The sequence below is a fragment of the Coenobita brevimanus genome, chromosome 82 (assembly GCF_032717465.1).
Source record: "Coenobita brevimanus isolate Jiangsu-jjx chromosome 82, ASM3271746v2, whole genome shotgun sequence".
NCBI lineage: Eukaryota > Metazoa > Arthropoda > Malacostraca > Decapoda > Coenobitidae > Coenobita > Coenobita brevimanus.
Genome location: NC_137035.1, coordinates 18,853,934 through 19,142,291, shown reverse-complemented (window position 1 = coordinate 19,142,291; position 288,358 = coordinate 18,853,934). Strand labels below are relative to the sequence as shown.

The 288,358-nt window shown below is 41.5% G+C and overlaps 3 protein-coding genes, 1 long non-coding RNA gene and 18 other non-coding genes across 24 annotated transcripts; 8 read left to right on the top strand and 14 right to left on the bottom strand.

Moving 5' to 3' along the window:
* Nucleotides 1-48,160: 48,160 nt before the first annotated feature.
* On the bottom strand, nucleotides 48,161-106,724 carry LOC145409690 (G patch domain-containing protein 1). 3 transcript variants are annotated; one of them, XM_080280042.1, is made up of 16 exons: nucleotides 105,721-105,788; nucleotides 99,888-99,957; nucleotides 96,117-96,267; nucleotides 89,047-89,198; nucleotides 83,544-83,686; nucleotides 77,902-78,140; nucleotides 74,857-74,991; nucleotides 73,630-73,760; nucleotides 67,635-67,737; nucleotides 65,102-65,321; nucleotides 58,477-58,594; nucleotides 54,869-54,938; nucleotides 53,973-54,139; nucleotides 52,838-53,030; nucleotides 50,983-51,945; nucleotides 48,161-48,226 (listed from the first exon to the last, which is right to left on the bottom strand). In XM_080280042.1, exons 1-15 carry the CDS (start codon nucleotides 105,782-105,784, stop codon nucleotides 50,986-50,988), a joined length of 2,916 nt encoding a protein of 971 aa, XP_080136168.1. In that variant the 5' UTR covers nucleotides 105,785-105,788; the 3' UTR covers nucleotides 48,161-48,226; nucleotides 50,983-50,985. The 3 variants fall into 3 exon arrangements, with proteins under 3 accessions (XP_080136168.1, XP_080136169.1, XP_080136167.1); XM_080280043.1 differs by lacking the exons at nucleotides 48,161-48,226; nucleotides 105,721-105,788 and adding an exon at nucleotides 106,248-106,724 and having other exon boundaries at nucleotides 50,938-51,945; XM_080280041.1 differs by lacking the exon at nucleotides 48,161-48,226 and having other exon boundaries at nucleotides 50,938-51,945.
* Nucleotides 106,725-113,838: 7,114 nt separating this feature from the next.
* On the bottom strand, nucleotides 113,839-181,104 carry LOC145409598 (PAX3- and PAX7-binding protein 1). Its single transcript, XM_080279951.1, has 15 exons — nucleotides 180,879-181,104; nucleotides 175,042-175,211; nucleotides 172,950-173,115; nucleotides 170,967-171,066; nucleotides 163,768-163,913; nucleotides 157,927-158,003; nucleotides 155,963-156,186; nucleotides 148,751-148,940; nucleotides 143,430-143,553; nucleotides 135,948-136,121; nucleotides 132,432-132,600; nucleotides 127,300-127,520; nucleotides 120,569-120,764; nucleotides 116,996-117,215; nucleotides 113,839-114,383 (listed from the first exon to the last, which is right to left on the bottom strand). Exons 1-15 carry the CDS (start codon nucleotides 181,087-181,089, stop codon nucleotides 114,183-114,185), a joined length of 2,589 nt encoding a protein of 862 aa, XP_080136077.1. The 5' UTR covers nucleotides 181,090-181,104; the 3' UTR covers nucleotides 113,839-114,182.
* A 5,381-nt stretch (nucleotides 181,105-186,485) lies between these two features.
* On the top strand, nucleotides 186,486-186,558 carry TRNAF-GAA (transfer RNA phenylalanine (anticodon GAA)). The gene has a single exon. It is a non-coding gene; the product is annotated as a tRNA-Phe (tRNA).
* Nucleotides 186,559-187,402: 844 nt separating this feature from the next.
* On the top strand, nucleotides 187,403-187,474 carry TRNAG-UCC (transfer RNA glycine (anticodon UCC)). The gene has a single exon. It is a non-coding gene; the product is annotated as a tRNA-Gly (tRNA).
* A 154-nt stretch (nucleotides 187,475-187,628) lies between these two features.
* TRNAK-CUU (transfer RNA lysine (anticodon CUU)) lies at nucleotides 187,629-187,701 on the bottom strand. Its single transcript has one exon. It is a non-coding gene; the product is annotated as a tRNA-Lys (tRNA).
* Nucleotides 187,702-192,212: 4,511 nt separating this feature from the next.
* Nucleotides 192,213-192,284, bottom strand: TRNAP-UGG (transfer RNA proline (anticodon UGG)). The gene has a single exon. It is a non-coding gene; the product is annotated as a tRNA-Pro (tRNA).
* A 276-nt stretch (nucleotides 192,285-192,560) lies between these two features.
* TRNAP-AGG (transfer RNA proline (anticodon AGG)) lies at nucleotides 192,561-192,632 on the bottom strand. The gene has a single exon. It is a non-coding gene; the product is annotated as a tRNA-Pro (tRNA).
* A 353-nt stretch (nucleotides 192,633-192,985) lies between these two features.
* On the top strand, nucleotides 192,986-193,067 carry TRNAL-AAG (transfer RNA leucine (anticodon AAG)). The gene has a single exon. It is a non-coding gene; the product is annotated as a tRNA-Leu (tRNA).
* A 10,042-nt stretch (nucleotides 193,068-203,109) lies between these two features.
* Nucleotides 203,110-203,181, bottom strand: TRNAC-GCA (transfer RNA cysteine (anticodon GCA)). The gene has a single exon. It is a non-coding gene; the product is annotated as a tRNA-Cys (tRNA).
* A 230-nt stretch (nucleotides 203,182-203,411) lies between these two features.
* On the bottom strand, nucleotides 203,412-203,493 carry TRNAS-GCU (transfer RNA serine (anticodon GCU)). The gene has a single exon. It is a non-coding gene; the product is annotated as a tRNA-Ser (tRNA).
* A 175-nt stretch (nucleotides 203,494-203,668) lies between these two features.
* Nucleotides 203,669-203,741, bottom strand: TRNAR-UCG (transfer RNA arginine (anticodon UCG)). Its single transcript has one exon. It is a non-coding gene; the product is annotated as a tRNA-Arg (tRNA).
* A 10,224-nt stretch (nucleotides 203,742-213,965) lies between these two features.
* On the bottom strand, nucleotides 213,966-214,038 carry TRNAF-GAA (transfer RNA phenylalanine (anticodon GAA)). The gene has a single exon. It is a non-coding gene; the product is annotated as a tRNA-Phe (tRNA).
* Nucleotides 214,039-215,523: 1,485 nt separating this feature from the next.
* On the top strand, nucleotides 215,524-215,595 carry TRNAC-GCA (transfer RNA cysteine (anticodon GCA)). Its single transcript has one exon. It is a non-coding gene; the product is annotated as a tRNA-Cys (tRNA).
* Nucleotides 215,596-215,652: 57 nt separating this feature from the next.
* Nucleotides 215,653-215,724, bottom strand: TRNAG-UCC (transfer RNA glycine (anticodon UCC)). Its single transcript has one exon. It is a non-coding gene; the product is annotated as a tRNA-Gly (tRNA).
* A 1,760-nt stretch (nucleotides 215,725-217,484) lies between these two features.
* On the top strand, nucleotides 217,485-217,556 carry TRNAP-UGG (transfer RNA proline (anticodon UGG)). Its single transcript has one exon. It is a non-coding gene; the product is annotated as a tRNA-Pro (tRNA).
* Nucleotides 217,557-219,598: 2,042 nt separating this feature from the next.
* On the bottom strand, nucleotides 219,599-219,670 carry TRNAH-GUG (transfer RNA histidin (anticodon GUG)). The gene has a single exon. It is a non-coding gene; the product is annotated as a tRNA-His (tRNA).
* Nucleotides 219,671-222,770: 3,100 nt separating this feature from the next.
* On the bottom strand, nucleotides 222,771-222,842 carry TRNAP-CGG (transfer RNA proline (anticodon CGG)). The gene has a single exon. It is a non-coding gene; the product is annotated as a tRNA-Pro (tRNA).
* A 685-nt stretch (nucleotides 222,843-223,527) lies between these two features.
* Nucleotides 223,528-223,599, top strand: TRNAH-GUG (transfer RNA histidin (anticodon GUG)). The gene has a single exon. It is a non-coding gene; the product is annotated as a tRNA-His (tRNA).
* A 3,335-nt stretch (nucleotides 223,600-226,934) lies between these two features.
* Nucleotides 226,935-227,006, bottom strand: TRNAP-CGG (transfer RNA proline (anticodon CGG)). Its single transcript has one exon. It is a non-coding gene; the product is annotated as a tRNA-Pro (tRNA).
* A 6,510-nt stretch (nucleotides 227,007-233,516) lies between these two features.
* On the top strand, nucleotides 233,517-233,598 carry TRNAS-GCU (transfer RNA serine (anticodon GCU)). The gene has a single exon. It is a non-coding gene; the product is annotated as a tRNA-Ser (tRNA).
* A 16,266-nt stretch (nucleotides 233,599-249,864) lies between these two features.
* LOC145409620 (ATP-dependent DNA helicase Q1-like) lies at nucleotides 249,865-282,169 on the bottom strand. Its single transcript, XM_080279971.1, has 12 exons — nucleotides 281,898-282,169; nucleotides 278,359-278,529; nucleotides 275,476-275,655; nucleotides 272,554-272,684; nucleotides 269,991-270,165; nucleotides 267,121-267,287; nucleotides 264,321-264,551; nucleotides 262,478-262,579; nucleotides 261,315-261,469; nucleotides 257,712-257,890; nucleotides 253,202-253,384; nucleotides 249,865-250,474 (listed from the first exon to the last, which is right to left on the bottom strand). Exons 1-12 carry the CDS (start codon nucleotides 282,040-282,042, stop codon nucleotides 249,888-249,890), a joined length of 2,406 nt encoding a protein of 801 aa, XP_080136097.1. The 5' UTR covers nucleotides 282,043-282,169; the 3' UTR covers nucleotides 249,865-249,887.
* A 415-nt stretch (nucleotides 282,170-282,584) lies between these two features.
* On the top strand, nucleotides 282,585-284,354 carry LOC145409687 (uncharacterized). Its single transcript, XR_013899148.1, has 3 exons — nucleotides 282,585-282,765; nucleotides 283,313-283,446; nucleotides 284,239-284,354. It is a non-coding gene; the product is annotated as an uncharacterized LOC145409687 (long non-coding RNA).
* Nucleotides 284,355-288,358: the final 4,004 nt, after the last annotated feature.

The window sequence follows — 288,358 nt, the reverse complement described above, 5'->3', positions numbered from 1 at the left end:
ACACCCTACACCAACACCCCCTCACATACATATATACATACATAAAAACATACATACATAACACAAATACATACATACACACACGAATATAATTATGTACAGAGCAATAGTCTATACCGAAAAAAAAACAAAGAAAAAGAGAAAAAAAAAGGAGTCAGCTATGTCCACACACACACACACACACACACGATGCGGGTATAGCGTGCCTTGGTGGCGTCACTACACAAGGCCTGACATAAGCCACTGCGGTGCCACCTTAACACCAACCAACACCGTCTTCATCACTAACTTTTATGACTCAGGGATGGGCTAGTTTGAGGTAGTCGATAAATTACAATATAAAGTACTGGGGAGAGAGAGAGAGAGAGAGAGAGAGAGAGAGAGAGAGAGAGAGAGAGAGAGAGAGAGAGAGAGAGAGAGAGAGAGAGAGTCACCCGTTTCTACCCACCCAGTATCGTACCGGTATTTTACTTATGTGTCCTAATCATTTAAGAGGGGATAAAAACTCTTTCATTGTATGTCTGTCCTTTACCAAAATATTTATGTGAGCGATGCAATTAATGTTTGTATGTTTATTTGTGGTGGTGTGGTGTGGCGTGGTGTGGTGTGGTGTAGCGTGGTGTGGTGTAGCGTGGTGTGGCGTGGTGTGGTGTGGTGTGGCGTGGTGTGGTGTCGTGTGGCGTGGTGTCGTGTGGCGTGGTGTGGTGGGTGTGGTGTGATGTCCTGGTGACCTTGGTACCAACAGGCAGGTCATCACCACAGCACGGTAGCGTGGTATGCAACTTTAACCACCACCACCACAACGCTTCCCTCGGCACCACCCTCTCGCCTTCTTACACATTTCACTGACCTCAACAGGCCAGCCGACATAATACTGCCTCTTTAGACCATTCCATGATATAATTCTAGAGCACGTGAGGTTCGCAAACAAAATACTTTTCACGTACGGAAGGTCTCAGTCAGGTGTGTGTGTGTGTGTGTGTGTGTGTGTGTGTGTGTGTGTGTGTGTGTGTGTGTGTGTGTGTGTGTGTGTGTGTGTGTGTGTGTGTGTGTGTGTGTGTGTGTGTGTGTGAGGATAATCTAATTCTTTCATCTCCTTGGATAAAAACTCGATTACGTCAATTTGAACGAGCCTGTTAAGGTCCCGCCCAGTTGATTCTATTACAGTCTCCCAAGTCCCAACCTACTAATCCACTCACCCGCATATCCCTCGCCGCAGCACTGTCTTTATCTAATCTGCCTCTCCTAGACATGCTAAAAACAACCACAACCTTCACGTCTGTATAAAATGCTCAGCTACTCGAGGTGGTGGCATGTGGCATCTGAAATTCTACCGGCACTAGCCTCAGAGGTAGGGGCGTTCTCAGCGATCTGGCTCAACACGGCTTGAAAAAAAAATAAAAAAATAAAATAAAAATAATCAAGTTCCTCACCCATCCCCCTCTTTGTGTGGTTAACCTGGCTTAAATTTACTTACTGCGCAGCCCAGGCCTTTGTTACCGCTGAGAGAGAGAGAGAGAGAGAGAGAGAGAGAGAGAGAAATGGGGGAGTACCTCTTACTTCTTTCTATTCTAGTAGATCAATCCTAAGCGAATAGGATCGCTTCTTACCCTGTCAAAGTGTACGACATTTTCAACGGCATTCAAGACCTGTGAACCATCAAAGCAGGTGACCTACAATGATAATGACAGTAGGTATGTATTGTCTGGGCCAGTCTGCACACGCTTATTAGGGCAGGCACTGAGTACAGCCACCGGGACACCATTACCTACCCCAGTACAGACGCAATACCCACCCTCACCCCACAACCCCGACACGCGCCACGCTGCTTTATGTGGCAATAGCAGAAGGTCTTTGTCATCAGTCAGGGATGTGTGCCCAAATGTCTCAGCTTTTTCCACATAAATAGCACAGTGCGTTGTGGAAAACTTGCAAATTGGCTTTACAGACAGCTAGGGAACTCTAATAAACACTGTATTTCTGTAGTACACCGTGAATTTCATACCAAAACGAATGTCAAGGGAAGCAGTTTGTAACGATAACCTACCTACTGTATCCATGCCACACCCTCAGATACAACGCATCGCCTTAGGTATGCAGTGAATGCTACAAATTACATCACTAGCACTCTGGCTCAATCTTATCAACACGCGACGAGTGGAATCGCGACCATTCTCTGGGTTAAGTGAAGTGTGCACGTGTCTGACCCCCACCTTCCCAACCCCCACGTCACTCTGCCCAACGTCAGCTCACCCCTGCCCTACGTCATCCCACCCCCACCCTCGCTTCACCCCACTCCAGCCCTCACGTCACATTACCCCAACCCCCACGTCACCCCACCCTTACCCCAACGTTACCCCACCCTCACCCGAACGTCATCCCACTCTCACCGCCACGTCACCCCTCCCCTACCGCCACGTCACCCCACCCCTACCCCTACGTAACCTCATCCCTTCTTCTAAGTCACCCCACTCCTTCACCCCTTCCCTGTGCCTCCAGTCAGCTCTCCCACACACTGGCTGGAGCACTGCCATGAACGCAACCAGTAAACTATCCTAAGGAGTCGGTTCCGCGTTTGGGCCTTGATTTATGAACGGGTGTAAGAAAAAGTCCTTCTCGAAACTCAGGTTTGTTTTTTGGAGGAAGAACAAGAGTTACGGAGAGATTATGCACTCTACTTCCCTCATCCTTCCTGCAAAACAAATTTTTGGTCGCCACAGGAAAATTATCATCACTAAAGATTTGTTTCTGAAGGAAGAACGAGAAGTGAAAGCAGGATATTCTGGTGTTTCTATACCCTGTTCACCTTAACTTGGCGTAAAACTGCCGCCTCACCATTTTCAGTGCTGTGCTGTAACAATAAATTAATACTAGAATATGAAGCTACTCACGAAGAAGTGCTATAGAAAGGATGTGGAGTCGCAGTATTGTCTTATTCTGCCACTGAGCTACGAGAAATAATCTGCAAGGGGAAAATCTATCTATCTATCTATTGCCAGACGCCTCAATCCCGTTTGGGGTGGCCACAAACAAATCGCCTCCAAGTCGCCCTGTCCTCCGCCGTTTCACCGCCCTGCTCTCAACTCACACCCCCCTCTCTCATCCCTCCATCCCTCCATCTCTCCATCTCATCCTCGGCCTCCCCCTCCCTCTTCCCCCCTCCACCTCACTCACATACACTCTCTTCATCAGTCTTTCACCCTGCATCCTCTCCACATGGCCAAACCGCCATGTTAAAATGAACGGACTATAGTTTTTCCTGTAAGAACAAATCAAAATTACGACAAGGAATCGATAGTATGACTGTCTCAGAATTCCACCCTTGGTTCTCAGGCTGCAGTGCTTTTACTATCACTTCTTCGAGGAATCAAGTGCATGACATAACACTTCATGAATTGTATCTTATCAGTAAAGTAACAGCTTATCGGGGTTCATGTGTTTGTTTCCCACAGCATGACAGGCTATTTGTTCACTGGCAAAGGTTAGTGACTGCAGGAGACATGGCTAACACCAGCAACAATTATAAAAAAGAATAATAATAACAAAGGTCGCCTACATGCCCTACAATTTCAGCTACAAATCATGTGTGTGTGTGTGTGTGTGTGTGTGTGTGTGTGTGTGTGTGTGTGTGTGTGTGTGTGCAAATTCAGTAGCAGGAGATGAACGACCGCATCTGCTTTCACCTACATCAGGCGCAGAACTAGATGCATATATTCCAGTGAAATAAGGTACTTTGTGCTTCATTCTGGCTTTCTCCATATGATTTTATTCTGTTTAGGGGAGACTTTTCGAACTGGAGGGGCAGGGTACTGATTTCACACCCTCTTCACAGCTACAAGTCCTTCCTAACCTGAATAACATCGTCTGTTGTTAGCTTGAAATAAAAACTCCTCGGGCTGATGGGGAGAAACGCATTATTTTTTATTTTCAGTACAAAAAAGCAAGTACTAAAATTCTTAATATAAATGTTCAAGCCACTGAGGAGATTCTGATGTAGAAAATAACCCCTTCATTACAATGACGCCTCCATTTTTCCTCTTCCTACCTCCAGACGATTTTACTCCGTTTTATTGATGCTTTTCGGACTGGAAAGGTTAAATACAGCCTTCATTAACCCCTTCACAACAAGACATCTCCCGTGAACAGTACCAAATCGTCTGCTGGGTAGCCAGAATCACATAAAGACGTCCTTAGGTTGACAGGTGAATGTACTCGTCCCTACAGCACTTCCAAATACACCAACTTTGGATATCTGGGTTCCTGTGACCTAAGACTTAAATCAGAATGCCATCCCTTGTTCTATAACCAACTATTCAAATTTCCACACACTTTTCCTCTTTATTCCCGGGACGGCTATGTAACTCCAGACGCCTTCATGCTGCCCTTTCTCAAACTCAAGCCACCCTCTCTCATTTACCTCTCCACTCCATCCATCACCGCATTCTCGTTTTCCTCCTCTTCTCCTTCACTCACCTAAACTCTCCTCCCCTTCACTCACATAAATTCTCCTAGTCAGTCTCTCATTCTTCATCCTCTCCACCAAATCGTCTCACTGTATTTCTCCCAACGCTTTCTAGCACATCCTCAACATCGCAGTCCCTCATCACCTTACATTATATTTTGTGTTAATTCTATAGTGTTTGCGTAACAACACAAACATCTGGTATCGTATTTATAAAGATTACTGAGAATAGGAGGTATCGTATTTATAAAGATTACTGAGAATAGGAGGTATCGTATTTATAAAGATTACTGAGAATAGGAGGTACCGTATTTATAAAGATTACTGAGAATAGGAGGTATCGTATTTATAAAGATTACTGAGAATAGGAGGTATCGTATTTATAAAGGTTACTGAGAATAGGAATTATCGTATTTATAAAGATTACTGAGAATAGGAATTATCGTATTTATAAAGATTACTGAGAACAGGAGGAATCGTATTTATAAAGATTACTGAGAATAGGAGGAATCGTATTTATAAAGATTACTGAGAATAGGATGTGTTTATGATATCCCTATTCCTGTCGAGTAAGGAGACTCCCCAGCACCTCTTCCTTAGCGATTTATTTTCCAAACTACACATTAATATCCTTTTTTTGCGTCTCATATCTTTTTAATGTCGACATAGATTGCTTGAATAACACACAAGAATGCAGTAACGGAGCAGAAACAGAAATAAACCGGTAAGGAAGAGGTGTTAGTAAGCTTCCTACCCGCACGAGAATACCGGTTTGACAGCTTATATTTTTAACCACTCATACAGCTACCAAACACACACACACACACACAACCAGAAGGAATAAAGGGAAAAAACACTACGAGAATTATTTGAACTGCTAAGAGGGTATTTTCATCTTAAAAATATGTTAGGATTCTTTATGTTTATGGATGCTGCTTTCTCTGTACAATATTAGCAGCACAGTGGTCTTCGTAGCGCCTCTTCCTTGACGAATTATTTTGGATACTACACTTTAACCTTCGCTTCTAGGCTATTAATCTCGTTTTCATAGGGACAAAGGCTCCATCAATAACACAGTGGAAGCTACCGAGGTGTAATGTGGAAAATAAATCGCCAATGGAAGTGTGTTAATGATATCTCCAAAGCCACTTGTAATAACGCTCCAATAACAACGACGAAGGAAGGTGTGGACGGAAGCGAGACAATGTGCCAAAGTACTAATCATCATCATCATCATCATCATTATTATTGCTACTACTACTACTATTACTACTACTACTACTACTACTATTTTATGCACCGTTATGCGATTTCACTCAACTCCAAAAGGCTCCCTACCAGTGAGGGTAATATTGAAGGCTATATCCAACCCCTCCCGCTTAGAAGCCTCTCGTAATTGTAAAAAACTGATTAAACTGATACATTACACCAACGACAACACTGCAACACAATCCTCCTCACAACACAGCCAAGGCAACTCAGCACAAACAAACGGCAAGCGTGTTGTTTAAACCTTGGCTTATAACCTTGGGCCGCAAGCAGTATCATGATTGACGCTGGAGAGAGGCCTTTGTTACCCAATTCTTCGGCCAACAGGCCTACGTGCCGCACAAATCCACGCGTCACCACTTGGCCACTAATACCCACCGTCTATACTGAATACATGCCCGGGTTGTCTCGTTTTGAAATGATGTGGCGGTGTTAGCGAGGGTGTTTTTTATGACACTTTGGTGGGTCTTGTGAAACAACTGCCAAATTCAAATAATAACTATTCCTTGCCTCAGTCCCGCGTCGAACTCGCGTCCTTTCAAACAACAGATGGTTTCTCTTACCACGTCACCATCATCTCTTATCTGACCATCACTTGCGATTGATTCCCCGTTGTAATTCACATTAATTTTTGCAGCAAGTACTAGAGAAACGGAAAGTCTACTATTTTTGTTCTTCCTGCAGAAAACACATATGTCTCAGGGCAATGGTCCTATTGCATCTAAGATTTGTTTTTTAAGGAAGAACAGCATGCATGAAGAGACTGCAGGTTCCTCTCTTTGTCCTTCCTGCAAAAATAAATCAAAGCTAAGACTGGGAATTGATTGTAATGCTGCACGGCAGAGTTCGTCATAAAAATAATAAATAAATAAATAATGACGACATCAGCAGTTTAATTCACTTACACCATACGATACTAAAACAAAAACTTATAATCAGTGAGATCAGTTGGATCCCTAGTTCATGACGTATTGTATCCTACCCCTGCTTACCACCAAGCGATTTTATTACGCTAAAGAGAAACATTTCCAACTGAAACGATTACATAATTATACTTTACATATTAACATCTTACAGACAAAATATCTCCCTAAGCTGCATCAAATCGTCTGTTCAGCAGCCAAACTAAACAACTGAAGAAGTTCTATTCAGATGCAGGAGCCTAGGACCCTATTATGGGGTGTCGCTGAAGTCTATGGATGCTACACACCTCGCTTCCGAAACCTCTTGGAGTCACTGACGGACAACATCGTTACTACAGATAGTCTCAAATACGGCATCATACTGAACAGGCCAGACTACCACTATGTCACTGCAATGCACCTGTCGTCTACCCCACGCCAGTTGTGCTCTGCCAAATCTCATATCCGGAGTCTGTTATCACCGCAAAAATCCCAGAAGATTAACACATACCACACACACACTCATCCGCGTGTCTTGTCAAAACCACTATATTCTTTCCACTTTAATTTGGTCTAAAACTGCCCTCTCCCTTTCTTGAATGCTGAGTTTTAACATCAGATTAACACTAGAATATAATGCTCGTCACACACACACACACACACACACACACACACACATTGCTGTGGAAAGGATGTAGAGTCGTAGTGTTGTCTTTTTCTGCCACTGACCTTCGTGAAATATGCAGCAAAAGGATGAAAATCTGGGCCACGCAAAAGTGCATGAACTGGACCTACGCATTAAGTTTGTTAATTTACTCGCTATCCCGTTCTCCACCCCTCTGAGTCCGCACCTTTTTCTTTCTTTCTTTATTATTATTATTATTATTATTCCCACACTATTTTACGCAGTTTAGGGATGACCTCGTACTGAAGATTAACAACGCCCAATTCCACGTTTTGAAATTACGTACATCCTGAAGTGAATTAAATCGTTTGGGGGCAACAAGAAAAGAACAAAAATGCAGTCAACCTTACTAGAGGTCTTTTCTATTTTTTTTTTTTTTAATGCAAGGAAGAAAGAAACAAAGGCCAGGAGCCCGCAAATTGTTCCAAGAAAAAACAAAAACAAGATAACAGGAGGCCAAATTCAAGACCCATTCATTTGTACATAATCGCCTGTGTATTAGCCAGAACCAAAGCAAAACACGTCATTGGGGTGAAGGGGATGAACCTGGACTCGCCCCTAATTACCGACGGTTATTTAGGGTTATTTATTGTCTATGCGGTTAATTAACAACACAGGTGTGGGATTCTCATATATATCTATATCTATATCTATCTATCTATATACATACATACGCTCTCTCTCTCTCTCGTAAATTTTCAGTAATAATAAGACGAGAAGTTTCTGTTCTTCTATTGTTATGCAAAAGTCAATGAATTATAACCTACGATACTTTTTTCTCTTGTAAATATTAATAATTTTTCAATAAGAAACAAGAAACATGGGGAAAACTGTGCACTCTTTTTCTCCCTTTATTGTGTACTCTATTTTTCTTTTTACTTTGCACTCTATTTCTCTTTCTCTTGTGCACTCAGTTTTTCTTTTTACTGTACACTCTCTTTTATTGTGCACTTTTTTTTTATTGTGCACTCTATTTTTCTCTTTTTATGGTGCAATCTCTATTTCTCTTTATTGTGCACTCCATTTTTCTCTCTTTAATGTGCTCTCTCCTTTTCTCTTTCTACTGTGCACCGTATTTCTCTTGTGCACTCTTCTTCTCTTTCCAATGTGCGCCCTATTTTTCTCTTTATATTGTGCACTCTACTTTTCTCTTTTTATCGTCAGCTCTCTTTTTCACTCTTTAATTCCCGTATAAACAAATTTGAGTTATGACAGTTTTTTTTGAAGATCCCACCCCGGGACGGCTAAACATGCTTCATTTTGCTACGTGTTTCAGATATTACTGTAAAAAAAAAATAAACTAGGATTATTTTTTTTTAAGCCATGCAAGACACACTGTAATCATTAATTTTATGTACGGGGGAAGGCAGTACAGTTGGGGGAAATCGTTTACTTAATATTTCACCTCTATTGCTTTTCTGCATTAAAGTCGCATTTATTTAACGACCATTGTAAGCCTCGCAACACGCCATCTTAAGTGATTTATTTTTCATATTACACGTTATCAATACATTATATGCTGTTTATATATCTGTAATATGTACGCAGCGTGCTTCAAAATCATGCAAAGCAATATTAATGTGTACTGTGCTCCATAAATCGCTAAGGAAGTGGTGTTATAAAGCTTCTTACGCCATTCAAAATTCGGCCATCAGTCTCTCTGTTGGCTAATATTAAAATGAGAGAGCCTTGGTGCGTCTCTGGCCACAGATAACTCAATTTGATGTGTCAGGAGGGAAAGCATCGGATATCCCCTGTTAATTAATCCCTTCATTACACTGACGTCTTGAGAGACTTTTCGAGAGATGCAAGATATAGCCTTCATTAACTCCTTCACGACCTGCTGTCTCTCCCTCAGCTGAAGAGAGTCGTCTGAAGGATCCAAGAATAAAATCTAAAACAGATCACCAGAGTGAACAGGTTAAGACGACTCAGTGGAATAGTAAGCTCACTTCAGGGGGCGGTAAATGGCGCTCTTACCTGTCAGCAGCGATGGGTATGACAGAGGCAGCCAACACCAACGCGCACACACCCACACGCACGCGCACACAGACACCCGCTCACTACCCTTCCTACCACGCTTCAACGCATGTGTCTGCCCTGCTCACTGGCTGAGAGACTGAGAGGAGAGAGGTAGGAGGAGGCAGGGGAGAGGGGGAAGGGGTGGAGGGAAGGTATGAGATGGGAAATGGGGGAGGTAAGGTGGATGGCAAGGAGGGATGTATGAGTGGGGGAGATCAAGAAAGGGAGGGAGGGGAGGAGGGGACCGGAGAGGCGGGGAAGGGGGGGACGTGGGGTGATAAGAAAGGAGGGAGAAAGGTGAGTGGGTTGAACGAGAAGAAATAAAGGTGATGGTGGTACACAAAGAAGTATGATAAATGTAGAAAAGAACAGAATATGACAAGACAGATGGGGATATGATAATGAAGAGAAACGAAATAGAAAAATGGGAGGAGGCAGTGGGGGAGACAAGAATGATCTCGATGGTAAGAGGCTGAACTGGGAGGGAGGGAGGAATGATGGCGAGGTGAAGAGAGGTGCTGATGACATGAGTATCAGGAGGAAGGGAGAGAGGATAGGTGGGATGAAGAGGGATGAAGCGACGACCCAGATGTAGAGTGGGGTGCTGGAATGAGATTATGGAACTAAAGAATGGATGAGGCGAGGAAACAGTACACATTAAGAAAACTGACAAAATGGATCGATTTTTTTCTCCAGGACAGGGTAAAAATGAAAAGTGGGTGGAGGAATGAAATTACAAGGTAGCTGAGATAATGACCTAGAGTGAAAGAGCGGGGAGTAGAATATTCGGGGAAGAAGAGATGAGGAAAGTAAATGGAGGGACAAAGTGATGCATGACATGAAAAAAGACGGAGCAAAAAGGAAGGAGATAGAGAGGGAGGGACAGGAGATGGACAGCAGAGAAAACAGAGAACGGGGAGTAAAGGAGAGGGAACATTAGGGAACAAAAGAGCAGAAGGAAATGAGGGGGAGGGAAGAGAAAGGATGGTGAGGAACAGAAATAAAGGGGAGGGAAAGGAATGGGAGAGGGAAGGGTACAACAAGGGAAGAGGGAAACCAAGGAGGATGGAGCAGGAGGGGAAGGTTTGGGGGGAGGGAGGGGCAGGATGATGCACAGCTCGCATGGTCATACTACGCATGCGCCGCCACCGCCATGACACTTAAAGTGCATGATGCAACATAACGGAGAAAATGCAGACACGGTAAATATACGGTAGGTTAATGATCCCAGCACAATTTCCAATTTACTACTAATTTGCCAGTTTAATATAATTGGTCACACCTGTATGGTATTCGGACGGAAAAAAATGAAATATTGAATCAACATTTCATATCACTGTTGTTTTACCACACTGATGATGCTGAGAGAAAATCTGCCTTTATAATTAATGAAATCCATTAAGTTCATTAGTACAACGATGGCTTAATTCTTTCCACCTCGAGACGATTTTATTCAGCTCATGGGTGTGGTCTGAAGTAGTAGTAGTAGTAGTAGTAGTAGTACTAGCAGTAGCAGCTCTAGGTTCATATGAAACGTCAACCCGGTGGACTGCAGGCTTAAGTTAATTTGCGGGTCACCATCCTCCTTCCGGGGGACAGGGAAGGAGTTACGATGGTTAACACATACGAGTAACTGGCAATTAGCTCGTTTGTACTGCATTTCACTGATGACGTACACGCCATTAGTACAGCTATATCAGTTAACTTACTACCTGCCACCACTACCTTCGTTACCAACCTGCCTACCAATACCTACTTCCTTATACCAACACCTACTTCCCTATACCAACACCTACTTCCTTATACCAACACCTACTTACCTATACCAACACTTACTCTACCAACACCTACTTCCCTATACCAACATCCACGTCCCACCTGCTTCCCATCACGTCTACCAACCAATCCGACACGATCTCAGTCTTCGTCTCCATCGTTTAAATATGTCTGCACAAGTGTTTCTCAGCACCACAGTAATTATTTGAGAGAGAGAGAGAGAGAGAGAGAGAGAGAGAGAGAGAGAGAGAGAGAGAGAGAGAGAGAGAGAGACTTGTTTAGTTTCTCTCCCCTCATCCTCCCCTTTCACCCCTTCCACCCAATGACGTCAATAGTTCCATTATTCTCGCCTCCTGCTAAACACTTTATGCATTTCTGGCGAGACATTATTCAAGTCGAAGTTACATAGATTTGCCCCATTTATTGCCACAGATGAATAACCTCGGTGAATAAAATCGTCTGGTGAAAGCATGAATAAAACAGATAATGAGTATAAAGAGTTGATTATTTGTTATTCTTCCCCTGACTGTTCTTGTCTTCCCCTCACTGTTAACATCTCTTCCCTTCCCACATCCTCCTCCCTCGCTCCCTTCCCTATCTTCCCTCACTCTCTTCTCCCTCCCTCCCCTAAGTCTCTCTCTTTTCTCTCTCTTCCTTCACTCTCTTCTCTTTCCTTCCCCTAATTCTCTCCTCCCTCCCCTTATTCTCTCTCTCCTTCCTCCCCTCATTCTCTTCTATGTCTCTTCCCTCATCTCATCCTTTTCCCTCCTTTTATTATCTCCCTCTCTTCTTTCATTCTTCACATTCTCCCCCTTCTTATTCCTCCCCTTTCCTTCCTTTCATTCTCTCCCTTCTCCCTTCATACTCTCTTTTCCCTATCATTCTCTCTTTTTTCCTCCTATCATTCTCTCCTTTTTCCCTTCCCTCATTCTCTTACTTTTCCCTTTTCATTCTCTCCTTCCTCCTCTCACTCTCTCCCCCTGCTACCCTTCTTTCTCTCCTTCCTCCCTCCCCTCATTCTCTTCTTTCTCCTTCCCCTCCCTGCGCTTCCCTTTTCTCTTTTCTTTCCTGCTTCACCAGCCACTGCGTTATCTTTTCCCTACAGTTTTTTTTTCTTTTTTTTTTCTCTCTCTCTCTCTCTCGCACACACACACACACACACACACATACACATGCCCCTCCCTCCTATCTTTCCCTCCCTTCCGCCTTGCCACGTGAGTCAATTTAAGCGTCGCATCTGCAGAGAGAGAGAGAGAGAGAGAGAGAGAGAGAGAGAGAGAGAGAGAGAGAGAGAGCAAGGAAATTATACGTGCCGGGCTGAAGGAGTTTAGATGATGTAACAGTGGGTTTCGAAAAAAAAAAATGAGTGAGAGATAAAAATGAAGTGAGTAAGAGATAAGGATAAGGGTGAGAGTGATGAGAGATAAGGGTGAGAGGGAGCGAGTGTTAGGGTGAGGGAGCGAGAGATGCGTGTGAGAGATAATAAGCCCGCTAGGTAGTACAAGAGATTTCGTGGCACCATTTTTTTGGCTATTAATTTTGCATATTACCCCTTAACATTCTCTTTTATGTTATTTATATCATCCTAATATCGACATGGTTTGCCTCAGAACGCATCGCACGAGGAGATATTGATATGTAAAGAATAAATCGTTAAGGAAGGGCTGTTACGAAATCTTACATCCCAGATACTGGTGAAGAGGAGGGTGGGGTGAACGTCTTGGCGGCAGCAGCTGGGTACGCAAGAGCAATGTACGACTAAATGGAAAAGGTCGTTCTCCTCTCCTGCCTCTCATTCCTCACTGGACTCCCTGACACCTGAATGTGGGGTAGTGAACAAAGGTGCATGGCGATGTTTATCTGTGGGTGATGATATGCATCTTTGTCCACCTCGTCTCATTCAAGCGTCTGTGAATTCAGCGTTGACAAAGAGGCACAAGAAGGGTCAGTACTTTTGTATTTGGCTGTACAACTGATAGGCAGAGAACAAGCTGCTGGGGACGAAAAGTATGTCGCTGGGGACGACCACGGTCAAACGTTTAGGGACGTGTTCTCGCGGGATTTCTAGCACTTCTCTCTTAACGATTAATTTTGTGGTACTCACCATCCACTCATTTGACGTAGTGCAATCTTAAACGACCTCTACACTGAGTGACAGGCCAGATGTTTCCTTGTGATCCACGAAAACGTTTACCATCAAGACCAAATGACACCAGGTGGTCTAGTCAGTTAAGGTTCTCCAACTGGATGGGGCCAGTGAAGAATCGCATCACTGGGTTGGTTGGGTTTACTACTAACGTAATGCCACTCAGGGATGAGGACGAGAAGGCATCTTTGCCTTACATGTCAGGACTGAGCAGCCAAGTCCCGCACCCTATGGCTCATGTGCTTAAAAAAAAAAAAAATGAATGGATAGTTAATAAACTGCACCATTCTCTCGTATGTTATTCATAACGTTGTCATGGCGACACAGACGGCACATGCAATATACAATAAAATATCAATGTACAGCTGTATGCATATGAAACAGATACCGTACGCTGTCTTACCCCGAGTATGCACACACCTGTCACTCTGGTCAAGGGCCATGAAGGAAGGAGGGAGTGGAAGCAGAAAAAAAAAAAGGGGGGGGGGAAGGGAGATGATGGTACGAGTTGGGGTGTAATGTGGGTGGATCCAGTAAACGTAAATTCGGTGGACTGCAGACTGAAATTGCCCTCAGCCTGCTGTTTACCCTCCTGTCGGGGCACAGGGAGGGAGATGAGTGACGTTTGTATAACCGGGCAGTGGAGGTACTCGGTTATATCAGTGACACCACATGAAGGCGCCCTTTTCCAGCATGCATTCCTCAGCACTTTTTCGTGACTAGCACCATAAGCTAGTGCTGATCTCTTGCAACACCTCAACACTCTACAAGGAGAGATGGAAATTTTACAAATACTTAAAGTGAACAGAATTCATGTCAATACCCAGTCCAACAGATCGAAACTGTGTATTATAATGAACCGTATAGGTGTAATGGTATTTATTACACGTTCATTCAAAGGTTATCATATTTAAGGCAAAAGAGATTTCATCAGGTCATGATGCCAAAAATAAACCCTATCCATATAATTTTTCTGTTATCGAGATACAGCAAAATCCCGTCCATTTAGGTGCCCTCAGAGTCGTCAGGGACCGAAAGACAGTATATATAACACTCACTCTCTCTCTCTCTATCTATCTACTTACGTACCTACCTATGTACTCCATAAGATGCCTTGAGTACATTTGTCTTTACTCATAGAGCAACCAGTCACCTCAAAATCAACACACACTAAATTATTAAAGTGACAAACTCTTAAGAACAAGAATAAGAATATGAACTTGAAGAAGAATTAGAAAGACAAATAAAAAATTGCCCATATGCCGCTTTCATATACCTGATCTCTACCCCTTTGATCCCAGGACGTATTTTCTATTCAACTTTTGCTATATCCAGACGATTTTATTCCGCTTAGGATGGATTTAATCAGGCCTGTATCTCACCCCTAGAGTTCGAAAAGTCTGCCCCAAGCTGAATTAAATCGTCGAAAAAACAACAAAAATAATAGAAAATACGTCGTCAACTGATTATATATATATATATATATATATATATATATATATATATATATATATATATATATATATATATATATATATACCGGTATATGTATATAAAATATTTACACTGTACTTTCCCCCAGCACCTCTATCGGTACCAGTGACGTCACTAAGTTAACTCGGGCAGCCAACAGGAAGTGGGGTGATCCTCTGGCATACGTACAAACCCTTACGTACACACACACACACACACACACACACAAACTGAACTGACGCTAGACTGCCGGACACATTTAATCCTTTTCCATTTCTGTGTTCGTTAGTACCTCATGTTTGCTAATCCGACTTGCTAATTCTTCTGTCCCCTCACGTTGTCAAGCGGATTCGTGTTGCCAGCCTGATGCTCAAAATATAACCAGAAACTATAAAACCGCCCCGTCACTGATGCTTTGCTGACCGTACGTCCTTGTCGGCCCAAAAGAGGCCTCGGTGTGGACTCAACAGATTATGACAAAGAATAATTAAAAACGAGGTTACATAAACATCTGCCTAGTTCATTACGACCAGGATACTGAAATCCTGCCTTTGCCCTTCTGTACAAGCACATAAATTATTCATTTTAACATGAAAGCTACCCACTATGAAGAAATAAATATACACATGCTGTTTTTAATCCACGTCAGTGAGTAGGCTAATGCAAGAATTATTTATCTTCTAAACACACACACACACACGTTCCCCTCAGTAACCCCATACATCATCTTTGCTCTTTGCTGTCGACTTGGTAAATTTAGTCTATCTATCTATCTATCTATAGCCCGACGCCCTAATCCCGCAAAGGGTGGCCGCAGACAAAACGCCTCCAAGTCACTCTGTCACCCACCATTTGACTCCCCTCCCCCCAACTCACCCCTCCCTCCCTCATATACCTCTCAACTCCATCCCTCCACCTCATCCTCGGTCTACCCCTCCCTCTCCCTCCCTCCACCTCACCTACATACACCCTCTTAGTCAGTCTTTCATTCTCCATTCTCTCCACATGTCCAAACCACCTCAGTGTATTTCTCCTAATCTTTTCAACCACATCCACTTCTACCCCCACAACGTTCCTTCACTTCTTCATTCGTCAACCTGTCCCTCCACGTCACTCCACATGCTCCTCTCAAGTAACTCATTTCCACTGCTCTCACTCTTGACTTGTTCCCCTCTTGCAATGTCCACGCCTCGCTTCCATACGTCAAGGTAGGGATCACAATACCATCATGCAGTGACTTCTTAACTTCTATACTCACCTCCCTATTTCTCATCACTGCTTTCAGTGTACCAACAACCTTTCTTCCCTGCTGTACCCTTTCACGTACTTCATCCCTCAAAGTTCCATCCTTACTCATCACACTACCCAAGTACTTGAATGCACTCACATTCTCCATATCCTCACCATCCAACCTCACTGCACACTCTGTGACTTCATTCCTCTCAAACACCATAACTTTACTTTTGTTTACATTAACTTTCAGCTTCCTCCTTCTACACACTGTCCCAAATTCATTCACCAAACCTTGCAACTCCCATTCATCTTCACTCAACAATACTGTATCATCAGCAAACAGCAACACCGGAAGCTTCCAAATCTCACCCTCATTCATTAGGGACACCCCCACATCCACTGCCCTACCTTGTACCTCCTTTACAACCCCATCCATATATATATTAAACAGCCATGGAGACATTACACACCCCTGTTTCAGTCCCACATTGAGATCAAAGAACTCACTCAGCTCACCATCCACTCGCACCGTAGCCCTAGCTCCCTCGTACATACTCTTCACAGCACTCAACAATTTCCCCTCCGCTCCATATATTCTTAATACCTTCCACATACCTTGCCTATCTATTCTGTCATAAGCTTTCTCCAAGTCCATGAAGGCAGCATACACTTTCCTTCCCTTCTCTAGATACTTCTCCACTAAACATCTTAGAACAAATATCTGATCTACACACCCTTTTCCCTTCCTAAATCCCCCTTGTTCTTCTCCAACTAGCTCCTCTGTCATATGCCTAACCCTATCAATGAGTATTCTACCATATATTTTACCAGTCACACTAAGAAGGCAAATACCCCTATGGTTACCACATACTTCTCTCTCCCCTTTTCCTTTGTACAGAGGAACAATTATACCTGATTTCCAGTCCTCTGGAACCCTTCCCTCTTCCCAAGCCAATCTACACAACTTCCATATCCACTCCACAACAATCTCACCCCCATACCTAAGCATTTCACCACACACTCCATCAATTCCTGGGGCCTTTCCCAGCTTAATCTTCTTCATCGCTTCCACTACTTCCGACCTACTGATCTCTTCCTCCCTCCTCTCATCTCTTCTTCTCCCAGCCATTCCCCAACCACTTATACTCACACTGCTCTCACTCTCTACATTCAACAAATCCTCAAAGTGCTCCTTCCATCTCCTCAATTTCTCTCTCTTCTCCACCAACAATCTATTATTCCTATCTTTCACTCCCCTACTATTTCCCCTTTCACACTGCCTTACTTTCTTTACCTCCTTCCAAAACAATTTCTTACTCTCCCTCCATTTCACACTCAGATTCCTCCCAAACTCTTCATCCACTTTCTTCTTACTCTCCTTCACCAGTCTCTTAACCTCCCTTCTCCTGCTCACATATACCTCTCTCTTCTCTCTCTCATCTTCTCCCCTACCTCTACTCGCCAACCATTCACCATATGCCTTCTTCTTTTGTTCCACAGCTCGTTTCACCTCATCATTCCACCATGCTGTCCCTTGCACACCCTTGCATCTCCTCCTCACTCCACAAACCGCCTCACACGCTGCGCTTATCTCTTCCGTGAATATCTTACATACGTCTTCCACCCCTTCCATCTGCACTAGCTCATACCTTCCCAATCTTTCTTCCACTATGCTCTTATACTCTGTCCTTTTAGTAAATTAACGAAACATTTGCACATAGTGTTATTTGCGACGCCAGAGAGTACACTTATTTTCATCGAGTCCGCGTTTATGTACTGTATGTACCTACGCATACATGTTACCAAAATACTCGTATCTCATTAATGTCTGACTCGATCCGGATAAAAATTGGTATATACATTATGTGTGAATCTAGGAAGTGCTTCGATTTTGAAGGCATATGGAACAAAGGTCAAGGTCACAAGTCAGTGTCAAAGTTCAGTGCGCGGCGTAATTTCGTGAATGCTTGACCCAGCTTCAGACAACCTGGCACACACTGTTTTATGGGAAGGTGAAGATGTGATTAGATTTTGGCAATGATGAGTTCAAGGGCAAGGCTAAAGTTATACTGAAATGAATGGGTGTGTTGTAATTAATTCTATCCTGACTGGGCTGCTTACTGCTATTCTCCCACCAACCCCTCATCATCCCCAGCTAAACGTGAATGGATGAGAGGCTGGACCTGAAGTGGGACAGAGAAGAACACAAGCCAGACATTCCCTGCACGTCGCCGAAGTCGATTAAGATGGGTGGTAACGGAGGACAGGAAACCCATGTTCCTTGTGTTGGCGTGGGGGTGGCCATCACACCGCCACGCATTTGTGTTGCAGGCATCCCTCCTTCCCACCTATGGCTCAGGAACAGAGAAGGATTCTACCTGGGGCATCCTTTCTCCAGTGGACCGTGTATTCAGTGACATCAAAGACCTTACCAGTACAAGCAGCATCCGTACCGCTACTACGGAACACAGTGACCACGATGCAGTAACATGGAGGGGAAAACATATAATACTGTCAATCAGGCTGGCCAGCAACACAGCCACAAGTGCATACATTTCCAAAACTCTAAGTACCGTTCCACGGTCCAAACCATGTACAGTATACCAGTACCAATGTGCTTCAGCTCTGACGGTAGCCAAAATACAGTATAATGAATGACGTCATATTACTGAAAAGCTTAATAGATCATTTCAAAGTCGCTATTACAACAAATACAGGGTAATGAAAATCGTCAACTTAAGAGAGAGAGAGAGAGAGAGACATTTATGCATGGTATATACTGCATATATGCACATACCGTGTGGTATATGAATACCCTGGCACAATGAATTCACTGACATGCGTGTACGGTACTGAATATGAGTTTTGACAATATCAGAACATAAGAATAGAGGATAACTACAGTAGGCGGGTCGGCCCATGCTAGGTCACAAGCACTCTACCACAAGTCACTACAACACACTAGCACAACATTATAGTCGCGGTGCACGACTCTGAGGTTGTCATTATCGTACCCTGGCAACCTACCACTCAAAAGTGCGTCCAATTTTGCATCATACTATACACGAATCATATTATTATGCACGAATATATTATACACGAATATTATTATGCACGAACATGTTATACACGAATCACATGCGTCTCATATTATACACACACACTCTCTCTCTCTCTATCCTTTTCGCAATATTATGCATGCCTAATGGCGAAATAAAGATGGTGGTGGTGGTGGTGACGGCGTTTACATTATAACTATCTATCTATCTATCTATAGCCCGACGCCCTAATCCCGCAAAGGGTGGCCGCAGACAAAACGCCTCCAAGTCGCTCTGTCACCCACCATTTGACTACCCTCCCCCCAAATCACCCCCCCTCCCTCATATACCTCTCAACTCCATCCCTCCACCTCATCCTCGGTCTACCCCTCCCCCTCCCTCCCTCCACCTCACCTACATACACCCTCTTAGTCAGTCTTTCATTCTCCATTCTCTCCACATGTCCAAACCACCTCAGTGTATTTCTCCTAATCTTCTCAACCACATCCACATCTACCCCACAACGTTCCTTCACTTCTTCATTCGTCAACCTGTCCCTCCATGTCACTCCACATGCTCCTCTCAAGTAACTCATTTCCACTGCTCTCACTCTTGACTTGCTCCCCTCTTGCAAGGTCCACGCCTCGCTTCCATAACACTGATACTAATAAAGATACGAGACAGTTTAGCCTACCATGGGTTTAAAGGATAAACTGATAAAAAAGTTTAACAATTTCTGATATCTATGAACACAAACATTATCATCACTACCACTAACATCAACATTACCCCGCCTACCATCATCACAATCATTTATATCAACGCCAAAACCACCATTATCACAAACACTCACATCATTACAACTACCATTGTCACACAAGAACCACCGTCATCACTAACATCAACATTACCTCACCTACCATTATCATCACTACCATTAACATAGGATTGCCTCAACCACCTCTATATTACCACTAACTCTGACTTAATTTATGCTTACTAAGACCGCCACAGATATTCACAAAGCTACAGTATTAAACAAGCGCTCTTGATTATGTAAAGAGCACTATGATCAAACTTCGGCGGTGCAGAAGTCTCATGAAACCCACGAATTCTCGGCCACATCATATACACGGAGTTGATATATTGCGAGACTTCACACACACACACACACACACACAAGGAGACGCAAAGTGTTGGGGGCGTCAGGGAGGAATGGTGTGGGAGGGAGTGAGGGGGGGGTTAGGAGCGAGGGAGTTCGGTCGATGGATGATTGACGGATACTGCGATGTGTGGGAGAAAAAGAAGGAAAATTCGAGTGCAAAAGTACAGGTTCTACCAAATAATACGAGAGAAGAGGGAAAGGGAAGAGGACAGACAATAAGAAAATGAGGACTGAGGAAAAACAGACGGGAATGAGGAGCGGGGTGGAAGGAAGGGCGGCGCAACAGCCACGATAGCCACCACTGCCAGACAACGTGGCGCCCAACTATATTTACAGATAGACCCACGTTGACTTCACCTTCACGCACGTGTGTGGATCATCACCTGACAACATTTATACGTTCTATTTACCCAGATATTTTTAGCGCACGCCGTTGAGGAAACTAAGAAATGCCATGGGTGGGGTCGGAATTGTGCGTGGGATTACTGATGCTTGAATTTTGTATCACTGTTTTACATGAATTTCGAGTGCATTCCCCCCCCCCCTTCTCTCTCTCTAATGTACTGATAAGATAAATATCAACGGTCATTAGGACAAGTTTAGTGCAAAGAAAGGTAAGAGGACACTAACCTTGCTAGCTCGAGTTTCATTTATTCTTGTTGCCGCCAGACGATTTTATTTAGTTTAAGTGAACAGCCTAATAGTGGCGGGGTTAAAGACAGTTTCTCCTTAGCTTAACAAAATCATATAGACATCAGAGGTGCTGGGAGTGAACTGACTAAAGACGTCAATGAACTGTGGATGTTGATGATGAGTGGGATGGATGGAGGGCCAATACATCAGTGGGGCTATGGAGGTATTCGTCACCACACTAACAATAAACACACTATTATTATCGTAAGCTTAATCTTACCATTACTTTTTATGAATAATATAATCATTCATCTTCTTAAAACTACAGTAATACAATCTAATCCCTTCACTCCAAGAACGTGCTATATTAAGTTAAATAATACGGCTGATGAAAGTTAGTATGCTTATATAATACTTCCACTTGAACAATTTCTATCTATCTATCTATCTATATACCTAGGCTGCTTCCCCCAAGGAAAGGGAAGCCAAAAATACAGTACTGCCAAATGAGAAAGACTCAGGCTGAATCATTCATTATCTTGTAAATACCATGCCTAGATTATTAGTGATCGCTGTAATACCTCCAAACTATCAATTTTGTCTGACTGACTGAGAGAGAGAGAGAGAGAGAGAGAGAGAGAGAGAGAGTGTGTGTGTGTGTGTGTGTGTGTGTGTGTGTGTGTGTGTGTGTGTGAATTATATGCCGTACATATTTATCATCAAAGTAATATGTAGTCTATTATGCGATACGATATTAACAACTCACATAACCTCTTCATCCATTCCTGGTGCAGTACGTCGTCCCAGACACACACACACACACACACACACACACACACACACACACACACACACACACACACACACACACACACACACACACACACTGTTTTATAGAATAAGCAATTATAATAGCTGCCACATTGTTGACTTTTTTTTTTTTATCTGACGCAAATACAGTTACTCCTGGCCACTTCAAATATATTACGTGTGGTAGGTCCATGATGGGTATTCAGCTGCATCAGTACAACAGCTAGTGTTCTGTTTATCCCACTACGCAACATCTACCACCACTAACAATTAATCCAACCATCGTATCGTAGCGTCGTACCAGTTACGTGCAATAATCCCTACCCAAACATTACACAAGTCCTCACGTCACACATGGGTCTAAAACAGTTGGATCTCTCTTCACATGTAACTCTGGGAGCCCCAACACCCTCTTGACCCACACTCCACCCCACAAGGGTAATCCAGCCCTTCTCTGCGATTGAGTATTCTGTGTTTTATTCTTGCTACTACCTTACAATTTTACTCAACTCAGGAGAGACTTTTCGACCTAGAAGGCTGAGATGCTGCCACCTTTAAATTCTTCCCTACCAGTGGGGGAGTCTGCAAGGTGGCTGGGAGTAGGCCTGGCCTCAACAAATTTCCGTGAGAATACCTACGGATCATTCTTTAATAATTATGCACGACCCACCCCATAAGTTAGGCTTGATCTCTCTCTCTCTCTCTCTCTCTCTCTCGCTGTATCTGTTCACTACTAAATATCCTTCCGCTGATTAAAAAAAATCGCCTGGTAGCAGCCAGTAAAATATAACTTACGTCAATAGCCTGAAAAGCTAAATACACGACTGGTTCATGCTGCAAATGTGATGCTAAAATTTAGAAGCTGCATTTTTTTTTTAAAGTGAAAAAGAGCTGGAGGGGACGAGAGATACCACATTCATATAACAGCTTGATATATGAGGCTGATATTAACGTTCACGCAATCTACTTTTTTTTTTTCACGCTACTGTAGATACTGGCGATAAATCAACATTATATATATATATATCTAATATATATATATATATATATATATATATATATATATATATATATATATATATATGTGTGTGTGTGTGTGTGTGTGTGTGTGTGTGAATACAAGTCACTAGATCTGTAAGTACTGTACATCACTTTAAGAGCTTTTCACAAATATTCTTAAAGCAAACACACAAGGCCCAGGGACTTCTGGCGGCTCATGCCTTAGTGAATACTCAAGTTTTTTTTTTTCACAATATACGGTACAGTATTCTCAAAAATGTGCGAAAAGTAGGGAGCGCACTAACCAATACAATAAAAGTAGTGCGCGTACTAACCAATACAGTAAAATTAGGGATAGCACTGACCAATACAGAAAAATTAGGGAGCGTACTAAGCAGTACAGTAGAATTAAGGAGCGTACTAACCAGTACAGTAGAATTAGGGAGCGTACTAACCTATACCGTAAAATTAGGAAGCGTACTAACCATTACAGTGAAATTAGGGACTGTGCTAACCAATATAGTAAAATTAAAGAGTGTACTAACCAATTCAGTAAAACCAGGGAGCGTACTAACCAATACAGTAAAATTAGGGCGCGTACTAACCAATACAGTGATTATAAAGGAGCAAATTTTGAGTATATATCTCAAATACCAATTACAGCCAATGTGTATTTTATTCTTTTCTGTTACTAACCATACAATTTTGATATAGTTTACGCCCCTTAAAGAAAAAAAAAAAAGTTATGCGGTTTTACTTGATGGACATGCAAACGTATTTCAGGTTAAACTGAACTTCCGTATCCACTCCTATTTAAGCTGATGGTAAGATTCACTTCAAAATTGAAAAAAGAAAAAGGGGGGGAGGGGGCCACGAAACCAAAAACCTGTCACACCAGTAAGTTAAGTCAGCTCAAACTGAAACCTGTCATGGTACACCGTATACATGAGCGTAAATTTTTTTTTTCCCCCTTTTGTCGATGGCTTGACATTGCGTGACCTGCCCACATTAATCAGACTTCCACAGTTCTTTACCCGTTCGGTCCGATGACGTGTTCATTTTATTCTTGACACCTCCAAACGATTTTATTTCATGGACCTCTCATACCGAACGGGAAGGCTGTCTCTACCCTATTAAAATAAAATTCTCCCAAGCTAAATAAAGTCGTTTGAAAGCAGCAGGAATAAAAAAATCAAAAGGAGAGGGTCAACTCAAGCTCCTATGACCCACTCAACAGCTGACTCAAATAATCTGGCTTTACTAGAGTTATCCCAACGGTGCGAGGGTTAATTGTGACAGTACTACAGGTAACTCGCTAAGGTTCCTATTGCTTACTCTCAGCTGAATAAAAATCGTATGAGGGTTACCTGGATAAGAATACTAGAGTTATCCCCACCATGAAAGAAGTACTGATGTTCGTATCTCCACCGCATACCCACAAAGGCAACGCACCCACTTGCACCATGACCTAAGCTTTTTCTCTAATCTAAACCGCTTTGTCATCACACTCAAACGCACCACCCAAATCTCTCTCTCTCTCTCTCTCTCTCTCACACACACACACACACACACGCAAATTCCTTCCCTTGTCCCCCGCCACACCGTGTAAGAACGATGTTTTGTTGGTATGTAGGTCAGGGAAGTCAATCAATGAGACGGTACAGGTGACCTCAATACCCGTGCCATGCCCCAATTCCCCACACCTATAATTAAGCACACAATCACAGGCTTGTATGATCTCTGACTTGCGGTTACATCTAGTCAGGGATAAAAGTTCGCCGACCATTCCTTGCGCATGTCTAAAGATGCAACATACAAGTATGTATAGGTACCTGCTGGGATGTACAATGTTCTCATGGAAACAAAACGGTCCAATCACATGGTTACAGGAGAGTGAGCACCAAACAATTATCTTGTGACTGTCACGGTCCTGTCTGACAAAGATATTGGGATCTTCTAATTCCCATATGCGACAACTGTGTCTGTTAACCTTACTTAACAGCTGGGATGCTGGAGAAAGGCGCCTTCATGTGGTGGCACTGATATCACCAGGGGGCTCAACTGCCTGGATGTACAAACGTGTCTTAGGTGCCTCTCTATCCTCCGAAACGGAGATGGTGGACTGCAGATGAGGAACTTAAGTCTGCAGGCCACCGGGTTGACATTCAGCAGAGCCTGGGGTGACAACTACTACCACCAAACAGTTCAAATGTGGCTTCACGACTGAAATCAACATTTCAAAAAATGTTCATTAATAGGATTCCCTAAAGAAAAGTTCCCTTCCCGTTGGATGGGGATAGGTGGCCCCATTCCATGGGCTCATCGTTCCCAGGATATCACGCCTATGAACTTTTATTCGTCTGTTTATTTTTTTATGGGCCAACGTACTCGTAAATGACAGCGTATGCAAAGAACGTAACACGACAGAGTTAAGACACCGGACTGAGGAGGCACTGGCTTCCATCACGCTACATAATTATGCTTCATAACACCAGCAATGAAATCCACCACAGCCTTAATACTCAACATGCTACCAAAGGACCTGATGTGCAAGTTGGCTGAATTACAGTTGTATGTGTGGCAAATACGTGACAACATCTGTTTATTAATTGCAGCAAACAGTTTCTACGGGAAAGCTTTTATAACGCCATTTAAACAAATAACTTACGAATACTCAGTACAGTATATCAAGGTGATCATGAAAGAAAGGGAGATGATGGGGTAAGGAGGGGTGAGGAGGGGGAAGAGAGGGATTGAAGCAGCAAATTAAATGCAGGAAAAAGACTTATTTCCGATAATACTTCCCACAGGCCGAATTCATAAACTATCGCAAGCAGAAGTCGTGTATAGGACTGCTTGTTTATGCTTTTCATCATCACTCACACACACCACTTCACAACCAAAGGGGAATAAACACACACACACACACACACACACACACACACACACACACACACACACACACACGATTTCTGATAATGATTCGTATTCTAGGTGGTATAGGGAACTTGTCAATACCTCTTCCTTAGCGATTTAATCTGCACAACACACATTTCTATTATCTTTTACGGTATTGAGGTAAACTACGTCGATATTTGAGCTATCTATATAACATTTGAGAAAATTTAGGTGTAAAACATATAATAAACCACTACGAAAAACGTGCTACGAAATCTTATATGCCACCAAAAAGGAAGTCCAATATAATCACCTGCAACGGAGACAGGTTTACGTAACAACTGGTAAGGATCGTTCATGAGCACATCCAGAGTTGCTGAAATATGAAGGCGCTGGATAATTGCAAGGAACACAAAACTCCTTCATGGCCAACAATGACGGTTAAATATTTATAACGGTTCTAAAATATGGCCAACATCAATAGTTTTAATCATATTTCACACCTGCCAGTCGCAAATACCTGAATATAAAAAGGCAAAAGCGTTCAACTGGAACCTTCGAAATATCCATCCTCTGATCCCTCCAGTAACTGCCGTGAACACCGACCCACTCACATGCTGCAGCTGGCACAGGTAATATCTGATAATAATTTACCATTATCTTACACTGCTTTATCGTAGTAACTGGCTAAAGATTCCTCAATGAACACACGCCCTGATCTCTGCAGTAAATGATATGAACGCTGACCCAAACATATACACTCCAGCTGACACGTGTACTGCATGCTTTCTGATGCCAATTTACTGTTACTGCTGACTTGTTCGCCGCATTAATTGGTTCGTATCTATCATGACATCTTCGTATCTCAACAATAAATGACGCAGACGGTGATCCACATACGCATACTACACCTGACACGAGTAATGAGTAATTCTGATTGTCATATATCGCTGCTGGGGATTTGTTTAACGCAGTAACTGGTTAGAATCTTTCATGACAACGTGATCCCACCAACACTTGACATGGACGGCGACCCACACACACATGCTGCAGGGATCGATTATACATCTCTTAACCCCCTTCAGTCCAATGACCTGTTTAAGTATTTATGAGTGCTATTTTGAGGTAAGGGAGAGGTGCCCTGGGTGACGACTTGACCAGAAGAAATAATGTAACTTAGACGACAAGATAACAGTGTAACTAAGGCAATTACATATCCGTGGTTAAATGCATGTATGGCTATAATAATAATAATAATAATAATAATAATAATAATAATAATAACCAGTAGCAGTAGTAGTAGCAGTAGTAGTAACAATAATAATAATAATAATAATAATAATAATAATAATAATAATAAATGATAAAAACAACAAACTGGGCTTTCTAACGTTTCTAATTACCCACTCCACCTCAATGTTTTTTTTTTTTTTTATTCTTACCTTCAGTTAATTTTACTTTGTTCAGGAGAGACTTTTCGAACGGGAGTGGTTAGATCCAGCCTTCATTAACCCCTTCACTACAAGAGCTCTCTCCTAACCTGAATAAAATCGTTTTGCAGCAGTAACAATAAAATTACGGTAGGTCATCGTTGTGGAGGGGCTGATGGGATTCCTCTGCTGAATACAATTATGTGAAGCTAAGATAAAATACCAAAGTATGTCAATGGCAACCACAGGGGGGGTGGGAAGAGTGACAAGAGGAACCAGGAAATATCTATCTATCCTCTCTATATACGAGTGTCTATCTTTCCTTCCTTCCACACACTCTCTCTCTCTCTCTGTCTATTAATCTATCTATCTATCTATCATTCTAGTACAGAGACCCAAGACGGGCTTTCAATCCCGACATTTGTGGGAAGGGTGGTTGGTCTCACTCAACCCTGAGTGGCATTATACGAGCAATACACTCCAACCATCCCTGAGACGGAAATCTTGTGTGTCCCATCCAGTAGTAGCAGCGCCTTAACCCACTAGACCACCAGGCTTCCATTTGGTTACACGGCTACCACCCAAAATAGTGAAAGGACTCCCGACGTAAATAAACAAAATAAATACGTAAATAAAAAAAAGTTCAGGGAGGATGAGGATGGGGATGAGTGGTCCAGCAGAAGTGAAAATGCAAAAAGTGGACGAAGAAGACAAGTTATATGGAGGAGGAAGAGCATGTGACACAGTGAACCGAATATGGCTGAATCACACCAGGTACAGGGTGCATCTACGGTACAATATAATGAACCCGCACTCTTCCTTCCTTTATCATGCTGCACCTTACCCTCTCCATACAGAGGAAGGTCACAAGAGGTCAGGAGAGTAAGCGTGTCACAAAGCACAGACGGTGAAACAGAAGAGAGTGGTATGGTGGGGGAGGGCAGGACAGATACAAGACAGACGGTGAAACAGAAGAGAGTGATATGGTGAAGGTTTGGAGAAAGGTTAAATATAACTTATACAAGGCACAGACAGTGAAACAAAAGACACTAGTTGACAATGGTATGATACGAATTCAGTTATCTCATAGTTGCGGTCAGGCGTTAATAAGTAAACATCCCCTCTATTTACGACCCCCACTTCCTCCACCTTCTCTTCTTCCTCTTCCTCCTCAAATTCCTCCCACACCCACATTCCCTCCCTCGCCCCCCTTTTGAGTCCATTCCTGCCGCAGTCCTTACATAAGACGCCTGGAGAGCTTCTGGTCATTAAGGTACAATCGCCATCAAAAGTTCTCTGACACTTTCCTGTGGCTGACTGTGGAAAATGTTACCGTGTGTGTGTGTGTGTGTGTGTGTGTGCGTGTGTGTGTGTGTGTGTGTGTGTGTGTGTGTGTGTGTGTGTGTGTGTGTGTGTGTGTGTGTGTGTGTGTGTGAGAGAGAGAGAGAGAGAGAGAGAGAGAGGAAAACTGAGGTAGTTATGTTCATGCTATTACCACGTCTTTATCATCAGCGTCAGATGTCCGGCAAAAGCAAGGATGAACCACAAAGGTACGTCATCGGATTGAAGGGGTTAAAAAATTTGTGATATACGAAATTGGTACGCAAATTCAAAACACCACAAAAGCTGTATGGATACCGTCAGTGCGAGGTTTCATGATCAGAATTTTATGAAAAGCCTAATAGACTAAATTAAATCCTGATTATGTAGCCATGAGAGCGTCATAAAGGTACGTAGGTTCTGATTCCCTGCTAGCCTTGTCTCGCCTTCTATATATCATATCTTCCCTTGTCAAATACTCTCCTACTCCGGTGCGCTCTCTCTCTCTCTCTCTCTCTCTCTCCGCTAAACAATGTGACACAACAAATGACGGATAAGGGAAAATCCTCGCTCATTTTACCCCACAATGGTAAATATGATTCCGTGGTAATTATATCGCTTGTATATGACACTCGCTAATCAGTACTGTAATCATTTCCACAGGCAGATGATAACAGATTAATCCGAGATCTAATAAAGCTCCATTGATCATTTCGGATACCACAGGACACCTCCAGAACGATAATTTTTTGATCCACCGTACAGTACAGTTGGCATCAAAAGTCAGGCCACCTCTCCTGCCGCTTCCTCCATGGACTTTCAAAATCAGTGTGGTGGACCTGAAGAAACGATGCATATGACACAGAGGCCAAGTCAAGGCATCAGTGTCGGCTGTTGCGGACTCCCCACAATGATTTTCAAAGTGCATGGAGATAAACAGCAGGAGAGGCGACAGAACGTTTGAGGGTGACGGTGCATCAATGTAAAAATATGCCGTAAAAAGACAAAAATCTGGCCAAGTTAAAGATGTTGAGATATCGATGGCTTCAAAGACTATCGTGAATTACTCTCTCTCTCTATCTCTCTTATTTAGCTCAATGGCAGAAAAAGACAATGCTATGGCTCTACACATTTTCCATAAACTTCTTCGTGACTAACACCATCCTCTAGTGTTAGTGGCAGAAGACAATGTTATGGTTCTATATTTAACACTTCTTCGCGGCTAGTACCATTACCAAGTGCTAATCTTTTGCTACAACACAGTATTAAGGATAGAGACATGGCAATATTGGGCGAGGCTAGAGCAAATAGGGTTGAGTATAGTATATCTAGAAATATATCTGGGCTATTAGCACACATATTTACTACAACAGGTCTATGTGATACAAGCCTATTATATGTACTGAGAAGTTCATATAGATTATTACATACCAAACTGCTTTCAGTCCAAAGATGGACTGAAGGTGTTATTTTGTTTACATCATTGTTACTCTAACTTGGCCCAGATTTCCGACCTTTTGCGGCTTACTGGACGTAGCTCAACGGCAGAAGAAGACAATACTTTGGCTCTACACCTTATCCATAGCACTTCTTCATGACTAGCACCATATTCAAGTATCAGTTTATTGCTACAACTCAGCATTGAAGATAGAGAGTGGCAATTTCAGGTCATGTTAAAGTGAAAGCAGTATACCAGTATTATAGGTTTATCACACGTACTCAACAATCACTCCACTGATAAGGGTGTTGAGAAAAATGATAAAAGCGTTGCTATGGTTACAGGAGGTGTGTGGAGAGCCACTTTTTCTGATAACATTTGCATATCACGTCAGGCGGTGGTGGTGACGGAGGAGCGCAAGTGTGGTGAAGGACATGTGTGGGGTGGGAGGAAGAAAGGTTATCTAACGGAGACTATCGGTTTACCTTGCAATGATCTGGGTTGCCATGTGGATGATGCTACAGACACATGGGCAAGAAGATACGTTTTACGAAGAATCAGCCAATACTGCTGACCACATTTACAATTAGCCAGTACTGTTTACCACGTATTTACAATTAGTCAATACTGTTCACCACGTATTTACAATTGGTCAGTATTCTTCACTACGTATTTACAATCAGCCAATACTGTTAACCACGTATTTACAATAACCTGTGGGACGGGCACCACCCCGTTGACTGCCAAATTAACACAGGGATGCAACCATTGTCAGGTGCATCTCCATACACAATGAAGTAAATCCAATCTTACCACTTCTACACAGCGATATTTTTTCCCCTAAACTTTCATACGTCGCTCATTCACATATTCATTCACTAAGAAAACAGATCAAGAGGTGTACTTTGTCTACATCTCTCATCATTTTAGGTATTCACCATCACAATTACTTCAACGTCAGATACGCCTTGTTTATCGAACATCGGTGTGGTGACTGAAAATGTTAACCTTGCTCATACGTAATTTGCAAAACGCTACAGAAAAACAGTTTATTAGAATGGTTTGATCTAAAGGCTGGAGAGATCAAAATCCCAAAATTTCATGCCTGGCTGAAACTAGAATAGCTATTAGCCCATTTAACACAAGGCAGTATTTTGGTTACATAAGGTAGTACAGTATTTCAATATGGCACGTCATCGTAAATATAATTTCATCAAATTTTCACATATGTATTGCACTCATGGCTAGCATTTACATCAGATCTTAAATCGTAGTTATCGAATTACCGATATCCTGTCCTTCACGTTTTCATAACAAGGATCATACACAACTTATGACAGCTCTGTCATTGACTTGCAAGGTGACACGCAAATAGTACGTGATTCAAAAATACGAATAGTATTTAAGGCAGTCAGTACTGTCTCCTAATTACCAAATCAAAATCAGATCTTTCTTCTGTTATCCACTTTGAAAAAGCAGACCTACACCTTGTATACATACTGACCTTATGAAAGCCTTCACTGTGCAGAAAGTCAACGGTAAGATTATATTTACTGTATATATATTAGGAAAAAACAACTGTTTACTTCTCGCGTGTATGTTTAAATCACTTTCACTGTCAAGTCAGACAGGACTGGGAAGATAACGGGAACTACACTAGACTTTAAAAATATTGTTGGTATTAAACTAGTTACGCGTTTCGCTTAAATGAAACTGTTTTGGAATAAGTATTTAGCTATACATTTTGACGAAGCTATGGTACTGTACACACACACACACACAAAACGAAATTACTCCTCTGGATAAACTTGCCCCCTGGCTAAGACGGAACCGCGGAATGAAACAAACAGTAAATTTGGAGATGGGAGTTTTCAGAAACGAATGAAGAGATGTTGTTTAGTATCAGAGAGAGAGATAAGAAGAATCTCCCTTGGATAAAGGGAATGACGAAAGGCGTCTGTTAAATAACCACAACAATACACACGTAGAAATAGTTGCTGGGAGGTGGCAAACCAGAGAAGAAGTGAGAGGAGTGGGTAGATGGAGAACAGAACAGAGATGTGAACCTTATATCTGGTGGGGGAGGAGGGAATGACACTGCAGGCCAACAATCAATACAACTTGGGAGCGACCCTTCATCCTGCAGTGGACAGACGAAGGCTGATGACAGAAGGTAAGTGGAAGCTATACGACTGGAAGGATAAATCTTTGCATGGAAGGTGAAGCTTCTACATTTTAAAAGTAAGTTTAAGTTACGTTACCGATATTTCAACACCATTATTTCGTTGCATTACACGACAGACTCTACAGATGTATGGAAGTGCGTAGTATATTAAGGTATGGAGGGATCAGAAGGGAGGACTTACAAAGGCTGGTGTATAGGACAAGAATTGGGAGTAAGGCGGCCTGTTGCTGGGCACTGCACTGTTTGGGGGATTAATTACGCACCCACGTCTCGGTCAAAACTTCACAGCCACAGCCGCGCGACTCAAAATTACGCACGCGCAAAAAAAAATAAATAAATAATAATAATAATAATAAATAAATAAAAATATTGATGATGATGATGATAATATTAATAATTTCAGATTTACCGTAACCTTTTCAGCCATGACCATATATGCATGGTGTAAGATGAATTATAAACGCTGAGGGAGTCTGGGGGGCCAAGTCCTCCATGGTGTTTTTGCCTCCATGTTAGGTAGCAGTAGTAACAGTGAAGTAACCCCAGCCCCAAATGGATCTGAACCCGGTGGAATGTAGGCTGAAGCTGTCCTTTTCTTGCACTTCACTATCCTCCTTTCGGGCCATAGGGAGACGGCGAAGACTTTTGTATAACCAGGCAGCTCCACCGCCCGGCTATATCGGTGCCACCTCGTGAAGGTCTCCCTCTCCCGCATCAAAGGGAAATTGGTAAATCAGGTTTATATGTAGCAATGGTACTTTCCACAGGCACTTTGAAGTTTCCTGTGGAAATAATCACAGTACAAAGAATTTTTAAACACAACACTGGTAATAACGAGTATTTACGGTACTTCTGGTATCAGTGAGGGATGCCTTCACGCGGTGGCATCGATACTACCGGCCACCTCTGCTACCCCAGTCATACAAAGATCTCTTAACTTTCCCCCAATCTCCTGAAAGGAGGACGGTGGACTGCTGGAGAAGGGCACCTTCAGTATGCTGTCAGATGAGCTTTAGTCAGCAAGAACACAACAAGAACTTGAAAGCACTCCAAGGGCGCAAAATTCTGGCAGCGCGAAGATTTTTTTTTTCTTTTATTATTTCTACATCCACATCCGGATCCATCTCAAATACTAATCAACTCTTCGTTGACCCACTACCCACATATCCATCAAATTTTAATGAAATTCGATAACATCTTTCTGAGATATCTCATGCACAGACTAGCATACACGGGTGAACACAAGGTTTCCGTCCAACTTCGTAAGCGGAGGTAACAACAACACTAACAACAACAACAACTATACTTCTGATGCAAAATATTAGCTGTCGGGCAGCCTATCGTATCATTTTTGGGAACGTCAGGTTTTATAATAAGTGATTAACAATTAGGTGTGGGCGCTCACCATCCACTCACTCGATGTAGGGCTGCTCTCGGATGTCTGTCCTTTCCTCCTCCATCCTTTTTCTATCCTCTTCTGTCTTTCTTTCCTTCAGTCTTTCTTCATCCTTCTGCCTAAGGGTAACTTTACACTCCCTCTTCTGTCTTTCTTTCCTTCATTCTTTCCTCTTCCTTCTGCCTGTGGGTGACTCGGCACTGAGTGACAAGCCAAATGATTTCCTGTACACCAGGAAACCATTTACTACGCTGGGTGGTAACCATATAACCAAATTTTGGCGCCTGGTGGTTTATAGTGGGTAATTACGCAGCTCCAACCGGATTGAGCCGGTGAAGGTTTATATCCAAAGGGTGATTGGAGTTTAATGATCACGTAATGCCACTCAGGAATGTGTGAGGCTGGTCACTCATCTTAAATGTCAGGACTAACTTGCCTAGCCCCGGGCTCCTACGTTCCTAACGGGGCAACATAGGATTGGATGATGAATGAATGAAAAATGATTAACAATTCAGTAGGTACAATCACTTCGATTCTACTTGACCTAAAATGGCAATAAATAAATTAATAAATAATAATGGTCACAAATGCAATAATAAATAAATAAATAAAAATGGTCACAAAGAGGTCCGATGGAAATGTAGAACTGTAACGCTACCTTGTTCCTCCAACGAGGCATGTGAAATATACTGCGTGAGGACGAAAATCTGGGCCACGTTAAGGTAAAACGCGTATACATGAGTGCTCATCTCTGAAATGACGTCCCCACGCAGCGGGCTGAGTGGAACGGCGCGGCGCCCTGGCAACAACACATACTTATACGTGGTCGATGGCTTAGCGAAGGGGCGCGCAGAGAGGCAGAGGATGGGGAGAGAGAGAGAACCGGAACAGGAACTGGATAAGTGATACCATACCATACTATTTTCCTGTTTTTATCTCATCCTTGTTTCCTGTGCAAAAGTTTTACAATTTAATACCATGGAGAGAGAGAGAGAGAGAGAGAGAGAGAGAGAGAGAAAGCTTCCCTGCTTAGGATATCACTTCACTCAAACGTGCCCAAATGTTGCCAGTCAATTCTTTATAATTTTTTTTTTTAATTATTATTCAACCATAAGGCACTGGAAGGACGCCTTCACATGGTGGCATTGACACAACAGGGCGGCTCAACTTCCTGGTTATACAAACGTCCCTCACCTACTTCCCTATCCCTCAAAAGGAGGACGGTGGACTGTAGAGTGGCAATATAAGCCTGCAGTCCACCGCGTTCAAGTTTCAGATGAACCTGAAACAACAACAACAACAACAACAACAACACCTCATTCATACCCTTAACCCCTTCACTACAATCAGGTCTTTTCAGTACTGTTCTTGCTACCTCCAGACGATTTTATTCAGCTTCAGAGAAACCTTTATAAAGAGGGGTTAGATACAGCCTCTCTCTCTCTTTCTCTCTCCATTTCTTGCGTGTTGTGGGGACGGCTCAGTGTTATCAGTACCTATTCTACATCACTTAATCATTTCCTATTCCCACTTCCACACTCATGCCCACACCAGCCGACTAAGCCGTCCCCGTAATCTTGGTGGCGATGGAAGGCTACGTAGCACCTCTTCCTCAGCGATGTATTTGGATATTATACCTTAACATTCTCTTGTACGTCAATTATATCGTCTTATTATCGTTATAATTTACATTAGTATCGTACAAGAGGATAATGAGGTGTAATGTCCAGAATAAATCACTAAGTAATAAGTGTTACCAAGTTTCCAAACCCACTTACAATGAGTAAAATTTTCCTCTACATTCACATCTGCTTTCACATGATCTTTATATCATAGTAACATCAATACGACACTTTCACATATCTAAACTGAGATAAACACACACACACACACACACACACACACACACACACACACACACATTGGCATATTACGGGTATCTGTTCACTCACTCCACGCACCCTCACCCCATTGCAACAGGTAGTACTCAACACAGAACTTTAATTGTTACACGTTGAAGTGAGCTGTGTGTGTGTGTGTAGAGAGAGAAAGAGAGGGGGAGGCAAAGCTGTGCACTCGACAAGGGCGTAGTCAGGGAGGGGGGTCCAGACCATCCCCCTCTTTCTGTAAGATGAACGGGAAGGTAATATTATCTTATTTATATTTTCACTTCGCCATTAATTATTAACTTTTTTTCCTCGGTTCTTTACTGTCAAACAAAACATTTTTTTTTTTTTTAAATTAATCTTGATACTTTTATAATACTTTCCAAGCAGACGTATCTTAAGAATAATGGCAACCAATATTCAGCCCCAACCCGTGTCTAAATCCTGGCTGAGCCCCTGACAAATGGGGACTAAAGCTCATATAACATTTTCTCTTTTCTCACTTTCCTCTGCTGGCTAATATTCCAGAGGCGTGAGAGGCTTGTTATGTTTCTCTGGCAACAGATGATTTTCTCTTGATATGATACGTCACGGAGGCAAGTGACGGACATGCCTTAAATGTGATGCTGACACAGTGGAACTATAGGAAAACATAAATTTTGTCCACGACTGTACCAGCGACTAGGCGAGATGAAAAGAGTGGCAAGGAGGGAAACCGAAGAAACGGATAAAGAAATGTTGACAATGTTATAATAAGGGAAGGTTATTCGCAAATACTGAAAACTTTATACATAAGTGACGCAGTGGCTGACGATATGTCATTCCATGAACAATCACACCCATGAAATATGAAGTCTGGAGTCGCACATTCCTGGCCACGGCGTGAGGCTGAGGAGAAGTGGGTTAGTGTGTGATCAATAAAGGTAGAGCACACCACCACTACCACCAGCACAACCACCGCCTCACCACTCCCATCTATCATTGTCCACCGCAGTGCCTAATTTTCAATGTCTATGTACAAGGACACATACATTGTGTGTGTGTGTGTGTGTGTGTGTGTGTGTGTGTGTGTGTGTGTGCGACCCATTGACCCATGGGAGTACAGTACCAGTTAGGGCCTGAATTAATTATAAGGATGTTCACCTTAGCCCCAGATGTGCTCCTTAACATTCACCTGTGCTTCCTGAATCCCTCTCCTTAGGTAATGGCCGAACTGCCCCCAAAACCTGAGACAAAACTTGGTCTACTGGTGCTCTCAGGTCATTTTGTTTTGTGCGGAATACATCTGTGGGCAAAAGTATATCTATCCCCCAAACTTATCCATAATCTCCGGAGGTTTCGCAGTGGTAAGTCAGTCTGGACAAAACAGAAAAGACGTCAGTTCAGGTTTAAAGGATATTCGGGGGGAAGCTGTTCATGGCCTGGTTACCTCTAATAACAGTGTTTGATTTGGCGGCCACAGGATTATTGCCTTTGAACTTCTTGCAGCATCTTAGTTGTTTTGATCCAATACACTGATATCAGGGTTTCATTGCTAGACTGAATCCGAGTATATCACTCTTATTGCGAAAACTACAGCATAGATGATTAAAAAAAAGTATACGATCGGGATCCTTCTCGCCACTGAAATATGAACACCAGGTTAACTTTCAGCACCAGTGATAGGACTACCGCAACTGCACCACATCCTAACATTATTATTACGAAGCACCCGAGCAAACGGCGTCAGGAAATATCAATGCACAAGCAGGACCTGACACGGATATGGCTGACAGACAGATAAACAGATAATAAAGAAACAATACAAACTCAGGCAAGATTTCCACAAGCCACAATCCCTATGGTGTGGTGACGTCTTATATAAGCTTAACATTACTCCACCTTTAACCCTCAGACCATTACAGATTTGCAACAGCTGAATAAAATCGTCTAACGTTAAGGAGAAATATAAGTAATAGTACGAGTGAGGGTCTACGCCATAGACTCTACGGGATCCGCCTACCAATAACAGAGAGAAGATATTGAAGCAGTGTTACTAGCCATCTGGACCATATCCACCCATAAATCCACAACACAGGAGTCCACAAATTTCCCAAAGGTCAAATATATCCACTGATAGCATCCTGGTCTCGGATTCGCAAACTTACGACCAAGTCCCTCTCGTAACCACAGCAAGATTTACTTTATTTGGAGAGAGAAACTGCAGGTCTATCCGTCTCTTCCTTTCTGTACAAACAAATTCTACTGACAAGAAAATACATTATTATCATCATCATCATCATCACCATTATTATTATTATTATTATTATTAACAGCCAAGGAAAATGAGTTGGAGAATATTGACTCTTTTCACCTTAACTTGGAAGATTTTCGTCCACCTGCACCTTGTCACGTACTGTAGCTCAATGGCAGAGTAGGACAATACAGTACTACGGCTCTTCAACCTCTCCATTGCACTCCTTCGCGACTAGCATCATCTCTACCGTTACCCTAGGCCTACAAGTCGGCATTCAAGATGGATGGTAATTTTAGGCCAAGTTAGAGTAAAATGGGTGTAATACTTGTAAGAACTAGATACTGGGAATATTATGTACTCTCCTTTCCTTGGCATTACTGTAAAAATACAGTTACGACTGAGAGGTGAATTTTAACCCTTTCGATCCGATGACGTATATATATTCATTAATGATACTTCCAGACTAGTTTATTCAGTTCTTAGGAGGTGAGGTTGTTGTAGCTCTATCTCGGTCCGTCTGGCCGAGTAGACCCATCGACCACAAGCAAGCAGCCACCTTCCTGTGGAAGACAGCGCCTCGCTAGCATCGGAACAGGGTCTTTACATATGGCGAGGTGCAGGGAAAATGGAGGCATAGCTCCAAAGAGGATGTGTGTTTAGGAGATAAGTATGAGTAAGACTCAGCCTGGAGTAGACTACTTGCTAAATGTGGCTGAGTTCCCCACCTGGGAGTGTTGTGGCAAGCCAGCTACCGGGCCTTGGCCCCATGTCACTCCCATGGAAGGGTAGGGGCATACACCCTCCCTGAGGTGGATACATGCTCTGGCCAAATACCATTGTGGTAATGGGGTAACAGCATGCTGCATCTCACTCCTCTACTTCCAGGGAAGAAAAAAAAAATCCTGAACTGAATAACTTTGTCCGGATATTGAAAGAAAAAACGAAGTAGCCTACGTAAGACTGAAGGAGTTAAGTTTGCTAATAAATCCTGCCTCATGAGTGTAAAAACGAGCAGTGGTGCAAGTGTGTGTGTGTACAGTATGTGTGTGTGTGTGTGTGGCGCAGACAAACCGCCACCACCAAGTCTGCCAGTGCGGTGGTGCCACAACCTTCGCCGCTTACCAGTTATATCCAGCTCCCGTACTGGCTCAAACTGGTTATTTCTCCCTACCGTTGCCTCCGCTCCCTGTCTCCCTCTCCCACTGCTTCTCCCCCTCCCCCTCGCTTCTCCTCTCCTCCGTACCTCCTCCACCTGCCTTCGATCAAATTCGTTAGATGCCTGGCACTTGACCCTCAGCTACCGATTATTCATGGTTTGGTGTCACACTGTTCTGAAATACAGCTCCCATTACCACGCCTCTCACTAGCTTAATATAAGAGTCCGAGAAACGTTCGACAAATGCGGCGCGTTGTTGATGTTTCTGATGAGGCAAGGAAATGCCACACCAACATTGCACGAGGTGTTGCCAGCTCTGCTCCTTTGCTATCAGTGTCATTTCCGGCAACTTACTTATCGCCATAAAATGAATGACTAAGGCGCATGACATTTATGACCAAGGCCCTGAGTCAGCCGTCAACAAAGCCCCGTCACCCCACCCCCAAGTCAGTGCCTGGGAAACAATGCTGCTGACACTGGCCACGTTGTGTAAGCTGATATCGAAAACTACTCGTCCTGACTAGCACATATAGCGGAGACGCGATGGAAAGGTCTTTTCTCGCTAACTTAAAGTATCCATCCATCCATCAATTATGTCTACAGTGCGAAAAATCTGATGCACGTAACCAACAATGAAAGCAACCCCCCAGAACGATGTGAGGCTTGCCACCATTAACGATTTAGTCGTATATTTTGTATTAGTATTTATCGACGTACAGATTGAACTGTGAGGAAATGAACGACAGAAATTTATTCGATGATCTAAATTACAGTATTCAACCTTACTTTAAAATTATCCTATAACATACGACTCGGCTGGCACAGAGATAAGATGCAGCATCTTCCCATCGTTTACGTTTTCCTTTATTACATCAACGTGTGACCCTTTTTTTTTTTTCATATATATTTTTTTCAAAGAAATGTCGATTACGTTCAGCAATAGATCTGCGTCACTCATAGTCAGGGGCAAAACTTCGCCTGGCATTTTTTTTTTAATAGGTCTACTTCAAGCACGTTCGTCACATACCTCACCTACGGGCAGAGGAACATACCAAACCTCTCTTACCTTAGGAATATTAGTCACAAGAAAAGTGAGAAGACGTGAAAATAACTCTTGTCCCCGACAGCATATCAGATATTAACTTACAAATTCCTGGAAATTATTGCTACAGAAAATCCCGCCTGCGTAACGGTGACACGATTACAGCCAACAAAATAATGCATGTGGGAGGCACTCTCCCCCCGAAGCCTTGTCCTTTCAGTTAAAGGGCAACTTGAAATACCTCCTCACTGCTGGGGAACTGGACATCTACAGCAGTGAATTTGTGTTACGGGCTAATCATACATCAGGTTTTGGATGATGATGAAATAATTGTATGATCGACGAACACTTCAATGCGCGCGCGCGCGCGTGCGTGTGTGTGTGTGTGTGTGTGTGTGTGTGTGTGTGTGTGTGTGTGTGTGTGTGTGTGTGTGTGTGCAATTACAGTGGCCGACTCAAAACCCCTAAAATGGGCAGGTAGTTCCATTATACACATCCAAGCGGTGTTTTACGACTCTTAAAGGGCGTAGGGCAGAGGTCAGCAACCCTTAAAGCTAGAAGTGCCATTTATTTTAAAGTTTCACAAAAATGTAGTACTCTCGGAGCCGCAAAACGAAAAATTGTCTCATAAACTGAAATCTACAGTACTTCTAAATCTAAACAAAACATTACGGTGATACTGTTCGATCTACTTAATAGTATAGATCTTTTCTAAGTTGAATTAAAAATCTAATGTTGCCTTGCATGTGTTATATGATGCCTTCGTTCTGAAGGAATAAATAATTATACATGATGCTCCTGGAGCCGCAAAAGTGTCCTAAAAGAGCCACATGCGGGTCCTGAGCCCCAGGTTGCCGACCTCTGGCGTAGAGCCATTACTTTCGTCAATGAATAACCCGCCTCCACTTTCCGTTTCAGGCATATTCTATACGTACAGTTTGGAAGTCTAATGGAGTGTAGGGTGCGGAAAGCTTGTGGATATTTGTTACTGGTGTGTAGGGTGAAGAACGCTCGTTGCTGGAGTGTAGGGTGGGGGATGCTTGTGGATATTTGTTATTGGAGTGTAAGGGCGAGGAATGCCTGCGGATACTGTCTCATTGGCGTAGCTGTGTCCTAGTAGAATATAAGACAATAATCTAAGGGTAACAGAGTAACAACATCCGGCTATGTCCTCGGGATACAAACATGCTCTGATTACAAAAATAATCACTATACTGCTTTTAACATGACCTAAAAATTGTCATCTTTCCATCTTGAATGCTATGTTACAGCAAGGGACTAGCACTAGAGTATGGTGACAGGAGAAATGTGGAAAGGATGTACAGTCGTAGTAAAGTCTTTTTCAGCCACTGCACTACGTGAAATATTACAGACGGACGAAAATCTGGGCTTAGTTACAGTGAATGGACAATACCTACTCAGCCTAATCCCTTTATGGCGACACATTTAAAGTTTGATTGCTACCTTCAGATGATTAATTCTCCCTTAAGAGAGACTTACGAGAAAGGAGAGACCCCTTCACTTCACGAGATATCCCATTAACTTTTTTTTTTTTTTTTTTTTTTTTTTGTGTCCGACTCTGGGCATAGGCTTCACAGCCTGCTATCAAGGCCCAGCAGTCCTCCTACATACCATACACCTCTACATGTCACCACTTCGGCGCTAACACCCACCGTCCATATTGAATACATGCTAGGGCTGTCTCATACAGGACTGGTGTATTGGTATTAGCGGGGGTATTTTTACGACATGTCGGCGGGGTCTTCTGGTAGATCAGTAAAGCCTGATTGAATGAAATTCAAATCCTTAAACTGTTCCCTGCCCCAGCCGGGACTGGTGGCCCGATGAAAAAAGAAAGAGAAAGAATGGAAGGAAGGGAGAAAGGAAGAAAGCGGATGGAAAATGAAGTATTTTGCAGGATGGTAGAAAATGGTGATGATATCAAGACTGACTGGCATGTGGCATAAAATGATCGTAAAACTGATTGGGAGTAACGTGTTTCTTAGAGGTTCATTATGTCCATTACACCTTGACGCTCTCTTGTATGCTATATCGTTTCAATATCGACATAATGTGGTTTGCATTAGTAGGCTACCATACATCCGGATACTGATGTGTAATGTGCAGAATAATTCGCTATGGATGAGGTGTTACGAAATCCTCAGTGAAATACGACCCTGTGTTCCGGCTGATTACAATACTGTTTGATCATTTATAAGAACAAATTAACCTCTTCACTCCCATGACGTACTTGATATTTTAACCTTGCTTTTAGAAGCTTTTATTGACTTTAGGAGAGATTATTCGAAATTACTTTTTATAAACAGGCCATCAGTACTGCTTTACAAACAGGCAATACAATACCATGCTTGCAACGATGGCATCTCGGTCACGAAAAGCTTAACCTACACTCTTAATGAAAGCGGATTCAATGCATAAATTTCAAGCGAAAAAATAAATAAAAAAAACTCGGTGTCCGTGGCTAGGATGACGGCGAGGGCTGCACACAAGAGAACACGTGCGGCTGTCGTGTTTACTGGGCAGGCAGCATGCACTGTCAGTATCTGTGAACATGCACGATTTGCCGCACGCAATATATACTTATAGTCTTGTGTTACTCTCTGAAAGAAAGTGCCTTTCTCAGCTGTATGACATCGTTCGTTGCCAGACAATACACTGTATATTTAGATTTATTTCAACACTGGCAAGGTGTCAAGGCATCTCAAAAGAACCGAACCTTGATTTTTTTCTATTTTTCGATGTTCTTGGGAAAGAAACACTTTTGGAAGCTTGGGGCTTATATTCGTTACTGAGAAAAAAAAAAAAAAAAAAAAAAAAAAAAAGTTCGAACCCATCACTGAGCCTTTCGTCAGCTGACTGAAATAGCTTGGTGTTAACCATATTTCATTTCTGCAAGTGCTTGGACAAGTGAAAGGATTAAACAACAGCAAATTTAGTCAATTGCAGCACCTAATTTCGCTTAAGCATTGACCCTTTACTTCAAGGCATGGGGTCGTAGTAAAGGTCAAGCCCCTCAAACCCACAAGAACCCTTAACCTGCTCGGAGATTCTCTACGAATACAATCGTCTGATCATTTTCCAGGACGGTCTGTCACAGTGAGATATTGATTTTTTTACACTTTCCTGCTGGGGATAGTTCTTTTCAGATAGTTTTTTACAGTACAAATAAACGCAATATAATGGTGGCGTCATTTGCTGTGTTATATTATCCACATATTCTGAAGACATCACTAATTTTTGGAGACAACGTGACATCAGTTTCAACATACCTGAATGAAACCTCAAAAAACATGAGTGCCAGCCATAAACGAGATGTTCGACAAAAGAAAAAAATGCTGACTAGTTATCGTAATATAAGCAGCGTGAAAAGCACTGTGTTAATGATGGAGCCAAACAATCTTCCTCCGCCAAGAAATGTATATACAGTACGCATACCAAACGCGTGCCAAAGGTATAGGTCCCTATATATATATATATATATATATATATATATATATATATATATATATATATATATATATATAAAGTTACAGCCCATCTGATTGAGAGCTTTAGCCTGTGGACGTTTTATAAATCATGTTCCACTTTTGGCTGGCCCGGCACACAATCACAAGGGCAGTGCTATGCCATGGGAAAGGATGGGCGCGTATATGGGGGAAAAATTATGTGAGGATAGTACACAAAAGGGAGGAGCACGTATAAAATAGGGAGAAAGTATGCGAGGATAGTAGGGCTTTGTAAGTACGCAAAAAAGGAATCTCCCAGCTTATGCTGTGCTTTGTCCAGAAATAGATTTATCAGTATATATATATATATATATATATATATATATATATATATATATATATATATATAACTAATGTCACGTAAGGAGGTAGGTTAGTTATCTATCCTACAACAGCAGCCTAGCCTCGGGTACCTACGCCTCAACGGAGGTAAAATGGAACTGACGATTTCAGTTGTCTTTACATCAGCTTGAAGGTTTACTCGTACATTCTAAAAGATTGTACATGACGTCTAATACCATGTGAAAGAGAGAGAGAGAGAGAGAGAGAGAGAGAGAGAGAATCAACACTGGGAAGCTGCCTTACTGATTTTTCCCGCAATATAAAACGATCGTCTGTTATGCGCATTACCAGTTACAAAGATATCACAGTTAACCATCCACAACAAAACCACTATCGGTTAACCATTCACAACAAAATCGCGATCGGTAAACCATCCACAACAAAACCACTATCGATTAACCATCCACAACAAAATCACGATCGGTTAACCATCTACAATATCACTATAGGTTAACTGTCCACAACAAATTCATGATCGGTTAACCATCTACAATATCACTATAGGTTAACTGTCCACAACAAATTCATGATCGGTTAACCATCTACAATATCACTATAGGTTAACTATCCACAACAAATTCACGATCGGTTAACTATCTACAATATCACTATAGGTTAACTATACACAAATTCACGATCGGTTAACCATACGCAACAAAATCACAGTAGGTTAACCATCTACAAAATAACTATCGGTTAACCATCCACAACAAAAACACTACCGGTATCATAAAAATAGATAACCATCCATGACAAAAACATTATTAATTAACCATTCACAACAAGACCACATCAGTTAACCATCCACAACCAAAACACTATAAATTCTGCTGATGGCATGTGAAGCGTATTGGTGTCGATGAGCCGTATTTTTATACCGTATTTTACGTATGGTAATAACATCGATCTAACCTGCATCCGTAACAAGAAAGAGGTTATTTAAAAGATGTCAGAATATATATACTGATTGGGAAGAGATATTTACATTCCTCTTATTGTGCGTATTTTTCTAACAATCGACCTACCTCTGTACATCGACGTCATGGGCAACCTTTCAGTCGGAATGTCGAATTATGATTTTGGTATCGATCCACGGGCCACTTCCCTTTACACGATTTTAAAGATATTTTTACTGCCAACTAGATACATGTATATATAAATCAATTGCCGTCTATTGTAGTACCTGTATTATTAACAATTAAAAAAAAAAAAAAATACAGATAACACATGATAGTCATTAATATGAAATGTATTATGAAGTACTTGTATCTGCACTACGATGCATTAATAACACGTGATGGTCAATAATATGAAATGTATTATGGAGCATTTGTATTTGCATTGCGAAGCGATACGAACTAAATCCTGTCCTTGCATTGCAGAGCGAATATCCTCGCTACATAATCAACTGCTAAGGTACACGACTAGTTAACACGATTACCCACGATTTATACGAGTACAATAGAACGAAGATGTCTTTGACGGTCTGTTAAAATTTGGGAGAATATCTGATGCCATAACTGAGATTACTTTTAAATGTTTATGTGTGAGCCGACATTTATGACTGGACTATCCGACTTCATCCACGAAAAACTGTTCCCATAAAAACGTACTGTAAAGCAGGGAAACCTTCTTGCCGATTCAGTGACGTTTGGGTATTTATCACTTGAAAAGTATTGGCTAAAAAAAAAAAAAAAAAAAAAAAAGTACCCAGGGGCCAAATTTAGTAAGCGTCGTAACAAATGTACTTAAAATAGCTCAAACTAGCAAACTGAGTATATAAAAAAACGATCAGCTGCTCACATTCTATCTGAACTGCAGGCGAAAATTCATGTAATTAACACACTGCACGGCGAGACTGGCGAGTCGCACGGAGGATGCAGCCGGCGCTGGCCACAGGTTGCACTAGATGATATGGCTTGCTAGATAAAATATACTGCCTAGGAAGAGATGTTAAAGAAATGTGCTAAACTACTATGAGTACGACCCATTACAAGTTGTGTGATATTCCCGAGCAAGACCGTGGGTGCTATTTCAAGGTCTCTCATCACTTGCAGCTGCACGCTGTCACCTTTCATACGAATCTTGCCTAACTGATATCTTTATCCCTTTCTGTACAGTGACGCATTTTTTTCCCCCTTGCTGGAGAAGGGCTCCTTCATGCAGTGGCACTACTACTGCTCCCTGCCTGGATACACAAACTATCTCACCTCTCTCCCTATCCGCCGAAAAGATGTCGAGCTGCTGGAAGGCAGCTTTATCTTGCAGTCCACCGGGTTCATTTGCGGATGAGCCTGGGGTTGCAACTACTATTATTAACGATTTTTCAGCCTGGGGGAATTTTTCGAACTAGAGAAGTTAAATATAGCCCTCAATACGAGATGACACTGCTTTTTTAAAATCGTCTAATAGCACCAAAAGTACACACACACACACACAACACAAATGTCACCAGCAGTAAAGGGGATAAGGGCCAATGTTAACTTTGATCCCATGGACAAAACCAAAATCCATACTATATGAAATATACGAGGTTTCTGTTTTAGTAGTTATATTTAATGCCATCCTTCTCCCACAAAATTCCACCGCTACTCTCTAACCTTTAGTGGAAAGGTTATTCAATAAATCGATAGATGATCACACAAGGCCAACTTACGCACCCATCAATTGACTTCCTCCAGGTTACTAACACTGAATGATTAATTGTCATAGTGATGATTATCTTGCAGCCATTTAATTATTTGAACTTGTCCATGTGAATACTTGTATAAAATATTTAGGCGACAAAATTCTATTAAAAAAAAAAATCAGCTAAATAACACAGGAAAGTAGCGGCATGTTATCACTCCCTGCATCATCATTCACACTGCTGTTACATGTAGGACCCCCTCTCCTTCCTACAGCGATATGAAAATGAAACGTGGTTGTTGTAATCCGTAGAGTTTCCCCGCCTACAATTCAAACATTTTATTAATTGTATCCCCCAAATAATGAATTCAATAGTTCAGTTGTCAGAAGATATGCAAACACTTTCATTATAAACTTACAAAAAACAAACATAACCATCTGCCCTGAGCTGCCTACTCACCAAGTAACTCTTCTCGTACTTCCTTCACTACCTGGGAGGTCTAGATCCTTTCTCAGTCGATATCCTGGTGAGCTCTGACATTGACGGACAAGTTTCACTCACTTCTCTAAAGAAAATATATCGCGGAAAGTAAGTCTGCGTGATAATACAGCGGTACCTTCAGAATGGAAAAGCGAGGGAGTCTGGTGGGCTCCTCTTTGTTTACCTGCTGTGGCAAGCGCATGGGGGTGGAGGAAGAGGGAGGCGCAACGCACGCGCTCTCTCCATCCCTCCCGCGCGCACTTCTAGTTTATCCAGTTACTCCTGATTTTTTTTTTTCAGCGTTTCTGTTCGCTCAGTTCTTTCACATTCCAACTCTTGTACATGGATATTATTCGCTAACAACTTCAGCTTCATTTTACTGTACTTTCATTGACAGGTTATTCTTGCTCTAATATGCTCATCATTTACTGGTGACATGCTCACAATCATTTCTGCTAAATATGTTTTAACGTCGAAAAAAATATTGACCTACTGTTAACATCGTTAAATGGAAAGTGAGTGATGTTAATAAGAAATGCTGTAAGTGAAGATGTAACAGCTCTGTGAAGGTTTTTAATGAACTGAAGAAGTGTGACGAAACTGTGCGATAAAAGAGGACGTGAAAGATGAATGGTAAAGGGTGACGTGTGTGATGTTGACAGATAAGTGGCGGAGAGGTGTGAATGACTAATATTTTAATGTAACTATTCAATGTGCTTGTTTATCAGGTTTTAGATTGTGAAAGTGGCCTTGATGATTGAATATGCACTTTGTCACGACAGGTGTGTAGAGACAAATTGTAAGACCATCTGGAATACTGAATAGTGGCAGACCACATACTTGCCCAGGAATTTGTCATATACTCGAATGCCCAGACTTCTTTGAGAATTATCTTCCATATTACTCCTCAACATTCTTTGTTCTCCATATAAATATCCCGATAGTTTGTTTCAGTAACGCACACACGGGTATTATGGTGCAAGAGATTAAAGAAACAGCAAAGAAATAGCTGTTACCAATTCTCTTAAACCAACGACAATACGATCCATACTGTGTGTGATGGGGGATCTGAATGGATGAGTTGATGGTCGGCAACTGAAGGACTTGCTTCAGGAAAGGTTATGTATCACTGGTTCATACATCACACACGATGTACCGTGTATAAATATATATGGTCTGAGGAGACTGAACACAATGTTGAAAAGACCCTGATTGATTTTGTACTTGCACAGATGATGACTGGGAAACTACCGACACACATGACGGGAGGTCTGTTTGAGTATATGGCAGATTAGCTTGGAAAGGATGAGAGTACTTGGACAGTAAAATTAAAGCTGAAAAATCTTGAGGAACAACAAGTGCAAACAATGAAAATTCTACTCTCTTCCTAATTCCAAGTCAAAACAGTCAGAGGTACCAAACTTATCAGCAACTGTTGCATGTCTGCGAGATCACTCACAACAAGAACCTCGCACAAATTCTTACCTTACTGTATCTTCCAACAACTAGCACTTGCCTCAGTCATTTCACTCTCTCCTTCCCCTCCTTCCTGCCTATTTAGCAAACTGGACCTAAATTTTGCTGACAACAGGCTCAGTCCTACTCTTCCTTTCTGCACCTACAGTATCATTCAGAGAGAGCAGAGAGTCTGTAAAGGAAAAGAGAGATTGAGAAACTGTTCCAGGGCTGGCCAGTTTTTGCACAGTAAGGCCTGAGAACACCAGGCAACTCTTGTATCAGAAAGCTTGGCAGTAAAGGGGTGGTGTCTGTGAACGGGGAGGCATTAAGTGTCCAGGCATATGGATGTGTTATGCACTGCCTTGCCACAGGTCCTACTTAAAAATTACCAGTACATTCATGCTAATATCCACAATTACTGTCCCATCAATATACATTCATTCATCTTTGGTCAAAAAGTTTATCATGGAATCATGAATAACCAAGTTCTGGGTGACAGAATTATCATCATCATCATCAACTATGTGAAAAAGAATTGTGTTGTGATGGCTGAATCAAGCAGTAAACAAGGAACATTGGCAATGCTGTGAGGTGTATAGCTGTGTTTGTTACAATGTTCCATGCATTTGAGAAACAGGTAAATGAGTATTAAATTTTGTGGAACAGATAAAAAAAAAAAATGTCTTTGGATATTGTTGGTTTGGGTAAGGAAGTTTTGGATATTAAGTCTGGAAATGTATAAGGAGGGTTAAAGTACATGTATGATAAAGGGTAAAAATGTGGCTTTGTTTGAGGGTAGTACCCTGAAATGCCCGTTTACTTTTTTCCTGACAAAAATTTTTTGTAACATGACACCTGGCTTTTATCAAAACATCCCATTACAGACAACTTGACTATCTTCCAAACATTAATTCAAATCTATATTATTTACTTCTTTGCTAACCTGTAAATAAATCACAAACATTTCATCACAGGAGCCCCGAAAGATGCTGCACTGAAATACTTTACTCAGTCTCAGTACAGTTCCCCTGGGAATAGTAGCCCTATATTTGGCAGTTTCATCATGCACTACAAAATACAGTACTATAAATAATTACATACAGTTGGTGTCTTGGTTACTGAATAAGCAAACTACATAAGTACATTACTCATCCCAGTATTCTTACTAGTTTCCTATACAATATGCACACAAGGCAGGGAGGCCAAATACCTGTACCTATGCCAACACAGCAGGAGAGGGAGGCAACTTCCAACCACCTATTCCTACTCCTCTTAATTATCTTTTCAGTCACAAAGGGAGTACACATGTAGTATTCCTTCTCAACTATCCCAGGTGGTGTATTACTTCAAATAAATGCAAGTTTATATTCATATACTGTACAATGATCTTTTCTGCGTCTACATCTGAAGTCTGAATATCAGTTTTCTCAAGCAGTGATTACCGCTTAAAAAGTCAATGAGAAATAGTTATATTAAATGAATAAAAAGGCTGAACAGAAGTTGTACAAGGACAGCCTGAAGTAAAAAGAGCTGTTCCAAGGTTTGTCAAATGCCTCTGAGATACTTAGCCCAGTAACAAAGGTTTCAACAAAATCCCAAAAGGAATACAGCCAGGAACCTTGAGAGGAATGTATGGATCAACAAAGAAGCATCCCTAATAGAATCCCTATGGGCAGTCAGAAAAAAGGTACTGAAAAGAAAGCACTTCTCTTCTAGTTGAGGGTAAACTAAAATATAACAAAAATACATGACATTAAGGAAACTGGACTATAAAGGAGGGTTGGGAACAGCCACCCTTATTCAGAAGCTGAATGAGATTGACTTTTAGCATAAAGGAGAGATGTTTTACCTTGGCAGGATGTCAGCAAAGAGGCACAGTTTTTGGGAACAAGAGGGCCTCCATCATGACCATATGCCTTACTGGTGGTTTGACCACTCAAGGTAGATAGTAGTGTACATATTTTCAAGAAACTTAATACCACGAACAAGGAAGTTAGAAGAGCGAGGAGATGGAGGAAGAGTACTGGAAACATCTAAAAGTTACAGGTAAAAATCTCAACAGAGTTCAGCTCTACTGGGGGAGGAAACAGCTCAAGCCATTGAAGTCAAAAAGAGAAAGAAGGGAAGTTAATGGATGGGTTACTGATAAGCTTCCAGGAACTAGAAAAGTTTGTACTGCTTAGTACATTGCACCATGAATGGAGGAAGCTGTTTTTTTACCAAGGTGAAGAATAGTTCTAGTAGATCTTGGGCAAATACATAAACATAAACATGATTCAGAAGTAGGTGGCACCAGTACCTTTTAAATGCCATCTTGCTGTGGACAGCACGGAACAAATGTGATTAGAAAAAGAGTGTTTGGGCATAAGAGGAAAGGAGAAAGGACTGTGCTTCAGTGTCTGAGAGGATAACCTCTGTAAAGAACAAAGTACACATGGATTACTTTTGACCATGGAAGAAATCAATGATTCCATGGAGCTGACTGCTGAAGGTACAGCATATACATTTAGAGAGAGAGAGAGAGAGGTACAGCATATACATTTAGAGACAGAGAGAGAGAGATAGAAAGAGAGAGAGAGAGAGAGACTAAGTGGCTATGAACATGACATTAACTACTACTAGTTAAAATTGGTTCTAAATTACTTCCAGGAACCCTAAGTGTTCATCAGGCATCAGTGGATGAAACTGATGGCCTTGGAAAAAGGTCATCATGTCTCATGAGGCATTATAACTGGAAGCAAGAAACAATGTACCCACCCATCAGCTCCGAGTCTGAGCGGTGTCAAAAGTGGCTTTGGTTTCTTCCTAGAATGACTCCAAAATGAAGGAGTGTAAAGTGAAAAACTAAAAAAGGTTGTTACAGACTCAAAGGACGAAAGAACAAACTACTTTGATCCACAATTTAATTTGCACTATAAAAACTAAAAAAATCAACATTTACCTTACATCTCATGATTCAGTACTGCTGCTGCTGCTGCTACTACTGTTTATACATTTGCGTTCCTTTTTCTTTTTTCTTCTTTCTTTATGACTCTTATTTTTCTTATCTTTCTTCTTATTCTTCCTTTTGTGTTTGTGTTTCTTTGAGCTCTTTTTATCTCTGCTTTCCTTCTTTTCCACCCACTCTGATTTATGTACCATATGCTTGTGCTGCTCTCCAAGTCTGCGAATCAGATCAGTTGAGGTGCCTGGTGTTGCTCTCACCGTCTGCCCTCGGTTCTTGAGGTGACTTGGCACTGCTGGGCCATATTCATCTTCTGGGTCAGTGGAAACGTCACTGTCTATTTTTACAATTTCTTTTTCTTGAACCCCATGCCTGGCCACTTCAGAGCTATCATTAACACTATCACCACCTCCTGATGCTTCTTCTTCTTGACTAGATGTAGCTTTGGAATTCCAATTGACTGTCAGACTGGCCAGGTCAACATTAGCAAATATTCCTCTAGCAGCAGTAGCCTTAGTTGCAATAGACTCCTTCTTTTTTTGAGGGATGAAAACTGGCTTGAATGTCCCTCCTCTTATGCAAGAATCATCACTGCTGCAAAGAGATCCTTGACTGATATGAAGAGGATCCTCAGTTACATGTGCAGCATCAGGAATGGTACTCACAGATTCCTCAGTTCTGGGTTCAAATCGGCTCACAAGTGCTCGACCAGGTTTCTTGACTTGTACAGAGTCCTTATTCTTAGCTTTACCTTCTTGGTTACTCCTCACACTTGCTAAGAAACTATCTATAGGGTCCTTTTTAGTCTCAGTCCCTTGCAATACACTACTGTTCTCAGTAGCATTAAGTTTCTGAGAGCCTGCACCACCGAAGTTGGATTTTTCTGTTTCTTCATCAGAGTCTGAATCTGAGTCTTGAAAAATTGCCTTGAAGAGGTCCAGTGTTGGAGGACCATCCACTGCAACCTGTTCAGATAAATTTGAATACATTATCCAGAATCACAACTACATTCTCATTCCTGCATTACATGCTAACTGGATGTGCATGTATCTTCTGTAGAGTAATACAGTACCTGCAACAGTTTGTGTCTAACGTGAATGGTCTTTCAGGATCTAATAAATGACTAACTAAACAGACCAATATTAATTACCCGAAGCATGGGAAATAACATATGTTGCAATGCTTCGATAAATCACATGATTTTTGTGGATTGGTGTACAGCTGATGATGGTAGTACTAGCCCCTAAAAGACGTATATCGGAACTGCGTAACATGCTCAGGACAGGCATAATCGGCAGCTGCGATATGGTGGGGGGATGTGGAGGGTGGTGGTGAGGGATGATGGGGAGATGGGGGGACAGTAGTGGGGTGGGGGTGTTGGGAGTGGATGTGGTGGGGGGTGGGAGGTGTGACTGCATATGCAGACACCCACCTTTTTGGCCTTATAGTGGCAGCACTTGACTCTGAGGTTGCCATCATCGTACCCTGGTAACTTACCCCCTAAACAGTGCTTCTGATTTTGTGTACAATATGATACACGTGATTCATGTATAATATGTTCATGTATAATAATAATCATGTATAATATACTCGTGTACAATAATATGATTCGTGGTTATGATACGAAATCGGACACATTATCCACAGGTAGGTTGCCAGGGTACGATGACGACAACCTAAGAGTTGTGCACTGTGACTATAGTACCCTCAAACAGCATATGCAGACACCCGACTTTAGGGGCTAGGCGAGTAGCTGTCCACTGATGTCACTGTCCACCATATCCAATATTATATTAAGCTGGGGTTATTGTTCAAGATGTTCAAAATGAAGAATACAATATTAAATTCAGTCCTAACCTTTAATCCATAAGTTTCTGGTTTATCTTCAAATGGTCCAGCTTCATCAGATTGCTCTTCAACTGTTTCTTCTGCATTGCTTGTCTCTGGGACAGTTTTTCGTAGCCCTGCAGTGTCTTCTGAGTCAACATTCATCATGCTGAACAAGGATACCTTCTCTCTTTTATTCTTACGAATTCCAACAAAGTTCGATCTGCAGGTAAAAAATGTTTTTTATGATATCAACTAAACAGTAATACTGACACTGTATGTATATATATCATCATCATCATCATCATCCGGACCTCCTTTCCCACCCTAGGGCAGGGTGAGTAGCAATATACAGACAGCCCAAATTTGCCCAATCCAATGGGTCACACTTCCATTAACTCACCATTCAAGCTCCCAGAATCCTGGTTCTATTGATATGCCAAAAACATTCACCATGTTCTGTAGCTTCACATAAACGTATCCGATTGAGTCAATCCGGACACTGTCACATTAAAAAGGGATGCCAAATCCCTGACCATGCGCTTCTCCTCACAATATTCATTCAGCTAGCTCGATCTCTTGTCACTCCCCTAGCCTAACTGACTTCCAAACCTGTCTTCCTCACACACTCATCCACCATATCCTTCCACCTTCTCCTTGGCCTACCTCGCCTCCTCGCTCCTTCAAATTCGCTCAGATATACTTTTTCACCACTCTAATATTATCCATTCTCTCCATATGACCATACCATCTCAGTACACTCTATTCAATACTGATGTATATATGTGTGTGTGTGTGTGTGTGTGAGGGGGGGGGGGGGGAGACTGTGTGGTGGAGCTGAGATTTTCAGAGGCTTGAATGGCAAGTGAACAGATAAGTCACCCATTTCAGTGGACGTTTCATACAGTAGCTCTATGTTTTCCTGTTCCTTCATCTGGATCCTACCTACTCATTTACAAGTTGGAAATAACGTGATGATGACAAAGATTACAACAACAACAATGATGAAAAGGACAATGATGATGATGGTGGAGATGATGATGATGACTAAGCCAATGATGAGGATGAGGATGATAATTATGATACTGATATATACATAATGCAACGAAACAGTAATAAACCAAAACTTCGTCACAGCCACTATCAAAACAATTAAGATACTAACTCAGGGTATGGATCCGGTACATTGAATCTGCGGCATAACAAGCGGTCAGGATGCCAGTTCTCGGTGATCTGGGTCAAACGGCCATACATCTTGAGCCTTGCAGCCTTCACACGTTCATCATTCACTTCTGGCGCTGTGAGGTCGCTTTTTCCATCTGATGTCACCATCTGAGATGAAGTGTTTTCATTCAATTCTTCATACTGAATAGCTAAGTAAATTATAGTCAAGAGTATGTGAGAAAGAACTATGCTGCTCCTACTACAGTATGAAAGAAGTGTGATACCATGGAACATTTTCCATCTCATGTAACACTTTCCCTTCCACTGAGGATGTGATTCAATACTCTGACTGCACATGCAACTGCAAAAACTACTGACGCTTTTTTGTTACCGGAATCCACGACAGGCAATATCCATCAATACTGTAAGGGGCATGGCACAATGAACAGAATGCTCATGTTTCACAAACTGTCTCCAATACTGTAACTTTACAAAATTATGTTACTGTTTAAGATTCAACTATTCCCTTACTGTCTCTTTTTATCAAGATCAAAGGTATCAATATACAAACTGACTCCAACAGTCAATAGTTTTTCATCCACATCATTGATATGTATGTTCTTCCATAACCTTCCCTATTTACCCTGTGTGTGTGTGTGTGTGTGTGTGTGTGTGTGTGTGTGTGTGTGCGTGTGCGTGCATGCGTGTGTGTGTGTGTGTTTTATCCATCAATGCTACAAATACCCTCTCATGTGCTTTCTCCACCATCTACCTTATTGCACATATCTGATTCACACATCCCCTATCACTCTGGAAACCACTTTGTTCATCACTGATCCAGCATTCTGACATTTTCTAATAAATGTTTATTATACAATACTATAATTCTGACAGTACCTTTGCAATGTCTGTGTTCAGGCCATCTTTCAGCTGTGGTGTTGAGTCTGACCCTCCAGCTGACACAAACCTAACAGGGAAGAAAAAAAAAAAAATTCAAAGTTATCTGAAAGGAGCATGTGGAGCTATGTGCAGGGACAGACAGACATACTAGGATGTGATGGAACATTATGTTGATATGGATGTGCTGGAAAGCATCAGATGTACCTTGAGATGGTTTAGCCATGCATAGGGAATGGGCAGTGAGAGATTAACTATACTCAGTTTTTTGTTTTTTGAGGTGATGATGCATTTGTCAGGTTGATCATGACTGGGTGAATGCAACATGACCAAATAATGTCGTTGTATTTCATATGATTACTAGTAATGTTTTAGAAAGGGACGTGGTTGCAATGATCATATCTTTATAGTTAGGCATTTGATGCAGCAAGTTAATGAAATGAGAGTACCGTTAAGTCTTTGTTTTGTTGATTTTGAAAAGGCTTTTGATAGTGTTTCGAGAGAGACTATGGGGAAGATCATGAGACATTATGGAATACCAGAGGAGTTTGTGAGGGTCATTATGAACATGCATGAGGACACATTTTGTAAAGTGATGGTCGATGGTTGTCTGAGTGATTCGTTTGAAGTCAAGTCCGGAGTAATTCAAGGTGGTGTTCTATCGCCTTTACTATTTATATTGGTCATTGATTACATTATGAAACGCGTTGGAACAGAAACCGGTGCAGGTATACTTTGGGGAGAGAACAGGAAACTTTTGGATTTAGATTATGCAGATGATATAGTTTTGATTTGTGATGGGCCAGAAGAGATGCAGAGAGTGTTGGACTGTTTGGTGAGTGAAGGTCGTAAGGTGGGTTTGGTTATTAATTGTGGAAAAACTGAAATAATCAATATGAATATGGAAAATGCGCAGGAATGTGTAATTGGAGGTATGGTTGTAAAGCAAGTTGATAGGTTTAAATATTTAGGTACTTATTTAGCCAAGGATGGTTCTTTGAACTTTGAATTCGAGGAAAGGTTAAAGAAGGCTAATCAGGCAATGGGAATGCTTAAAAATATTTGGAATAATAACAATTTTTCTGTGCATACAAAAATCAAACTTTATAAGGTAATGGTTAGGAGTATCTTAATTTATGGACACGAGTCTTGGTACAGCACAGTGACTATGGAAAATAAATTCTTGGTGTTTGAAAATAAAGCACTTAGAAGAATATTAGGAGTTAAGTGGTGGGAAAGGATACCAAATAGTAGAATTAGAGAAATAACGGGAGTGCAGCCGATCGATGAATATGTTAGATTCTCACGATGGAAGTGGCTAGGACATGTGCATAGGAGACAGGGAATAGTACGAGGTACACCAGGGTGGGTGGCACTTGGTAGGAGAGGTAGAGGAAGGCCAAAAGAGACGTGGGTGAGGACAATGAGACGGGAAGCTGGAGATGAGTGTTGGGGAGATCTTGAGGAGTTAGCACAAGATAGGATGTGGTGGTGTGAGTTCATCGAGGCCCTATGCATCCCCGAGGGTGCCACAGGAAATGATTGATTGATTGATTGACTAGTAATGTGAATCAAAACCTAGTAATTATCTGAAATACAAAGATGTTATTGGGACATGAAGCATTCTGCCAATCATCACCAACCTGTCATGTGCATCTTAGCTATAAAAATATATATATATATATATATATATATATATATGTATATATGTATATTTGAGCAAGGTGAAGGGGCGTGGGAGGAAAAGGGAGACCGAGGATAAGAAGAAGGGTTGGACTGAAAACGTATATGATTGGGAAGGAGGGGGAGGATGCTGAGAGGACAGCCAGATGGCAGGGGACAAGCTGACATGAAGGTATTTCATTTGTGGCAACCTCTTCTAGGATTAAGGTGTCTGGCTATAGACATGCAGACAGACAGTATCTCATGATAAAGGGGATGGTAGGATCCAAAACATGAAAAAGAAAATTGTAAGAGCATTCAATTGACGCCTGAACAAAATGGTCATATAACTTTTCGAATCACTCCTACCTTCAAATTTCTTGCCCCAATCCCACAACCTGCAGTGGATGCTCATTTACCTATTTGTTACTTAACTATTCCAATACTATACAATGATATTCTTATTTTGTATTTCTGCCTCCAGGAGATTTCATTCATCTTACAGGAAGTCCTTTAAAGTGAAGAGGTTAATTATCATCATCATCATCCTGACCTCATCTTTCCACATTAGGATGGGACTATGCAGGGTTCAAAAAACAAGAACAGAGAAACCACAGAAGAAAGATAACTACCAGCAACACATCCAGTAAAATGGGCCACAGGCACTCACTCACCATTCAAGCCTCCAGAAGTCAGGTTCCACTTCACAACTCTAACCATCTGCAAATGATTTTTTTCTTTACAGATGCACTCTATATTACCAACCAGACAGAAATAATCTGTTGACCATGGAGAAAGGGAGAGAGAAAAAGAGAGAGAGAGAAAAAAAAAAGGAGAGGTGCAAAAAAAAACCTGGTCGTGTGACCGTTCATACAAAGTTCATCAACCCAATCCCATGTCAGTTCCCCAGCTTAATCATCTTCTATACCCTGCTTTCTTATATTCCCATTTACCATATCCATCCTCCTTCCCCTTGGCCTACTATACCTCTTCCCACCTAAACATATATACCACTTTCATCAATCCATTTACAGTCACTCTCCATTTGACCATACCCCCTAAGCAAACTCTCTGGCACCCAATTTGTTGTTAGGTTACACTTTGGACATAATGCATTTTTTTTTTTTTCTCCCCCAGTTCACCTTTATACATTTCCAGAATGAAAACTGTTTGGCAACCGAATGCTATGACATGAATGAACAGCACAAGTAGTAAGAGAATTAGCCAAGGAAGAGTGTTCTAGACAGCAAGACAGATGTTTTAGGAAATAGTGCCTAGACAATATGAGTCTCTCCCCCTCCCCTTTCTCTCTTGCTAACACCTTCCTTCCTTCCAGAAACTACTCACAGGACAGTAATGGCTGAAGCAACTCTAGATTACTAAATTCTAAAAAATATCTCTTGTTCTCTCAACCACTCTTTCTCAGCTAACTCTCTTCAGTCAGAGCACATCAAAAGGTCATCCAATAGCCCCCCCTTCTGTGAATACTGTTCACCTCTCTTCATCCACAAGGAACTAGGTCTTTCCATTTCAAAATCACAATAGCATATTTTTTCCAACTTGGTCAAGATTCTCAAACTATTTAAACTCAGTTGATGGCCAAGTGTAGTCAAACTGGAGGGTCAATATCAATGGTAACAATAAAGACTTATTCTTATCTCATAGTTAAGGTTCTCTGATTTTCAAGAAACTATAACTTAATATCCGAGTTATGATAGAGACCAGTTCCATCAGGTAACATCACACTTACCATTATCACAATACTTTCAATGCTCTCCTTATCAGCCTATACTCTTGCACTCTGTCCATATTTCCTTATGATCAGAAATATAAAACGTCACTTCAAATGCTATATACAGTATATATAATATATACATACATACATATATATATATATATATATATATATATATGTATATATATATATATATATATATATAAACTACCTGGTGGCCATTGTAGAAGTGAGTGGCTGAAACAACTGGGCAGCTCGACTGAATTCCCGTAGCTCCCGTTCTCGTTCCCACTCTGTCATGTTCCGTGGCTGGGCAAGGTAGAACCGATCTAAATAGGTGAAGAGATATAGCACAGGATTTACAAGTATATACTGTATGTAGGTGGGGACACCCACCATCCACTCACTCAGTGTAGTGCTGCTCTCGGGTGTCTGCCCTCCTCCATCCTTGTTTCCTTCCATCTTCTTCTGTCTTTTTTTCCTTCATTCTTATCTCTTCCTTCTGCCTACGGGTGACTTTACACTCCCTCTTCTGTCTTTCATTCCTTCATTCTTTCCTCTCCCTTCTGCCTGTGGGTGACTCTACACTGAGTGACAAGCCAAATAGTTTCCTGTACACCATGAAACCATTTACTACACTGGGTGGTAACCATATAACCAAATTTTGGCGCCTGGTGGTTTAGTGGGTAATTATTGTGCTCCTGTCGGCTTGAACCGGTGAAGGTTTATATCCAAGGGGTGATTGGGGTTTATTGCTCATGTAATGCCACTCAGGGATGAGTGAGGCTGGTCACTCTCATCTTAAATGTCAGGACCAACTGCCTAGCCCCAGGCTTCTATGCTCCTCATGGGGCAACGTAGCATTAGATGATGGATGGATGGATGGATGGATGGATATATATATATATATATATATATATTTTAAGCTATAGCAGAAGTGAATGAAAACCTTAGGTGGAATTATTTAAAATTTTTGAAAAGAAAGGTTACATTCCAATATACCAAATAATGACAATATCATAAATTAAATCATCATAATCATCAAGCCAACTCTAACTCCCACCTTAAATACTGGGTCCGGCAAAGCCCAGAAACAAAGGAAGAGAACGCACAAAATAAGGAATACAGTACTGTACTATTAAGCAGCATACCCTGTGAAGTGGGCCACATACTAATTCACACAAGCATGTGGAATCCTGGGTACACCTCACGAACAAAACCATCTGCGCATATTATGTACTGTAATTTTTTTTTTTTTTTTTTTTTTTACACATGTGCCTCAAACACAACAGCTGGAAAGGTTTAGTCAGTCAACTACCAAGTTAAATTGGGCTTCAAATCCTTGTTATGTTTCCCCATACATACCACATTTACTCCTTCTGATCTGATGCCACCCATTTTGATCTGCTGTCAACCCTATCAGGTTTCAGCCTCGGTCAGCTTACATCTGTCCTAGAGTCAGCCACTCTCGTGCTGACCCACATCTTCGTGCCGCAATATTTTTCTTTGATCGGTCTGTGTAAATACACTTTTCATGATAGAATGCTGGTTTTGGTATCATTTTAAAGCTGAATAGTTGTACAGTACTTTATTGTAACATGTTCAAAAAGGGAAAACAAAGAAATTAAAAAGTCAAAATTGCAAGTTGAAGTTAGGCAAAAACCAATAATTTTGTACCTTACCATAAACATTTTTTTATGCGAGGTAGAAGGAACCAAAGCTGAGCCCGCAAAATGTTCCTTCCAAGAAAAAACAAAAACAACACAAAAGAGAGCCAAATTCAAGATCCATTCATTACGAGATGCTTGGACATACTGCGTTTGAAAGACTGGAGATCATATGAAGTAGGAAATACAGACAGGAAGACAGTTCCCGCATTGACCTGTTGCATAAATGAAGGACTGTGAGTAAAGGTTAACTCATGCATTAGAGTTGGACAGAAAAATGATAGGAGTTTGTTGCTAGACAGGTGTTACACGCCCGTCGTAGAGGTGGAGGGATGCAAGCAGACAGTTCAAAGGAGCAGTGACCATTGAAGTAGCAATAGAAAAGAGGTAAAGAGGCAACAGTGCGGTGAAGAGACAGAGGTTGAAGGGAGTCAGTAAGAGAAGGAGAGTTAATGAGACGAAAAGCCTTTGACTCCACCCTTTTGAGAAGAGCTGTATGTGGGGAGCCTCCCCACACATGAAAGTTATACTCTAAACAGGGGCGAATAAAACCCGTGTATAAAGTCAACAACTATGCAGGGGTAAAGAAGCCAGGGAGTTAGTTTGGCACACCCAATCTCTTGGAAGCAGATTTTACAAGAGATGCAATATGATCTTTCCAAGATAAGTCCTGTGTGAATGAAACCCCAAGCATGTTCAAGGATGATGCAGGATTGAGCTGGATATTATTAAACATTAGTAGGTACTCCCATGGAAGATTTTGATGGGTTGATAGGTGTAAAAACTGAGTCTTTGATGCATTAAAAACAAGATTATTTTTACCCCAGTCAGAGATATGAGCCAAGTCAGACATTAGGTGTGCCATGGCCTCATCCCCTGTTTGTTGAAGTAACCGCTGAGATGGATGCTGCAGAAACCGAATGGAAAGGTGAAGGGTGGTATTATCAGCATACAAGTGCATGGGATTAGATGTACAGCTTAGAAGATCGTTGATGAATAAAAGAGAGTTAGTGATAGGACAGAGCCCAGAGGCTCACCAAGAATAAAGTAATAAGATATATAAATCTGGTTTTAACCATGCAAAACTACGATAAATTACCTTTACAATGATATAGAGTTCATGGTTATTTATTCGTTTTACTCCGCAGTAAAGCCCAAGAAAATGGATGCACATTTTTGTATGATTCTCGGACGCATATTCGCTTAGCGATCTTTTTCTTTGATCAGCCTGTGTATGTACAGTTTCATGACAGAATGCTGATATTTGTGTCATTTTAAAGCTGAACTGTTTTTATCATTGTATGTTCAAAAAATGAAAACAAAGAAAATAAAGGGTCAAAACAATGAGCTGAAATTATGATGCTTAAATGCAATTTATGATGAATACTACAAAAGTATCTTCTACCATACCTGTCCAAATCTTGGTCTACTGCGATTTATGATGAATATATTACAAAAGTATCTTAAAATGATGCATGAACACATTATCGGAATCTCTGAGGTTGGATTTGAAATGACGCTTGAACTCGTCATCGGAATCTAAAAGGGTTAATTCCTTCACTTCCATGTCTTCTCACATGCTCACCTACCATAACTGTCCAGTTTCATCCTGGTCTACTGTGCCTCCTCCTGCCTTCAACTTCACTCACACATATCCTTTAACCCGTTAACTGCACATGGTGGTTTTTTGGAGGTGTCCATGGTGCGCAGACATAGGGGTAAAAATGAAATTTCCCAAAAGCCAAATTTTGTCTTAGGAATTGAAAGAATACATGCTCAATATTTACCTTGGTAAAGCCATGGATGAACATTGAAGTGTCTGATTACCTATTGGAATGTATGGTTTTCGTTTTCTTTTTTGGTTTCGGTTTTGAAGGCTCAAACATACTTGCATGGGTTGGCCTTGGTGACCGTGGCACTATATTCAAAATTTACCAGCACAGCCAGGGCTGTATTGAGCAGTCGCACTCGGAACAGCCCAGGCTGTATAGAGCAGTTAACGGGTTAACCACCCTATGTACATCCACTATTTCATCATAATATCTAAGCACAATCTCTTCTAGCATATTATCAGTATACTTCCTTACTCCATACCTTTCACAAATCTCTGCTTTCTTATCCATTCAACACAGCACATATACATTATGTAATAGTATAATTTTCACTGCTCTCACAACTGACTGACATCTATACATTATGTTAATATGGGCACCAACACATACAATTCTCTTGAAGCCTCCATAACAATATGGAGACGAAACTAACAACTGTCAAACACACCAGAATGGGGGGGGGGGGCAGGGGCCTGGTAAGAGAGACATCTGAAGTTCCCATTTCACGATGTCATTAGGACCACTAATTCTTGATCTGCTGACCTTTTGTCAGTGTTTTCTTTAATACCAGGAGCAGTCAGGCATGTTCCCTTGCATTCTTTCTAATAACTATTTACCTCTCCAATATTCGTTCAATGAGAGTGAAGAATGTTCTGGCCTGGTGGGGGGGGGGGAGTAAATAAATAAATAGAGATTCCAATGTTACAAGGTCTGTTCAGAAAGTATCTGACCTTAGGATCTAAAATAATGAATAGCTAACCTATTGAGCTAGGACACTGATTCCCCTCAAAATAAGCCCCGTCTGACTTTACACATGTAGCCCAGCATTCTTTCCACTGCCTGAAACATTTTTCAAAGTCGGTTTTCGGTATCTCCTGCAGGTGCTTCACTGCATTCATGATCTCTTCTCCCAGATGAACATTTGCTCAACACATGCTGGAGTGTGCAAATCACGATCAAGACTTTCTGAAGACAGTTACCACTGGAGATAAGACTTGGGTGTATGGGTATGACCCAGAAAGTGATGTACAGCACTGTTGTCCCAGTGGATGTATGCAGCAGCCTTGGCCAAAAAAAAGCACAACAGGTCCATAGCACGGTGAAATGCACTCGCATGTTGACTGTTTTATTGAACTACCATGGTGTTGTGCATCACAAATATACACCACATGGTCAGTTTACTACCCTGATGTTATCCCTGGAATGCAGCAAGTTGGAAGCTGCACCATGGCAATGCCCCTCCCCATTCTTCTCAACAGATTCAGGAATTTTTGGCCAAGCACAATGTGCATCAGGTCCAGTAGCCTCCCTACTCACCAGACATGGCTCCATGCGATTTTTGGTTATTCCCCAAGCTCAATACTCCACTGAAGGGTTCCTAGTTTGAGATATGAGAAGAGATCATGATAAATGCAACGAAGCACCTGCAGGAGATACCAAAAACCGACTTTGAAAAATGTTTCAGGCAGTGGAAAGAATGCTGGGCTACTGTATCAAGTCAGAAGAGGCCTACTTTGAGGTGGATCAGTGTTCTAGCTCAACAGGTTAGGTATCTATTTTTTTTAGACCCTGAGGTTGGATTCTTTCTTAACAGACCTCATGGGTAAGATTATTATTATTATTACACACACACACACAAATCTTGTGGCCTCGAATGCATAGGCTTCTGTACCAAAAGTCATGTTCCGGCATCAGTGATAATGCAAAACCAGTTTCTCAACAGAGAAATACTTAGCAATACAGTATTCAGTACTAGTTTCACTACACCAGTGACAAAGGATCTTGCCAAATTATATTATACTGCTAAATATGCCAGGAAGCAGCAGACGGTATAATAATTTTTAAGTACTGCTCAGCTCAATGAATGTGTCTAAGACAAAGTAATGTTAAGTGGTCCAAAAAGAAACCAAACTTTTTAAATAGCGCACCAACTAAATGACGCAGTGTGATCACGACAAGAATGCTGTGTACTGGCGAATTTGAGCTTTAGTTTAACATTACCTGCATCATGTCACGTCACTTAATCATCAACGTACTCACACCTGAGGGAATGTGTGTTTAGTTCACTAAGTGATTTATTGCAAGTTGAACAATGGAGTATCGTTAAGAGCAACGTGTTTGCGTGAAACTTTTTGAAATTGGGAAAAAGTTATACAGAGACTTCTCAAATGTTGCAAAAGGCTTATGGGGAGGATTACTGAAGTGAACGCAATGTCACAAGTGGTTCCTGTGGTTCAAATCAAGATGAGCATCTACCACAGATGATCCCAAATCTGGACAAAGTGCGTGCTGTGATCCATGAAAATCGTAGTTTGACTGTCCAAGAAGTTTCTGTAGAAGTTGGCATCTGTAAAAGTTCATGCCATATGATTTTAACTGAAAAACTGAAGATGCATCCTGCTGTCGCAAAATTTGTGTCGCATCTGCTGACAGATGAGCAAAAAGAGAACTGTGTCACAGTCAGTCAGGAGTTGTTTGACTGTCTAAATGATGATGAAAATTTTCTGAAAAATGTCATAACAGGTGGTAAATTTGGGTGTATGGTACCGATGTCTAAACAAAAAGACAGTCATAGCAGTGGACTGGAATATTATCAGCACAACCGTAAAAGGCTGGCCGAAGTCATCCAAAGGTGAAGGTGATGTTAATTATCTTTCTTCACTGGAAAGGCATCATTCATCATGAGCTTTTTCCCTGTGGTCAGACAGTCAATGAAGAGTTTTGCATCCTTAAGTCAAATGTGAAGGTGATGTTGATTGTCTTTTTTTTTTACTAGATGGGCGACATTCATCAAGAGATGGTTCCACATGGTCTGACAGTCAACAAAGAATTTTACTTGGACGTCCTGAAGCATCTGAGAAAGGCAATGCAAAGGAAGAGGTCTGAGACGTGGAAAAACAAAACCTGGATGATGTACCGTGACAAGGCACCTGCTCACATGTTGCTCCTTATCCATGACTTTTTGGTGATGCATGAGACGATTATTGTCCCCCAGCCTCCTACTCTCCAAATTTGGCCCCTGCAGACCCTTTTTCTCTTTTTTTCCGGCAAAGTTGAAATCTACCCTGAAATGCCACTGATTTCACACAATACAAGAGACAAAAGAATATTTGCCCAGTGCACTAAACACGTTCACTCGAGCACGTGTCTCGAAGACTGACACCGCTTTATGCGGTTAGTGCTAGATTAAAGCTCAAAGTTGCTGATACAGTGCTCCCGTCGCAATCATATTACATCAGCTAGGTGGTGCACTATTCAAAAAGTTTGGTTCCTTTTTTGGACAGACCTCATTCTCATTCAGATACGGTACATGTTTTTCATTACAATATGAACCAACCTTTCTGTCCCTTTTCCTTCATCCTGAGGTAAAGTTCATATCTCTTCTGCTTCTCTGGCTGCTTGGTGAATGGCTTGAACTCCAATCCTGGTGTTTTCTCTGAGTTTTTAAATTCCTCATAAAGTTTGTCCACCTCCGAAGTGTCAATTGTTCTCTTGTCATTCTGGCGAACTGGCTCTGGTGGCTGATGTGATGTGCTGCCTTTAACTCCAGACCTCACCTGCCACATGATACCATCAATTAAATTATATTCAAATTACAATACATTACAAAAACAATATACTACATATAATGTACATGTATTTACAAAAAATGTGTGTGTGTGTGTGTGTGTGTGTGTGTGTGTGTGTGTGTGTGTGTGTGTGTGTGTGTGTGTGTGTGTGTGTGTGTGTGTGTGTGTGTGTGTGTGTGTGTGTGTGTGTGTGTGTGTGTGTGTGTGTGTGTGTGTGTGTGTGTGTGTGTGTGTGTGTGTGTGTGTGTGTGTGTGTGTGTGTGTGTGTGTGTGTGTGTGTGTGTGTGTGTGTGTGTGTGTGTGTGTGTGTGTGTGTGTGTGTGTGTGTGTGTGTGTGTGTGTGTGTGTGTGTGTGTGTGTGTGTGTGTGTGTGTGTGTGTGTGTGTGTGTGTGTGTGTGTGTGTGTGTGTGTGTGTGTGTGTGTGTGTGTGTGTGTGTGTGTGTGTGTGTGTGTGTGTGTGTGTGTGTGTGTGTGTGTGTGTGTGTGTGTGTGTGTGTGTGTGTGTGTGTGTGTGTGTGTGTGTGTGTGTGTGTGTGTGTGTGTGTGTGTGTGTGTGTGTGTGTGTGTGTGTGTGTGTGTGTGTGTGTGTGTGTGTGTGTGTGTGTGTGTGTGTGTGTGTGTGTGTGTGTGTGTGTGTGTTTTATCATAAATGATCATAACTACAGGGACTTTTGAGTAATGGTACTTGTGAAAATACCTCCCAAAAATTTTCTGGCACATTATGTACGGTATATCTGTATTCCTCACTCAACAATATTCGACTTAACATAAGATTCATTTATCGAATCCAACTTCTTTACTTTTCTCTGAGGCAGTAATATAAAATTTAATATTTTTTTTAGCTGTATAGCAAAAATTATACTGCCAGAGATTGATAGATTTGCACAGCATAAAATCCTCTATTTATTGGCTCTTTTTATTTATTTATTTTTCTATGCAAGGAAGATGGAACCAATGGCCACAAGCTAGCAAGATTGTTCCCGCCACGAAAAAACAAAAACAAGATAAAAAAAGCCAAATTTAAAATCGTTTCTTTCTCCATCAGTCACACAGTGAGACCCTCTTGGCGTCCTCCAATTTGATCTGGGAGTATTGGTCAGAATAAGATTCAGTGGGCTGAATATGGGACTTCTCACAGACCAACTTATGTCTTCTGTTCAATTCATCATGCTTGATATCCCTGGAGTCTTTGCACACCTCTCATATCACCAAGCTACAAGGGGTGAGATTTTCCCTCAAGTCATCCTTCCCTCCTCAAGGTGTCATGCCAGCTCCAAGACAGCAAGAACCCTCTCCCTCTCTCACACCTGTGATATGGCACATAGTATTTTTGGGCCTTCTAGTGCGGTGCATCTTTCCAGCATTCCCTCCTTCCTTCTTATATAAGCCATCCATCCATCCATCATCCAATCCCATGTTGCCCCGTGAGGAGCATAGGAGCCCAGGGATACATAAGATGGTCCTACCATTTAGGATTAGAGTGACCAACCTCACTCATCCCTGAGTAGCATTACAGAAGCAATAAACCCCAACCACCCCTTGGATATAAACCTAAACAGGCTCAATATAATTACCCACTAAACCACCAGGTGCCATAATCTGATTATATGGTTACCACCCAGCATAGTACATGGTTTCCTGGTGTACAGGAAATCATTTGGCTTGTTGCTCTGTGTAGAGTCGCCTATAGGCAGTAGGAAGAGGAAGGAGTGAAGGAAAGAAAGACAGAAGAGGGAGTGTATGGTCACCTGAGGCAGAAGGAAGTGGAAGGAATGAAGGAAAGAAAGACAGAAGAGGAAGGAATGAAGGGAACAAAGACAGAAGGGGAAGGAAGGAAGAGAGGAAAGGGCAGACACCCAAAGCAGCACTGCATCGAGTGAGTGGATGGTGAGCGTCCCCATCTACCAGATACAACATACGGGTTATATCGCTCCACTATTCCTCCTATTATTAGACTGGTACTGGAATGTGATTATTCCACCATCCAACATTTCTGTTGTCAGCAGTCAGACAACCTCTAAGACACATCACAAAAGAAATCAAGAGCTTTGCTTTAGATCTCTCCAACCCACGTATATGAGGAAAACTGGAGTATGTTAATGTTCACGATAACACTACAACACTTGTCACAAAATGAAAACAAGAGCTCTCCGCTGGATCTCCACCTAATGTGTATGGGGGGATTACATTAATGTTTATGACGACAATGATGATAGTAACTGTTTCGACGTGGAACCATGGGGTACAACATGATAAAATGGTCAGTGAGGAAAACACGGCAAATCCCTACAACTACATACCTCAACTGTTGCTGTGGGTTTCTCCCCAATACTCCTAGCCCTCTGCTCTGGTGTTAGGTCGTGACGTCCCAAGCCTCGCAACTCGCATTCCTTCCGCTCAAATCTATGAGAGGATAATACATCCATAACAATTAATGCCTGTAGTAAACTCCCATTTACCCCATTCAAATCTATGAAGAAAGAATAATACATCCATAACATATTATGCCTGTAGTAAACTCCCATTTACCACGCCATTATTATCACCTTCATTACCTAGCTCCCTCCTGGAAACCCCAAACATAGGATCCTGTACTAGAATTAACTCTGAAGCCACTTCATCCTCATATACTTGTACTTCTCTCATGCTTCCAGTCATTCTCTTCCTCTTTCTCTCACACTGATGTTCTATTACATTTTCTACTTCCACACCACAATGGTCTCCCTCTTCCAAAGCTGCCCTCACTCTCTCCCAAAAGACTTTCTTTTACCACCCCCACAACAGTGCATTGTTTGTATATACAGTATCTGTACTCAGTTTTCCTCATACAACTATCCCACCCTCTCCCACTGGAAAGGAACAAAGAACTTCTCTACATTACTAAACACAGAATGCCTCAAAAACATCTCTCTACCTTCACCCAACATTACACTATGTAATTATATATTAACATATTGCTGTCATGGTAATCCACAATATTCAGCCAAACAGTATCACCCAGTTAATAATGCCATTTGAGACAAGTTGATCCTTCTCTAAGGTCACTACTGCTTTATTCAGTCATGTACATTAACCCTTAGACTTACCAATGACGACTTGGGTCGTCGTACGTTTGTCAACCTCTGACGTCAGAATGACGACTTTGTCCGTCATCCGATGTAATCTCTAAAGAAATATTTAAGGAGTCGTCATTTTTGTTGGATGACAGGCTAAAGTGGGTGGAGCTAAGCCTGCCACAGCTAGTGCATGCGTGCTCACTTGGTTTGCTCAGCTCAGTGTGGTGTGAGGTTCCTCACAGCTAGGATGTACACCACTTGACCTCCTGCCGAACACTTATGCTCCTTTTTCTCGTGTGTATATGCGGCGTTATTATTTAAAAAATTACAACAAATAATGCATTATTGGAAAGGAAATTTACTCTACTACATATTGAAGCAAAAAATATTATTACTTCTCGAATAGTTTTTTTGGCAAATATTTTTTTAAAGGACAGTGTAAAACTTTAGCATGTCAGCTAACTTCTACTCACTTTTTTTGCATTTTATTTTGTATATATTGTCTTTTTGGACAATGTATGACAGAGCAACACTCTTCATCTTCAAAATGCGACCAAAGTGGCCTTTCTATGATGAATAGTAACTTTCCTATGAGCATTAGAAGTAAAATATCTCTACATGACTGTTCTGAAAGCTTTCAAGTGAGAGTTACGCGCACAGCCAGAATTTACGCTCCTCCCTTCACGGGAAAGGGTTAAGTCCTGTGTGATATTATTCCTGCCTCTCCTTTGGTCAGAGGTAGGAAAACACAGTTATCTCCTCACTTCAACTATTTCATTCTGACAACATATTTCTAAATTTTATTCTTCGTATCTCCAGATGATTTTTAAAACTTAGGAGTGGTCTCTCCTTTAAAAGGGGTTACTGAAGGCTATGTTTTCGTTTTCGTTTCGTTTTTAAAGGCTCCAACATGCTTGCATGTGTCGGCCTTGGTCACCTAATGGCGGCTCTCCACACTGCACGATCCATTGCAGCCTCCCTGTTCAGTCCCTTAACCCTGAGGTCACACTTAATGACCTCGTCCCATGTCTTTCTCGGTCTACCCCTCATAACCCCACCCCCAATATTAACACTTCTCACCTTCCTCACCCAATTATCATCCCCCATCCTCTCCACATGTCCAAACCATCTCAATCTACCCCTCCTCATCACAACACCAATACACTCCAGTCCCATCCTACCTCTTAACTCTTCCATCGTAAACCCAGCCCCTCCAGGCCTTGGACGCAGGGACACACTGCACATCCACCTAATCATTGTCATTTCTGTACGTCTGAGCCGACGAATATCTTCCTCCTTCACTGCCCAGGTCTCACTACCATACAGCATTACACTCCTAACACATGCTGCGTACAAAGACCCCTTAGCACGTAGGGAGAGTCCTCTCAATGTCAGGAGAGGCAAGAGCTCCTTGAACTTCTTCCAACCACTTCTCACCCTAGCCACAGAGCTAGCTCCAGCCCCACCTCCGGCACACAACATGTCTCCCAAATAACAAAACTCTTTCACACACTCAAGAGATTCACCAGCAAGTTCAATCCTTTCACGTCTGACAATCTCCACCTGCTCACCCTGACACGCCGTACACATAAAATCAGCATTATCTCGCAGTCTACCTCTAATACCACTACATCTCTTATGCACCCATTTATCACACACACCGCACAAGATGGAATTACTTCCCACGCCCTTGTGGCAAACTGCACATGGCCACTCTCCCTCGTCTTTGACAGTACTGCCACCAACCCTAGATATCATCACTTTTGTTTTATCTGCATTTACCCTTAAACCCTTGTGCCCCATACCATCTCTCCACTTCCTAAACCTTTCCTCCACCTCCCTTTCGTTCTCTGCAATCAACACCAAATCATCAGCATACAACAACTCCCACGGGAGTCCGTTTCTAAAGTCAAGCGAAAGGGCTTCAAGTACCATGATAAACAACATGGGACTTACGACTGACCCCTGATGCACACCAACATTCACGGAAGACTCATCACTCAAATCTCCATTCACTCTTACCTGGGTGTGAGCACCCACATACATAGCCATAACTACCCTAACCAGCCACTCCTCCAAGCCAAGCTTTCTCATTGCCCACTTCACCAGCTCTCTAGGGACTCTGTCAAAGGCCTTTTCCAAATCAACAAAAACAAAATAAAGATCCCTTCTTTAATGTGAAAGTCTCCCCTTTGCTGACCACATCAATCACCAGCATATCAAAGAAGTTGGACCCTCCTATGACAATCAGGCTGCACTAAATTGTCAGTCACAAGGAACTAAATTGTCACAGTCACAAGGATCACCAAACTACAATCCATGGGATGCCATTCTGAACTATTCCATACTGCAACCAGCAGCAAGCCACCCTCCATTAAACTCCTGGCTTTGTGAGAAAGAATTGTAGACAGCATCTGCAGAGAGTCCCTTACACCATTCATGAGTGGAATTTACATGGCAGATCTCGCCTTCTGCTCCCATTCTGAGGTACCTATAATGCACAAACCCATCCCAACAACAGGAATTATTCATGAACCCATGAACTGACAAACAGGCTTCTGCTGCACTCCTAGGTACTTAGTTCAAACAACTAGTAATGGATAGTGAACCTGAGCAGTTCTTTGGAACACAGGACATGAGGAAATACATGGTCACTATGGCACTATTCAATCACAAATCCATTCAATGTAGATATGAATGTATTCCTGAAGTATTACTGTTCTGCTTCATTAAAGAGCCAAAATGGTGTCAGTCTGCCAACTTCCACTGCCTTCTGTTCAGTGACATGGTACCGTGGCAATATACCCTACAAAAGGGGAGGTGATATGATAGATAATAATAAATGTATCATATTAACCATTTGAGATTCCAATTATGCTTTTTGGCGTCATTTCAAATACAACCTCAGAGATTCTAATGATGAACTTATTCGTCATTTTAACCCCACCGTGGCCGAGCCTCCCGAATTGGTCAGGCCCCACAGGCCAATCACGCTGCCGATTTTTTAGGTTTTCGATTTCTTTTTTTTTTCTCTTCTTCTTGCCAAATTGAAGAGGAACATCAGACACAGCTGGCACTGCAATTTTGAGATTCTTTGACCCATCGTGGGCTGTGTAATGGAGCAAGGAAGTTGTGCAGATTTATGCAGACGTTATTGGTAATAAAGAAAATGTTTTCTTTCCACCCCCCAAAAATTTCAATGGTGCTGAAATGGCCTGAAATGGCTAGACATATGTATGACAAAAAAAATCAGTACATAATATGGAAGGCTGCTTAATTTTTTTTTCACATTTATTGATGTTTATTGTGTTTATGCAGGTAATGAGCTATTTCTGTGGTCTGAGTGGTTTAGTTTGTGTCGAAAGAGAGGTGCATTTTTTAACTGTTTATTCTGTTTATGCAAGTATCGTATTATTGCTGTGGGCTGGGTGGTTTAGTCTGTGTCCAAAGAGAGGCGCGAGATGATGTTTTTAGACTTTAACCAGCTAAGGGTTCTCCGTAGTATGAACAGACCAAACTGAAGCGTCTAAAATTCGATATGACTTGTGATTAACACCTTGCACGAGGGAATTAGTGTGAAGGGAAGGCATGGTTTTACATCCATATATTCACCATAAGAACACCTCCTAAGTTGCTGAAATGCTTGTGCAAAGCAAGAAATATGTAAAATTAACCATCCATCCAATCCTGTGTCACCCCATGAGGGGCGCAGGAACCCGGGGCTAGGCAAGTTGGTCATGACATTTAAGATGAGAGTCAAATTCAGTAAATATGTGTACTTATAAATAAAAACAACATAACTATGAATGTTTTCCCTCTTTTTTTACGTTTATAATGTTTACTCCTGTACGGACTTTTTTTTTTTTTTTTTTTTATACTATGGGTGGTCTAATTTGTGTGGAAAGAGAGAATAAGGATGTTATTTTTAGTCTGGTTCACAATAATGGGTGCTCCTGTGTGTGTGTGGAGGCCAAACCATCTCGCCCAAGATTAGATACGAACCAAGAGTTGCATCTCAAACGATGGAATTACGGTAGTGTGAAAGGAAGGGAAGGTTTTACATCTGTATATTCACCACAAGAACTCCTCATATGTTGCTGAAATGTTTGTGCAAAGCCAGAAATACAGTATGTAAAATGAACAAATTCAGTACAAAGTATATAATGTCCTGGTACTTAAAAATTGTCAAGTTGCCTATGGCACAGACTTCCATGCTGGTTTTCAATGACATGACAAGGACCCAGAATGAAAAAAAAGAACCATGCGCATAAAATACCTATGGCGTGGTGGCACAGCAAGGTTTTAAATGCCCAGGCAACATGTTTGTAAACAAAGAAGATGGCAACCACTTCAGCTCCATACTAGAAGCTTTTCAACTGTGGACTTTTTTTTCTCTTATGAGGAAGTTAAACTTCACCAAATTCATTGTGTTAAGTAATGAAACATTAAAGATTCTTTGGGTACTGTGACCCACTAAACCACCAGATGCCATAATTTGGCTATGTGGTTATCACCCAGCATTGTAAATGGTTTCTTGTATGTGGTTACCACCCAGGAATGTAAATGGTTTCCTGTTGTACAGGAAACCATTTGGCTTGTCACTCAGTGTAGAGTCACTCATTGACAGAAGGAAGAAAGACTGAAGAAAAGAAAGACAGCAGGAAGACAAAAAGAGAGAAGAAAGGGAAGTCACCGGAGAGCAGCAATACACTGGGTGAGTGGATGGTGAGCGCCCCCAGCTACCAATTTGAAGAATATATACGCAGCCTAACATTGGACCCCTACACTCTAGACTGAATAATAAATGATCAGATGATGGATGGATAAGGCATAGGAAGTACAGCATTGAGTGCTCACTCTGATTGAACTGGTAAGAAGACATCCTACAACCCTGGGGAAATGTTGCCAAGCCTTGTGAAGCATTCTGACGGGGTACAAAATGTAATGCACCCTCTCCCCAACTCACTGAGTCTGGGATGATTCCTCCCAACATTTGGAATAAAAGGAGGATGCCATGAAAGGATGACGGGTATCATCCTCGGGATGAATCCAGACAAAGAGTTAAAGAGTGGGGATGTACTTGCTTGGCTCCTGTCCAAAGCAGTGTCAAGATAGTTGGGGGGAGGGGGGGGGGGCTAGTGAGTCGATTGATCTCACAGCTATTATACTGCCACTAGAGGTATCTACTAAGAAGGCATCATCAAAGCTATTTGGTAATTATAAACAATAAAAATCTCACCTGCGTCTTTGTGGTTTGTGAAATGGTGTGAATTCAGGGGGTAGTGAAGGACAGGGATAAGACTTGATAGAGTTCTGGGGTGTACTGCTCAGTTTGAACCCCTGAAGTGCCTCTGTCACACCAAAAATTGTCTAGGAAAAGAAAAATCAGGTCAGCTAAGGTTCAGTGCAATAATGAAGTAAGACAGGAGTTATATTCAATTTTACAAGGATAAATTATATCAAACAATAAAGCTCTTACTTGGATATATACTGTGAGCATATTGGTGCAGCCTTATCCTAGGGTCATATTCTCAGTGGCCAATACAAGACTCTCTAAAATCTCTTCCTCGGTTATTTTTTGCTTTCCACAACTTACTGCAGGTCACCCTCATTTTACAATCAAATGATCTGCATTCATGCACTTACACAAACTAAACATTTTAGGACACTTTTTCGACATACAATTAACATTTTAGGACACTTTTTCTACACACAATTGTCATTTTAGCTTATCCAATTGTTACAATCCCCTATGATGAACCATTCTTTAATATATGATCGTCAATTTCGTTTATACAGCTGCTACCAACCCTATGTTTGATATACAATCGTTATCAAAATGGCTTTCCATGTATGTAACCTGATAGTATAGTGGGGCTGACCTGCATCCTGTTCTGTGTTATTTAAATCATTCCAGAATCACCATCCTTTGCAGATGTAATGCAAAATGGCTAATGATTCTATCCCAAAGAGGTCACCCTGCTTTCAGAAAGACACCATACAGTAAACTCCCATCCTACCAAACCTCTATACTCCAAACTTTGACTATAATGACCTCTATTAGCCTACTGAAGAATCTTCAAATTTGTCACACAAAAGGTCAATTTATGGAGATGACACAGCCATCACAATGAATACATGATAAATAAGCAGTACTGGTAATTTTTTTTCCTTTCTCTGTTCAGCTGTTTATTTTTCATGATGATGATGATGATGCAAATATATACCCTACGTCTATAGAGTATCATGGTAACGGAATAAACCCATACACACTAAATAAAATTGTAAACATATATAATTCCGTTGGGTATCCACTGAACAGGATTTGGTATAAATCGAATGCAGGGTTGCCTGTTGAGGGAGTTAATCTCCAATAGCCAAAAGACCAGTTTTCATTAACTACAAGCATTTTATACATATTGTGCAGGCCTTAAGAATCTGAATCCCCTGGTATCTTGAAGCTCACCTTGTCCTGTTGACTGTGAGGTGTTCTGTCTCTTCTACGTAGGTCCTCCTTTTCTTCACCAAAGTCATAGTTGCTCATATCCTCTGTGGCATAAATATCTTCATCATCTTCCTCAAATGCCCCCACACCAAAAGCCTGTAAAACAGAATCTGCATTGGACAGGAGCAGATATTCAGTATGACCAAATAACTTTCTGACATGTTTATATTATACTGAACTGTATTGCTTACATGCATAACCCTTTATCTGGAAAGCCTGGGAATATAAAAATTCATACCTAATGATAAAAACTCTGGGGGATGGTACTGTACTATGCAATACAGTATTTGCCAAAAAAATTCACAATGAATGATGTATATTCAGGGGGAGAGTATTAAGCAATATCTGGACAATGAATATTCAGGGGGACAGTACTAGGCAATATTTGCCATAAAAATTCATACTCAACAAAGAATATTCAGGGAAGAGTACTAAGCAATACAGCCATTCCTCGTTTTACGATGGGGTTACATCAGGTCATACCTTATCGTATACCAATTTTATCGTAAATCAGGAGATTGAAACCCATTATAAAAGGGGGGTTATGTCAACTCAACTTCTCCAAGTCACCTAACCAAGACTGAACCATAAATGACAACCCACCTTCTTTCCTTCCTGTGTTGGTCCAAGTCGTCCCCCCAAGGCTGGGGGACAGCCTGTGCTTACAGGCACTAGTGGTCAGCCTCTGAGTCTGACAGGAACAGGTTAGGGGGAGGGGAATCCGGCCCATACCTGCACCAACCATAGCACTGAGACCCATACCTGCACCAACCATAACACTGGGGCCTACACTGGCACTGACCTTACCACTGGGCACACAAATCCACAGTAGTGTAGTAAGATGTCTGGCTGAGAGGTGACGATAACAGGGGGGCACACATGAACAAGTTGAAAAGACAGGGCTTTGAAGGGGTGGCAGGACCTGAACCATAACAATGCCTGCATGCCGGGGCTGCCATCTTGCCTGAGATAAGCGACGGTCACCTTGCGTGTGCCTGGCACTTTCCGATGACAAAATCGTTATAGTGGGAAACTTATTGTAAATCGAAGTTTGGGGTGGAACTTTTCTATTATCGTTGTAGCGAATTATCGTAAACTGAATCATCGTAAAGCGAGTAATGACTGTATTTGCGATTAAAAATTCATATTTAACAATTCTCTCCTTTACTCTTTCTTCTTCCTTCTGCCTATGGGTGAATCTACACTATGTAACAAGCCAAATGGTTTCCTGTACATCAGGAAACCATTTACTATGCTGAGTGGTAACCATATAACAAAATTATAGCACCTGGTGGTTTAGTGGGTAATTAAGGCACTCCAATCGGACTGACCCTGTGTAAGTTTATATCCAAGGGATGGCTGGGGTTTACTGCTCACATAATGGCACTCAGGGATAAGTGAGGCTGGTCACTCTCATCTTAAATGTCAGGACCAACTTGCCTAGCCCTGTGCCCTTACGCTCCTAATGGGGCAACATGGGATTTGATGATGATGAATACTCAGGGGACAGTACTAATCAATATTTGCCATAAAAATGCATATTCAACAATGAACACTCAGGGGGATATTACTATGCAATACTTTCAGTTAAAATGCACATTTGACAATGAATGCATTGGGGATACCTTTTCACTATATGCCTGTCATCTTCTGATGATTATTCACCTTTGGATTGACTTTTCAAGCTAGAGGGGTTAGATGTTGCCTTAATAAACCCCTTTAACATGAAAGGCCTTTCTTTAACCGAATAAAATTGTCAAGTAGCAGCAAGAATAAACTGCAAAGAGTATCACCAGTATTCAAGGGGTTATCATCTCCTACATTCCTCCCATTAGTTCCCTACCAGAAACAAAAATAATGGCAACTTAACTCATTCAATCCAATTACAGTACATACTATTCATTTTTTCTTGTTATCGCTCAAAATTTAATTCAACTTCGGACTGACTTTTCAACCAGCAGAGTTGGATAATTTCATTCTGATCACAAAGGCTCCAACATGTTTGCATGCATCAGCCTTGGTTATCTAACAGCAGCTCTCCATGCTGGTTAACCTCTGGCTGCCTTCCTATTCAGTCCCTTATCGCTGAGGTCACAATCTATGATCTCCTCCCAGGTATTTTTTGGTCTGCCTCTTGCAACCCTACCACCAATATTCACACTTCTCACTTCATTTACCCTATCACTGTGAATGGTCTCCCTAAAGCTGAACAAGACGATCTGGAGATAGCCTTATGCTGGAGGGGTAAACACTGAACACAAGGCATTAATACATAATCCAAACAACCAGAATAATGCAAGAGTTTAAATTACTGCCACAGGTATTGACTTCCATACTGTAACAAGCCCCCTAAAAAAAAAAAAAAAAAAAAAAAAAAAAAAAAAAGTATTAGTCAAGAATAATGAAAAAATGTTAACCTCTTCAATCTGAGACCCCTCTGTGTTTTACTCTTTCAAACACCAAATAATTATATCAGCCTAGGAGAGATTTTTGCAAAGGAGAGTTAAATATGACCACTACTCATTCAACACTAAAGGTGTCCTATGCTTAATAAAGCCATCTAATTATTCATCTACTATTTCATGCTGTTACAAAAATCAGACTCCTTTTTTTAACACTTATGTAGGATGCTTCCTATCTTCATGAAAAACGACTGAATCTCAATTACCAGAGGAATATTTATATCCTGTCTCTCTTCAATTCTTTAATTCAACTTAGTCTTTTCTTCATTCTCTTTCCAACATTCTTCTGCAAATTTTTAACCTTCTCTATGTAAATATCTTACAAATGAATACACATAAAATACTGATATACAGCAAACAACAAATGCTATGTGGAAGAATGGGAAGTCATACCAGAGTCTCTTCACTCAGTTAAAATACAAACTATCATATAGTTTCCAATACAGGCATAAACATACTCTGGCAATACCTTCATATGTTGAGCTTCACTGGGCTACAATGTATAAATTTCCACAAACTAACCAAGTTACCAGGCACCACATACCTGTCCCTTAATCAGTACCCTCTTCTTCTTCTCCTTGAAGTCAAGAGGTGTCGGGCCAAAATGTGAGGCGGCTCCCCCTAGCACCGGTGTACGGTCCAGGGGCACATAACCAAGACCAAATGTATCCTGCTTGGCTTTGGGCTGTAGCAAACCATGGACATCATCAGGGGCAAATGTTACATTCTCATCATTTTCAGCATCACTCTCATATTCACTGCTGCTGCCACCGCCAATATGGCCTGGATTGAAGCAAAAACAAAAATGTCATCGGCACTTACAATGTTGTGCGTGTCCCTGTATAGTACAACTTACATTGTAATTTTCACTAATATGATGGGGAAAGCCCCAGGAATTGATGGAGTGTGTGGTGAAATGCTGAAGCATGGGGTAGATATAGTAGCAGAATGGATATGGAAGATGTGCAGGTTGGCCTGGGAGGAAGGTAGAGTCCCGGAGGATTGGAAGTCAGGTATAATTATTCCCTTGTACAAAGGAAAAGGGGAAAAAGAAGTGTGTAGTAATCATAGGGGCATCTATCTTCTTAGTGTAATAGGAAAAGTGTATGGTAGGATACTTATTGACAGAGTTAGAGAAAGAACAGAGAAATTAGTTGGAGAAGAACAGGGAGGCTTTAGGAAGGGAAGTGGTTGTGTAGATCAGATATTCGTTCTTAGATCTTTAGTGGAAAAGTTCTAGAGAAGGGAAAGAAGTTGTATGCGGCCTTCATGGATCTGGAGAAAGCATATGACAGGGTGGATAGACAAGGATTGTGGAAAGTATTAAGAATATATGGAGTATATGGGATGTTGTTGAATGCTGTGAAAAGTATGTATGATGGTGCTCAGGTTGCAGTGCGTGTGGATGGTGAACTAAGTGAATTTTTCTCTTTGAAGGCTGGGTTGAAACACGGATGTGTCATGTCTCCATGGTTGTTCAATCTGTACATGAATGGGGTAATAAAAGAGGTACAAGGTAGGGCTGTAGATGTTGGAGTGGTCCTAGTGAGAGAGGGTAATGTTTGGAAACTCCCTGTACTGTTGTTTGCAGATGATACTGTGTTGTTACGTGAAGACGAAGGGGAGCTGCAAGCTTGGTGGATGAGTTTGGGAGAGTGTGTAAGAAATGGAATCTAAAGGTGAATGTTGGGGAGAGTAAAGTGATGGTCTTTGAGAGAGGTGAAGTCAGTGAATGTACAGTGAGGTTGGATGGTGAGGAAATAGAAAATGTGAGTACGTTTAAGTACTGGGGGAGTGTGATGAGTAAAGATGGAAGTTTGGAGGGTGAAGTGCTTGAAAGGGTACAACAAGAAAGAAAGGTTGCTGGTTCCTTGAAAGCAGTGATAAGGTACAGGGAAGTGGGCATGGAAGTGAAAAAGTTACTACATGATAGTATTGTGATACCAACTCTAACTTATGGAAGTGAAGCTTGGACGTTGTTGGAAGGACACAAGTCAATAGTGAGAGCAGTGGAAATGAGTTTTTTAAGAGGAGCCTGTGGAGTCACATGGAGAGACAGGCTGACAAATGAGGATAAACAGGAGCAGTATGGTGTGGATGTCGATGTGATAGGAAGCGTTAGGAGGAACACACTGAGGTGGTTTGGCCATGTGGAGAGGATGGAGGGTGAGAGACTGACAAGGAGAGTGTGGAGTGAGGTGGAGGGGGAGAGGGTGAGGATGAGGTGGAGGGATGGAGTGGAGAGGTATATGAGAGAGGGGGGTGTGAGCTGGGAGCAGGGCAGTGAAATGATGGGGGACAGGGCGACATGCAGGCGATTTGTTTGTGGCCACCCCATAAGGGATTAAGGCGTCTAGCAATAGATAGATAGATAGACAGATGGTCACTGACAACAAGCCGTGTACTGTATTGTATTCTATGGTACTAATGAGAATGTCACTTCATGGTAATAATTTGTCAAGTATGTGATGACAGTGTTATTACCCATCCGCACACCAGAAGGGCTCGGGGATGGGTATTGTTTTCACTCGGTTTGTATGTTTGTTTGTCTGTCTGTTAACTTTACGCGAAAACTAAGGGTGCAATTTTGATTATGAATACTGGGATGATGGGCTATCACCTGATTAAATTTTGGGTCAAACTGGGCCAAGGTGCAGGCTGTAGCTCCCCCCCCCCCCAAAAAAAAGGGACGTATAAAAATCGTTTTTTGCCATAACTCCTTTCAAATTCATCATATAGACATGAAACCAAAACCTAAAGGTGCACCTTTCAGATCTGCATCCTGTAACATGCCTCATTACATCAGGGGGGTCACCTCCCAGTTAGCGGTAGGGGGGTCAATGTCACGTGGGACGGGCCTCAAATTTCAATTGGGCATAAAATTGTCAGTTTTCACCCGAATTACTCCAGATCTGATATGTGACATCTTTGACTAGATATCCTGTTGTGTTTAGATGTCAGCACTAAAATGACTACAGGGGAAGGGTTTGCTTTGCCTTGGCACTGCTTCTTGGTTTATACTCTAAAATAAGGGGTTTTTGCAAGACACCTTTAGAAGTGAGGTTCCAGCCCACTTACAACACCACAAAAGCATTCAAAGATTCATATACAGTTCCCTCGTGTCCAGCAAGCGTTTGTCCAGTACTATTCTCGTCCAGTACGGTCGGCAAAAAAAATAATTTATTACTGTAGTACGGATTTGTTGGGCTGGTTTGGATCGGCTGAGCAAAGTGGGCCAAATCCAAGGAGTTCTTCTCTAGTACTGACGTGCTGCATCCAGTATTACTACCAGCGGATGTCTTACATGTTGTGGAGGTACTGAAGGAGGAACTGGACACGGATACCAATGATGTGCACTGTGCACTGCCAGGAAGTGTTAGCTCATTTGGATAACAGTATCCGGTTCCATATGGATTTACATAGGCAGCACTTCAATCAGAGGAGGCAGACCCTCATCACAAGGTTCTTTGAGCTTCAAGATGATAAGAGCCTTGGGGGAACCTCAACAACAGGCAGGAGCAGCAACACTTCCCCCTGATGACGACGTGTCACTGTGTGAGGATGAAGTGCTTGAAAGGGTACAACAAGGAAAAAAGGTTGTTGGTTCTTTAAAAGATGCGATAAAAGACAGGAAAGTGAATGTGGAAGTAAAAAAATGTCGGTGCATGATAATATTATGATATCAACTTTAACCTATGGAAGTGAAGCTTGGACCTTGTTGGAAGGACGCAAGACATGTGTGAGAGTAGTGGAAATGAGTTACTTAAAAGGAGCCTGTGGGGTTACATGGAGAGACAGACTGACAAATGAGGATGTGAAGGAGCATTGTGTCATGAATGTGGATGTGACAGAAAGCATTAAAAGAAACACAATGTGGTGGTTTAGCCACGTGAAGAGGATGTAGCAAATGAGATTAACAAGGAGAATGTATGTCACAGAGGTGGAGGGTGGGGAGAGGGAGGGGGAGGCCAAAGATGAGATGGAGGGATGGAGTGGAGAGGTAGATGAGAGAGGGGGGTGTGAGCTGCGAGCAGGGCAGTGAAATGATGGGGGACTGGGCGACATGGAGGCAACTTGTTTATGGCCACCCCTTATTGGATTAAGACGTCTGGCAATAGATAAACCTATGGATCATATATCAAAATTCCCCCCCCCCCCCATTTTCGGGTATGGTGTCCTGTATGCATTACATTTAGGCACTACGTCAGTTAAATACACATTATTTTGTAAATACATGTATGCATTTTTTCTTTTTTCTAATTTTCCCGAGCTGGGTCCCCTGGATACCTAGAGCGTACCATAAAATATGATTACCAATCCAAAGTTAAAGTCTCTCTCCATTCACCGACAAACTCTCTGTATATCACCGTTACCTAAACATCCATCATATAATTCTTATTTAATTTTATTTTTGGACACCACCATTCACATACAGTACATTTGCAAAACCGTACCTGTACAGTATCAGTCAACAATGATCCCACTCACTATCAGCTTGTTGCACAGCATCATGTGAAGATAGATTTTTTTTTTTTTGTTGGTGGGGGGGGGGCCTCACCATCCACTCACTCAATGTAGTGCTGATCTTGGGTGTCTGCCCTTTCCTCTCCTTCATCCTTCTTTCCTTCCATCCTCTTCTGTCTTTCTTTCCTTCATTCTTTCCTCGTCCTTCTGCCTATGGGTGACCTTACACTCCCTCTTCTGTCTTTCTTTCCTTCATTCTTTCCTCTTCCCTCTGCCTGTGGGTAACTCTACACTGAGTGACAAGCCAAATGGTTTCCTGTACACCAGGAAACCATTTATTATGCTGGGTGGTAACCATATAACCAAATTTTGGCGCCTGCTGGTTTAGGGAGTAATTATGGCGTTCCAGTTGGATTGAGCTGGTGAAGGCTTCTATCCAAGGGGTGGTTGGGGTTTATTGTTCATGTAATGCCACTCATGGATGAGTGAGGCTGGTCACTCTCATCTTAAATGTAAGGATCAACTTGCCTAGCCCCAAGCTCCTACACTCCTGATGGGGCAATGTAGGACTGGATGATGAATGAATGAAAAAATGATTTTTTTTTGTACCAAACTAGGAATCAGACAGTTGGCTGCCATCAATCATGGGTGGTATTGATACCCAGAGAATAACCTGTGGCTACAAGCTTGGCACACAATCATCACTCGTAGGCATGAAACACAACCACATAAAAATGAGCCAAGTCCAAGTTGAAGTGCACACACTCTTACAAATTTTATTACCTATCTCTGACTTCTTTAACACTTTCCAAAAACTGGTCAAAAGTAATTAGGTTATTCTGGCACTTGGTTTAGCTCTCAGTCTATAGAAAACATCAGCTGTACCAGTCAGCCTTAATATGGAGATCCTTAAGAGGAAGTATGGCATCATTTGATTTCACATGATCTTCACTGGATGCACAAAAAAACTGAATAATCAATGACTAAGAGCTACATACTGTACTCCCATTCCCCATCATTTATTACCAGTTTCACCATTTCCATAATTCTTGCTTAAATCACTGTTATACCCACATCCATATTCAGTGAACATATACCGGTAATGTAAACCATGGAGGCATCATACAGATCTGCTTAACCCCAAATTAGAAGAATCATTAAAATACCTGTATCCACCTACATTTACACATCCTTCACAACATTCTACAAATGAAAAATATCCATGCATATATAGGGGATGTTCCAAAATACAGTATCGCAACTTCTTCCCCATAACTGGTACTGTAAAGTGGAAGTGACAGGCCAATCTGCTTAACTAATAATGGAACTTTGGTGGGCAATATTTCTGTAAATTTAATGTTTATTGGTATAAAAAAAAAAAAAAAAAAAAAAAAAAGGTGACATCACCAAGATTTCATATATGTAAGTTTCAATTAACCCTCTCAAGAGGGGTATAACGTGCGACATTCTCGGTCACAACTGCTGGACAAAGACTGAGTGCGTCGCTGAATTTACGGGTGCGATATGGTGGAGATAGAGTTTGTTATTGTCATCCTACTCTTCCACTGATCATGGGAATCTACCTCAATGTCAACACTTCTTTGGAAAATGGTGGGACTGCATTTGCGGACACCTGTCTCTCTGCCACTAGAACTCTTGGACTGTATATGCAGACACCAATCTTTTAAGGGATATGAACGAGAATCACAACAAAATCTTTACCTCTGCCTGGTGGTCCTTGGCAGCTGTACATGCGCTTCTTTTCTTGCTCAGCTGCCCGTTTTTGCTTCCTACTGATTCTGGGTCCAACACCTTGGCCTGGTCGCCACCCCAGTCGACGCAGCAGCTTCATCCCCATAGTCTCACTAAAAATTTATGGATCATTTAACATCTTCTCTTGCAATAACACAAGCACTAAAAATTTATGGGCTATATTTATAGCATCTCTTGCAATAATACAGTGCAAGTCATCATCATCATCATCATGCAATCCTGTGTTGCCCCATGAGGAGCATAGGAGCCTGGGGCTAGGCAAGCTGGTCCTGAAATTTAAGATGAGAGTGAGCAGCATTAATCATCCCTGAGTGGCCTTACGTGAGCAATAAAGCCCAACCACCCCTTCGATATAAACCTGCACAGGCTCAATCTCATTGGAGTGCCTTAATTATTCACTAAGCCACCAGGCACCATAATTTGGTTTTATGGTTGCCACCAGGTTTACAGGGCGAAGTCTGGGTCACAGAGATTTTTATTTGGTAACCTTAATTGTGTGGAAGGGATGAACATGATTTTTAAGGTGGCATTTCAGATGAAGAGGAAGAACAGGGATATCTCACATGACTGGAAAACACTGCCAAATTACGCACAGGTACTGTACAGATAGCTTAGACGTAGGTTGGAAGTTGGGTACGGTATAGGTAGGGTCTGGGTATGGTAGGGCAATAATGTTCATTATCCAGATGTTGCCACTATCCAGACATGCCTTTGGCCCTATTATATCAGGATATATGAGGGATTACTGTATATATAAAGTTCATGAAAGATGCAGAGTGAGGAAGTCTGTGGACACCAGAATCAAAGAGAGTGTTCTGGGATGGTATAGTCATGTGGAGAGAATCGATAACAATAGAGTGGTGAAAAAGGTATATGTGAGCGAATTTGAAGGAAGGAGGAGGCGAAGCAGGCCAAGGAGGTGTTGGGATATGGTGAATGAGTGTGTGTGTGTGGAAGAGAGGTATGGAAGTCAGTGAGGCTAGGGGACTAACAAGATATCGAGCTGGCTGGATGAATGTTGTGAGAAGTGCATGATCAAGGGTCTGGCACCCCTTATTAGTGAGACAGCGTTTGGATTGATCTATCAGATTCGTTTATGTGAAGCTGGACACTGCCACTCCTCACCCTGCCCTTAGGTGGGAATGGAGCTCCAGATGATAATGATGATGATATACTGTATATATGCTGTACAATGTGGGGTGATCACAAGAAACTTACATCATCCTTACTTCATTTTTATCTCCTATTAACAAATGAGATGGGCAAAAACCTCAAATAGGAAAATGAAAACATGAATTCACTCTTAACCCACAGACATACCAATGACGACCTGGGTATTCATGCGTTTTCAACCTTCGATGTAAGTATGACGACTTTGCCCGTCATCCGATGTAATCTCTAAAGAAATATTTTGGGAGTCGTCATTTTTGTTGGATGACGCACAAAAGTGGGTGGAGCTAAGCCTGCCACAGCTGGTGCGTGCGTGCTCACTTGTTCTGCTTGGCTCAGTGTGGTGTGAGGTTCCTTAGAGATAGGATGTACACCTCCCGCCGAACACTTATGCTCCTTTTTCTCGGATATATGTGCGGCATTATTAATTTAGAAAAGAAAATACAAATAATGCATTACTGGAAAGGAAATTTATTCTGCTACGTATTGAAGCAAAAAAATATTATTACTTCTTGATTTTTTTTTTTTTTTTCAAATATTTTTTTAAAAGGACAGTGTAAAACTTTCGCATGTAAGCTAACTTCTACTCACTTTTTTTTTGCATTTCGTATATAGTCTTTTTGGACAATGTACGACAGAGAAAAACTCTTCATCTTCAAAATGAGACCAAAGTGGCCTTTCTATGATGAATAGTAACTTTCCTATGAGTGTTAGAAGTAAAACATCTCTCCGCGACTGTTCTGAAAGCTCTCGAGCGAGAGTTACATAGCACAGCCAGAATTTACGCTCCTCCCTTTACATGATAGGTTTAATAACAGCAGAGGTCTTATGAAAATAAGCCATATGTTCACCATTTGGGACTTACAAATTTCTGACTCCACTCCACATGGTTAATTTTCTTATGCAAAGAAAAGGGAGTCAAAAGCTGGAAGGTGGCAAAAAAAAGTTGCTCTTCCCAAGCAAAAATTAGTAGGTGAGTGTCAAACTCAAGATTTGTTCACAGAGCTGCTTAAAAGCATTGTCCTTAATAGCTGGGATATAAGAATTCCATACCATGTGCTTGTCCTGATGGAGCCATTTTTAGCATGATGAACAACAAAAGTGGAGATGTAAAAGTGTGGAAGGAAAGATTAGTTTCTGTTCAAGTGAAGATGGGGTCTGTATGAGGTCACAATGGTGCTTCCTGTGCTTATAAGGCTGATATGTGAGTCCTGAATGGAGGGGTTCAGAAATGTGTGGAAGTGTTAAAAATGAGAATCTTAAGGCCTACATGTAGGCTGCGATGGTATAACAAGGTGAGAAATGACATTACAGTAATCACTCATGTATCCGAACTAGCATTATGCAAACTTTGGCATTTTCCGAATCTCCATATTGAATGATTAACCCTTTTGTTATTTAGGGTAGCAGTGCAAAAGTCACTTGTTCATTACTGGATGACGCAGGCTGCGTCGAATCTAATCTCACTGCTTGTTACTGGATGATGCAAGCGGTGTCCAACAAAATTGCCCCTTGATGGAAAGAAAAAACATCGAAAATTAGCACATAATTTATACTTGCCAAATGTTTTTATCAACACAGTAAGCAAGTACAACTATTTGAGATTACGTGAATTTATCAGGCGGATAGAAGCATAAATAGAGGCAGGAGAAAAAATACTTTAGCGACAACTTTGGCAGTGCAAAACACCGTTCCCGCACTGCAGGGCAATCGTAAGTTAAGTTCCTTTTGCGGTACATAAAACCGACCCAAATTGTCCTACAGTAAATGTTTATATATCAAAATGTAACTAATGAAATTTTCTAAAACTCTTTCTCAGTAACAATTACCATAAAACATACAGTATATTTCTATGAGGGAAAAAACATCGTCAATTAGCGCATAATTTATATTCGCCAAACGTTTTTACCAACACCATAAACAAGTACAACTATTCGAGATTACGTGAATAAAAAATCAGGCAGATAGTGGCATAAATAAAGGCAGGGGAAAAAATAATTTCGTGAAACACCGCTCCCGCAATGCAGCACAATCATAAGATAATTTCCTTTTGCGGTACGTAAAATGTAGCTAATGAAATTTCCTAAAACTCTTTCTCAGTAACAATTATCACAAAACATATATTTCTATGAGAAAATACGAAGGAAAGAAAAAACATCATAAATTAGAGTATAATTTACATTCGCCAAACGTTTTATCAACACCATAAGCAAGAACAACTACTTGAGATATGGGGAAAAAAAATCACGGAGATAGAAGGAAAACTAAGGGTGTGAAAATAAAAAGTTTAAGACGTTCTGCAAGAGCAGAAACAGGGAGGGTTCTCCCAGCACTCGGCCAAGGCCAAGGCGACCCACATCCTAAGCACTTGCCCGCGGTTGAACGCAGCCTGTGTCGTCCGGAAACGAAAGGGTTAACAAAATCAATAAATAATAACAAATACACGAGAGAGAAATTTCAATCTCGCACGTGGCGAAACTCGTGCAGTGGCTGGTTGGTAGGAAAGTCAGGGAAGCCTTTTAGACCCTCATTGATTATTGTGAGCACTTAAATGCTATACTGTACCATCCATCCATCATCCAATCCTACGTTGCCCCATGAGGAGTGTAGGAGCCCGGGGCTAGGCACTTGGTCCTGACATTTAAGAGGAGAGTGACCAACCTCACTCATCCCTGAGTGGCATTACGTGAGCAATAAACCCCAATCACCCCTTGGATATAAACCTTCACCAGCTCAATCCGATTGGAGCTCCCTTCCAAAAGGCCTCTAGTTCTCTCCAAGAACTTTGTGATCTGTTCATCAGAAATCAGAGCAAATGGATATTCAGGTGAACAACAATCGACACCTTCTTCAAGCGGACCACTCCTGTAACATTGCCTTCACCACTGCCAACACCATCATGCAGCCAACCATCTCCCTCCACAGTATATACCTCATTCAACCACAATATCCATGAGTGACAACAGCAATGAGGATGAGACTGAGAAGGCAGGCATGTAAAATGGTGAGTTATGTAATGAACCTATACTGTACAGACAACTGTATGCCTAAAATACTATATCTGTCATTATCCGATTGTGGTAGGTGGGGGCGCTCACCATCCACTCATTCGATGTAGTGCTGCTGTCGGGTGTCTGCCCTATCCTCTCCTCCATCCTTCATTCCTTCCATCCTCTTCTGTCTTCCTTTACTTCATTCTTTCCTTGTCCTTCTGCCTATGGGTAACTTTACACTTCCTCTTCTGTCTTTCCTTCATTCTTTCCTCTTCCTTCTGCCTGTGGGCGACTCTACACTGAGTGACAAGCCAAATGGTTTCCTGTACACCAAGAAACCATTTACTACACTGGGTGGTAACCATATAACCAAATTTTGGCACCTGGTGGTTTAGTGAGAAATTATTGCATTCCAATCGGATTGAGCCAGTGAAGGTTTATATCCAAGGGATGGTTGGGGTTGATTGCTCACGTAACGCCACTCAGGGATGAGTGAGGCTGGTCACTCTCATCTTAAATGTCGGGACCAACTGCTTAGCCCCGGACTCCTACGCTCCTAAAGGGCAATGTAGGATTGGATGATGGATGGATGGATGTCATTATCCGAATTTTTTGCATTATCCAGCCCTCCTTTGGCCCAATTAGCTCAGTTACATGAGTGATTACCGTATAAAAGGTGTGGAAACAAACTAGTAACATGGAAAGGACAGACCAAGGTGTGTTAAAGTGGTACACTTATATGACATGGTTGATGAAATATTCACAAAGTTGCACAGATCAAATGAAGAAAGAGTGAGAGGAAAGAGGAATCCATGGAGATGATGAGAGGCTGTGTGAATCACGGAGGTCTCCATATCCATGTGGGTGAGAGGCATGTAGGGTAGGGAACAGAGCAAACTGGAATGTAGTGACTCATGGGGGATAACTAGCTGCCAATGATCTACCTATATAAGGCAAGAATCAAAGTAGCTGGAGGAAAATGCAGTGTGGGATCTGGTTGTGGGTGGTTCAATATAACTTTGGTGTAGACCATTATTCATGACAGCTGAGACTGAAGGGAGGCTGTAATGGGGATACAATGCAAAGTATTCAATTTTAAGCACTGAAGCCATTTTGTCCATGTCACCTGAAACAGGATGCAGCATTACACAAAAGACTGCTTAGATGAACCTGATACTCTACTAAGTCAGAATACAGTAGAAGTTTACCACGTTTTGATATAAGGGATAGGCCTATGTATAAGAATAAGTCATGACACTGGTTGCAGTGCTGCAATATATGATCACCACCTTGTTGGCCTGAGGATTTCCTCTAGAACTGGTGTGCCTGGAATGGGTCCTCCGAGGTCAATCCCATGCTTCCTCTTGTGTTGGCCCCTCTGGCTGTCGTACGATGATGATGTCTGGATACCCTGTGGTGATATCCCAAAAGTACCCAGGTCCTGAAAGTGAGAGGGAAGACATAAGCCTCTATCATTTTTAAAATAAGGATGCAATAAAACTGAAGTTCGTGTTACTGTATGTTCTCTTCTTCTCTTCCACAGGTCATTAAACCACCTCACTCCACCATGCTGTTCCACTGACCCCATTACCTCTTCTAAACCTAAACACCACCTCACAAGTAATAAGCTGTACAGTCACCCCAAGAAGTGATGGCAGAGTTTCAGATTGCTTCGGTCACTCTGCACTGCCATACGTTCAATGAAACAGTGAATATAAGGTATATATTCAATGCCTTCATCACATCATATCAAATATATATCACGCCAAGAATGATGTAAAATGAATAACAGGAGGCAGTGATATATTAGAAGTTAACACTTATATAGTTACCTTTCCCGATTTGAATGAATGTAAAATGTATTACTCCGCGCGCGGTGGGCAGTAGGCCTATAACTGTTCCTGATTTGTTTGCCATGTTTTCAAATACAGAAGCTCTAGTTTTGAAGACCAGTTAAGGAAAATTCTTGTGACTGCAATACACTGCCTTATTTTCAAATGCTATGGTGATGATACAGCAACAATAAGGATGCCATAACAATAAAATTATTATTCGTAATGATGCCCTACCTGCGGTAGCAGCAAGATCGTACTGCCTTTTATTCCGTCTTTCTCACGCCAATAATAATTATGATTAGCAACTTTATTTCCAGCTGATGCAAAATTATTTTTACTTGTAAGGAGGTATGACAGATTCTGCCTTTTTCTCTTACACTAGGCGATAAACAGGACCAAAACATGAGTTCATGAACTCTTGCAATGCAAAAGCACGCACTCTTTACTCCATCTTTTAACCTTAATATCTGTCTTTTAAAATAAACTGTAATGTCCTGCTGAACAGGAAATGCAGATTTGGAAGTTCTGAACTCAATTATTTGTTTATGAACCTCTGTATTTTATTATTCTTGCTAATCGATTATGCACTGAGGATATCAGACTAGGATAGCATTCTCCAAGGAGCTCCGACTCGGAAATTTCGAGGTTCTTTTTTTATACTTCTTTCACTGATAGCCCTCTGGCATATATTAAATAATCCAGAGATTATTCTTGATGGAAAACTGGCCAAAGGCAGTGTAATAACTTCATATCTGAGTAAATGTTATCTCCTTTCGTGCGTGTTGATCGAAACATTTAAAATAGCTTACTGGTTTGCGCCGCCTTCCCGCTTTCTGTCGTCGTCCATGAAGACTTTGGAAACGGAAATAAATGACTTTAAATTATTCCCTAGTATTGTAACGGAAATTATTTTATAAATAATAATTATTAATTTTAATTGTTTATTGAAGCTCCTTTTTGTTCAGTCTTACGCTACTGTAAAATTATTGCATGTTACCATACTAGACTTGAACTCCACAAATTATTCCTGACTGTCCCTGAGCGATAGTTGGGAAATTTCAATTAGTTCCGTTTAGGATTTCCTATTATCGTAACTAACGAACTGCTTCCCACAGTTTTGAAATACACAGGTACCTTAGCATTCATTTATTGTTTTTTGTAACAATTTTAAGTATTAGGTTTCACCTCGCAGAGATATAAGCAAGAGTATGTGCACCATCGCTGACCGAAAACTTCTGGATACTCCGCCGTCACTTCTTAGGCCAACTACAAATTCCATAAGCAAACATCTTGGTCACACCTTCCACCTCTGCTACTGGCTCCAGATCATATCTGCCCAGCTGCTTCTCCATTTCTCTTGTACTTCACCCATTTTCCCTCCTCATGCAGCCTTTCTACCCCATTCGCAGCAGTTTCCATCTGTCTTCCACTACCTCTGTGCACCAATCACTTTTGCACCTTTATCTATTACATAAAACATAATGAACACTTCCCAATTCTCTATGCACACAAGTGTCTAGCACTAATCTCTCTCACATTTACACACATGTGCAAGTGCACACTTACATGCACATGCACACACACATGCATGCATGTGCACACATGCACACTCTTGCACAAGCACAAGCACATATGCGCACACATCACAATCAACCCTTGCTTTACATTCAGCCAACTTGCCTCCCTCAATCTTATCATTCACCATATATTCCTGTGGACCAGCTTGTGCCTAAAGAAGGTACATACATGAATGGGTTACGTTTGGTGCTGGTGGTGGGGAATAATTTATCCATCCCACCCATCATCCAATCCCTGTTTGCCCCACCAACAGTGCAGCAGCCTACTATGCAACTCAGACTCCTCATTTAAGACAAAGATGACCAACCCTAATCATTCATGAGTGGTATTACATGAGCAACAAACCTAACCAACCAACAGATGGAAATTATTACAGGCTCCATCCAGCCAAAGCACCTTAGCCCACTACATCACCAGGTGTCATCTGGTTACCATTTATGATTGCCATTCAGCATTATGTGGTTTCCTGAGTTACAAGAAACCATACGGTAGGGGGACACATCCAGTGGCTAGCCAGGGGTGGGATAATTGAATATATATACAGTACAATAGAGTCCCTGTCATAACAGCAATTTGTTTTTCCAAGAACTGGAGATATGGACAGTTTCTATTTCTATCTTTCTTTGTCCTTCCTTTCAAAACAGCTACGGCAGTTTTCCTCAAGTAACCATGAATTGTTTCTGACAAAAGAACGCAAGGCTGGGAAAAACACTACTGTCAATGACCATTCATCCAACCCTACAATGCCCCACGAGGAATGTAGGAGCCCAGCGCTAGGCATGTTGGTCCTGACATTTACCATCCTGCAAAAACTAATCTGAGATACAACAAGGAACCCACTGTAAATACCTTTGGGATTCCCACCCCATGGTTTCTGTGGCCTTTTCTAACTTTACCAAACCAAAACCAGCCTACCTTAAGTCCATAACCACCACAAGCACCACAATATATTTATAATGCTACTACTGTATAAACCATTGCACATAGATTTATTATGGACCTTAACCCCTAAAAGCCTAATCGAACCAATTGATGTGATGGAGTTTTATGCCAAAATACCTGATCGCATCAATTGAGCGGGGCCTGTAAAAAACTGGGGAGCGTTTCCTCCGCGTCAATTATGACATACATGGCTTCATGCCAATGAGAACTCACCCCTGACATGGCGTGAGGGGGGGATCAGACCAACCCGGGCAGTGGGGGGGCACTCACCCTCTGGGCCGTGTCGGTGCCACCCTCTACCCCACTCCTTCCTTGTCCCCCATCACCCTCCGACCCCTCCATGCACCTGCATCTCTCCTCCCACCACCACCTGTGTCCCTACCCACCCACGCTCACCCTTCCTCCCACCCCGCTAGCTTTTCGTCCCCCCCGAACCCCACCCCTTCCCTCCCTCCTTGTCCCTCACCCCTTCCCATCCCCTACAGACCCCTGAGAGGTATCAGGCTGCCACAATCTTACAGAACACACTGAAGTGCTTTCTTTTCATGAGAAAAGTTGGTTATTTTTCCAACCCCCTTACCAATAGGCCTACTCCCCACAGCCTACTTTATCTCTCCACAGCCTAGTACTCTCCCCACAGCCTACTACTCCCCCCACACCTACATACCGGTACACCTGTTTTCAGGGTTGGTGTGATAAAACACTTTGAAATGACCTGTTTCAATAAGAAAAATGGGTAGTTATCAAAATTTTCATGTTTTCGAGTGTTTTCAAGGGGCAACTATTATAAACTTTTTTTAATTTTGACGCGCTATTGTATGGTAACCATTATGCCTACAGGAGTGCGGATTGCGTTGTCAGATGTGTAAATTCTTCCTCTTTAGCCAGAACACAATCAATATGCACATGGTGAAAGTTGCCAAAACACCCCCTAACTGCAGATGTGGGAGGTACCCTGCCTGAAATAATTGCGGTCTTTAGGGGTTAAAACATAGAGAAATCATAATACTGTCAATACATACAATCCACTCCCACCAAGTGATCAGCCATTTCGAGGATCTATCTATCTATCTACAGCCAGACACCATAATCCCGTAAAGGGTGGCCGTCTGTCTATGTTAGTTGCGTATGGGGAAGGGCACTAACCCTCTGCCAACCCACTTGTTGACACACATGGAACACATATGGGTTGGTTATATATACCACCCAGCTTTGTAAATGGTTTCCTGGCTTACAAGAAATCATTAGGTTTGTCACTCAACGTAATGCCACCTGAAATGGAAAGAAGAGTAATAAAACGCAACAGGAGAGATGAGAGAAATATGGAGAGGAGTGCAGAACCAGAAAAAGAATGAAAACGGTGAAAGATGAAGTGGGTAGGCTGTGCATTTATATTACAGGTCACACACATTACACAGTTTTTATCACTTTAGAACTTGAAAATATATTTAATGCTCTTTAGATCTGTTATGCACACATCATGCTGAGGACAACTATCGCTAAATGCAAGCTAAAATTTTGAACTGGGCAATGTACCTTTGCTTAGAAGGTAGGCTATTCCTGTGGGCTATTTCCTACCTACTTCCTGCTCAGTAATGAGCTCATCAGTACTGTTAAATACATGTTCACAAATTTCACTGAATTCTAGTCACTTTACAGCCAAAAAAAATATGAAATATTATTCAGAACTGTAATGCACAGACCACTTTGAGGATAATTATGGAATAGAATGACTTGAGATGGTTAATGTTTTGCAGGTAGGCTACACTATTCTCACTGATCAAAATGCTGCTCAACCATGGCGATCATCAAACCAAGAGCTGCCTGATCATTTACTGTACCACAAAATGGCATCAAACGCTGATCACAATCAAAATATTGTATACTGGAGATGACATACTGGGGGATGCCTGTACTGGCAATTACTGGTGCCAAGCCCTTCCCGGCACAACCATCTACCAGGGCACTACCATTCTCTTCCACTTCACTGGCCAACCACCCTATCTGTTCTAGCATTCCCCACTTTACCACTCATATTTCCAATCAGAAACACACTCTTGCTACTGCCATGTATTTCTCCAAACATGCTTCTGCTCTACTTGGTGGATGAGTTTGGGAGAGTGTGTAAGAAACAGAATCTAAAGGTGAATGTAGGGAAGAGTAAAGTAACGTTATGGTCTTCAAGAGAAGTGGAGTCAGTGAATATACAGTACAGTATGGTTGGATGAGGAGGAAATGGAAAACGTGAATGTGTTTAAGTACTTGGGTAGTGTGATGAGTAAGGATGGAAGTTTAGAGGGTGCATGCCTGAAAGTGTGCTGGTTCCTTGAAAGCAGTGATATGAGACAGGGAAGTGAGCATGGAAGAAACAAAGCTACTACAAGACAATATTCTGATACCAACTCTAACATATGGAAGTGGTGCTTGGACCTTGTTAGAGGAACAAAAGTCAAAAAAGAGAGCAGTGGAAATGAGTTATTTGAGAGGAGAATGTGGAGTCACATGGAGAGACAGACTGACAAATGAGGAAGTGAAGGAGCATTATGGTGTGGATGTGGATGTGACAGTAAGTGTCAGGAGAAACACAATGAAGTGGTTTGGCCATGTGGAGAGGATGGAGAGTGAGAGACTGATAAGAAGAGTGTATGTGAGTGAGGTGGAGGGGGGGAGGGAGGGAGAGGCTAAGGATGAGATGAAGGGATGGAGCAGAGAGGTATATGAGAGAGGGGGGTGTCAGCTGGAAGCAGGGCAATGAAATGGCAGGGGACAGGGTGACATGGAGGTGATTTGTTTGTGGCCACACCTTACGGGATTATGGCCTCTGGCAATAGATAGATAGACAGATGCTTCTACTCTACCCACTCAATCCTCTGTTGGAGCATATATGCATACAACCACCTAGGCTTGTATTCCTACATTCATTCTTTCATTCATCATCTAATCCAGTGTTGCCCCATGAGAAGCATTGGAGCCCAGGGCTTGGCAAGTTGGTCCTGACATTTAAGATGAGAGTGACCAGCCTCACTCGTCCCTGTGTGGCATTACATGAGCAATAAACCCCAGCCACCCCTTGGATATATACCTGCACTGGCTCAATCCAACTGGATCATTTTAATTGCCCACTAAACCACCAGGCACCATAATTTGGTTATATGGTTACCACCCAGTGTAGTAAATGGTTTCCTGGTCTACAGGAAACCATTGACTTGTCACTCAGTGCAGAGTCACCCACAGACAGAAAAAAGAGGAAAGAATGAAGGAAAGAAAGATAGGAAGGAAAGAAGGAAGGAAGAGAGGAAAGGGCAGGCATCCGAGAGCAGCACTACATCGAGTGAGTAGATGGTGAGTGCCCCAACCCCCAAAATCCTTGATCTAACTGATTAATTCTCCCTCACACTCTCTTTCTATCTCTTACACAAAGCAATGCATACATACTCTCTTTCCCTCTTACTCTCAACCATTTCAGGACACATGCACAATCCATAACTTTGTTCAGACATAATCACAGCCATCTTTCACTTCACTGGTACAGTTCCACTCATTCAAACTTTCTTATTTATTCCCAAAAACCACTTAATTCCACTCTCTCCACTACACTTAATTATCTTAGTATGCATCTTCTCAACACCTGATGCTTTCCCATTCTTTTAATCTCAGGTCAAGTAGTGTAGCAATGAATCCATGTCTCAGCTATCTGTGTCTGAGATGATTCCTCCAGTCACCATCATTCCCCCAGCCACCACCTCTAATGACCATGTGGTGACATAAAATAGCATTCTGACATAGAAGAAAGCTGTCTTTCCCATATGCTATTAAATCCCACACTAAGATATTGGCATCCGTGTCATCTTTTCCTTACCATACCCTCATGTATCTAGATCTCCAGTTCTTTATTTAGCTAATCTTATAAATTTCTGCCAATATTGTAACTGCCAACTAGACTAGGATACTCATTTTGGCTATCTATGGAGTAAACTACAGCAAATATGCCTCATACTACTTACTTCATCATCCATAAAATCTTGTGGTCTAGCTTTTTTGGCCTCAGCACGTTGACCTTTAGAGGAGACAAATGTTGAGGGAGTCCATCCTTCCTTGGTGCCTACCGAATTAAAGTAGCCTGCTGAGAACCCACCCGTAAATGCTCCATGGAATCTGGAAGTACAAAAGGGACATGTGAAATCTTGAAAACAATGTCACTAAAACAGTCAGGCTTAACAAAACACAGCATGCAGTAGTGAAATTTTTTAAAAAGTGCCTTCTTACTTTTTCTATCAGATGATGATTTGTGGGAAAATGCAAATAAAAAATGTGGTGGCTGAGTGGATATACTGGTGGGGTAAGGACTATGCGGTTGCAGGTTCAATCACAGCTGTTGCAAGGGCAAGAGTAAAGATTTTAATAGCACCAGAACTGTATATATGGCTCTACCATACAGGATGATTGCCAAGTTCCAATATCACATGCTACAAATGTGATATATGTAGCCTATCACAAAGACCAGATGGGTATTAGTGTCCAAATGATGACATTAAATACTGTTGGGATCCACTCCTTTGATGGTGTATGGTTGGTGGGGTACTGGAAATTAGGAATGGATTTCCTGGCCTACAAAAAGCTGCATAAGAAATAGACAAAAACACTGTTTTTTGGAAGGTCAAAAGCCCATTTTTCACTTATAGACAGTGAAAGCACTGGAGAGGGATGACTTCCTGTGGTGGCATCAATGTACCTAGAAAGAGAGCAACGCCACCCACCTCCCTATAAGAGGATGGTAGATTGCACTGTCAACATAAAGCTACACTCCTGAAAACCCATACCATTTTTTTTTAACAGAGGGCCTGCAGTTATTTTGGCCTGCCAATAGTGCTGTAACCGATACGATTCCCCAAACCGATATACCATATCGCTGATATCTGCATTTTTTCCGATGCCGAACCAATACCGATATTTATCGGGATATCGGATATGGATGAAAGAAACATAAAATGACTTTTACTGAAGATTTCATTAACTGTTTTGCCTGATTCTGTGTGAAAGAATGTTGTTACCTTGACAATGTTTTGCAGCTAAACAAAGAGTCTTACCGAAAACCATTAAAGGTTCATAATAATAAGTGGATGAGTAAGAATGGAAAAAAAATAGTACTGAAGGCCAAAAGCAGCTAGCTGAAAGTGAGCTATACAGGGAGTCCCCAATAAACGAAAGGGTTGGGTACCTTTAAAATCTTTTGTATATCGATTGTTCGTATATTGAAGCATTTTTCCCCATAAAAAAAATTAAGAAAAGGAGGAGATGTGTTCCAGGAGCCCCCCAGAAACTGTCAACGAACTACTCTGTACTGTGCCAGGCTGGTTGTAAGCTCTTAAATCTACAGTGGAAATGTTATTAAAAGCTAAATGAACTTTAAGCAGTTATTTATCAAATTACTGAGTAAAAAATAGAAAACAGTACTGTACAGTATATACAGGTGAGGCCCAATCTCACTCACGCCCTGGCCTTCCTCGTGCCTCTTGATAACTTCAAGCTTGCGCTCCAGCATCAGGGTTCAGTGTTGCTTCTTCTTGAGAGACTCCACAGATGATGATGAAGGTGAAGGACGCTTGGGTGGCACGATGCAAAAGTTTCTCGGAGTACAGACGGTATGCACTACACAGCCGGGGAGCGGAAACAGACTGGGACGAAGTGGAGGTAGTTGCTTGCCTCACCATACACAATAGTGGCACTGTGGTTGGTCGTGCGCCAAATTTGAATCATTTTCTCATAGCACTTTTCGTATCATCGAACCATATGCCTTTCGTATGGGGGAATTTGTCCTATATTTTTCACTTTCGTACCTTCGAATTTTCGTATATTGGGGCTTCATTTAAAGGGGGTCCCCTGTACTGTGTACTGGTGGTGTGTAAGTGTGATGGATGTGTGGGTATATGTATGTAAATAGTGTTCACACACTGTCGCAATAAACATGAACTGCTCGCACCAATTACCGGTAGTTACTAGTCTTATTTAGTCATAATATTTACAATCCATCTTCACCCTGTTGTCTGAATAAAGAAGTGATTTACTGCACAAAATTAGAAAGAAGGCAGTAGATGGGGCTAATAAGGGCACAATAACTCTTGAGACTAGGAGATGAACGACATTTGGCAACTTTGGTTAAGCTCAGCTTCTACAGTGAAACAATGTTAGATGATACAAAACATTACAGATAGATCATACCTGTGCTTCTTCATTAGTACAGTATGCTAAACTTACATGGTTTCCAGTTTGATACTCATGAGTGGTATATTAATACAGTATCTATATCTATCTATCTATCTATCTATTGCCAGACGCCTCAATCCCGTTTGGGGTGGCCACAAACAAATCGCCTCCAAGTCGCCCTGTCCCCCGCCATTTCACTGCCCTGCTCCCAACTCACACCCCCCTCTCTCATATACCTCTCCACCCCATCCCTCCATCTCATCCTCGGCCTCCCCCTCCCTCTTCCCCCCTCCACCTCACTCACATACACTCTCTTCATCAGTCTTTCACCCTCCATCCTCTCCACATGGCCAAACCACCTCAGTGTGTTCCTCATAACGCTTCCTATCACATCCACATCAACACCACAATGCTCCTTTATATCCTCATTCGTCAGCCTGTCTCTCCATGTGACTCCACAGGCTCCTCTTAAATAACTCATTTCCACTGCTCTCACTCTTGACTTGTGTCCTTCCAACAACATCCAAGCTTCACTTCCATATGTTAGAGTTGGTATCACAATACTGTCATGTAGTAACTTTTTCACTTCCATGCTCACTTCCCTGTTTCTTATAACTGCTTTCAAAGAACCAGCAACCTTTCTTCCCTGCTGTACCCTTTCAAGCACTTCACCCTCCAAACCTCCATCCTTACTCATCACACTACCCAAGTACTTAAACATACTCACATTTTCCAATTCCTCACCATCCAACCTCGCTGTACATTCACTGACTTCACCTCTCTCAAAGACCATCACTTTACTCTTCCCTACATACACCTTTAGATTCCATTTCTTACACACTCTCCCAAACTCATATCCAACCTTGCTGTACATTCACTGACTTCACCTCTCTCAAAGACCATCACTTTACTCTTCCCTACATACACCTTTAGATTCCATTTCTTACACACTCTCCCAAACTCATTCACCAAGCCTTGCAGCTCCCCTTCGTCTTCACTCAACAACACAGTATCATCTGCAAACAACAGTACAGGGAGTCTCCAAACACTATCCTCTCTCACCAGGGCCACTCCAACATCCACTACCCTACCTTGTACCTCTTTTATTACCCCATCTATGTACAGATTGAACAACCATGGAGACATGACACATCCCTGTTTCAACCCAACTTTCAAAGAGAAAAATTCACTTAGTTCACCATCCACACGCACTGCAGCCTTCGCACCATCGTACACATAAAGAGCCCGTAATTAAACATCAATGGAATAAACTCAGACTATAGATATACAACTTCCTTAAAAAACACACCAATACAAGACACTAAAATAATAAACAGGAATAATTCACACTTCAACATCTACATTATATTTAGATAAAACAGAACAAACAACAGGGAAATGGGAGTGGGGTAGGAGGGGAGTTTCACCACCCTAATACAAAACAGTATTTTTTTTTTTTTTTTTTTTTTTTTCACACCACCACAAAACAGACAGAGCAACAGGTCCTCAAAGAAAACACCACAGAAATATCATCAATACAAATCAAAATACAAAACCAACACAATCCTGACCTCCTTCTACCCTGCTTGTCTGTAACAATCTGGTCTTCCAGTCGAGGGGCCTTCCGTGGGACATCATCATCTGCAGGGGGAGGAAACAAAAATTGTAGCTAATCATTGAACAAAGTCATTTATTCCAGCTTTATTCTTCTGTATGTATTCAAGTACGTAAATACATTTTCATATTTCTTTTAATACCTGGAAAACAATTATGATCATAATTTTTCCAATTTCCCATTTACTGTTGCTGGATATGCTCTTTCTCATGAACTGTGTTGTAAAACCACTTTGGAGCCTACTGGCAATACACCTAACGTACGTTACTGGTAACCTAAGGTAAGGAGCTTCATTTCTACACAATTCTACTAAAAACCTGTCTGGGAGCCTCGTCACCAATGATGAAAGCTCTAGATTTGGGTAAGTTCTGACAGCTTAGGTTTAGTGCACTTCAGCAGGACAATTTTGCCACAACAGTAAACCCTCCCTATATTAAAGCACATTCATCTGAATTTTGGTTACATCAACTTCTCTGAGCCTACCAAACAACCTTTATTTATGTTGAAGAAAAGGTTATTTAATTAACGTGGCCACCAGACCAACTGACAGGGCAGCAGAGTACTTTTTTCCCTGGCCTATTACTAGTTACTAAATAAATAAATAAATAAAATGAAATAAAAAATACTACAGGGCAGTCTTGATGATACAAGCAGTTAGGTTCCTCCAACTAACCTCATAAGCTGAACACTCATATAACGAAGTACTATTGGTCACAAGTATTCTTACACACCTCAGGTTTGCTTCTCCCAGATTTCATCAAGTAATACTGACTCCACTTCCAGATGTACGATATCCTATGTTCCCCATCTCATTTTCCCTTCACGTCCTTCTAGCCATTTACTTACCTTGGGACGATATTCTATGAATATTGTTACCGGGTATTAGTCCCTCCATGAAGTCAAAGCTTATTTACTCTGATACTGATTTTATGTGTGAAGCAAACTGGTCTCTCCTCCCTTTCCTCTTCCTTCCCTCCCTCTCAATTTCTCTTCCTCCCCCTCCCCTTTCTTCCCTCCCTCTCTCTTTCTCTTTCACACTCCCCCCTCCCTTTCTCCTTATCCTTCCCTCCTCCCTCATTCTCCCTTCCTAGTTCCCCTTGTTCTCTCTCCCTTCTCTCTCTCATACTTCCAGCTACTGTATTTACCTTGCTTGAGACGAAATTTCTCTCGTCTATTATGCCATTATTGATGAGTAGTTTTTGTTAATCCCTCCATCCAGCCAATAGTTTATCTAAGGTATTGTTCTTATATTCTGATACAGGAGTCCCTCATTTATCCAGACACTCATTATCCAGAAGTGTTCATTGTCCAGACGCTAGACCCTGGTTCTATTAATCCATTATCCGATTTTACTTACTATTATCCGGACATAAAAGTCCCCTAGAACTTCAGCCGGCCAGCTGACATTTTCAAACATTCAATATCGTGGTCATTGGACTCGTGCCTAGCGGGAAGTACCGTATTTTCTTTGTGAGTAATAGTTGGAAAGTGGCATTACTGATACTTTTTAAATAAAGTGGAATGTGATTTTCAAGGCAGCATTCATATTTCAGAGGTAATTTTGGTAATACAGTATCCGTGAAACGTCAAATTCTGTATGTTGCCGTAAAGGCTACAATTCAAGCCAACAGAACTTTGCCTTTGAAACTATCTGTCAATTGCTGACTGACATGATCCACTAGCCTTTCCTTCTATTTTTTCCTGTGGAGTGATCCATCATTCTGTGACTCTTTTGTGAGCCTTGTAGTCATGGGTAAAATATCATTATTTCAACTGAGAGTGGTCTGACATAGCTGACATGCTGAAACCATAGCCAATGATGAGTTGCAGGCCTGTTGACTGATTAGTCTTATTTTCTGTACGGTACTACTCTTCGGATGTACCGGTATCAACTTTGCACATGTATAAAAATCTACCCATCTGCTTTTTGGTCATTTGACACTTGCACATTCTATATAAACACACATGGAAAGCAATTCTGTGATGATACAAGAAAATAAAAGGAAATACCTGTTAGATCAACATTGTTGCAGGGAAATGGTCATATCTGACACTTGTCTGACTATCCATCTATAGCCATGTGCTATAATCCCATAAGGGGTGGCTATTTGTCTGAGTTAGCTAGTGTTTTATAGACAGGGGCACTAACTGTTTGCCAAGTCACTTGTTGACATGTAGAGAACACATACTGTATAGGCTGGTAATATGGTTATCACCCAGTGCTGCAAGTGGTTTCCTGGCTTACAAGAAACCATTAGCCTTGTCACTCAATGTAAAGTGACCTCTCTTCCTATGTCTCCCATCTTTCTTGTCACTTTTTATTACACTTTCTTTTTCACATGGCTTTACACAGAGTAACAAGCCTAATGGTTTCCTACGTCAGGAAACACCTTACAATGCTGGGGGTAACCATATAACCAACCCCATATATGTTCCCTATGTGTCAGCAAATGAGTTAGTGCCTCTCCCCATAAAACAACTAGGCCTAACTCAAAAGTCAAATGGCCACCCCTTCATGGGATAATGGACTCTGGCTATAAATTGATAGACTTGATGCAATTCACTTGTAATTTTCCAGGACAAAAGGAAAGTATTGACTTATATATGAGACTGTTTCTGACTGGCTAAAATATTAAACTAACGAAACCAACGCATTTCTGCTGGAATAACCAGTAGTATATCTCAAACCTGCTCCTCAGGCTGCTTCAGTCCTGTAGGTATGACATGCTGTAAGTCCAGCTGGAATAATAGTGATAGTTGGCTCAGACAAATGCAGGAGGGCTCCCATTAACAAATGATGAAAATGTTAAGACAGGGAATATCTTTTATAACTGTAAATTCATTTATGACCCATAGATTCCGCAGAAACACATAGGATTTATATTACTCGAGAAAAACTGTATAATTCTGCTAAAATATATAACATGTTCACTCAAGAGCGCATGGACAGGTTTGTTGATTTGGTAGAGGCATACTAGAGGGCAATGGGATGATTCAGATCTGACGTACATTCCCAAATCATGAAAGTTAGTATGGTTGAATTAGGTTAGATTGAGTTGTATCAGATCATCTCTGGTTAGGTTAGCAGGGCTGAGCAACTACAGTCGAGGTGCGCGACTGAGGTTGTTATTATCGTGCCCTGGCAACTACCATTCAAAAGTATGTCTGATTTCGTGTATTATATGAAACGCATATGATTGGTGTATAATAAGTTCATGTATAATATTCGTGCTTAATGTTCTGATTCGGGCATAATATGATACAAAATCGGTTGCACTTTTGAATGGTAAGTTGTCAGGGTACGATAATGACAACCTCAGAGTTGTGCGCCGCGACTATAGTGATGAGCTGACTGGAGCCAAATCAACCTAAAAGTTTGTTGAATGAGGAGTTCGACTGGGACAGGGAAGGTTTGGAGCCAGCAGATCCAGTGTCTGGCCCTTGGCCTTTGATTGATACTGCTACTGTGAGTGAGGCAATAGGCAGGATGAGGGTGGGGAAGGCAGCAGGTGTGTCTGGGTTGACTGCCGAAATGTTGAAGGCCTCAGGCGATATAGGGGTGAGTTTAGTCACTGACCTGATAAATAGGATTATTTATGAGTGTGTTGTCCCAGATGATTGGCTGAAGAGTGTAATTGTAAATGTGTATAAAGGGAAGGGTGATGCCCTGGAAAGAGGGAATTATAGAGGTATAAAGCTTTTAGATCAGATAATGAAGGTAATGGAGAGAGTTTTAGAAGGTATGATTAGAGAAAGAGTGAATATTGATGAGATGCAGTTTGGGTTTATGCCAGGTAGGGGGACCACTGATGCCATATTCATTGTTCGACAGCTTCAGGAAAAATATATTGGTAGGAGAAGGGATCTTTATTTTGTTTTTGTTGATTTGGAAAAGGCCTTTGACAGAGTCCCTAGAGAGCTGGTGAAGTGGGCAATGAGAAAGCTTGGCTTGGAGGAGTGGCTGGTTAGGGTGGTTATGGCCATGTATGTGGGTGCTCACACCCAGGTGAGAGTGAATGGAGATTTGAGTGATGAGTTTTCCGTGAATGTTGGTGTGCATCAGGGGTCAGTCTTGAGTCCCATGTTGTTTATCATGGTACTTGAAGCCCTTTCACGTGACTTTAGAAACGGACTCCCGTGGGAGTTGTTGTATGCTGATGATTTGGTGTTGATTGCAGAGAATGAAAGGGAGGCGGAGGAAAGGTTTAGGAAGTGGAGAGATGGTATGGGGCAAAAGGGTTTAAGGGTAAATGCAGATAAAACAAAAGTGATGATATCTAGGGTTGGTGGCGGTACTGTCAAAGACGAGGGAGAGTGGCCATGTGCAGTTTGCCACAAGGGCGTGGGAAGTAATTCCATCTTGTGCGGTGTGTGTGATAAATGGGTGCATAAGAGATGTAGTGGTATCAGAGGTAGACTGCGAGATAATGCTGATTTTATGTGTACGGCGTGCCGGGGTGAGCAGGTGGAGATCGTCAGACGTGAAAGGATTGAACTTGCTGGTGAATCTCTTGAGTGTGTGGAAGAGTTTTGTTATTTAGGAGACATGTTGTGTGCTGAAGGTGGGGCTGGAGCTAGCTCTGTGGCTAGGGTGAGAAGTGGTTGGAAGAAGTTCAGGGAGCTCTTGCCTCTCCTGACATTGAGGGGGCTCTCCCTACGTGCTAAGGGGTCTTTGTATGCAGCGTGTGTTAGGAGTGTAATGCTGTATGGTAGTGAGACCTGGGCAGTGAAGGAGGAAGACATTCGCCGGCTCAGACGTACAGAAATGACAATGATTAGGTGGATGTGCAGTGCGTCCCTGCGTCCAAGGCCTGGAGGGGCTGGGTTTACAATGGAAGAGTTGAGAGGTAGGATGGGACTGGAGTGTATTGGTGTTGTGATGAGGAGAGGTAGATTGAGGTGGTTTGGACATGTGGAGAGGATGGAGGATGATAATTGGGTGAGGAAGGTGAGAAGTGTTAATATTGGGGGTGGGGTTATGAGGGGTAGACCGAGAAAGACATGGGACGAGGTCATTAAGTGTGACCTTAGGGTTAAGGGACTGAACAGGGAGGCTGCAATGGATCGTGCAGCGTGGAGAGCCGCCATTAGGTGACCAAGGCCGACACATGCAGGCATGTTGGAGCCTTTAAAAACGAAAACAAAAACGAAAACGAAAACGTGGCTGATTACCATGGCTTGCATGTAAAACTGGTGGTTTTATAGCTGATGTCTTCATAGTTACAAATTTCTGCGACTTGTTAAAGATCTCCCAATCATAATTACACTATAGTTATAAAAAAATATATATATATATATATATATATACAAATTTTATGTATGGGAGATCTGCAGTCTCACTGTTGCTTCTGGTGATGGTGGAAAATAGCTGCTGATGTTAAGGTATATTAGAGTGGGAAACATTAGGTTGGGGTACACTAGGTTAACGATTTTACCGAGTGTTCACTCCCCAAATTTTCCTCATTTTAAAAATTCTGTCCTCTTTGTGGTGACTAACCTGACAAAGGAGAAAACACTGAAAACATTTTGAAAAGCATTCTAAACACACAAAACAAAAATGCAACAATGTGGCCCCTATCCACAGTAATCATTGCTACTAACAACTTCTTGTCCAACATAGGCTACAGCTGTAGGTCTAAGATGCAAGTTTTTCAAAAGCAATTGCGGAATGATTCATATATACTCTACAGTATGGACAGCTATGGGATTTTTAAATTTACTGACGGCATGAAATACTGACAATATTGTTATTTTCCATAGGTCAGGGCTTTTTAAAACAGCAAATTTACCTTCGCCAAGCTCTTCCAATGGTGTACCATAGTAAGCAAAATCTTCGTCATCACTGTCACTCATTTTTTCTGTATGAAGTAACACGGCTCACACTACTGTTTATGTTCCAAGGTGCGACGGAAAACCAAATCGGCAAACGTTTACCGAATCGGCACTTTTAATTGGAAAACATTATCATTTTTATGACCACATAAGTTCATACACATCTCATCATCGGAAAGCTAGTTAAAATTTTATCAATTAAAAAAAAAAAATCAGGATTTTAGTGCACAAACATGCTAAAGATAGCGGAGAAGGGGGGGGGGTTACCATAACACACAAGAATTGGCAGCAGCAATAATAAAAGATTAGATCTCCATTCTCAGTGAAATTACATTTATCGTTATAAAACTAAAGATTATACACGGAAATGGTCAACAGCCAAATACACGGAAATGCTGAACTGTTCCTCAGTTACACTTAAAATTAGGGTAATAATTGAATAATGGATTCCTAGCGTCAGGTATCAAAGACCATATATACCTACCAGTGGTTCAGAAATAGGGAAGATGTTGAAGTGGTCTTCACATTGAAGCGTTTTGGCGATGAAGCTGCTTGATTGGTCAGTACCGTCAGTTGGCTGAATAGCTAGACCAAACGTCAGGTTTTGTTTTGTTTTTTTTTTTTTGGGTCCGACTCTGGGCATAGGCTTCACATCCCGTTCCCAAGGCCCAGTAGTCCTCTTGCATTCCATACACCTCCACGATACTAGCTAACTTCATAGACGTGGGAAAGTAAAGGCCGGAAGAAACTGGGTAATATCAAGGACAAGTAGGAGAGAAGAGTTCATGCCATAATATGGTTATATGGCACTGCGGGAGTTGAGGGAAAATACAGGCCGGAAGAAACGAAAATATAAAACCAAGAGGGAGGAAAGAAAAGGATAGTAAGGAGTAAAAGACGAAACAAAAAGGCCCCTTTTAGTCGCCTCTTACGACAAGCAGGGATACTGGGGAAGTATTCTTTTCCCCCCTCCCCAGGGGAACATTAATGGAAAGATTACAGATGAATATGTCCCCTGTAGTCGTCACTTGCAACAAGCAGGGATATTGAGGAAGTATTCAACCCCTCCCCCCACCTTCCCCAGAGCGCAAATTAAGGCAATAACAACCAAGAAAGGAACTGATTTAATACCAAAAATCCATTCCCCCCTAAAGGTAATTCGCCCTCAAATTTCTCTTTAAAATGGTTTATTCCTGTGACTCCAGCTCTGTCTTTATGCTGCCTCCCTTGGCTTATCTGATAAATGTTTGATAATTGCGCTGTTAGCAATATATTTGCTTTAAAACTGAATTTTCCTTTACGGCAACTTTGCACCAACACTGTGGTCCCATCATCCTTCTGTGTCGTGTACACGAGTGTGTTTTGGTAGAGATTCCATCAACAGTGCCATGGGTAGGCATCCCTATTCACACTGCAATGAAATCCCCTTCTCCCCCTATCCCTCCACCCACACCCACACACACACCTAAAGCACAACACGGTGTTTGGGTGGGATGACTTCACATGGTTAATTGTGGCATGAGCAGAAACCGTCGGCTCCACTAGATTATACAAATAACTCGGAACTAATTTCTTATACTGCACGAAGATGATAGCCGGCAAGAGATGAGCAGCTTTATAGTCTGCAGTTCCCTGGGTTCACGTTTCAAATGATCTGGGCCCACAAACAAGACACTTCATGCGCCACCTCACATTCTTTCAACATAACCTCAACAAAGATCTCTGGAAGCAACCAGACGAAGTGGCTGGTTTCTTATGAACCAGTGGGTTCATGTCCGGATGAACCATGGGCTGCAACAACAATGAAATTGTTTTTGCTTCTTTCACACTTTACCTACATTACTTTTAAGTATTGTACTAAACATTCTGCACTCACTCCACCCCCTCCACCCATACAGTATAGCCTACTTCTCCACCCCATCCCTTCACCTAATCTTTGGTTTCCCTCTTCCCCTCCACCTCGTTCACTCTGTCTGGTTTGTCTGTCAATCTCCATTCCCTCCACATTAACCATCTCATGGTACTCCTAACGTTCTCCAGCATAATTCATGTACTTCACTGTCCAGTCTGCATTTAGTTCAACATGGCTATTGAAATTCGGAAATGCCTTGTCAGCCAAAACTGTTACCATTAATCAGCTTTTACAACCAATACAGACCTGTGTTAGTAACTAAATCAAATTTTAAAAATTAATCCTGTCCATGCTCGGACTTAATCCCAGGTCAAGTGCAAGTACGTGGATTACCAAAACAAAAGTACTCAACTTGCCTACCCATCTATCCGGACCTCCTTTTCCACCCTAGGGCAGGGTAAGGAGTAGCAACATCCAAAAAGCCAAAGTTTGCCCAGTCCAATGGGGCATGCTTCCATTCACTCACCATTCAAGCTCTCAAAATCCTGGATCCATCAGATGGGGCACAAAAAAAGATTTCACCACGTCTGCAACTTCACACATACCTATCAGACAGAGCCAATCCAAATGCTGTCAGGTTTAAGGGGTGCATAATCCCTGGTTATGTGCTTCTCCACACAAAATTCATCCATCCAGCTCGGTCTCTTGTCAGTCTCTTAGCCTTATCAACTTCTATACTTCTCCTCCTCACACATAGCCTCATCAACTTCTATACTTCTCCTCCTCACACACTCATCCACCATATCCCTCCACCTTCTTCTTGGCCTACTTCACCTCCTCCCTCCTTCAAATTCCCTCAGATATACCTTTTTCACCACACTATTGTCATCCATTCTCTCCATATGACTAAACCACCTCAGACACTCTCTTTGATTCTGGTGTCACCGGACTTCCTCACTCTGCATCTTTCACGTATCATATTATTCCATATCTTGTCCGCTCTCTGTACTCCATATACATTCTTCAGCAGTCCCATCTCCATTGCTCTTGACTTTTTGTTTTCATGCCACACCATAGTCTCACATCCATATGTTAATGTTGGCATTAACACGAGTAATGTAAGCCCTGAGCAGCTGCAACACTCAAGCCTCTGTTTCTAGGCAAGGACTTCATGGCACCAGCTACTTTCCTTCCTTGTGTCACTCTACTTTCCACTTCTTTAGCACATTTTCCTCTCTTTTCTATCACTGTACTGTACCCAGATATTTGAACTCTCTAACCAATTCCGATCTCTCTCCATTCACTGTAACATCACACTGGGGGTCACCCTCTCTCTCATTAACCATCACTTTACTTTTTTCTACATTTACACTTAAGGCACGATGCTCACAGACACCTACAAATCTCTGCATTAGTCAACCAAGCTCTTGTGCGCGGTATTTGCAAGTTGCACTGCATCATCAGCAAACAATAAATTTGAGATATTCCATCCATCACCATTCATTACCTGTGCCATCTTTCTCTCCATTACTCATGTTTTTACTTCTCTCATCACCCCATCCATGTACACACTGAACAACCATGGAGGCATCATACAATCTTGTCACACGCCCACATTGATCGTGAACCATTCATTTAGATGCCCATTTACCCTAAAACATGCCTCACTACAATCATGAAAACTCTTGACGGAACCTAGCAGCTTCCCATCTACACTGTACATGCGCAAAACCTTCCACAATCCTTCTTTATCTACTTTGTCATATGCTTTGTCCAGATCCATAAATGCCATAAACACCTTATAGTTCTTCTCACACTCCTTCTCCATTATCTCACTGCAATTATTTGATCAACACATCCTCTGCCACTCCTAAAACTACCCTGCTCATCACTCACTAGGACTTCTGTTATCCCTCTGACTTCATCCATCCATCCATCATCCAATCCTAAGTTGCCCCATGAAAAGCATAGGAACCCAGGACTAGGCAAGTTTCTTTATAATAATTCTTCCATACACCTTCCCTAGAACACTCAACAGACTTATGCCACGATAATTCTTACGTTCACTTTGCTCACCTTTAATTTTGTACACGGGTACAATCACCACCTTTTTCCACTCTACTGGCACAGTTTCACTCATCCATGCCTTCTTACGTATCTCCAACAAGCACTTCACTCCACTCTCTCCGCTACACTTAATCATCTCGCATACACGTCATCAACCCCAGCTGCTTTCCCATTTTTCAGATGCTTCACAGCGTTTTTCACCTCTGCCAGTGTCTCATTGCCTGGCACAGTATTCCTTCTCTGTACACCCCCAAAACCATTATCATGTTAACAGTTGCTTTGCTCTCTTCATTCTCATTCATCAGACTTTCAAAATATTCTTTCCATCTGGTCCTTACTTCATTTCCAAGGGTTAATAATCTGCCACTTACATCCTTCACACTCATATTTCTTTCCACTGTCACTTCTGCACTTCTTTCCACAATAACTTCCTATTTTCAGAGTAATTTACATTCAATTTCCTTCCTAGATCATCATTTACCTCTTTTTTTCCTCTTCACTAGTCTCTTTACGCACTTCTTGCTCTCTATGTATACAGTTCTTATTTCAACCGAACCCTGTCCTGTATCCACTCTAGCCACTTTCTCCTCTTTTCCTCCACTGCTCTCTTAACCTCTTCAACCTTTCATGCTGTATCTTTCTTCTTTGCTGGTACTCTTGCCACAGCACACACAGCTTTTGTATTCCTAACTAAGCAGTCCCTATATGTATTCCACAGGCTGTCCAGAACCATTTCATTCCACTTCGCTGATTCTAATTACCGGTACTCCCCTACTTTGGCCCTGTATTCATCTGCCATTTCTTTGATCCTCAGCTTCTCAAGTTTCAGTCTCTCTCCCTGACTGCTCCTCTCTTGATCCACCTCACTCCTCTCAGCTTGATCTTGCATACCACAATCATATGATCTGACAAACCTCTACATCATCCGCTCATCACCCTCGTATCAGCAGCACTACCCAACATCGATTTCCCTACGAGCACGTACTCAATCAGGCTCCTTTCAACACAACTGCCATTCCCTCAATACCATGTAAATTTATGTGCATCTTTATGTTTGAAATAAGAATTACACATGCAATGCCTCCTTTCCTGACACACGTCCTTCAGTTGCTTCCCCTTATCATTCTCTCTTGGTACTCCACTATTACCCACTGTATTATTCACATGACCAGTGCCTACTCTCCATTTATGTTCCCCATTACAAACACTTTGTAACTCCTGGGCATTCCTCTTACTTAATCCATTTCATTGCAACACATGCCTTACTCTGTTTCACTCCTTTCATCACACAGTGCAGATGCTACAATTACTGCCACTTGCACCTTCTCAAATATGAACTTGACATACATACATCTCGAGCCGACACATTTGTAATCTCTCAATCCATTCTGCCACACTTTATTCATCAACAAAGAAACTCCTTCCTTGCATTTTCCATGCCCATTCATGCCTTACACATTTTATACCCTCCCACTCCTCCACCTCACACATTTTATACACTGATGATTTTCCTACCAGCCCTGATCTGTCACATCTGTGTGATAATAGTACTAGTTCTTGTGGAACTGTAAGGAGAAACAGGAGGAACATGCTACACTGCCTACATTTCCAATATCACAAAGGGGAGATTTTTTACACTGATGATTTTCCTACCAGCCCTGATCTGTCACATCTGTATGATAATAGTACTAGTTCTTGTGGAACTGTAAGGAGAAACAGGAGGAACATGCTACACTGCCTACATTTCCAATATCACAAAGGGGAGATTTTTCAGTCTTGGAAATCCTGCAAGCTGCGTGTGCAGTGACGGCATGAGAAGATGGAAGTATTGATGGTGACAACACTGCATGTTCCTTGCATGGTTGACAGAGGGAATGAAGATTTTGGGACAAAAGAGAAAATAATGAAACCTGACATAGTTGTTGACTACACTTACAACATGAGATCAGTTGACAAGGCAGATATGCAGACTGAGTTAGTTGACTCAGTGAAATTTTATAAGAAAATATTTTTTCATATAACTGATGTAAGTGCTGAATGCATATAACTTGTAATTTAAAAAGACTGAGAAGTAACTGAAACTCTGGGAGTTTAGCTACATCATAATATATACTTCAGTCAAGTATGGCACTTTCACACCAAAAGAATCCAGGTAGACGCTGTGGGACGAGACCAACTGTCGGGAAAGACATGTTGAATGGCACCATTTAGCTCATCTTCTATGTAGACCAGGAGGGGGATGTAAAAATAGGCAGCTGACATGTTATGTATGCAAGCACACTACCAGAGCTCCTCAAAAGTGAACTTTGACCACTACCTGGTGCCCAAAATGCAAGGTTGGATTATGTCTGGACTGTTTTGTCACATTCCATTCAGCAAGGAAGTTTTGAATGAAGTAATAAATCGTGTGTAAATGTGTGTAATAAAAACGTGTTCTGAGTGAAATAACTGAAAAACTATTTTTTTTTTTTTTTTTTTTCGTGATGTATGACGTAATATTATATAAATATGATAATGTACTACAATCTATAAGTGTATTTTGGCTGAAGTAAGAGTGTATGCATGTATGGTTGAACATAGGACCTTGGAGTGTGATGGTAGTAGGACTCAGCTCTTTTGTCATTATCTCTATACGCTTACTTGCTAATTAGAGGACGGCAGGGTTGCTGGTTCATGTTTTTTTCTTCTCATGTCTGACTCATATTCTCCCATATTCATATTTCTCAAATATAGGTGTACTCTAATCTTTTTTTTTATTAATGTATTTCATATATGGTACTACTCACATAGCCTAAATAAACTCAACTAGCATAAGAAAAAGATTATGTTCTTGTTCTTATACATTACAATCTTATTGCATAAGAACAAGAACAAAATTATGATACATCCCTCTGCTTGTCCGACTACCTAGTGATACCACATTCCACTCCAAGAACCAAGCAAACGTCTACTTAAACAAGCACCCACATATCGATCGACTGCCTTTCGCTGACCTTCAGCCCACCACTAGCACGTCCGTACATTTGTTTGTACATGGACAGTAACATCACTGTAAGGTATATGAAGGATTTATGTATATATTTTTTTTTTAACATGCTTGTCTATATAATTACAACATCATTTACTTATTCTGAAAGGTCTGATTAATCTTAAATTTTTTGCTTTCGGGGATTTCTTGGGATTTACTGTACAGAAAAATCTACCATACTTGCTGTAAGGTAACTGAAGAGTTATTTTTGCATGTTTTGTTACTGTATATGCTCAACTTCTATTTTATAGTGCTAGTTACATATCCTGATGCAGCAAAAAAGTCCGAGAGCTCTACACTTGATGGAATTTAGTGAGATTTATCATGTGAAGAAAAAATCCACAAGGGTTTTATAACAATTAAAAATTTTTGCATATTATAATACTGTGCATAATTCTCTTCCATTTTATGATAATCTTTGCTCAGTTTGGATGGTTTAAAAGTCTGTGATTTTGTGGCTCTGAGTGTCTATCGCAAGGGGAAAAAAATCCACCAGGGCATTTGTATGGGAACCAAGACCTTTTATAGGCCAAACATGTTACTCTGGATGTTTTTCTACCATTCTGAAGGTTACTTACTAATTTGGAAAAGGTCAGTTTTTTTTTTTTTTTTAAATCAGGGAAATGACCGGGAAATATAAAGCCGCACGTAAGGGGTTAAGGAAGACCCCTAAGGCTGCAATGGTTAACAAACAAATACTTTGCAATAACGCTCTGAAGAACATAATTTGTTATTATACTTCTCATTATAATAAAAGCAACCTCTGATTAGAGAGATGGAAAAAATATATATACAGTATTACCTATTCTTTCCTTGCAGATAAAATGTGTACAAAACTGCGAAGGAACTTGGGCCTCAAAAACCATCGCTAGCTTACTGCTACTGATGAAGGCTGTTTGGTGATCATACAACACATCACCTGGGGTGCCAGCAGCCCTGTTGCTCCTGACACACCAATATGTGGATTGGGAGGTTCTTATCTCAAAGAACCATTCTCTTCATCTCTTCACACTAGGTATACACGAGAAATAAGGTTACAATGATGATTATTATTATGATAATTATTTCTGAAGCTCTTATGGGGGGAGATATTTACACCATAAAAGTAAAACAAAAATATATTGGGTACAACATCTTACAATGTAAACAATATCATTATACTGACAATGCAAAGTAACCGAGCTGTTAATGATTCATAAATGAAATTAGTATATGAAATGCCACACTTTAAAAATCTGTGAATAACAGCACTGTGAATGGGCAAAATTTCCAGGTATGAGTTAGTACAAGTACACAATGATGATGAAGGTGACAAAAAAAATACCGTGATACATTAAATGTCATGAAGCTTGTGTCAGTCTAAAACCGGGTACGTCACCAGCTGTACAAAATCCTTAAGTAGTCCATGAGAAAAACTGTCTGCCTTGAGAATGTCGATGAATTTTTGTCAGTAAATGTTCTTGTACATGGTATTACAGGTACTTATGAGTTATCTTCTCAGCCTGAGTGTTTGCTCCAATGGATTTCAAGAGGCCACACACTTCTCTCAGAGCTGGGGCATTGGCTGTTGGGTCTAGCTTTTCAGTCAGCTTAACAAGGAAGTCCTCAAGACGACCAAGGAATGCGTGGGTTCCCTCACTCTTGACCCATGTGCGTGGCAGGGCATTAATTACCTGAACAAACAAGAAAAAAATCATCACCATCATCATTATTACTATCCTATTCTGTTTCTTTCCCATCTAGTGATGTGATGAGGAAAAATTAAGTAAATAATTAAATAACACACACACAAAAGCAGGGTAAATTAGAGGAGAAAATCTGAAGAAACGATACAAGAAGAAACATCCAGTCACAATGTAACTTAAGGCAATATGGTTCCTGGAAAAAAGAAATACACTGTTCAGTCATATAAACCTTTTCATTAGGGTGACTGGCCAAGGCTGGAAAGCAGCTAAATGAGAATCATATGGAAAAGGGTAACCAGAACAGCCCAACTTCTTTTGGGAGTATCCATATTAGCTTGGGGTTCTACAGTATAATCATTTGACAACAGAGCACCCATGGCATGGGTCTTGATCTTATTAAGACCTTCAATCAGATTACTGGTATGTATTTTTCCATTTTATTCTCGATAGGTGGGGGCACTTGCCATCCACTCACTCAATGTAGTGTTGCACTCGGGTGTCTGCCCTTTCCTTTCCTCCATCCTTCTTTCCTTCCATACTCTTCTGTCTTTCTTTCCTTCACTCTTTCCTCGTCCTTCTGCCTATGGGTGACTTTACACTCCCTCTTCTGTCTTTCTTTCCTTCATTCTTTCCTCTTCCTTCTGCCTGTGGGTGACTCTACACTGAGTGACAAGCCAAATGGTCTCCTGTACACCAGGAAACCATTTACTACGCTGGGTGGTAACCATATAACCAAATTTTGGCACCAGGTGGTTTAGTGGGTAATTACGGCACTCCAATTGGATTGAGCCGGTGAAGGTTTACATCCAAGGAGTGGTTGGGGTTTATTGCTCACATAATGCCACTCAGGGACAAGTGAGGCTGGTCACTCTCATCTAAAATGTCAGGACCAACTTGCCTAGCCCCAGGCTTCTACACTCCTCATGGGGGCAAAGTAGGATTGGTTGATGGATGGATGGATTATTCTTGAAACTTTTAGACTACTTTCTCCCACATTTGGACAAGTCAGGCTGTGAAAAGTTTAATGAGGGCTTCACCTAACCCCTCCAGTCCAAAATAACCCCTCCAAATCAAGCTTTCTACACCAAATAAAATCATCTGGCAGTGGCAGGAACAAATATAAAATACATCATAATGAGAAGGTTAAAGGTACACCAGTGGAAAAAGAAGTCCCAAGCACAATCTTCCTTCTTTCCCTCCCCTGTGATGCAGGAGGTACAGTCATGATCCGCAGTTTCTTTAGCCCACCCCCCTCTGGAAAAATGGAGGTGAAAGGCAACACTGGAGAAAAGTCACAGGAATGAATATTCATGGCTCAGTGGTGTGTATGTACGTACCCATGTATGTGTATGTATCTGATGAGATGCCAATATCTATTCCCTTGGTTTTTCTAAAACCTTGTCCTCCACTTCCCTCTCATCACAAGGTAAAGAAACTAGGGAGCATGACTGTACAACTGAACACTTAACCCGTTAACTGCTCTATACAGCCTGGGCTGTACCGAGTGCGACTGCTCAATACAGCCCTGGCTGCGCAGGTGAATTTCGAATATAGTGCCATGGTCGACCCATGCAAGGATGTTTGAGCCTTCAAAACCGAAACCGAAACAGAAACAGAAAACTATACATTCCAACAGGGAATCACACACTTCGATGTTCGTCCATGGCTTTACCAAGGTAAATATTGAGCTAATATTTCGTTACTATATACTTTGGCATGTGTTCTCTCAATTCCTAAGACAAAACTTGGCCTTTGAGAAATTTCCTTTTTACCCCTATGTCTGCGCACCACGGACCCCTCCAAAAAACGCCATGCGCAGTTAACGGGTTAAATACTGATTCACTTCCATAAAACAAAGATTATGCAATGACCAGTTTCATTTAAAATCCAATGATACAATCTTTGGAACTCAATGAACTTTTCTGTTCAGTATGTCTTGCATAAATGATGCCCTAAAAATGGGAATGACACTGCTGTCTACAAATAATGAACAAGGCTTCTGCAATGCAAACAGCAACACCAAAAGGGGGTCAGGAATGATCAATGAAGACCTGTAATTCTATTTCTGCCTGTCTTAGTTGCCTTTTACAACACAGATGTGTTGCCAACACTGTCAAGCCCTTCATATTATGACACAGTGGATAGTGTCCTCAAAACATTTGCAACTAAAGCTCTGCACAACTGTGCAAAGGGGCTAGAGAAACAATTGTGAAATATTACATTTAATTTTGGAAAGTTACTAAAACAAGGGAATGAAAAGTGAATGATAAAATAATTTTTCATGCCTTATTACAATAAATCAAGCTGAACATTACTGTTCAACTTGAGGGCCTTAAAATGTGGTTTAAGATTACTGAAAATGTCCTTGGTATATGCCACTTTTAGTTATTATTATTATTATTATTTTCTGCTGTCAAGTCCAAGTAAATTCCAGAAAAATTCCCTAATAAATGTTTCATTGCTACCTACTAAGCTGATCTGCTGGTTTCTCCTATATTACTATTCCTGTTTGCTGGGTAAAAACGGTTATTTCAGAGTACATCCCTCTGTTAAAACAAGGACTGTCTGTACTAGTAGCATACAAAACCACTGTCACTCACATTTCTACACTTGTCAAGGGCATCTGAGGGATTGATCTCCGCAGCAAGGTTGAGTGCCGGCAGGAGATACAGGTTGAGGAGGGATCGGACGGCCAGGTCATGGATCACTGAATCACTGAGGACTTTGTGCCACATTAAAGTTGAACTCAGTAGCTTCCAGGCCACCCAGAACTGACGCTGGAAGAACAGGCTCACCCCAGAGTTCTTGTTGTCATATACACTACAGCAGAAAAATTAAAATGATGATATCAGTAATTGGTATACATATCCCAGTTGGCACTACAGTATTCTTCTACTGGAAGATAAAAATGATGATGGGAAGATAAGCATCTGTATGACTATGGGTGAAAATACTGTGTGAAAAATGGAAAAGATGTGCTGTATTGATTAATGACATGTAAATCAACAAATAACTGTTCTCAAAACACTGAAATAATCAATATATTCCAACAAAAAGTACATCCAAAATCTATGTACAGTACAAACAAATTACAAAACTCTATGTACAGTAGCAAACCTAAACTGACCAAAATACTGTATACATAAAGTACAGCAATCAAAGTATGGAGGCTAATTATACTGCATGTAGAAGTCAACATTACCCTGTAACCTATCTTTAGCTAGGAAGCCATTCTGCATTTCATTAAAAAATTTTATGTTAATCCTGTCATACGTAATTTTATTTGTTTTATTCCTGTTACTGCCAAGCAAGTACATCCACTTTCAAGGAAATCTCTGATAAGTTAATCACAGGCAATTTTCTTGCTTCCATCAGCAAACTATGGCAGGTGTTGGCTTACATTATTTAATTTCTAGTTACAATAAGCTGGTTTAATCCCTCAAAAAGGAGGAAAAACAGTACCTTCACATTCCCCATAATGTAAAAATAACTTTAATGGTGAAGGAGTGGAGACTGGTACCTCTATCCCTAAGTACTTTTTTTTTTTTTATGGAAAAAAAAAAAAAGCAATGGCTGCCCTTCTCAGGAAAAACTAACCCAAATAGCCAAACTAAAATATCCATTCATTCTGCGATTACTGGCAACATATCTACTCTAGTAGTTACAATCATGGGAGTGTACTATGGCCATACAGCTGGTTATATAAGGTCAAGGTTACTGCTCCTCAGCAGGGAGCTTTGCCACAGATAACCGAGTGAATCTTGAGCAGCTGCTCTACTTCAATACTTTACCCACAGTACCTCACTTCATCACTGACAGAGTCCAGTCCACCATGGGACAGACATATTGGGTGGCTCCAGGGTTTGGCTACCTACTATACCTATTATTGAATTAGCAAAACGAAGCCCCACATTGGGAATCATGAACTGAAATGTAACAGGAATGCATGATGCTCCGAAGGACAAAATTCTTAAGGTAACTAAAGACGCAAACTGTCCATGCAGGTCAAGACAGATACAACCGAAGAGTCGGAGCAATAAAAGATTTTTTTTTTCCCTCGTGTGTGTGTGTGGGGGGAGGGGGGGGATTCAGAGGGTAAGAACTCATATCAAATATATCCACTACGATGTCCAGAGAAGTTTTTGGCAGCTGATGTACAGTTAATTATGTAGTACAACTGGACATAGAAAAGGAGTTAATTGACAGCCGCTGTGAAGGGTACTGGTTATTTGATGTCTTGTGGGGCATGAATCATAGGAGGTTGTACCACATACAATTTTCATTGTGCTGTGGGAGCTACAAGGCTATGTGAGCTTTAATACATGCATTTTCTTTTCCCCCGTAAAAAATCATTAATATTCATAAACCTGTTAAGTCCTGGAGATATATATATATATATATATATATATATATATATAAATAAATGCAAGAAAATGACTACTGGTATAGGTACAGTGGAATGCTAGCAACATTCCCACTTACAGTACAAGTACTTCCACTTACCTGTTAATCTTTGTTTGACAATTTTCAATGAAACATAACTAACTTATATCCATCCATCCATCATCTAATCCTGTGTTGCCCTATGAGGAGCGTAGGAACCCGGGGATGGGCAAGTTGGTCCTGACAGTTAATATGAGAATGACCAGCCTCACTCATCCCTGAGTGGCATTACGTGAGCAATAAACCCCATCTACCCCTTGAATAGAAACGTGCACTGGCTCAATCCAACTGGAGCACCTTAATTGCCCACTAAAACACCAGGTGCCATAATTTGGTTCTATGGTTACAACCCAGCATAGTAAATGGTTTCCTGGTGTACTGGAAACCATTAGGCTTTTCAATCAGTGTAGAGTAACCCACAGGCAGAAGGAAAAGGAAAGAATGAAGGAAATAAAAGACAGAAGAGGGAGTGTAAAGGCACCCGTAGGCACAGGGACATGGAAAAAAAGACAGAAGAGGATGGAAGGAAAGAAGGATGGAAGAGAGGAAATCCACCCTTCCAAATCCTACCTCCCTCATGAGGACAGGGTCCACCTGGCCAGGCTGAGATGTGGGCATCATCCAGCCCTCTTGAGTTATCAGAAAAGGATGGATGACTCCATTACTGATGCCTGTCCAGGAAGCAACACAGCACCCCATACTATTAAGCACATTATGGAAGATTGCATTGCACACAATCGCCTGCGCCAACAACACAACATGCACTCTGCGACAGCTCTGGGAAAAAACCTGGTGTCAGCCACGGCCTTCCTTAGGGACTCGAGGCTATTCGCCCAGACTTCCTAGGGAACAACTGCTATTACTACTTCCACATTTACATTCACTATCACTTTCAAATAGTTTCTTTTGAATCTTATGCATTCCATCTCTGGGTATTTATATACATTACATTTTGTTAAAATCTTTCATACCACTGTTTTTATTTATTTATTTTTTTTTGCATATAAAGGATCCAACATGTTTGCATGTGTCAGCCTTGGTCACCTAATGGTGGCTCTCCATGCTGCTCGATCTCTAGCAGCCTTCCTATTAAGTCCCCTTATCCCTGAGGTCACACACAATTACCTCATCCCAGGTCTTCTTTGGTCTGCCTCTCACAACCCTTCCTCCAACATTAACACTTCTCACTTTCTGCACCCAATTGTAGTCCCCCATCCTCTCCACATACCCAAACCATCTCGATCTACCTATCCTCATCAAAACATCAATACAATCCAGTCCCATCCTTCCTCTTAATTCTTCCATCATAAACCTAGCCCCCCCAGGGCCTCACATTCAAGAATGCACTGCACATCCACCCAATGATTGTCATTTCTCTATGTTTGAGCCTGCAAATATCCTCGTCCTTTACTGCCTAGGTCTCAGTGCCATACAGCAATACACTCCTAACACATGCCGCATATAATGATTCCCTTAGCACGGATGGAGAGCCCTCTCAGTGTCAAGAGAGGCAATGGGTCGCTTATATTCTTCCAACCACTCCTCACTCTAGCCACAGGGCTAGCTCCAGCCCCACCTCCAGCACATAACATGTTTCCCAAGTTCTCATAAATTACTTACCTTACAATGAAATACTCCCCCCCCCCCCAATCTTAATGAATTTTACAGGCCATAAAATATACAAGCCAAAAAATATATCTGTGTATCTGAAAATGAACCAAATATCATACTTTTTAGGGAACATGGGAATGAAGATGTCATTATCAATGGCATCCCTGATCTTGGCAATGATGGCATGTGTCAGCTCTTTAAGAGTCTTGGAGGATGGGCCAAGAGAAGGGTAGGCTTCAGCATAGTGTCTGACCAGGTTCACCAGCCGAACTGTCTGTGAATGTGACAAAGGGTCCCACCAGCATCCTACCAGCTCTGCAAAAGGATATTCAGGTTAATCCTGTGGCCAGCAATTGTCACCCTCCCTATTTCCATGTCACCCTATCCCAATTTCCATTACTGTAGTAAGTGGGAAGGGTAGGATCTGGGAAAAGGAAGTAGGGGAATCAGGAAACAAGTACTGTGATGAAACTATTATCCTTGAAAATGGCATAGTTGAGGATGCAGTGTACACACTATCCAACTGACATACAATTGTAGCCAAACAAGTGGTTAGGGTCAGTGCTTGTCTGTCATACTAAAAATATCTATCTTTTTCTATCACTACCACTCCTCTATCACTAGTCTTCAACACACTTTTCCTGCAACACTCACCAGATACTCAACAACAGTTTCTATATACAACTGGGTTACTTCTTATGTATAAGGATATTCCATTTCAATGGTGCAACTCCAATACCTATAATCCACTTTCAGGTATATTTCGAATGTACGGTAGAATGTAATCTCCCCATAATATTTCATAACTTCTTAAACGTCATTAAAATGTACAGTATTTCCTTTTCATTTTTCTTCAATTTCACAAAATTCTATACAGAACTCCAGCCAAAAACACAACCTTTGACACCATATTCATTATCTGTGCACCACTAAACCAAATCACATTAACCACACTCTTCTCTCATTTATCCCATTCATCAGCTCTCAGAGTAGTCTTTCTCTCTCCCTGCTTTCTTTCACTTATTAGTATTCTTCATATTTTGTCATTTACATTTTTACTTCTTCCCTCTTTCATTTCCACATTCTTGCATCCTTTTCATTCCTTTCCATATTTTAATCTCCATCATCATCCGGACCTCCTTTCCCACCCTAGGGCAGGGTGAGAAGTAGCAACGTCCAGACAACCAAAGTCTGCCCAATTCCATGGGCCAAGCTTCCATTCCCTCATCATTCAGGCTCTTGAAATCCTGGCTCCATCTGATAGGTCAAAAAAAATTCACCAAGCTCTGTAGCTTCACATATACAGTACCTACTGAGTAAAGCCAATCCGAACACTGTTATGTTAAAAAGAGGTGCCAAATCCCTGGTCAAACACTTCTCTAAACAAAATTCATCCAGCCAGTTGGCCTCTTGTCAGTACCTTAGCCTCATCAACTTCCATACCTCTTTTCCTCACACACTCATCCACCATATCCCTCCGCCTTCTTCTTGGCCTACCTCGTTCTTCCCTCCTTGAAATTCACTCAGATATACCCTTTTCACCAATCTATTTTCATCCATTCTCTCCACAAGACCATACCATCTCAGCACACTCTCTTGAATTCTGGTGTCCACAGACTTCCTCCCTCCACACATCATGAATCACATTATTCCGTATCCCATCCACCCTCTGTACTCCACATACTTTCCTCTGCAGTTCCATCTCCATTGCTCTTACTCTTTTCATTTTCATGCTACACCATAGTCTCACATCCGTATGTTAAGTTGGCACTAACACCCCTTCACATAAGCCTCATGCAGCTGCAACACTCAAGCTTCTCTTTCTTATCAGGGCATTCACAGTACCAGCTACTTTCCTTCCATGTGTCATTCTACTTTCAACTTCTTATGCACATATTCCTCTCTCTTCTATCACTGTACCCAGGCATTTGAACTCTCACCAATTCCAGTCTCTCTCCATTCACTGTAACATCGCACTGGGAGCCACCTTCTCTCTCTCTCAGTGACCTAACATCGCACTGGGAGCCACCTTCTCTCTCTCTCAGTGACCATCATTTTACTCGTTTCAACATTTACTCTCAAAGGCACAGCACTCACAGACATCTACAAAACTTCGAACTAGTCTACCAAGCTCTTGTCCGGTATTTGCAAGTAGCAGTGCATCATAAGCATACAACAAATCTGAGATATTCCATCCATCACCATTCATTACCTCATTACTAACGCCATCCCACTCTCCATTACTCGTGTTTTTAATTCTCTCATCACCCCATCCATATATGTATTGAACATCCATGGGAGCATCACACAACCTTGTCACATGCCCACATTAATCGTGAACCCTTCACTTAGTTGCCTAGTTACCCTTCCACATGCCTCGATACCATCATAAAAACTCTTGATGGCACCTAGCAGTTTACCATCTATACTGTACATGTGCAAAACCTTCCACAATCCATCTCTGTCTACTTTGCCAAATGCTTTTTCCAGATCTATAAATGCCAAAAACACCTTAAAGTCCTTCTTACACGCCTTCTCCATTATCTGTCTCACTGCAAATATATGATCCAAACATACTCTGCCACTCCTAAAGCCACTCCACTCTCCATTCACTTGGAATTCTGATATCTCTCTTACTTTTTAATAACTTTTCCATATACCTTCCCAGCAACACTCAAAAGACTTATGCCATGTTAATTCTTGCACTCACTTCACTCATCTTTATTTTTGTACTGAGATACAACCACTGCCTTTTTCCACTCTACTGGCAAATTTTCACTCATCCACGCCTTCTTACATATCTTCAACAAGCACTTTCTTCCGCATTCTCCACTACACTTAATCATCTCTGCATACACCTCATCAATCCCACCTGCTTTCCCATTTTTCAGCTGCTTCACAGCATTCTTCATCTCCGTGAGTGTCACTTTTCCTGGCACTGCACTCCTCCTTTGTACACCCCAAAACCAATCATGTTAACACTCGTTTTGCTTTCTCCCTTCCCATTCAACAGACTTTCAAAATATTCTTTCCATCTGGTCTTTATTTCATCCCCATGAGTTAATAATCTACCACTTACATCCTGCACACTTTCATATTTCTTTCTACTGTCACTTCTAGTTTTCTGCACTTCTTTCCAAGATAAAATCCTATTTTCAGAGTAATTTGCATTCATTTCTCTTCCTAGATCATCATTTACCTCCTCTTTCTCCCTACACTCTTTCATATTCCTTTCTGCTGTCACTTCTACATTTCTGCACCTCTTTCCAGAATAACTTCCTATTTTCATAGTACTGTAATTTGCATTCATTTTTCTTCCTAGCTCATCAAACCTCCTCCTTTTTCCTCTTCACTAGTCTCTTTATGTGTTTCTTGCTCTCAATATACTCAGTTCTTATTTTAACCCCTGTCCAGTGTCCACTCTAGCCACTTCTTCCTCTTTTCCTCCTCTGCTCTCTTAACCTCTTCATCCCTGCATGCCGTACCTGTATTCTTTATTGTTACTCTTGCCACACAACACACTACTTTAGCATTCCTAACTAAGCAATCCCTACATGCATTCCACAAGCTGTCCAGATCCATTTCAATCCAATTCACTGATTGTAACTCCTCTCCTACTCTGGCCCTGAATTCATCTGCCATTTCTTTGATCCTCAGCATCTCGACTTCCAGTCTCTCTCCCTGACTGCTCCTCTCTCTCTCTCTCTCTCTCTTGGTCCACCTCACTCCTCTCAATTTGATCTTGCATACCACAATCATGTGATCTGACAAACCTCCACATCGTCCTCTCACTGCCGTCGTATCAGCAACACTTCCCAGTGTCAATTTCTCTACATGTACGTAATCAATAAGGCTCCTTTCAATACGATCTCCATTCCCTCTAAACCATACATATTTATGTGCATCTTTGTGTTTGAAATAAGAATTCCAAATGCACAACCTCCTTTCCTGACACAATGTCCTTCAGACACCCGACTGTCCAGACATTTTGGGCCTGGGACTTTGGAACCCCCCCTCCCCCCAAAAAATTGAAATTTATTCAACCACACTGTGAACTGTTTTCGCATGAAGTAGAGTGGCCCCTGCTTCCTCCTCCCTTCCCCAGTTCCTGCCTAACTACCATCGTGACTAGAAACTTGTCGCAATGGCTGTCGCACGTGCTCCTTTTTTTTAATAAACAGGGAATAAACTGCAATACCTCGTCACTAGACCACACGGGAATTTACAGTGTTGCACAGTGTTAAGAAATTAGAATTCAGAGCGCAAAAGATTAAGTGCAGACAGCAACACTGACGTGCTGCAACTGGCGTGGCAGAGTAAGAACAGAATGTGCAGTGTTAAACAGTTATAACTCACAGTGCAAAGGATTAAGTGCAGCACAACACTGCATTACTGTACATGCTTCAAGAGGATTTTCACCACTGCCAGAGCCTTAGAGGAGGTGAGTTAATCTTCGTAACAGCCACAGACATGTTGTAAGTACCCTGTACACTGTTTAATATTTTCCATACCCACTTCTAATTCCTCATTCTCAGGTTCCTTTTCATTTATTTCATGATTTCTGTGCCTTATTTACGTGAAAAGGGTCTTAAATAGGTGCTACGCTTGTCCGGTAGGGAGTTATGTTGGTGGTTTTCTGAGTTAGGCTGGGTTCGGGTCCAAAAGTACCTGTTCAGGAGGCATTTTCCCAATTTCCGGCAAACCCAACTTCCAGACATGCCTTTGGCTCTACTGTATTACATCGGATACTGGAGGGATTACTGTAATTCTCTAGTGGTGTTCAATTATTACCCACTGTATCATTCACTGGACTAGTGCCTACTCTCCCATTCATGTCGCCCATTATAAACACTCCTGGGCATTTCTCCTATTGCTTCATCCAGCTCATCCCAGAAAACTGTCTTTCTCTGTCTCATTCCTGTCATCACACGGTGCATATGCTACAGTCACTGCCACTTTCATCTTCTCAAACTTGAACTTGACATACAGTATATACATCTCGAGCTGACACATTTCTAGTCTCTCATTCCACTCCGCCAGACTTCATTCATCAACAAAGAATCTCTTTCCTTGCATTTTCCTCGCCCATTCATGCCTGACCTTACATATTTTACACCCTCCCACTCCTCCACTTGATACCCTTTCATTTTTGTTTCACACAATGCCATCACGGCATACCTCGCACTCTTGAATACATTCACTACTTCCACCCTCTTGCTCTCCTCATTCACACCTCTCAAATCGGTCATGCAAATCTGCCCATTTGGTTGGAGCCTTAGGACGGTATTGGGCCCTCTGAGGCTCTCCAAAACATCTGCCATGATTAAGTGATTTTAAACTGGAGAATCTGGGAGACAAAACCCAGCCCAAAACCCTGGTTATATGGTTACCACCAGTGTGGTAAATGGTTTCCTGGGTACAGGAAACCATCTGGCTTGTCACTCAGTGTAGAGACCGTAAGGCAACACCACAATGGGTGACTAGATTATAGGCAACCCCACCTACCTACTACTTATTTTTATAAAGATCATATCAATACTTTTCTTAAACTCTGTTTATCACTTTCTCATTCTCTTTTCTAACCTAAACTAATGGCTACTCATGACAAAGATTTCCAAAAACCTACATCACAGTAAAAAGGAGTAAAAACAAACTAGGGTAACTAACATTCAGTAACTCTCAATTATTCATCTTCGCAATACCAGTCCCAACGCAATACCCAGTGCTTTTTGTTTGGCTCTATTAAAACGATATCTGACAAAAATAAGCAATATCTGGCTCAGAAACAGGAAGCAATCAGCAGTATTATGCACTTTCCGGCAGTGAGGTGTATCATCCAGCTGAGAGATGGAACCCAATCGGCATGGGCAGACCCCGCAACGCACCACCCAAGCACAGTGAGTTGCGTGACTGGCCCACCGAGCCTATCGCCACTCTCTCAGTCTCTTCTGTAGATGCCATACAGTGAGGACATATCTGTGTGCTCTGTTCTTGTGATACACGTGGTGGCTAAACCCAAGTGCTGTGACTTAGCCTGTGGCCTCCCATGCCTTGCTCATTGCCATAGTGTTTTGACTAACCTAGCGGCCCCCCAGTGCTCTGTGTCCTAGTGCTATGACTACTGTAAGGTGAGGACGTACCTTTACATATCTACCCACCATCAACGCCGACACTATGTGGGCACAGCATGATTATGTACAGTGTTACTGTACTACATGTACTGTATCAACACTGTATTGTACTTCATGCTTCATTTAAATCTTTAATTCATTGGTAATACTGGAGGAAAGTTTTTAGAATAGAGGGTTGAGACAGACAGTAACACATTATCTGGCTTGATGCCAAATGGATGGCTGTCTGGGGTACTTATGTAATATCCAGCATGGGGGTTGGCTGAATTACGCCGAATAATTGAGAGTTTACAGTACAATTACTAGGCTTACTATCACTGCTAAAAGGTACACAGCATTCCTAAATCTGTTATTCGGACACTTAAAACAAAATGCTTTCATAGATAATAAGCAACAGATTCCTGATTTTTTTCTTGCTAGTACCAATACTTGAGTTATAACGGTTTCTGAATTATAGTACCATATAAGGCAAGAAACATACACTCATGTTAAAAATTACAGTACTACTTTGATACATGCAACTCCTGCTATACATGCATCTATCCATTATCTCATACTTTAGTGACTCATCAGGTACACAGCCTGGCACTAGGTTACTAAGTCCTTTGTTTAATGCGAGAATGACCAACTGTTAGCCTTTGAATAACATTATATGATCAACAAACCCCAACCACCACCTTTACAGGCTTCACATGCTACATACAATAAAAAGTACTGACCTTTAAGTTTAATCAAGACCACCTTTTCAACAAGGTAAGACATAAGATAACGATCAGGGTCCTCTTTCAGCTGCTTTGTATCATCAGTTCCCGCACTACCATACAAGAGGAGGAGATTAAACCAATGCATGCGTTCCACCTCCACTCCACTGCAGCCACCACTGCCTCCACCACTGCTGTCACTCTCTTTCATGAGTGGGTTCCAGCGCAACATTTGTAATCTAGTGGGAGAAATTAATTCATTACAGTACTAGTTTTTTATAGCTGGCACTCAAAATCTATTCCACAGTAAATAACCCTTTCAATCCAATGGAGTACGTTTTATATTATTGCTGCTACCAGAGTGCTTTATTCTACTTAGGCTAGTGTTTAGAACTGGAGGTGCATGAAGTCTGTTCCTAATCCCTTAAGTTCAAAGGGATACTTTATGGTGAATAAAGTTCTCTGGGCATATATATATACATACATATACATATATATATATATCTATATATATATCTATATATATATATATATACATACATACATATATATACATACATACATACATATATATACATATATACATTATATATATATATATATATATATATATATATATCTCTCTCTCTCTCATCTCATTTTCTCATTTCATCAGTCGTTTGATTGTCCACTGCAGGACAGGCCTATCCCTACCGAAGTGGGGAAGATACAGCAAATGTATCTCTACCAAGTGGCTTAGGCTGTCTAGTAGAGATTGTATGCAGGGTGAGAAGTGCTTGTAAGTGTAATTGTTGTATTGGAGTGGCTTTGGATGTGTGTGTAGCCTGTGAACCAAGTGTAATCATCCCGCGCAAGCCGGCTAGGTGCAAGCAAACTTTATTGTATGTGACACTGGTTCAACCACAGCACCCCTTGTGTATGCCAATGAAGTACGTGGCCAGAAGAACGCTCCCAAAGTTTTTTACCTTGGCATGGAATGAACCCTCGTTCCTCAGTGTACGAAAATGCACACTTTACCACTGTACCACAGAGGCTCCATATATCCAGACAGGAGATGGAGAGATGTGATAGAAAAATTTGCAGGGAAAACGTGGCAAAGATTGGCTCAGTCAAGGAATTCGTGGAAAAGATTGGGGGAGGCCTTTGTTCAGCAATGGACTAGTTATGGCTGATGACGATGATTATATACATATATATATATATATATATATATATATATGGTACATGCTCAAATGAAGAAGTGAAAGAACGTTGTGGGGTGGATGTGGTTGAGAAAATTAGGAGAAACACACTGAGGTGGTTTGGACATGTGGAGAGAATGGAGAATGAAAGACTTACTAATAGGGTGTATGTAGGTGAAGTAGGGAGAGGGAGGGGAAGACCGAGGATGAGGTGGAGGGATGGAACTGAGGTATATGAGGGAGGGGGGAGTGAGTTGGGGGGAGGGCAGTTAAATGGTGGGTGACAAAGCGACTTGGAGTGTTTTGTTTGCGGCTACCCTTTACAGGATTAGGGCGCTGGGCTACAGATGGATAGACATGCTCGATTTAACGGAGAGCAATCTAGCAGCATGCTTGACGTAGCGGAAAAAAATATTGTTTTCCTATGCTACGTATAGCAGAAACAATTCTGCTAAATGTAGCAACTCTGCTAAATGTCCTGCAAATGCAGAACATTCAGGAGTGGATGAACATTGACACCGGGGATCCTGGCCACCTGTAAATAGCTTTCAATCATCATCATCATTCAGACCTCCTTTCTCACCCTAGGGCAGGGTGAGGAGTAGCAATGTCCAGACAGCCCAAATTTGCCCAATCCAATGGGCCAAGCTTCCATCCACTCGTCATTCAAGCCCTCGGAATCCTGCCTCTATCTGATATGCTAAAAACATTCACCACATTCTGCAGCTTCATGTAAACGTATTCGATATGAGTCAATCCGAATGCTGTCACATTAAAATGGGGTGCCAAATCCCTGATCATGCACTTCTTCTCACAACATTCATCCAGCCAGCTTGATCTCTTGTCAGTCCCCTAGCCTCACTGACTTTCATACCTCTCTTCTTCACACACTCATTCACCATATCCCTCCACCTTCTCCTTGACCTACCTCGCCTCCTCCGTCCTTGAAATTCGCTCACATATACCTTTTTCACCACTTTGTTTTCAACCATTTTCTTCATATGACCATACCATCTCAGTACACTCTCTTCAATTCTGGTGTCCACAGACTCTTCACTCCACATCTTTCACGCTGCACAATATTTCGTATCCTATGCACACTCTGTACTGAACATACATTGCTCAGCAGTCTCATCTCCACTGCTCTCACCCTTGACTTTTAATCTTCATGCCACACCATAGTCTCACATCCATATGTTGAAGTTGGCACTAACACTCCAAGTAAGCCTCATGTAGTCACAACACTCAAGCCTCTGTTTCTTATCAAGGCTTTCATTGCACCAGCTACTTTAATTCCTTGTGTCACTCTACTTTCCACTTCTTTTGAACATTTTCCTCTCTTTTCTATCACTGTACCCAGGTATTTGAATTCTCTCACTAATTCCAGTCTCTCTCCATTCACTGTAACATGTCACTGGAAGTCACCTTCTCTCAATAACCATCACTTTACTCTTTTCTACAATTACTCTCAAGGCACAACGCTTACAGACATCAGCAAAACTCTGGACAAGTCTACCAAGTTCTTGTCTGGTACAGTATCTGCAAATAGTACTGCATCATCAGCATACAACAAATTTAAGATATTCCATCCATCAACATTCATTACCAACACCATCCCTCTCTCCATTACTCATGTTTTTTACTTCTCTCATGACCCCATCCATATATATATATATATATATATATATATTAAACAACTATGGGGACATCACACAACCTTGTCGCATGCCCACACTGATCGTGAACCCTTCACTTAGTTGCCTATTTACCCTTCCACATGCTTCACTACCATTATAAAAACTCTTGACGGCACCGAACAGCTTAGCATCTGCACTGTACAAGAGCAAAACCTTCCACAATCCTTCTCTGTCTACTTTGTCATAAGATTTTTCCGGATCCATGAATGCCATAAACACCTAATGTCCTACTCACAAACCTTCTCCACTATCTGACTTACTGCTAATATTTGATCCATACAAACTTTGCCACTTCTAAAGCCACCCTGTTCATCACTCACTAGAACTTATGATATCTCTTGTATTTTCTCGATAATAATTCTTCCATATAGCTTCCCTACCACACTCAATAAATTTATGCCATGATAATGCTTGTACTCATTTCGTTCACCTTTATTTTCCACTCATTTCTCCACTAAAAAACACTCTCATTCCTTTCAGACTTTTCCGTACACACTTCCACATTTACCCAGAACTCTTCGTTCACTCTACTTGCACAATCTTGCATTGGCAGACACGTGCACACACACACACACACACACAAAATCACCAATATTTGTAGTCCTATTTTCAATCTTATCCACACAATCCTTGAGCCACCTGATCCATACTCTCTTATATTCTCCTTCCATCTCTCCCACCCAACAATACACACTCCTTTTGCCCTCTCTTTCTCACTGACTTTTGTGCATATACCCCATCCTACTCCCACTCTCTCACTTCCCATTTAGTCTCAGTTATTCCACATATGTCCACTTTTGCACCCTCAAGCACCTGGAAAATCACTTTCTCTTCCACCTCATCATTCGCACTCCTTAAATTTCATGTCACAATCCATACCATGTCTTTCGTTCAGTCCTTAGTCGTCACCAGTTGGTCAGTCCTGGTCCGAAGCTTCTTGTTTGTACGGTAATTTTAGTTAGTTGTTTTCCAGGGAGGGGCACTAACCTTCTACTAACCCACTTGCCGTCACGTAGGGAACACGTGTTGGTTGGTTATAAGGTTACCACCCAGTGGTGTAAGTGATTTCCTGGTTTACAGAAAATCATTTGGCTTGCCACTCAATGTGGAGCTACCCTAAAACAGAGTACAGCGACACTAAGTGGGTGGATGATGGGGGCTCCCACCTACCACATTTCTCCAAAACTGTTTCTCTGTATTTATTTTCTTCTGGTAACTATTTTCAGACAATTTACTTACAAATCAAATGGTGCCAGCCTCATCTGTCTACCTCATGTGAAATGCAAGCTACAGCTAAAAATGAGAACAAATATCTTGTCTTCACAGCCACACAGAAATGACAGTGATTAGATGGACGTGTAGTGCATCCTTGATTGTGGGGCCTGGGGGGGTCTAGGATTATGATTGAGGAGTTGAGAGAATGGATGGGACTGGAGTGTATTGATGCGAAGACGAAGGGTAGACTGAGATGGTTTTGGCATGCTGAGAAAATGGAGGATGATGACTGGATGTAGAAGGTGAGAGGTGTGAATGTTGGGGTTAGGGTTGTAAGAGGCAAATCTGTTCTATCATCAGGCTGTGACGATGATGATTGATGATGAGGGTAACATACCATACGGTATACAGTCTATAAGCTACAGTGGCTCAGTGGTTATGATATTCACATCTCAGGGGTACAAGTTTGAATAGGGAGGCTGTCAGAGATCAAGCAGCATGGAGAGCTTCTATTAGGTGATCAAGGCCAATGCATGCAAGCATGTTAGGCCCTTTATAAATAAATCAGTGAACTGGTTCGACCTATTGGGTAATGTGAAGAATATTTATAGAGAGAAAAATACTAATAAACATAGTCATCATCATCATCTGGACCCCCTTTCCCACCCTAGGACATGGTGAGGAGTAGCAATGTCCAGACATAATTAAAAAAGTAATAAAATAATTCTAAAATAGAGTGGAAAGAAGGCTGTGACGATGATGATTGATGATGAGGGTAACATACCATACGGTATACAGTCTATAAGCTACAGTGGCTCAGTGGTTATGATATTCACATCTAAATCTGCATTTAAAGTTGCATGGTACAGTGGTAGTAGCTACTTTTGATGCTTTAATTTTTGCCACAGTGCTGTGGAATGCAATGCTACAACTTCCTCTCCTTTTTCAAGGATAACATTTTGGTAGCCAGTAGTTAATTATTGTGCCTCTTTAACTGCAGTTCCACTTTACTTTAAACAATGATTCCTGTAAATTTTACTAACAGCAAATACTTTACCTTATATATGGTGAGAATATCTTTGGAAGGTTGTACGCAACATAAGCATCACAGTAGGTGGGTAGGTCCTGGGACCGCCACTCCTCAAACCACGACATAATCCGCTTCAGCTGAGAGAAGTCTTCCTCAACATCCTCAAACACCTTGCGTGCCTCCAGGCCAAGGTGTTCTAAGAAGCATAAGATTAACACTCCCATTATAACGAGACTCTGTATAATTTCAGCCCTGAAAGAATGAATCATTAATTTCTATCTATCTATTTATCCATCACACTCCTTTCCATCCCAATCACGAGAGTATGGCCCAAGAGATAAGATGCTACTCTAGACATTTATGGCATGAGTGACCAGTCACTGGTCTCTCAGCAAGATCATGTGAGCAATAAATCCCACCTACCCCCCATGCTTAAATCCTTATGGATCACATCTTGTTGGAGTGCTTTAATCCATTAATCTACAAACCTCTCATTTGGTTATAACCAACGTAAGTAGTAAACAATTTCCTGAACTTCAAGAAATCATTTGGCTTGTCACTCACTGTAAAGTTAGCTACAGCACTAGAGCAAGGTGATACAGGTAATGAAACAGATTTGCTGGTGAAGGAAGAAGCACTTCTAAACATGGTGGAGTCAAAGATTTTCATCTCATCAACTCTGTCTTTAACCCACGGCGTGAATTAACGTCCACACGTTTTGTCACTGCAAATCCCGTCGACGTACATAAACGCGAATCAATTGCAAGGTCCCTAATTTGGACAATTTTCAATTTTCGCGAGTGATTTTTGGTACGTATACACGGGACACCTTCCTCTACAAGATGCCAGGCAAGGACAATGCCTTACCCAGCATGACCTCCTCCCCCCCCTGCATGCCCTTTTCTCTGCAATTCACCTGTTATCAGTGACCTGGCCAGTAAAGCCATGTCATGCCACGGTATCAAATTCAGGGCCAGAGTGATTCCCCAATCGATGACAATGTGGAGGACAAACATTAGAGGAAGAAACAGTCAGAAATGATGATCAGGTAATGTGGCAAAAAAAGGTCAGGAATGGTGATGAGTTAGTGAGTGAAACAATGCTTATAATGCCTATATTACCGTTTGAAAACCAACATACTCTTGTACTACATATAAATTCGTACCAAATAAATAACTATACCTCATACCAATTAATCTGGCCAGGCATGTATGGCAACACTGTTCCTGCCGAGATTCTGATTGGCTGGATGTGTTTGTTCGATTTCTTTGTTGCTTAAACCGATACTCTCTTTATAATCAGATGTGATACTGAGTTTGTCGACAAGAATTGTGAAAAGCAATAAGAAATCCGTTATATACTTAGCAACAATGAAATTTTCGCAGGAAGATAGAGATATGAGTCAACAAAGTATTATAGTAGTCCAAGTCAAGGTCAGCATTCGAACAATTCCTTTAAATCTCCGACACTCCATAATATAACAGAAAGTTAAGGAAACCTGCTTAATATAAGCGTTGGTATAACACAATTTTAAATTATAAGATCAGTCCGCACCCTTAAATCGTGCCACAACTCTGAATAGTTGAAAATTCTAATGAAAAGACGAGTTCTGTGGGGAGGGAGGTTTGAAAAAATTGCAAAAATCAAAGTAGGCTAAAGGAAAACTATTTCATTATATCTCCTCTATTATCACAATACGGACAGATCCTAAAATTTAAATGTGTTATACCAACACTTAGATTAAGCAGGTTTCCTTAATTTTTCTGTTATACTACGGAGTGTCAGAGATTTAAAGGAATTGTTCGAATGCTAACCTTTACTTGGACTATCATAATACTTTGTTGACTCATATCTCTAACTTCCTACGAAAATTTCATTGTTGTTAAGTATATATCGGATTTCTTATTGCTTTTGACGATTGTGTTGTCGACAAACTTAGTATCACATCTGATAATAAAAAGAGTATCAGTTTAGGCAACAACGAAATCGAACAAACACCTCCAGCCAATCAGAATCTCGGCAGGAACAGTGTTGCCATACATGCCTGGCCAGATTAATTGGTATGAGGTATAAGTACCGTTTATGAGTGGTGTGGAATAGTTATCCTCCCATAGAACTCGTTTTCTTTGCAGCCAGCCTGATAGAAAACCCTGTAAGGTAAGGAGGTATTCCTACCTGGATCGAGTATTTTAAACCTCAGGTGAGCGATTTCTCTATGAATTTTCGATGTTTCTCACCAAAAGCGGAGGTTTGAGCCAAAAAAAAATTTTTTTCCAAAAATGGTCGGGACTGGGGGGAGTCAGTGGTGGAAAAGCGGTCGGGATGGGGCGGGTTAACTGGTTCCTTCTAATCAACCTCCCTCTCTTCACTATAATGCTGCACTTCACTTTCATGTATGTAAATGGTCAACCCCGGAACAATCATCTTTAGCCTGTAATTTCCACTGCCTATAATCTCCACCACTACAAGCTTCTGCATAAATCAAAACTTAAAAGCAATTATGTGAGTGTACAGAGTACAATCATATGTAACTGATTTTGACATTATGGTTTTGAATAATGAGTGTCAGGATGAATGGCTCATTTTACTAGGCACCTTGTTGACAGTCTTCCTATTTTCATGCTGTTACTTACCTATTTCTAGATCCACTCCATCCTCTTTTAAGTGGGAAATATAGTTAAGATCATGAGGATGATACAGTATGGTAAAACCTCACTAAAACGGACTAATTGGGGTGAAATTCCAATAAATGACATCTGAACTTCCCCCGCTAACCCAGACTTTTTCCAATATACAGTATCAGATATTAATCCGGATCCCACCAACGGTTTGTCAACCTTTTTCACTACCATTGCAGTACTGTACTGTATTATACATTCACTATAATAATAAAATGGTACATGTACATAATAATACTGTACTGTACACTGATAGACAAGCTTTTATTTACCTTATTGTGGTGAATATAGCGGAAGTGGTCAAGCAGTCCGGACTGCTTCTGGCTTTCTCAGACTTTTTCCAATACATAAGAATTTAGTCCGGTAGCTCCTCGATTCCGATAAAAGTGAATTCTGATCTACTGAAGTCTGTTCTATAGAGATTTTACTGTATTATGTACATACAATGGAAACATTCCCTTAGGCATTTTTTTGTTTTCTTCTACAACTACACGTAAGGCATCAATCTGATCACTTGACTGGCTGACTATCTGACAGATGTGTGTGTGTGTGTGTGTATATATATATATATATATACACAGTATATACAAAGGGGTTGGGGGGGTCTTGAGGCAATGCTAGGATTCTGGGGCTTCAGTGGTGTGGATGAGTGTCTGGCCTATTTCACTGGCCATAAAATACTGTTGATAATTTTGCTCATGCAAGTTCCCCCCCCCCATGTTTCATTGACACTGCCCACTAAACCTGGGTAGAAAAGAAGATTAAGAGGACAATGATGATGATGATGATGATGATAATGAAGAGGGCACTGGTGTCTCAATTAACTCATTCTACATTACTGTCTAGATGTCAGATAAGGACTCACCAAGCTCTGTCTGCATCATCTGTATCTCTGACTGTGATTCCTCATCATCAGTGGACATGCCGTCATGGTGTCCGGTGTCTCCACGCTTTTCCCTCTCCCGCCGTCGCCGAGTTCTCCGACCTTCCCTCTCCGCTGCACGCCTGGTACGATACTCATCACCTGCTGCACCTTTGCCTGGTATAATAATTTCAAACAATTTACCAACTGAAGTAAGGTGGATGGAGCCAAATTACACTAAACCTTCAATTATCTGTTGGCTCATCCTCCAGCAGGTGTCACTATCCATCACAGCAAATGGGGCTGAATTTTTAAAATTGCACTGGAAGCCCAAAAATCAAAATCCACACCATTCATTAAGGGTCCCACCACTAAAACTATTCAATGCTGTGAGGCTTGTCACCAAGACACTGTTTTTGATGTTGGCAAATTTGGGAAGTTTCTTGTTACCTGTATGTCCCCATCTTTTTTCTTCTCATATGCAGTATTAAACACACTTAATGTACATATATTCCTCCTCCGCAAAACATTTCATACTCTCTTTTTCTCCCTTGTGTTTCTCGCCCAAAATACTGTAGATGACATGTTGGTTACCCCCATCCCCCCAAGGCAGCTGTTCTGTGCTCTCTCTCCAGTACTCTAACACCATGTGGCAGCTGTGCTTTATAGACAGAGTCTGCCATGTTTTTCATCATCCCTGTCCTTCTGCATGTCATGCTAGCCTCATGGCTTCTGCTAGCATGTATCGTTATGGCACCTCCACCTGCCAGGTGCCGAGAAGGTCTTATCTCTCAAATAAAAAGTGGGAGATTATCTGGAAACTGGACAAAAGGTGGGCAGTGAGTTTGGCAGCTGAGTTTTTTGTGTCCCTCATCTGACCCTGCAGAACATCAAGAAGGAACAAGAACAAATTCTGCTGTATGGAACTGAACATACGCAAAAATCCTAGCATTTTCAATGGAAAATGATGGCTTGACACAAACATCAGGGATTTAGACCAGGCTATGTTGAAGCAGTATCACTGGCAATGATGCAGTGGTGTCATGGTGCTGGCAGTGCAACTCCAGGATACAGCAGCAAAGTTTGCTCAACACCTGACCACAACTGCCTCTAACCATACGGGATTTACTGTATCAAGAAATACTCTTGCTACTCTCTGGTTCACTTTCATCTTAAATGTCAGGACCAACTGCCTTGCCCCAGGCTCCTACACTCCTCATGGGACAATGTAGGATTGGATGATGGATGTATGGATGGATACTCTCTGGTGAACTTTTCATCCTGTCTGATGTTTTATTTGTCATTTATGCCTCACCTCTCTCTCTCTCTCTCTTTCCTCACACTTGATTAGGTCTGTCTATCCTCTTTCTGTCTGTCTTGCTAAACTGCCTTGCCCAGCCTAACTCTGCCTCTGGGTGTCAGGTGTAAAGTGTGTGCACAGTACAGTACAGTACACTGACATTTTATCGTGCTGATTAGAGTATTCAGGGGTGTCTTTCTGTTTGAACAGTAATACAGTACAGTTACAGGGCTTTATACAAGGGTTACATCAACTTTGGGAGGAAATTACATCAACTTCCATCAATGTGTCACTTTCTGACATCTCTTTGCCTGCTATACAGTACACTGGATAATTTAGAGTTTACTGTATTATTGTTCAAGCATTCATATTTAACTCAAACCAATGATGTACCTTATAGGTTTATGTCAGATATCTCCTAATGATTCTGTTCAGATTGGGGATGACCCCTTGCACCTCAATCATTCTTCTAAATGTGAAAAATGTTTCCTACACCGAATAAAAACATCAGGATGTACCAAGAGTAAAACAAAACATGTCCTCAGACTGCATGATTAAGGGTGATGAGCAATATGAAAGAAAGTTCAAAGCCAAATCAGTACGTCTGAATGCATTATATCAAGTACTGGCTTTGTTGTGTGTGTAAGAAGCATGGGCCTGACATATTATGGAATGAGACAGAATGAAAGTGTTGAATGTAACATTCAAGTGGTGTGAAACTGAAAGAATCATAAAGTACACTGCAAGAGAAATTTAAGTACTTGAAGCATAATGAAGAGAAATGAGTGGTGTATACTGAAGGGAGACGGGAATATATAAAAATGGGGAAATAGCAACTGACAAAGAATGTGTGTGTTTAAGTATATATAACAGTAAGACCTCCTAAATTTGGACTAACTGTAGCTGAAGTCTGTTCGGCTTATCTGTAAATCAGACTTACCTGTGATCTTTGCATCGCTAGGCAGAATTTGAACATTACTGCAATTTTAAAAATCTGTTGAAAATAGCACTTACACCTTTCCCAGGCAGCTATTTTGGGAAGATTTTTATTTTTCCCTATAGAATCACTACATTCCAGGCTAATAACAAAAACCTGAAAAGGAAAAACATGACTGATTATTTTAAACTTATACAGCAATTACATTTACCTTTAAGGCTTGCACTACACTTTTTCACTGGTAGTTCACTTTATTTCATTTGGATGATATGATGTGTACACATTTGTGTTGGCAGATAGACTAACTGAATGCAGGGCGTCAGTTAACCACTGACTACCCACAAGTTGCAAGCAAGCTAAAACTGCGAAAGACTTACAGGGGTTTCCAACTTATAGAAGTCCGATTTGTGTGCGCGCGTGCGTATATGTGTGTACATACACATACCAGTACCTACATATAAACTCTCAATTATCCATCGTAACACAGCCATGCCCTATGCCAAATAACGTTAAATGCCGGACATTGCATATCTGACTCAACACTCGGCTTCGAGCTGGATACTGGCATTCTGTTTGTCTTGACGTGGGGGGGGGGGAATCTTTAAATTAAAAACTTTTGAAAAAAAAAAAAAAAAATGAAAAAAAAAAAATAATAATAATAATAATAATAATAGGCAAAAATATTTCTTTTAAAGGTTATTACAGGAATTTACAGCAATATATGAGTTCCTTCAACCAATCTAGTTTATGTGTAATAGAATTAGAACCATTTGTACTTACTGTAGAGGTCCTTTGTACAAAAAACTGATACAGCTTGAGCCTTAGGCTGAAGCAGTATTTTCAAATACTTACGGTCATGAGAACAAGAATTAAGAAAGGTGTAATGAAATTTCACTGTGATTATAAGGCAGTCAGTTATCAAGCCTGAAGGTTAGATTTGTCAGAGGTTCTAGTCCTGACTCCTGGCCCTGCTACCTCCTCTTATGTGGAGTAGGAAACTTGGTTAATTTCTTCAAACAGGTTACAGGGGAAATATTTATTGTATTTCTACTCTTGCCAGGACTGTCAGAATGTCTGACTAATGTCTGACCCCCAAAATTATGAACTTTTGGCATAGAAAATGGTATAAGAATAATCAAATATTCATACTGGGAAATGAGAAAAAAACAATAAGCAACACAATTTATATATATATATATATATATATATATATATCAAACTTTTTTTTTTTTTTTAAATGAACCCAAATAACTTTTTTTTTTTTTTTTGCATCACTAGTCTCGACCCTCTATCCTGAAAACTTTAGGATGAACAAAGATGAAGACTGAGCATATAAAAACAATAATGATACAGTATGGTACAGTAATACAATATTGTACAATATGTACTATTGTATGTACTGACCAAGTATTGGCATCGATGGGAAGAAACAGCACTGGGGGTTTGCACTCATAAACAGTACAGCACACCGGGTAGTTTAACAATCGCAGTAGAGCATTAGGACATGTGCACTGACAGCATATTAGCACTGCAATACAGCACTGGAGTTACATCTCTTTCAATGTTTTACCTGAAGGTGGGTATAAGTGGGGGTAATTTATGTGGGGTAAGATGGTAAGGAGTATAAGAGAGAGTTTTGGAACGTTGCCAGAAAACATTGTACCATTATACAAACATATTGTTTGAGTGGCACGGATTTGAGTATCACAATCCTTGTCCTGTCCTTATTGCCTGCAGTACTTGAGGATTGAGCGTATCTATCTATCTATTGCCAGATGCCTTAATCCCTTATACGGGGTGGACACAAACAGATCACCTCTACGTCACCCGGTTCCCCGCCATTTCACTGTCCTGCTCCTAATTCACCCCCCCCCTCTCTCATATACCTCTCCACTCCATACACACACACACACATATACTGTATATATATATATATATATATATATATATATATATGTGTGTATAACGGGAAGGGTGATGCCCTGGAAAGAGGAAATTATAGAGGTATAAAGCTTTTAGATCAGATAATGAAGGTAATGGAGAGAGTTTTAGAGTGTATGATTAGAGAAAAAGTGAATACTGATGAGATGCAGTTTGGGTTTATGCCAGGTAGGGGGACCACTGATGCTATATTCATTGTTTGACAGCTTCAGGAAAAATATATTGGTAGGAGAAGGAATCTTTAGTTTGTTTCTGTTGATTTGGAAAAGGTCTTCGACAGAGTCCCTAGAGAGGTGGTGAAGTGGGCAATGAGAAAGCTTGGCTTGGAGGAGTGGCTGGTTAGGGTGGTTATGGCTATGTATGTGGGTGCTCACACCCAGGTAAGAGTGAATGGAGATTTGAGTGATGAGTTTTCCGTGAATGTTGGTGTGCATCAGGGGTCAGTCTTGAGTCCCATGTTGTTTATCATGGTACTTGAAGCCCTTTCACGTGACTTTAGAAACAGACTCCCATGGGAATTGTTGTATGCTGATGATTTGGTGTTGATTGCAGAGAACGAAAGGGAGGCGAAGGAAAGGTTTAGGAAGTGGAGAGATGGTATGGGGCACAAGGGCTTAAGGATAAATGCAGATAAAACAAAAGTGATGATATCTAGGGTTGGTGGCGGTACTGTCAAAGACGAGGGAGAGTGGCCATGTGCAGTTTGCCACAAGGGCGTGGGAAGTAATTCCATCTTGTGCGGTGTTTGTGATAAATGGGTGCATAGGAGATGTAGTGGAATCAGAGGTAGACTGCGAGATAATGCTGATTTTATGTGTGCAGCATGTCGGGGTGAGCAGGTGGAGATTGTCAGATGTGAAAGGATTGAACTTGCTGGTGAATCTCTTGAGTGTGTGGAAGAGTTTTGTTATTTGGGAGACATGTTGTGTGCTGGAGGTGGGGCTGGAGCTAGCTCTGTGGCTAGGGTGAGAAGTGGTTGGAAGAAGTTTAGGGAGCTCTTGCCTCTCCTGACACTGAGAGGACTCTCCCTACGTGCTAAGGGGTCTTTGTATGCAGCATGTGTTAGGAGTGTAATGCTGTATGGTAGAGACCTGGACAGTGAAGGAGAAAATATTCGCCGGCTCAGACGTACAGAAATGACAATGATTAAGTGGATGTGCAATGCGTCCCTGCGTCCAAGGCCTGGAGGGACTGGGTTTACGATGGAAGAGTTGAGAGGTAGGATGGGACTGGAGTGTATTGGTGTTGTGATGAGGAGAGGTAGATTGAGATGGTTTGGATATGTGGAGAGGATGGGGGATGATAATTGGGTGAAGGTGAGAGGTGTTAATACTGGGGGTGGGGTTATGAGAGGTAGACCGAGAAAGACATGGGACGAGGTCATTAAGTGTGACCTCAGGGTTAAGGGACTGAACAGGGAGGCTGCAATGGATCGTGCAGCATGGAGAGCCGCCATTAGGGGACCAAGGCCGACACATGCAAGCATGTTGGAGCCTTTAAAAACGAAACGATATATATATATATATATATATATATATATCTTCATGGTAAGTGGGGGCGCTCATCATCCACTCACTCGATGTAATGCTGCTCTCGGGTGTCTGTCCTTTCCTCTCCTCCATCCTTCTTTCCTTCCATCCTCGTCTGTCTTTCTTTCCTTCATTCTTTCCTCGTCCTGCCTACAGGTGACTTTACACTCCCTGTTCTGTCTTCTTTCCTTCATTCTTTCCTCTTCCTTCTGCCTGTAGGTGACTCTACACTGTGAGATGAGCCAAATGGTTTCCTGTACACCAGGAAACCATTTACTACACTGGGTGGTAACCATATAACCAAATCTTGGTGCCTGGTGATTTAGTGGGTAATTTCGGAGCTCCAGTCGGATTGAACCAGTGAAGGTTTATATCCAAGGGGTGGTTTGGAGTTTATTGCTCACGTACTGCCACTCAGGGATGATTGAGGCTGGTCAATCTCATCTTAAATATCAGGACCAACTTGCCTAGCCCCGGGCTCCTACGCTCCTCAAGGGGCAATGTACAGTACTGTAGGATTGGATGATGAATGAATGAATGAATGAATATATGAAATGAGTAAGAAGAGGTGGGAAGTCAAGAACTATGCGGAAAATGTAACAAGATGCAATGAATGAGAATTTTAGCATCAGAAAAGGAACACTGTGAAATATGGGTGCCTCACATCGATAACCTAACTGATATACCATTACAAGCAGGTGGTGAAACAATCTGGACAAACTGCATAGTAAGAAATGGATCTGATTATTGTGATACAGTAAGACTTTGCTATAAGTTGCCTTTATTAATGTAATTTTGCTTCTGCCATTGTCTGAACTTAACTGAGAAAACTGTCAACCTATATTTCTACTGTCAAATAAAGCTGGTTTCCCAATTTCCCATAACTTTTAATTCCAACTGTATGGAAAGAGCTGTGAAACACATACCAGACTTCTACAGAAAACTGCCTGTATAAGCAAACTTTTGTACACATCACTGTAAACATTATAAGACTGAATGGCTACAAGTGAATGAGACTGTATTACCCCACTTTTGGGCTCCACCTACATTACAGCAGGTACAATCATCAATTTAAACAAATAGTTTTAGACATGCATTATCATGGCCATGGGAAAAGCTGCCGACAAACTGCAGGAGAGCTCCCATTAACAAATAATGAATATTTTACGACAGGGATTATTCTTCATAATTGTAAATTCACTTATAACACTATGATTCTGCAGAAACATAATTTAGTTGCTCGAGATTGCATAGATCATTCAAGACATCTAAATTCTGTGAAAATAACAAGTTAGTCAAGAGCACAAAGTTAGGTTTGTTGATGGTGGTGGTGGCTACCTACAGAGAGCAAAGGGTTCATTCAAAACTGAAACTCGTTCGTCCTCAAATCGTTCAGGTTAGTTGTGTTACGTTAAATTGTCGTGTTTGGTTGAATTAGGTTGTCTTGTCATGTTAGGTTGTTTAGTAGGGACGAATGATTAGTGACAGATTTACTTTGGAGCCAAATGATCCTATAAATCCAACATGGCAGAAGAGTACTTGCCACAGTCTGCATGTAAAACTGGTGGTTTTATAGTGTGTCTTCAGAATTGCACCTTTTTAAAGCTATGACAATGATAATTACATTACAGTTTCCTGAGGGGAAAAAAATATACCAGTATACAACTACAAATTTAAGGCATGGGAGCTCTCCTGAGCTTCACGGCAGTTGTAATATTCTGGATGACATCTGTTGCTTGTAGCAAGACCTGTGATAAACAGAGTAACTTCATACACACCTGCAAAAGGTGAGAACTCATCATTCTGGTCCCTGACATCCTGCCTCCTACGCTGGACCATTTTCTGTGCCCGCTGCTTGTACAGTGCATACACCTGATCCTCCAGATTAGTGATCACTGGCACCTACCGAGAGAATCAACCATGTTAGTCTGGCCTCACAATCTACAAAGCATTACAGTGGTAACTGTAACTGAGTAACAGGTTTATATAGTGTCTCCTCACCTCACCTTTAGGAGGGAGGAAGAGGTTGGAATGATAATGAAGATGTCAGTTTACCTCCCCTTCCTCCTTTCTTACAGGAAGGAGTGAAATACTGGTACTTGATGGTTTTATCTTAACTCTTTTACTTCCCAAAAGTGTTCCTCTGCTGAAATAAACCTTTAAGTGTGTCCATTTTCTACACAGACTATATGCTGAAGTCTGGGAGGATTCAATGTACATTAGTATTTCTTGAGAAACTGTCTTGCTGACTTCTCATAAGGAAAAATAAAGAGTGGAAGATGTTTATTATCTGTCTATTCAAATGTGTTAAACAGGTGTAATCATACAGAAGAAACAATAAGTACAGTACTATAGTTGCGGCGCACGACTCTGAGGTTATCATTATTGTACCTTGATGACCTACCTGTAACCAATGCGTCTGACTTTGTATCATATTATACAGGAATCATATTATTATACACAAATGTATTATACACGAATATTATTATACAAGAACATTTTATACACAAGACATGCGTATCATATTACACACGGAATTAGACGCACTGTTGACGGGTAGGTTGCCAGGGCATGATAATGGCAACCTCTGAGTCGCGTGCCGTGACTATAATTTCATTTATGAAGGAATTTAACTTAGGAACATTTTTCTATCATAAACCTAAATACTCATTAGCACTTTGAGTTTTTTCTTGTTACTACTGGACAATTCTATTCAGCTCAGAGACTTTATGATTTCAGGGTGAAAACAGCCTTCAGTAACTCCTTCAATAATAAATAAAACTGCCTGGTGGTCGTCTGAGTGAAATGAAAAACATGCCCTCACAGTGAACACACAGGTCAAACAGAAATATAAGAAAAACTGCCTTTCCAAGCGATCAGCATTGAGTGAAAAAAGTGGTGTGTTTCAAGGCTAAACTATGTTCACTTAACTCTTCCATCCATGGTTTTCAGCTGCATCAAACTTATTTTTACTCAAACTGCACTTGGGGGGAAAAAAAAAAAAGGGGGAGGGGTGGGGCAATAAGAGAATCTTAGGACTTCAAATCAACTCATCCAGAAGATAAGAAAACTGAACATTCATTCAGATAAAAGACTAGAAACCTTTGTTACATTATGTCCACCGTGGCTCAAATTGATTTGCATGACTCAGAAATACTGTATCCCTTATACTGTAAACTGTACATACATCATCCAATCCTACGTTGCCCCATGAGCAGCGTAGGAACCCGGGGCTAGGCAAGTTGGTCCAGACATTTAAGATGAGAGTGACCAGCCTCACTCATCCCTGAGTGACATTATGTGTGCAATACACCCCAACCACCCCTTGGATATAAACCCGCAGCGGCTCAAGCCGATTGGAGCACCTTAATTACCCACTACACCACCACGTGCCATAAATTGGTTATATGGTTACCACCCAGCATAGTAAATGGTTTCCTGGTGTACAGGAAACCATTTGGCTTGTCTCTCAGTGTAGTCACCCATAGGCAGAAGGAATAGTAAAGAATGAAGGAAAGAAAGAAAGAGTGTAAAATGTACAAGAAAAAAATAGTCACAATGATGCCACCAGACCCATGAAAAACAGCTGGTCTCCAACGCAAACATTAATCAGTTGGAAAAGGAGGGCTAACAAACAGTAATTCCTCACTTACCACTGTAAATGTGTTCTTAAAAATGACTATCAAGTGAAAGTTGTGCTAAGTGACAGTTATGTTTGGGCAATGAAACTACCTTTTCAGTTAATAATAATCATCATCGTCACCATCTAATCCAACAGTGTTGCCCCATGGGAAGCATAGGAGCCCGGGGCTGGGCAAGTTGGTCCTGACATTTCAGATGAGAGTGACCAGCCTCACTCATCCCTATGTGGCATTACATGAGCAATAAACCCCAACCACCCCCTGGATATAAACCTGCACTGGCTCAATCTGATTGGAGTGCCCTAATTGCTCACTAAACCACCAGGTGCCATAATTTGGTTATACAGTTACCACCCAGTGTAGTAATTGGTTTCCTGGTGTACAGGAAACCTTTTGGCTTGTCACTCAGTGTAGAGTCACCCGTAGACAGAGAGAAGAGGAAAAATAGAGGAAAAAAAAACAGAGGAAGGAGGATGGAAAGAAGGAATGAAGAGACAAAAGGGCAGGCACCCGAGGGCAACATTATATCGTGTGCGGATGGTGAGTGCCCCCCACCAACCATAAAAATAATACTAGTAACAATAATAAGTAATACTAAGAATACTCAAGACTGCAAATAATTATCAAAATCCAGCTAATGTTGTGAGGGTGTATCTGTATGTGTAAACACAGAAGTTAATTTTCAATCTGATAACCTAAGGTATATATTGTAACTGATGCTGGTATGAGTTGTATGAACTCTGACCCTTTATTGCATATCCCAACTACTTAACAGTCAAAAATCATGTTCTATGTGAAATGTGCTTCTTTCAGAACTCAATAGTTTTGTATAATAAAGGGAATTCATCTTGAATCAACTACGATGCAGTGTTACTATTCCACTCTTTTATGTAAACAGTAATGCGATCTTGTGTTCACATGTTCCAGACACAAGGTTCCTTGTAACTGCTCTCTCTCTCTCTACAGTTTATTAGGCATAGTACAGCTGGTCCTTTCCCTGAAAGGTAACAGTCCTTCACAGATGGTGTCCCACACCTTCATATGTCGTTGACTGGACTCCAGAACCCATGATCCATATAAAAGGTATGTGAGGGTATTAGCAGGGATACTTTATGACATGTCAGTGAGTCTTGTGGAAGATCAACTGACCACATTAAAAATTTTTTAAACCCTTAATGGTTCCTTGCACCAGCCTGGCACTGATCTCACATCCTACCACATGATATCCAACAAACACCTCCCTAAACTGACAGTCTAAAAATACACCATTATTACTGTTATTCCTATTATTATTAGATACAAAACTGCGTGTGAAGTCAGAAGACCATTAAGTAATCCCACCATGCACAAAACTTGGAGGGAGAGAGAGAGAGAGAGAGAGAGAGAGAGATAATAAACACAAACCTTACCATCAATGAAGTTCATGAACGCCAAAACCAACATTTCCAAAGTCTACGAAACTAAAAGAGAGCCAACAATAAATTCTTATCTTTGAAGCAAGAGAAAGTTAACTTTGCATCTACATATGCTCACACCTGGTACACTGCATGTATCATGATCAAGGTAATTCCAGAGAACAATTCCACAGACCAACAGTCATGAGGCACCTTTGGTATATGTACTCAACTGTATAAAACCTCAGTGATTCTAGTGATAATGGATGCTGTGTGAATAAGAATTAAGGAGACCTGAAGCATGTATACGAGTTAGGGAGACCATCATGCATTGGATGAGCCACATTCATGAGGATTTTATGTAGCAGGCAAACACAGCTCACAGTACGATGGTGTTCAAGATCACAAAAAAAACTTCAACACCACACAGAAACCTGGCAGTCCTGAAGACCGTCATCCACCTTTAGATGACAAGCAGCCAATGATGATCATACAGGTATGGAATATTCAAGAAGAATAAGGCACCCAGAACACAGCACAGTGGTTACTACCTCTCTCTACTGTCCATAAAAAGATGAATCCCTCACTCACACTGCACTACTTCCTAAAGGCTCCTCAATAAATAAATAAACAAACAATCCAACAAGAAGGAGCATTCGCAGAGTGAAATATCCTTGTCCTACAGTTGGTGTATGAGTGGTACATTTTACTTTACCCAGTGGCCTTGATATCAGACTGAATGTTTTCAAAATAAAATTACTTCATCCTTGACTAACCCTCAACTATTCAACCAAGTTTGGGTTAAACTGGAGCAAGGAGTCTGAGCTGATCTTGCCTTGTGACCTTGGCTTTGACCTACCTGAATGTCAAAATTCTCCATCCTTTCCTGATCAAGCTTTCTACCTGCTTAGGTTCAGTTTGACTAAAAACTGCATGAATTACAGAGATGAATTGATGCCCATGCCCTAAAACCTTGACACTTGATTTTCTCAAAGCTGAATAACTTCATTCTTGCATTACCCAACCCTTCCACCAAGTTTAAACTGACTTCTCCATATGATCCAGACCTAGAATTATTGCTCTAAATAAACAAAAGATCACTTGCTTGGAAGACCCTCAACCCCTCCAACAAGTTTGGTCCAAACCAGATCAAAACTGCTATTCAAGCTATTTTGCCCATGCACACAAGTCAGGTACATGCTGAGCAAAACAATATTCTACTCTCACTATCATGAGCACAAGTATAATATATGAATGGCGATTTGGCCAAAGCAAAGTATATCTTTATTACATATTTCTGTACCCTCCACACTATGAGTACTAGTAAACTAAACTGTATCTAAAACCAAAACATGAAACCTGACCTGCTGTACCTACCTGTATACACATACAATACAGATATCCAACTCACCATCTCTCATCCTTCTAATCTACAGTATCTTACCTACTGCAGGAATCAATCAGCAACATTTGCATTGACAACGAAGTTTAAAAAAACTTTTCATTCAAGTAATATACTAAAGCATCTAGTACAATACTTCGCTATGAAGTATCATCTCCCAAAATACTGAACACTTACATCCATTTCATTTGCAATTCTTATCATTTAAAATCCAGTGTCCTTTAAACCAAGATCTTGTGAAAATTATTCTTTTACAGAAATTAATACAGTATTACAGAACAGTACTGCACTTACCTTACTATGAATCAAGATGAAAGTAATACTGCTTTGCTACAACTGTACAACCTGCAGTTCCTCTTTCCATTTATTAACCATGAGTCTGGTACTGTTACTATCCATTTCCAATCAACCAATTATTCCCAGCAGTATTTTAAGTAATTTATTCACTACCCTTAATATTACAGGTATTTCACTTTATAAGCTGGTTTCTGTCAGCGCAATAAAAGCACACTGCACTGACCATACATTCTTCAGCTGACATGTAGCTACCAAGCTTCCCATTTTTATCTTTTTCTTACTCAGTACCCTCTCCTACATCCCACCTCGTTCCTATCAGGTTCCACGTAAGAGTTAAGACTGCAAGGTTGTGCGTGAGAACCCACCTTTTCATTCAGACAGTCTCTTAAGTCAGTGACATACCCACGCATATCTTGATAGAACTGGTAGATGGAGGTCAGGGGTTGCTGATCATCGGTGCAGCGTACTGTAGTAGCCTTGCACTCAGCCAGTTCCTGCTCCACTGCCTCCGCCTCAGCCTGGTGACGCCGGAACACCTCCTCCAGACTGGTCCGGCTGTACAGTGGGTGAGGGAGGGAAGATCCAAGACGTAACATATGTTGAGTATATTGCCTCGCCAGGACTGCTGGCAACAGGTGGGTGCTTTGACTTATGACTGTAACTACTGGAAATATTCAGCTACACTAGGGGACTTTGGATCAAGAACATAAGAATACCTTATAGACTTAACAGTGAAAGGCTTAACACAACTATTTGCACTTGGAAAGTACTTTACCTTCAATATGCTTCAGCTATCAAAAGTAACTGTGTGTGTGTGTGTGTGTGTGTACTGAAGCACGGAAATATTTTCTTTAGCTATGTCAAAAGTCCTCTTTTCAAGTTGCCTTTGTCTCCGTGTCATCTTACCCTCATTCTGTCGAGTTCTCTGATAAATCTTTCATTCTCCATATACTCCACATCTAAACACCTTCCACTTCAATGACTATAAAGCCATTTAGTACTCCATGTTTCTACAGTGACAAATTTCTATTGACCTGTCAGAAACAATGTCCTAGAATTTACAAAGTTCCACTTCCACAAATCAAAGCCGATATGCAAAGGATTACTCCCATATTTACATTCACACTCCTGATGACATGATTTAGTGAATCTGATACTTTTCTACCCTCAATTCTCTAACCCTTGTTGTTATGGTTCCTGCGACCATATCTCGGCAACTTCATTGCAACTGCATCATTTCTGCAATGCCCTACAGGTAGCTTATGGCATGGTGTCATAGAGCTGCATGGAAGAAGAGGGGGTAACATCCACTTTCCTCATCTATCTTGCATTCCTACGAAATGAAATCCCTCCTGCACTCTATTTTGGGTTTATGACGTTTTATGGAATGTCTCCTTCAGGCACTGTGACTACTGTTCTGTCATTAGGACTGTTATATGAGGGTGATGAAGAGAAACATGAGCTAGGACGAAAACTTTATTCCTTACCTATTTCACCAATGAGCTTCTTGGCAAAATCAGTCAGGAATAAAGTTTTGTCTCTAGCGTGATTCCCAAAATCACCATCCTATAACAGTAATTATTATTCTCTACACTTGTCTTGTCAGCTATTGTGAACTGCATCAATATTGACTCTTAACTGCACATCATGCTTACTTACTACTGAACAATATTATGTGAAGTGTATCTATGAAGATTAATGGCTATACAGTGAAAAGCACACTGAATGAATGAATGAATGTTACACAATGATTTACAGTACACAATGAAATGCCAGAAACATCACACAACCAAACACAATATTAAATTCACCACTAAACTATCAGCCCACTTTTAACAAAGCTTCATTTCATCATAACGTAATTCATACGTGAGTAAAAGATGGAAGAAGAGCATAAGACAGTATGGATCAGTTGGGTCAAGGATTGTGTGGGTAAAGTTGAAAGTTGGAATACAAATGTGGGCGATTGTGTGTGTGTATGCGCCAACGCAAGATCGTGCTAGAAGAGTGAGAGAAGAGTTCTGGACAAATGTGGAAGTGTGCATGGAAAAGTTTGGAAGGAATGAGAGAGTGTTTTTGATTGGTGATATGAATGGTAAAGTTGGTAATGTGAAGGTGGATGGAATAGTTGGTGAGTGGGGTGTGCCTGCTGAGGTAGATGAGAATGGGAGTGCGTTAGTGGACATTTGTGCTGGGAGGGGGTTGGTAATAGCCAATACCCTCTTCAGGCATAAAATGATCCACAGGTATACATGGCGAGTGATGAGAAGGGTGGGTGGTGAACTGAATGAAAGGAAGGCAATGATTGATTATGTGTGTGTGGATGAAAGGATGCGAAGATGTGTAAAGGATGCAAGAGTGTATAGAGGTTGGGGGAGTGGACTTTCTGACCACTACTTGGTCGTGGCCAGAATTAGGATGCAAGTAAGATGGAGGAATAGAAGAAGGGAAAGACGAGAGGAAGGAGTAGTTGCAAGGAGAGTGGAAAGGTTACAAGAGGATGAGAAAAAGGCAGAGTATAAGAGAGAAGTGGAGGAACGATTGGGCAAATATGAATTGGAGCAGATGGGAGACGTGGAAGGTGTGTGTAAGATATTTACAGAAGAAATATGTGCAGCATGTGATGTGGTGTGTGGAAGGAAGAGAAGACGGAGGGGGGTGCAAGGAACAGCGTGGTGGACTGAAGAGGTGAAACAGGCAGTGGGACAAAAGAAGAAAGCATACAATGAATGGATGAGAAATAGGGGCGTGGAAGAAGTTGAGAGGCGGAAGAGAGAGTTATATGTGGAAAGGAAGAGAGAGGTGAAAAGATTAGTAAGAGAGAGTAAGAAGAGAGTGGATGAGGAATTTGGAAGGAATTTGAGTGTAAAGTGGAGGGACTGTAAGAAAATGTTCTGGAGAGAAGTGAAAAGAGTAAGACAGGGTGGAAGTGAAGTTAGCAGGGGAGTGAAAGATAAAAATGGTAGATTACTAGTGGAGAAGGGAGAAAAAGTGAGCAGATGGAGAGAACACTTTAAGGAATTGTTGAACGTAGAGGATGGAAGTAATGCGAGTATAAGTGGCTGGGGAATGGCTGGGAGAACCAGGGAGGTGAGAAGACAGGAAGAAATCAGTAGGATAGAAGTTGTGGAAGCAATGAAGAAAGTTAAATCGGGGAAAGCCCCAGGAATTGATGGAGTGTGTGGTGAAATGCTGAAGCATGGGGGAGAGATAGTAGTAGAATGGATGTGGAAGATGTGCAGATTGGCCTGGGAGGAAGGTAGAGTCCCGGAGGATTGGAAGTCAGGTATAATTATTCCCTTGTACAAAGGAAAAGGGGAAAAAGAAGTGTGTGGTAATCATAGGGGCATTTGTCTTCTTAGTATAATAGGAAAAGTGTATGGTAGGATACTTATAGACAGAGTTAGAGAAGGAACAGAGAAATTAGTTGGAGAAGAACAGGGAGGCTTTAGGAAGGGAAGAGGTTGTGTAGATCAGATATTCATTCTTAGATCTTTAGTGGAAAAGTTTCTAGAGAAGGGAAAGAAGTTGTATGCGGCTTTCATGGATTTGGAGAAAGCATATGACAGGGTGGATAGACAAGGATTGTGGAAAGTGTTAAGAATATATGGAGTAGATGGGAAGTTGTTGAATGCTGTGAAGAGTATGTACGATGGTGCGAAGGCTGCAGTGCGTGTGGATGGTGAACTAAGTGAATTTTTCTCTTTGAAAGTTGGTTTGAAACAGGGATGTGTCATGTCTCCATGGTTGTTCAATCTGTACATGGATGGGGTAATAAAAGAGGTACAAGGTAGGGTAGTGGATGTTGGAGTGGCCCTGGTGAGAGAGGATAGTGTTTGGAAATTCCCTGTACTGTTGTTTGCAGATGATACTGTGTTGTTGAGTGAAGACGAAGGGGAGCTGCAAGGCTTGGTGGATGAGTTTGGGAGAGTGTTTAAGAAACGGAACCTAAAGGTGAATGTAGGGAAGAGTAAAGTGATGGTCTTTGAGAGAGGTGAAGTCAGTGAATGTACAGCGAGGTTGGATGGTGAGGAATTGGAAAATGTGAGTACGTTTAAGTATTTGGGTAGTGTGATGAGTAAGGATGGAGGTTTGGAGGGTGAAGTGCTTGAAAGGGTACAGCAGGGAAGAAAGGTTGCTGGTTCCTTGAAAGCAGTGATAAGAAACAGGGAAGTGAGCATGGAAGTAAAAAAGTTACTACATGACAGTATTGTGATACCAACTCTAACATACGGAAGTGAAGCTTGGACATTGTTGGAAGGACACAAGTCAAGAGTGAGAGCAGTGGAAATGAGTTATTTAAGAGGAGCCTGTGGAGTCACGTGGAGAGACAGGCTGACGAATGAGGATATAAAGGAGCGTTGTGGTGTGGATGTGGATGTGATAGGAAGCGTTGTGAGGAACACACTGAGGTGGTTTGGCCATGTGGAGAGGATGGAGGGTGAAAGACTGACAAAGAGAGTGTGTATGAGTAAGGTGGAGGGTGGAAGAGGGAGGGGGAGACCGAGGATGAGATGGAGGGATGGGGTGGAGAGGTATATGAGAGAGGGGGGTGTGAGTTGGGAGCAGGGCAGTGAAATGGCGGGGGACAGGGCGACTTGGAGGCGATTTGTTTGTGGCCACCCCAAACGGGATTGAGGCGTCTGGCAATAGATAGATAGATAGTAATTCATACTTCTTTCAGCATGCTGCTCTCCAATTTAAACTACCAGGTACTGTCTGCTAAGCATGTTTCATAATGAATGATTGCCTCGTCTTTCACAAGACTGTCCGTGATCCATACATCATACAATCTTCCAATCTTAAAACTGAGGGAGGTGGAGGGAGAGAGCAAGTTCAAATCTGCCATAACCACACAAGCCTGGCACTCACAAACTCCAAATAAATTATGCCGGTACTTCTCCAAACTGTTGGACAATCAATGTAAAAACCTGCAATGTTTATGCACCCTTTGCTAGGACATTTATGTTTTATCTCTTAATGTTCCACCTATCAATGGTCTGTGCTTGACGTAAATCAGTTAACAGAAGACATTACAAAAAATTAAGACGGACCTCAAAATCCACAAGCTTATTTTCAATAAAATACTCTGGTTTGTTATCTTACGAAAATTCTGAAATTTTTCAAACATGTTGCGAAGTAACATCAAGAGTTATCACAAGCAATCTTTCAGAAACTGGTATATCAACAACAGACCTCCCAACCCAAACCACCCTACAATACCAAGCTATACTATATTCAGCCTTAAGACAATCTAAATCATACTACATATTTGTTACTTATGAAGAGGTCAACTGATAACAGTTCGTAATCTTTTTATCATGTTGCTGCCGTTGTTGTTGGTTAACCACAGTCTGTCTTGCTGTGCAGACTGTTGACCACAGGTAATCAACTGCTTCTGAAGGCCCTTGCTACAAGTACAGTACAGTACATACACTGTGTAGAGATCCCGTGCTTCCCGGTGGTAGATTGTTCCTTACCAGGGCTGGAGCAGAGCCCTTCCCACAGCAAAGGCACAGGGAAATATGAGATTTGGCTCTTAGGTGGCCACTAAAGCTGCTCCAACCAGGGCGCACAGCACCACCATGTGAAGGCTTCTCATCAGCACCATCACATTACTGTACCAGTTGTTAGTGTACTTACAAACATTCGCACGATATGATTTATTTTCTTACGCATTGTTTTACTATCAATTTCTAAAAGCAGTACCATCATCTTTCACAGGAAACAAATGACAAATATAAGCCATTTTTCAACATTTTCCTGTCCAAGAGCCATGCAAAACTGTACAACATCACAAAGAAGCAGCCTTTCCCATCCATTTTTAAATCTATCTATCTATCATCCAATCCTACATTGCCCCATGAGGAGTGTAGGAGCCCGGGGCTAGGCAGTTCATCCCGACATTTATGAGAGTGACCAGCCTCACTCATCCCTGAGCGGCATTACATGAGCAATCAATCCCAATCACCCCTTGGATAAAAACCTTCACCAGCTCAATACGATTGGAGCGCAATAATTACCCATTAAACCACCAGGCGCCAAAATTTGGTTACCGGTATATGGTTACCACCCAGCGTAGTAAATGGTTTCCTGGTATACAGGAAACCATTTGGCTTGTCTCACACTGTAGTCACCCACAGGCAGGAGGAGGAGGAAAGAATGAAGGAAAGAAAGACACAGAAGGGAGTGTAAAGTTACCTGTAGGCAGAAGGACAAGGAAAGAATGAAGGAAAGGAAGACAGAAGAGGATGGAAGGAAAGAAGGATGGAGGAGAGGAAAAGGCAGACACCCGACAGCAGCACTACATCAAGTGAGTGGATGGTGAGCGCCAACACCTACCACAAGTGGTGATAAAAGTTCCTGTGATTTTATGACATATCTGACCAGTGAAATGTGTTTGCATGAAACAAAATCCACTTGTTTTTCTTGCTGGGGTAATCTGGACACAGTGACTGATGTGATCACCTCTGTAATACTGTAATTTCATTTCTCTTTGGACTGCCATTGCTCAAAAATGTTCTTGTGTGATCATAGCTTTATTTCAATAGACTTAATCTCATTTAATGTTTCTGAAGACAATGTTCTATTAAAATCTTCGATCTGATACATAAGTAAAATATTTTGTATCACAGGAATTGAATACTTTACCTAATGTGTAAAATGCAGGACCTAATGTGTAAAATACGACATACCACTAAATTGCTAAATGGCTTTGGAGCTTTCATTAACATCTCTTTTCTCAGCAACATATTCTGCACATTACACCTTAACAATCCTCTTATTAGTTACTGTTGCAAACTGTGTCAATATGGAACAGATATACATAACATGTAAGAGAAAGTAAGGTATGGCACAACTGATTATGAAAAATAACAGCTCACGAAGAGGCACTACAAAGTCTCCTATGTCAACCTGATTGCATCCAATGGCAACAAGCATTAGTTTGCCTGGTCTAGGACGTCAGATGCCACAACCTCTGAATTTCAATTCAAGAATCACTCTTCAATTTTGGATTATATAAAAGCAAGTTTTTAGATGATGCTTTACTACAATGGATGGTCCGCACAGTATTACTGCAATTATGCATGCTGAAACTTATTAAGTGCTCGATCATGACTTTTCAATTAACAGTCTCTCAGTTCATTAAATCTTTGCTCTCTCAATCACTGTTGTAACTCTCAGTTGTACTAACTTTCTTTAACACAATCATGAGACTCCCTATATGAAATCACCTGTTTAATGCATCACCACACAGCAGTGTCAAATTAATATCTATGTGTTATTTTAGCATACTGGGGGGGGGGGGGGGAAATTTCACCTTACTAAACATCTTCAATAATGCTTGCAAAGCACAAAAACCCAACACCAGACCGAAATTGGTGTTCTGTTACCAAACATCAGTAAAACTGAAGGTTTTCAATAGCAGCTCTCGGCAGCTGCAAATATCATGAGCCTTGCCACCACCACAGTAAAATTGGTCGATGGCCATCCTCACAACATCTCCCCTCCAATGCAAATTGCATCAAGAGGGAAGACCAGCTGGGAGACGTGATCCTAGTTTGGGTGTTTTCTACCTGTCCTTGAGGCGTTTGATGATTCCTTCTGCTTCATAGTTGGCAGGCCGGGGTAGAGATGCTGCAGAAGATGGTATCAGTGTTTCGGTGCCCCACAGTCCTGCCTCGGTTGTCCCAGCCAACCCCAGAGCCCCACCACTGTCGAGACTTGTGTACTGTCCAACAATGTCACCCGGCTGCACCACTGCTTCTTGGCTACTCTCACCATCACCCCCACCAGCCACCTGGTAAAGATGGTGGAATATAGTGGTTGCAGACACACTCAAATATAAAGAAATACCAACACAAACAAAGCCCTCAGTATATGTCACCTTCTTGGATAGCCAATATCATTTTTGTGATCGTGTCTACAATAAGCTCCAAAAAAACTTCCTTAACTGCTAATGCTACATCTGATTTGGCAGTTACCCTAATTTAGAGTACTATACCAGCTTTTGCGGAAAAGTTGTGATATTTTGGAATGCATCAATATATATATCGAGAATTAATACATACATCTGATGACTACATACTGTAGATAGTCAATGTACTGTATGTGTGTTAAACTTATAGTTACCGATTGGGAAAGAACTTCATTAACAAAAGTGATTTTTCTACTGCAGCTGATAAGATGAGAGGAAGGATGGGACTGGAATGGGTTGATGTTGTGATGAGGATTGGGATGGTCTGGTCATGTTGACAGGACAGAAGATGACAATCGGGTGAGGAAGGTGAGAAGTGTGATATAATGGTGCTAAAGGCGGGCAATAAACTATACTCAATTTTTTCCCAGCTGATGATCCACTTTCATGAATGTGGCACCTGCGCACTCTTGCCGCATGATTGGTTGGTTTCAATTTCATACCTGAAGTATCATATTTAAGAAAACATTTGTACCTTATATTCCAATTCTCATACATTTTGCACTGTCACTGTACTATACAAACAGACATGAAACAAGTCCCGTATGTATCTGTGCTTCACCCAAACGGACAATGAATTTGAGGAAGTTGAATTTGAATTGAAAATATTTATTGTTGTAAAAGGTACAGAGTTGTTGCATCTCCAATGAATAAATAAATACATATACTTACAGATATAGATACTTAGGGATAATATGGGCAAAGGTATCGAAGCAATGGAGAAAGTGTGGTCCATAATAAAGTCTGACATCTTGCGAGACGAGACAACTTGTTTTTCCCACCTGGCCGTATCTCGTGTCCCCCACTCCTCTGTAGCGACTGTTCCATTCACCTTCCCACTTCCACCTATTTACCACTGACAAAACTCCTAATTTACTTAGAATGGTACTATTGTCTAATGTAACAAGTGCATTAGTATTAAGATACCTTTTATTTGCACTTACCCAGCCAAATGCATTTATTTTTTTTTAAATATAGGGAGATGCAACAAGTCTGTAACAATTACAACAATAAGTATTTCAAATCAAATTCAACTTCCTCAAATTCATCATCCGTTTGGGTGAAGAACAGATGCATACTCATTTCATGTCTGTCTGTATAGTACAATGACATTGCAAAACAGCATTTATGAGAATTGGAATATAACATACAATTGTTTTGTGTATATATGATACTTCAGGTAAGAAACTGAAACCAACCAATCACGCGGCAGGAGTGCGCAGGTGCCACATTCATGAAAGTGGATCATCAGCTGGAAAAAAATCAAGTACAGTTGACATTTGGCAGCCATTTTGATGACCTTCACCTCGACTGCCCATTTTCGAACTCATCCAAGATTTTGGCTATATCTTCATACCCTGAAGGTTTCACACTGCTAGCTCAAGCTATTAATGTTATATAATGGTAACACACACACACACACACACACAGACGCAGGCAAAAACATTATCGTTCCACCTTGGTAAAGGAGGGTGATAATAATCCAACTTCCCTCCCAAAAAAATGGAATACAAATATGTTCATTTACTTCAAATTTTGTACTACTAATGGTGAGGAACTTGCCTTTGCATTTGCTCCAGCCTTCAGTAACTGCTGCTTTTCCCACTCACTATCATGATCACTGTTGTCACTCCCTTTCTCTGAAAAGAATCATTCCATACAATTAGTTCTCATTACATATCAGGAATGTGTTCTTATATTACTTTTTTCATATAACTAGTACAGTAAATTGGGGTAAAATGGTAAAATAGCTCTTTTGGCAGCAATGGAACATTATTAGGCAACCTTCTAGCCTTAAAAAAAAAAAAAAAAAAAAAAAAAAAAAAAAAAAAAAAGTCATCCGGACCTTCTTTCACACAAGAGTAGCAATGTCCAGACAGCCAAAGTTTGCCTAATTTAATGGGACATGCTTCCATTCACTCATTATTCATGCCTTCAAAATCCTGGCTCCATCTGATACGCCAAAAAAAATTTCACCATGTTCTGAAGCTTCATTTCCTGTTCATATTTTAGTTAGTTGTTTTCCGGGGAGGGACACTAACCCTCTGCCACCCCACTTGCTGTCACGTAGGGAACACATGTTGGTTGGTTATAAGGTTACCACCCTGCGCTTATGCTTTCCCAGCTTACAGGAAATCATTTGGCTTGCCACTCAATGTAGAGCAACCCTAAAACAGAGTACCACTACACTAACTGGGTGGATGGTGGGTGCCCCCACCTAACACAAAAATCAACAGGTATTTGCCAGACTAAAGGACCTACTGAAGGACCCGGTATGTTTAAGTATTTGGGTAGTGTGATGAGTAAGGATGGAAGTTTGGAGGGTGAAGTGCTTGAAAGGGTACAACATGGAAGTAAGGTTGCTGGTTCTTCGATAGAAGTGATAAGAAACACGGAAGTGAGCATGGAAATGAAAAAGTTATTTCATGACAGTATTGTGATACCAACTCTAATGTATGGAAGTGAAGCTTGGACCTTGTAAGAGGGACACAAGTCAAGAGTGAGAGCTGTGGAAATGAGTTATTTGAGAGAAGCACGTGGAGTCACATCGAGGGACAGACTGACAAATGAGGATGTGACGGAGTGTTGTGGTGTGGATGTGGATGTGATAGTAAGCATTAGGAGAAACACACTGAGGTGGTTTGGCCATGTGAAGAGGATGGAGAGTGAAAGACTGATAAGGAGAGTGTATGTGAGTGAGGTGGACAGGAAGAGAGGGAGGGGGATGCCAAGGATGAGATGGAGGAGATGGAATGGAGAGGTATATGAGAGAGGGGTGTGTGAGCTGGAAGCAGGGCAGTGAAATGCCAGGGGACAAGGCGACATGGAGACGATCTGTTTGTGGCCACCCCGTATGGGATTATGGTGTCTGGCAAGAGATAGACAGACAGACTGAAGCATCACGTATACCTACATGATAAAGCCAATCCGAATGCTGTCACGTTAAAAAGGGATGCCAAACCCCTGGTCATGCACTTCTCTGAACAAAACTCATCCAGCCAGCTTGGTCTCTTGTCTGTCCCTTAGCCTCACTAACTTCCATACCTCTCTTCCCCACACACTCATCCACCATACCCCGCCACCTTCTTCTTGGCCTACCTAGCCTCCTTCCTTCTTCAGATTCGCTCAAATATACCCTTTTCACCAATCTCTTTTTATCCATTCTCTCCACGACTATACCATCCCTGTACACTCTCTTCAATTCTGGTGTCTACAGACTTCCTCACTCCGCACCTTTCAGGAATCATATTATTCCGTATCCTATCCACTCTCTGTACTCCATATACATTCCTCAGCAGTATAACATCCACTGCTCTTACTCTTGACTTTTCATGAAACATAGTGTATTTAATTTCATTGACTACAGTACTAGTGGTAGGTGGTGGCGACCATCATCCACTCACGATGTAGTGCTGCCTACTTCTTCCTTAGCCTTTATCATTCTTTTTCTGTGCCTGCCCTCCTCTCTTCCTATTTCTCCCATCTTTCCTGCCACTACTTATTGCTTTTCCTTCTGTAACAGGTGGCTTTACATTGAGTGATAAGCCAAATGGTTTCCTGTAAGCCAAGAAACCATTTATAACTCTGGGTGGTAACCATATAACCAAACCATACGTGCTCCCTACGTGTCAAGTGGGTTGGTGGAGGGTTAGTGCCCCTCCCTGTTATTCTCTCGGGCATGGAAGCATACATTCCTTTCTCATATCCTTTGACTAACGCAAGAAAGCCTTGGTTTAATCACGCTTGTTCTAATGCTGTCCGCAACAAGGAGAGGGCCTACAAATGGTACCGGAGCCAACCCACACCTGAATCACATCATCTTTACGTTTCTGCCCGGAATCGTGCTAAGTCTGTTCTTCGCTCTACTAAAAATAATTTCATCCATACTAAATGCTCTCAACTCTCCAACTCGAATTCTTCCCGCTCCTTCTGGCACCTTGCCAAAAATCTTTCTAACAACTTTACCTCATCATCCTTCCCTCCTCTTTTCTACTCTGATGGTTCTGTAGCTATTTCTTCTACTGATAAAGCAGATCTCTTCGCACAGACTTTCTCCTCCAATTCCACCTTAGACGATTCCGGTGCTGTTCCTCCTTCACTTCTCCCCTCTGACTTCCTCATGGCTGACATTAAAATTTCTTCAGTTGATGTATTTTCTGCCATCACTGGCCTCAGTACTAACAAGGCATATGGGCCTGATGGGGTCCCTCCTGTTGTTCTCAAGAACTGTGCTTCTGTGCTTACACCCTGCCTAGGCAAACTCTTTCGCCTTTGTCTGTCAACTTGTACCTTTCCTTCTTGCTGGAAGTTTGCTCTCATTCAGCCAGTCCCAAAGAAGGGTGACCACTCCCAACCCTCCAACTATCGTCCAATTGCTTTAACGTCCTGTATTTCAAAAGTTTTGAGTCAATTCTTAATAGAAAAATTTTAAGGCATCTTTCCTATCACAACCTTCTTTCCGATCGTCAGTATGGGTTCCGTCAGGGACGCTCCACTGGCGATCTTCTCACCTACCTTTCAGACTCCTGGTCATCCTCCTTTCGGGACTTTGGCGAAAGCTTTGCCATTGCACTTGACATCTCAAAGGCTTTCGATCGAGTCTGGCATAAATCTTTAATTTCCAAACTGCCCTCCTACGGTTTCTATCCTTCTATCTGTGCCTTCATCGCTAGCTTCCTTTCTGGTCGTTCTATAGCCGCTGTTGTAGACGGCCATCGTTCTTCTCCTAGATCTATCAACAGTGGTGTTCCTCAGGGCTCTGTCCTATCACCAACTCTCTTCCTTTTATTCATCAATGATCTTCTAAGCTGTACATCTAACCCTATCCACTCATACGCTGATGACTCCACCCTTCACCTTTCCATTCGGTTCCCGCAACGCCCATCTCAACAGTTACTTCAAGAAACAAGGGATGAGGCTATGGCACACCTAATGTCTGACTTGGCTCGTATCGCTGACTGGGGTAAAAATAATATGGTTGTCTTTAATGCATCTAAGACTCAGTTCTCACACCTATCAACCCGAAAAAATCTTCCACAGGTATACCCATTAATGTTTAATAATATTCAGCTTAATCCTGCATCATCCTTGAACATGCTTGGGGTTTCATTTACTCGGGACTTATCTTGGAAAGATCATATTACATCTCTTGTAAAATCTGCTTCTAAGAGATTGGGTGTGCTAAGCCGACTCCGCTCTTTCTTTACCCCTGCACAATTGTTGACTCTATACAGAGGTTTTATCCGCCCCTGTGTGGAGTACAACTCTCATGTGTGGGGAGGCTCCCCACATACAGCTCTTCTCAATAGGGTGGAGTCAAAGGCTTTTCGTCTCATTAACTCTCCTCCTCTTACTGACTCCCTTCAACCTCTGTCTCTTCGCCGCACTGTTGCATCTTTATCTCTTTTCTATCGCTACTTTAATGGTCACTGCTCCTCTGAACTGTCTGCTTGCATTCCTCCACCTCTACGACGGGCGCGTAGCACCCGTCTGGCAGCAAACTCTCATCCCTTTTCTGTCCAACTCTCTAATGCAAGAGTTAACCGTTACTCCCAGTCTTTCATTTATGCAACAGGTCAACTCTGGAACTGTCTCCCTCTGTCTGTATTTCCTGCTGCCTATGATCTCCAGTCTTTCAAACGCAGTGTGTCCAGGCATCTCAAAATGATCGGATCTTGAATTTGGCTCTCTATTGTATTTTGTTTTTCTCTTGGAGGGAACTGTTACTGCGGGCCATGGCCTTTGGTTCCTTCTTCCTCGCATAAAAAAAAAAAAAAAAAAAAAAAAAAAAAACAAATAACTCAAGAGTCAAATGGCCATCCCGTACGGGATTATGGCGTCTGGTAATAGATAGATAGACAGAATAGACTACAGTACTGGCTATAATGAATAATCTGAATTATACAGAATAATTTGTAACTAAATACCACAACAGTCTGTTTATGTCTGTTCTTTTCATAAAATGTGTCATCTTTCTAAGCACCTATAGTAAAATTTTTGTTTTTGCTTTGTTTTCTTAGATTTTTTCCTTGATATTCCACCTTCTCTGATGACACCATTATTTTTTTACATTTTGAATTCCATAGTATTGTGCATGACCTGCTAGTTACTAATCACTATCATCTAATCCCATGTTGCCCCATGAGGAGCGTAGGAGCCCACGACTATGCAAGTTGGTCCTGACATTTAAGATGAGAGTGACCAGCCACACTCATCCATGAGTGGCATTACATGAGCAATATACCCCAACCACCCATTGGATATAAACCTGCACCGGCTCAATCCGAATGGAGCACCTTAATTACCCATAAATCCACCAGGCACCATAATTTGGTTGTATGGTTACCACCCAGTGTTGTACATGGTTTCTTGGTGTATAGGAAACCATTTAGCTTGTCACTCAGTGTAGAGTCACCCGTAGACAGAAGGAAGAGGAAAGAATGAAGGATAGAAAGACAGAAGTGGAAGGAAAAGAGGAAAGGGCAGTCACCCGAAAGCAGCACTACATCAAGTGAGTGGGTAGTGAGTGCCCCCACCTACCACCTAAAAAAAAAAAAAAATAAATAAAAATAAAAATATAATCAAGTTTGCTGACTGAAATATCTGTTCCATGGTAGATGAATGAGCAAATATCCTTTTGTGAGAGTTTTTCAACCAATGTCTTTTTCTCAAAATGTATGAATGTACATACTATAGTGGTATGCCTACATGAGCCTGACATAAGCAGGCAGCTCTAAAAAAAAAAAAAAAAAAAACTTCAATAACACTATACGAAAGCTGGCCATTGTGGTCCCTGGCTTATTTGGATGTGAACCCATTAGACTGCTGACTGAAACTACCCTTCAGCAGTTCACTATGTGCCTTTTAGGAGACATGAAGTTAAGGAATATATTATAACCAGGTGCTACCACCACATGAAGGCATCCTTCTCCATCACCGTGAAAGGTGGTAATGATCTTTTTCATTTGCTTGGTTACTGCTGGAATACTTACCGTATACCTATACACCAGGTTCTAATTCTGTATACAGCAGGAAGTGAACTATCCAAAGTTTACAAAATGTGGATATTTTTCACATGCTGTACTAAAGGATCCAGAGGACATAACATACATTACCTACTGCACTGTGGAAAATGCAAGGACCATATGTAAAATGCTGAATAAAACTATAATTACTTCAGCCCAAGAATGTAGTTTTTCGTATTTTTGCTACCTCCAGATGACTGTATTCAACTTAGGGAGACCTCTTGTACTGAAAGAATTACTGAAGGTGGTATTTAACACCTCCAGTCTAAAACGTGCTACTCAATAAATAAAATCAACTTAAAGTTGCAAGAATCATATAAAAGTCCATCACTGGTGTGAAGTGGTTTAGACAAGAAAGAAAAAATAAAAGATGGTATACCTTGTGCGGCATCAAATGCTTCCCTGCGCTGCCGTCGATCCCGCGCCTGTTGATTCAATGAAAAATCCATACGAGACTCTCCCTCCTCATCCTCACTACGGTCATTGTCATCATCTCGCACCAGTCTGCTCTTGCTCTCTTCCACCCTGACAACATAAACCTCCATTTAATACACACTTATTATATACTACTTCTCAAGGTTCTTTCATTGCAATTAAGTTTAGTAAACCAGGAAAAGATTCCTTGTTAAAGGTTCACTGGTACCCATAAAGCTAATTTTTCAATTTCTCCAGCTGTACAAAAAAAGTTGCAATGTTTTGGGATGTATCTCTGACACATAATGAGGTCTTAGTGTCCAGGCATCCCTTACTTGACCCTTTCACATACCGATGACGACCAAAGCATTCATTGGCTTCTGAGGCTCAGACATTCAGATGATGGTTTCAGCTGTCATCCGACAACATACTGTACATGTATTCAGGTTCATTTTTCTGTGGTATTATTGCTCCAAATACAATAAATTTTACATAATTGGATGGGGAAACTTATCCAGCTAAGTTATGGAGAAAAAAATATACTATATATCTTGCATTTTTTTTCCCAGAACTTTTTTTAAAGTGTAAAATTTTTACATGTTGGCTAAATTCTACTTGTTTTGGATTTTGTTTGTGTATATTGATTTTTTCAACAAAGTATGATAAAGTACAATTACTAAGCTTCAAAATGAGACCAAATTGAGCTCTCTACAATGAACAGTAACTTTGCTATGAGCGGTAGTAGTAAACCATTTCTATGCGACTTCGCACAGTGCTTCAGATAAAGTCATGCACCATAGCAATTTTTCACAAGCACCCCTGATGGGAAAGAGTTAACAATATAGTTGTAAAGCCTAAAACTATACAGTTAAAACATGTTACAAGGGACTGAATAATGACACTTCAGGTTATACACTTCCAAAAACAGCACTGCACATAGTAAACAAGGTGTGGGAGGGAAAGCTGACAGACTACAGAAAGCCTTCAGCCTTGACTGCTCGCTCCCTTCTGCTCTGCTTCTGAAGAAGCGTGTTAAAAAGGACACTAACTGCAACGGCCTAAACCAGTAGTCCATATGCCAATGGCATTGAATGAGTTAAGCATAGATACAAGCACAAAATTATATACTGAATACAGTAGTTATCCCTCGATTATCCACAGGTCCATTACCCGAATGATCCATTAACTGGACGCTGTGATCCGGCTGTATTAAATCATTATACAGTAATCTCTCGATCATCCAGACGTCCATTACCTGGACGCAGTGATCTGGTTGTTCACAACCATTAGTTGTACATTTTTTTCATAATACCTGGACAAAATGCACGCGTCCAGGGAGAAATTAGGGCACTACGAACATTTTCAGACCCAGCCAGGCAGGAACAGCCCAGTGTCACCACCCTGTCTGGTTGAGCAGTTTACTCCGCGTCCGCTAAAGATCACCTCGGTCGATCCCAGCTCCTGCCCGGCAACATTAGCAAACAGCTCCTCTCAGACAGTTATTATAGCGGTGCATGTGGTGGTTTTTGTGGTTGTTTTCAACCTACTTCACGCCTTGCTATTCCTCGCATGCCTCTTCCTAAGGTGTGTGATGATGGCCCTTCCACCAGGGAAAAGGAAGAGGGTAGGGCTGACCTGGTGTATAGATATACGGTAAGTATTCCAGCAGTAACCAAAGAAAATGAAAAAGATCATTACCACCTTTCACGGTGATGGAGAAGGATGCCTTCATGTGGTGGTAGCACCTGGTTATAATATATTCCTTAACTTCATGTCTCCTAAAAGGCACATAGTGAACTGCTGAAGGGCAGTTTCAGTCAGCAGTCTAATGGGTTCACATCCAAATAAGCCAGGGACCACAATGGCCAGCTTTCGTATAGTGTTATTGAAGTTTTTTTTTTTTTTTTTTTTTAGAGCTGCCTGCTTATGTCAGGCTCATGTAGGCATACCACTATAGTATGTACATTCATACATTTTGAGAAAAAGACATTGGTTGAAAAACTCTCACAAAAGGATATTTGCTCATTCATCTACCATGGAACAGATATTTCAGTCAGCAAACTTGATTATATTTTTATTTTTATTTATTTATTTATTTTTTTTTAGGTGGTAGGTGGGGGCACTCACTACCCACTCACTTGATGTAGTGCTGCTTTCGGGTGACTGCCCTTTCCTCTTTTCCTTCCACTTCTGTCTTTCTATCCTTCATTCTTTCCTCTTCCTTCTGTCTATGGGTGACTCTACACTGAGTGACAAGCTAAATGGTTTCCTATACACCAAGAAACCATGTACAACACTGGGTGGTAACCATACAACCAAATTATGGTGCCTGGTGGATTTATGGGTAATTAAGGTGCTCCATTCGGATTGAGCCGGTGCAGGTTTATATCCAATGGGTGGTTGGGGTATATTGCTCATGTAATGCCACTCATGGATGAGTGTGGCTGGTCCCTCTCATCTTAAATGTCAGGACCAGTTTGCATAGTCGTGGGCTCCTACGCTCCTCATGGGGCAACACGGGATTAGGTGATAGTGATTAGTAACTAGCAGGTCATGCACAATACTGTGGAATTCAAAATGTAAAAAAATAATGGTGTCATCAGAGAAGATGGAATATCAAGGAAAAAATCTAAGAAAACAAAGCAAAAACAAAAATTTTACTATAGGTGCTTAGAAAGATGACACATTTTACGAAAAGAACAGACATAAACAGACTGTTGTGGTATTTAGTTACAAATTATTCTGTATAATTCAGATTATTCATTATAGCCAGTACTGTAGTCTATTCTATCTATCTATATATTGCCAGACGCCATAATCCCGTACGGGATGGCCATTTGACTCTTGAGTTATTTGTTTAACAGGGAGGGGCACTAACCCTCCACCAACCCACTTGACATGTAGGGAGCACGTTAAAAAACAACAGAGATATGATCGTTTCAATATTCACAAACTTTAAACGCGATTTCTGGCCTTTTTAAAAAATGTCGCTTGGTACAAACTCGCACGCGCGGCCTCATATATATAGTAATCCCCGTACTTTCTGACGCCCACTTTCCAGACACCCCACCTACCGGACATTGTGGGTCTGGACCTTCGGAACCCAAAAAATGGCAAAAGAAAAGAAAAAATCCCAATAAAATCCAAATTTTTACCCACCCATAATTTGAAATTGCCGCGCGGCACTGAACAGCTGGTTTACACCACGGCCCCTTCACCCCTTCCTTCCTCCCCCCTCCCCTGTCAGGGTTACCATTTGATATTTTTCAGTACCAAATGTGGGCCACTTTGGTAATGAAAAATTCGTTTGGTAATGAATCAGAATAATGCACTACCAAACGGATTTTTCACATGTATGAGGATACACAGGATGGAGATGGTGGATTGTTTCCTCTCTCTGATTAATATGCTAGCCAACATAGTGTGAAAATAATCAACATGCTGCTAATTATGGGAAGAGTGATTACATGTATTTCCACTTGTATATATAATTAACGAAGAATAAATGCTAGCTTTACAAATTTGGTAATGAAAAGTTAAATTTGGTAATGACAATTGAGGAGTTTGGTAATGTGGCCGTTGCGATCTGGCAACTCTGATTCCCCGTCACCAACACTCCAACATTTATTGCCTACCTTCAATGGTGAGTAGATGCCTATCGCAATGGAAGCCACACATGCTCATTTTTTGTGAATAAACAGTGAATAAACTGCAACACCTCGCCACTAGACCACATGGGAATTTACAGTGTTGTGCAGTGTTAAGAAATTAGAATTTAGAGTGCAAAGGATTAACTGGAGTGCAAATTGGCGGTTGAAACTGGCGTAGTGCAGTTAAGAAGAATGTGAAGTGTTAAACAATTATAACTTACAGTGCAAAGAACTAAGTGCAGCACAACACTGGATTACTGAACGTGTTTCAAGAGCATTTTCACCACTGCCAAAACATTAGAAAAGCCGGCCACAAACGTCCTGTAAGTACCCTGGCTGAGGTACAGTCACTTCTAATTCCTCATTCTTTCGTTCCTTTTCATTTAATTCATGCAGTCACTTCTAATTCCTCATTCTTTGGTTCCTTTTCATTTAATTCATGCTATATGTCCATTATTGGTGTGAACAGGGTCTTAAATAGGTTTCAATAGGTGCCATGCATGTCCAGTAGGAAGTTATTTAGGTGGCTTTCAAAGTTAGGCTGGGTTAGTGTCCTTAAGTACTGGTCCAGGAGCTAGGGGCTCACTTTCCGGACGGGACCACTTTCCGGACGGGACCACTTTCCGGACATGCCTTTGGCTCTATTACATCGGATAGAGCGATTACTGTATATGATTTTTTTTTTTTCCAGTTTATTGTGTTTATAGTAGTAGTGCTGAGCAACCCAATCCTTGCAGCAAGTCTGTCAGTCTGGTCACGAACCGCAACTGTAAGTCCCTGTGGCACTGGCAACTGGTGACTGTACTCCTGCAAATCTCAAACACACAATCGCACACAAACTTCACATAGAGACTGTCTTCCTGTTTTTCTGGTAGTAGTAGTGATGCGCATTCAAAACGCACATGTCAAACAAGTGGAAAAAAGAGTTTCTTGTAACACCTGACAGAACGACGAATGCGCTCCACCCTACCAATCTGAATGTCGCTTTTATCAACAAATCACATGTTACGATTGTAGTCTGTGACTGCATTTGGTATTTGAATATGGTCGCCTGTCACACAATCTTTTTTCCCTCTGTTGATGAGAGCACCTGTGTGCACAGCTGACAGCATGTGCACATCACACTTGTCTTGCCATTGCAGGGCAAGGAGATCAGTGCTACACTACAACTGAACTGTGCTTCTCTCTTGCTCTGCACTGAAGCGTGGCATGCCATGTCAGTTTGGCCTGACTGTGCCACACGAGCCAGTACCTCTTGAAAGCAGGTGCACTGTGAACGCTGGAAAGGTGTACCAATTATCTGTGTAGAGTATGTGTCCTTTACGCACATAATCTTCCATCATTTTCTTCACTACTGCGCCAGAAATTCCAAGATGATCATCATAGGACATACAGGGCATTACCCCGGTGTATATTACCACATCTAGGACAACACCTGTATCACAATCACATAGTACAAATATCTTGATGCCAAAACGATGACGATTCAATGGGATGTACGGTACAGTCTGAAAGGAATACAGCCCTGGGAACAACATCTGCGACTTGTAAATCACAAGCTTTTGAAAAGCCCCAAAATAGTGTTTGAGTTTGCCTTTGAGGTTCTCCAAAACTGGCCTGATCTTGCGTGAACTGTCTGTTGGGTCCGAGGTAGTGTTGTCACAGGAATTGTAGGATGTTCTGGTACATGTTCCAAGCCATGTGTTTGCTGAATGCATCCACCTGTGTCAAAACATCGGTTATCCAGTAATCAACAAGTGCATGTTTCTTCACCCAAGGCATCAACATCATCAGTGCCATGAACACGAACAAGGCAGGCATTATCACACCAGTCCAACACGCTGTCCTGTAGGTCTCTTCCTGTGCCTGGTCTGCGGTGGTCTGGTGAACAAAGCAGCTGGTCTCTGTCGCATCAGTTGTTCGTCGAAAAACGAGAAGCTACACACTCAAATGGTAGCCGTCAGTCTTGTCATGTCCCAAACACCTGAGTTGGTGTTGTTGAAGATGAAGGTCCGTGGTCTGAAGTCTGTCCTCTGTCCATGTATAAGCTGCTCAGGAAGGTGACACCTGCACTCCCGACTGCTGCCAGGACTGCCTTAGCAACCTCCAACGTTGTGCAACAGATTCAGATACCTTATGTGCACGCCAAAGGGTTGACTGAATCCTTCTCTCTGATGATGATGTCCCTGGTGCATGATGCAATGGTACAACACCGCTCAATGGTGAGGGGGCACATGAGGTGGAGGGAAGTGGTGAGAGGGCATGTGTGGTGGAGGGAAGCGGTGAGAAGACATGAGGTGGAGGGCTGTGGTGGTGGAGGAGGAGCAGGCGCGGCGGTACGAGCTTGGTGCTTCTGCACTGGGGGCACATTTTCCTCTAATGCTCTTCTTTCCTGCAGGGAATAGTTGTTTCGCCACCATTCTCTTCTTTTTAGATGGTGGTATAACATTCAACGATGCTTAGGTGGAGCATCGTCCCCACTCTTGGAAGAATCGCCATCACTGTCCCCCTCTTTGGGTAGTATTCTATACAGGTATACCCCAGTTTAACTATGCAACTGGTTCAGTAAAAACCCATCGCTTGGTGGGGAATTGTATCTCGGGGTTGATTTAACATGTGAAGTATAGGGATGCGTTTTTGAGCCTTGGGTCCCCTCCCAAACAAGTCCTAAACCCACCCAAATGAGTCCAAAAACAAAGTTCTAGCAAACCTGAACCCCAAAATAGCTTTAAAACAAGCTAAACTAAGCCTAAAAGCAGTTTATAATGAACCTAAACCCAAAAATCTGAATATCATCAAATATAAGTACAGCATGGAAAAAATCAAACTTAGAAAACTGTACCCCAAAATGACAATGTTCACCACACCTATGACTAAAACACATTAATCTAAGTCTAAAAACAATTTGTAAATCAAACTAAACACAAGATTTTGGTGTAATGTATCATCCAAATCAGTAAAAAAAAATCAAAACTCATTGTTAAGCCTGGGTTTTGCCATTGTTAGGCAGGGTATGGTAGCATTTCTACCCCCCCTGCTAAGCTGGGGTATCGCATCTAGGGGTTTCATATATCAGGGTCTGACTGTACCACTCACTCTCCTCATCACTAAGCTCGTTGGCACTACTGGCACACTCCTCCTCAGACTCAAACCCGTCGAAGTCACTCTCCTCACCCCTGGGGAACAATTCCAACCTGATTTTAGGGTTGGTCAGGAGCCTACACGTGCGCAGAGACCGGATGTGCTAGGGGTCGAGGCATGGCCACAAGCGATAATCGAATGTCCATTCATCACGACAGCAAGCGCTGAACTGACAGATGGGGCGTGTGGGAGTGTAGTGTACTTCAGTCTCAAGACGTCCTAGATGTTCATTCACTTTCCCCAAATTTTCATAATTTATTACAAGTTGCGCTACATCGACGCTGGCAGCCATGCTACGAAAAAATGTCGTTCGATCCCGGTGGCCATGGACTGGTTAAACATGAAATGCAATTGGTGTTTGAGTTTTCCTTACCTCACTGTATCATCCAGAGGTATTACGTCTCCCTGTTCCCTGGCCTGCTGTCGCTTCTTGCGGATAGCGTGAATCATGTTGGCATCAGGGATCTGACCACCTGAAATAACACCAAGGATGGAACAATGAATACCAAAGTTTGAGTGATATACACATATTAATCCCTTCAATCTGATTACTGTACTTCTACATTATTCTTGGTACCTCCAGAGAATTTTTATTAGCTAAACAGAGATGTTTTACTTGGAAAGGTTGGCTACAGCAATACGTAACCACTTCACTACTTGGGTGCTCTTCTAAAATTAATAAAATTGTCTGGTGGCTACAATTTTTTTTCTGGCTCTCTAGACCCTGTCTATCCTCACCTTCCAGGGGAAAAGGAGGTCTGGATGATGATTTGCTGTATACCCATGATACATGAAGTATGATTATAATTTGGTATCCCATCCCATGATATCACTTGGCAGAGTATGGTACTGAACAGCTGTCAGCAAAGGGCATGACACTGATCCCATACTGATGCAGGGAATAGTCTGGGGAACTTGATTTTGCAAAAACACCCTTCACCCCCTGTAAAACAAAGGTCATCCAAACATCTTAGGAAAGACGTCTTATAGTACAGTCGACCCTCTGTCCTCGCGGTTCCTCTGTTTGCGGTTTCGATTGTTCGTGGTTTGTCACCAGGGAAACCAAATCATCTTTTTTGAAGTCCAGAGAAAAATGGAAACACATTCAAATCGCGCGCAACATGCTGCATACCGCCCGCAGTGCCACCCACGCCACCCCCGCATTGTTTTGAATCTCTTGCAGCAGGCTCTCTCATTCTCAGGTTCCAAGATAATTCACCGTCAAGTCAATTCGCCCTCATAAAATTTGCCGTCAAAACATGGACGATTCCCCGTCAGGACAATTCGCACCCTGGACGATTCCCCGTCATTCTATAAATATTCTTATTTTTGAATAATTAATACTTTAATAACTAATTTTCAGGGGGATCTATCAAAGTCTATGTTCATTCAATAGCGCAGGCTTTGGATATCATTTATAAGTTGCACTTTTAGCAAATAATTAACGTGTTTCTACTTCACTGTAGTCGACTTTGAATTATATTCTAGCGTCACCCATAGCTGTCTTCATTAATTTTCATTGGTACTACAACATCCTGGGTATATTTTAAAACAACTCTGCAGAGGTACAAGTATTTATTCATCTCAAATGATAATATCCAACGTGTTATTCTGATCGGTCATAGTGGACGCAAACCGTGGGGAAAGATATGGCTGAGCCTCAACAGATGTCACTACATTTATTATAAAAACAATAAACCACCACCACTTTTCTTTCAAAACTCGTATATTTAAAAGACTATTATAGTATGTAAATAAATGACGGGGAATCGTCCTGACGGCGAATTGTCTTGTTATTGTTGTGACTGCGAATTGACTTGACGGCGAATTGTCCCAAAACCCATTCTCACTGTGACCACGCTTGTGTATGCTTGTACTCGCTGATCTCTCCGTGACATGATCATTTTATCTACCATGGGCCCTAAGAGAGCAGCCAAGACATCTGAAGGCACCCCAAAGCGCCAGAAGAAGGTAATGACCCTGCTGGAGAAGGTAGAATTGCTGGACAAGTTATGGGAGGGAAAATCCTGGTAAAGGTGGTGGAGGGTGAGAGTGTAGCTGTGACAAGCGGTGTGAGTGGCCATCCACCTACGCAATTAACCTATTTTTTTTCATGCTTTAATTATAAATAAAGTGTTTATTGTCATGCACACAGGGGTTTTCTTTCATTAAAGAAGGAAATGGGGGGCTAGGGGTGTTTTTAGGGGGGCACCAATTTTACACGGATTTTCGATCTTCGCGGGGGTCTCAGGCCCCTAACCCCCGCGAAGACAGAGGGTCGACTGTACATAATTTTCCTATTTCATTCACTTCCAAAATCTTTATCCACTCCTTCTCCCAACATCCTTTAACTTACTCTGCAACATCCTCTTCCATGGATCAAGTGATTGTGAAGTCTTAGTTCCTTTAGGCCGGAACTTATGCTTCCCTGGAACACCATCATCTGAATCATCAGAGTCTCCAGGCTGTGCTGCAATGCTTTCTGCCTCACGTCCATTTACTATTCTTATTCCTAGCTCATCCTGGAGGAAAAGAAACAACACAGTAAGTCTTCAATTTATGCTGCCAGTGCTATCTCTTTCTCTCTCTCTCTCTCTCTCTCTTTGGAGACTTATGTGCACAGTAATTGCAAAATAATTACCTATACGAGACCATTTTACCTATTATGGATATATGACTACAGTATAACTTTATTAACATTCCAATTGTACCATATGGAAATCATCCAATCCTACATTGCCCCATGAGGAACGTAGGAGCCCAGGGCTAGGCAGTTGGTCTCGACATTTAAGATGAGAGTGACCAGCCTCACTCATCCCTGAGTGGCATTATATGAGCAATCAACCCCAACCACCCCTTGGATATAAACCTTCACCGGCTCAATCCGACTGGAGCGCAATAATTACTCACTAAACCACTAGGTGCCAAACTTTGGCTATATAGTTACCACCCAGCATAGTAAATGGTTTCCTGGTGTACAGGAAACCATTTAACTTGTCACTCAGTGTAGAGTCACCCACAGGCAGAAGGAAAAGGAAAGAATGAAGGAAAGAAAATCAGAGGAGGGAGTGCAAAGTCACCCGTAGGCAGAAGGACAAGGAAAGAATGAAAGAAAGACAGAAGAGGATGGAAGGAAAGAAAGATGGAAGAGAGGAATGGGCAGACACCCGAGAGCAGCACTACATCGAGTAAGTGGATGGTGAGCGCCCCCAGCTACCACATACCACATGGAAATAAATTGATAATTTGGAAAACATCCTTGATTCTGCATTTCTGCCAGTACGTTACTGTATATGGCTTACATCAAGCAGTTCTCTTAACACTATGTCCACCAAATATTGAACAAATACATTTCAACCATTATTACCATACTCTTAATACACCTGTATTTGTGAAGCAGATTAGGCTCATAGTTGGATTATTAGTTATGAAATAAACCAGTTTCCTGCTTTAAAATAGATGAAGGTAACATCAATTCCTTCACCATCAGGAATTTCTGAGAGCAATTTACCACAAGCTCTTAGAATTTGCTCTTGGCTGAATAAAACTGGTGTTAGCTGGAACAGAAAACTGTATTGAAGTTATCCTGATCACGAGAGGGTCAATGATGACAGCAGTAACATTCTCAGAACTTACACACTCCTGATTTAAATAGACTGTTGACAGCCAAAATAAATAACAGATTTTTCCTGACTGTAAGTGTTAATAAAACAGGTTAATGCAAGTTCAATTACACACACACACACACACTGTGGGAGTGAGGGAAATCTCAGATTCTCTTGACACTGCTCTAGTTTAGATCTACTGCAACTCCCCTGTACTTCTAAAATATTTAATCCCATCAATACGCCTGGCAGCCTAGTGGTATGAACAATCCAGTAAGAGTGTTGGCCCTACTAACTTACTATCTTGCATGAATTTAACTCCCAAGAGGTGACTCAGAGTTTAAAATATATACAATGCCACAAGAGAAAGTAGGCAGGTTGTTTACCCTAAATGTACTGAACTACAGTTGCCTTGCCTCAGGCTCCAAGAACTTACAGAGGGCATTACAGGGCTGAAGACTAGCCTAATGTACTTTTCTGGACAGCATTATTATTATTATTATAAAAAAAAAAAAAAAAAAAAAAAAAAAAAAAATCCTGAGGCTCAAACCACCGCATGGCTGTCACTCCTACTGGAGCACGCTAACCTCTAGACCACCAGGCACCACACCTCCCCCAAACCTTTACTACATTCTTCCACTTCTATTTTCACTTGCACTGCTGTTGCTACAGATGTATTTTCTTAACTTGTATTCCAACAAATTAATTCAGGCTTCCACTCTTCCTCCAGGAAGATAGTTCAGTTCAGAAGTGGGCCTCATGGACTATTAATGTGTACCAGTAATAGAGAACAGACAATGTCTTGGTGCGCATACATTCCACTAACTGGCACGCTCACCATACCAATTCTGACAGTGTTGGTCCACCATTCTTGTCCTTCTTTTCCTTCCCCTCTGCTTGTCTTTGTTTTTCCTTTTCTTCTCTTCTCTTTTCTTTCCTTTCCTTCTTCATCTCTTTCCTCAATTTGTAGCTCAAGCTAGACTTCTTCTCTTGGAAGATGATGCCATCATCAGCTGTGGTATATAAGAGATAAAGAATGAATAAATCACACACACATTATATATATATATATATATATATATATATATATATATATATATACACACACACACACTGTGCACTCACTAGCTTCGCAAAATATACTTCTCGCAAATAGCAGTTTCGTGATACAAAGGAATGTACTTCTGCAAGGAGTCTAGCGATTTTACTATGAGTTTTGCAAGCCCTGGTGGTGAGTGATCACATGCATACACATGCCCTCAGTCACTTGTTCATGACATTGGTGAGCTTGATGAGCTCCCACTGGATACTAAGGGCTTTAATGTTGAGGCATCAGGAAATGGTGGTGTGGGGGACTCAATAAAGGAGGCAGGGAGCAGTGAGGGGGCAGGTGGTAACAAAACACCATCCCAGCCTCGGAACTCATCTTCAAGCCTCAACAAGCAGTTCAGCCCATGTGTCAATGTTAGTACTCTTTAGTATTACGGCTCAGTAATATATGTCTGATTAACTGCATGTAATTTATAGTAGGGGTATTGTGTCATCTAAGGGTAGCTAAAGGGGAATGAGGTGGCTAACCCCAGAACCAATTACCACTTATAACATGTAAAGCATACGCACGAGTTTCGCGATGTACAGTTTCGCAACGCAATTGTGGTACCAGTTAGGCACATAACTAGTGAGTGCATTGTGTATATATGTAAGTATGTCTCGGTACTGCATATATACTGTATATATACCTATATATATATATATATATATATATATATATATATATATATATAATTCAACATATTATTCTCACTTAAGATGCATCATGTTTAAGTATAATTTACTCTGACTGGTGGGACTGCTATTAACCACACTTGGGACTCCCGCAGAATCTGCAGAAACATTATCAGCAGCGGTGGGAGACCCACCGCTGCTGAGAATGTAGCAGACATGGCTGACCCTCCATAAAAATATATTTCAATCACCTTTTAAGGCCACAGGGGATTTAAGTTAGGATCAAAGACCTGCTTCATGGTTTGGCTTGATACCATTTGGTTAGACCTTCATAATTAATTTCTATGGGTGCACGATTGAAATTTAATGATGTAAAAATTACTGTACTCACTCCCTCGACTTCATAAACCAGTAAATTTTTGGAATTACACCCAACTAATAGATATTGCAATTAATATGCTCATTACTGAACTTCTGCAATTCTATGAACTTTCTCTTGTCTGAGCATCCATCAAAAATGCTTTTTTTACTGAATAAGTAAAAAAGGACGTGGGTGGAGGGAAAATGGGAGATCCTCCAGCTCCTGTCTCCATCTTTTACTGCATCTATGTTAAAGTCAACTAACCGGAACCTAATTTTAATATTACAAGCTACATGCTTTAAAGTCCCCCTCCTTATTCATGTGATGGATGTGTAAAGAGGAGAATTGCTTAAAACTGTATGAACTTAATACTTATGTTGAAGTTAAAGACAATCGGGGTAACAGCAATGGTGGATATAATAAATTCTTCTCTAAACAATTTCAATTAAGTAATCAATTACTAAATTATTACTCACAGCATTAACTACTTTATTACAAACATATTTGTATTATAGAAGTGTAAAAATCGAATTCTTTTCTGGCTAATAAATGAAGAGCTACTTTTTGATGGTATCTGCATTACTTACTCAAATATCTGTAAAACAAAAAGAAGCTTGAAACTGATGGCGTACCATAAGATGGGGCAACTGGGCACAATTTTTACTTCTTTTCATCAATACAATAGAGATCGTCAGGAATTTTGAAAAAGTGAAAAATGTTTTTAAAGGATTCATTTAGGGTTACCTTTTGAAACCAGACACATACCAAAGGATAAAAAAACAACTTGCTTAGAAATAAAACAAGGTGGGTGCCCGCTTACCCTACACAATGGGGCAACCAGGCACCCAGACCTTTTTATTACTGTATGAAGGTGCTCATTACTGTTGACTGCTAAAAAATAACGTAAACTTAGGCAGGTATTACTATTTTCAGATTTCAGTACCTAAAATAGACAATTCTAACACCTGGTGCCTAAAATGTACAGTACCACAAAAGATTCCAGTCATCAGGGAACACACGGATAAAAATGCAACTCCTTTGACTATATAAAGGGGATTATTACAGTTGAGTGCTACTAAAAACATAAACTTATGCAGGCATTACATGTTAAACATGGTGGTACAGTATATAAAGACCTCAAATTGGTATAATCCTCCAAACCAGGAGTACGACTGCTTCTAACGCAGGCTAACGTTATGGAAACTTTTAATACACCAAGTTAAACAAACTAAGAAACGTTTCTAGTCAAAGTGTTTGGCTTCTAGAACAGGTTAGGTTGGTTTTTCAAGGTTTGGGCGACATTATGGTAAGCAGGAAAAACAGGTGTGTTCCCGCTACTCACGATTTTTTAAGTACTCACCATCACTGCGGTTCTGTGGGCAAATGACCAAACACAGCATTTTAAAAGATTCTGAGCCTGGTGCATCCCTGAGACTTGCAATATAACAACAGATAAAAAGGAGTCTCTGAGACATATTCAGATGCTAAATAATGATACTGTAATTAATTAATGCACCCAGATGCCCCTCCCCAAAGCACCCAGTTATCCCCCTTGAGTTACCCTTGCCATTAGCCTACCCAGTAATGCTTAGCTGTAGAAACATGTTACACAGACGCAATGCCAAACTCTGAGGTTGTCATTATTGTACCCTGGAAACCTACCTGTCAACAGTGCGTCCAACTTCGTATATCATACACGAATCATATATTGTACATGAATATATCATACATGAATACTGTTATACATGAATATATTATACTGTATACAAATGACAGGCGTATCATATTTTACACGAAATTGGAGGCACTGTTGATGGGTACATTGCCAGGACACAATAATGACAACCACAGAGTCGCAAGCCGTGACTTTAGTTCCCATCCGACCTTGATAATGTCGAGTAAATGGGCCTAAGTAGAGTTTTCTAGCTAACTTTTAATGAAGGAAACTTACCCTTTGTGTTTCCAATGTTGGGGATTTGGCATGTTCTTGAAACTGTCACTCGTATGCTCGCAAGGGTCAGTGGACTACTTTTACCCATTTCTAACTGTATATTTTGAGGTACCAGTATGTACAGAAAGGGTACAGCAGGGAAGGAAGGTTGTTGGTTCACTGAAAGCAGTGATGAGAAATAGGGAGGTGAGTATGGAAGTTAAGAAGTCACTGCATGATAGTATTGTGATCCCTACCCTGACGTATGGAAGCGAGGCATGGACCTTGCAAGAGGGGAACAAGTCAAGAGTGAGAGCAGTGGAAATGAGTTACTGAGAGGAGCATGTGGAGTGACATGAAGGGACAGGTTAACGAATGAAGAAGTGAAGGAACGTTGTGGGGTGGACGTGGTTGAGAAGATTAGGAGAAATACACTGAGGTGGTTTGGACATGTGGAGAGAATGGAGAATGAACGACTGACTAAGAGGGTGTATGTAGGTGAGGTGGAGGGAGGGAGAGGGAGGAGTAGACCGAGGATGAGGTGGAGGGATGGAGTTGAGAGGTATATGAGGGACGGGGGGTGAGTTGGGGGGAGGGTATGAGGGAGGGGGGGTGAGTTGGGGGGAGGGTAGTCAAACGGTGGGTGACAAGAGCGACTTGGAGGAGTTTTGTCTGCGGCCACCCATTGCGGGATTAGGGCGTCGGGCTATAGATAGATAGACAGACCAGTATGTTATTGCTGGGGGACTTAGCTTTACAATTATCACCAGAAAAGATCAGAAAATTAAAGCTTTTACAGGTTTTATAAAGGGAAGTTTGCAAATAAGTGTGTGACCAGTTTCCAAATAAGTGCCCAGTTGCCACATCTTACAGAATATGCAGAGTGGAAAAAATGACAAGTCCTCAGTTCTAAATACAGTACCCTCGCGTCCAAGACGCATTTGTCCCAGACGTTTCGCATCCAAGACGGAGACCATAAATGATAATCCCAAATATTTCTGTAATATGGTTGCAAACATCCAATGCAGAACCAACAGTTCATAATGCCCCAATTCTAAGGAGAATATAGCTATGACGATCTCACCCGGCCCAACACGGTTCCTGCACCCGGGAGAGTGACATGGTTGCAATGTTGTCCAATAAAATATTGGCATCAGGTCACCTGATGAGCAAGAGGGGCTTGTTTTTGTCTCTCACCAGAGCCTCGTGGACACACCACATGTCGCATTCAACTTTTGCTCCTAGGTTACTTCCTATCCTTATGCAACCATGCCTAGGAAACCGTCTGCTAACCCCTTGCAGTGCCGCCATCTACCTCAGGATACTAAACTGGAGATAAGCTCAGAAACACACTTTCAAGATGAGGAAATTTGTTTTGGTGCCAACACAGGTCTAGGGTGATGTTTTTAGGGGCAATTTTTGAAGATTTTGTGACAATATTAATTTTTTCCATAAGGTCTTGTGTTGGTCCAAGACGTTTTTTGTACTAGATGGGACTATCAGGCGACAATGTTACCGTCTTGGACGCGAGGGTACGGTAGAACTGTTTTTCTTTTGCTCCTTCAAAATTCATTATCAACTTTATAAATTACAATGTTGGAATACTCTTTAGCAATAATCTTCGATTAATAAGGGTAAATGGACAAACTGCAGAACTTCCATTAACAAAGGGTGAAAATTTCATGACAGGGATTAACTTTCACACTTATATATATATATATATATATATATATATATATATATATATACTGTATTTCATTTATGATGCCAAAACTCTCAGAACTAACACTGTGTTACCAAGAGCACCAAGTCAGGTTTGCTGCAGCAACAATGGCATCCTGTTCGGGGGATTAAGTTGATTCACACTCAAAACCCAGTCATCCCTATATTGTACCAGTTAGTTAGGTTAGGTTGAGTTTACATTTGTAGGAGCACCAGGCTTAGTGACAAACTGACCACAGAGCCACATCAACTTGAAAGTTTTTTTTTTTTTTTTTTTTTTTTGGGGGGGGGGTGTCAGGAAGAAGGAACCAAAGGCTGCGAGCCAGCAAAATTGTTCCTTCCAAGAGAAAAACAAAATACAAGAGAGAGCCAAATTCAAGAATCGATCATTTCGGTCAGCCATTATTTGCCACACTCTGCATCAAAAACTGATGAGGTTGTATACAGTATTTTATATTTTCAGAATTATGCACTTCCCCAACTTTTAAAATCCCTCACTATGATGATAATTAAAGATTAATGAGAAAAAAATACAAATGTAAATTATATGCATGGAAGCGCACGTGCAGCTTCACCGAGTAAATAAAATTTTCACATACCATAACTATTGATTTTATTTTTCCTTATCCCAAGCTTGAAATGTCTGGATTAGGATGGGAGAGGGTGAACACTGACCATTTTCTCTTATCCCATAATTGTTTTGACAACAGAAAGTAACTGAAATGTATTCAATTACTGGCTGGCGAAGTAATCCAAATATCGATTTAAAAAAAAATGGGTATCGTCCATCACAAAGTAACTGTACCGTAAGGTTGGGTTTTTCCCACACTGCATTATTATTCAAATATCAGTTGTGGAAAAAAATAATACTATGGCTTCACAAATAGCCTTAACAAGTACGACAGATTGAACAAACAAAAAGCATTATAAAATTAAACCAACCTTCAAGCTCGTCCTCGAAACTAAGAACAGATTGCTTCTTCTGCTCTACCGCCTCCTTTTTCACCTTCTTTTTCTCCCTTTTCACTAACGGAGCTGGATTGGAATTACTGTCATCAGTCGCCATGATAACCACACCATCATTCTCAGCCACAGCCTCATCCTCACTCAGCCTCCGTTGACGGATATTTGTATTCTTCCGTTTCTTAAACATCTCGTTGCTCACACCTCTCGACGGTCACAACAATAATGAGGGATGCTAAATCTTCCGACTCATACTACCGCAATTATTTCACAAACAAAAAATATAGCATTATCATGTATCTAAGTTAATTATATATTCAGTGTGCTCCTAGTAGAATATTTACTTTATTACACAGATATACAGAATTATTATAAAGACAGCGGTGATTAAGAGCCATCAATGTTATATAATCAACTTTAGTGTGCTCCTACAAGAATACTTACTTTATTACATAGAAATACAAAATTATTACAAACATAGCGGTGATTAAGAGCCATCAGTTTTATATAATCAACTTAGTGTAATATTTTTACTGAAGAAATGCAAGGATCAATGGCCAACATTCATCACCTTGCACCACGCTGCCGACAGGCTTACAATGAGGACTATCTGAGTAAATCAAAACACCTTGGGTTCATCCTCCATCTTACCTCCTACATTATCCTTCATCCCCTCTCCTTCTCAACCTCCCCCTCCCGCTTCCCTTTCTCATCTTTCTCCCTTGGTGGTTGCTCAGACACCCTTATCAGAAGCTTAACCCACCATCACCGCGCGGGTGAAACACCACGCGGTAGCAACAACAGTACCCGAACAATGGAGATGCAATCCACAATCGTTCCTAGACTCCCCTAACCCCAATAAGGGGAATGGCAGGTTATCACGCAGTGAGCTCTAAAGTCTGGAGAGGCTATCTCCGTTCACATATTATATGGGTCTTTTTTTTTTTTTCCCCTGCCTAGTTCAACTTTTACCACAACGCCATAGGTTGCTGCAGTGCTGAACTTACCCTTTATGGGACTACGGCAGAGAAAGGTAACGGCAGAAAGGGAAAAGGTAGTTGGTTATTAACGTTGAAATGACAGTGATGTTGAAGTTGTTTTACGTCTAAGCAATGGTGTTGAAATGGTGTGGGAAGTCCGCACACTACCCATGCAATGAAACCCAATGTCCAAAGTGATAAAGGCCGGAAAAGACATGGAAATATCTACAAGAAAGTGTGAACAGAAGAGGACATGGAGAGAAAGACTGGAGATGCATGGGCCCCTTTTAGTCGCCTCATACATAGAGATACTAGGGAAGAATCTTCCCGCCCCTCCCCACGGGGCGGTAATCTTATAACATTAGTAGCAAGATATATTTTCTTACTTGTGAAATGTACGATAATGCCATCTCTCTTCGATGAATTCCTGTGCCCATTTTTGCATCCGCAAGCTGCACAGTGGACCACGGCACTATATTTTCCGGAATCATCGGCTGCTTTCAAAAACCCACCGAGCAGCTCAGTACAAAAAATATGGGCATCAGGCGTGGTGCAACATGCTGCCACTGACAAATTACGCGGTGCTACCCATGAAAAAGCCTCTCCATACTACAGAGCTCAGTGCTAATGTCGGTACGGAGCCACGTTCTCGGAAATACTCCTTCACCTCTTGTTCGCTGCAGCACTGCAACTTGTTAGTCCAATCTACTCCTTCCAGCATGTCTCTGAAACCAATCAGGCACGTGCATACACATCTCAATTAATGATTCGGCACATGTCCCATTACTCTATGGGGACGTGTTCCATTTATTATTTACTTATTTATGTTTTGCGTTGGGGTTCGGCACACGCCATTTCAGCGCTCCTGCCCAAGCTCCTACCATATACTCAGCTCTTAGTTACCGGCTGAGGCACAGCCACAGCATTACATTTATTGCCTCCACAAGGCTGCTACCACCACCGACATACATTTCTGCCTCCATGGAACCTTACAAAAAGGTACACCTGTATTCTCTAACTTCATGAACTACCCATATTTTTATATTTAAATTTCTAACAAATTTATTTGTATCTGTTCACGACATTAAAGGATAAAATAATATCGTTATGTGGACACTGGAAAATCATCATCCTGACTTTTTTTTTTTTTTTTCCATCCAAGGATGGGATGCGGCACATCCAGAAAACAAGAAAGAAAAAGCATGAGAGGAGAACTATCAACAGCATGTCCCGTGAAATAAAAAAGTCCCTGATTCAGACACCTGCAATTCGGATTCCACTTCATGGGCCTATCTACATTTTTTGTTTTTTCAACAAATGTTGCACGCAGATACAGCCAATCCATTGACAACCACGTAAAAAAAAAAAAAAAAAAAAAAAAAATGGAGGGGGTGCCAAATACTTGCCATGTGTTCCTCTGTTCATAAGTTATCCAACTCAATTAAGTTTCCTAGCTTCATCAACTTCCGTATCTCACTGTCTTACACTCACTAACAGACATTCTGTTTGCTTCTTGCCCCCCCACACCACCTCTCACCAAACTCACTCACATATACGGTACCATTATCACCATTCATTCACTCCGTTTCATCCACTCCTCTCATCATGATCAGCCCACTTCTTTTTTCCACCTTCAGGTGGCGTGAGGCAAGGTCCGAAGTGTAAGATAAAGGAAATATGACACTGGGAGAACTAATCAACAGCATGTTCAATAAAATGGGCCACATACGGTACCCTTTCATTCAAGATTCAAGCCCCTGCAATCCTGGATCCAGCTCATGGGTATACCTGTCCACACTTAGCCTCGTTTCCTGTTTACCGTACCTGAGTCAATCCGACGACTGTCAGATGTGGAAAGGGGGGGGGGTGCACCCTTGTCATGCACTCCTTAGTACTAAATTCACCCAAATACCTCGATCTCTTGCCAGTTCCCCAGTTTTGTCAGCTTCCCTAACCCTTCCCCACACACTTCTTAACATGTCCATACACATTCTTCTCAGCCTACCACTGTCCACGTCTCTCCCACATTCGAACTCACTCACATACCGGTACTCTTTTCACCACCTTATTTATACCCACTCTTTCCATATGACTATATAATTTAAGTACACTCTACAGTATAAGTGCTACCAAGTATCAATGGACTTCTTACTCCACATTTTTCGTGAATCAGGTATCTCTTACTGCATACCTATACATTTTACGCACTAAACCCTCAATCATTTATAATCGCATTTCCACTGGTTTTGTTCTTCACTTGTTACTCTCATGGCGTACCAGTATCACAACCAAACGTTTGTGTGAGTATTAACTTACTTTCATAACAGAATATCATAATCAGTGGTTAAACTTTGTCTTTATATATGCTCAAAAATAACCATCTGATTTAAGCATGTCTTTTTTTTTTAATGCATGGAAGAAGGAACCAAAGGCTAGGAGCCTGCAAATTGTTCCCTCCAAGAGCAAACAAAATCAAGATAACAGAGAGCCAAATTCAAGATCCGTTCATTCCGAGATGCCTGGGCACACTGCGCTAAGACTGGAGATCATTGGCACGTAGGAAATACAGACAGAGGGAGACAATACCAGAGTTGACCTGTTGCATACATGAAGGGCTGGGAGTAAGGATTAACTCTTGCATTAAAGAGTTGGACAGAAAAGGGATGAGAGTTTGTTGCTACAGACGCGGGTGCTACAGACGCGGGTGCTACGCGCCCGCCATAGTGGTGGAGGGATGCAAGCAGACAGTTCAGAGGAGCAGTGACCGTTGAAGTAGATACATAAAAGGGAGACAGAGGTTGAAGGGAGCCAGTAAGAGGAAGAGTGTTAATGAGAGGAAAAACCTTTGACTCCACCTTGTTGAGACAAGCTATAGTACTGTATATGTGGGGAGCCTCCCCATACATGAAAGTTGTACAATACACTGGGGCGAATAAAACCCGTCTATAAAGTTAACAACTGTGCTAGGGTAAAGAAGGCACGGAGTTGGCTTAGTTACCTTACATTGAATGTCTGCAATATGCCGTAAAGGCTAATCTTTTAGTTTTCAGCATGCACAACATACCCTTTTGTTGTATGAGCATATGCCTCCCCTTGAAATAAATATATATATATATATATATATATATATATATATATATATATATATATATATATATATATATATATATATAAAGGCCAACATCCACTCAAGCAGGTAAGTCCAGGTGCTCCAGGTGCTCAAAATCAAAGCTCTGTCAATTAGAATACTATCCAACATATTCCTCAGAGCTCAGTACTTTCACCTTCGCTTTTCAGCCTGGCTTTTCTTCCAAGATCTACCAACTCCCCCTTCAGTAACAGTATTGACCTATGCCGGCGACCTGTTAACAGCCTCACAACACCCCACACTCAACAAGCAACTACCTAACTCCAGCTGTTACCTATGCTCACTAGAACACTCAGCCTACACTGACAAGACAAAATGCCTGCCTCACCAGCCAATAAACCACTGCCCTCTTGACTCCTGACAGAGATGAACCTCAAACACGCTCTCTAGTTACCTAAGTCTTTAACCAACCAATCCCACTAGAAAGACACCCCCAAATTCTAAGACTTACTTTGGACACACACATACAACTTTCTCGGCACTCAAGTAACATCAGTGCGAAGGTATCTCGTAATCTCGACACCTCGAAGACTCCCAGGCACTACCTTTATCCCACAGAAAGAATACTTGAAAACCGTCCGTAAGCAGTTCATTAGAACAAATGTGAATTACATTAGGACAAGCTAGGACCCAACCTTAACAAAAACAAACATGGATAAGCTTCAACAAACGAATGACAGTAGGATACACAAAGACCACAAAGCTACATCACCTATATATTATGAAACAAATATACTTCCAAACAGATGTCATACGAAATTATGAGGCACATAGTTCACCTCTTCAAGTCAAGATCAACCCTCGCAAACAGATGCACGGCCTCCAGCTGCGTCACCCCGCTCCACAAAGAAACGAAACACGAACAACTGGTCAACACGTCTACACAAGAGTATCTCTGAAACATCCCATTTTATCCAACCAACACCACACTCCACAGGTACTACATGCATAAATACAAAGCCACCACGGCAAACCAAAACCTATAATAACATCGTTCATGAACCACCACGACATAGTCTACTCGTATAACCCTCAAAAACTACCATACCCAGAGAGACAGGAGTGCACCTAGCTTGACAGCGATAAGCTAGACCACTAACCTTCCCTGCTACAATACCAACACAAAATACAACTCACATACAGCTGACTTAGCCTACACTGTAACGGAACACCCCACACCACAGTACACTTACTCCATGCACCACATTAGAATAACACAGTATAACCTCTGACTACAGTTAAAGTGGTCGGTTTCCCGTGGCCTGGATCCATATACTTAAGCCTGGGGTTGCAACAACAAAAACTCTCATGCAGTACCTCCGCCAAAGTCGGTGGAAGCCATCGATCAATTACTACCGAAATTGCTGATACGAACTGTAATATCAGTATGACAAAAGTGAAGGCCACAATTTTCGAAAAAATATATATATTAAATTGCAATCTTCCCAACCACCATCTGCCTAGATAGCTCAGTTGGGAGAGCGTTAGACTGAAGATCTAAAGGTCCCCGGTTCGATCCCGGGTCTGGGCAGTTTTGCTACCATTCTAGACATACACCGTACAGGGTAGAAAGTGGGCCCCCCTGCCTTCACTTACAGATCAAAACGTAAGATGAATGTCCAAGTCGGGCCGAAACTGTTCAAGGTTCCCAATAAATAGCTTCCCCGTAGGCAGTAGATTACCAGATTTCCCTAAGCTCAGAAAAGTAATCTGGCATTAGTCACGATAAAATCTTCCTAAATCTGCCAAAATAAAATACCATATTGCATTTACTATGACGACAGAGATCCCCATCCCCCTTTAGCTCGGTACATGGCCAGGTGTAGACAGACTGGAGATTTGATTTCACGACCAGTAACCAAGGAGATTCATTCCTATATCAGACTTATTCATACTGAGCAAGTGACCAAGTTCCGTCAGATGAAAACAAGCCGACTATATTGTGGTCGCACCATCTCACTAAGCTACGCAAGATGGGTTTTACTTTCAGTTCTCTCTCTCTCTCTCTCTCTCTCTCTCTCTCTCTCTCTCTCACACACACACACACACAGAGGAGGAAACAACCTTCATTAACTCGTGTAGTATGGCGACGTTAGTTGTATTCCATGTTCTTCCTGTCTTCAGGTACAGGTATGGTCAGACCTCGTGCAGAATACGTTAACTTGGTTTAATGGGGGGTTATAGACATCCATCAATCACTTCGTCTGGCATTAGCTACAATAACACCGTCAAAGGAGACATTACTCTTGCATATAAACAGCCAAATCATCGGAATTTCAACTGACCATATTACAATGTATGCCTCATTTATGGCATGGAGTTGCTGGGCGATCAATCAAAAATTTACTCTGATGTATCAGTCGTCACTCCTTACCGCGATGGTGGTATAGTGGTGAGCATAGCTGCCTTCCAAGCAGTTGACCCGGGTTCGATTCCCGGCCATCGCATATGTACGTTTTCTCGTCGTATGGAAACCACACATTCATTTTGGAACAAAAAATCGCGAGTATTCAGAGAAAATGCTGTCTTTCACGCGAGTAGAAAACAAACATCAACGGCAGTCATATGGATACGTGACATGAATGAAAACGAAAAGTGATACGCCCAACGTGGGGCTCGAACCCACGACCCTGAGATTAAGAGTCTCATGCTCTACCGACTGAGCTAGCCGGGCACAACACCACCATACCAAAAAGCAACAGATGTTTGAAAAGTTGGGTGATAAATCTGCACCCCACACAAGTTTGCTTCATCGATCAGAATATAAAAACAATGGAATTCCCCCGAGCTAGACCCAGTATTGCATCATATAATGCAAAATCTAGAACCGGATGGTGGGTGTGGATTTCTGCCCCCAACATGGTGATCGATTTGTGGTCATTTGCCAAGACTACCGAGTTATAGGGGTTAGTCATATGTCCCAAGGTGGTCTACGCATCTTTCTCTTCTATGCATGGATATTGATAATTATAGCCCCCAGCCCGGTCCTCTGTAATAGTCATCTGTTATCTTGTACTCCTCTCCCGTGCTAGAGAGGGATGTCTTTACGTGATGACACTGATACAACGATATAATCGGGTGGCTCCGCTGGCCGGTTACAGAAACGTTCCTCAGCTCCCAGTATATCTTCCAGATGAAGGAAGGTGAATTGCAGAAGGGAAACCTTAGCCTCCAATTCAATGGATTCACGTTTAGATGAGCCTAGGGACACAACAACAATCCTCTCACCCAAGCAGGTGCGTTGTGTGTCAATGTCACTATGATGCACAGACAAGAGAGACATACAGACTATTATAAAGACAAGAGCAGAACATAAAGGAGAGAAACGTCACCCGAACAGTGCTGCCTATGCTGAAGATACTACAAAACCCGATGACACTGGGAACAGAAGGTGCCATCACGGCAGAGGGTTAGAAATAATTGGCACACCGGACTTCTATCCAAGTTTCATACTTGTATTGCCCTGAGCTGGGAAAACCCCAACTTGCTTTCCAGCTGGGGACAGTCTCCCTGTCAAGACAGCCACAAAGACAAGCCCCTCCAGGCATCCACCACCAAAGACGTATACACAGAAGTCACTAACGTTAACTATGCCACGGCCTCTGGAAGACACTTACGGGAATGAAAGGCCGCCACCGACAGAGAACCTCACCTCACTGCTGTGAGCACCCACCTGAATTCCACTGAAATGTCATCAGGGATGGCCTACTGAACATTCCAGAGCATGACTGTATCTCTCAGGGGTGTACCCAGTGGGCTCACTCCCCCCCCTACCCCCCACCCCGTGTCTATCATCAGAGATCGTCATTGCTGTGGTACTACTGCCTGGACAAGTGGACCGAAGCCTGGAAAGGGTCTAAGAACTGGTCACTTTATGTTATTCTTCTGAGGCATCCCTTGGCAGGATAAAAAGGCATCCTGTCTCCACCCTTCTGGATTAGAAGAAATGCAAGATGATCCACTTCGCCTTCATTAACAGTTTTCAAGAAAGCACTGAAGATGGGCATATGAGAGTAATGCAGGGGTTGGGCTTGAAACCTGTACCATTCACTAATTCAAATTTTCTTTCTTTTTTCAGGGCTCGTCTACGACAACAGTCATATGTTTCTTTTCGTCCTTTCCTATAAAATTTCCACATCATTTTTTCCGCTAGATTGCATTATCATTTTTTTTTTTTTTTTAAGTTTTCTCGCCCGTTCCGGACAGAAGGTTTAGTGAGTTGGGGGACAGTCGTCTTTGCTATCCCTGTCTTATTTTACAGAGCATAGTGACTCTTTTACAGAAGATTCCTAGGAATCAGGTCAACCGGTCTACTGCAGTTTCCCTCTTTCTAAATGTTCTTATGTAGTTAAACTCTGCAGTTCGAAAAGCCTCCATTAAGCTCCTATAACGGTATGAACGAAGCAAGAAAACTACGGTACTTCATCGGACTGAGGAGTTGAGCATATTTTGAGGCATTATGAAGTGCAAAAATGAAATAATGAAAAGCAGTCGTATGTGATTTCAGTAACACAAATCTTCCCAATCCTTGACAAATTCTGACTTCCTTCATCTGATGTGCAAGGACAGGGAAAAGTGGGATGCAGTGCTGTAGTAAAGATTTTAACAGATGCTGTCTAACTCTCTCCACATCAAAAAGCCTATCCTAAGCTGAATAAAACCGTCCGGAGATAGCAAACACTAAAACACAAAATATATACATCATCTGCTTGCTGGAGTTAGCTGTTAAATCGTTTCAAGAGCTGCAAGAATAAAACAAAACGGGGCGCCGGACTGAAGGGGTAAATTACAACTTGGACTCAGAAAGGTTATGAGTATGGCCCGTGTACTACCTGGCGGGGCGATGGTAAGAGGCGCCTTCACGTGGCAGCAACGGATTATGCACACATCCCCTTATTCAACATTCCGTCTTCAGGAATTCTATGCTTCATTCCACAGTGTATCAATCTACATTAATGGCCTTCACCTGATACTACGGTACTCTTGAACTCAGATGACGTACCTTTTATTCTGTTCTTGCTGCTACCACACGATTTGGTTCATTTGGGGGAGACGTTTTGCTGTATCGGGTGTAGAAAGTCCCCACAAACCTCTCGACGTGATTCCTCTCCCAAAGCAAAAGATAATCGTCCGAGGGTTTTCAAGAATATAAGTCGTCGTTGCGAAGAGGTTAAGCCATTCCATCAACTGAGGTCCACTGGGTTCACTTTCAGATAAGCCTGGGAGAACAGCAACGATTCCTAATACTGACGTTTCCATTTTTTTTCCGTACTGTGGCTCCCATCTAAATCTAACTTTGGAGAAACAAACAAGGCAACGTCGCTGGAATGAACAAGTAAGATATCAACTTCTAACAATTCGAGTAATCAAAGATAGGGACACTGTACATGCATGCCAAAGAACGCTCCCCCCCCCCACCCCAAATGAACCGAAACTTCAGTGGTGTGGGAGAAGTTGCACAAGGATAAAACGAAGGTATCTGTGGATGAAACACAGTAAGGGCACAACAGAAGTCATCGCCCACGTGGAAATTACGCTATAATACTCTTTTTCTTTGATGTCCAGGAGGATTGAACTCACCACTTTGCAGAGACACGTATGCGAGACCGACGCACCCGATGAGCCTACAGTATATGCTAATACCTGGGTGGCGATTCTATTTCCCAGCCAAACTTTCATCAAATTCTTCTCTAGTGTCTTTGACTAACGAGTCGCTTCGATGTGTCACGATTTCATCTTGCAATGCCTCCATTTATTTTCTACACGACGTGGTTAACAGAAAGGATTCCTCACAATTTTGCTTCTGGAAAATCATTATGAAATTCGGTCACTGGTTAATCCAGATGCCGAAGCTTACTGTATGCTTCCCATCTTGGTGTTCATTGCTCTAATACGACGCGTAACCTACTCAACAAACAAATAATTTTTAATGCTACATTAACGCGACCCTCAATCACTTACCAGCCAAGGGCCGTAAAAGGGTTTCTTGATATCCGTGCCGTGAATTGTTCAGATAGAAGAATTACACTCCCATCAGAAAAGCTGCATAATGAGACGATAACAACAGCTTCATTCAGACTTGGACCCTCTTCAGGTATGAGGAGTGATGGAACACGTGCGTGTATACGGTATATAGCAACGAGAGGCGGAGCGATATGGTAGTAGTGGCAATCCCAGGCTCAGCTGAATGTGAACCTATTGGACTGCGAGTTTAAGTTCCTCTTCCCCTGTAGTCCAACATACTCCTTTTTGGGGAACAGGGAAGTAACTAAGTGACGCTTGTATAACCAAGTTGTAGTAGTAGTAGTTGTTGTTGTTCCCTAGGCAGTCTGGCCGAACAGCCCCGAGTCCCTCAGGAAGGCCATGGCCGAGACCGGGTTTTCCCACAGAGCTCTCAAAGAGTGTATGTTGTGTCGTTGGCGTAGGTGATTGTGTGCAATGCAGTCTTCCAAAATGTGCTTAATAGTATGGGGTGCTGCGTTACATCCTGGACAGGCATCAGCGACGGAGTCATCCAGCCTCTTCTGGTAGCTTAAGAGGGCTGGATGGTGCCTACATCTCAGCCTGGCCAGGTGGACCCTGTCCTCACGAGGGAGATAGGATTCAGAGGGGTGGATGTCAGGAGGCCGTGCAAGCATCTCAACCAAGTTGTTGAGCCCCTATAGTTATGCGATGTCGGTGCCAGCACAATAAGGAGTAAGAAAGAGTAACTGACGAAAGAAATTAGCGAGGTTTAGTGTAGGAATATGTGGGGAGCGAGGGGAAAGGGGGGAGAGATGTGGGGAGGGACTTTAGTTCTTCCACTTTAACTTGGCCCAGACTTCCGTCCCCTTGCACGGTATCTCGTTGCTCAGCGGCGGAAAAAGACAATACTGTGGCTTTAAATCCATTCCACTGCACTCCTTCGTAACCATCATCATATTCTAACGATAATCTAAGTTACAACTCAACACTCAGCATGGAGAGAAGGCAATTATACGCTGAGTTGGGATAAAGAGTATAGATGAGTCAAGAAGGAGCAAGAGAGACAGAGAGAGCGAGGGGTAGAGGAAGCAGCAATGATACACGTTATCTTCAGTTAAACTGAAGTGAACAAACTCTCGTCAAAGAAACATTTAATGAATCTTTCACCTACTGCCTCTTCACTAGTCTAGATCCTCACATTCGAGGACGGCAAAACCAACCGGGCCTGTCCGGGATTTGAACCCGGGACCTCCTGCACCCAAAGCAGGAATCATACCCCTAGACCAACAGGCCATATTTGAAAGATCAGTAGTATCTTTAATATACTGAAAATGTTACTACGTTACAGGTACCGGTACTTCTGAATGTCAATATTTCTAAATAATTAACATATTTCTGTAGTGGGCTCACTGTCGACTACGAAAACAGCCAATCTGTCTGAAATGCAGACTAAAGTTTCTCATACAACCTTACATTATGAACACATCCTCCCTGTATAAAAGGTAAAATTCCCCAGCATCAATTCTATGTGTTTTCACGGCAAACACTGCAAAATGTAAAAGTACACAAGGGCCTGTCCGGGATTTGAACCCGGGACCTCTCGCACCCTAAGCGAGAATCATACCCCTAGACCAACAGGCCAGTGCTTGACTGGAACTACCATTTCTGTTTTAAGTAGCAAAGCTGCTGGTCAGTTCTGGCATAAATCTACAATTCGCGACTAGCATAAACGGAAGTAGAGGAGATTTCAACACTGCGTACCTAATACAACAGAACTAAACTGCAACTTACAAATGCGAAATAATATCAATCTAAGCCATCTGCACTGAAAAGACATAGCATCAAGTCACATCGTGTTCACACATCACCTGCATTATAAAATTAGATAATATGTTCAAATGCGTTTATTCTTATGATAAGTGGGTCTAACACGGATTGAGAAACTTTTATTCTTATTAATGATTTGCTTTTATTAGCAGCTCATGCAATATCGAGGTAGCGTGGCCGAGCGGTCTAAGGCGCTGGTTTAAGGCACCAGTCTCTTCGGAGGCGTGGGTTCGAATCCCACCGCTGCCAGTACTTTTCAATATAATCAGGTCACGGAAGGTCCGAACTAATCAATACTACGCCGCTGGTCACTCTGAGGTACGCCAATTGGCTTATCGCTACTACGCACCTTTATTTTCAATCTTTTTGAGTGTAGCACATAGTGTTATAGCTTCACACGTTTCAACACTGGGTGGGGTGGGTGAAGACACTGCAGTAGGTTTGTCTGAGCCTATGGCAGGAAACAAGAGGAATCGTATACCCTGTGAATATAAGCGTTGTGGATCGGCGGCATGTCAAGGATGTCATTTCTCAAATATTCTCCAAATCAGAGCAGGTTGAATGGGTGGAGAAAAGCAGGGACTGAGGCATGCCGGTAGATGCATACCAGTATCTCAGTGGGATCTGTGAGTCATCTACTGTATACACTGTATATAAAAGAGCCGCGTTGTTTGTTGGTTGGTTTGTATTTCAATCAGCCCAAAATAAGGGCCAGAGACCCCCAGACCCATGCATATTCTGAATCAGGGTAACCCAAGGATGGTACCGTTTTAGATAGGTCAAAATTCAAATCTGTGTCATTTGAGTTCACCAGTAGTGTTTGCCTTTTTGGCCCGGGCAACGCCGGGTACCCCCGCAGCCCAAGACTCGCATGACCTCCAGTTCGGACACAGGCTGTGAGGTTGACCTCCGAGGTCACTTCAGGTCACCTGTCGGAGGTCATTTGAGATCATCGGTAATACACGCTCGAACGACTGACCCGGGAACCCAATTTTTGGTATGGAGACTCACATGACCTCCAGTTCGGACACTGGCAATGTGAGGTTGACCTCCGAGGTCATTTGAAGTCACAAGTCGGAGGTCATTTGAGGTCAGTGGTAATAGTAAACAAGTGCGCACAAATACTGTGCGTTAGTCTGCGAAAGCTGAAATAAAAAGTTCCTGGACTTCTTATAATCTCTCTTCAAAAGCATAAGTGGTACATGGTCTTTCTGCAGTAGAAAGACTGAACTAGAACAAATAGGATTACAGTGTTTGCCTCTTTGGCCCAGGCAACGCCGGGTACCCCTGCTAGTAGGTGAATAAAATCCTATGGACGTATAAAATAGCACTATTGAACGACGGCCTCAGTGGGATGTAATGGGTCAGACTTTATGTTGTGATGATGGAAGCTGTAGGTGGACTGGTAGGATGGAAGTCAAAGGTGAGGTAGCAAAAATGGGTGGAATGGGTTGAAAAAGGGAGCATGGGATGGTTTACGACAAAGAGTCGATTATACCCTACGAAAATGGGTACTTAATGAGGGGCAGTGTTGACAGTGGGATAGTGTAAGAAATTAAAGGCTGGTGTGTGGAGGTGGAGGAGGGAGGGGCGGTGCTGGAGCGGGAAAAGGATGGGATGGGGTGGGTGGAACAGGGTGGGCAAGACAAGCTGGAGCAGTGGTGGGTGGCGGGGCTGGGAGGACGTTCTACCCATTGTGATGATGGGGACTGTAGGTTTTCTGGTACAGGTCTGTTGATGGTTAAGTTCAAAACTTTCCCCTTGCAGAAGAAAATACACGAACGCCACTCATAGGCCACCAGTGTAATATTGCAGGCACTGATATAATGTTGCAGTAATACAGTACATAACGCCACTCATAGGCCACCAGTGTCATATTGCAGGTACTGATATAATCTTGCAGTAATACAGTACATAACGCCACTCATAAGCCACCAGTGTCATATTGCAGGTACTGATATAATCTTGCAGTAATACAGTACATAACGCCACTCATAGGCCGCCAGTGTCATATTGCAGGTACTGATATAATCTTGCAGTAATACAGTACATAACGCCACTCATAAGCCACCAGTGTCATATTGCAGGTACTGATATAATGTTGCAGTAATACAGTACATAACGCCACTCATAGGCCACCAGTGTCATATTGCAGGTACTGATATAATGTTGCAGTAATACAGTACATAACGCCACTCATAGGCCACCAGTGTCATATTGCAGGTACTGATATAATCTTGCAGTAATACAGTACATAACGCCACTCATAGGCCGCCAGTGTCATATTGCAGGTACTGATATAATCTTGCAGTAATACAGTACATAACGCCACTCATAAGCCACCAGTGTCATATTGCAGGTACTGATATAATCTTGCAGTAATACAGTACATAACGCCACTCATAGGCCACCAGTGTCATATTGCAGGTACTGATATAATCTTGCAGTAATACAGTACATAACGCCACTCATAGGCCGCCAGTGTCATATTGCAGGTACTGATATAATGTTGCAGTAATACAGTACATAACGCCACTCATAGGCCACCAGTGTCATATTGCAGGTACTGATATAATCTTGCAGTAATACAGTACATAACGCCACTCATAGGCCGCCAGTGTCATATTGCAGGTACTGATATAATCTTGCAGTAATACAGTACATAACGCCACTCATAAGCCACCAGTGTCATATTGCAGGTACTGATATAATCTTGCAGTAATACAGTACATAACGCCACTCATAGGCCGCCAGTGTCATATTGCAGGTACTGATATAATGTTGCAGTAATACAGTATATACATAACGCCACTCATAGGCCACCAGTGTCATATTGCAGGTACTGATATAATGTTGCAGTAATACAGTATATACATAACGCCACTCATAGGCCACCAGTGTCATATTGCAGGTACTGATATTTGGTAATTATATTGATTACCAGGAACTGGAGTCTGGTTGGCAGCTGCAATGGGAGCTCCATTCATCTCGGGAGTACCATTTTTTTTTTTTTTATTAAAAAGAAAAAAGTAATCCAAGGCTTATAGCTTGCAAAACTCGTTCTTCCGAACAGAATTGACAAAAACGAAAGCCATGTTCAAGAGTCATTTATTTTGTAACGCCTGTACATAGGAAGCGTTATGAGGAACACACTGAGGTGGTTTGGCCATGTGGAGAGGATGGGGGGTGAAAGACTGACGAAGAGAGTGTATGTGAGTGAGGTGGAGGAGGGAAGAGGGAGGGGGAGGCCGAGGATGAGATGGAGGGATGGGGTGGAGAGGTATATGAGAGAGGGGGGTGTGAGTTGGGAGCAGGGCAGTGAAATGGCGGGGGACAGGGCGACTTGGAGGCGATTTGTTTGTGGCCACCGCAAACGGGATTGAGGCGTCTGGCAATAGATAGATAGATAGAGATTACAGGGACAGTGGCAAATATAGACAGTGACCGAATTAGCCAGTTGCATACATGTGGGACCGAGAGTAAGCTGCCAGCTGGCTCTTGCATCAGAAAGTTGGACACAAGAGAGTACAAAGTATGCAGCTATATGGATGTCACCTGCCCACCGTAATTATGAAAGGAGGAATACAGAAAGTTCAGAAATAATGAACAGAAGTGTAGAGATGGAAGATAAAGATAAGAGAGACGCAGCGCTGTGGTGAAAAGAGCCTGAAAGAAGTTAATGAAAAGAAGAGTTGCCGAGACAAAACGTCTTTGATTCCACCCTCCTTTGAAGTGCTATATGAAGTTAACTCCTCCACACATGAAAGCCATACTCCACACAAGGGTGAAAATCGGTCCCTGTATAAAGCCAGCAGGGGTTATACAATGCACCGAGTTAGTTCAGCACACTTAACCTTTGCAAAGCTGTTTTTGGGAGAGAAGTAATATGATCTCTCCAAGCCTGTGATCTCATCAAGCCATATCACCAGAAAAGGAGACGCTAAGAATACCATGAGATAATGAAGGACTGAGCTACGTGCCCAAGAAAAATACGGGATATTACTGTGAAAGACTGGTGCACTGCAAGATGAACTGAATTTCTGACGCATAAAAAATAAGGTCGCTTTTACCCCAACCAAGAGTATTAGAAAAATCTGAAACCAGGTGTACCACACTTTCATCGCGTGACTGTTGAAGTGACTGATGTGATGGACCCTGCAAGGAGTGGATATAAAAGTGAAGGGTGAATCCATCAGCATGCGAGTTAGCAGGTCTAGATGTTCAGCTTAGGAGGTTAGTGATGAACTGAAGCAAGGTAGCTCGTGAGAGGACAGAACCTGAGGGAACACAACTGTTGATAGTTTTGCAAGAACGACATCTATACGGTATATACAGTGATCAGGGTGGAAGTTTCACAGCTCATGTATGACAAATGCCGTAAAAGAGTAGTATAGAAATTAAAACTTGTGCCACACTCAGCTAAATGTCTTTCAGATGTCAAGTGTAAAGGCAAAGGTTTCATTTAAGTCTCAAAAGAGGACTGACCAGAGAATATAAAGGGACTGTAAGATCATCAGTGGGGCGTATCTGATGGAAATCATATTGATGGTCAGACCGGAACTCCAAATTCATCTTGTTGAGTCTGCACTCTAAAGACTGTCCAGGTACAAGATATTAAGGTAACTGGGTGTTAGTCGGACGGTTAGAAATGGCCATCCGTCTTCAGAACAAATTGAATGGAAACAAACTTCCAACAAAAAGGAAATGTGCAAGTAGACAAAGGCAAAAGAGGTTGCCTAGGCAGGGCGTTAGCAAGGAAGGGCAGTTCTAAAATAAGTACAGGAGGTACTCCATAAAGTCTATCCGAGAGGGTAGATTGTACTGTACAACTGAAAGCATGAAAAAGTCAGCGGTGGAAGTGAGAAGGAACGACACCAGAATCGATCAGATTGAAGTTAGAGACAAAGTTCTGGTCATAGAATTCAACTTCACCAGAAGAAGAAACAGCAATAAGGTCAGAGTGGAAGAGAGGAAAACAGCAAATAGAGCAAACTTGTTTGTCGGAAAGATTTTTAGCAAAGATGCTAAAAGGAACGGGAGCTCTGTGTGTGTGTGTGTGTGTGTGTGTGTGTGTGTGTGTGTGTGTGTGTGTGTGTGTGTGTGTGTGTGTGTGTGTGTGTGTGTGTGTGTGTGTGTGTGTGTGTGTGTGTGTGTGTGTGTGTGTGTGTGTGTGTGTGTGTGTGTGTGTGTGTGTGTGTGTGTGTGTGTGTGTGTGTGTGTGTGTGTGTGTGTGTGTGTGTGTGTGTGTGTGTGTGTGTGTGTGTGTGTGTGTGTGTGTGTGTGTGTGTGTGTGTGTGTGTGTGTGTGTGTGTGTGTGTGTGTGTGTGTGTGTGTGTGTGTGTGTGTGTGTGTGTGTGTGTGTGTGTGTGTGTGTGTGTGTGTGTGTGTGTGTGTGTGTGTGTGTGTGTGTGTGTGTGTGTGTGTGTGTGTGTGTGTGTGTGTGTGTGTGTGTGTGTGTGTGTGTGTGTGTGTGTGTGTTTTAACGAAGAACACATTAAAAAAGGTTCCGGACAGAAACACACAGAGCACGTGCCTCTGGGGTCAGTTGTCGTCGGTACCGTACCTTTTTGAAAGTCACTTCCTTGTTGAGGACAGCATTAGAACAAGCTTGATTAAACGAAGACCCTTTTGACGTTAGTCAGGGGGGTAAGAAAAAGGAATGCACTCTTCCATGCCCACCAAAATATTCCCTGTAAAGTGCAGAGCATACTTAGATGGTTCTCAGCCATGCAACCAAAAGTCATTCCATGAACTCAGAGGTACCAATTGAAGGCCTTCTAATCAGCAGTATTGTAATGCCACAGACAATGCTTCTCAGAAGGGTCCAAAGGCCCTACTGGAGCAACAGGACAGGATACTGAAATTAGGCTGTGATTGGGGAAATCCAAAGGATAAAAGATTGACAAAGTATGATTAGCTGTATGAAGGAAGTCACATAAACTGGAGCTCTCCAAAACAGCTGGTAATACAGGTAGGGTGCTGTACAAGCTGCTCTAGGTAATTAACCCATTTGCGCCCAGTGTCCTCAGTATAGGTCGGAGCTGGGTATTTTCAAAAGTCAATAAAGAGGGGAACCTCGGGGTAGGGACCTATGAACTTCGCGACTACGAGCCGCTAGGCGGAGGGCAGAACGCTTAGGAGACTTCCAGCACAAAACTCTCACACAGGAACCCTGGGAGCTACTGGGTTAAGGATAGGAAATATGTACGATTGGTTTGCTAATTAACTGGTTTCGTGAAAAAAAGGAGAAACCAAAGATTGTGGGAAGATCAATGAAACATCCTAGAATGAAAGTTTCAGAGAAAAGAAAAACACAAAATGGAAATAATGTGTTCCACTTTAAAGTTAGGCAGACAAAGAGCTGTGGATAGTCAGTCGAGTTAGGCGAGACGTAAACATCACAAAAACATTGAGTTAGACTGATAGGATTCAAGTTTGGGAACACGAGCACAAGTGAGTCCATCGCACATTTACACGCGACAACCTCCTTTGGTTTGGAAGTGAGTTTATGGAGCACAGAAGGATACAAAACAATGGGTTGTTATCAGTAATTACGAGGCTTTAAAGCGGATAGGTGGTGCTCGAGAGAGGAAATTGGTGGCAAGACCATAAGTGTTGCTGAAATTAATAGAAAGTAATTCAGGAAATAGTCCAGAATACAGCTATTGATTTAGTCACCAACAGGAAAGTAGACATTTTCGGGGACATTAGTGGCTCCCTACTCGGGTGGGGGTGGGGGGTCTGTGACATCGCCACTTGAAGCCCCCCCACCTCTTTCCTAATTCTCAGAAGATACCGTAAGTAATGTGCAATATGCATGTAGTTTAATGCAATCGGTTTTAAGAGGTTATTTATACACATCTTGGAGATACTTAAGAAAGGTCAGCAAAGGAGAATGGCCAGGAGTTAAGGTCCTGATAGCTGGTGAAATGGAAGCCCTTGTTCTCCCTGTCACCGGCTTTCCACCCTCCTCGCGAGTACTAACCTGGTCGACTGGTACAAAGTCTCCCTTCAGTTAGTATGATCGTATTACCAGAACTAATTTTAATGGAATTAGCATACAGGATCAATAAAACCAAAACCAGATAAGATCAGATTAAAAGAAAAAAATCTGCAATTGGACTCAGTTCTGGTTGTGCTGAGGCTAAAACACTGCGTGTGCCTGTCAGGTGGTTGACTTCTTTTGCTTGAGGAGGTAACTTGGAGGGTGGGGGGAGGGGGCGGTGGATGGTTAGAGTGGGGACTGGGAGGTGGAGGGACAATATACGGTAACTCTTGTGTACACATGGCCTGGTTGGGGTGTGTGGCGTGTGGATGGGAGGTTGTGGCAAGATTGGCTGGTGGTAATGATGCAGAGGCCACACTGATAAAGCCTGACCTGGAGGACAGTAATACATGGGAGGCTGGAATCAGTTGCTTGCTGAATTCAGAAGCATACCTGTTACTGTATGGCTGTACCTGTCAGTATACTGATGACTGCAAATGGGCCGAGACTACAGAGTGGCTTAAATATGTACTTTTATTGAGACATCGTGTTACTATATTTACAGTTTAGCTTATTTCTTCCTGTACACACGCGCGCTGGGCTGGGAAAAAATGCAAATATAGCGAAAATAGAAACCGGGTAATCATGGGAAAAAAAAAAAAAAAAAAAAAAAGTGAAAGAAAACGCAAGCATTGTAGTGAGATTAGCAAGACGAAAAACGAGAAAACTGAGTAGAAACAGAAGTGTGAACAACAAGTAGGCGGAAGCGGGGATGAGAGAACGAGAAGCAAGATCAATACCCGGTAAACAAGACAAAGGACACCTTTGATAACCTCACGCAACCCAACACATTTCATGCCTTTTGTCTTTGGACACACTCCTCAAACACATCTCAGACACTCTCCAGATACACACCATACGCAACTCACGACACACCCAAGACGCACACCGAACACACCACCAACACCCCTCACACCACAACACATTCCCTACAGGTGTGACGATAATAAGCCTCCACAGATGTAACTTGCCAGATTTCATACTTCAAATAGATACAGTACAAAGATTCATTAAGTGAGTGAATGGCACAGGTACACTGAATTTGGCTGCCCGTGTGGGTGTAGCAAAAAGACAAAATCGAAACAGAAGTAGGATCAGCATGACGAAAAACGAGGTAATGCACTATGACCATGAGGTGGTGAAAATTTGTTACACAGTACACTGATTTAATCCAAAGCTGTGTGGTTGACGGGGGGTGTGTTGGGCATATATTCTTGGTGGCCTCAGTGTAGTTGTTGACTTTATACACGGGTTTTATTAGCCCCTGTGTAGAATACAACTCTCGTGTAGGGAGGTCCTCCACATACAGCTTTTCTCAACAAGGTGGAGTCAAAGGCTTTTAGTCTCATCAACTCCTCCTCAAACTGGCTCCCTTCAACCTCTGTCTCCTCGCCGCACTGTTACATCTTTATCTCTTATCTATCGATACTTCAATGGTCACTGCTCTTCTGAGCTGTCTGCGCATAACACCCATCTAGCAACATACTCTCATCCCTTTTCTGTGCAACTCTAATACAAAGGATAACCGTTACTCCCAGTCTTTCATATGTGCCACAAGTCATCTCCGGAACTGTCTCCCTCTGTATTTCCTGCTCCCTATGATCTCCAGTCTTTCAAACGCAGTGTGTCCAGGCATCATCATCCCAAGTTCCCAAGTCCAATTCCCTCCTAAGAGGTAGACTGGGTAGGATCCGGAGGCAAATAACAAGAAAACATAAAAGTATGGGAACTATCAAATACAAAGTTCAGTGAAATAAAAAACACTAATTCATGCAACCTCCAAATCTCATAAACTTCGCCTCCACCCTTTAAAGAAAAAAAAAAAAAAAAAAAAAAAAAAATCGCACGTTTACCCCCCTCCATTTTCTATTATTTTTCATATTTACGTCGCATACACCTATGGGATAGCTATTCCATCAACTACCAAGTTAGTTTTAAAAAGCAGGGAGCAACCTTTGTCAAGTAGATCTCTAACCTAATTATCAACCCAATCTGCACCCTTGTCAGTTCTGTAGTATCCTCAACTTCCATAGCTACCAGCAAGTTTTTTTTCTCACACAGTACCACAGCTGTCTATCTTCTTGGTCTTCTATGCTGCCTCCATCAAATTTACTTGTACAATATACTCTTTTTACCACCCAATCGCTCTCTCTCTCTCTCTCTACGACTATTCCATCTAAACACACTCGCTCAACTCTTTTATCAATGAACTTTTTACACCACAACCTTCATGAATCTCTAGGTTCCTTATCCCACCTCATCGATGGAAATCATATACATGTCCTTATCTCATTTAGTCCAAGGATGTCTTCGGTTCATTTCTTCCTGTTATTCCCCGATTCAGATTAATGGACCATCTAACCCTGGATGAGCTAATGAAGGCTATACTTTAACACCTTCATTTCCATAGCAGATTATATGACGAACAACATCATTTTGGTGCATTGAGAATTAAAAAGTGTCCTCGGCTGAAGGGGTTAACAGTCCCACCTTCCACTGTTTTCATATTTGATCAGAATATCAGACTGATACCCTGTTCCTTCCTGTCTGCTCGGCGTCGTGTTATGCACGTTTCAACAGGCGCTGGAATTATAAATGTAGTGTATGAAAGTTACCATCACTTGCGAGCTCCTCTAGTTCGGAAAGAGTTTGTATTCTCCCCATGCCACAAAGACGGGCATAGACCTGTGCAGTTTTAAAGGGCCCTCATTCAGTCGGACCCTTGACACAGGAAACCAATGATCTGCAGGTCGCACACCAAAGACTGGGGATAATGCACGCAACTGTTCACGTACCGTATCGTGCTCACAATTAACAGAGCTGGTTCGGTCATCAAAAGCACCTGTCTTAAATGCTGGAAGTTATAGTCAAATGGATGAACACTGATGGTTATCCTTGGTTTTGGTTTGTGCTTGAGCTATAATTATTTTCTAAGGTGGAGGGGTTTAGCTAGTCTGTGGAGTCAATGGAGATAATGGCTCATTTGAGCGGATATGCACTGGATGAATCACACCGCCCCATGTGCATGTCGTGTTGCCACCTGCCGGACACTCATGAAGGCTGTGTGTTCCAGCTGGCTGCACACCATAACCCTCAGGTACTGTTAGTTCTACTGCCCTTCCAGAAAAGGACTTCGTCTTTCATGTGATACCGTGTACCATAACCCTTCTTGTATGCGGAAAGTCAGTATAAAGTATAAAGTGACTGTACCATACAACAAAAGATCTGTTTCAAAAGCTTGACGCAAGGGGGCGCCCGGGATTGAACCGGGGACCTCTCGATCTGCAGTCGAATGCTCTACCACTGAGCTACACCCCCACACTCTCACGACTACGAAAATTGTAGTTGTATTAAAAGCAGTCTGTCATACTACACTGGACACATTCAAACACAGTGCAGTGATACCCAACTCTGTCAAAACCAACTTCCTCACTTACAAGACTGCAAACCTCTACGTTACATATAGAAAATAGTGTATTATCAGCTGCAAATTCTTCATGTAATACCCACTGGCATGAGCTGTAGTTTACGTGAACAAAACGAACATCCGACGAGGATGGGATTCGAACCCACGCAGGGAGACCCTATTGGATTAGCAGTCCAACGCCTTAACCACTCGGCCACCTCGTCCTCTGACATCATGCACAAGAATTTATTGATCAAATGCTTCAGCCAGGTATATCATATGTGGACAGGTGCTGAGAGCTAAGAATGGAGCCCACATGCTTCAGTCCTCATTAAACAAATCAATTCATTCCACAGACTTAAACATCTGGGTCAGCGTCTATTACTGCAAAATCAACTACGACCGTGACAGGACTCGAACCTGCAATCTTCGGATCCGAAGTCCGACGCCTTATCCATTAGGCCACACGGCCCTGATGACGGGAATAACGAACACACGTAAGTTTAAATTTACAAGACCACACCTCTCTTGAAGTGCAGTATTATCGAGTTTGAAAGTATTAGTACAAACACGTATAATTTGTGTCCATTATCTACCCTCTCAGGTCGAGGACGAAATTTACATTCGTTCCTGCTGCCGCCAGATTAATTACTTCAGTGCTGGAAGAGAATTTCGAAATGGATGGGTTGGATACAGCAAACTATAGCTTACACTGCCCCTTGCACTACCGTATCTGTTCGCTCTCGTGAACTGAAAATCGTCTGACTTCAGCAAGAATAAAACAAAAAAACGTACCAGGACTGAAAGGGCTAAGCCTGTATCAAATTAGTGATTTCCTCCGTCGCAAGACGCCGGTCTTATGTTATTTACGGCTACACAACAATATACGCACGGTAGCTAATACTGTGCGCTTAAGACTCCAAGCAAACACTTCCAATCCTTTTTCATCTTACACATCATTACAGTGCACATTATGGCAATCAGAAAAACACAGAATATCAGCAGGTTATTAGTCCCAGTACCTGCAAACACAGTAGTAAAATACACCCAAGAACTCTACCGAAATATGCAGAGCCGATGCATGGGTGATGGTACATCAGTGGAATGGGCTTAGCTTCTCACCTGTGAAAGGTGAACAACAGTCCTCCCCGCCGCCCGTTTCCTTCCCAACACATCACGAACTAGAAAGCACTCAGAGACCACATACCTCCGCCACTGCCATTAAAAAGGATCCGGATCCGCCCATAAATTTAATCAACTCTTTCTTGGCCTATGGCCCACCCTTCCATAAAGTGTCATTAAAATTCACTGAGAACTTTCGGAGATATTGTGCAGGATACTCCAGATCTGGAACCGGATCCGCCACCAAATTTAATCACTTCTTCCTAGGCCTATGGCCCACCCTTCCACAAAATTTCATTGAAATTTATAGAAAACTTTTGGAGATATCGTCTGGACAAACAGACATGGGCGTTCGGAGGGGGGGGGGGCAGTTGCCCCCCTTGGAATTCCAAAGTGCTTCAGTTCTTGTTCAAGGATGACTGAGTGATTTGCGTAGATTCATGCATTCAGTCACTATGCATTTGATGTAAGTCATGTAACTCATGTAAGTATATGCCTATTTGGAGTGTGGGTATTTTGATATATTATAACCACACATACATGTATAATTTCTTTTATTTTGCCCCCCCTTACAAAAAATCCTGCGGACGCCCTGGACACAGCTGAATACATATCTTCCAACTTCGTTGGCAGAGGTATTTACGGACAATGCATCTCAAGCTGCTTCTACTCATGTAGCATTGGACATTCAATACGAACATTTACAGGGATACAACTTCGATTTACAGGGATATAACTTCAACCCCTCATCCAAGAATCAGAAAAAATTAACTTGTGAAAGACGTATACAATATGTGAAAGACGTATACAATATATCTTGGTAATTGGGCTACCTCTGGCCGGGCAACTTTACTGATCCTACTGCAAGAGCCCTGCCAATTGACTTTCTAGGTTCAAAGTAGTACGTTATTCAGTGCAATGGTTCCAGGGCAATAAATTTTATTCGATACTCAGCGAACAGACTGTATATATCTATTTTTAAGACTGTACATCTATTTTTAAAGGAGTGGTGAGAAGGGCAAGGGGCAAATTGGACCGTATCATTTAAAGAGATCACAAAGGTGTAGACAATCCCGTTTTGTAATAGTAACTGCTGAAGCATGTGATGAAGACAGAACATGTGTGACCTTCCTGTATCTTGGCTGACTACACTGTACCGTGGCATGCAGGGAGATCACATCAAACACTCAGCTACGGGTGTTCCATAAAATGCCGTCTGAAATGAGGGGATCGCATACAGCTTCCCGCCCTCAATTATACAGTCGATGAAACCATGAAGAACAATATGATGTGCTATTATCAAAGGCTCTAGTGTATGAATAAAATATTGCGACAAATGAGCCCGGGTTATAAGCTACCAAGATACATGGGATCTTATACATAAAAGATCTTAGTTCCTACGGTAAACAAGTCCCACAGAGGCTATATTCCACTTTGAAGAAAAAAAACGACGAATCACTTACTATATTGTGCTAGTGCAACAAAATCAATTATATGGAGAACAGTTCAACAGGTTTGTAAACTCATTACAAATGATTTCATATATACCGGTAAGTTTATTACAACCAGTAAACCTATCTATTAAAGGAGATATAAATGATGTAAACCTTCAAAAACAGAAAATTTCGAAAAGACGGGCATCAATCTCCTATATGGCCCTACAATAATTTAAAATATGAGAAAATTCCAACGCATGGATTCTGAGATACAGCGTAGAAGGGACAAATGGCCGTACGGACACGACCCACGATAACCTAAGATTCCACTTCATGAGAAACGAAGTGGCATAACAAATATCCTGCAAGTTCAATATTTTAATAGACCAATTTCTTGTCATATTTTTCACATTATTCACTTTAAACTATCTGCAACGATACAAAGGTATAAACAATCTTTAACGCAACTTAATTTCAAGAACATTCATGAATATGGGTTATGGTATCTATAAGGTGTGATGAGAGCGGGAAGGGATGGAGGCAGGATACCTTGGAGATCAACAGGTGCGTAAAGCTGCATGCCAAAACGATGTCCAGTTACTTACATACGGCATCTACAAACTATTTAAACCCTTCAGTACAATGACGTGGCCTAGCTTTTAGTATAGTCTTCCTACCACCAGATGCATTTATTCACCTTGCAAAAGACCTCGAGTAGGGACGGGTTAATGAGTGCTTTCCTCCAGCTCGAAAAGTCTCTCCAAAGCCAAATCAAATGTCTGACGGTAGCAATAAGAGTACAATGTGTCATCTAATTCAAGGTTTAAAGTGTAAGGCTGGTGGTGCTGGGAGTGACAGCTAAAGCCGTGAAAATCGATAGGCTTTAAGGGCATGCAGCATTGGTGAAATTGCTCGACAAAACATGTCCTCGTTTGAGATGCGGTATGCGTTTGCTGCAATGTAATGATGTGCATGTGTCTAAGGAGGGAGGGGAAAGGGGCAGGAGGCTGGAAGAAAAAGGAGAAAGATACATACTCTTGAAACTCAGTAGACATGGCGTTGTATATAGTACAACACATAACACAATCAAAGGTGGCTGACTTCAAGGAGACAATATCACAGTAGTGGGGTGACCCAATACCTTGGAAATCTAATGGCTTGGCCTTTATCAAAAGTCTATTGTATGTGGAAAATAGCAAAACCAACGGTGGCTACTGAGCAACTGTGACCACAAGGTTATATCAGTCCGACATAACTTGGTGAAGACGCCCATTCATAAATACTTCCCTCAGCTACCTTCCTATTCCAACCAACAGGAGGATGGTTGGCTGCAGGATAAGGACAACTTCAGCCTGCATTTCACTGGGTTTGCCTTCCGATAAGCCAGGGTTGCATCTATTATTACTATACTATCGGTGTGACGAAATACCAAATCGGCGGCGGTTATTTGGCGAATCGGCACAGTATCGGGACTTTTAATTGAAAAATATTATAATTTTTATCACCGTATAGGTTCATACGCACCCGGAATCCGGTAAAAAATATATATATGCTTAATATAACCATTAACAAAATCGTTTCAGAGATAAAACGTCTAGAGGTTGCAGATATTTCCCCTTCAGATCGTCAGCATTGCCTTGGCAGATGTCTGTTTTGCATAAATATTGATTTTAACTACAAATAAATGTATCTGCAATGTAAATCAGTATTTATACAAAACAGGTTTGTCAAGGTGAGTTATCGAGCGGTAGAAGAAACACTTCCGCTAACTTTAGCAAATTTGTGCTCTCAATCCTGATTATTTTAATAACAGGTAAATGAAACAAAATTTACACCTGATAATTCCGATAATTAGGTGTGTATGTGCCTAGCCTTTATGATGATAAAAATTATAATATTTTCCAATTAAAAGCGCCGATTCGGTGCAGATTCGGTAAATGACCTCCGATTCGGTACCGGTAGTTCGTCGCACCACTATATTATTACTACTGACCACGACTTCCCTCCAGCCAGGGGTAGATGTACAGTCGCCAAACTTTCCACCTGGGCCACCCAACCGCGAGAGGTGGGTAATGGGTGCTGGCAACAGTGTATCTGTTTGTTCGTGTGTACATGCTCGACAAAAGTTCGGATCATCAACTCTTTTCGTCCGTAGTGAACCTCCGTTGGAGTCAGAGTTCATTCCATAGATGGCTGGGTACGGAGTTGGGTGGGGAAAAAAATGTCTCAGGAGTAAGGCGGCTCTCCCATCGGCTCAGCCAGTTGCATGAATCTGGTCGCACAGAAAACTGTATGCCACAGATCATGCTGACCTAGGACAAATAAATATCTATCTATCTATTGCCAGATGCCTCAAGCCCTTTCGGGGTGGCCACAAACAAATCGCCTCCACGTCGCCCTGTCCCCCGCCATTTCACTGCCCTGCTCCCAACTCACACCCCCCTCCCTCATATACCTCTCCACCCCATCCCACTATCTCATCCTCGGCTCCCCTCCACCTCACTCACATACTCTCTTCGTCAGTCTTTCACCCTCCATCCTCTCCACATGGCCAAACCACCTCAGTGTATTCCTCCTAACGCTTCCTATCACATCCACATCCACACAACAACCCTCCTTTATAATATGACTACATTAATTTTATAATACGGTAATATATATGATGATATAAATATATACTATTGTATATAATACAACAATATATATTATACTCTTCTTATCTGGCCTTGGTCCGTGCAACCAGTGGCACACAACAATTCCATGCGACCGGTTTCCTGCACCTGGTCTAGCCGGTGGAAGAGCTACTTAAGGGGTGAGCCATGATCTAAGTAGGGGGGTCAGCCAGACAGCACGCTGGGTGAGCCTGCGTGACGTCACATCAGCCCTGTGGCGAGCGCGTTCAGTTTGTCCCATTCCGTGCATGAATGAATGAATGGGGACACCATGATCTAGACACCACAGCATCAAGCCCTGGGGGAGAGAGAGAGAGAGAGAGAGAGAGAGAGAGAGAGAGAGAATGAATATTATATACACCAATAATGATGGTTGTATTTTTTCATACAAATAAATGATGGAAATTACATTGATCTCTTCATTTATCCCTCTAAGAGCCATCATAAACGTTGCTCGCGTTTTATAGATAGATAGATAGATAGATAGATAGACAGATAGATAGATAGATTGATTGATAGATAGATAGATAGATGAGTGAGAATGTGATCGAATGTGTATTTGTGTGTGGAGGATTTTGTTATTTTGTTATTTTCTTTTTCTTAGTTGTATCGCTAACCCACCTTGGTGGGAAGGTGCAATTAAATAAAAAAAAAAAATAGATAGATAAATAGGAGACGCATGAATTAAGTCCTGCTGTGGAATGTAACAGGCGGACGATAATGTGATTTATTGACGTATTGAGTATTGTTATGGTAAATGGTTATAAAGACATAAAATATACTATAGGAGAGATGAAGCTATGAATGAAACACTGTGGTCGAATCTCAGATAGCGCGTCCAGGCCGACACCAGCCAGCCAGCCTTGAGAGCAAGGATTGGTAAGGCAGTGGGGTGCGTGTGACGTCATGCAGGCGGGGATTCCCCGCTGTCTGGCTGACCTCCCCTACTTAGATCATGGGGTGAGCTTGGCATAGTGATGGCCAGGGCAGCACCGGACGGGGAGGGGGGGGGGGACGGTTACGTTATTCATGCCGTCAGTGATAATAATTGCCGAACTAGTTTTTGAGATCCATTAGCATTCTACTAAATATTTGCATTCTTAACAATACTAAACATTTTATTTTCTATGTTGTTTTTACACTGTTACCATAACATGTTAATACACTATCTACTGGAATTGCTTCAAGCCTCTCTCTCTCTCTCTCTCTCTCACTCTCTCCTTATATCAGTAATTCCATTTCATATGGTGATCGCTTGATACCATTATCGGTATAGGTTGAAGGGGAATGCATTTACCTAACATCTACATCCAGCTACAAGTAAGATTACCTGCCATAATCACATCATGAATGACACTGGCCAATAAACTTTAGAATGATGTTCAGACACTGTTAACGGTTGCTTATTTCCTCTTTGATAGTACTTCAGGTATGTGTTTATATGTGTTCTATGGTGGACCACGGAGAGGTAGGAGGTTAAAATACTGTCACCTCAACAGGCAAAAAGTTTATGCATACCGTTGTCGAATGTGGCTATTACATCAGCTATGATAATGACTTACCGTATCATATTTCATATGACTATGGTCATTACAGCACACCTTTGTAGTCCGATGATCTAACGAATGGCTGAGTAACACATTACAGGGAAAACTGATTGTGAGCGGTGCCGCTTTTGTGTAAGGTCACACATTTACACGCTCATCGATTATTCACTGAACAACATTATCTCACATAACTGCAAGATGAAGACACCACAGCTACATCAGAGTATGCAAAAGCTTCCAGTCATTTTAAGCACAATTGCTATTGGTTCATGAATTGTTGGGAGATATATATCACCATTGTCTGTGATATTACTTATGTGATTGGTAAATGCAACATAACGAATATGAAATTATCATTACAAGGTGGAACACTGATTTTTTATATTTTTTATCTATTACTATTATTATTATTATTATTATTATTATTATTATTATTTTATTTTTTTAAATCCCAAGAACAGGCGCTTCAGCGCCTGTCACCGAGGCCCGGGGTGCGAGAATTTGTTTATGTTGGTTGCTGACTGGCTGCTACTAATACAGTACCTAGGTCATAAGATAAGGGCCTGGTTTTTAATAGGAAAAACCCATCTCTTCTGACGGGGTGGAACCACGTCACACGGATCGGCTGGCGGAAGCGTTAACTATCACGTCACCCACAATACTGTTTCACATACTTAATATGTATGAACTATCAAAACAATTGCCGTGTTTGCACTGCAAGCACAGTGATCGACGTAATGATTAAGTGATGAGCCATGGGTTTATCATGAAAAAGAATACGTTTATAAATTTGTAATATATGTAAAGATGTGATCTTTTAGATTATTTTACTTATTGTTTTCAACACTTGCATTATCCAATACTTTCAAGAAGTTCCTTTGAAATTCTGTCGGCTAAAAATTTACTACTGAATATTGGGATGAACTCTGGCTGAGGTTCGCTACGGAAGACGAGAGTTGATGATCCGAACTTTCTTCGAGCATGTACACACGAACAAACATATACACTGTTGCCAGCTCCCGTTACCCACCTCTGGCAGCTGGGTGGCCCAGGTGGAAAGTTTGACGACTGTACGAGCAGAGAGAGCAAAAGCTATGGTTCACAACTGTACAGTAAAGGCAGGTGCTTCAGAGGAACGCCTTACATGGTGGTGCCGATAAGACCGATGGCTTCACTGCCTGATCATACAAACGTCACTCTATTCCCTTCCGATCCACACAAGGAGGATCGCTGACTGCGGGAAAAGGGTAACTGCAGCCTGCAGTCCATTAGTTTCATACTCCAAAGAGTCTGGGGTTGTAATTATTACTAGTGCTACAAGGTGGGCGGTGACTAGGAAGAGGAAGGTGAACATAGAAGCACAGACACCGTTGCTGAACAGAACTGTTATAGTCACAATAACGCATGGGAGTGAAACTGACTTTGTTGGAAAGACGCAAGTCAAGAGTGAGAGCGGTGGAAATGAGTTATCTGACAGAAGTGTGTGACGTTTATTTGGAGAGAGACAAATGAGGAAGTCTGGGGAGTGCTGTGGTCTTGAAGTGGATGGCATTAGGAGTACGCTACGATGGTTTGGCATTGTAAAGAAATGAAGAGTGAGACACTGCCTTCAAGAAAGCGTACCGGTATGTGAATCAGGTGAAAGGAGGGGTGGGGCGCTGAGGAAATGGTGAACATGAGTGATGTGGGATGGAGAAAAGGCTACCTGACAGCAGAGGACAAGGCAACATGGAGGCAATCTTTTTGTGGCTACCCCTTCAGGAATGAAGGCGTCTGGATATAATGACACAGATACTTACGTTATAACATACTGTGCTGTGTGTGTGTGTGTGTGTGTGTGTGTGTGTGTGTGTGTGTGTGTGTGTGTGTGTGTGTGTGTGTGTGTGTGTGTGTGTGTGTGTGTGTGTGTGTGTGTGTGTGTGTGTGTGTGTGTGTGCGTGCGTGTGTGTGTGTGTGTGTGTTACAGATGACAGGATCTTTCACGGCTGATCGCTATGTGCTGCTGCCTCAAGAGTCCTTCCTTCCCTTTACCCTCAAATGCATCAAAAATGCAGTTTTGTGTATTCATGTAAAAAACCTGAAATATAAAATTTTTAATAATTTAAACTGATATTTTTTACCGTTCAAAAATCCGGTCGTAGGCAGAAAGTCTACGCCACTCTGCTCAACCTCATCTTGAAGGCAGTGTGTCAGGTAGGTTGGTGTGGGCTGGGTGTGAAATGTCCGGAAAGTAGATGGATGTGAGTGAAACTGCCAGGGAAGTGGATGGGTGTGAGTGAGATGGCCAGGGAAGTGGATGGGTGAGAGTGAGATGGCCTGGTAAGTGGATGGGTGAGAGTGAGATGGCCTGGTAAGTGGATGGGTCAGGGTGAGATGGCCTGGTACGTGGATGGGTCAGGGTGAAATGGCCTGGTACGTGGATGGGTTTGAGATGGCCTGGTAAGTGGATGGGTGTGAGTGAGATGCCTCTTAAGTGGATGAGTGTGAGTGAGGTTACATTTCAGGCACAGCATCGCTATGGTCTCTGAGAAGTCTGAGCACATTTGATCTAAATAGTGATGCCAAATGTGTAGCTGTTGTAATCGGCCACTTGCGAGTTGTGGACTACAAGAAAATTCAAAATATCGACACCGAGAATTTATACAGTATTGGTAGAAATCGCTTTTAATACAGATAAATATCAAATGAAAATAGTTTTGACAATATCAATTACTTGCTGAACAATGTTATGCTTCGATTTTGCCGTAAATAAGGAAAATGCTAAGCAATTTCTCAATCAATGTGAAGAGATGGACGGTCTTCCTGTCTTCGACACTGCCCTCGCCTTATTAACGGCTAAATCGAAGCAATGCATTGTTCAGCAAGTGCCTAATATAAGGTCAAAGCTATTTTCACACGATCTTTTTCTATTTTAAACGCGATTTACGATAGTACTACAAAAATTATGTGTCAATATTTCCAACTTCCTTACAGCCTAAAACTCGCAAGTGGCCAACTGAGTCAGTTCTAGGTGGTCTATGTATCTATGTATGCCAACAAAATATCTCATGAATGTTCGATGCCACCTGGATCAAAACTGGCACATACTGTACGTTGTATGTGCATCGGGGAAGAACTGACTTATTTTGGTGCAGACTGACTGAAAGGTCCAAGTTAGGGTTCAGGGGGTGACATTATCTCATGAATGACTGATCCGATCTGAATCAAACTTCGCAAATATATTGTGTAGGTACGTGGGTAGAATGGATGCTGATGGGCTGACTTTGGTGTTGATTGATCAGAAGTCAAGTTCAAGTTTGGGCAGCACTTCTGATCTAGTAACACTGAAGATTCAGCTGCTGTGGCTGAATCGGTTCCTATGTAAGTATATTTATAAAATATCTCATGAATGCCAGATCCGGTCAGGATCAGAACTGGCAAATACACTGTATATGAGTCTGGGAAGAAGTTACTGACTTTGGTGTATAAAAGTCAAGGTCAAATTCAGGCAGGGCATTATCTCATGAGTATCTTATCCAATTGGCATTATCCCATGTGTATCTCATCCAACTGGCAGTACGGTATCTCAAAGAGTATCTTATTCAGTTGGCATTACCTCATGAGTACCTTATGCAATTCACATAAAACCTGACACACAGACTACATGGCGTGTGGGGATGGGAAGAAGTGGTTCTCGGCCTACGTCGGTGTACATCAGAGGTCTAGGTCAAGGGATAAGGCCAAGGTTCGGGCGTAGCGTCACTAGCTGTGGTCTCTAAACACTCTTCACGTAGTCACTTTTGGTGATATTTGATTATTTTATGGCAACAGGAAAATGGTCAGGGTGATGACAATGATGATGCTCTCAAAATTCCCCGCACGACCGGTAGACCTAACACGGACAGCTCTGCCTTGGGGGTTAAAGGTAATAAAGATGTACTGCCCAGACCCGGGATCGAACCGGGGACCTTTAGATCTTCAGTCTAACGCTCTCCCAACTGAGCTATCTAGGCATGAAAACAAGACGTATTAAATGACAAAATAATTATGCTATAGCCAATAATAAGTGTCTGACCAAATATGATGGAAACAAACAATTCTATGAAAACCATAAGACATCATTTAATTAAAAAAACACAAAGGATAATTACTCTATAAGAAGGCAGCGTGCCTTATATGCTGCCACAGATATCTTGAACCAAGATGCAGTATGAAAGGAAATTTTCATCTATTTACTGCCTGAAGCCTCAATCCCGTAAGGTGTAACCATAAAGAAATAGCCTCCAAGTCGCCCTGTCCAACGTCATTTTACTGCCCTGCTACCAGCTCACACACCCTTCTCATATACCCCTCCACCTCATCCCTTCATCTAATCCTTGGCCTCCCACTCGATCCCTCTTGCCCACTTCCACATCACACGCATACACTCGTCTCCTCGTCAGTCTCTCGCTCTCCATCCTCTCCACATGGCCAAACCACCTCAATGTAATTCTCCTAAAGCTTTCTATTGCAGCCACATCCACACCACAACGCTCTTTCACTTCATTTGTCAGTCTGTCTTTCCACGTAACTTCACATGCTTCTCTAAAATAACTCATTTTCACTGCTCTAACTCTTGATTTGTTTCCTTCCAACAAGGTCCAAGTTTCACTTCCATACGTTAGGGTTGGTATCACAATACTGTCATGCAGCGACTTTTTTTTTACTTCCATGCTCACTTCCCTGTTCCTTATCGCTGCTTTCAAAGAACCAGCAACCTTTCTATCCTGTTGTACCTTTTCAAACACTTCACCCTCGAAACTTCCATCCTTACTCATCACACTACCCAAGTACTTAAAAGCACTCACATTTTCCATTTCCTCCTCATGCAGCCGCACTGTTCAGTACATTCAGTAGCTTCATTTCTCTCGAAGACCATAACCATAACTTTACTCTTCCTTACATTCACCTTTAGATTCCGTTTCTTACACTCTCTCCCACTCATTCAGCATGCCTTGCAGCTCCTCATCGTCTTCACTTAACAATACACTGTCATCTGCAAACAACAGTGCAGGGAGCTTCCAAACACTGCCCTCTCTTATCAGGGTCGCTCTAACATACAATGCCCTATCTTGTACCTCTAACCCCATCCATACACAGAAAGGAAAGTTTAATTTGTGAACAGAAATCAGTGTTCGGTATGTCTGCCTGGTAATAAATCATTTTCAAACGTAGGCTGTCTGCCTGGTAATAAATCATTTTCAAACGTACAGTAGGCTGTCTGCCTGGTAATAAATCATTTTCAAACGTACAGTAGGCTGGCTGCCTGGTAATAAATCATTTTCAAACGTAGGCTTAAATACATGTCAAAACAGATGACTAGTATTCGCTCCTTCCCCCTAATACATGTCTTTTCTAAACGTGGGTCTTTCATCTGAACACTTCATGGCACTGCAATAAGCTCATTAATGTTGGCTGAGCAATTTATAAATTTTTGATCCTTTGCCAGGCAAATGTGAGGGGGTGTAGCTCAGTGGTAGAGCATTCGACTGCAGATCGAGAGGTCCCCGGTTCAATCCCGGGCGCCCCCTATTTTGCAGACTCCATTGGACTTTAAATGATCGTCGAATTAATATAAAACAGACTCTTGCGATGGCCGGGAATCGAACCCGGGTCAACTGCTTGGAAGGCAGCTATGCTCACCACTATACCACCATCGCACACTCTATAGTGCAATTTCATGCGATTAAAATCAGCGCGGTTCGGTACGTGGGCGCGCCCGGTCTCGCACAAAAATTTGTGCACGCGCGGGCCCACCCATCCACACACATGTGCATGCACAATCACCTACAAACACACATGCGCACGCACATGCGGGCAATATATATACAGAGAGAAAGAGAGAGTACAAAGGACAGACACACACCACAAAGCCAGTCAGGAGACAGGACGTATGTGCTGGGCATTCCCCAGGTCCTGTCCTCCCCACTTACTATTTTTTAATCAGCCCATACCCCGCTGACCGGGCTAATGTATGACCCGGCCTGCACTATATGTGCAGGAAATCTTCGAACGAACGAACGAACAAAGGCCAGCAGACATCAATGATCCTTTTCAATGATTCTTTCGGGAACAAAATGTTCATCATCCCACCCAAACTACATAAACGAGAGCAACAGTCAAGATCTTTCATTTCGAGGTGCCTTGAAACTGGCTATTACGTTTAAAAAAGTGGAGGTCATAGGCAGAGGCAAATACAGACTCAAAAAGGCAGTTCCAGAGTCAACCAACTGCAAACGGATCTTGAATTTGGCACGCTTTTGTATTGTTTTTGTTTTCTTCTTGGAAGGAAAGGTTTGCGAGCTCCTGGCCTTTGGTCCCTTCTTCCTTGATATATGAAGGGCCAAGAGTATTAGTTAACTTGCATTACTGTAGAGCTGGGGGTGCGACGAAATACCGAACCGGCGGACACTTACCGAATATAGGTTCATACCTAGAAAAAGGGTGAGTGCGTTGGCAAATGGGTGCTGCTCGCCCGCCGTAAGTAGGGAGGGATACAAGCAAACAGACCAGAAGAGCAGTAACTAGTGAAATAATGACAGTAGTGGGAAAAAGTGATGCAACAAAGCGGCAACGACATACTGAGGAAAATAACAGTACCGGTATGTAAGGGAGGAGCTGATGAGACAAACAAGCCTTTGCCTCAACCCTGCTTTGAAAAGCCGTCTGTACTAACCCCCCCTCCCCCACACACACCACACACACACTGATAGCAGTATTCCATTAAGGGGTGCATAAGGCTCCTGTAATAAGTTAACACCTGCACTTGCGTAAAGAAACTGCAGACCAAGTCTATTTTGCACATTCAAACACTAACAAGCGGATTCTGCATGGGAATGAATGTGATTTTCCATGCCTGACAACGAGAGAAAAGTACCCCAGGAATATAGAGGTGATAAAGGCTAAAATGCATAATACTGAATACTTGTGCAAGATTCTGGCGGACTAAAAGATGGAATAAACAAACCCAAACTCACATGAATAACTCACTTGAGAACATATCGGTATTACGAGACTTGGACCGGTACATCACCATCTTAACTTTCTTCTTATCTATTAACTCTCTGAGTCCGGCGCTTTTTTTTTTTTTTTTTAACTTATTCAGGATACTTTAAGATTATTTTATTCGACTCAGGAAAGGCTTTTCGTACTGAAGTGGTTAATACAGGCTGTATCGAACCTCACAAGTTTGAAAGCCTGTTATAAAGTAAAATAGTGTGGAGAAAACTGGAAAAAAAAGTTCTTGGATTAAAAGGGAAAAGCATACGACTATGTACAGCTCAGAAAACAATGAAAAATATGAAAGAGGGAGGACTATCAACAACACGGCCAGTGAAGTGGGCGACTAATTCCCAGAGGCTTAAAAATAACTTATACAAAAAATGATAATTATAGTGAAGCCATACCTGACACAACATGTGGCCCGTTGGTCTAGGGGTATGATTCCTGCTTTGGGTGCAGGAGGTCCCGGGTTCAAATCCCGGACGGGCCCTGTCTCCTTTTAATCTATTCACTCCGATGACGTCTTTTCCCTGCTATTCTTGCCATCTCCAGACGATTTCATTCAGCTGGTGACGTTTTTCGACCTGGAGGGATTACATGTATCCTTCATTAACTCTTTCACTATATACAGACATGTGTGCTGTGAGCTAAGCACTATCAGCTTTAAGATAGAAGACCAACAGAAAACGTTACCGGATTCAGGAGGATATGCTCTCTTATTTCAACAGCGCCGGTCTCTCTCTCTCTCTCTGAATCCGGTAACGTATTTATACTGCTTGTTCTTGCCACCTCCGTACGATACTCTTAAACCAATGAGACTTTTCGAACTGGAGGGATTAGATATAGCCCTCATGAACTACTCCACTACTGATGATTCTTTCCTAGATGAATAATACCCTTCTGTGGCTGCAAGAATCAAATGAACTGCACGTCGCTGGATTGAAGGCATTAATAGTCCTTTCAAAACACGTCACTGGATTGAAGGCATTAATAGTCCTTTCAAAACACGTCGCTGGATTGAAGGCATTAATAGTCCTTTCAAAGTACGTCACTGGATTGAAGGCATTACTATTCTTTTCGCCTTATGACTTCCCTCTTACAGTGTCCTCCAGTCCTGTCCCCGGTCCTTATTATATAGTAAATTGTGGAACCTCACGATGAATTTTCAAATTTTATTCTCCTTGCTGCCACACCCCTTTATTTAGTTTAGGAGAGACCTTTATTAGTGAAGGAGTTACCAAAGGATATATATAGCTAATCCCCCAGGGTCGATAAATCTCTCCTTAATTATAATATTATCCTCTCTGTACAGCAAGACAAAATCAGTGAAGACATTCCCTTCAATCCCATAGTGTATGCTTAAGTTACATTCCTGCTACCATACTCCCTTCACTTTACCTTGGCCAAACACTGCCATCCCTCCATCTTGAATGCTGAGTTATAACAACAGATTAGCCCTAGAATTGGAATGCCAGTCAAGAAGTGATATGAGAAGTACAGAGCCGCTGCACTATTTATTTTTATTCTTTGTGCCACTGAGCTATGTGAAACATGCGACATGAAGATGAAAATTTAGGTCAAGTGACTGAACTACAGCTCTTCATTGCATTATTCAGCCTGAGAAAGACCTTAGTATTAAAGAGCCCTAATCCCTCCAGATCGAAAAAAAAAAAAAAAATGAAAAAATGAAAACGTCTGTACCTACACGGCAACCACAGAAAATAAAAAGGTCCTCAGGCTGAAGGAGTTACCGATCCGAATGTCCTGAAACCACACCGATTACGTCACATGTTTATCAAAATTTACTCAGAACATCTTATTCCAGGAGCTCCTCACCACTTCACTACGATGACCAAACGATTTTATTCAACACAGGAGAAATGGTTTGAGTAGTAGATGTTACATAGTCTTCAATAACCTCTTTACAACTAGAGGTCTTTCTTAACTTGTATAAAACTGTGTAGTTGAAGCCAAAGAAAAGTGGAAGTACGACATCGAAATGAAGAGATTGTTTATGTGCCATCGAAGGGAAGAGGTTGTTGATAATGTTTCTTAACCCCAGTCTGGCTGGCCAAGCACACCCGTTTATCGTAGGTAAGCAACCGTTCCTATGGGGTCGTCCCATAGGTTCGCTACACCGCCGATGTGTCTTAGTGTGGTATGTGCTGTGCTGTTCTCTATTAGGTGTTATGTTGTATGCGCCTGTTCTACAAGCAGGGCACGTGTCAACTACGACTCCACTCAATCCGTAACGTAGCAGTGATGGGGTAAATATCATATACGAGTACCTGAAACAACTTCCGGTATATCATTTTCAATCACGTAGTCGTATTCCAAGTGGCTCTGAAGATTTCACAGCACGTCTTCACTGGCGACATATTCTGCCACATCACATTCGAAGAATGTTAAGGTGTAGAGTGCAAAATACCCGTGAATCGTTTAGGAGGATGTGTTTGATGGGTGCGACATATCCCTGAACTTGTCTTTACTTTCTTCACGCCCATGCTGATTACAGACAAAAATCAATGTGGTTGCCGTGACCAGGATTCGAACCTGGGTTATTGCGGCCACAACGCAATGTACTAACCACTATACGATCACGGCTATTGTACCACGATACTTTTCACCTGACACAATTATTACACATCTCTCAGTAACAAATACCCAACGACTGATGGTTCAAAGCAACTACCGGTATTTAGACCCTTGAATGCAAAATGTTTCCGCGACTGATATAAATCATTTGCTGTTAAAAGAAATTAAATTCCCAATGCCCCAGCAGGTACAAAATAAAAGTTAATGCATGGACACTGGAGGGGAGTGGGAGGAGGAGGAGGATAAGTTAATAGGATGAACTGGAATGGTGGTGCTGGTGGTGGGTGGAGGGGCAGGTGGTATCACACCCTGTTTACTGTAAATGAGTCTTGCACGAGGCATGATGCTAGTGGAATGCGAGGGGGGGGGGGGGAGGTAGGCAACGGTGGATTTTTAGAGACGTGATGCATGAAATATGGTACTGAAAGAGGGAGGGGGGGGGATGGATGAGGGAGGCTTGGAAAGTGGTGGGTGGTGGGGTTTGACAGGGTGGGGTGAGTACACCCTGCTTAGACAAGTATGATATTAACGGAGTGGGACGAAGGGGGCAAGGGTGAGATGGCTGTTGGTACACTCTGTTCAGAAGGGTGCTTCATGAGGTAGGGTGCTGGTGGAGTGGGAGGGGAAACTCACGTGTGGGATGGAGGGCTGATGGTGGGGCAAGAAAGCGTGGGATGATTTTACCCTGCTCAGCTAGGCGTTCCACGAGGTATTAGTGGAATGGGACGGAAGGGGGGCAAGATAGGGGTGGGCAGGACCACGGCCTACTCAGACAGGTCAGGGATAATGGTGGGGCCGGGTAGACAGTACACCCTGTGAAGATGGCGTTAGGGGCAGAATGGTATGGACAAGGTGAAGGTTTAACCCCATCTGCCGAGGATGTATTTTCTATTTCATTCTTACTCTCTAGACGATTCTATTCAACACAGGACAAGCTTTTTCCAACTTCAGGTTTTATATACGAGGCTCTCCTAAGATAAACAATATCGTCTGGTTGCAGGAAGGACACAGATTTAGGGGGGGGAAAAAAAAAAAACTAGCTACCCAGAGAGAGAGAGAGAGAGAGAAAGGAGCTGGGAAGGGGTCATCGGAATGAACAGGATCTTGGAAATCAACAATCACACACCACCTTCACATACCTATTTGGCGTCTTCACTATTTTCGAGACAAGAATGTTTGAAAAAGCAAAAACTTCGCAACATCCAATTCCATTTTACCCCTTCAAGGTGTTGTCTGGGGCTGGGTCACCTTAATCTAGTTCATTCAGGGTATGTGATCAGCCTTCTCCCCTTGGTGGTGCTTGAGTGGGGCTCCTTCATGTGGCAGCACTGATATAACTAGGATGTGAAGCTTCCCGGTTATATAAGCGTCCCTCAACTCCCTCCCGACTTAAAGCAAGCTGGTGGACTACGGATGGGGGGCAATTTAAGCCTGCAGTCCTTCATGCTTCAGATGAACACAGGGCTACAAGTACTACTGCTACTACTACACCCTATGGTATCATTACATTAGCGGTAGAGAAAAACCTCCCGTCATCTTGAGGTGGAAGCTACGCACGGCCATCACTCCGACTAAGGCGTTCTAACCACACCACCACCAGACCCTTACATTAGAAAATCCATTACGACCACCAAAATATTCTAACTGGCGAGAATGTTATATAGATACTAAATTAAAAAAAAAAAATGTGGCCATGCGCAAAAATAGCAGTTCGATTGACTCCGTGATTATCGAAAAATTTCATGTTTAACTTCCACAATCCGAAGACGTTTTTCTATTTTATTCCTGTCACCTCCAGATTTTTTTTTTTTTTTTTTTTTTTTTTTTTTTTTTTTACCTTAGGACAGACTTCTTGAACTGCAAAGGTCAGATATAGACTCCCCCAGCCCTTCCTAAGCTGGATATAATCGTCTGGGAAAAAAAAAAAAAGGGGGAGGACGAAAGATGTCAAAGTATTCAAAGGGTTGATGACGAAGAGGGAAAAAAAGTGGACGGGATGGTGGTGGGTGTTGGGGCAAGATGTAAGTAAGAAGCATGTGAAGATGAGTGTTGCTGAATGGAATGGTGTTATTAAAGCTTAAATCAAAAGCTTCTCCAAAAGCCTGCCACTCTAATTTACCTGGCTGACAGCATTAGCAAAAACTGGGAGCGCAGTGTGAACAGGCCCCTAATTTTCTGAGGGTCATTTATGGGACGCTTGTAACTGCAGATGTGATCATTCAGTATCTCACTTAACAGTTTAGTAGGAAACGCATTATACAGAAGGTAAAAAAAAAGTATCATCAGTACATGCTTCAGAGTTACAAAATACGTCATCCTTGCTGTAGTAGTAGCAGCAACCCCTGACTCAACTGAATGTGAACCCAGTGGACTTGGGCTAAAGTTGTCCTTCTCCTACAGTCCACTAGCCTCCTTTTGGGGGATGTGGATGTATAATTATGGGGCACTTGTAAAACCAGGCAGTTGAGCCACCTGGTTATATCAGTGACGCCACACGAAGGCGTCCCTCTCCGGCACCACGTCCTCGTAGTACAGGGGTTGAACGTGCAAGCCACAACCTCTGATCCTAACCATTGCATTATCTTACCTATTACACCTGAACATTCTTCTGTATGTTTTTTGTATCATTTCATATCTGCACACTCTGAATCAATAGTATTCAAGAGAACATTGAGGTGCAGTAGTAGTAGTATCAGTAGCTGTTACCCCAGGTTCATCATAAACATGAACCCCGTGGACTGCAGGCTAAGGCTGTCCTTCTTCGACAGTCCACCATCCTCTTCTCGGAGAACAGAGTTGAGGGATGTTTGTACATACAGGTAGCTCCACTATCCAGTTACGGTTTACCGGTACCACCACATGAAATCATCCCTCTTCACCACCTCACTGGGATACAATGTGCAGAATTACTCGGTAAGAAGAGGTGTTAACAGCCCCCAGCGGTACTTCTAAAACTACCCACAGTCCGCTTCAAGTCTGTCACGGCCAGTTGACTCATGACTATTTAACTTCTTTCATCGTTCGTTACCTGTCCCCGCCTCCCTCCCCCGTCCCCCTCCATGGCAGCCACTGTGTCGGCTTTGTCACTGGATATGTCATGGCAAAACACGGGCCTGTCCGGGAGTTGAACCCGGGACCTCTCGCACCCGAAGCGAGAATCATACCCCTAGACCAACAGGCCACCGGTAGCGCAACCTGCATCTCTAGCAAGTTTGTCCTCGGATATAATCTTTAGTATGTATGAGTATTTACATATGGTAATAGTTACCTGTGGCCATTTCTTGGTGATTGTTGCATTTATGTCAAAGTTGAAATAAAATGACGCACGGTACGGTACAAAACTTTTTCCTCCAAATATTACTAGCGATTCATTCTACTGTCATAAGCACGAAGATGAAAACAAAGGTTATACCGCAGCATCACACTGTACTTTACCTACAATAAAAAACATAATACGGTTAAATGCAACAGTAAAACCAAAAGCATCATTTTGCACGCTAACTTTGCTAAGTGCAGTACAGCTAAGCAAAGACAAAACTAGGAGACAATACCGACTGCTTTACAGTACAAAGGGAAAACAGTTCATATTCTGAACAAAAATAGTACGGTAAGTTGTGATAAATTTCACGGAAGGAAACAACTCTGATGAAGAACACCTGTGCTTAAAACATAGAACGTAGGGATATTCCACTAAATTATTTTGGTATTTCTTTCTGTGATCATTGTGGCTCAAAGTGGGCTCAATTACAAAATGAACTACAAAAGATCTGACTATAAAGATTTATATTTGCAATGAAGATGAAAGCTTGGCAACATGCAGCATTTTGTAAGAGCGTGCTGGTGCCTCTCTCCCACCAACCGACGTGGCCGTGATCGTATAGTGGTTAGTACATTGCGTTGTGGCCGCAATAACCCAGGTTCGAATCCTGGTCACGGCAACGGTTGAACTTTTTGCCACGTATCATGCTGAATTCTCCTATACTTGCTTCACTTTAACTTGGCCTAAACTTGTCCTCTCTCCATCTTGAATACAGGGTTGTAACTATAGATTATGCTAGATAATGGCGCTAGTCATGAAGTGCTATGGAAAGTATATTGAGACGCAAGTCTTTCTGTCACTAAGCTTTGTAAAATAAGCTACAATTGGACGAACACCTGCGCCAAGTTAGGGTGAACATACCACAGTGTTCTGGATAACAGACGATTTTCTTACTCTCTCAAACGTGATACAAAATTACACCCTCTCAGACTTGATACAAAACGTTAAATCTTAGTTACAGATTGGGTGGAATCAAAGATGACACGTGCCCTGCTTGTAGAACAGGCGCACACAACGTAATACAGAGCCTAACAGCACCTGCACAGCACATGCCACAATAAGACTCAGACACATCGGCAGTGCTGGGAAGCTAAGGGACGACCCCATAGGAGAGGTTGCTTACATAAGATGAACGGGTGTGCTTGGCCAGACAGACAGGTTAAGAGACATCATTAGGAACCTCTTCACTTCGCTAGCGTACTTCCCCTTTACTTTGACTTCAACCACATAATTTATAAAAGTTAAGAAAGACCTAGTGATAAAAAGGGTTGTGATAAAAAGGGTTACTGAAGGCTCTATGTAACTTCTACTATTCGAGACGATTCCCGTGTTGAATGATATCGTTTGGCCATCGTAGTGAAGTGGTCGACGAGCTACTGGAATAAGACGATCTAAGTGTATTTTACCTGACGACATATGCTACCAGGTATCTACTCTTAATTACAGGTACTATTTTCACACAGAAACTCGACCAACTTTTGGGATATGAATGTAGCAGTAGCCTTTACCATGACAATAAAATCATGCCCATCCATCGTATCTATCTATCTATAGCCAGACGCCCTAACTCCTGAAGAAGTAGGCACAAATGAATCACCTCCATGTCGCCCTGTCCTCCGTTTTCTGGCTGCTCTCTCTCCAACTCTCATATGCCAGTCTAACAGCCAAAAACCTTACTTTACAAATTAACATCAACAATGCTAACTCGACGAGGGTCATCCCTATTAATAAAATTTCATTATACGAGTATAATTCTTCCAATGCATATCCTGTTTTCTACCAATACACGGGTGGGGAGCGAGGAGGATGCACGCAACGAACCAGAGAGCAGGGTTGTACCGATACCAAAACTGGCCCACGATATATACTTAATTTTCAGCCGTTACCGAAACTAACGAAAGTTACCAAATATAACTGGGCCATATATCCCCTTTTTCAGGCTCGAAGGACTGGATTAAATAAATTCGTCTGGTGTTTTCTGGAATACAGTTAGCCACTAAAGTTGTCCCTATCACGAGAGGGTTAATAGTGATAGAACTCGTGCTCCTATGGTTTAACAGAATATAGTGTGGCGTCAACTTCAACAAAATACTAAAGGCTGTCCTAGTCATTAATGGGTTAGGCATGCCTATTGGTGACTCGGATTCCTATGACTCATTCTTAACACGACCGTCTGGCGTTATCTGTAAAAACAAAGCTAGGGAAGAAACGACGATGGGAGTACAAACAGAAACAGTAGTAACTCACTCAGGCTCCTGTGACTCACTCTCATCAAAATAAAGAGCAACTACATGAGAGGGTTAAAGGAGCGTCTTAAAGAAGCATCAAAAACGCCAAAGGGATATTATCATTCCCTTCACTGTCGAATTAAGTAAGGGGATGTCAGATACGGTACATCTCCATACATAATTCATCTGTGTATCAATTTCTATCCATCATCACTATACATACTCCAATTACCTATTCACTGCTATACGTCGTCCACTCTTTTCCTTGTTCAACTTCCAAACTTCGCTTTCATATATATTAATTACAACACCCATGTACGTACTCCATCTATCTTTTTATTTTCACTTCATTTATTTTCAGTCATCAAAATTGATATCTCGTGTCTCAAATATTTACTTAAAACACCCAACCATCTCCATACATAATTAATTCCGTTCACCGTCAATTCTCTTTCTTCGAACTCCAATCTCAGTTTCTCACGCAGGTATCTTACCACACCCAGTCACTCCTTATTCTTAGCCATCCCCACCTCATCCCACCCAATCACACTCATTCACATATACCCATTTTACCACCACTATTCACTCCAATTATCTACCGCTATTTCACTCGGCAAAATGATGACTAAATAAAGATAAAAAATATAAAAGATGCTGTTCATAAAGACTGGCGGTTTTAATCATTATAAAAATATATATTATAACAGGGTTCCATGCGCGACGTCAATGCCAACTAAATATAAGCTGATCCGTAACAGAAATATTACTGAAACATCCACGTATCCTCCTCGCCTCACTGACAGTAACCCTCTCAAGACTGGGATAACACGGGTATTCCATCCCAACTTACGCCAGACGACTGTATTTAGCTAAGCGAGTGACAGAAGTCTGAGTGTTAATATTATTTGTGCAACTTAAGGTCACTGCAGACACCAAATTTCAACCCACAGCTGTTCAAGTCTAACTGTTACAGATATTTTATGAACAGAGGACACCAGTAATCTGGTGTATGGATTTTTTTTTTTTAACTCATTTGTTTTTCCTTCCTCCGTTCTGTTATTTATTTAAAGAAAAAAAAAAAAAAAATCACTGACCCTATCCCTGCCCCAAGAGTCAACTCCCCCTCCCCCGAAAAAATTGCAAAAACAAACATGCTGTAACTAATAATGCATACAGATCAAAAAGGAAAAAAATCAGTTTGCGGTTTCAGTATGGGTATTCACTCATCCATTCGCACTACAGTGTCATTCTTTTTATGTACGAGTATATATTAATTACAAGCAGCTAGCCTACCCTTACAACACAGACACCCGCTTTGATAACTATGCCCCTCTTACTGTACCTTGGCCTAGAACTGCCATCTCTCCATCTTGAATTCTTACCTGTAACAAGAGTTTAATACTAGAGTATCATGCTAGTCACGAAGTACTATGGAAAGGATGTACAGCCAAAGCACTGTCTTCTGCCAATGAGTTACGTGAAATAAACTGGAAAAGGGCGAAAACCTGGGTCAAGTTAAAAGTAAAAAAAGGATGCTGTTAGAAAGATTAACTGACTGTCAAACAATAAATCCTTAAATCCAGTAACGCATTCTAAAGTATATTCCTACCACCCACCTCCACACTCATCTTCTCAACAGCCTGCTGACTTGGGGGCATTATTATCACTTTAAGGAGGTTATATCATCCTGAAACTGTCCTCCATCCAATAAGGAAAATATTCAACTGGGCCTGTCCGGGATTTGAACCCGGGACCTCTCGCACCCGAAGCGAGAATCATACCCCTAGACCAACAGGCCGTTATAAAACATGAGTATGTGCTTATTTTTTAAAATCAATGTTTCAGTCATTATCACATCCTTTTACTCAATATTAACACATGACAGACACTTGAACTCTCCAGCTAATTATCCATGTGACTTCTCCTACCTGTAGTTAATATATAAATACATATGTTAGACTGTAGTGCACATATACTGATGCGTAAATAACCATAATGAGATTATGTTCACTCTTGATCTATAAACCTATCTATATGCATTAAGATTTAGAGCCAAATTATTTACAAAGAAAGAAGTCGAATGTTGAGGTGGGGACAGGGTAAGATCAAGGACAAAAATACGCCTAATATTTCACCTCTATTAACTATATTAAACTGAGTGAGTCATTGGAGCCTGAATGTTAAAACTGATACCATTAACCCTCTCACGATCAAGATATTTCTTAACTTAGTATTTTTAAGGTCTTAAGAATCTAAAGGGTGTTCTAGACATTCAGTAGTCTATTCCAGCTAATGCCAGGTGATTTTATTCACCTGAGTTAAAGGGGCATGAGTGGTAAGTACAAAAGGGAGCAAAATTTCAACCAATATGTCACCTCGTCTATTTTCTACTTTCCTCCGCTGGCTGATATTCCCTAGCTGCGAGGCTGATGTTTCTATGTCTACAAATGGGTCTTATGTTACATAAGGGAAGGTATGGTACTAATCCTATCATTACAACCCTACAATTCCCTCTGTCCAAATCATCATCATTATCATAAATCATTTATACCCCTTTTCCCCTCTTAGGACGGGGTGAGGTGAGAAAAAGCAAGAAAGAAAGAAGGAAAGAAAGTCAGAACCAAACTTTGTCCAACTGAATGGGCTACACTCTGATTCAGTCACCACTCAAGCACGTTAATCCCGACTCTATATACCGGTATCATCAATATATTATAAACTCACTTCTACCCCTATCCACTCCCTAGTTTCCACATACCTCTCTTTCACTAACCACTTATCTTTCCTTCTACACGCTCCTCAACCTCCCTAATGCACTTGCCTCTTCTCCCTATCCACACATACCTCTCTCACAAACCACTCATCTTTCCTTTTACACGCTCCTCAACCTCCCTAATGCACTTGCCTCTTCACCCTATCCACACACCTTTCTCTAACCACTTCTCTTTCCTTCTCCACACTCCTCAGCCTCCCTAATGCACCTGCTTCTTCTCCCTACCCACACATACCTATATTTAACTAACCACTTCTCTTTCTTTCTCCACGCTCCTTCACGTCCCTAATGCATCTGCCTCTTGTCCTACCCTATGGCTTATTTCTGGCCTCTAACTTCCGTCTACTGTTACGTCTACCCTCAAATACATACCGGTACAACAGTTCATCCCTCTAAAGATCGTCCCCATTTGTACATTCGTCTATTGTTTTCTCTCTCTCTCTCTCTCTGTACGCACTACCCTTTCCACCAGCATCATTCACAGCTATACCACACACTTCCCTAGCACTCTAAGCACAGTATTCTTGAACTTTTTCCAACCCCCTTACTCTTCCATCTCTCACCCTACTCCACTCCCATCTCATTCTTTCACCCTACTCCACTCCCACTTCATTCTTTCACCCTACTCCATTCCCACTTCATTCTTTCACCCTACTCCACTCCCACTTCATTCTTTCACTCGACTCCACTCACATTTCATTCTTTCACCTTAAACCATTACTACTTCATTCTTTCACCCTATTTCATTCTATCCTGAAATCTCGCTATACATGCTTCATTCGAATGTTCACAGATTTTTTCACCAATTCATTTCCCAACCAAGTCCTTCCTTCTGCAACAACCATCACATATTTTAAAAATAACAGCAAAAATAAATAACATGTCGATCTCTCCTACTGCGCCATTGTTTGCCTTTCCATTACACCTACTAAGAGATGTATCGTTAACCCTTTCGCTGCCAGGATCTCTAACAAAATGTCTAATATTAACATAAATATAATTCCCAAGTGTAACAACAGCAGACAACAGGTTATTAGAGATAGTTTCATACCCTTCCTTGCCTGCTAGGATTTCTTTCTGCTGAACAAAATCTTCTGAATAAAACATTCATATTCATCTTGTTAAAAAATGCACCAACCGCAGCAATAGGGTTAAGCCGTGTCGTCAATCACTAACCCTCTTTCTGAATACAGCTGTACAGGTCGATCCCCATCTCAATTACTCCAGGCACTCCATGCTTCCCTCTACCCCACTATCATCAGTATACCCCCTTCCTCTCCACAAAACCTCCCAGCATATCGTATCCGGTAGTTTTTCTTTGGCATCTATTACCTTTTATGTCATTTGAAAGCCTATCTTGGCAAGTTTGACTGGTTACCTAGCTAAAAATTCTGTAACTGACCAGCCCTGGGAATATGTGATGGAGTGAGGTGGTACCCCCACTCTAGGAGGCTTGGGGAGTAAGACGATGGTTTAATATCGCGAGTGAATGGTGTGATAGGAAGCCACGATATGTGAATGTTAAACGGTCCCAGCTTCCTTTTCCATTCTCCCACCAAGCTCTCCCTAAATAATAATAATAATAATAACAACAACAACAAGAAGCTTCGCCATTTACATGGCGATGCTTTATAATAACAAAAAACAATAATATCTGATGGAACCAGGATTCCGTGGCCTTGAATGATAAGTGAATGGAAGCGTGGCCCGCTGAATTCGGTAAACTTAAGCTGTCTGGACATTGCTACTCCTCGCCCTGACCTACTGTAGGGTGGGAAAGGAGGTCCGGATGATGAATGACGATGACAATAATAATAATAATAATAATAATAATAACAACAACAACAACAACAACAACAACAATAATATACGTTTCTGACACCATGCATTGCTTGGGTGCATTTTTTACCAAGTCGAATCATATCGCAACAGCTGTAAATGAATCTGATGGACCTAATGTGTGCCAAAACAGCGTAACGACCAAAGTTAATTAAATACGCTGAATTGCCTGATGTGCGGCGCGCTAATTATTAAAACAAAGGGTGGAACTGGATGACACCAAACCAGATCTGATTCAACCCTTTATCGCCGATGACGGGTATTTCTGCCTTATATTCCTGCTACCTTCACTTCTACACAGCCTGAGAGACATCAAACTTAGATACAGCCTTCATTAACCCCATCTATACAAGAGATCTCCCCTAAAATGTATATCTCAAATAGTCTCTTCGGTCGCCAAAATTAAATAAGAAGTCCTGGAACTGAAAAGATTACTGGCCGTGAACTAATGAATTACGAGTGTACTGGGGGAGGAGACATCACTGAGTAGGGACAAAAATATCTGGAGGTTATTATGACATGCCTACAAAACATACGGATCAAACAGTATAAATATATCGAATATAAATTAAGCAATACAATAATACAGAATATACACACACTCACACCCACACTGCCCACACCCACACAAAATCTCACCCACATCCACACCCACACAAACCCCCCCCACCCCCCCACACACACAACCCCCCCCCCACACACACACACAAATCACTAAAAGATCAACACTCACCAAGCCGCTGCCTCATCTCCATCTGCAAAAGAAATAAATGTAAATGAAAAAAATCAAAGGGAGATTAATTTTGTAGTACCTTGATACAGTGGCAGAAACGAGAGGTAAAGATGTAAATGAGATGGCAATTGCTGTGAATAAAGGGAGAGAAGTGAATGATGTTAAGAAGGTTCTCTTACGTAACAAGTCCCAGAGAGACTAGGCTATATTGTATCCCACATCGAAAAGAAAAAAAAGTGGTGAATCACTATATTGTGCAAGTGCAAAAAAATCAACTAGAAAGCACTCAGATAGCGCATACATCCGCTAATGCCCTTGCCATTAAAAAGATATTGTGTGGGATACGTAGGATCCGGATCCGCCCCCAAATTTAATCAAATGTTCCTTGACCCATGGCCCACTCTTCCACAAAATTTTACTGAACTTCACTGAAAACTTTTGGGGATATTGTGCGGGATACATAGGTTCAGGATCCGCCCTCAAATTTAATCAGTTCTTTCTTGGCCCATGGTCCACCTTTCCAAAAAATTTCATGGAAATTTAATGAAAACTTCTGGATATATCGTGCGGGATATTCCGGATCCGAATCCGCCCCCAAATTAATGAATTCATTATTGCCCCATGGCCTACCCTTCCACAAAATTTCACTGAAATTCACTAAGAACTTTTGGAGATACATAGTGGACAAACAGACACGCAGGTGAATACATAACCTCCTCCAACGTCGTTGGTGGAGGTAATTATCCATGGAGAACAGTTCAACAGGTTTGTAAAGATTCACTATATATGACATCCTATATAAGCTTATTACAACCTGTAAACCTTGGCTACCTGTTAAAGTAAATGAGATAGAAAGGATTTAAAGTTTCAAAAATAGAAAACTGGTAATAAGTCGCCCATCTTGGACTGTTTTCAAAGTTTCGGAAAGACGGGCATTAACCTCTTATATGGCCCTATAATCTTACAAAATAGGAGAAAATTCCAACAAATGGTTTCCGAGATACAGCGTGGAACGGACGGACTGACATGACCTAAGATTCCACTTCGTGAGAAACGAAGTTGAATAACTAACGACTGAGTTCACATACAGCAAGGTGTGCTAATGTCCAGAACAACATATAGGTGTCGGACTGGTACAGGATAAATTTCAACACTCAATAATAAAGGCAATAAAATTACATTTTTAATGAATATATGGCAGCTAAATGGCGAGAACTGGTATGAACAGAAATTCTTGAAAGACGGAGAGTCAAGGAAATTCACAGATCAGAAATGAAGTGTGTGTTTTACTTGTTTACCTTACTTTTCCTTTTCCTGTATGTTTCTGAACCTTAAGACTGGGACACAGGATTAAAATAATAATGATGAGGACTAAACTGTTCAGTTACAATGTTATCTGCCGAAGAATATAACTAAGTTTTTATTCTCCGCTTACTACTTGTTAAATTGCCTATACCAAAAACTGCATAACACACACACACACACAGATTAGAGTCCGTTCAGGATAAGCAGTACAGACAGCTTTTGAGTAACCTATCAGCCTACATTCTGCAGGCTATTCCTATACAAATATCAAGGCAGACTTACAACTGGCCACGACTCGCACCCCAACACAGCCGCCCATACTCTCTTTAAATCACATCATGTATATATGTGTGTATGTTAACAAAATATCTCATCAATTGCCCTTGCGATTTGTATCAGAACAGCCACATATACCGGTATATGGTGCATAGGTCTGGACAACAGTGATTCGATTTTGGTGATGACGGATCAAAGTCCACAGTTGTGGGTCAGGGTCAAAGTTCAAGGTGTGAAGTTATTTCAAGAATGCCCGACTCAATTTCGATCAAACCTTCAAAATACAGAATATGCGAGGATAGGAAAAAGTTGTGCAATTTTGGTGCAGATTGAGCATAGGTCATGCTCACGGATCAGTTCAAATTTCGCGTGTAGCGTTCCTGTGCTCTCCCGGACACCCTCATTGGCTTATTCTATCACATCACTTCGTTGTAGTAAATATTCTTCCCACTCATTAGAGATATTCTCTGCATTTTCAGTCTACCATAGAACAAGAGCAACCAGCATTTAAGAAACCTAAATGTGAAGATCCAGTCAAGTAGCTTACATCTTTGCCATCCATGTCAAACACAAACTAAGATCAAGGCTCCCCAACTCCCAAGACAATTTTTTTTTTTTTTTTATACTGTGTGCACGTTCGAGCTGGATTTGGAAAATCAAGAAATGACCCCTACCAGCAAGTGTCTGAACAGGACCACCCTCACATTCCAGTTCTCCAACTGTCTCCTGTCTTGGACTCCTTGTACATTCCACTGCAGGATTTTCAGACTACTGGGGGACAGCAACCAGTCACTGCCATTGGGTACAGTTCTTCATTGAAGCCATGCCAGCAGGGATTTTACCACTTGGCCACCCATCAGCTCGTAAGCCACTAAACATGGCACTTGGGTTCAGGACACGTGTCCTGAAAGTCAGATGCACCCACAATCCTTTGGTTGCGTCACTCACCAGGCATATCACCAGCAGCTGACACAGGTGCAACAGCAGTGCACACAGTTGGTTGGCAATGGGTGCGTTGGCCACTAGGTTATTGGTCTTGGCTGTAGTGGTTGCTGCACTTGGAAGGTTGGTGGAACTGAATAGGTACTCAAGTTTTCCCCATTAAATGAAGGATAATGGTGTCAGTATTAATAATTACGAGTATGAGGCTCCTAAAGCTCACTCCCTGTTGTTGGTTAGAAGAAAATAATACGACAGTGCTCTCAACTATGAGATGGTTAAGTGACCTTCAAATCCCACTAGCCCTGCACAATGGCGTTCAGTGTCGTTGACATGCTGTCAGACATGACCAATGAGCTGCTGTTATCAAGAGCAAGACAGCCAGATCGTTTATAATTGAATCTGAGATCGAAAGATAAGAGAATAATTGGCGCAATAAGCCAGACGAGGTGGCCGAGTGGTTAAGGCGTTGGACTGCTAATCCAATAGGGTCTCCCTGCGTGGGTTCGAATCCCATCCTCGTCGCACGATATTTTCCCTCACAGCGTCTGCACGGCAATTGATATCACTGAAAACACTCAAATTGTTAGGGAATAAACACAGGCTTCATTTTATCCGCAATGAAAGCCCTGTCCTCGTCCATATACAGCCTTGGCAATGGGTACACGTTCTGTAAAACCTGTACGCTGCGTTGCTGAAAGGTTGTAATAATTCACTACAGATATGTGCAGCGATTAAACCTTCCTACTTGAACCTCTTCAGTCCGATGTAGGTATTTCATTCTATTCTTGCTACCTCCTCATGATTTTATTAACGGCAGCGTAGTATTGATCTTTTTAAAAGGAGGGGGCCATCTGGTATTTTTAGCACTCACTACGACAGATTTCCCCCGAACTGGACAAAACCACCAAGAAGTTGCAAGAAAATAAAACTGGCGTGTTCGTCTACTGCGTGACACAGGACACCATGAAACTATCGAAGCTGGGAGGGGGAGTAAAGAAATGGGCGTGGTGGGCAAAGGAATGGGTAGGATGGGCTGGATAATCTTATGGGCGGTGGGCTTCAGGAAGAATATATACCCCGTGAAAATGGATGCCATAGGATTAACAGTTCGAGTGCAGTGAAGATTTAGTTCAAAATACCGGTGTCTTCCAAGCATGAAAGTGTCAGTGAAGGTAAAGAAATGTGGGGAAATAAGAAATGGGGGGGGGAGGACGTGCCTGAATTTTGTCGTGGCGGCGGGTGGGGCGGGGCCACCAAGGCAGATGAAAATGGGTGCTGTCTGAATTCATAATTGGGGTGATGTTCAAAATACGTCACAGGACTGAAGGGGTTAAATATATAAATGAATCTATACAAATCTGATGTCAGGCTGTTCAACAAAACAAGAGCTAAACATCCACCCAGAAACTACAGCATTTACGATCCACAATAGACTGAACGAGAACTGATAGATATTCCATGTAAATAAACAGGAGACAGATAAAGACAGATCAACAAAAGAATGACACATAGCTAAACGAATGAAGATCTGCTCTAGAATGAATAGGCCCATACAGCTTATAGATGCAGCTGCAGCCAATAAAACACAGTAAACAGAGGAGATTTGGATACATCACTCGATTCCCGTCTGAGCCAACTGTGCAAGACATCTCCATCACTGGACAAATACTAGAGGGGCACTCAGTGGACCGCATCTCTCCGACAAGGGCAACGTAGCCTTATTTCCAAACCACTCTTCATAATGGGTTAGGTTTTCTCATCACTCATCAGCGTTTCGCAGAAAGTGTTTTCCGGATCCAGAATCTGTAATACGATCCGGATCGGTCACAAGAGTTAATCGATAGTTCCCAGAGACATGGGCTACCTACCCACAACATTTGGTCCAAATCTCTCTTCTAGTTACTGAGTAATTCTGCTATAGGACAAACTAGCAAACATCGGTCCCCAAAGCTAATCGACTGTTCCCAGCGACATGGACAATGTACGGTACCTACTAAATTTGGTCCAAATCTCACTTTTAGTTTTTGAGTTTTCCTATTAACAGACAAACAAACAAATAAACTAACAGGGATACTCTCCCTGTCGGTGGGAATAACACCTCCAATCCCGTGACGTCTTATTTTAAACTTTCCTCTTGCTGCTACAGGACGATTTTATTAGCTTAGGAAAGACCACCTGTTGTGAAGGCGTCAGTGACGGTTTTATCCATAACCTGCAGTTAAAAGTCTCTCCCAGGCTGAAAAAAATGGTAGGGTGGAGGGGAAATATTAAAACCAACTTATCAAGAGTTAGCTTAACGACCTGCAAGAGGTTTCTTCATATTCAGTACAGAGACCTGACAGCACGAATCCAGTGAGACATTTTCTTAGTACATTCTTCGTATCTCCAGGCGATTTCACATTGTTTGGAAAGGACTTTTCGTGACGGAAGGGATATACATGGCCTTCAGTAACTTCACTACTGGAACAGTGTCCTGAGTAAAAAGGTCTGCTCGCAATAACCTACAAAATTAAGTCACCGTATTGAAGGATATAGGCCAGTGCGTGGATTTTTTTCCTTCCTCAGTTCATCTTGTTAAAAAAAAATAAATAAATAAATAAAAAAAGACTGGAAGAGGCCAGTTACCCTTCGAATCTCGTAACATATTTCACTGGTTTATTTTAGCTGTTGTGCTCTACACTCTAACCTGGTCTAGAATTGTCGTCTCCCCATCGTGAAGGTCGAGTTATACCGTAACAATCGATTAACACTAGATTATGGGGATAGTCACGAAGAAGTGTACGGTAATAAAAATGTAGACTCTTGGTAGTGTCTCTTACTGCCACTGAGGTCTGTACGTGAAAGAAACTGCAGAAAGACGAAAATTCGCGTCAAATTAAGGTCTAAAGAGTATACCACGTGATTTAATTGCATGCAGCCAAATTAGAATTCCCAGCTATGGCAGGATTAAAGATGGCTACAGACTGGTATAACCTCACCAGCTCGATATAATATATTTAAAATGTTATCGGACTGATGGGGTTATGTGAAATTTGAGGCCGGAGTAATTCTGTAAAACATGGATAGCTTTTCGAGAAGTACCGATACAGCAATTTATTCTATTTGTGGCATGCAATGATTTTCAGTGGCTATTAATCAATTCCACGACATTGCAGTGGACTCGAGGCAATATAAGCAGTGGTGGATAGCTGGATACGGAAAGGGGAGGGAGTCCAAGATGACCGGAACCCCCATCCTGACACTTTCAACTCCGTCCGAAAGCACCATGTGGTTATGATGGTTCTGCTGGTTTGTCTGTGTACTCATCCTGAAACAATAAATACGGCTACGGGTTTCCAGATCTGCAGCTTCTCGCTTTGACATACTTTGCACGTTGGCAGCATTTAATCGTACTTGTTAACAAACGTAATGCATTATTTAAACATGCAGAAACAACTCCCTCTTACCAATAATAATAATAATAATAATAAAAAAGTCATTCAGACGTGATACTAAGGCATCATCAAAAAAAGATGCAATAAAAATACATTCATATTTGAATGAATGTAGCCTAGGTAAGTTTCTTTCTTACAGCTTAAAGGTTAATCTGAATCCAGATTTTTATATTTTTGGATAGATGTGAATGCCGACCATCCACTCACTTGATACAGTGCTGCCTTCAGGCGACTCAACGCAGAGTGACAAACCAAATGGTTATCTGTAACCCAGACAACATTTTACTAAGCTGGATGATAACCACATAACCAAATGACGCCAGGCGATATAGGGAGTTTAAGCAGTCCAACACGATGGGGCTCGTGGAGGTTTACATCCAAGAGATAATTGGGGTCTAATGCTCGCGTAATGCCATCCAGGGATGAGTGAGGTTGGTCACTGTAACTTTAAATGTCAAGACTGAGTAGCCAAGCCTTGGATGTTCACTCTCCTGATGAAGCAGATACGAAATGGATGACAGCTGGATGGATGACAGTGATAATTAGTCGATCATACACTGATTTGAGGCACATAACAAAATGCATCTTCTGACCATGTACGCCTCACCATCACCCTCTTTTTCACACCTTTTAAGTCTAGTAGCTATTATTATTAATTTAAACGCCCTTTTTTCATCCATAATTTCACAAAAAATAATTCACTGGAAAGGCTGGACAATGATTTTGTTATGTTCACTGGCCTGGGTTTACTTATATGCCTACACTTTCACGCGCCACCGCGTGGCGAACGGAATCCCAACTCCTTTCAGATCATCTACTTATCATTATCTCCACAAGAATAAACTCCATACATTATTGAACACATATCACTTACAAAAACTACAAGAAAGGAGACTGTAAAAAATTCACCAAACAGAACAACACTTCAACACACTAACCAATAAACCCATCGCCAACATCAACAGAAACATTATGAAATTTAATATCATACTTAATGCAAACAAACACTACATCCACAAAGTAACAGATGACACTACAACCCAACCTTTGCACCAGAGATTGCTCGCCTCATTTATACCGGTAAAACAAAGCAACGCACTCAAACATAATTCCCATCCCTCAAACACACTATTATCCATCATAAGGTTCCAGCAAAATAAACAGCGAAATTAACGACAAACTTAGGATATTTACTATCTTTTCAACAGTTTACGGCACTTCATCAGGACATTATATATTATTATTATTATTATTATTATTTATTATTATTATATTATTATTATTATTACTAATCATGGTAAACTGAAAACGAGAAAGCATCTAACAACACTGAACCACTCCGTCGACCTCTCTCAGATCTACAAGACACTAACAGCATCTCTAAATCACCTACAGGCGACTTTAAGACCATGTCGCCATCACTTCCAACATCCAACATATCCCCTCATACAAAGAAGCAGACATACTAGTGGACGACTACGCAAAAATAAGAAACCGGTATCTTACTCCAACACGCACTGAGCCTGAAAAACAATCTTCCATGCACAGGCTGTTCTTTCCATTTGGCCACAACTTAATCCCTTTCATTCTAGAAGACAAGTACCATCATTAAGAAAACAATGAACTCAAGTACAGGGCCGGATGGCAACCTACACCTGTAACCCTTAGGACCACATGGCAATACACACAGCATATAGTTAGCATTCTCCACATCTGGATAAATGGTATATCATCACTACCGGTATACTTAAACCAAACAAGAAGTTCAAGAACCCAATACACCCTTCTTCGTATAAGCCCATAACACTATGATGCATACAATCAAGATACGGTAACTGAATGCTTTACACCCTTCTTCGTATAAGCCCATAACACTATGATGCATACAATCAAGATACGGTAACTGAATGCATATTCTTCAGTCACAACTCATGTCTCCCTTGCTAACTCACAACACGGTTTTAGAGCACTACACTCTACAACATGAATCTGATGCATCAACTCGTAAAACCCGTACAACGTACACTTATTACCCCAACAGACATTGGTCAGGCCTAGGATGCCATCCCGCGTCAAAAACTAATCACTAAAACAACAACGCATGCAGGAAAAGACACCAAACATTGGCTTGCCAACTGTTTGTCTGGTATACACGTTGCTAGAAGTAGAGTTGATCGAGTTCACCTAGCTAGGTTTAGATTAGGACATAACCCAGCCCTCCTCAGTTACTAAACTTTCGAGTTGGGAGGAATCACAGATGACATGTGCCCAGCTTGCAGAACAGGCCCACACAACATAACGCAAATAATGGAAAACTGCACAGCACATGCCACATTAAGACGCAGACACAGCAAAGGTGTATGGACCTACGGCACCCCATAAAAGTTGCGTACTTGCAGTCGACGGGTCTGCTCGGACAGCAAACGCGGTTAAGCAACACCACTCTATTCACACCCATTCTTACCACAAAATCTACCATCTAAGCATACTCCCTCTCCAATCCTATTATCAACGGACTTCCTTATCCTATATATTCCACGAATCACATTAGCCTATGCCTTATCCTGCCCACTCTTTGCATTCCACAAACATTTCCCAACAACCCCATTTCCACTGCTTTTACTCTAGACTTTCCATTTTCATGCCACACCAGTCTCACACCCGTATTCGCAACCACAACCTGTTTCCAATCATGGCCTTCATAGTAACATCCAATTTTCTTCACCGTGCTACTCTCCTTTCATCATAAATTACAAATAATCATACGTAGGCTATCACATTCAACTGCAAAGCCTGAATGCACAAAGGATCTTTACTAATTCTGGCAAAACCTGAGTTTAAGTTTTTGCGGTACCGTCAGCACTGATTACTCATTCATCTTATGACGCCGGAATTCTGCGGAAACATCTGAAGTTATAACAGAGACTATAAAAAAAGGCTAAATAGGCTAAAGGCCATCTCACGATGGGATCTCACCATCCAGGTAGCCGGAAAGTTTCCCTCGGCACATTATCTTGCACCTCCACTTCTGATTTGACGCAAATTCAGGATGTAACACACAAACAAAGCCAGCCAGCCAACCTCACAAATGAAAACATTATAGGCCTACAGGTATACCACTCCGTTTGCTCCGCAACGCGGGTGATACGCGAGAGGAGTGGGATATAATGTTATCAATTGTGAGGCTGACTGGCTGGCTTTGTTTGTTCTTACCTAAATGTATCTTTACAGGAATGAGTCAAGCTCGTACGGTCCTGTGTATTAAACCATTTTCATCAAACACATCCTTAAATTTATGAACAGTTTTGGCACACACTATTTTATTCAGTAGTGCAATCCAATGATCAATTGCCCTATCTGGGAAACTGAATTTCCTTACGTCTTTATCGCCTCTCTTTTTATGCAGTTGTCTGCAATGTCCTCTTGCTGATGCATCCCCACAAGTTAAGCCTATATAGGCTATTCATTTATGTCTATTTTCTCTTTCCCTGATATGCATTTGTGTGTGGGTAAACAAGATATCTCATGAACGGCTTGGGCTATCAACATGAAACTGTCAGGGTATCAAGATATGGCCAAAATCTTCGACGAGTTCGAAAATGGGCACTCGGGGACAAGGTCAGGGTCGTCATAATGGCTGCCAAAGGTTAACTAGTTGACCTTTGGTGACCTTGACCCCGAGCGCCCATTTTCGAAATCGTCAAAGATTTTGGTCATATATTGATAACCTGAAAATATCATATTGATAGCTCAAGCCGTTCATGAGATATCTTGTTTACCCACACACACAGCCAGCCAGTCAAACTCTCAACTGAAAACACGACCACTCCGCTCGCTTAGCAACGCGGGTGGTAAAAAGTTGTTTTCACGTTCAGGTCAGGTCATGGTACGTTTGGTTTGCCTAAAAATATATATATATATATATATATATATATATATATATATATATATATATATTCTATATCTAATTCCTTTAGTCCGATGACATTTCTATTACTGCTATCGCCTGACGATACGGTAATTCTTAAGACAGACCTCATGTACGGTACCGTAGCGAAGGGGTTATTGACGGTTATATCTAACGCATATAAATCGATAAGAATCCTACGCTTAATAAAATCGTATGCACTGCAACAAGAATAGGCTAAGCCAAAAATTACGTCGCCGAACTGGAGGACTGTTAATTTGATAAGGCTAATCTTACAGAGGAAAAATACAGTACAGTACTCGGTACTGTTTTACAGGAGCGAGCTCTACATTTAATCGTTTCTCACCCCACCACTGCGAGGTCTTTCACGATCTGAAAATAATATTGTTAAGGATAGCAGGAACTGTCATGAAACTGTGAACGTTAACCTGTCATATGTATGACTGAGCTGAAATTCTCACTTGTGCAAGCAAACCAAAACAACTCACAGAAATACACAAAGGAAAACAGTCGATGATTCTGCCATGTTTATGCAATTACATATATATATATATATATATATATATATATATATATATATATATATATATATATATATATATATATATATATATATATATATATATATAAGCAATTTAAGACACGGCTAATGAACGTACCGTATATAACATTGGCTCTAGTATTATGGAGTTGTAGCCTTACCGGTAGGGATCCCCACCCCCCTCAGCTTGCTCAAGAGGTCTTACTGATGCGGGAAGCGGTGCTTTACTGTATTTTTAAGCACTTTCATCCCCTTACCTCCACTCCCTGGTTCGGGGGACGCAAGGCACCATGATTTGCATAGCTATGTACAGCGATCTGTCTCATACTAGTTTTACACTGTCTAAAAAATGGCAGCTCTCCGTATTCAATGCTAACCCAAGCAAAGCTAGTAGAATTACAACAGGATATAGATGACAATACAAACTACTGCATAACATAAACTCAAGGGATATGGAAGATTGTGAATGTAAACTACCAGAAAACACAAATCTGATATTTTCAACGAGAGATGCAAAAGATAAAAAAAGGTCTCTATGCTTTATAGGAAAGCAAACGGCATGGAGATATCAAAGCAGAACACAAAGCAATTTTACATGCGGTATATATGTTACCAATAATATTAAGTTCAACATAATTTTAGTATATCTGGCTGTAAATGACCAAGAAAAGAGCCACATTATATCATGCCGGGGGGAAAGCATACTATGCAAGTCTGAAGAACATATTACGGTACGGTACTACTGGGAGATGTTAATGGACATGTAGGCTTTCTAGGACCACAGGAACCCATTATAAACAGCAACAGAGTACTAAACTGGGCAGGAAAACACAACCTTGTCATCTTGAATGGTGACGACAGATGGAAAGAAGAAATTCGGTAACATGGTCAAGAGGAGAGCAGAAAAGTGTCGCTGACTTCATATTGCCGAACCAGGAGCTATACTACTGTATACTTTGGCAGCATGATAACTGACGATGATATAACATGCTTCGACTTATCTAGCTATAATCAGCTATGAGCAACCTTTAACACAATCCTTGAAAGCAATCAACACCAGTACACAAATGAAGTAAAAAACATATCTGAAAATAAATGAGAAGAAAAAATTCAGAAAGAGGATAGATGTAATCCTACAGCTATGAAGATACAGATGAAAGTTAACATCAAATTTAAAAGTTGATATTGGCAGAGGCAGCAAAGTCCAAAACAGAAAAAAAAAAAAAAAAAAAAATGAAAAGGATCAGTGCTGATCTGCCTGGAAAGATAGAACCTTTATGGCTAATAAAATAAAGGAAATAAGTAAAACAAGCAACTACAACAAAAAGAAAAGGAGAGCAGAAATGGCGGGCAACAGTGAGGAACATGCGAGGTTTAAGGAAATGTAGCTATACAGAAGAAATATGTCCAAATATGGTACCGGTGGAAGTAGCGGTAGAGAACCACGAGAAGATAACAGAGGAAATCTTGAAGAATAACAACCGATGTAAGAAAGATATGGAGGCAGATAAGGAAGCTGAAAGGAGTAACAGCCAGTGGAGAGAGCAAGATAAAATATGATGCGGAACGAAATGAAGTAGAGGATGAGGAAATTCCACAAAACCTTGTGCGCTTCTGGCAGACAATCTACAGAAACCATGAGAACAAAATCGGAGATGTATGGAACCAAGAGAAGAGAATACGAGAAGGAGCTGACAGGAAGGGAATTACGTACAGCATACATCATGACAGACCATGATGAAAGAATAAGCATCCCCCCTAAACACAGAGAGACATGAACTATGAATGTTTTGAGGAACAAACAATTCGATACCCAATGAAACCTGAAGAAAGATCACACTGCAAGACGTTAATAGCCAACTGACGAAAATGAAATGAATGAAAGCACCCAGACCTGATGGACCGACGATCCCTTCAAGGCCTTAAGTGACTGACACCTGTATGAAAGAGCTACCACTGTCTCAATAACATACTGATTAATGAAGAAGTCGCTGGAAACAGGAAAATAACCAACACAGTACTAATCCCGAAAATCCCAATGCCACAACTGTAGACTTGAGACCAGTTGCATCAGCCAATGCTTCATATAAAATCTTTACTGGTACCGTATACTAAAAAGTTAAACAAAAACTGAGAGCCACTGCCTATAAAGCAAACCAATGGCTGAAACAACATGCCAGCAAGCCGAACAGAAAGACACTATAATAGGACTCGCCCACGTTTGCGGCTGTGGTGTGGTCCGCACCTCTGTACAGTGTTGCCACGTTTTCTATACCGTTATCTCTCTCTCTCTCTCTCTCTCTCTCTCTCCTGGCGGGAAATGTGAGCCACCCTGAGTACTTTTGATTCTTTTATAAGTTATTTATAACTGTGCTTTCATTTGTTAATTTGGTTTTGTTATATTTAGTGATGCCGACATGGCATTCAATGCATGCCCCTCTCCTGCCTCTCTCTCTCTCTCTCTCTCTCTCTCTCTCACCGACTGGGTGTGGAAGTGTTGCCGCTCGCGAGTGAATAATTTTTTTTTTTTACTTCGGTATTGGCATATGCCTACTATTTTGTCCTACATATTAGCTTATGATTATAAATGTGATTATTCCTCGTCCTTAAAATTATGGTAAAAGCCGGTAAATGTGAGCATTTTTCCCTAGCAACACCTGTACAAGCTATGGTTGGGTCTACGGAGGTACGTACTTTACCTTAGGCCAGACTGTGGTGTGTAAGTGTTGCCACTCACAAGAATTACATGAATTATTTCTTTTACTTTGGATATTGGCATATTTCTTCTTTTTTCAGGCCCATTATCTTATATCCATAACTGTGATATTACTACCCACCCTAAAACTACGCTAAAAACCATTAAAAGTGACTACAATTTCTTTTAGCAACACTGTACAATATGTATGCCATGTTTCTGTGTTACTGTATAAATATTTTATGCATAATAAGATTACTGTTGATTCATCCATCAAAATACACAAGTGTAAGTTTTATTCATCTGAATTTATCGAATTTGTGATGCCTTGTACATAAATAGCTTCCGTTTCATATCGCAAGTTGGGGAAACGTGGCACCATTGTACACAGGTGCGGGCACACCACAGCCGCAAACGTGCGCGAGTCCTACTAGTAGTGCTATCAATGGATTTCAAGACGGCTTTTGACTCTGTAGACAGATCAAATTAATTACAAAACTGATGATTAACAGTATACACCCCAAAATCATTGCCACTGCAAATACACACAGGGAAGATATGGTAAGACCAGTCTACTCCTCAGTGGAATGAAACAGGCAGCAATTGAAGTCACATGTGGACTTGACAGGGACGCAACGGATGTATCCGATACTCGTCCTTTTAATAACACAAAAATTGAAAAACTGCTGGAAGGACTAGGATTTAAAGGGAACTTCAGAATTCTAGCTCTATTCTATGCAGAAGATGGCTTAGTGCTGAGAACCTCACTAAATGCGGCAAGTATTCAGTGACCAAAATAGTACTAGTACCTGTGGACTTAAAAAAAAAAAAATAAAAAAAATAAAAAAAATCATAATATATAAAAGTAGAGAAAGCCAGACCATAATGAAAATCTAAAGGTGCGCAACAGCATAACATACTTTGGTGTAAAAACAAACATGAGTAGCCGCTTCAAAGAACACAGGGGAAAACTCCCTATATAATGCAAACCAGCTTGCAAATCCATCTTATTCAGTGCTGGGAAGGTGCTGCAATAGGCTGCTAACAGGTAAGACGTTTTGGAAAGGTCTTGCACTACCATTCATACTTCATCTCAGAAATAATAGACTTCAATAAATAGGAGCTAGACGAACTTCAAAATTTTGAAAATAAAGTTTACAGCAAAATATTAGATACCAACGTATACCGCAGCTGGAGCACTAAGGCTGAGAGAGGAGCATCTGCAAGCAAAACGAGACATTTAATCCACAATCCTCTGCCAACCATGCCATGCATAAAAACAAACGAACTACTGGAGGAAATATTCATACATTAGTTCCGTTAGGGTGAGTGAGTGAGTGATAAAGGTTTGGCACAAAGGCCAGGCACTAGGATGAGTTCCGTTAGGGTAAAAATAAATGGACCGCGCGACTAAAAATTATATGCTGAAACTGAACCTCAATCTAAGGCAGATTGAGGGACGGAAACTGGAAAAACTGAAAATAGAAATATAGGACACAGTGAAATGGAAAGTATCCAAGAAAACTCAACCCTGACACTGGACAAGAATTCAAGACAGATATCAGAGGAAAGCTGGATGGACAACACTTTGGAAAGCATGTTAATAGTGAGAGCCAGGACCATCACACTGAAGCTGAATTGGAGGAATAGATTTTCAAGAGAGGAAGAATGATGCCCTTGTTGCAGCTGTGAACACTAGAGCATTTCTTGCTGCACTGCCCAGCCTACAGTGACGTAAGAGGAACCAGTCTCCTTAGCCAGCCTCATCAACAGAGCACCGAACACACCCTTGCAAGAATTCTACTTCTAACTGCAGCACAAGGCATCAATGCATGAAAGAAATATGTGAAGAACATTATTTTGGTTGAAAAGAAGTTTAATCATACGCTAACACGTGAGGCAAAGTTACCGCGAGAGTCTATCAAAGACATACCGGTAACCCCAACACCCACAATGAACTGAGCTACCAAGTGGTATGGAAAGGATCTAGAGCCACAATACTGTCTTTTTCTGCCACGGAACTATGCGGAACTTGCTGCCAAAGGGCGAAAATCAGGCCTAGGTTAAAGAGCGTAGCCACTTACATAATATCTAATTAGGTTAGAATGGTTTGATTTAGGTTCTAAAATGCCTTGCCAAGCATCAGTAAGGCTCCTGTGTGTTTTTTTTTTTTTTTTAATCCATAATTTCTCGTTTTTATGTGCAGTGATCTCTTTAATATTCCCTACACGTGTCCTGTTTCCCTCTGAATATTTGTTTACATTCCACTCCCACATGGAGGATGCTGTTTTCGTCTCAGGTGAGGTGGTTAGGGTAGTTTAGGTTAGTTATTACTGACCTGCGAGAAGAATAAGTTTCATCTTTCGGGTATGTTAGTTACCGGTAACTGTTAATGAAAAGTATAAAAACCAATGAATACTAGCAATTTACCGATGAGCACAACTATAAATATCCACAAGGTAAAAATTATTACAATACTGTATATGCATTAACATCTTCAAACTGGTGGTCCTAGTTTAAGCTTACCGCTACCATATGATTCCATTTAACTTAAATACCCCTCATGATATAATTAAGGCTGTACCAAACATTCCTTCCTGGCTATCTATCTTATTCCAACCAGCATCCGGATTGCAAGAATAACACAAGACATCCCAGGACTGAGTTAATGGTCAAGAATATCTTCATCACCTACCTACCGTGTCCTGCCTTGAGTTTTTTCTCCCTAGCCAGCTTCTGCTTGATGTTCACGTTAATTCCTGCTAAAGGTTTGACAAATTGCTGGTGACAACCACGTGGTATCACACTGTACTGTACGGTAAAATACTAAGAATCAGGGCATAACATAAAGTACTTGTAAAATATACAATACTATGGTGTACACACAAAGCTGGAAAACAATATGAAATTAATATCAACCCCAAGTCTCTGTCTGCTATAAACTGTTTACATACGAGGGCATGGCAGTAAAGTTTGACATACAGTTCTCAGTATAGGCGTTCCATATTATAATTCGATCAGTATAAACGCTAGTTTATAACTTACCACATTAACAGCAACTGGCTTCTACAGAAGAAAAAATATATATATACATAGATCCAAGAACAAGAGTGATCGAAGCACTAAACACTGCCGTCTCACTTCGCTTTCAAACCTCCACTGACGCCCCGTAGGCGGCGTCGCAGTGGCGCGTTACGCAGTTCCAGCAGGGTTACCAACTCTGCGGTGTTCCTGCACCATTACACTCATGTAAGTTTCCCACATATGGGTAATTCTGTCACATAAGCAGTTCACGGCACTGTGATAACCAGAGACACTCCTTTTCAAAGGTGTGCGAATATTTTTAGGACTACTGATTTATGGGTTAGGTTTTCGGGGGAAAAGGATATTTTTTATTCTGGATCAGCGTCTCTCACGGGGAATTCTAAACGCAAACATAGCCATGAATGCCTGCAAAAATATCAGCCAGCATCGTTCCACTATATCCACTGCCAGCGTTGGTTTAGAATCTACACCAGTGTTACCAAACCGGAGCAAAAACATGCTAAAGTAGTTCTGAAATCGTGCTAACATGGCCCAAAATAAACCAAACAAAAACTTACAATGCGCTCTATGCTGATTACAGTGATTAGTGTATTTTGTGTATATTTCCTGATACCTTTCAGTAAACATGACACCGTATGTCATTTAAGATGGTGTACAACTCAAACAGGTTAAAGAAAAATGTAATTTTAATATTTTTCCTACTGCTTATCGCTGACTGAATATACAATATGAGAATACAGCAAAGATCGATATATGGTACTCATTTTCATGCCTTCAGTCTGACAACCTAATTCAGTTGATTCTTCAGCCAATAAAGTATAATTTGTCATGATACCCCCATAACAAGTAAGATCTACAAAATACAAATCTGTGCTTCATTTTTCAAACTTTATTGCCTTTGATGCCACTGAGGGTAACTGTCTTTTTGCACTAACATGGTTTGTTATGCTCAAATCTGACTTCTTGAGAAAGTAACGGAGTCTGATGTATCAATGTTAGGAGGCCTACACCTCTTACTGGTCATTATTACTTACCAAGGGCTGGCCTCCGGGATGGTGTGGTTGGGTTTCACCTGAACTAGACAGGTCCACTTAAATTGAGACCAATGTGTCTTGGACAAAAAGTTTAACCGCACTGCAATAGGTACCGTCAGGGTCGCATTGCATTTATTATAACTTAACAATACAGGATAAAGTTCCTTTTAATCATCATCATCCTGCCTCTTTTTCACTTGCAGATGGGGTGTGGCCAGGTATAAAAGGCCACTAAGAGAAAGAATACAAAGAGGGAGAACTAATCAACAGTGCACTCAAGGAAATGAGCAACACACCCTTTCATCCACCATTTATGCCCCTAGATTCCTGGCTCCAACTGATTCATACACCTGTCCACATGCAGCTTCCTTATTTCCTTATCAGTCAATCCAGCAACTGCCAAGTGCTACAAAGGAGTGCCAAATCCTGTCACAATACAAAACAAAAATTCATCCAACCAGCTTGATCCATTGTCCACGGACTTCCTTATTCCACATCTTTCATGAATCATATACGGTAATTTCTTATCCTGTCCACTCCCCACACATATCCCACGAATACTATATCCACTGCTGTAACTTCTGACTTTGTGTTTTCATGCAACACCAGAATTACATCCAAACAAGTGCATGGGTACCAATACTTTTTTGTGAAATTCTCTTTCAGCTCCCATCCTCAGACATCTATTCTATATGAAGGCCTTCACAGCACCTGCTACTTTCCTTCCCTGCAACACCCTGCCTTCCACTTCCTTTGCACATTTATATACCTTTCTTTCCTATCACTGCACCTACGTACTGAAACTCACCAATTCATCTCCTGCATTCACTATAGCATAACACTAGAGTTACTGTTGCTCTCAACAACCAAATTACATTCACTTTCACGGCATTTTGCTCACAGTCATTGACAAAATTGCACCAGTCTATCAAACTTTTGTTCACTATTTGCTAACAGCACCACATCATCTGCATACTGTACATCAGAGTTGAGATACAGTACTCTATGCCTCACCATAATGTTATTACCATCCCTCATCCATGACTCAAATTTTTACCTCTCTCATAACCCTGTTCATATATTGATTAACAGTTCTCAGCAAATATCAGTTAATTTCAATACATCAAATTTAATTACTACTGTATGTCGCATGGTTACTTCTGCAGATTTAAAAAAAAAAAAAAAAGTCAATATTATTGTGTATAATAACTCCTCAGTGTATATCTCTGATGTTTTCCAAAATATAGCATTTTCCACACAACTGGTACCGAGTACAGAAAATGAGAGGAAACCAGTATATTACCTTTTCCGTGAGTTACTGTGAACCTGGCAACTAAAAAAACTGTGCAAAAAAATGACATACAAGTAAGCTTTCTGTATTCTTTATCACTGAAATTAATGCCTCCAATAACATAGCTTTTATTACTTATTAGATGACCGAGGCCAACGCATGCAAGCATGTTGGACCTTTCAAAACGAATTGAAAGGATACCTCCAGATGATTTTATTCAACTTAGGCTTCTTATACTGATGGGGTTCATGTAAGCTTCTGATAAACCCTCCACCTGGAAGTCTCCTAAGCTGAATCTTTTCATCTTCTCTCCTCTGTACTACCCTTCTTCTTGATATTTCCCTGTTTCTTCCCACCTTTATTTTCCCTCTACTCCTATTAGGTTAAACATTTTGGTTTCATGGCAGCATGAATAGTTTAAGGACCTCCCATTGGTGCTAACCTTTCCTCCCATTCTGGGTCATGCTCTTCAACCAAATGACCAATCAAGCCACTTCAATACCGAGCCACTTATTTATCAAGTCACTAACCACCATGCTACTTCAATGCCAAAACCACTTAAATGCTAAGAGTACTTCAACACCAAAACCACAAGTAAAGTATACCCAGATTACTTCAACACGAAGACCACTGCAGTGTCAAGACCACTTCTACATCTACCCTATTTCTATTCCATTGATAGTTATGTATCTTTGCTTTGAATATGTGCCAAAAAGTTTTTGCTAGCTGGCACTAGGAGTCCATTATTCGATTCAGTTCCTAAAGTGAATAAATTCATTCAGGAAATGCAATAATGAAACAGATAATAATACATCACACACACACACACACGAACGCACACATTTACCCATCTGAGGCATCACTGGAGTCTTCAATGGTAATAATTCTCCTTTTTTTACTGGGTCCTGCCTCATCACTGTCGCTGGAGACTGACACTCTATCAACACTACCACTGCTGTCAGAGTCACCATCATTCAGACTCACCTTCTTTGATGACATTCTATCAACATTATCACTGCTGTTAAAGTCTTCATCACCTACAGCCACATTCTCCGAGGACTTTTTCATCTTACTGCCTAAACCTGCACTGCCACTGTTTTTTGTAAAGGGATGGGTATCAGACATAATTTTCTCTGAAGACTTTTTCATCTTACCAGCAGAACTTTTATTAACACTGTTTTTCATGAGAGAATGTTTATTAGACGACATGCTTTCTGAGGAGTCACTTCTGCTATCTTTGTCTGAGAAGCCTTTATCTAGCTTGCTTGTTGTGTTCCTGTCATCAACCTTCTTCTTTTTTGCTGACTGATCCAGGCTATGTTTGGAACTGGGTGTGGAAATTTTGGCTTGGCTGGGTTCTTGGGCTAAGCTCTTTCTTATTCCACCAATGGTTAGGCTGCTCGGTGATATTCCTGCCTCAGCCTTTGGCCCTGAAATACATGTAAATGCCTTTCACCCTGCTGCTTTGTCATTTCTCCTAATATCAAAGTCAAATGAAAGAGCAGTCAGAAAATAAGCTTACATCATCATCATCCTGACCTTTTCCACACCTAAAGACTGGATGAGGAAAGACCCAGAAACATGAAAGAGAGAGTACAAAAGTGCAGGAACTAACAACAGTATGCCTAGTAAAATGGGAGAGATAACCATTTACACATCAACTGCATCCCTGGGACCCAAGGCACAGTTTATTTTATTTATTTATTTTTTTACAGTATTTCAGACTATAGTAACCACAGGGCATATTTAACTGAAAAGCTATCCAACAACTTTCCAGCATAATCCCACCACAAGTAAGAAATTAATTTTACTGTGGAATGAGCTCTACTTCTTTTGGTTGGTGTCCATGTTCAGTGTTCTCAGCCATCACGACACAGCTAGTTTTCCTTTGTCAGTACTGCAGTATCAAGTTTACAGCAGTCAAGATATGATTTCAGCACTAGTACATTGTGTGTTCCAGTTCTCAAACAACATCCTGCAGGCCTGTACCAGCCTTTTAAAAGGAAGGGGGGAGGGGGGATCATTTCTGCTGAATCTGGACTTGCATTGCAACCAACTGGCCAAAGGTCTGCTGCATCCTTGCTATGGGGGTCTGGGTATATACATAAGCAATGCTGAGAAACAGTACAAAACTTCTGAGCAACTGAGTGACTCTTTATGCACTAATATTAAAAAAACATACCATGAGAAGGTAAACCTGCAGGCAAGTAGGAGGGGTCATCTGACCCTCTCAACACCCCCCCCCCCAGCTATGAGTGTGTCCTGGAAGACATTAATATTAATGATGATGAGGTGGAAATGGCTATAACACAAGGGCCCATATTATTACCGTTTAGAAGTTAGTACTTCTTTCTTACCAGTGTATTTTTCCATACGACATATAAATAGTATCTGACACTTATTTATGCTAACTCATCATCATCATCCGGACCTCCTTTCCCACCCTAGAGCAGGGTGAGGAGTAGCAACATCCAAACAGCCCAAATTTGCCCAATCCAATGGGCCATGCTTCCATTCACTCACCATTCAAGCCCCCGGAATCCTGGCTCTATCTGATACGCAAAAAACATTCACGACGTTCTGCAGTCTCATGTGTACCTATCTGATAGAGTCAATCCAAATGCTGTCACATTAACAAGGGGTGCCACATCCCTGGTTATGTACTTCTCCGCACAAAATTCAACCAGCCAACTCGGTCTCTTGTCAATCCCTTAGCCTCACCAACTTCGATACCTCTCTTCCTCACACACTCATTCACTATATCCCTTCACCTTCTTCTCGGCCTACCTCGCCTGCTCCCTCCTCCAGATTCACTCAGATATACCTCTTTCACCAATCTATTCTCATCCATTCTTTCTACGTGTCCAAACTATCTCAGTACACTCCCTTCAATTTTGGTGTCCACAGACTTCCTCACTCCACATATTTCACGAATCACGTTATTTTGTATCCTATCCACTCTTTGTACTCCACATACAATCCTCAGCAATCCCATCTCTACTGCTCTTACTCTTGACTTTTCATTTCCATGCCACACCATAATTTCACATCTGTATGTTAAAGTTGGCACTAACACTCCTTCATGTAAGCCTCACGCAGCTGCAACACTCATGCCTCTGTTTTTTATCAAGGCCTTCATAGCACAAGCTACTTTCCTTCCTTGTGTCACTCTACTTTCCAATTCTTTTGCACATTTTCCTCTCTTTTCTATCACTGTACCCAGGTATTTGAACTCTCCCACCAATTCCAGCCTCTCTCCATTCACTGTAACATCACACTGGGAGTCACCTTCACTCACAATAACCATCACTTTACTCTTTTCTACATTTACTCTCAAAGCACATCGTTCACAGGCATCTACAAAACTCTGCACTAGTCAACCAAGCTCTTGTCCGGTATTTGCATGTAGCACTGCATCATCAGCATACAACAAATTTGAGATATTCCATCCATCACCATTCATTACCGATGCCATCCCTGTCTCCATTACTTGTGTTTTTACTTCTCTCATCATCCCATCCATATACACTGAACAACGAGTATACCTTTATTAAACCCTTTTACTACTAATGATCTGAGCTAACCTGAATAAAACTGTCTAGAGATGGCAAGAAATTATGAAAAACATCCTCAGGTTGAAGGCCTTAAAGATTAGAGAAGAAACTAAAACAAAATGATGGTCTAGCGGTTAGAATACCCCATTCGGCAGAACAGATTTTGAACACCAGTATGTAAAATCACCTCTCAAATAGCTTGTAAGTACAGCATATATCCTGCAAAATGCATGAAAAAAACAAAAAAAAATCCTCCAAACTTGAAACATACAGTTCTTCCACAGTCCTTCCTCACATATTTCTGCACAAAAACCATTCACTGTTGAACATTTTATGGTAATACAGTGACTACTCCCCATACATAATGGTAAGTCCAGTTACATATGGGGGATTTTTTCCCACTGAAGTGTAGGAGTTCAAGGCTAAGTAAGTGTAGTTCAATACATTTAAGCATAGATGACCAGCCTATTTTCCCTGATGGCATTACATCTTCAGAAAACCTCCAGCAACCTCTTGAAGATCAAATCTGTTCTGAACTCATGTCAAGGTCATCACTGTGACTGGGATATTCCAACCGCTGGATCACCAGGTGTCCAAACATACCAGGTAAAATGTAGCTGATGGTGTTGTAGGGAGTGAAATGGAAGTCCTCTCTCAGGAATCCATCCACAAGAAGGAATGCCACAATATTCTCAGCCTGCTCTCTGCTCACACCTTTAGCAATTGCCTCCTCCACTCGCAGTTTAGGTATGCCTTTCCCAAGGAACAAATCAATCAACTTCTGGCCTGGAAAATGAGAAAGCATAAGTTAAACCAAGTTTTATAATTATTTATTTTTATTAAAGTTTCCAACCCTTAACACTGACTTGATAGTTTCCTGCAGTTCTCCACACACCTTTATATATATATATATATATATATATATATATATCATCATCATCATCATCATCCAGACATCCTTTCCCACCCAAGGGAAGGGTGAGGAATAGCAGCGTCCAGACAGCCCAAGTTGCCTGCTCCAATGGGCCATGCTTCCATTCACTTATCATTCAAGCCCCCGGAATCCTGGCTATATCTGATACATCAAAAACTTTCACCACATTCTGTAGCTTCACATAAACATATCCAACAGAGTAAATCCAAACGCTGTCACATTAAAAAGGGGTGCCGAATCCCTGATTATGCACTTCTTCTCACAACATTCATCCAGTCAACTTGATCTCTTGTCAGTCCCGTAGCTCACCAACTTCCTTACTTCTCTTCCTCACACACTCATCTACCACATCCCTCCACCTTCTTCTTGGCCTACCTCACCTCCTCCCTCCTTCAAATTTGCTCAGATATACCTTTATCACCATTTTGTTGTTATCCATTCTCTTCACATGACCATACTATATCAGTACACTCTTTTCGATTCTGGTGTCCACAGACTTCCTCACTCTGCATATTTCATGAATCAAATTACAGTATTTCACATCCCATCTACTCTCTGTACGCCACATACATTCCCCAGCAGTCCCATCTCCATTGCTCTCACTCCTGACTTTTTATTTTCATGCCACATCATAGTCTCACATCCGTATATCAAAGTAGGCACTAGCACTCCATGTAAGCGTCGCACAGCTGCAACACTCAAGCCTGTTTCTTATCAAGGCCTCCATTGCACCAGCTACTTTTCTTCCTTATATCACTCTACTTTCAACTTCTTTTGCATATTTTCCTCTGATTTCTATCACTGTACCCAAGTATTTGAACTCTCTCACCAATTCCAGTTTCTCTCCATTCACAGTGACATCACACTGGGAGTCACCTTCTCTCTCAATAACCATCACTTTACTCTTCCCTGCATTTACTCTCAAGGCATGACGCTCACAGACATCAGCAAAACTCTGCACTAGCCTACCAAGTTCTTGTCCAGTACTTGCAAACAGTAACGCATCATCAGCATACAACAAATTTGAGATATTCCATTCATTACCAACACCATCCCTCTCTCCATTACTCATGTTTTTACTTCTCTCATCACCCCATCCATATATATATCGAACAACTATGGGGACATCACACAACCTTGTCCCACGCCCACACTGATTGTGAACCATTCACTTAGATGCCCATTAACCTTTACACATGCATCACTACCATCATAAAAACTCTTGACAGCACCTAGCAGCTCACCATCTACACCATACATGTGCAAAACTTTCCACAATCCCTCTCTGTCTCCTTTGTTGTATGCTTTATCCAGATCCATGAAAGCCATAAACACCTTATGGTCCTTCTCACAAGCCTTCTCTGCTATCTGTCTCACTGCAAATACTTGATCCACACATCCTCTGCCACTCCTAAAGCCACCCTGTTCATCACTCACTAGGACATCTGATATCTCTCTTACTTTCTCTATAATAATTCTTCCATATACCTTCCGTACCACACTCAGTAAGCTTATGCCACGATAATTCTTGCACTCACTTCGTTCACCTTTATTTTAGTACATGGGTACAATCACAGCCTTTTTCCACTCTGCAGGCACAGTTTCACTCATCCATGTCTTCTTACATATCTCCAAGAAGCACTTCATTCCACTTTCTCCACTACACTTAAGCATCTCTGCATACACCTCATCAACCCCAGCTGCTTTCCCATTTTTCAGATGTTTCACAGCGCTCTGCACCTGTGCGAGTGTCATGTCTCCTGCCACTGCATTCCTTCTCTGCACATCCCCAAAACCAATCATGTTTACAGCTGCTCTGCTTTCTCCATTCCCATTCATCAGGCTTTCAAAATATTCTTTCCATCTGGTCACTTAATCATCTCTGTATAAACCTCAGCAACCCCAGCTACTTTCCCATTTTACAGCCATTTCACGGCATTCTTCACCTGTGCAAATGTCACGTTTCTTGGCACTGCATTCCTTGTCTGCACACTCCCAAAACCAAACATGTTTACAGCTGCCCTGCTCTCTCTAATCCCATTCATGGCTTTCAAAATATTCTTTCCATCTGGTCTTTACTTCATCCCCATGAGTTAAAATTTCTACCACTTACATCCTTCACACTTTCACATTTCTTTCCACTGTCACTTCTACAGTTCCCACACCTCTTCCCAGAATAACTGCCTATTTTCAGAGCAGTTTGCATTCATTTTTCTTCCCTGATCACTATTTACTTGTACCTCCTTTTTCCTCTTCACTAGTCTCTTTACATGATTCTTGCTCTCAGCATATTTAGTTCTTATTTCAACTGAACCCTTGTTTTGTAACCACTCTAACCACTTCTCAGGGCTCTTGCTAACTGCCGATGGTTGCGAGCCATTTGGCTCCTAAGGTTTCACATTTATGAATCAAATAAATTTTTAGTAGCCAAACTGACTACGAGCCGTAATATTTTACGAGCAATAAATATATTTATTTACACATTGTGATGATTAAAATCATATAATGAGGTTTTAAACATTCACAATGGCGACGAGGAAAGACTAAATAATCGATCACAACGTGTTTTGTTCATTTAAGTGAGATTTATTTTGTAGTTTACTCCTCACCAAAGTGGATGTATTTTCTCCTTGCCAAAAGGCGACTTCCATGTAAAACTTGTTCGCCGAAGGGAAAAAATACTTGCATTTGCGAGCTGTGGCTCGCCAAACATGAGCCCTGCTTCTTCCTCTTTTCCTTCAATCAGCAGTGAGACAGATAGTGGAGAAGGCTCGTGAGAAGGACTATAAGGTGTTTATGGCATTCATGGATCTGGAAAAAGCATACGACAAAGCAGACAGAGAAGGATTGTGGAAGGTTTTGTACTGTACATGTACGGTGTAGATGCTAAACTGCTAGGTGCCGTCAAGAGGTTTTATGATGGTAGTGAAGCACGTGTAAGGGTAAAGTGAATGGTTCACGATTGGTGGGGGCGTGTGATAAGGTTGTGTGATGTCCCCATGGTTTTCAATATATACATGGATGGGGTGATGAGAGAAGTAAAAATGCGAGTAATGGAGAGGGGAATGATATTGGTAATGGATGGAATATCTGAAAATTATTGTATGCTGATGATGCAGTACTACTTGCAAATACAGGACAAGAACTTTGTAGACTAGTGCAGAGTTTTGCTGATGTCTGAGTGTCATGCCTTGAGAATAAATGTAGAAAAGAGTAAAGTGATGGTCACTGAGAGATGACTCCCAGTGTGATGTTACAGTGAATGGAGAGAGACTGGAATTGGTGAGAGAGTTCAAATACCTAGATACAGTGGCAGAAAAGTTAGGAAAATATGCAAAAGAAGTGGAAAGTAGAGTGACACAAGGAAGGAAAGTAGCGGGTGTAATGAAGGCCTTAATAAGAAACAGAGGCTTGAGTGTTGCAACTGCATGAGGCTTACATGAAGGAGTGTTAGTGCCAACTTTATCATATGGATGCGAGACTATGGTGTGGCATGAAAATAAAAAGTCAAGAGTGACAGCAGTGGAGATGGGACTGCTGACAAATGTATGTGGAGTACAGAGGGTGGGTAGGATACGAAATAAAGTGGTTCATGAAGGATGTGGAGTGAGCAAGTCTGTGGACACCAGAATCGAAGAGAGTATACTGAGATTATGGTTATGTGGGGAGAATGGATAAAAACGAAGAGAGTATACTGAGATTATGGTTATGTGGGGAGAATGGATAAAAACAGACTGGTGAAAAAGGTATAGCTGTGTGAATTTGAAGGAGGGAGGAGGCAAGGTAGGCCAAGGAGAAGGTGGATGGATATGGTGGATGAATGTGTGAGGAAGAGAGGTTTGGAAGTCAGTGAGGCTAAGGGACTGACAATACATTGAACTGGCTGGATGAATGTGAGACGCGCATGATCAGGAATTTGGCACCCCTTTTTAACATGACAGTATCTGGATTGATTCTATCAGATACGTTTATGTGAAGCTACAGTACATGGTGAATATTTGGCGTATCCGATAGAGCCAGGATTCCATGGGCTTGAATGGTCAGTGAATGGAAGCGTGGCCCATTGGATTGGGCAAATTTGGGCTGTATGGACGCTGCTACTCCTCACCCTGCTCTAGGGTGGGAAAGGAGATCCAGATGATGATGATTACACTGTACCATATACTGGGATGAACTTACCTGTCAACCTCTGATCCAAACTTGCAGCTTTACTGAGAATTAAGAGAAGCTGATCACCATACTTGGTCATGTCAACAACTTTTGCTTCCCTTGCGTTACTGCAGTGATCACACATCCTGCCACAGTCACTGCTCTCCCATCGCTCATCAAAATGGTCAGCAATGATGTTCCTGCGACATCTGAGTGCAATACCATATATGAGGCGTCTGGGTCCACAAGGGCAATTGCGCCAAAAGTGAGTTTTGAGATACTGATTGAAGTTAATACTTCTGCACTACCCTATAATGTCTAAAAAAAAGTATGTATATGTGGGATCATTTGATTTGTATGATCAAGGCAAATAATTTCCTGAAATAAAGCTGGTATGTTCATGCAAATTTTTGTTTTCAAAATCAATGCATGGCAATCCTCCAAATTTGCAATGTGCAGCAAAATATTGTTATGTTATTGCATGCAAAGGAAAGGTACAAATGTACTGAACACACTGATACCAAAAACTGGTCATAAGTAAATTCCCCCATTTTTGGCAAAATTATTAAACTTAAGGAAAAAAGCAAATTGAATAAAAATACACTAAATGACAACGCCCATTTTTTTTTGTTTTTTTTTTTTTTGTTTTTTTTTTTGGGGGGGGGGGGCCCACAGTTATAAAACAATTAAAATTCATAACACATTGAACATCTATCTATCTATTGCCAGACGCCTTAATCCCGTAAGGGGTGACCACAAACAAACTGCCTCCACGTTGCCCTGTCCCCCACCATTTCACTGCCCTGCTCCCAACTCACATCCTCATCTCTCATACACCTCTCCACTCCATCCCTCCATCTCATCCTTGGCCTCCCCCTCCCTCTCCCCTCCTCCATCTCACTCACATACATTCTCCTCGTTAGTCGCTCACTCTCCATAGTTATACTAAAACCATGGCTGTAGATCATTTCTCTGATTTCTGGCAAATGTACAAAAAAATAAATAAATAAATGAACTCAATATCACTTGGCATTCCAAAACACATGGAGAGTATACATCTTGACACCTTGAATAAAGAAAAATCCCATTTTCTGTATTTTGGTGGGGTCGCCCTTGTCGCCTTGGACACCTCATATATTGTACAGTATACAGAAATAAATGTCTCCCTGCTGGGTCAGTGTTTTTAGTTAAACTGATTAATAACTTTACACACTGCACATCTGATGAAATACAGTGCCCTAACTTGGAGAAAAAGAACTTGTTGCATAACAGTATGAGAAACAATTTTTCTCATGATGCCGAACACCAACATAGCTCTTGTTGGTGCTTAACCCCAGTCTTCTGGCCAAGCAGACCCACTGACTACAGGCATGCAACTGTTTTTGTGGGTCCATCCTACATGTACAGTTCAATACATATTATGCTGTGTAGGGATCTGGCTCCCCTTTATGGTAGACAGCACCTCATCAGGGTCAGAACAGGGTCCTTGGCACAGTGAGGTAAAGGGAAACATGAGGTTTGGCTCTTGGGTGGATGCCACAGCTGCTCCATCCACGGTGTACAGGGCCACCAGGTGTAGGGTCCTCACCTACACCACACCACCACAGAAGAGAGGAGAAAACTAATTTATTTTACAATTACATGTACTCTACCAGAGGCCTTCTCCAAATCAACATAAACAAAGTACAGATCCCTATTCTTTCCTATACAGGCCGTCCTCGTTATAATGATGGGATGTGTTTGGGAAAACCCATCGTTGAGCTGGGGTATTGTTAATCAGGGACGTTATAACGTTGAAAGTACAGTACAGGGATGTCCTGCAGAGCCCTGGGATTCCCCCCCCCCAACCAAGTCCATAACCTAACTTAGTCTAAAAGCAAGTTTCTAGTTCACCTAAAAAAATAGCTTTAAAACGGGTTAAACTATGCCTAAAAGCAGTTAATAACTCACCTAAACCCAAAAATAATACCTCAAAATCATCAAAAATAAGTCTGGACAAAATTAAACTTAGTAAACTGTACCTAAAAATGACAGTGTTCACCCAACCTATGACTAAAACACATTAATCTAAGTCTAAAAACAGTTTATAAATCAACCTAAACACAAAATTTAAGTATAAAATATCGTCAAAATCGGTTAAAAAAAGAAACCAACAGAAAAAAAACATTGGAAAACCGGGGACTGGCCAATGACAGGGAAGGGTGTTAAGTTTTTATCATTGCTATGGCTGGGTATCGTATAGCAGTTGATCGTATAGCGGGGGTATGCCTGCATATTTTTCCTGAAGCTCTTGAACAATGAATACGGTATCAGTGGTCACTTTGCCTGGCATAAGCCCAAACAGCATCTCATCAATACAGTATTCACTCTTTCTCAATTCATACCTTCTAGAACTCCCTCCATTACATTCATTATCTGGTCCAAAAGCTTTATGCCTCTTTCCAGGGCATCACCCATCCCCTTGTATACATTTACAATTACACTCTTCAGCCAATCATCTGGGACAACACACTTATTTATAATCATATTCATCAAGTCAGTAACTAACTCCATTCCTACATCACCTGAGGCTTTCAGCATTTCAGCAATCAACCTAAACACACCTGCTGGCCTTTTTTAATATCATGCATGAGCATGTTTAAATTCTTATGGAAAGGATATGTCCACCTACAATACTTTGTCATAAGTTTTGCTTATGCCTGTTACTGCTTGTACAGCTGCAGTTAGGATGCATATATTTTTGACCCTGTTAATCCTAGGAGAAGCAGCTGCAGCATCCATTCAGGAGCCAAACCTTCTCATACTTTCCTGCACTTCACCATGGGAAGAACCCCTCTCTGGCCCAGATGAGGGACTGGCTACCAAATGGGGTGTCAAATCCCTATATGGTTTACTGGTAGACTGCATACTATACCTGTAGGATGGTCCCACAGAAGCAGTTGCTTACCTGTTGCGGACAAGTCTGCTTGGCCAGACAAACCAGGGTTAAGCAACGAAAACACTTGTTTGTGCATTTCTTATTTGATTAAAGGCAGATTTTGTTTAAATTAATCAAAATAAGCTGTGTCAACTTTGAAAGATGCACTGAAATTTAATTTTAAGGTCAAAATTGTTGTTGTAATTCAGACAGTGGAGGGTAGGAATGGCACTCATATATCTAGCTGATGAAAGATAGCTGTATGTACAAAATCTCCCTCAGTTCCTTCCCCATCCACAGAATGCAGAAAAGCAGGCAGCAACAACCATGTAGAACCATCAGGCATATACCCACGGCTAAGTCCCTTGATTCATGTAACATTTTTTTTTTATAAAGGACTGAATAGGGAGGTTACCAGAGATCATGCAGCATGGAAAGTTGCCATTAGGTGACCAAGGCCAACACATGCAAGCATGTTGGAGTCCTTCTAAAAGATACGAAATTATATTTTCGTTACTTACACACAGTTTTACTGAGCTTACAGGAAAGACTCTTGTTGTGAAGGCCTAATGAAAACTATATCTGAACTCACCCAGTTCAGAATGCCTCTCCTAATCTAAATGAAGTCATAAGGAGATATAAACAATGAAATAAGAATGGTGTCTTGGGCAAGAAAAGTTAATCCATTACTATATGTAACTGAAGTATGACCAAACCTGATGCCATCAAGACAATATGAGACCAGCCCATACAGGTTCTCTAGACCTGTTTGCTCTGTGAAGACCATAGTGCTCTGCCGTGTCAGGTCAGCAAACCTCCAGAACACAATACACCGTGCAGTTTCACCATCACGCCCTGCTCGCCCACTCTCCTATTACAAGGGGTTAGAAAAGATATTTTATAATTACATGATGAACATTCAAAAACCAAAGAGTCTGTTAACCCTCTGATCCTACCCTTGGGATGGAGGGAACTTGTAGCCAGGATTTCACACCAAACAACAACCTGTTGTCTAGAGTTAAGGTGATGGTTTGCAGCTACTGTATATTATATATACTATACAAAGAACAATTTGTGATGACACTGTGACTTGTGTAGTCTACAGAGCCTCTGAACTATCAACAACAGCTCTTTGTTCAGTGTGACATCCTGGCTATAACTTGCTTTCAATCAGGGGTAAGAACAGAAGATGAGCAAAATAATGGGTCACACATGCACTGTGAAAACTAGGTAGTGCAAAGGATGTTTTTGAGGCCCTTGGTTCACAAAGTCATACAATTGCCAAACTGCAGTTATCCTGCAACTTCCAGAAATATTATGAGAACATGATGACGGATTATTTATGTCAAGGAGGTATACCTGTGATCAAGACTATCAATTCACTTTTTTGTAGAGCACTTATGAAACCCAAACAAAATACACAGCAAAGTTTGTTGCATTCTGAATACTGCAACATTGGGTTTTAAAAAATCATTGCTCACTTGTGTTACTTAGTTTTATGAAGCGTAACAGTTGCTTTGTCTGCAACAAAGACTAGGGAAAAGCAAGTACAACTACAATAACCTGGAGACATTTCTGATCAAAATTTCCAAGTAGCAAAGTATCGAAGATCATGATGATGAACTTCAAGACTTGAACTAATTAGGCTGTGTAGACAGTTAACTGCATTTCAGTCTTATAAATACAATGTGTCCAGTTCATCTCAAAATGGCCTGATCTTAATTTTGACTCTGTTCTACCTTCTCTGGAAAAGGCAACCTTTTACAGGTGTTCACTCTTTGATTCCTCCTGTTTGCATTAAAAATAATGATCTATGGGAAATTATGTCAAATATAATGCATACATATGGTATCTGTTAATTCTGCTGTCAAGCACTAACCTGGTAGAAGTTTTCCATTGACTTGGATATGCAGTGATGGATGACATATCGAACATCAGGCTTGTCAATACCCATACCAAAGGCAATAGTTGCAACAACAGCCTGAAATGAAATACATATTGTATACAGTAAAGGATGAGGTTTGTAGTGATGAGGAGGGGTAAATTGAGATGGTTTGTGTATGTTGTGAGGATGGAGGATAACAATTGAATGAGGAAGGTGAGAAGTGTGAACATCTGGGGTACGACTGTGGAGAGAGAGAGAGAGAAAGGGGGAGGGATGAAGTCATTGAGTGTGATCTCAAGGATAAGGACTGAACTGGGAGGCTGCCAAAGACAAAGCAGCATGGAGAGACACCATTAAGTGACAATGGCCAATGCATGAATGCATGTTGGAGCCTTCATAAACGACATGAACAATACGATACAGCATAGGTAACTTCCATTACATAACCGACCAATGTACAATTTCCCACGCTCCCCACTGCCACATTTACAAGCATGTCTTAATAGTCAAGCAAGCTGGCATTGCTGTGCTTGTTTTTAAACTCAATGAACCTCTTCATAGAAAACATACTATGGAGCACAGGTTCGTACAAACTTACTGAACAAAGTTTCTGAAGTTCATGATACTGCTCAAAACATGTAGCCAGCCTGTAAATATGGAACCACAGAGAGTACAATCAGTTTAGCAGTTTAGTGACTGCCAGATCATAATTTCTAGATATTTCATGATAACTTTTGTGTCTTGGTGCCATCTTTTCTGCCAAATAACACTGTCACTGCTGCAAGAGGAAGTTTGAGTCTCTTTCTACCTAAAATTTCCCTATTCCTAATCAAGAAGTGCCTCTCTGATACAATATTGTATAATGAACTATAATGTTGTAGCTTATTTTTTATAAAAATTGCAACTACACAGGAGAAAACAATTCCTCCCTGGGTGGAGTTTGATTCTTCTATCCATCCTCCAATCCTTCACTGCCCCATCAGGAGCACAGGTGCCTACAACCATACTACTTAATCCAGACATTTTGAGGCAAGAGTGACCTGTGCACAACGAGCCTCAGCCATCCCTCAGATTCAAACCTTTATGGCCCATGTCTGGATGGAGAACCTTAACCCACTAGACCAACAGACATCTACTTCTTGGTTACATATATGGTTACCACCCAACTGAGTAAACTGTTTCCTGGGTCACAGGAAATCATTGGGCTTGTCACTCAGTGCAGAGGTACCTCAAAGGAACACTACATTGAGTGACAGGATGAATGTTTGATCTCACCCAGGGACCACTGCCTGACATCAAGAAGGGCATCCGGCCACAAGGTGCTACACTCTTCAATAAAAAATCCTCTACACAAAGTAAATATCCTAACTTCTCAACAGAGCAAAAAGCATAAAAATGCATCTACATTGAGGTAACATGCTAATTGAAAACATTATATCCCTTGTTTATGATATTGCAGTCAGTGCTATTTTGTTTTTATCATTCCCTTTTTTTTTTTTTTGACATCCTTTTCCATTTAAAGGTACCCAATTTTGATTTCAATAATAAATTGGATGAAGCATCATCATCATCATCATCATGAATTGGGTGAAAATACAACAATAAACATTTTGCAAAGCTGCAAAATAATGAATGATATCTGCCTAAAGCAGCAGTACTGCTGAAGGTAAAATGTGAGTGCAGCTCAGCCAGAAGTCTTCCCTGATTCGAAATAAAGCTGCCTGGATAGCATGAATAAAGCAAAAATTATGTAATTTGACTGAAGTGGTTAAAAGCTACCTGTTGAGCGCAATAATAAAGTAAAATAATATCACTGTATTGCAAGTGTTAAACCTACCTGGTATTCATTCTCAACCCATCTGCGATGGACTTTGCTTCTGACTTCAGCAGGCAGTTGTGCATGGTATGGTGCAACACGCAGCCCTCTCTTACGCAGTTCTGGCACCAGGTCTTCTGAGTCTTTGATGGTCATGGTGTAGATGATTCCTGATTGTCCTTGGAATTCCCCTTCTAACATACGTTGAAGCTGGGTAATGCATTCTTCCTGGGATGATGGTTTTGGCCTCACCTGACCATAGCAATTCAAATACTGTACTGTACACAGAGATATGAACTGTGAATACCTTAGTTATAAGCAATCACAGACCAGGGTTAATCAACATCTATAAATAATGAATAATGAATATCAGAGTATTATGAAAATGTAAATGTTCTGTGCATATTACATCCATCCATCATCTAATACTTTTTTTGTCCCATCATGAGTGAAGGGCCTGAGGCTAGGTTACTCAGTCCTGACATTTAAAGTAGGGTGACCAGCCTCATAGGTCCCGGAGTGGCACGTGAGCAGTAACTCCTAGCCACTCTTCATTTGGAAACCCTTATATGCTCCATCTGGTTGGAGCGTCTTCACTCACTAGATCACTAGGTGTCATTTGGTTATATACCGTAGTTACCACTTAGCGTGGTACTGTAAATAGTTTCCCAAGTTACTGGAAACTGTCTCACTAGTATATCACCCAGAAAGAACTAAATAAGATAGCCTGGAGGTGGCAATAAAGTGCATCATCGGATTCAAGGGGTTAAAACTGGCACAACCCTTCCCATGTGCCGCCATTATCCTTTGTCAATCAATTTACTCTCTCATCTTCTGTAACTTCAAAGCTTTCATGCTTGGCCACCCTATTTTAATTTTAGTCAGTGGCTCGACTCTATATGGCAAGTGTGTGAAGTCCCTCTGTATTTACTGTATATACAAATACCATCCATCCATCCGTTATCCAATCCCATGTCGCCCTTTAAGAAGCATAGGGACCTGGGGCTAGGCAAGTTGGTCCTGACATTTAAGATGAGGGTGACTAGCCTCACTCATCCCTGAGTGGCATTACACGAGCAATAAACCCCAGGCACACCCTGGATACAGACCTACATAGGCTCAATCAGATTGGAGCACCTTAATTACCCACTAAACCACCAGGGGCCATAATTTGATTTTATGGTTACCACCCAGTGTAGTAAATGGTTTCCTAGTGGACAGGAAACCATTACCCTTGTCACTCAGTGTAGAACCACCCATAGGAAGAAGGAAGAGGAAAGAATGAAGGAAAGAAAGACAGAAGAGGGAGTGTAAAGTCACCAATAAGCAGAAGAAAGAGGAAAGGATGAAGGAAAGACAGAAGAGGAAGGATGGAAGAGAGGAAAGGGCAGACACCCAAAGCAGCACTACATCGAGGGAGTGGATGGGGAGTGCCCCCACCAAACACTATATAAATACACGTAAAAAAAAAAGTGGGGGGAAGCCTTCTGATGAAGCCTGCAGTCTAGAGGTTTCAATGATGTGTAAATGACTGTGTGGCATGCTAATGATACTTCTCCCTTGTCTCAAAATACTATCTTACCCCATCAGTAAAAAAAAAAAAAAAAAAAAAAAAAAAAAAAAAGTGATAATGATCCTCTTCCTTGACGCACTTGCTCACACAGTCGACGTCATTGTATACACGACGTAAGCATGACAGTACTGAACTCTTGTAGCAGAAGGAAAACTGGTGATGGATAGACCTGGAACTCCTAAACAGTATATAACCTGTTTTTAGTTAACTAAGTCATTGTCATAAATAACTTTTTAGGCATTCTTTTTGCTGTTACATTTGTAGTAGTGTCAGTTTTTCTTGTTTCTCAGCCCCAGTCTGTCTGACTGAGCAGACCCATTGACCGCAGGTAAGCAACTGTCCCTTTGTCGGTGTCCTATTGGTTCTCTATACTGTTAATATTGTCTGTATCCTAAGTGCTCCATTATGTGTATTATATTGTGTGGGCCTAGTCTACAAGCTGGGCATGTCTTATATAATGCCACATGACCCAGATCTAAGCTGGTAGCTGAGGAGGAATTGGTGATGTCCTGCTCTAAGCCTAGCTAGGCGAATTCGATCATCTATCTATCTATCTATTGCCAGAAGCCTTAATCCCGTATGGAGTGACCACAAACAGATCACCTCCATGTTGCCCTGTCCCCTGCCATTTCACTGCCCTGCTCCCAGCTCACACCCCCGTCTCTCATATACCTCTCCACTCCATCACCCCTCCCTCTCCCCCCCTCAATCACCTCTACTTAAAAACACCTCCAATGGGTAGATGCAAGCAGTGCGTGCTTGCAGTACGGTCCTGTGAGTTGAGTTCATAGTAAATTATAGAAACTTAACGATCCCATATTCCCCCTCCTACCTCAGTTTATAGTTACAGTATAAATTCTGTAACAAAGATAAAACTGTGATATCTGGGAATATAACCTCATTTATAGTGAGAACTATCTGTATTCATGAAGTGCATGGAGAACTCCCAATATCGCCAGCTATTTGTTACCCTTCCCCTACAAGATGAAAATGTTACATTCACACCGATATGGCTGCAAACTTTTAATATTTCTAGTCTTGCTCCTATCAGACAATTTTAACACCTTATGGTATATGTCTTGCAGTGAAAAAGCTATGGAAAGCATATTTAATTGCTCCAGTTTAAAACCCTCTAGCCTACACTGAATAAAGTCATTTGAAGATAGCAGGAATGAGGTAAAGAGCATGACATTGTACTGAAGAGCAAATCTCACTGATTCAAAAGAAGGTCAAACCAATATGACTCACCTCATAAAACAAATTAGGCCTGTTAAATGATGCCTTCAGAATGAGGCAGCCCTGAATATTGAGGATCTTCTGAACATCCTGAATAACCCTGGATGTAGCAGTGGCTGTCAGGCCCAATATCGGTGTCCCTGGGAACATTTTGCGCATAATACCCAGGAATTTGTAATCTGTAAGAAGTGTGGACAGAGTTACACTACAGAACTGAATTCATGATAAATCTACATAATACGGTAGAGTAAGCTCTCGTCTTATGTACAATTTTTGTCACTCATTGTTTATTATTATCGTTACTTCACACTTTTTGGCTCTTAGCCTTTTTTTTTTTTGTCATCCAATTTTGCTACTAAGTCCAAAGTAAATTTCAGAAAAGCTGCCAATTAAATGACAATGCTACTATAAACCAGATATGCCAATTTTTATCACTATGTACTAATTACAGGGAAAATTTTTTATAATGTGTAATATTGTACATCCCCAATCAGAAAGCATTAAGAGAAAAACACTGAGGTGGTTTGGCCAAGTGGAGAGGGTGGAAAGTGAGAGACTAACGAAAAGAGTGTATGTGAGTGAGACGGAGGGGAGGAGAGGGAGGGGGAGGCCAAGGATGAGATGGAGGGATAGAGTGGAGAGGTATATAAGAGAGGGGAATGTGAGCTAGGGGGGAGGGTAGTGAAATGGCAGGGGACATGGAGACAATTTGTTTGTGGCCACCCCTTACGGGATTAAAGCATCTGACAATAGATAGACTGATGGATATCCCCATTCTATAATGATTGTCTGTACTTACAACTGAAGGAAGTTTCACCTATTAAGAAGCTGAAAATTACATGAAAATGGTACCAGTAACAGCCAAGGATAAGTTAACATAGTACAGTGAGGAGTAAGTGATAAGCCTAGTCCACCTGGTGCCATTACGTGACCTGCTAGTGTATATACCTGTACTGTATTTAGTTCAAATAATGTAGTACTGTTCCTCCCTCATCTCCTTTACCTATCATTCTCTTCTGCCCCTCTTCTTTTCTCTTATCTCCTTCTCTTCTCATCTACTCCATTTGTTCATATCCTATCTCCCTCTTCTATTTCTTTTCTTTCCTATTCCATCTTTTCTTCTCCCCATCCACATTCTCATCTTCAACTCCCCCTAATCTTTTCCCACCTCAGTCTTCTACTCAGGTTTTCTTCTACCTTCCTCTCTCCTCTTTTCTCTTCTATCTATTCTCTTCTCTTCTGCCTCACTGATCTCTCCTACCTCTTTCAACCATTTCTCTTTTCTTTCACCTCTCTCCTCCTACCTCCTTCTTCTACTTCTCGTCCTCTACCTCCCTCATTACATCTCTCCTCTTCCCTAACTCTACCTCCCTCTCCTCTTCTCTTTGAACTTATCTCTTCTACCTCCCGTTTCTTTTCTCTTCTACCTATCTTCCTCTTTTTTTCTCTTCTCATCTCCCTTGTATTCTCCCCCCTCACTTCTTATCTGTGCCCAAATGCAAAAACTGACCATATATGATAGCGCAGGTACAGCCTTTGTCTGGTTCCACTAAATTTTTACTTTTCCCACAATGATTCAGATTTATGACAACACTATTAGAGATCCATACACAGTACAGTAATCAGCTATTTTCTTACCACTTCAACCCTCTGGCTGGACTGATGCACTTGGGTATTTTCTTAATGTCAAAATGATTAGTTCATCTGAGAGAAATTTGAAGAGTCACAGGCTTCAAAAACTAATCAAGCCACTGAGGAATGGTGTCACATTTCACTTTACTCTCGGTATATACATGATGTTTAACGTACATAGAGCTTAGAGAAATCTCTACGCCTCAATGTGTTAATTTTTCAGTCACTCAACATCTAATCCTGTGCTGCCCCATGAGAAGCATAGGATTCTGGGGCTAGGGAAGTTAGCCCTGACATTTAAGATGAGAGTGACCAGCCTCACTCATCCCTGAGTGGATTTATGTGAGCAATAAACCCCAACCACCACTTGGATATAAACCTGGACCGACTCAATCCGACTGGAGCGTCTTAATTACCCACTAACCCACCAGGCGCCAAAATTTGGTTATATGGTTACCACCTAGCATAGTAAATGGTTTCCTGGTGTACAGGAAACCATTTGGCTTGTCATTCAGTGTAGTCACCCACAGACAGAAGGAAGAGAAAAGAATGAAGGAAAGAATGACAGAAGAGGAAAGAAGGAAAGATGGAAGGAAGAGAGGAAAGGGCAGTCACCTGAGAGCAGCATTACACTGAGTGAATGGATGGTGAGTGCCCCCACCTACAGTATGTATTAATACATATAAAAAAAACAATATTTTAATTTTCTTTTAGTCGAACAAATTGCAATGAATCAACAGTTTACAAGTTTTTGTTTACAGCACAAAGCTCAATATAGTAATGGGAGGTGCTTATTAAACATCATATTTTGCATTCTTTTTCAAATACCTGTGGCCGGTAACTCGACAGAACAAGAGAAATACTGTCTAACAATGCTCCATTGCCATCTATCAAGCTGATATGCCAGTTCCTTCATTTTACAGTTCTGACTGTATGGAAAGAACCAGGAAGAGAGGAAAGGGCAGTCACCTGAGAGCAGCATTACACTGAGTGAATGGATGGTGAGTGCCCCCACCTACAGTATGTATTAATACATATAAAAAAAACAATATTTTAATTTTCTTTCAGTCGAACAAATTGCAATGAATCAACAGTTTACAAGTTTTTGTTTACAGCACAAAGCTCAATATAGTAATGGGAGGTGCTTATTAAACATCATATTTTGCATCATACTCTGGAACATATCCATGACTTTCAGTAAGAACTACCTATATACTTTAAACCTATTGGTTCAAGAAATTATCAATTACCTGGCCTAAAGTCATGGCCCCACTGTGAGCAACAATGGACCTCATCGATGGCCAGGCGAGCAAAGCGTCCCATCTGATGCATCTTCTGGAGCTTGGCCATGAACCGCTTGGACTTGGACAACTTCTCAGGCGTCACATACAGTAGCTTGAGGCGACTATTAGCATTTGTCATGTCCTGTTGGGGATGGATATCTAGTACAGTAATTGGAAAACAACAGCGAATGTTCTGCACCTGTGAAAACTGTCTTAGTATTTACCACACTGATATAAAACTAATAAACAAATGGAATGGCTTCTAAAACATTAGCTACTGGTCACAACGGGAATGAGAGAGAGAGAGAGAGAGAGAAACTGATAAGGCAAGTATGGGTATGTAAGATGAAGAATGAGGAAATAGTTTAAGCCCACTGCAAACTGACTTAGGACCTACACACACAATTGCTACTGGAGAGCTGTCTGTCTTTGCTTTGTGTTTCTATCTCTACCAAATGAACTTTTTGGGCAAGAAGTAACTGGCAACTCCTCTCGTGTTGGCGGGAGGTGGTGAAACACTCAGCACGTCAGTGCTTGCCCAGAAACAAGAGGGGGAGTACAGTAATCCCTCTACTATCTGATGTAATAGAGCCAAAGGCATGTCCGGAAAGTCGGCCCCTAGCTCCTGGACTGGTATTTAAGGATCCTAACCCAGCCTAACTTTGAAAGCCACCTAAATAACTCCCTAACGGACATGCATAGCACCTATTTAAACCTATTTATGACCCTATTTACACCAATAATGGGCATGAAGCATGAAATAAATGAAAAGGAACCAAAGAATGAGGAAATAGCAGTGACTGTACATCAGCCAGGAAACTTACAGCACATTTGTGGCCGGCTTTTCTAAGGTTTTGGCAGTGGTGAAAATGCTCTTGAAGCACGTACAGTAATCCAGTGTTGTGCTGCACTTAGTTCTTTGCAGTGTGAGTTTTAATTGTTTAACACTTCACATTCTTCTTAACTGCACTACGCCAGTTTCAACCGCCAGTTTCAACCGCCAATTTCCACTTCAGTTAATCCTTTGCACTCTAAATTCTAATTTCTTAACGCTGCACAACACTGTAAATTCCCATGTGGTCTAGTGGCCACTCATATCAAGTGAATTTTGGGACACATTGTTTAGAAAGAGTCTTGCTGCAACTCTCAGCACCACAAAGGCATTACACTGTTAACAGGAGGAACCATCTCAGACACAAAGAGCCTAGGAGAGATTGTACTGCTTTTTTTCTACAATCTAATGCCCAATGTGGCATGATGACCTTTCCTCAAAGTCATGATGTTAAGTCCACTCATTGAGAAAGCATCTGTGTGAATGCTCAACTAGGCAACATTGCTAACATGTGACTGCATTTGTGTCAGTTTTGTTCATGTATGTTGGTTTTGCCACCAAAATTTGTGTGTGTGGCCTTGCTGGGTGCACCAGGGGCAGGAAGAGACATAACTCCCTTGGACAGGGTCTTGAATTAGTACAGTACTTCCAAATTCACTCACTACAAGTAAAAAATCCATTTTTAGCCATGCAAAAGCACATTTTCACTCTACACTCCCTCAATCGGAAGTAAACTTTAGACTGAGCCCCACGATAGGTGGAGGGAATGCAACAGCATGCTAAGAGGATGGGTGCGGAAGGTGAGAAATGTGAACGATGGGGGTAGGTTTGCAAGAAGCAGACCAAAAAAGACTTGGGACAAGGTCACAGTGTGTGACCTTAGAGATAAAGGACTGAATAGGGTGGCTGACAGGAATCAATCAGTGTGGAGAGCTGCCATTAGGTGACCAAGGCCAAGGCATGCATGTGTGTTGGAGCCTTTATAAACAATACGAATGACAATATGAAGGAGGATGCTCCAGATGTCATCCACTTGTACACAGACTAGAGCTGACAGATGTCTCCACTGAGACACCAATATGGGATGAACATCATCAACATACTGTGCAAGGGTTAGTTAAGCTACCAGCATGGTTAACAAACTGAAACAAAGTTGTCACCATGGCTGTTTAATGTGTAGGTAGATAGAGTAATGGGCAAGGTGAAAGCAAGAATACTTGGTAGGGGTGAGGTTTTAGAGAGTAAGTAATAAGTGGGACCTGTCTGCACTTGTCTGCTAATGATAGATCTCTAATAACAGATGTGAGGTTGTAAGTTACGGTACAAAGTCTGATAGAAAGGCTTGGTAGTGTATATGACAAAACAAAATGAAAAGTGAATGTAATCTGAAGTAAAATGATGGGATCCAAAACAGGGACAGACCAATTGCAGGCTGAGAATGAATGGTGCAGAACTGGAAAATGTGCAGGTGTTCAAGTATTTATGCAGTGTTGTGATGAATGATGACACCACTTGTATGAAGGACAAACTGAAGGAAAAGGTTCAGCAAGGAAAGAAGGGTAAATGAAAGCTGTAAAAAATCTTTCACATCAGAAATATGTCCCATAAACTGAATAAAACTGTCTGTAGATAACATAAATTACTAAAACAAATATATCAGCCTACTGAAGGTGTTAAATGACCCAATACTGTACTCACATTGTGTACTGTGTTGACTTCATCCCTTGTTGAAGTGGCTGAAAGCATTGCAGCTTGGACTCCACGGTCATGCAGCCCCATCAGCTGGTCCTCCATCAGTGATACCAGTGGCGAAACTACTAGTGTGATGCCTGCACAGGGGGTATACATCTCACTACCATCATTACCACAAGCATTGGTCCCTCCATTTTCAAGGGTGGTGCATAAGATACCCTGAGAATAGTGAAATTTCTTAATAATCAATGCAACACAAAAATAGCTGAAATGGCAGTAATTTAACTACAATATTTGATTGGCTAAATGCCTTTGGCAGTACCTCCATGCATCACTGCATGTTAAATCACCCCAAAATACACCTTAAACTAGCATTAAGAGAAGTCTATCGATCAAGCTATAGCCTGATGCCATAATCCCATTAGGGGTACCTGTTTGTCTTTGAGTTAGTTGTTTTACAGGGAGGGGCACTAATCCTCTGCCACCCCACCTGCAGACATGTAGGGAACATGTATGGGTAGTTATATGGTTACCAACCACCACTGTAAATGGTTTTCCAGCTTACAAGAAACCATTTGGCTTGTCATTCAATGTAAAGCCACCTGCGAAGGAAAGAAAACTTATAAAAAATGAAAGGAAAAATGGGAGAAATAGGAAGAGAGGAAGACAGACAGAAAATGAAAGATAAAAGTGAAGGAAGAAGTAGGAACACTACATCAAGTGAGTGGATGATGGTCACCACCATTTACCACCAACTAGGAGAAGTGTCTGATAATAATTTCACTATGACGAGAGAATGGAGAATAAGGAATCAACTAGGAGGGTGTATATGAGGGAAGTGGTGGGGATAGGGGAAGGGAGAAAATGAGAACTCGATGGAGAGATGAGGTAGAGAGGTATATGATGGGAGAAAGTGAAGACTAGATGGAGGGACGGGGTGAAGAGGTATATGAGAGAGAGTGGTTGAGTTGGAGACAGCAGCCTGATGGCTGAGGACAGAGTGACATAAAGGTGATTTGTTTGTTGCTCACCCCTTCTGGGACTATGGTATTTGGCAAAAGATTGACATGAACTGCAATTAGATTACTGTACTGACTTGCAAATAACCAAACCTGAAAACAGTGGAGCCACAAATGAGGAGGGAGGACCACTGCAGTAAAAATAATACTATAGTCATGGCACGCGACTCTGAGGTTGTTATTATCGTGCCCTGGCAGCCTACCATTCAAAAGTGCACCTGATTTCATGTATAATATAAGATGCATGTGATTCAGGTATAATATGTTCATGTATAATATATTTGTGCATATATGATACAAAATCAGACGCACTTTTGAATGGTAGGTTGCCAGAGTACAATAATGACAACCTCAGAGTCGTGCACCGCGACTATAATTAAATGTTTGTTGTACAGTATCTCTAAACTGTATGCCCTTGTTATATGTTGTCTTCTTTCAATTTATCAATCATCCAATCCTTTCTTGCCCCATCATAAGCACAGGGGCCTGGGGCTAAGCCACTCAATCCCGACATTGAAGGGGTGGGTGACTAGTTTCACATATCCCTGAGTGGCATCACATAAGCAATAAACCACAACCATCCCTCAGATGTAAACTCTTACAGGCCCCAACTGGCAGAAGTATCTCAATCTACTAGATCACAAGGCACCATTTAGTTACCAGCCATCATAATTAATGGTTTCTTGGGTTACAGGAAACCATTTTGGCTTGTCATTCAGTATAGTAGATTCATCTGAAAGCAGTATAGATTCACATGAAAGCAGCACTACATCAAGTGAGTGGATGTTGGGTGCCTCCACCTACCACTATGTTGCCCTTCCATGTATACATTATGTTGTTAAATCCCTCACCACAATGATGTATTTTTCATTTTACTAAGGCTACCACTGCATGATTTCATGCAATCTGAAAGAGTCCTCTGGTAGTGAAGTTCACCAAGGCTAAAGTTAACCCTTCCAGTTTGCGAAGTCTCTCCAGAGCTGAATAAAATCATCCCGTGGTAGTAAGAAGATGAAAAATACATCATTAGAGACTGCCTATTAAACCACCACTGCTACATACTGTACAACAGTGATTTGACAATTGACTGACATTTACAGTTACAGCTGTATGAAAGCACTGTGATGCTATCGAACACATTTTTGATGGACTTTTTTTTTTTTTTTTTTTTTTACATGTCCGACTCTGGGCATAGGCTTCACAGCCTGTTCCCAAGGCCTAGTAGTCCTCCTACATACCTGTCACCACTTCGGCGCTAACAGCCACCGTCCATATACTGTAGAATACGTGCTAAGGCCGTCTCATACAGGAATGATGCACTAGCATTAGCAGGGGGACTTTTATGACATGTCAACGGGTCGTCTGGTAGATCAGTAAAGTCTGCTTTTTATGAAATACAAATCCTTACACTGTTCCCCAACCCAGCCGAGATTCGATCCTGGGTCCATTAGGACTGCAGGCCACCTCTCTGTCTCTGACACTTTTATGACCAATTAGCCTGACTTGGAAAACTGGATAGGTGAAACTAACTTTTTATGTAAATGTCCAGCTCTAGGCACAGACTTAACAGCCCATTCTCTGAGGTCCAGCAATCCTCCTACATGCCACACTCCTTCACATGGCATCACTTCAATCCAAATAACCACTATCCATGATGAATATACCAGGTATGCTAGGGCTGTCCCATTCAGGACTACCTGTAGTGTGACTGTATTAACTGAGTTGTTGTTACGACATGATGGTGCATCCCGTGAAGATGAGTGAAAATCTGTTACAACAGAATTCATATCATCTGACTGTTCCCTGCCCCAGCCTGGGATTGAGCCCATGTCCTTTGAAGCACCAGATCATTTCTCCAACCACTCGACCATCATGTGCAAGGCTATTCACGGAACAGCATGAAGCTCACCTTTAGAAACGAGAGCAGGAAGTTGGAAGCAGAGACTTTTGCCTCCTCCTGTGGGCATGATGAGAATAGAGTCAATGCCAGACATAGTAGCATTCATTGTGGGTAACTGATGGGCTCGCAACTTGTCAATTTTAAACACAGATTTCTGAACACTCTCCAGCTCCTTAGACCATGGGAAATCTGAAATATAAAATGGAATAAATCAATAATCCAATGAAGAACAATACTTAAAATTATGTATTTTATCATTATCATCTAACTCTTATATTCGAAACTGACTCCTTCAATCCAATGAAGAATTTTTCCGTTTTAGTCTTGCTTCTGTTTTTCTATTATAGTCTTGCTTCTTCCAGATATTAGTGGTAGGTGAAGGCACTCACCATCCACTCACTCAAAGTAGAGTTGCTCTCAGGTGACTGCCCTTTCCTCTCTTCCTTCCTTCCCCTTCCATCTTTCCTTTATTCTTTCCTCTTCCTTCTGTCTAAAGGTGACTCTACACTGAGTGACAAGCCAAATGGTTTCCTACACACCAGGAAACCATTTACTACCCTGGTTGGTGACCATATAGCCAAACTATGGTGCCTGGTGGTTTAGTAGGCAGTTTAGGTGCTCCAGCCGGATTGAGCCTGTACAGGTTTAGATCCAAGGAATGGTTGGGGTTTATTGCTCATGTAATGTCACTCAGGAATGAGTGAGGATGGTCACTCTCATCTTAAATGTCAGGACCAACTTTCCTGGCCCCGGGCTCCTATGCTACTCATGGGGTAACACATGATTTGATGATGTATGTATGTATGTTGTTCCAGACATTTTTATTTAACTTAAGACAAACCTCTCATTATGACGTGGTTCTTGAAGGGCTAAATCTAACCCTTCCAGTCTCTTCTGTGCTGAATTACATCATCTGGTAGTGACAAGAATAAAGTACATGAGGCATCACTACATGGAAGGGGTTAGTAAGATAGGCTAGATCCATAAAAAGTGTAGGATAGGCAAGATCCATAAAAAAAAAAGTAAGAAAACTTAAACTAGAATAATCAATAGAATGTTCACTGAATTATGCCATTAACATTTTCAACCATTACCCAAGCTTTCCAATTTCTTGGTTGTACTGGTCCACTTTCATCCTCGGACTGCTAGCATTTCTCTCCACTGCACAAAATCCTCTGATGTTGGCCTAATGAAAACTCCTAGGCATACAGCAAAGAAACACTTACTCAAGATAATTTTTTATATATCTGACAGCTAGAATTTCTATTAGTTAAACACCATACATCTGGTGTTGGCCTGACTAAAGTACTGAATCACACCAACTCCTGCAAATGGGTTAACGTAAATGTATTTCATACATACCTCCAGGTTAAAGCCATTCTGCCTACTTCTAAATAAAAAATGAGGTGCAATCCTTTTTACATGCATCTATATACATATAACTCTATCTTAGTTACCTCTTCTGGTTCTCGACTTATACAGTCCACTATTCCACACTTTTATTTACCATATCTAGTCATCTGCTTTGTCTTCCACATCTTCTTCCACCCACTAACTCACCACTATGTCCTTTACATCACCCTATTCATACTGGATCTGTCTATTTGACCATGCTATCTATGAACAGCTGCATCTATAGTATCATCCAATCAACCGGCAGACATACTTGAACTGCTCAAGACTTTTTATACAAGCTTTTAATTATTGCTGCCTTTCTCAGGCTTCAAGGAATTTAGTGCTAAATTTGGTCAATACTTGCAACTCTAATTTTGTTTCATAAAAGGAATATCTATTATGTCTGCGTTACTAAAGCTGGTACCTTACTGAAATATCCATGTTAATGTATGAAACTACACTGAACTATCATGATTTCTTTGGCTTTTTCATTTGCATCTTCATTTAAAAAAGGCTACACAGTGACTACTATACTATACATTTATATTTTAAAAGCTTAGTAACACATATTGATACTTAAAACTTTGTGATGTCTTTGCCCCTGGCCAAATAAAAGAAAACATGAGGCACATAATGTTTGTGCTTCCTTATAAGTATGTAGCATTCAGTCATTAGACAAATAGTAAATGCATAACATTTTAAACTCTAAAAACTAGGTCAAACCTTGGCAATCACTCCACACACACACACACACACACACACACACACACACACACACATATATATATACTGTATATATATATATATATATATATATATATATATATATATATATATATTCATTTATTCATCATATAATCCAGTGTTGCCCCATGAGGAGCTTAGGAGGCCGGGGCCAGAGCAAGTTGGCTCTGACAATTAAGATGAGTGACCTGCCTCTCATCCCTGAGTGGCATTACATGGGCAGTATACCCCAACCACCTCTTGGATATAAACCTGCACCAGCTCAATCCGATTGGAGCACCTTAATTGTCTACTAAACCACCAGACACCATAATTTGGTTACATGGTTTCCACCCAGCACAGTAAATGGCTTCCTGGTGGACAGGAAACCATTTGGCTTGTCACTCGGTGTAGAGTCACCAGCAGACAGAGGGAAGAGGAAAGATTGAAGGAAAGAAAGACAGAAGAGGAAGGATGGAAAGACGGAAGAGAGGAAAGGGCAGGCACCTGAGAGCAGCACTACCTCAAGTGAGTAGATGGCGAGCGCCCTCACCAACCACTATTTGTTTTACTGTATTTACACTACACTTAAGGTTTGCTTGTTACTTTCATTTATGACACATCATATCAGATCATTAATAGGCAAAGAAATATCAAGTCTCAGATTAGTCAGCTGAGGACAGTAAGAAGCAGAAACAGTAGAATATTAGGCATACTTCTGCCCCTTATACAGAATACTTCATACACAACATTAAGAGCAGATCAACCACCTACCATGTCTGTCCCAGTCTTTCTGTGCAAGCTTGGCTGATTTCTGCTGTTGTATGGAATCCCTGAGCTTGTCCCGGCGGGCCACTAGCCTTTGTTTCCGGCCCTCCAGCAACTGCAATTCATGAGTCACCTGCCTGATCTCTGCTTCAACTTTTTTCAGAGTGGCTTCAGGATCTGCGCAAAATACAGATAAATATATAATAGAAACGGTATCTAATTCCTCAACATACTGGAAATGTTCTGACAGGAAGAGAAGACCTGTAACCTCTCCTGCTTCAATTTCCAGACTTTGAAAATCCATTTGCTGAATTTTAAGTAGCCACTATTGCTGAGAGTGATCTATGGCCAAATCAAGTCATCCGTGTCAGTAACTGCACACTCACCACACTCATTTTCAACATCCATGGAGACAGAAGGAAGAAAGGCAATACCTGCAGGTCCTATAATGTTAATACAGTAGGATCTACCTAAACACATACGAAAAGTGCTATAAATATAAGAAAGAATGTAGCTAGTGTATATTAATGAAAATTGTGGGACAATGATTACTGAACATACATGGGTAACTGGCCTCCCAGAATGTTAATTATTTCACTTTGGTCCAACACAGTGTTACACTGTATACAGTATTAGGAGCCAGGACAGTAGGCTGACAGCTGAATACTCTGGTAAATGTATTAGCTTATCATAAAAGATTTTACATTTTTTACCTTATCATAAATACACCAAACCCTTGGTGAGTTGTCATACCGTACTGTACGAGTTTAAGCTTTGACCCCTTCAGACTGAACTGCATTGATGTAAATGAAAGCACTGGATCTGGAAAATCAGATCATTCTCCTTGTTTTAGTGTACACTTCTGTGGAAGTGTGCTTACCTGAAGTATGGAAATTCTTTAAACCTAAAGCTGAAGGCAGCATCCACTGCAGCTTCCAAATTGACCTAGATGGATGGTGAGAAAATTAATGAGATTTTCTTCAACATACTGAACAGGGAAATTGGTCCTTCTATCAAAACTTGGGTTTCACTTTAAACGAATCTTGATACGTGTGGTAAAGAAAAGATTTTGTACAAGAACAAATAGGGTCATAGTACCGGTATTCATCAAAACTGATGAGATGCAACTGGAGCTGAAATGGAAGTAGCAGCAGTCACATTAACTGTATTCTCAGGCTCATCTGAAATGTGAATTCGGTAGACTGCAGACAGAAGCTGCCCTATTCCAGCAGCCCCATTTTAAGGGGTGCAATGTTTATATGTATAACTAGGCAGCAAAGCTGCCCAGCTATATCAATGCCACTGCAAAAAGCTGTCACACTCAAATACTCTGCTGAAATGGCAATACTGTAATAAAAAATGCAACAGTGGTAAACTACAGGTCACAATAAATTTTATTACAAAATCTAAATGCTACGTATGAGCATGATATTATAGTGGCATAGGCCTATATATTTTGAGAAAATAGGATGTTTGAAATTAGGGATGTGCCAATAGTATCGGTATCATTATCGGCCTCTTTTTTTTTTTTTTTTTTTTTTTTTTTTTTTTTTTTTTGTAGTATCGGCACTTTTTTCTTTTTCTTTTTTAAGTATTGCATCGGTATTGGCAAGGTAAAAATATGGCTGATTCTCCAATACTTTTCTCTGCCTTTTTTTTATTATTCACACAAGCAGATTATCAACTCAGCAAAACATTTTATTATTCCGATTTCTTAAGGTCATAATTGTCACTTGGTACTTGAGAACTGAGTCAACTAATTAAGATCACGGATACTGAATTACTGACCTCAGCTCTGCATGGCATGAGAAGTTGCACTCTTAGGGTCGCTACTCTCCATGTGCTCAACAAACAGGTGGATGCTGGGTAAAGGTTCACAAACTATATATGGTACCGTACCGGGTATACTGTTTCAATTTCGACTCTATGAGACTATGACTTTCCTTTTCTTCTTCCTTTCTTTTTTTTTTTTTTCTTTTTTCTTTTTAACTGTCAATACCATGCAATTATAGGCCTACAGTTACTTTCAGCTTCCCCTATTTCTAATATTAAAATACAAGTAATTCTATACTTTTATAATATATGCTTACAGAAGTTACAGAATAAACGCAGGGTAATCAAAATAAAAAAGTATTGGTATCGGTATCGGCCATCTGTTAGTATCAGAGTAACGGTATTGGCTGAAAAGTGGGAATCGGTATCAGTATTGGCCAACATCTTGATATCGGCACATTTCTACCTGAAATACGGTAATTACAAAATCTCAATTATAGATCTCTGACCTCATTCAAAGAGATCAGAACAGTGCAAAGATAGTAATTTTTTAGTATGGAGACAATCCATGGACTAATAGTCAAAGTACAATTCACACTGATGAGACTAACTTAGTGCCAAAATGGTGTTCATCTGTGTTCATCACCACTGCAAATGCAGCCTATACAAACAGCAATATAATAATGAAAAAAACTGTTTAGAAATAAATAAATAAATGAACATCAACTTAAAAATGCACTCAAACAATTCAAAGCACCTCTCAAGGTCTATGGTACTGTACTGAAAACAGTGAAAGATGTAAATTGAAGTGTAAATGTACATACATCAGACCTGTTCATGGCAGACAGTCACAGGGCTCTGGGAATCCTTGTTGGTAACTCTAAAGTTTCATGCCTACATAAAAACTACAATTAATAAAGTAGCAGGACTGGCTAACACACTACTTACATCCACACTCTCGTTCAAGTGCTTTCACGATAACCCTCTACAAAACTCATATTAGATCTCTGCTAGTTTGGGCCCACTGTCTGGAATACTGGCTAGGCTACTCAGGTGACTTCAGTCTTCTTGAATCAGTACACTGTCACAGGATGAAACAAATGGAGAACCTTTCTGAACTGAGTTATGCTGATCGTCAATAAGACTCTTAATTTATATTCTGTGCAAGGCAGGCTGCTTAGAGCTGACCTTATAAAATGTTGGAGAATCTTCCACAACCAATCTGTCACTGCCCCATTGGATCTCTTTGCTCTCTCTCCGGTGATTAGTACGAGGTCATAGGTTTAAAACAGCCAAACCCCACATGTCAGTGGAATGCAGACATAGATTTTTTTAGTGTAAGGTGATTTAACGTTGAAACTCTTTGCCAGACAGTGCTGTCAACCGTAAGCACAAAAACTACTGAATCTTTCAAATGGGGTCTCCACCTGTCCCTAAGAGAGGCATTATTCTCCTATAGGTACTGACTGATGCAGTACACACACCAAACACAAATCAAGAGTTGTCACAACACAAATCAAGAGTTGTCACAGTAGAACATAGCTATAAACAACAGGAACACAGATTTAACGAGAAACATTTATTTACCACCCCAGAATTAATCAGAAACATACAACAGACTATCAGGATGAAGAACTGATTTGGTAAGGTGTTTCTACTGTTTACAGCTTATGTTTACCAAATGAAGTGACTCTCTGCCCCATTAACAATTACATTATAATAAGAACTCCCACACTAAACACAGTGCAATGACTAACTTAGGATTACTTTACCTTGAGATTCACCACCAACAACTTCCACTTCAGATATATCATCCATGTTGACAAACACGGAATTTGTCGTTCTGGAGACGATGTTTTCTACAAGCACGTTGGCCACAGGATGGTTTACATTCCCCGCCAGCACACCAAGGAACATAATCTGCACAATAACTTCATTTCCTTACTGTCAATAATTTTTTTTCAGGTACTTGAAGCTCCTTGGCACCTCACATGCACCCACGAAGTTTGAAGGGCGGTCATGTAGAGAATGTTTCCGAATGTATGGGCTTTGATTGTTAATGACAGGAAATAACGTTTACGAAGTACAGGATTAATCTTTAACGATAAACTGATGTAAATATTGAATCAACATTCTCTTCCTACCCAATCAGTCTGATATTTCCATCACAATTTTTCCAACATGCACCAAAAACGACAAATACAGCGTCAGAATCAGAATAAAGTTGGCGACTTTGCGCTTGTATGTTTACATGTTGAAGAAAATGTTCAGTCTTGACTTTAGTATAAACTGGACCGGCCAAAATATGGTACATGTATGATTAATTAAATGCAGTTACTAAAACTTTTAATAAGAGGATGCCTTAAATATTCAGTAAGGAAGTAAATATTAATTCATAAAGATATTCGGTGCCGGATTGGTAATTGAAGAGCCGTTGAAAACAATAACAACATCGCTGATCCAACAGAACTCCAAACACAAGAAGAAGAAATAGTGTTGTGAGCACATTTTCAGCCTTTGAGGGAAGTTAGAACATCACAAGAATGCCTCAAGGAAACATGAAAAACAAGAAAGGCGTAAAACCTCCTCCCAGCCTAAAGAAAGGGAAACGACAGGCACCAATGAAGATGAAGAAAGGATGTAAGTTTTTAGTAGCAGTTGGTGTTGGAACAACAAATTTAATCGGTACCAGTAGTGATGAACTTAATGTATGCATATAATAGGTAAATGCTGTTACCGTGGGATATAGTTGGTTTTCGTTTTCACCTAACATCCCAACGGTAGCTCCTTTCAGTAAACTGATGACCAAATGTATTCGGACTGGAGGGTATATTTGACTAACCTTGGCATTCTTCATCCATGGTATATAGTGCATTAGCCATGTTTCCCTGATATAAAGTAGTAGATGCATGATGGCCTAATGAGTTAAGGCACTTGAACCAGACGTAGTCCTCAGGGGTGTTTCAAGTTTATTGCTCACACATTCCTGCTTAGCGGAAAACTGGTCATCTTCCCCATAAATGTGTGGAATGAGTAGTCTGCTCCTGGTGGGGTAATACTGGATTGGTGATAGATGGATGGACTGTTCTAGGTAATCAGGTTATATATAGGTTTATATTGCGTGGCTTCATGTACAGAACGTGCATTTGTAAATTATCATAAACAGTCGCCTCCTCTGTCTTTCCAGCAAAGGTTATTGTTCCTAAAAAGGCCAAGGCGAGGGAAAACCACATGATCCAGAAACAGCTTCAGAAAGCAATTAATGCCAATATTGAACAGGAGATGAAGCAGAGGGCATCAAAAGACTATACAGGATTCAAGGTATGCATGATAAACACTATTGACCCTTTGGTGCTGTGTGATTGAAATTAAATTGTTTACTTTTTGGTACTTACTTTGACTTCTGTGATTGTTGTTGAAAACTTGATTGCTAGGTGGGCTGTGGTTATCTGTATTGTAATATGCCAAGTATAGCACATGATAGCAGGGTGAGCTTACTTTATCCTCCTCATTTTGTTCATCAAGATCTCTCTCTCCACCTAATCCAGACTAAGTACTTTAGCAGAACTTTTTGTACGTATGGCTGGTATATATTCCCTCGTATTTTTTTCCCCCTCCATTTAGGCGTGGAGTGTATTACATGCTCATATTTGTTGTAACCTCTGACTCATGGTTGTGAATCTGATAGACTGCACATAGAAGAAACTCCTTCAATAGTGTTCATAGTATGTTATGTACTGCATTTTCAAAGCGTCTGACAAGAGATAGATAGATGAACCTATACAGAGTGTACATAGATAGGGTACTAAAGCAAATTTGTGAAATTGAGATAGAGGGTAATGTTGGTTCAGGCAGATGTTATATAGTATGAACAGCATGGAACGGTACTTGTGTATTGATGAGAGTTATCGTATGCTTTGAGCATACAAAAATGCTTTCCAGGGTACATGCATTCACACAGAGAATTAAAACTATGGTTTTTTAGCCTATATATTTTTGCAATATATATACAGCACTGTATACTGTATATATATATATATATATATATATATGAACGCATGTATGTATATTGTTTTGTAAACTTTATCTGATGCAATATCTCCTTCCCAACAGCTGCTGCAAAAGGAGAAGCCAGCTGAAACCAAGAAGAGTTGAAGTTTCGAAATGAAAGTACAGTAAAAAGGGATTGTATTTTTGTTTTTATAATAAAAATAAATTAGTATACGCTACTTAGTTTATATTCATATCGTGTGTTCCTCTTTCATGATATAATAATGCTCTCATTTTCATTCTATTACACTGTACTAATGTTTTATTTCACAAGTTAGCCATATGAAGATTTGGTAACAATCTGCTCAGTTGGAAAAAAAAAAAAAAAAAAAAAAAAAAAAAAAAAACTATCACGTTACTGTAACTCTCGAATCAGCAGAAATAGCTTACTGTTGGCATAGTCTTGGCAGCCCATTTCTTGAGGACAAGCAGTCCTTCTGTGTGCTGTACACTTTTGCATGTCTTCACTTTGGTGCTGCTGAATACACACTAGAAATGGTTCATTTTGTACTATGTAGTGGTATTAATGGGGTTGTCTTGATATTGGTGGATCTTGTGCAAAGTTAGTAAAATCTGTATTAATGAAATAGGAATTGGAATAATCAACATCTAGTGTCAGATAGCAAAGACATTATGATGCTAAGGCTAGAAAAGAAATGTACAGTAAACTGATATGGGAAAAAAAAAAAAAAAAAAAAAAAAAAATGAAATTACCATAAAAACAAGAAATAATAAACTAAAAGAATGGAAAAACATCTGGACAGCAGATCACAATTCCAATATTGTACTAGTATTTTTTCCATTATTTTCTCAGTTGACATCCAGAAACATGAAGCCAGGGGAACACAGTGCTACCCTTAACTCTGATAGTCCAGTGATGTATTTTTTATTCTTGCTATTCAGATGATTGTATTCAACTCAGGAAAGGCTTTTGTTCTAGGGGTGTTAGATACCATCTTCTTTACTTGCTGTCACTCTCAGTATGGCCATTACTTTGAATAAAATGGTCTGGTAGCATGATCTTGGTGTATGGTATGTCCTGTTACTGATAGCCCAAAATATCTTGTAAAAACATTCAGCCAGTGACATAAGAGTACTGAAAATGCAATGTTACGAGTAACAATTGAGAACACAAGATTGGTTATGAGGCATGCATAAGGAAAATTTAAGAAGTGCATAAAGCTGGGCCACCCGTGTCATGCCATGACATAGATGCATGGGGGTAGAGTTTATAAGCAGAGTTTGTAAACTGCACAGACTCTCATCCTTCCTGCGGTCCCATGTGCTGCCTCATACTCTTTCTCTTCTACCTCTTGTGCCTGGATCTGTAAGTGCACGTATTGTATTGCATGGCTGTGTGCAATGAGTTCACTCGTGTAATGCCTACCAAGTGTACCCTGTGCTCTTTAAGTGCAATGCTCACTGCCTTTAGTCACAGCTGCCCTGTCTCCAGTCTCAAAGAACTTTGACAATCCTTTCCCCAGGTCTCCACCTTTGGAAGATCTCCCCACATCTCTGGCAAGTGAAAGGGAGGAGGAGGGCCAACTTTAGTCACCCCTGTATTCTGTAAGTCTTAGTGAGAGAGAGCATTAGTCTTGATGGTGGTGATGTGATAGAAGGGCAGCCCAATCCCAATGAACCTGGAGCGCACTCATACTGTATACGGTACAAGTTAGTGTAGCCTACATTCATACTTTTTTTTTCTTCTTCTTCTTCTTTTACATTGCAGTAGATATGCATTATTATAAGTCAGTTGTTATTGTTATGTGTGTGTATTAAGTAACTAACCTTCTTTCTTGTTTAAAACTCCTTTATATATATATATGAAGAAGAAAGACTTTGGTTTTACGCCAGGTATCCCCGAAGGGCTAAGGCGTTGCCCCTGGGTGGAGGACTTTTGGATTAGAGCATGTAGCATTTTATGACCGGATGCCCTTCCTGATGTCTACCAATGACCCTTGGGTAGATTCGATCCTCCAACCCTTCGGTCAGAGTGGAGCACTCTAACCCACTGAGCCACAGCTGCTACGTATATATATATATATATATATATATATATATATATATATATTTTAAATGCCATGTCCCTCTTTTTCAATAAGGAATAAGGTGTTGCCCCTGGGTAGAGGACTTAGGTTTGGAACGTATAGGACTTTATGACCGGATGCCCTTTCTGATGTCGACCAATGACCCTTGGGTGGACTTGAACCTTCGACCCTTCGGCCAGAGCGGAGTGCTCTAACCCATTGAGCCAAGGCTGCTACGGTTAATGGTGGTCACAAACCATACTCCCTTTTCCACAAAGGTTACATACTTCATCACATGAGCATTCAGTAACAAGATACTGAAGAACTATCTACTCATAATGTCGGGATTTACCTGTAAAATCTTGTTGATTTGTCAGGAATGCTGTTCAAAATATTACAACTTTTCTTTTTACATTACTGGCAGTGCTGCAAATTCAGGAAAGTTGGTAAACCAGCTTTGCAGGCAGCATTAATACTGGATTGCTCATCATTCCCCTCCCCCCCCAGTACTTCACTCACTTCATCAGTGGCTAGCCTTAGTGCACACTCCATACTCCTTGAGTTCTTTCTGACAGTTCTAACCATCGATTAGTTCATGTCAAAAATTTTAGCAACAGCACCCACATTCACCATTATCCAAGTGCCTTAGCATTTCCTTTTCGCTGCTAACGTCAGGGTCCTATGCATGCTGGCCCCACTTGATGCCATTTTTCTATACTACCCGGTCCTTGATCCTTTCTGAGCTGAAGACCTCATATTGAGTACAATGAAGGTCTGCATGAGCCTTGCTGCAAGCCTAACACAAGGTACTGTTTACATCAGTTATAAGACAGTGACTCGAGAGAGAAATTACTTTACAAAGAATCAGCCTGGCAGGGTTAACACAGGGCAATGCAAGATGTCAATACTATTGTGCTGGGAACACATCCACTTCACTGCAAGGACAAAACATGGATCACTGTAGGTCAGCTTTGTCCATGCAAGCCACTACATGTGCCTGACCCAATCAGAGAACACAGATGTGCAAAGGATTGTAGGAGCATCATGGTGGTCGTGACATTACCATGTGGGTGATTTAAAATGTAAGGCAGCTTGGCCAGCCATGGGCACTGATTTGATCCAGTAGGGGACTGCACAATTTCCGCACAGTTGATAGTCTTTAGAAACTGTTAGTGCACACAGGTCCCACATGAAAGGAAGAGTCCACTGTACTTGCTTAGGTGTTTGTTTCTGTTGTCCATGCATTATTAATAAGCCTTCATTTACTTGCAGCTAGATGTTCTTAACCCTCCTAGCCATATTCTAACCTTTACCTGTTTGGTACCCTCCCAGTATCATTTTGAGCAGTTTACATAATTATATTCTCATATCTGATTTTCCAGGGCACATAGGTTGGGTTCTGGGTTTGCATGATCCTCCTCCTGTGGGTGGTATTTGTAGTTGTCAAGGCACCACATTCTGATGGACACTAAATGGGCAAGTTTTAGAGTAAAACACTCTATTTGCAAATCCAAGGAATGTATTGCCCTCATACAGCCCTCCATGACAAGGTGTCCATTACCACTTCCTTGTATTCATAATCCCCCCTTCCCCAACTCTGGGCACAGGCTTCAGAACCTGTTCCCAAGGCCCAGTAATCCTCCTACATAGCATACACCTCTACATACCATACACTCCACATTTGTTCACTTGAGCAATAACACCCACCTTCCATATTGAATACATGCTGGGGCCGTCTCATAGAGGACTAGTGTATTGGCATTAATGGGGGGATTTTTGCGACATGTCGGTGGGTCTTCTGGTAGATCAGTAAAGTCTGCTTTATGAAATTCATCCATCCATCCATCATCCAATCCTCTGTTGCCCCATGAGGAGCATAGATGCCCGGGGCTAGGCATGTTGGTCCTGACATTTAAGATGATAGTGACCAGCCTCACTCATCCCTGAGTGGCATTACGTGAGCAATAAACCACAACCATCCCTTGGATATAAACCTGCACTGCGCTACACTGAGTTAGTGGATGGTGAGTGCCCCCACCCATCACACAAATTCAAATCCTTAAATTGTTCCCTGTCCCAGCTGGGACTCGAACCTGGGTCCTTTAGGACTGCAGGCGACCTCTCTACCGATTCAGCCCGCCTCCCAATATATGAGG

Coding starts and splice junctions, on each gene's coding strand:
- LOC145409690 (XM_080280042.1), bottom strand. CDS start 105,784: ATGAGTGACAGTGATGACGAAGATTTTGCTTACTATGGTACACCATTG. Junction 78,141..83,543: donor CCAAGGACCACCAGGCAGAG/GTAAAGATTTTG, acceptor GCTTCAATCCAG/GCCATATTGGCGGTGGCAGC. Junction 67,738..73,629: donor CACAAACCACAAAGACGCAG/GTGAGATTTTTA, acceptor ATCCTCTCATAG/ATTTGAGCGGAAGGAATGCG.
- LOC145409598 (XM_080279951.1), bottom strand. CDS start 181,089: ATGTTTAAGAAACGGAAGAATACAAATATCCGTCAACGGAGGCTGAGT. Junction 163,914..170,966: donor CCTCTGGATGATACAGTGAG/GTAAGGAAAACT, acceptor TTATGTTGTCAG/GGTGGAAGAGAGCAAGAGCA. Junction 132,601..135,947: donor GATGATGCAGACAGAGCTTG/GTGAGTCCTTAT, acceptor TATGCTTCTTAG/AACACCTTGGCCTGGAGGCA.
- LOC145409620 (XM_080279971.1), bottom strand. CDS start 282,042: ATGTTCCTTGGTGTGCTGGCGGGGAATGTAAACCATCCTGTGGCCAAC. Junction 253,385..257,711: donor TTTGGATCAGAGGTTGACAG/GTAAGTTCATCC, acceptor CTCATTTTCCAG/GCCAGAAGTTGATTGATTTG. Junction 250,475..253,201: donor CATCAGCTACATTTTACCTG/GTATGTTTGGAC, acceptor CATGTATTTCAG/GGCCAAAGGCTGAGGCAGGA.